The sequence below is a fragment of the Trichomonas vaginalis genome, chromosome III (assembly GCF_026262505.1).
Source record: "Trichomonas vaginalis G3 chromosome III, whole genome shotgun sequence".
In the NCBI taxonomy this organism is placed as follows: domain Eukaryota; phylum Parabasalia; order Trichomonadida; family Trichomonadidae; genus Trichomonas; species Trichomonas vaginalis.
In genome coordinates, this window is record NC_067205.1 from 26,553,614 (window position 1) to 26,831,341 (window position 277,728).

General features: G+C 32.5%; 115 protein-coding genes and 13 pseudogenes across 128 annotated transcripts in view, besides 47 other annotated features; 64 read left to right on the forward strand and 64 right to left on the reverse strand.

The window, feature by feature from the left end:
- The window catches only part of TVAGG3_0769160 (protein polyglutamylation), a gene marked incomplete at both ends in the record, with an annotated part of 2,651 nt that extends 1,069 nt beyond the window's left edge, over nt 1-1,582 (forward strand). Inside the window, one exon of the mRNA XM_001315291.2 lies at nt 894-1,544. Coding sequence (XP_001315326.1) covers nt 894-1,544 — 651 coding nt within the window.
- Nucleotides 1,583-1,797: 215 nt separating this feature from the next.
- TVAGG3_0769170 (zebrafish dkey-56m19.5 family) lies at nt 1,798-11,604 on the forward strand (the record flags this gene model as incomplete). The annotated part of the gene is made up of 1 exon (XM_001315290.1): nt 1,798-11,604. One exon carries the CDS (start codon nt 1,798-1,800, stop codon nt 11,602-11,604), a length of 9,807 nt encoding a protein of 3,268 aa, XP_001315325.1.
- Nucleotides 11,605-11,913: 309 nt separating this feature from the next.
- Nucleotides 11,914-12,924, forward strand: TVAGG3_0769180 (retrograde vesicle-mediated transport, Golgi to ER; the record flags this gene model as incomplete). Its single annotated transcript, XM_001315289.1, has 1 exon — nt 11,961-12,530. One exon carries the CDS (start codon nt 11,961-11,963, stop codon nt 12,528-12,530), a length of 570 nt encoding a protein of 189 aa, XP_001315324.1.
- Nucleotides 12,925-13,927: 1,003 nt separating this feature from the next.
- Nucleotides 13,928-14,290, forward strand: TVAGG3_0769190 (uncharacterized protein; the record flags this gene model as incomplete). The annotated part of the gene is made up of 1 exon (XM_001315288.1): nt 13,928-14,290. One exon carries the CDS (start codon nt 13,928-13,930, stop codon nt 14,288-14,290), a length of 363 nt encoding a protein of 120 aa, XP_001315323.1.
- Nucleotides 14,291-14,308: 18 nt separating this feature from the next.
- Nucleotides 14,309-14,551, forward strand: TVAGG3_0769200 (serine threonine-protein phosphatase family; the record flags this gene model as incomplete). Its single annotated transcript, XM_001315287.1, has 1 exon — nt 14,309-14,551. One exon carries the CDS (start codon nt 14,309-14,311, stop codon nt 14,549-14,551), a length of 243 nt encoding a protein of 80 aa, XP_001315322.1.
- Nucleotides 14,552-14,553: 2 nt separating this feature from the next.
- Nucleotides 14,554-15,402, reverse strand: TVAGG3_0769210 (uncharacterized protein; the record flags this gene model as incomplete). The annotated part of the gene is made up of 1 exon (XM_001315286.1): nt 14,554-15,402. One exon carries the CDS (start codon nt 15,400-15,402, stop codon nt 14,554-14,556), a length of 849 nt encoding a protein of 282 aa, XP_001315321.1.
- A 418-nt stretch (nt 15,403-15,820) lies between these two features.
- Nucleotides 15,821-31,745: a mobile genetic element.
- Nucleotides 17,254-17,765, reverse strand: TVAGG3_0769230 (K02A2.6-like family; the record flags this gene model as incomplete). The annotated part of the gene is made up of 1 exon (XM_051245912.1): nt 17,254-17,765. A coding segment is annotated over one exon (512 nt), but the record flags the coding sequence as incomplete, so codon positions are not given.
- TVAGG3_0769240 (uncharacterized protein) lies at nt 17,782-18,183 on the forward strand (the record flags this gene model as incomplete). Its single annotated transcript, XM_051245913.1, has 1 exon — nt 17,782-18,183. One exon carries the CDS (start codon nt 17,782-17,784, stop codon nt 18,181-18,183), a length of 402 nt encoding a protein of 133 aa, XP_051092500.1.
- TVAGG3_0769250 (uncharacterized protein) lies at nt 18,203-18,355 on the forward strand (the record flags this gene model as incomplete). Its single annotated transcript, XM_051245914.1, has 1 exon — nt 18,203-18,355. The coding sequence occupies one exon, from the start codon at nt 18,203-18,205 to the stop codon at nt 18,353-18,355; it is 153 nt and encodes a 50-aa protein (XP_051092501.1).
- On the forward strand, nt 18,375-18,959 carry TVAGG3_0769260 (phage tail repeat-like family; the record flags this gene model as incomplete). The annotated part of the gene is made up of 1 exon (XM_051245915.1): nt 18,375-18,959. The coding sequence occupies one exon, from the start codon at nt 18,375-18,377 to the stop codon at nt 18,957-18,959; it is 585 nt and encodes a 194-aa protein (XP_051092502.1).
- Nucleotides 19,005-19,589, forward strand: TVAGG3_0769270 (His-Me finger endonucleases family; the record flags this gene model as incomplete). Its single annotated transcript, XM_051245916.1, has 1 exon — nt 19,005-19,589. The coding sequence occupies one exon, from the start codon at nt 19,005-19,007 to the stop codon at nt 19,587-19,589; it is 585 nt and encodes a 194-aa protein (XP_051092503.1).
- TVAGG3_0769280 (uncharacterized protein) lies at nt 20,499-21,161 on the forward strand (the record flags this gene model as incomplete). Its single annotated transcript, XM_051245917.1, has 1 exon — nt 20,499-21,161. The coding sequence occupies one exon, from the start codon at nt 20,499-20,501 to the stop codon at nt 21,159-21,161; it is 663 nt and encodes a 220-aa protein (XP_051092504.1).
- On the forward strand, nt 21,326-22,240 carry TVAGG3_0769290 (organellar and viral DNA polymerase type B; the record flags this gene model as incomplete). The annotated part of the gene is made up of 1 exon (XM_001315283.1): nt 21,326-22,240. One exon carries the CDS (start codon nt 21,326-21,328, stop codon nt 22,238-22,240), a length of 915 nt encoding a protein of 304 aa, XP_001315318.1.
- Nucleotides 23,656-24,045, forward strand: TVAGG3_0769300 (KilA, N-terminal/APSES-type HTH, DNA-binding family; the record flags this gene model as incomplete). The annotated part of the gene is made up of 1 exon (XM_001582463.2): nt 23,656-24,045. One exon carries the CDS (start codon nt 23,656-23,658, stop codon nt 24,043-24,045), a length of 390 nt encoding a protein of 129 aa, XP_001582513.2.
- Nucleotides 24,506-24,961, forward strand: TVAGG3_0769310 (uncharacterized protein; the record flags this gene model as incomplete). Its single annotated transcript, XM_051245918.1, has 1 exon — nt 24,506-24,961. One exon carries the CDS (start codon nt 24,506-24,508, stop codon nt 24,959-24,961), a length of 456 nt encoding a protein of 151 aa, XP_051092505.1.
- On the reverse strand, nt 25,405-25,854 carry TVAGG3_0769320 (protein of unknown function, DUF4106 family; the record flags this gene model as incomplete). Its single annotated transcript, XM_051245919.1, has 1 exon — nt 25,405-25,854. The coding sequence occupies one exon, from the start codon at nt 25,852-25,854 to the stop codon at nt 25,405-25,407; it is 450 nt and encodes a 149-aa protein (XP_051092506.1).
- On the forward strand, nt 26,316-26,765 carry TVAGG3_0769330 (uncharacterized protein; the record flags this gene model as incomplete). Its single annotated transcript, XM_001306121.2, has 1 exon — nt 26,316-26,765. The coding sequence occupies one exon, from the start codon at nt 26,316-26,318 to the stop codon at nt 26,763-26,765; it is 450 nt and encodes a 149-aa protein (XP_001306122.2).
- On the reverse strand, nt 26,782-27,201 carry TVAGG3_0769340 (protein of unknown function, DUF4108 family; the record flags this gene model as incomplete). The annotated part of the gene is made up of 1 exon (XM_051245920.1): nt 26,782-27,201. One exon carries the CDS (start codon nt 27,199-27,201, stop codon nt 26,782-26,784), a length of 420 nt encoding a protein of 139 aa, XP_051092507.1.
- On the reverse strand, nt 27,238-28,473 carry TVAGG3_0769350 (uncharacterized protein; the record flags this gene model as incomplete). The annotated part of the gene is made up of 1 exon (XM_051245921.1): nt 27,238-28,473. One exon carries the CDS (start codon nt 28,471-28,473, stop codon nt 27,238-27,240), a length of 1,236 nt encoding a protein of 411 aa, XP_051092508.1.
- Nucleotides 28,501-29,181, reverse strand: TVAGG3_0769360 (uncharacterized protein; the record flags this gene model as incomplete). Its single annotated transcript, XM_051245922.1, has 1 exon — nt 28,501-29,181. One exon carries the CDS (start codon nt 29,179-29,181, stop codon nt 28,501-28,503), a length of 681 nt encoding a protein of 226 aa, XP_051092509.1.
- Nucleotides 31,746-31,860: 115 nt separating the features above from the next.
- Nucleotides 31,861-32,276: a mobile genetic element.
- Nucleotides 31,947-32,276, reverse strand: TVAGG3_0769390 (protein of unknown function, DUF4106 family; the record flags this gene model as incomplete). Its single annotated transcript, XM_051245923.1, has 1 exon — nt 31,947-32,276. The coding sequence occupies one exon, from the start codon at nt 32,274-32,276 to the stop codon at nt 31,947-31,949; it is 330 nt and encodes a 109-aa protein (XP_051092510.1).
- A 2,107-nt stretch (nt 32,277-34,383) lies between these two features.
- On the reverse strand, nt 34,384-35,021 carry TVAGG3_0769400 (protein of unknown function, DUF4106 family; the record flags this gene model as incomplete). The annotated part of the gene is made up of 1 exon (XM_051245924.1): nt 34,384-35,021. A coding segment is annotated over one exon (638 nt), but the record flags the coding sequence as incomplete, so codon positions are not given.
- A 5,660-nt stretch (nt 35,022-40,681) lies between these two features.
- Nucleotides 40,682-43,109: a mobile genetic element.
- On the forward strand, nt 41,883-42,671 carry TVAGG3_0769420 (uncharacterized protein; the record flags this gene model as incomplete). Its single annotated transcript, XM_001315280.2, has 1 exon — nt 41,883-42,671. One exon carries the CDS (start codon nt 41,883-41,885, stop codon nt 42,669-42,671), a length of 789 nt encoding a protein of 262 aa, XP_001315315.2.
- Nucleotides 43,110-43,171: 62 nt separating the features above from the next.
- Nucleotides 43,172-44,527, forward strand: TVAGG3_0769430 (guanylate cyclase protein; the record flags this gene model as incomplete). Its single annotated transcript, XM_001315279.1, has 1 exon — nt 43,172-44,527. The coding sequence occupies one exon, from the start codon at nt 43,172-43,174 to the stop codon at nt 44,525-44,527; it is 1,356 nt and encodes a 451-aa protein (XP_001315314.1).
- Nucleotides 44,528-45,323: 796 nt separating this feature from the next.
- Nucleotides 45,324-45,378: a mobile genetic element.
- Nucleotides 45,379-47,807: a mobile genetic element.
- A 2-nt stretch (nt 47,808-47,809) lies between these two features.
- Nucleotides 47,810-47,944: a mobile genetic element.
- Nucleotides 47,945-48,008: 64 nt separating this feature from the next.
- Nucleotides 48,009-68,154: a mobile genetic element.
- Nucleotides 48,881-49,339, reverse strand: TVAGG3_0769480 (repellent protein 1 family; the record flags this gene model as incomplete). Its single annotated transcript, XM_051245925.1, has 1 exon — nt 48,881-49,339. The coding sequence occupies one exon, from the start codon at nt 49,337-49,339 to the stop codon at nt 48,881-48,883; it is 459 nt and encodes a 152-aa protein (XP_051092512.1).
- TVAGG3_0769490 lies at nt 49,370-50,505 on the reverse strand (annotated as a pseudogene). Its single transcript has one exon. A coding segment is annotated over exon 1 (1,136 nt).
- Nucleotides 50,971-51,405, reverse strand: TVAGG3_0769500 (uncharacterized protein; the record flags this gene model as incomplete). Its single annotated transcript, XM_051245926.1, has 1 exon — nt 50,971-51,405. The coding sequence occupies one exon, from the start codon at nt 51,403-51,405 to the stop codon at nt 50,971-50,973; it is 435 nt and encodes a 144-aa protein (XP_051092513.1).
- On the reverse strand, nt 54,094-54,891 carry TVAGG3_0769510 (annotated as a pseudogene). Its single transcript has one exon. A coding segment is annotated over exon 1 (798 nt).
- TVAGG3_0769520 (uncharacterized protein) lies at nt 57,297-57,752 on the reverse strand (the record flags this gene model as incomplete). Its single annotated transcript, XM_051245927.1, has 1 exon — nt 57,297-57,752. The coding sequence occupies one exon, from the start codon at nt 57,750-57,752 to the stop codon at nt 57,297-57,299; it is 456 nt and encodes a 151-aa protein (XP_051092514.1).
- On the reverse strand, nt 58,208-58,819 carry TVAGG3_0769530 (organellar and viral DNA polymerase type B; the record flags this gene model as incomplete). The annotated part of the gene is made up of 1 exon (XM_051245928.1): nt 58,208-58,819. The coding sequence occupies one exon, from the start codon at nt 58,817-58,819 to the stop codon at nt 58,208-58,210; it is 612 nt and encodes a 203-aa protein (XP_051092515.1).
- Nucleotides 59,231-59,859, reverse strand: TVAGG3_0769540 (annotated as a pseudogene). The gene has a single exon. A coding segment is annotated over exon 1 (629 nt).
- TVAGG3_0769550 (phage tail repeat-like family) lies at nt 61,296-62,291 on the reverse strand (the record flags this gene model as incomplete). The annotated part of the gene is made up of 1 exon (XM_051245929.1): nt 61,296-62,291. One exon carries the CDS (start codon nt 62,289-62,291, stop codon nt 61,296-61,298), a length of 996 nt encoding a protein of 331 aa, XP_051092516.1.
- On the reverse strand, nt 62,511-62,873 carry TVAGG3_0769560 (uncharacterized protein; the record flags this gene model as incomplete). Its single annotated transcript, XM_051245930.1, has 1 exon — nt 62,511-62,873. A coding segment is annotated over one exon (363 nt), but the record flags the coding sequence as incomplete, so codon positions are not given.
- On the reverse strand, nt 63,088-64,280 carry TVAGG3_0769570 (organellar and viral DNA polymerase type B; the record flags this gene model as incomplete). Its single annotated transcript, XM_051245931.1, has 1 exon — nt 63,088-64,280. A coding segment is annotated over one exon (1,193 nt), but the record flags the coding sequence as incomplete, so codon positions are not given.
- On the forward strand, nt 64,298-65,074 carry TVAGG3_0769580 (uncharacterized protein; the record flags this gene model as incomplete). Its single annotated transcript, XM_051245932.1, has 1 exon — nt 64,298-65,074. One exon carries the CDS (start codon nt 64,298-64,300, stop codon nt 65,072-65,074), a length of 777 nt encoding a protein of 258 aa, XP_051092519.1.
- Nucleotides 65,975-66,376, forward strand: TVAGG3_0769590 (uncharacterized protein; the record flags this gene model as incomplete). Its single annotated transcript, XM_001302403.1, has 1 exon — nt 65,975-66,376. The coding sequence occupies one exon, from the start codon at nt 65,975-65,977 to the stop codon at nt 66,374-66,376; it is 402 nt and encodes a 133-aa protein (XP_001302404.1).
- On the reverse strand, nt 66,373-67,226 carry TVAGG3_0769600 (annotated as a pseudogene). Its single transcript has one exon. A coding segment is annotated over exon 1 (854 nt).
- Nucleotides 67,389-67,583, reverse strand: TVAGG3_0769610 (uncharacterized protein; the record flags this gene model as incomplete). Its single annotated transcript, XM_001302402.1, has 1 exon — nt 67,389-67,583. One exon carries the CDS (start codon nt 67,581-67,583, stop codon nt 67,389-67,391), a length of 195 nt encoding a protein of 64 aa, XP_001302403.1.
- On the forward strand, nt 67,837-68,157 carry TVAGG3_0769620 (uncharacterized protein; the record flags this gene model as incomplete). The annotated part of the gene is made up of 1 exon (XM_051245933.1): nt 67,837-68,157. The coding sequence occupies one exon, from the start codon at nt 67,837-67,839 to the stop codon at nt 68,155-68,157; it is 321 nt and encodes a 106-aa protein (XP_051092520.1).
- Nucleotides 68,158-68,884: 727 nt separating this feature from the next.
- Nucleotides 68,885-69,958: a mobile genetic element.
- Nucleotides 69,959-70,633: 675 nt separating this feature from the next.
- Nucleotides 70,634-71,257: a mobile genetic element.
- A 660-nt stretch (nt 71,258-71,917) lies between these two features.
- On the forward strand, nt 71,918-73,101 carry TVAGG3_0769650 (glucokinase-2; the record flags this gene model as incomplete). The annotated part of the gene is made up of 1 exon (XM_001302400.2): nt 71,918-73,051. One exon carries the CDS (start codon nt 71,918-71,920, stop codon nt 73,049-73,051), a length of 1,134 nt encoding a protein of 377 aa, XP_001302401.1.
- Nucleotides 73,102-74,368: 1,267 nt separating this feature from the next.
- Nucleotides 74,369-75,067, forward strand: TVAGG3_0769660 (transcription-initiator DNA-binding domain ibd family; the record flags this gene model as incomplete). The annotated part of the gene is made up of 1 exon (XM_001302399.1): nt 74,369-75,067. One exon carries the CDS (start codon nt 74,369-74,371, stop codon nt 75,065-75,067), a length of 699 nt encoding a protein of 232 aa, XP_001302400.1.
- A 477-nt stretch (nt 75,068-75,544) lies between these two features.
- On the reverse strand, nt 75,545-76,669 carry TVAGG3_0769670 (uncharacterized protein; the record flags this gene model as incomplete). Its single annotated transcript, XM_001302398.2, has 1 exon — nt 75,983-76,669. One exon carries the CDS (start codon nt 76,667-76,669, stop codon nt 75,983-75,985), a length of 687 nt encoding a protein of 228 aa, XP_001302399.1.
- Nucleotides 76,670-77,138: 469 nt separating this feature from the next.
- On the reverse strand, nt 77,139-78,812 carry TVAGG3_0769680 (ankyrin repeat and SOCS box-containing protein 4 family; the record flags this gene model as incomplete). Its single annotated transcript, XM_001302397.1, has 1 exon — nt 77,139-78,812. One exon carries the CDS (start codon nt 78,810-78,812, stop codon nt 77,139-77,141), a length of 1,674 nt encoding a protein of 557 aa, XP_001302398.1.
- A 1,381-nt stretch (nt 78,813-80,193) lies between these two features.
- On the reverse strand, nt 80,194-81,705 carry TVAGG3_0769690 (uncharacterized protein; the record flags this gene model as incomplete). The annotated part of the gene is made up of 1 exon (XM_001302396.1): nt 80,194-81,705. The coding sequence occupies one exon, from the start codon at nt 81,703-81,705 to the stop codon at nt 80,194-80,196; it is 1,512 nt and encodes a 503-aa protein (XP_001302397.1).
- Nucleotides 81,706-81,796: 91 nt separating this feature from the next.
- Nucleotides 81,797-81,824: a mobile genetic element.
- A 753-nt stretch (nt 81,825-82,577) lies between these two features.
- Nucleotides 82,578-82,607: a mobile genetic element.
- Nucleotides 82,608-84,870: 2,263 nt separating this feature from the next.
- TVAGG3_0769720 (uncharacterized protein) lies at nt 84,871-85,980 on the reverse strand (the record flags this gene model as incomplete). The annotated part of the gene is made up of 1 exon (XM_001302395.1): nt 85,283-85,933. One exon carries the CDS (start codon nt 85,931-85,933, stop codon nt 85,283-85,285), a length of 651 nt encoding a protein of 216 aa, XP_001302396.1.
- Nucleotides 85,981-95,795: 9,815 nt separating this feature from the next.
- Nucleotides 95,796-109,360: a mobile genetic element.
- TVAGG3_0769740 (DNA/RNA polymerase superfamily) lies at nt 99,076-100,476 on the forward strand (the record flags this gene model as incomplete). The annotated part of the gene is made up of 1 exon (XM_051245934.1): nt 99,076-100,476. One exon carries the CDS (start codon nt 99,076-99,078, stop codon nt 100,474-100,476), a length of 1,401 nt encoding a protein of 466 aa, XP_051092521.1.
- Nucleotides 100,578-102,035, forward strand: TVAGG3_0769750 (integrase core domain containing protein family; the record flags this gene model as incomplete). Its single annotated transcript, XM_051245935.1, has 1 exon — nt 100,578-102,035. A coding segment is annotated over one exon (1,458 nt), but the record flags the coding sequence as incomplete, so codon positions are not given.
- TVAGG3_0769760 (uncharacterized protein) lies at nt 103,125-103,985 on the reverse strand (the record flags this gene model as incomplete). Its single annotated transcript, XM_051245936.1, has 1 exon — nt 103,125-103,985. A coding segment is annotated over one exon (861 nt), but the record flags the coding sequence as incomplete, so codon positions are not given.
- TVAGG3_0769770 (Prim-pol domain family) lies at nt 104,199-105,194 on the reverse strand (the record flags this gene model as incomplete). The annotated part of the gene is made up of 1 exon (XM_051245937.1): nt 104,199-105,194. A coding segment is annotated over one exon (996 nt), but the record flags the coding sequence as incomplete, so codon positions are not given.
- On the reverse strand, nt 107,918-108,580 carry TVAGG3_0769780 (uncharacterized protein; the record flags this gene model as incomplete). Its single annotated transcript, XM_001289377.2, has 1 exon — nt 107,918-108,580. One exon carries the CDS (start codon nt 108,578-108,580, stop codon nt 107,918-107,920), a length of 663 nt encoding a protein of 220 aa, XP_001289378.2.
- Nucleotides 109,361-109,532: 172 nt separating the features above from the next.
- Nucleotides 109,533-109,641: a mobile genetic element.
- A 141-nt stretch (nt 109,642-109,782) lies between these two features.
- Nucleotides 109,783-109,891: a mobile genetic element.
- A 141-nt stretch (nt 109,892-110,032) lies between these two features.
- Nucleotides 110,033-110,141: a mobile genetic element.
- A 141-nt stretch (nt 110,142-110,282) lies between these two features.
- Nucleotides 110,283-110,391: a mobile genetic element.
- Nucleotides 110,392-110,532: 141 nt separating this feature from the next.
- Nucleotides 110,533-110,638: a mobile genetic element.
- Nucleotides 110,639-110,779: 141 nt separating this feature from the next.
- Nucleotides 110,780-110,888: a mobile genetic element.
- A 120-nt stretch (nt 110,889-111,008) lies between these two features.
- Nucleotides 111,009-111,070: a mobile genetic element.
- Nucleotides 111,071-116,469: a mobile genetic element.
- Nucleotides 116,470-117,603: 1,134 nt separating this feature from the next.
- Nucleotides 117,604-117,819, forward strand: TVAGG3_0769870 (uncharacterized protein; the record flags this gene model as incomplete). The annotated part of the gene is made up of 1 exon (XM_001330516.1): nt 117,604-117,819. The coding sequence occupies one exon, from the start codon at nt 117,604-117,606 to the stop codon at nt 117,817-117,819; it is 216 nt and encodes a 71-aa protein (XP_001330551.1).
- A 1,933-nt stretch (nt 117,820-119,752) lies between these two features.
- TVAGG3_0769880 (protein serine/threonine kinase protein) lies at nt 119,753-120,738 on the forward strand (the record flags this gene model as incomplete). The annotated part of the gene is made up of 1 exon (XM_001330819.1): nt 119,923-120,717. One exon carries the CDS (start codon nt 119,923-119,925, stop codon nt 120,715-120,717), a length of 795 nt encoding a protein of 264 aa, XP_001330855.1.
- Nucleotides 120,739-121,169: 431 nt separating this feature from the next.
- On the reverse strand, nt 121,170-122,181 carry TVAGG3_0769890 (oxidoreductase protein; the record flags this gene model as incomplete). The annotated part of the gene is made up of 1 exon (XM_001330820.1): nt 121,249-122,175. The coding sequence occupies one exon, from the start codon at nt 122,173-122,175 to the stop codon at nt 121,249-121,251; it is 927 nt and encodes a 308-aa protein (XP_001330856.1).
- A 4,249-nt stretch (nt 122,182-126,430) lies between these two features.
- On the forward strand, nt 126,431-127,177 carry TVAGG3_0769900 (RNA polymerase II transcription regulator recruiting protein; the record flags this gene model as incomplete). The annotated part of the gene is made up of 1 exon (XM_001330821.1): nt 126,490-127,044. The coding sequence occupies one exon, from the start codon at nt 126,490-126,492 to the stop codon at nt 127,042-127,044; it is 555 nt and encodes a 184-aa protein (XP_001330857.1).
- A 122-nt stretch (nt 127,178-127,299) lies between these two features.
- Nucleotides 127,300-128,004: a mobile genetic element.
- A 2,558-nt stretch (nt 128,005-130,562) lies between these two features.
- Nucleotides 130,563-148,768: a mobile genetic element.
- TVAGG3_0769930 (protein of unknown function, DUF4106 family) lies at nt 131,166-131,483 on the forward strand (the record flags this gene model as incomplete). The annotated part of the gene is made up of 1 exon (XM_051245938.1): nt 131,166-131,483. The coding sequence occupies one exon, from the start codon at nt 131,166-131,168 to the stop codon at nt 131,481-131,483; it is 318 nt and encodes a 105-aa protein (XP_051092525.1).
- Nucleotides 131,632-132,427, forward strand: TVAGG3_0769940 (uncharacterized protein; the record flags this gene model as incomplete). Its single annotated transcript, XM_051245939.1, has 1 exon — nt 131,632-132,427. A coding segment is annotated over one exon (796 nt), but the record flags the coding sequence as incomplete, so codon positions are not given.
- TVAGG3_0769950 lies at nt 134,949-135,812 on the forward strand (annotated as a pseudogene). The gene has a single exon. A coding segment is annotated over exon 1 (864 nt).
- TVAGG3_0769960 (protein of unknown function, DUF4108 family) lies at nt 136,244-136,633 on the forward strand (the record flags this gene model as incomplete). Its single annotated transcript, XM_051245940.1, has 1 exon — nt 136,244-136,633. One exon carries the CDS (start codon nt 136,244-136,246, stop codon nt 136,631-136,633), a length of 390 nt encoding a protein of 129 aa, XP_051092527.1.
- On the reverse strand, nt 136,650-137,102 carry TVAGG3_0769970 (uncharacterized protein; the record flags this gene model as incomplete). Its single annotated transcript, XM_001316366.2, has 1 exon — nt 136,650-137,102. One exon carries the CDS (start codon nt 137,100-137,102, stop codon nt 136,650-136,652), a length of 453 nt encoding a protein of 150 aa, XP_001316401.2.
- On the forward strand, nt 137,318-138,013 carry TVAGG3_0769980 (protein of unknown function, DUF4106 family; the record flags this gene model as incomplete). Its single annotated transcript, XM_051245941.1, has 1 exon — nt 137,318-138,013. One exon carries the CDS (start codon nt 137,318-137,320, stop codon nt 138,011-138,013), a length of 696 nt encoding a protein of 231 aa, XP_051092528.1.
- TVAGG3_0769990 (KilA, N-terminal/APSES-type HTH, DNA-binding family) lies at nt 138,029-138,922 on the reverse strand (the record flags this gene model as incomplete). The annotated part of the gene is made up of 1 exon (XM_051245942.1): nt 138,029-138,922. The coding sequence occupies one exon, from the start codon at nt 138,920-138,922 to the stop codon at nt 138,029-138,031; it is 894 nt and encodes a 297-aa protein (XP_051092529.1).
- TVAGG3_0770000 (organellar and viral DNA polymerase type B) lies at nt 139,011-139,622 on the reverse strand (the record flags this gene model as incomplete). Its single annotated transcript, XM_051245943.1, has 1 exon — nt 139,011-139,622. One exon carries the CDS (start codon nt 139,620-139,622, stop codon nt 139,011-139,013), a length of 612 nt encoding a protein of 203 aa, XP_051092530.1.
- TVAGG3_0770010 (organellar and viral DNA polymerase type B) lies at nt 140,713-141,651 on the reverse strand (the record flags this gene model as incomplete). Its single annotated transcript, XM_001299230.1, has 1 exon — nt 140,713-141,651. The coding sequence occupies one exon, from the start codon at nt 141,649-141,651 to the stop codon at nt 140,713-140,715; it is 939 nt and encodes a 312-aa protein (XP_001299231.1).
- Nucleotides 143,044-143,392, reverse strand: TVAGG3_0770020 (annotated as a pseudogene). Its single transcript has one exon. A coding segment is annotated over exon 1 (349 nt).
- On the reverse strand, nt 143,512-143,778 carry TVAGG3_0770030 (uncharacterized protein; the record flags this gene model as incomplete). The annotated part of the gene is made up of 1 exon (XM_001299229.1): nt 143,512-143,778. The coding sequence occupies one exon, from the start codon at nt 143,776-143,778 to the stop codon at nt 143,512-143,514; it is 267 nt and encodes an 88-aa protein (XP_001299230.1).
- On the reverse strand, nt 145,272-145,502 carry TVAGG3_0770040 (uncharacterized protein; the record flags this gene model as incomplete). Its single annotated transcript, XM_051245944.1, has 1 exon — nt 145,272-145,502. One exon carries the CDS (start codon nt 145,500-145,502, stop codon nt 145,272-145,274), a length of 231 nt encoding a protein of 76 aa, XP_051092531.1.
- On the forward strand, nt 147,134-147,696 carry TVAGG3_0770050 (annotated as a pseudogene). Its single transcript has one exon. A coding segment is annotated over exon 1 (563 nt).
- Nucleotides 148,769-150,091: 1,323 nt separating the features above from the next.
- TVAGG3_0770060 (uncharacterized protein) lies at nt 150,092-150,454 on the reverse strand (the record flags this gene model as incomplete). The annotated part of the gene is made up of 1 exon (XM_051245945.1): nt 150,092-150,454. One exon carries the CDS (start codon nt 150,452-150,454, stop codon nt 150,092-150,094), a length of 363 nt encoding a protein of 120 aa, XP_051092532.1.
- Nucleotides 150,455-151,667: 1,213 nt separating this feature from the next.
- Nucleotides 151,668-154,250: a mobile genetic element.
- A 408-nt stretch (nt 154,251-154,658) lies between these two features.
- Nucleotides 154,659-154,849: a mobile genetic element.
- A 398-nt stretch (nt 154,850-155,247) lies between these two features.
- Nucleotides 155,248-176,868: a mobile genetic element.
- On the reverse strand, nt 156,181-156,393 carry TVAGG3_0770100 (uncharacterized protein; the record flags this gene model as incomplete). Its single annotated transcript, XM_051245946.1, has 1 exon — nt 156,181-156,393. The coding sequence occupies one exon, from the start codon at nt 156,391-156,393 to the stop codon at nt 156,181-156,183; it is 213 nt and encodes a 70-aa protein (XP_051092533.1).
- Nucleotides 156,651-158,225, reverse strand: TVAGG3_0770110 (uncharacterized protein; the record flags this gene model as incomplete). The annotated part of the gene is made up of 1 exon (XM_051245947.1): nt 156,651-158,225. One exon carries the CDS (start codon nt 158,223-158,225, stop codon nt 156,651-156,653), a length of 1,575 nt encoding a protein of 524 aa, XP_051092534.1.
- TVAGG3_0770120 (uncharacterized protein) lies at nt 158,253-158,687 on the reverse strand (the record flags this gene model as incomplete). Its single annotated transcript, XM_051245948.1, has 1 exon — nt 158,253-158,687. The coding sequence occupies one exon, from the start codon at nt 158,685-158,687 to the stop codon at nt 158,253-158,255; it is 435 nt and encodes a 144-aa protein (XP_051092535.1).
- Nucleotides 158,733-158,972, forward strand: TVAGG3_0770130 (uncharacterized protein; the record flags this gene model as incomplete). The annotated part of the gene is made up of 1 exon (XM_051245949.1): nt 158,733-158,972. One exon carries the CDS (start codon nt 158,733-158,735, stop codon nt 158,970-158,972), a length of 240 nt encoding a protein of 79 aa, XP_051092536.1.
- Nucleotides 159,138-159,500, forward strand: TVAGG3_0770140 (uncharacterized protein; the record flags this gene model as incomplete). The annotated part of the gene is made up of 1 exon (XM_051245950.1): nt 159,138-159,500. The coding sequence occupies one exon, from the start codon at nt 159,138-159,140 to the stop codon at nt 159,498-159,500; it is 363 nt and encodes a 120-aa protein (XP_051092537.1).
- On the reverse strand, nt 159,914-163,131 carry TVAGG3_0770150 (annotated as a pseudogene). The gene has a single exon. A coding segment is annotated over exon 1 (3,218 nt).
- On the forward strand, nt 163,783-164,256 carry TVAGG3_0770160 (uncharacterized protein; the record flags this gene model as incomplete). The annotated part of the gene is made up of 1 exon (XM_051245951.1): nt 163,783-164,256. The coding sequence occupies one exon, from the start codon at nt 163,783-163,785 to the stop codon at nt 164,254-164,256; it is 474 nt and encodes a 157-aa protein (XP_051092538.1).
- On the reverse strand, nt 164,592-165,013 carry TVAGG3_0770170 (annotated as a pseudogene). Its single transcript has one exon. A coding segment is annotated over exon 1 (422 nt).
- On the reverse strand, nt 165,523-166,077 carry TVAGG3_0770180 (organellar and viral DNA polymerase type B; the record flags this gene model as incomplete). The annotated part of the gene is made up of 1 exon (XM_051245952.1): nt 165,523-166,077. The coding sequence occupies one exon, from the start codon at nt 166,075-166,077 to the stop codon at nt 165,523-165,525; it is 555 nt and encodes a 184-aa protein (XP_051092539.1).
- Nucleotides 168,331-168,482, reverse strand: TVAGG3_0770190 (uncharacterized protein; the record flags this gene model as incomplete). The annotated part of the gene is made up of 1 exon (XM_051245953.1): nt 168,331-168,482. A coding segment is annotated over one exon (152 nt), but the record flags the coding sequence as incomplete, so codon positions are not given.
- On the reverse strand, nt 168,523-170,154 carry TVAGG3_0770200 (phage tail repeat-like family; the record flags this gene model as incomplete). Its single annotated transcript, XM_001584093.1, has 1 exon — nt 168,523-170,154. The coding sequence occupies one exon, from the start codon at nt 170,152-170,154 to the stop codon at nt 168,523-168,525; it is 1,632 nt and encodes a 543-aa protein (XP_001584143.1).
- On the reverse strand, nt 170,425-171,588 carry TVAGG3_0770210 (organellar and viral DNA polymerase type B; the record flags this gene model as incomplete). The annotated part of the gene is made up of 1 exon (XM_051245954.1): nt 170,425-171,588. A coding segment is annotated over one exon (1,164 nt), but the record flags the coding sequence as incomplete, so codon positions are not given.
- Nucleotides 173,684-174,537, reverse strand: TVAGG3_0770220 (protein of unknown function, DUF4106 family; the record flags this gene model as incomplete). The annotated part of the gene is made up of 1 exon (XM_051245955.1): nt 173,684-174,537. A coding segment is annotated over one exon (854 nt), but the record flags the coding sequence as incomplete, so codon positions are not given.
- Nucleotides 174,587-175,468, forward strand: TVAGG3_0770230 (uncharacterized protein; the record flags this gene model as incomplete). The annotated part of the gene is made up of 1 exon (XM_001584091.1): nt 174,587-175,468. The coding sequence occupies one exon, from the start codon at nt 174,587-174,589 to the stop codon at nt 175,466-175,468; it is 882 nt and encodes a 293-aa protein (XP_001584141.1).
- On the forward strand, nt 175,694-176,221 carry TVAGG3_0770240 (protein of unknown function, DUF4107 family; the record flags this gene model as incomplete). The annotated part of the gene is made up of 1 exon (XM_001584090.1): nt 175,694-176,221. One exon carries the CDS (start codon nt 175,694-175,696, stop codon nt 176,219-176,221), a length of 528 nt encoding a protein of 175 aa, XP_001584140.1.
- A 4,098-nt stretch (nt 176,869-180,966) lies between the features above and the next one.
- Nucleotides 180,967-182,339: a mobile genetic element.
- A 1,234-nt stretch (nt 182,340-183,573) lies between these two features.
- Nucleotides 183,574-183,698: a mobile genetic element.
- A 2-nt stretch (nt 183,699-183,700) lies between these two features.
- Nucleotides 183,701-183,737: a mobile genetic element.
- Nucleotides 183,738-184,914: 1,177 nt separating this feature from the next.
- Nucleotides 184,915-184,952: a mobile genetic element.
- Nucleotides 184,953-185,505: a mobile genetic element.
- A 533-nt stretch (nt 185,506-186,038) lies between these two features.
- On the reverse strand, nt 186,039-188,809 carry TVAGG3_0770300 (WD repeat-containing protein 11 family; the record flags this gene model as incomplete). The annotated part of the gene is made up of 1 exon (XM_001584087.1): nt 186,122-188,797. The coding sequence occupies one exon, from the start codon at nt 188,795-188,797 to the stop codon at nt 186,122-186,124; it is 2,676 nt and encodes an 891-aa protein (XP_001584137.1).
- Nucleotides 188,810-189,347: 538 nt separating this feature from the next.
- Nucleotides 189,348-189,755, reverse strand: TVAGG3_0770310 (response to abiotic stimulus; the record flags this gene model as incomplete). The annotated part of the gene is made up of 1 exon (XM_001584086.1): nt 189,348-189,755. The coding sequence occupies one exon, from the start codon at nt 189,753-189,755 to the stop codon at nt 189,348-189,350; it is 408 nt and encodes a 135-aa protein (XP_001584136.1).
- Nucleotides 189,756-190,077: 322 nt separating this feature from the next.
- TVAGG3_0770320 (RNA polymerase II transcription regulator recruiting protein) lies at nt 190,078-190,672 on the forward strand (the record flags this gene model as incomplete). Its single annotated transcript, XM_001584085.1, has 1 exon — nt 190,085-190,639. The coding sequence occupies one exon, from the start codon at nt 190,085-190,087 to the stop codon at nt 190,637-190,639; it is 555 nt and encodes a 184-aa protein (XP_001584135.1).
- Nucleotides 190,673-191,113: 441 nt separating this feature from the next.
- Nucleotides 191,114-192,767, forward strand: TVAGG3_0770330 (amidinotransferase family; the record flags this gene model as incomplete). The annotated part of the gene is made up of 1 exon (XM_001584084.2): nt 191,131-192,378. The coding sequence occupies one exon, from the start codon at nt 191,131-191,133 to the stop codon at nt 192,376-192,378; it is 1,248 nt and encodes a 415-aa protein (XP_001584134.2).
- Nucleotides 192,768-192,964: 197 nt separating this feature from the next.
- TVAGG3_0770340 (STKc AGC domain-containing protein) lies at nt 192,965-194,412 on the reverse strand (the record flags this gene model as incomplete). Its single annotated transcript, XM_001584083.2, has 1 exon — nt 192,988-194,412. One exon carries the CDS (start codon nt 194,410-194,412, stop codon nt 192,988-192,990), a length of 1,425 nt encoding a protein of 474 aa, XP_001584133.1.
- A 2,290-nt stretch (nt 194,413-196,702) lies between these two features.
- Nucleotides 196,703-196,812: a mobile genetic element.
- A 1,708-nt stretch (nt 196,813-198,520) lies between these two features.
- Nucleotides 198,521-199,286, forward strand: TVAGG3_0770360 (uncharacterized protein; the record flags this gene model as incomplete). The annotated part of the gene is made up of 1 exon (XM_001584082.2): nt 198,553-199,050. The coding sequence occupies one exon, from the start codon at nt 198,553-198,555 to the stop codon at nt 199,048-199,050; it is 498 nt and encodes a 165-aa protein (XP_001584132.1).
- A 547-nt stretch (nt 199,287-199,833) lies between these two features.
- TVAGG3_0770370 (uncharacterized protein) lies at nt 199,834-200,428 on the forward strand (the record flags this gene model as incomplete). Its single annotated transcript, XM_001584081.2, has 1 exon — nt 199,834-200,262. One exon carries the CDS (start codon nt 199,834-199,836, stop codon nt 200,260-200,262), a length of 429 nt encoding a protein of 142 aa, XP_001584131.1.
- An 83-nt stretch (nt 200,429-200,511) lies between these two features.
- Nucleotides 200,512-200,859, forward strand: TVAGG3_0770380 (uncharacterized protein; the record flags this gene model as incomplete). Its single annotated transcript, XM_001584080.1, has 1 exon — nt 200,512-200,859. One exon carries the CDS (start codon nt 200,512-200,514, stop codon nt 200,857-200,859), a length of 348 nt encoding a protein of 115 aa, XP_001584130.1.
- Nucleotides 200,860-201,094: 235 nt separating this feature from the next.
- On the forward strand, nt 201,095-203,275 carry TVAGG3_0770390 (uncharacterized protein; the record flags this gene model as incomplete). The annotated part of the gene is made up of 1 exon (XM_001584079.1): nt 201,095-203,275. One exon carries the CDS (start codon nt 201,095-201,097, stop codon nt 203,273-203,275), a length of 2,181 nt encoding a protein of 726 aa, XP_001584129.1.
- Nucleotides 203,276-204,105: 830 nt separating this feature from the next.
- Nucleotides 204,106-204,492: a mobile genetic element.
- Nucleotides 204,493-205,485: 993 nt separating this feature from the next.
- On the forward strand, nt 205,486-207,270 carry TVAGG3_0770410 (AP65-2 adhesin / malic enzyme; the record flags this gene model as incomplete). The annotated part of the gene is made up of 1 exon (XM_001584078.2): nt 205,529-207,232. One exon carries the CDS (start codon nt 205,529-205,531, stop codon nt 207,230-207,232), a length of 1,704 nt encoding a protein of 567 aa, XP_001584128.1.
- Nucleotides 207,271-207,379: 109 nt separating this feature from the next.
- On the reverse strand, nt 207,380-208,744 carry TVAGG3_0770420 (saposin family; the record flags this gene model as incomplete). Its single annotated transcript, XM_001584077.2, has 1 exon — nt 207,487-207,945. The coding sequence occupies one exon, from the start codon at nt 207,943-207,945 to the stop codon at nt 207,487-207,489; it is 459 nt and encodes a 152-aa protein (XP_001584127.1).
- A 118-nt stretch (nt 208,745-208,862) lies between these two features.
- TVAGG3_0770430 (transcription-initiator DNA-binding domain ibd family) lies at nt 208,863-209,567 on the forward strand (the record flags this gene model as incomplete). The annotated part of the gene is made up of 1 exon (XM_001584076.2): nt 208,875-209,567. One exon carries the CDS (start codon nt 208,875-208,877, stop codon nt 209,565-209,567), a length of 693 nt encoding a protein of 230 aa, XP_001584126.1.
- Nucleotides 209,568-209,617: 50 nt separating this feature from the next.
- On the reverse strand, nt 209,618-210,840 carry TVAGG3_0770440 (ribonuclease inhibitor domain-containing protein; the record flags this gene model as incomplete). Its single annotated transcript, XM_001584075.2, has 1 exon — nt 209,717-210,484. The coding sequence occupies one exon, from the start codon at nt 210,482-210,484 to the stop codon at nt 209,717-209,719; it is 768 nt and encodes a 255-aa protein (XP_001584125.1).
- Nucleotides 210,841-213,724: 2,884 nt separating this feature from the next.
- TVAGG3_0770450 (beta-1,4-mannosyl-glycoprotein beta-1,4-n-acetylglucosaminyl-transferase family) lies at nt 213,725-214,765 on the forward strand (the record flags this gene model as incomplete). Its single annotated transcript, XM_001584074.1, has 1 exon — nt 214,121-214,765. The coding sequence occupies one exon, from the start codon at nt 214,121-214,123 to the stop codon at nt 214,763-214,765; it is 645 nt and encodes a 214-aa protein (XP_001584124.1).
- Nucleotides 214,766-214,852: 87 nt separating this feature from the next.
- TVAGG3_0770460 (peptide alpha-N-acetyltransferase protein) lies at nt 214,853-215,688 on the reverse strand (the record flags this gene model as incomplete). Its single annotated transcript, XM_001584073.1, has 1 exon — nt 215,052-215,531. The coding sequence occupies one exon, from the start codon at nt 215,529-215,531 to the stop codon at nt 215,052-215,054; it is 480 nt and encodes a 159-aa protein (XP_001584123.1).
- A 617-nt stretch (nt 215,689-216,305) lies between these two features.
- On the forward strand, nt 216,306-218,028 carry TVAGG3_0770470 (choline transmembrane transporter protein; the record flags this gene model as incomplete). The annotated part of the gene is made up of 1 exon (XM_001584072.2): nt 216,318-217,967. One exon carries the CDS (start codon nt 216,318-216,320, stop codon nt 217,965-217,967), a length of 1,650 nt encoding a protein of 549 aa, XP_001584122.1.
- Nucleotides 218,029-218,499: 471 nt separating this feature from the next.
- TVAGG3_0770480 (RNA polymerase II transcription regulator recruiting protein) lies at nt 218,500-219,039 on the reverse strand (the record flags this gene model as incomplete). Its single annotated transcript, XM_001584071.1, has 1 exon — nt 218,500-219,039. One exon carries the CDS (start codon nt 219,037-219,039, stop codon nt 218,500-218,502), a length of 540 nt encoding a protein of 179 aa, XP_001584121.1.
- Nucleotides 219,040-220,008: 969 nt separating this feature from the next.
- Nucleotides 220,009-220,046: a mobile genetic element.
- A 573-nt stretch (nt 220,047-220,619) lies between these two features.
- Nucleotides 220,620-220,656: a mobile genetic element.
- Nucleotides 220,657-220,659: 3 nt separating this feature from the next.
- TVAGG3_0770510 (calcium-dependent cysteine-type endopeptidase protein) lies at nt 220,660-225,071 on the forward strand (the record flags this gene model as incomplete). Its single annotated transcript, XM_001584070.1, has 1 exon — nt 220,788-225,008. The coding sequence occupies one exon, from the start codon at nt 220,788-220,790 to the stop codon at nt 225,006-225,008; it is 4,221 nt and encodes a 1,406-aa protein (XP_001584120.1).
- A 509-nt stretch (nt 225,072-225,580) lies between these two features.
- On the forward strand, nt 225,581-227,011 carry TVAGG3_0770520 (CKK domain domain-containing protein; the record flags this gene model as incomplete). The annotated part of the gene is made up of 1 exon (XM_001584069.1): nt 225,929-226,906. The coding sequence occupies one exon, from the start codon at nt 225,929-225,931 to the stop codon at nt 226,904-226,906; it is 978 nt and encodes a 325-aa protein (XP_001584119.1).
- Nucleotides 227,012-227,390: 379 nt separating this feature from the next.
- Nucleotides 227,391-228,295, reverse strand: TVAGG3_0770530 (uncharacterized protein; the record flags this gene model as incomplete). Its single annotated transcript, XM_001584068.1, has 1 exon — nt 227,896-228,225. The coding sequence occupies one exon, from the start codon at nt 228,223-228,225 to the stop codon at nt 227,896-227,898; it is 330 nt and encodes a 109-aa protein (XP_001584118.1).
- Nucleotides 228,296-228,556: 261 nt separating this feature from the next.
- Nucleotides 228,557-228,594: a mobile genetic element.
- A 226-nt stretch (nt 228,595-228,820) lies between these two features.
- Nucleotides 228,821-228,969: a mobile genetic element.
- Nucleotides 228,970-229,387: 418 nt separating this feature from the next.
- Nucleotides 229,388-229,723: a mobile genetic element.
- Nucleotides 229,724-229,743: 20 nt separating this feature from the next.
- Nucleotides 229,744-230,677: a mobile genetic element.
- Nucleotides 230,678-230,973: 296 nt separating this feature from the next.
- Nucleotides 230,974-231,172: a mobile genetic element.
- Nucleotides 231,173-231,548: 376 nt separating this feature from the next.
- Nucleotides 231,549-231,682: a mobile genetic element.
- A 582-nt stretch (nt 231,683-232,264) lies between these two features.
- On the reverse strand, nt 232,265-232,543 carry TVAGG3_0770600 (uncharacterized protein; the record flags this gene model as incomplete). Its single annotated transcript, XM_001584067.1, has 1 exon — nt 232,265-232,543. The coding sequence occupies one exon, from the start codon at nt 232,541-232,543 to the stop codon at nt 232,265-232,267; it is 279 nt and encodes a 92-aa protein (XP_001584117.1).
- Nucleotides 232,544-233,145: 602 nt separating this feature from the next.
- TVAGG3_0770610 (uncharacterized protein) lies at nt 233,146-233,595 on the reverse strand (the record flags this gene model as incomplete). The annotated part of the gene is made up of 1 exon (XM_051245956.1): nt 233,146-233,595. One exon carries the CDS (start codon nt 233,593-233,595, stop codon nt 233,146-233,148), a length of 450 nt encoding a protein of 149 aa, XP_051092543.1.
- A 36-nt stretch (nt 233,596-233,631) lies between these two features.
- Nucleotides 233,632-235,149: a mobile genetic element.
- A 622-nt stretch (nt 235,150-235,771) lies between these two features.
- Nucleotides 235,772-236,476, forward strand: TVAGG3_0770630 (His-Me finger endonucleases family; the record flags this gene model as incomplete). The annotated part of the gene is made up of 1 exon (XM_051245957.1): nt 235,772-236,476. The coding sequence occupies one exon, from the start codon at nt 235,772-235,774 to the stop codon at nt 236,474-236,476; it is 705 nt and encodes a 234-aa protein (XP_051092544.1).
- Nucleotides 236,477-242,745: 6,269 nt separating this feature from the next.
- On the reverse strand, nt 242,746-243,450 carry TVAGG3_0770640 (HNH endonuclease family; the record flags this gene model as incomplete). Its single annotated transcript, XM_051245958.1, has 1 exon — nt 242,746-243,450. The coding sequence occupies one exon, from the start codon at nt 243,448-243,450 to the stop codon at nt 242,746-242,748; it is 705 nt and encodes a 234-aa protein (XP_051092545.1).
- A 622-nt stretch (nt 243,451-244,072) lies between these two features.
- Nucleotides 244,073-245,593: a mobile genetic element.
- A 1,348-nt stretch (nt 245,594-246,941) lies between these two features.
- Nucleotides 246,942-247,626: a mobile genetic element.
- Nucleotides 247,627-247,901: a mobile genetic element.
- Nucleotides 247,902-269,224: a mobile genetic element.
- On the reverse strand, nt 249,508-250,183 carry TVAGG3_0770690 (uncharacterized protein; the record flags this gene model as incomplete). Its single annotated transcript, XM_051245959.1, has 1 exon — nt 249,508-250,183. A coding segment is annotated over one exon (676 nt), but the record flags the coding sequence as incomplete, so codon positions are not given.
- Nucleotides 250,233-251,087, forward strand: TVAGG3_0770700 (protein of unknown function, DUF4106 family; the record flags this gene model as incomplete). The annotated part of the gene is made up of 1 exon (XM_051245960.1): nt 250,233-251,087. One exon carries the CDS (start codon nt 250,233-250,235, stop codon nt 251,085-251,087), a length of 855 nt encoding a protein of 284 aa, XP_051092547.1.
- TVAGG3_0770710 (uncharacterized protein) lies at nt 251,084-251,485 on the reverse strand (the record flags this gene model as incomplete). Its single annotated transcript, XM_051245961.1, has 1 exon — nt 251,084-251,485. One exon carries the CDS (start codon nt 251,483-251,485, stop codon nt 251,084-251,086), a length of 402 nt encoding a protein of 133 aa, XP_051092548.1.
- On the forward strand, nt 251,511-252,125 carry TVAGG3_0770720 (uncharacterized protein; the record flags this gene model as incomplete). Its single annotated transcript, XM_051245962.1, has 1 exon — nt 251,511-252,125. One exon carries the CDS (start codon nt 251,511-251,513, stop codon nt 252,123-252,125), a length of 615 nt encoding a protein of 204 aa, XP_051092549.1.
- TVAGG3_0770730 (uncharacterized protein) lies at nt 252,379-253,143 on the reverse strand (the record flags this gene model as incomplete). Its single annotated transcript, XM_051245963.1, has 1 exon — nt 252,379-253,143. One exon carries the CDS (start codon nt 253,141-253,143, stop codon nt 252,379-252,381), a length of 765 nt encoding a protein of 254 aa, XP_051092550.1.
- TVAGG3_0770740 (organellar and viral DNA polymerase type B) lies at nt 253,161-253,974 on the forward strand (the record flags this gene model as incomplete). The annotated part of the gene is made up of 1 exon (XM_051245964.1): nt 253,161-253,974. A coding segment is annotated over one exon (814 nt), but the record flags the coding sequence as incomplete, so codon positions are not given.
- Nucleotides 254,467-255,792, forward strand: TVAGG3_0770750 (phage tail repeat-like family; the record flags this gene model as incomplete). Its single annotated transcript, XM_051245965.1, has 1 exon — nt 254,467-255,792. One exon carries the CDS (start codon nt 254,467-254,469, stop codon nt 255,790-255,792), a length of 1,326 nt encoding a protein of 441 aa, XP_051092552.1.
- Nucleotides 255,861-256,946, forward strand: TVAGG3_0770760 (integrase core domain containing protein family; the record flags this gene model as incomplete). The annotated part of the gene is made up of 1 exon (XM_051245966.1): nt 255,861-256,946. The coding sequence occupies one exon, from the start codon at nt 255,861-255,863 to the stop codon at nt 256,944-256,946; it is 1,086 nt and encodes a 361-aa protein (XP_051092553.1).
- TVAGG3_0770770 (organellar and viral DNA polymerase type B) lies at nt 257,106-258,071 on the forward strand (the record flags this gene model as incomplete). The annotated part of the gene is made up of 1 exon (XM_001584063.1): nt 257,106-258,071. The coding sequence occupies one exon, from the start codon at nt 257,106-257,108 to the stop codon at nt 258,069-258,071; it is 966 nt and encodes a 321-aa protein (XP_001584113.1).
- Nucleotides 258,225-259,052, forward strand: TVAGG3_0770780 (KilA, N-terminal/APSES-type HTH, DNA-binding family; the record flags this gene model as incomplete). The annotated part of the gene is made up of 1 exon (XM_051245967.1): nt 258,225-259,052. One exon carries the CDS (start codon nt 258,225-258,227, stop codon nt 259,050-259,052), a length of 828 nt encoding a protein of 275 aa, XP_051092554.1.
- TVAGG3_0770790 (uncharacterized protein) lies at nt 259,577-260,050 on the reverse strand (the record flags this gene model as incomplete). Its single annotated transcript, XM_051245968.1, has 1 exon — nt 259,577-260,050. One exon carries the CDS (start codon nt 260,048-260,050, stop codon nt 259,577-259,579), a length of 474 nt encoding a protein of 157 aa, XP_051092555.1.
- Nucleotides 260,414-263,920, forward strand: TVAGG3_0770800 (organellar and viral DNA polymerase type B; the record flags this gene model as incomplete). Its single annotated transcript, XM_051245969.1, has 1 exon — nt 260,414-263,920. The coding sequence occupies one exon, from the start codon at nt 260,414-260,416 to the stop codon at nt 263,918-263,920; it is 3,507 nt and encodes a 1,168-aa protein (XP_051092556.1).
- TVAGG3_0770810 (uncharacterized protein) lies at nt 265,087-265,420 on the reverse strand (the record flags this gene model as incomplete). The annotated part of the gene is made up of 1 exon (XM_051245970.1): nt 265,087-265,420. A coding segment is annotated over one exon (334 nt), but the record flags the coding sequence as incomplete, so codon positions are not given.
- On the reverse strand, nt 265,445-265,647 carry TVAGG3_0770820 (annotated as a pseudogene). Its single transcript has one exon. A coding segment is annotated over exon 1 (203 nt).
- Nucleotides 265,769-266,193, forward strand: TVAGG3_0770830 (annotated as a pseudogene). The gene has a single exon. A coding segment is annotated over exon 1 (425 nt).
- TVAGG3_0770840 (uncharacterized protein) lies at nt 267,394-267,795 on the forward strand (the record flags this gene model as incomplete). The annotated part of the gene is made up of 1 exon (XM_051245971.1): nt 267,394-267,795. The coding sequence occupies one exon, from the start codon at nt 267,394-267,396 to the stop codon at nt 267,793-267,795; it is 402 nt and encodes a 133-aa protein (XP_051092558.1).
- Nucleotides 268,054-268,284, forward strand: TVAGG3_0770850 (kinase C-related family; the record flags this gene model as incomplete). Its single annotated transcript, XM_051245972.1, has 1 exon — nt 268,054-268,284. One exon carries the CDS (start codon nt 268,054-268,056, stop codon nt 268,282-268,284), a length of 231 nt encoding a protein of 76 aa, XP_051092559.1.
- On the forward strand, nt 268,333-268,569 carry TVAGG3_0770860 (uncharacterized protein; the record flags this gene model as incomplete). Its single annotated transcript, XM_051245973.1, has 1 exon — nt 268,333-268,569. One exon carries the CDS (start codon nt 268,333-268,335, stop codon nt 268,567-268,569), a length of 237 nt encoding a protein of 78 aa, XP_051092560.1.
- Nucleotides 269,225-269,289: a mobile genetic element.
- Nucleotides 269,290-269,748: 459 nt separating this feature from the next.
- TVAGG3_0770880 lies at nt 269,749-270,304 on the forward strand (annotated as a pseudogene). The gene has a single exon. A coding segment is annotated over exon 1 (556 nt).
- Nucleotides 270,305-271,418: 1,114 nt separating this feature from the next.
- Nucleotides 271,419-271,455: a mobile genetic element.
- A 26-nt stretch (nt 271,456-271,481) lies between these two features.
- TVAGG3_0770900 (uncharacterized protein) lies at nt 271,482-273,736 on the forward strand (the record flags this gene model as incomplete). The annotated part of the gene is made up of 1 exon (XM_001584062.2): nt 273,008-273,415. One exon carries the CDS (start codon nt 273,008-273,010, stop codon nt 273,413-273,415), a length of 408 nt encoding a protein of 135 aa, XP_001584112.1.
- A 652-nt stretch (nt 273,737-274,388) lies between these two features.
- TVAGG3_0770910 lies at nt 274,389-275,259 on the reverse strand (annotated as a pseudogene). The gene has a single exon. A coding segment is annotated over exon 1 (871 nt).
- Between the last annotated feature and the right edge of the window lie 2,469 nt (nt 275,260-277,728).

Here is a 277,728-nt window from a genome sequence, read left to right on the forward strand (position 1 = left end):
TGAAGAATTTCCTCGTTTTTCGATGGCCTGAATCAGAATTTGAGCTTGATGATAGGCCAAATTTTGTTCATCCTATTAGAATAAAGTTTGGAAATTATAATAAAGCTCTCGTAGAGAAAATTGCTCGATATAACGGATTACAAGTTACTTATTCTAATGATTTCGATATATTTTGGGGAATTTCTCCAGAAGTTGACTCATTTTCAGTATTTTATTCCCATCAAATTTTCAATCACTTTTTAGAATCAAGAAGTATTATCGGCGATAAATCATCTTTTGCTCAAATAATACAAAATCATTATCTTTACGATAAGTTAGTTGATTTCTTCCCCAAGACTTTTACACTTCCAGCTGATTCATCAAAATTGTTTACGGAAATGCGTAAACATCAAAACAAATAGTACATTTGCAAGCCTCCAAGAGGTAGTGGAGGCAATGGTATTACAGTTACTACATATAAAGATATCACAAGAATTAATCAGAACTCTGTAGTTTCAGAATACATTTCTCGACCACTACTAATCGATGGATTCAAGTTCGATTTGAGAATTTATGTTCTTGTAACATCATTTATACCTCTTCGAGCATTCATATACAAAGATGGAATTACAAGATTCGCGACAAATTCATATTCAGATAAATTTTCTCCATTTTCAAGCCTAATAAATGCGCAACTTAATAGAAGAGCGCAAGTTTACGGAGATGGTGTTGATTTTAAATGGACATTAAATGAAATTATGCTTGAAATAAATTCAAGATGGAAAATTTCTCCAGAAAGGATTTTTAATAGCATAAAAACATTAGTTGCAAAGACCCTAATCTTTATGCAATCTGCTCATTGTGTTGATCGTTCTGATTTGTGTACATTTTTTGAGTTATTTGGTTTTGATATAATGTTTGATGCTGATTTTCATCCATGGCTTCTTGAAGTTAATACATCTCCTTGCATGGGTGTAAATGAGTCTCTAGACTATGGCTTAAAAGCACCTTTGTTGTCTAGAACTCTTTCTATCATCAATATTCCTCATAATAAGCCAAATGAAAAAATAATTGCACTCGAAGACAAGATGAATGAACTGACAGGTTCTGGATTTGAACGATTATATCCAAGTAAGTTTACTGCAAGCTTAGATTCTTATCTAATTAAGCCAAAAGTCAAACAAATTTATGATTTCTCCAATTTACAACATTTAGGTGCATCGTTTACTCAATCGCAAGGAATGTCCCTTTTATTACATATCATTAATGAAATGGAACTGAACTTGGATAAGCAAATAAGAAATGTAAACTTAATTACAACAAGATTATATAATTTTCTTAGTGCTCAAGGCTTGAAAACTATGAAGACTGTTTCTAGTGTTAGAGTTTCATCTAAACAGTACTTGTCGAGATTGAATAAGTGGATTTCAGAGGCAAATGAAGAATTTCTAATCCCTTATGATATCAGAGAGAAGATTTTATCCATGAACATGAAAGACAAGCTTACTATATTAAGCTCATGCCCTATAAATAAGGTCAAGCACATTGAATATTTGTTCAATTGAATAATATTTTTGTTTTATATTATTGTTTTTTAATAAAGAAGCTAATCATGAATAAATTTCATTAAAATGATTGTCTTTTTAAGATCAAAGTCCAGGATTAGTGACTTTCACAAAAAAATATATTTCATATCAAATCTAAATATTACAAATTTTCATATTACTATAGTGTACTAATATTTTCTTCATCTAAAAAAAGGCCATTTCTTAGTTTGTTAGAACATGTGTCACTTTTTGAGTAATTTAGAATAGCCCGATGTCTTTTCCTATGACTAACAACGAGTTAGACATAATTAGAGAAATATCGTCTAAGTTAGCTGATTTTGATCCCGAAAATCTTAATTTTATTAGTTATTTTCGTTCAATTTTATCAACCAACAGTGATTTGCTTGACTTTTTCATTCAAAAGATCAAGCTTCTTAAAAGTTCGTCTAAGCTATCTCAATTGCGAACATTTGATTGGAATATCATCGAAATAGCAAGCCGTTCCAACAATTTATTGACTTTAAGAGACTATGCTGATTGTTTTTACAGATTAAATGAAAAGCTAGATCAGTTTCCATCACTAAATTATGATGTTGACGATGCAGATATTTTTATAAATTTATTAGAAGCAGAAAATCTTGGTGAATACTTCAACGCATGGTGCTCTTTAAAGCAAAAATACGATAACATCTTTGAAAATGGCTGTTTTATGCATGAAATTGCTAAAATGGCAAAAGAATTGATTGAAGAAGCCAATTTTTCATTTACATTTCATAATATTGAAAATCCTTTGATAGAAAAGAAACCTTTAGAGGTATTACTCATTACGAAAGAAGGAAAAATAATTGAAATTCGAGGAATCGACGAAAACGAGATTTATACGACTACCAATGATGAAAATGAAATCACAGATCGAATTCTATTTGATTTACTTAACAAATACTATCAAAAATACTTAAATCGAAATTCGAATTTTATTTCTCTCACAAAAACCGAACCTTTTTCAATTTTCAAGGAAAATGCAGATACACTTGTTTATTTAAGTTTATGCTCTACGCGCAGTTTATCAACAGAAAGGTTTTCTACACTATTTTTATCTTCATTTAAGTTTTTACAGTTAAATCTTGATCCACAGACCCAGAAATGTTTCAGATTCATCTTTTATATTAATGATCTCTACAAAATACTAGAAAAAGAACAAACTTTCAACCCAGATATTTTATATAAAAATTTAATTGCCAAAAAAGACTATGAAAGCATGTTTAAGATATCAGATATCTTCATGATTGATGATGAGTATCTCGGGAACTTCATAAATGGTCTGAAATTCAAGATTAATCAGATAATTTTTACAAATCAGAAATTAATTGTCCAAAAACTTCTAAATGTTACAAAAGATGACATTTCATATGACTTTGTCAAGTTTTTAATTGATTCCAAGCTAGTTTCCGAAGAAATTCCATTAAATATTCTTGAAAAAATGTTAATTTACAGAGATTCGTATATAAACTACCATTTGAACAAAAGGACACATGATTTCCACTTCGAGAATGCCATTTACACTTACGAGGACAGCAAGAACTATGAATGGCTCTTGATTATGATGAGATATTCCCAAATCAAAGGAGTTTGCAAAGAAATTGAGAAAAATCAAGATTTATTGATGTTGCATTTTCTTTTTACGAAATATCCAATGATAAAAAACATGGCGAAAGAGATTGTCGTTAACAAAAACCAGAAAATGTTTGAGTTAATGAAAATAATGATTGATGATGATTTTTACAAACAATTTTGTAAATATCCCTATATTTTGTCACATCAATTCACGGCAACAATAATAAATCAATTTGAAAATAATTTGAAGTTCATTACTTCGTCGTGTATCAAAGATGTCGAAGAAATTATGAATGATTGCTATCAAGAGAACTTCGAATTTATCTTTCCACCTCCTAATATACAGTTGTTTAAGAAATATTTGTATATTTATACTCCTTTCGTCAAAAATTTGCCGGAATATGAAAAATTTTCACCGGCACAAAAAACAAATTTTGTGGATTTCGCAGATAAAATCTCTGAAATGGGAAATAACGAATATGATTACTTCAAAGAGAAAAAGAAAATAAGAGATCTCGCTGTAAATATCGAAGCTGGAAAAACGGCCGATTTCAATGTAAATCCAAATGAAATTTTGAAAATGCCGTTGTATCAATATTTGCAAAAAACCGATGTAAATACTGTAAAAAGTTTACAACGGTTATTGTCAAAGAATTTGACGATAGGAACGGTTGCTTCTTATCTTGTTTTGAACCTAACAAAAATACAGCCAAAGAAAGGAATTGACAAAGAAAAGCAGCTTTATTTATTGGATAAAATAAGAGATAATTTTAATTCTATAGCTCCGGAAGAAGAATTCATGTATTCTTTGTTTTTCGCAACAACAGATGCTGAAATTGACCAAAATTATACAGAATTAAATAAGTTCTTTTGGACAACTACAGCTAAGAATGTTGAAAAACCTTTGGAAGAATACAAAAAATGGATTGATTTCGCATTCGCTTTGACAAAACAAAAAGTTTCTTCTGATGCTGATTATTTCTCTTCAAAAGACAAATTCTTGGAGAATTTATTCGATCTGAGATTAATCAATAATCTGTTAGACTACAAGTTTGATGAAAATGATGATAACAAATTCGTCAAACTCTTTATTAGTTTACAAAAAGACATAAGTGAAGTGAAAAACCGTTTGCCAAAAACACTTTGTGAAAAACTTGCAAGAAAATTTGATTTGACAAAAGAGAATCCATATACTTACTTTGTTGAAAAAGGCTTGATAAAAGAAGATTTGGATCATTGTTGGTTATTAAACAAATTCATCAATCAAACACATAAAAAAGTCAAGTTGTTGAGATTGAAAGAAACATTGATCCCTTTAAGCGAAGACGGCCGTTACTTTGTTGATGATTTTTACGATTTAAATAACGATATAAAAGATATCGATTATTACGGTTACGACGGTTACGGTTTTGCCGTTTTTAATGCGAAGTATTCTGTTGAAAAATATTTAGTTGATGAAGCGAAGAAATATAATATTTCTGCATTGATGATTTTATCAAAAAGAAAAGATTTGAAAATGGATTTCGAAAAAGTAATGAAAGATGATTTTGAATTTTTAGACGATTATTTGTCAGATCTCGAAAACTTTTATTATACAATTTGTTCTAAAGAAAACCAAGATTGGTTAACAATGAGACCGATGTCAATATTATGGTCCAATATCTATAATGCTTACAAGAAGATAACAAGTGGATATTTAAGGATGTATGACCATATTATTGGAAATTGCATGGTTGTTAATTGTTTCTTGAATTTGTTTAGATTCGATCTCAAAAAATTCAAGAAATTCAGTCATTTGTATTTCGATTTTGTTGATGAGAAATTTGGTAATCAAGAATTTGAGAATTTCGATGATTTCTTCAGCAAATTAACAAATGAAGCAAAAACAAATCAAGATAAAGAGAAAATTGTTAAGTTTAGAACGATGATTAACCAGAAAACAACAAATAAATTCCAAAGCTGTGATTTCAGTAATTTCCAATATCATCCTTTCTTGACATACATCAGAAGCAGATTGCCAATGATCGGTGAATACATTAGAACAAGTATTTTCCCAATGAATATGATTGAATTCGGTTTAGGAATGTCTCAATTATTTGAAAATTTGGACATGGATGATAAAACATGTCAATTTTTGAGAGATCACAAACAAGATTTCATCAAATTCGCTTTGTCAATGAAATACGATTGTTCCACAGAATTGTTTGCTGTTATTATAGGAACAATATTTGGAAAAGGTGTCTGCGAAGAGAAATTATATGAAGCAACTTATTATATAACACATGTTGCAAGGGAAATCATCAAAAAGAAACCAACAGAATTGATGCCTTTCCTTTATTTATGCAAGGATTTGTTGAAAGAAATGAGCAAAGTTAAGAACTATCATTTCAATAAACTCGGTCAATCAATAAATGACATTAAATCTGCTTTGACTTTGATTGATTTCAATTTCAAAGATTATGATTTGACTTATTCCCAAATATTTATTGATTTGCAGAATATTTTGATAAAAAGATTCGCTAATAATGATGAATTCATTGACTTAAAGATGCAGAAAATCATAACGCAGAAGTTGGAAAATTACGAGATTTTGCAGTATTTCTATGACAATGATAAATTTATGGAAACTGATAGACTTCAGAAATTAATTTTCCTCTCAAATTTGAGTGACACAAAAATTAAAAGAGTTTATCAGATAAACCATGAAGAATTTGAAAGGAACTTCGAAATGAAAGATGACCATAAATATGATTATTTGTCATCATTAGTCAAATATTCATTTATTGTCAGTTTACTTGGCAACAAAAAAGTCAAAACCGTTTCTCCTGAATCATTTTATTACGTTGACAAGTATTTCCCTGATTACAAGAATTTGTTTTATGATATTTACTTCGGAAAATCGAAATCTGCTTGGAATGATGCTTACGAAAAGATAAGAACAGAAGTTTATCTTGGTTTTGTTTCTAGACCTGATTTGTTGATAAATGACAATTTGATTGATGAATTAAATCATTTGGCATCAATTAAAAACAATTTGCCTGAATCAGCATTCAAGAGTTGCGAGTTTATATTGAACCATGTTCCTTGTAATGTTCCTATTTTGATTCCAGAACAAAATCCAATTTATTTCATCAAAATTTTGCCAGAAATTTTTGACTTTACAAAACCTCTCAATTTGAAGTCGATAAAATTGACAAAATCTACAAAATTTGTCAACATTGCATTCGAAGTCAAGAGGATGATTGGCAAGCCAAATGATGATTTCAAAGTATTGTTTGATCTTTGTGAAAATCTCGACAAACCATCAGTGAAACGCATTTTAACATTTGATTTGAATTTGATGAAAAGTGTTTCAGGAGATGTCAGAATCAAGCAAAGACAATTCTTCTCAAGATACGAAGATCTCAAATCAGAACTTGAAAATACAAACGGTTTGACAAGCTGTTTGTTATCTTATCGTATTCTTTTATGTAATAATCCATACATGAGTGCAGAATTTTCCAGGATCACTGATAAAAACATCAGTTTTGAGAACGCGATGATAGAAAGTGGTCTTGAATTATACAAAGACTTAACAGTACAAGGTGTTTCTTCTATTTATGACCAACAGATTTTCATTAATCATGTTAAGAAATACGATCCATTTTGGTTCTGTAATTTCTTAGACAATAGTTTTGACGAAAAAGAGAAAATTTTCAATATTTTGTTTACTGACAAAAAAGAAAATTTGCCTTCTTCTATCATTATTCAAATGATGGAAGATCAAATCAATGTTAACAACTGGATTCAACCTTTCTCAGTTGTCATGAACTCTGAATTACAGGAAGAATTCACTTGGTTAACAAAATCAATTGGATATTCACCAGAAACTAAATATTTGGATCAATACTTGAATAGATTTGTTTATTTAGTTTCTCTTTCTATTGATGAAAACGGTTTAAGTTCTCAAAAAGATTTGACAAAATACTTTTACGATTTCATGTTTGATTATTATCAAAAAGAGAAGCATTACTATGAACTAAAACAAGAATTTACTCATAGTATTGTTGATAATAATCATTTGGATGAAAGAATTAATGATTTAATTGTTTTGTCAAAAGAAAGTATTTACAAAGAACCAAAAATCATTGTCAAACAAAAGAAATACAATTTCTTGGTCAAAGATAAGTTTGTTCCTAAAATTGATATAAGAAATGACAAAAATGTTGATACATTTGCTTATTTGATTCCAGGAATAACAATTGATTTGCCAATTTCTTCTAAAAATAACGACGGTTTTGTAAAGTTGTCAATTCCATTTTCAAGTGAAATTTCACCAGAAAATGCGCAAAAGATTCATTTGATTGACAAGAATGGAAACTATTACAATGACGATGATGTTGAAATTGACAACAAAAACATGAAATTGAACTTGAAATTAGAATTGGATTCAAATCCTTATGATTCTTATTTCTTAGTTTTCGATGGTAATGAAAAATATTTGAATATTAATACACAACAAATCAAGACAAAACCTTTTGTTTTGGTTACTTCTCCTGGAAATAAGTTTTATTATGACAAACCATCAAATACTTTTGTTTTGTCAAAAATTGCATCAAAAACTGAATTCAGTTTGAATGTCAAAAACTGTTTTAACGAAGAAATGCCTTATAAAACTGAAATGGTTTGTTACGATGAAAAACCAATTAAGCTTGAAAGAAAAGGTAATTTATTGACTGTTAATTCTCCTTATGGTTGTTTGCTTCAAGGAAATATTTATTTCAACAAAAAAGATAAAATACAATTCGCTGTCGAAGAAAAGAAATTTACTGCTGAAGATGTCACTTTTCTACTTTACAATTATTATGAGAGAAAATTTGATGGCTCTGATGTATTGTATGCCGGAAATCTTCCATTTAGACAGTATATTTATTTGAGGGAACCTGACAAACAATTTGATGTCAAATCACCTGATAACATTGACATCAAAAACGTCGGACAAGAAGGACATTTAGGATGGTTTGACCTTTCTCTTTATGATAAAATGGATAGAGCAATAATAGTTCAAATCACATATAATGGTTTCTCAAGAGATATTGCTATTGTGCCTGTAACAACACAGTTTAAGGCAGATAAACAATATCTGACATTCCAATTCACAACGAAAAAGATAAATGATATGAAATGTTTGTTATTTGACAGATCAACACAAAAAGTGACAAATGTTAAGTCAGGAGACAAAATTGATTTGTCAAATAACTCCGAGAAAACTCTTATTACTCCTTTCTCTTTTGATTTCTATTATCCATATGAAAAGCATGCAAATTATAATGTTAATTTCGAAAATAATTTTGTTTTCCCAGAACTTGTCAAAAACGTGAAATATTTAGTTGTTGAAAACAAGAGACTTAAACTGGTTAATAAGAACAAATTGACAAAAGATATGAAGTTAATTTGCGGAAGATTATGTGGAGAAAACTATGCACAAGACAATGATATGAATTTGTTTGTTTCTTGCTGGTATCCAGTGACAAAAGATGTCAATAGATTGATGTCTTATTTGAAAGATGTCGAATTCTCAAACAAAGAAAAAGAAATTAATGACATTTTGAAGTTTTTGAGAGAAACTAAAGTTCAATATAAAAACAGTGAAAATCCTCTCGATTTCTTAAGGAATTTATTAGAGAATAGAATCAAGTTTTTAATTGAAAATAATGGAGTATTGAGAATGCCAATGGAATTCGCTGAATTATGCAAATATCAGAAATCTTTGATCAAAGAAACTCCTGATTTCTTTAAATGGTTGGCTGAAAAATTTGATAACTTTGAAGAGGTTACTTTTGAAAAGGATGAGAACGAATATTATGATTGTTTAATTCTTTTCATGAATGGAATGATTCTTAAGAACGAATCCGATATTAATTTCGCTGAAAGACCGAAAGAAGAAATCAAAATTAATTATTTGGCTGATGATTATTCTACTTTTGAAAAATTGAAAGAAAAATTGGCTGATTTCAGTCCTAAAAACGAAAAAGAACTCATCAACAAACTCAACCAGATGATCAAAGTCATAACTTCTTTCCCACAAGTTTTGAGAACTCAAAAAAATTCTCAAACCGCTTTTGATGTATTCAATTTCTTAGAAACCGTTTACAATTATTACAAACATGAGCATCCTGTGAAATCTTTTGTCATGTTCTATCCGAAAGTCGAAGAATTTTGCCACTTCTTTGAACTATTAAAGGAATATTTGTTCGAAGAAAAAACAGAGAAAAGTGACATAAAAATTGAATACGAAGATGTCACTTTTGATAGAGAAGAAACAGTTATTCAATCGAATTTGTATCCTGAATTCTTCAGACGAAAGATCTTGAGCAGAGTTATGATGCCATTACCTAAAGAAAGACAGGAAGAATTCCTTCAATTTGCAACAGATTTAATGTACCAAATGAAGAAAGACAAAGAATTTACAATTTCTGATTCTTTGTCTGATGAAATTAAACGGAAACAATCAGAACAAGTCGGAAGTTTCGTGAAACAACAGATAAACACAAGGTTCATGAACAAACTAATGAATGAAACAATAGACACTGAACCTTCTGTTCCAAATAAAATTGATGTAAAGAAAGAATTACAAGAAAACATGTCAAAAACAAGTAAAAAAGAAGATTCTTTCAAAGATTTGTTGAAACCAACAAGATCAACATCAATATCAAGTACTAAAAGAGTTGAGACACAAATACCTCAGAAGAAACAAAAACCAAAGCCTGTTAAAAATGATTGGGCTTCAATTAGTTTCGAAAAATTACAGAGTGAACCTAAAAAACAAGAAAAAGTTGATAAGAAACAAGAACAAATTACAAAAAGTGACAAGAAAGAAGAAAAAATTGAAAAAATTGAAGAGCCAATTGAGAAAAGTGACACGAAAGAGGAACCCAAGGATTACATGGAATTTATTGATGAAGAATTCCCATCTCTGACTGGAAAGCCAGTAACTAATGTCCAACAACCTGTTTTCCAGTATCAAATCGATATAGAACCTGAACAAAACCAACAGATTCAGATTCCACAATTCGCTCCAAAGCAGAATCCGGAACCTATTCAATCTCCTAAGCTAGATGTGATATTAAAGCAGCCTAGTGCTAAACCTGTTGAAGCCCCTGAAAAACCGGAGAATAATTCTTCTAATTCAGAACAAAAATCTATAGAAGAGGAATATCCAGCACTCCTAAGTTCATCAGCACCAATAACTGCTAATATTAAGCCATCTAAATGGGAAAATCTAAATAATATTTCTGAAAAAGTCGAAGAAAAGCCAAAGAAAGTTGTTAACATCCCTCGATTTAGTCCAGCATCACTTCCTCAGGAAGAAATTATTAATAGAAAAGAACTTCCTTCATTTATCTCAAAATCTCAACCACAAAAGGTTGAGACTCGACCATTCGTAGCTCCAAAGCCTGCTAGTGAACCAATTCCTGCAAGTGTTCCATTGAATGAAGTTGAAAATGAAGAAATTCCTGAGCAAAAACCGCAAGAACCAGAGAAACCAAAGGCTATTGATAACAAGCAAGCACAGCCACCACAGACTGTGCAAGCAGTTCCATTTAATCCTGTACAAATGCCTTATAATTACAATAATCAAAATGTTGGTCAGATGCAGCCACAGCCTAATGTAAATTACTATCCACAGTTTGCTCCTCAGTATCCCAATCCTCAAGAACTTTCTCCTCCTGGATTTTCAACGAAATCAACTCCAATTTCACCTCCAAATCCAGAACAGAATGATCTTGAGGAGCCTCACTATTACTTCAGACCTAAATCAGCTCCAATTATCCCTAATCAGCCTCTTAATCCTAAATTTACAAGTCCAAAATCTGAATCACCACAACCAGCATCATTTGAATCATTCCCACGAATAATTGATGATAATTCACAAACTGTCCAAGGTTTTGGCTCAGTTTTGCAGCCAGAAACTCCGAAATCAGAAGAAAATTCAGTTCCTGAGCAGCCAAACCAGAATTATCCTCAACAACCACAAATGCCAGGATATCCTATGCCTCAGCAGCAAATTCCTGGTTACGTTCCTCAATATCCACCATATTATTACCAGCAACCAATTCCAGGATACATTTTAATGCCTATTCCAGCACAACAGTTCATGCAGATGCAAGGATTTTTCCCTGATCAGCAGCAGCAAATGTTATTTATCCAACAACAGCAGATGATGATGGCACAAATGATGCAACAGCATCCACAAATGTTCCAGCAGCCTTTCATGCAACCAGCAATGCCAGGATATGTTTACCCGCAACAATTTGGATTTAATCCTCAACAAAATCCACAACAATTTGGTTTTGCAGCTGCTCCTAATCAAAACCCTCAACAACCACAACAAATGCAGCCACAGCAACAGCAAATGCCTCAACAAACAGATAATTTAGAAGATGACAATAACAGTCCAAAGAAATATACTAGACGTAGATAAGAATTGTATATTTAATGTTTATTTGTATTATAAAATATTTATTTTTATTTATTCTATGAAAATTTCTTTTTTTAAATTTAGCTTTTCATATGAAATCAATAAGTGAAACTCATATGGTATGTATTTTAGGTGCTATTGTATTGAAAATTACATTTGATTTCGGGAGTTGTAATGTTGAGAAGTATTTTTGATGCGAAATTCTACGATCGAAAAACTGACAAAATAATGATCGGAAATGGCAATATTTAGAATTTTAAAAATGTGGAAATCCTTAACATAATAACTTAGAAAAATCAATGATCGTTTTTTATTTTTTGAGGTTGTCTTCGAAAAGTAAGTCACTTTTTTAGCTAAATATGCAGGCTGAAAAAGTTATTTTTATTGGGGATGCTGGCGTTGGAAAAACCTGCATCACAGTCCGTTACTATCAAAGTTACTTCCAGGATGAAATTCAGCCAACTGTTGGAGCAAATCATTGTCAAATTACGTTGTCACACGAAGGGAAAGACGTAGTTATGAATATCTGGGATACTGCAGGTCAAGAAAGATATCGAAATATAGTCCCATTATATGCACAAGATGCATCTTTAGTAATTTTAGTTTTCGATGTTACAGATGTGCGTAGTTTTTATTCTTTAGATGAGTGGTATACAAAAATACATGTAGAATTAGGAATAGAATGTCCATTTATTATTGTTGGAAACAAAATTGACCTTGACCAAAACCAGATTCCAAAAGAAAATATAGAAAATTGGACTAATTCTCATAAGACTAAATTAATATATACATCAGCACGAACTGGTGAAGCAATTGTGGAACTATTTGAAATGGCTGCTCAAGTTTTAGTCGAATCAAAGATTAAAAAGAGTGATGAAGCTATTCAAATTGTAGCAAGGCCACTTACAAAGAAATCTCAATGCTGTTAAAAAAGATAACAGATTCTTCAGCGGCTTGACGCCAAGAAAATGTTAATATATGTATGGAATTCATGTTATTTAAATATATTTTTAATTGTTTTATAGATAAATAATCCAATATTATTGTCGAAATTTGAAGATGATGAAAATGAAAAACAGATAATGCCATGAAAAAAAAAAAAAAAAAAAGGTAGTGGGGCTTCCAGGCACTTCGTGCCCTCTAGCCCTGAAGATGTTTAGTATAAATGAAGTTTTTATTCGGAAAATTGTTAGTCTTCTTGGTCGAAAACATTATATAATGTTTCACTTTTCACAAATTATATATGTTTTCATGTTTTGTCAAGACTTCTTCGTAAATGTTTTGTCAAGACTTCTTCGTAAATGTTTTGTCAAGACTTCTTCGTAAATGTTTTGTCAAGACTTCTTCGTAAATGTTTTGTCAAGACTTCTTCTTCGTAAATGTTTTGTCAAGACTTCTTCGTAAATGTTTTGTCAAGACTTCTTCTTCGTAAATGTTTTGTCAAGACTTCTTCGTAAATGTTTTGTCAAGACTTCTTCGTAAATGTTTTGTCAAGACTTCTTCGTAAATGTTTTGTCAAGACTTCTTCGTAAATGTTTTGTCAAGACTTCTTCGTAAATGTTTTGTCAAGACTTCTTCGTAAAATCAGACAAAAATAATGTTTAGGTGAAGAGGTGAGATTTCACCTGTTTTTTCACCTCATTTCTCACCTCTTGAATTTTCATGAAATTTACACCAAAAATATATTTTAGGTGAAGAGGTGAGATTTCACCTGTTTTTTCACCTAATTTTTCACCCTCTTGAATTTTACACCAAAAATATATTTTAGGTGAAGAGGTGAGATTTCACCTGTTTTTTCACCTAATTTTTCACCCTCTTGAATTTTCATGAAATTTACACCAAAAATATACTACTAGGGTCATTTACGAAGAAATCTCAACAAAGTCTTTACGATGAAATCTTGACAAAACATAGACAAGAAAGTTCATGAGAAATTAGATGAAGAAGTCTTAACAAAGTCTTTACGAAGAAATTCATGAAAATTCAAGAGGTGAGAAATGAGGTGAAAAAAGAGGTGAAATCTCACCTCTTCACCTAAAATATATTTTTGGTCATTTACGAAGAAGTCTTAACAAAGTCTTTACGAAGAAGTCTTGACAAAGTCTTTACGAAGAAGTCTTGACAAAACATTTACGAAGAAGTCATAACAAAGAAATTTTATTAGTAAGTAAATGTGGTTTGAAATAGGACTACTTGTTTTAGGTTTTTTCCATTGTGTCATTTATTTATTTGACGTGGCAGAAAAGTACAGAGAATATGAAGATGAACCAATGCCTGCAAATGTTCAGCATATGTACTCGTAAGAGATATTTTTATCTAATATTAAATGGACGCACAGAACTTAGCGAATGCACAGCAACCTGGACAACCAAACCCAGAGAATATTCCAAATGAAGTTAGAATACAAACTGCAATGGCAAACTATGGTCAAGTGCCAACAGATGTACAAATGCAAACTGCCATGTCAAATGACGCTGCGTTAGGCTTACCACCATGGTATGCAAATATGAGATGGAAAGAGTTTTATACAAACCCTGAAGTGGGATATAAACAACTCTATGCAGATGACGCGAACACAGGAGTTGACCCAGAGTATGTTTTCTACCAGAGGAGAAATAGAATGTATGAGCTCCAGTTAAAAAATGCTATGGAACTCAACAGGAAACGTAAGAGACTAGGTGGACATTAGATTTTTACATATAGTAAAATGGGTTTCTTTGGAAGAATAGGAAACTTCTTTCGAAATGTTGGAAGAGGTATATGGAATGGAATAAAAACCGTAGGAAGAGGAATTTGGAACGGAGTCAAAAATATTGGCAAAAGAGTAGGTCAGTTCGTTGGTATTATACCTAAAGACCCTGAACCAGAAGAACAAGCTCCTGTTATACAACAGCCTGAACCTGCACCACAGTCAAGTTGGCAACCAAATCCAACACCTCAACCGTATTAAAATTATATTTTTACCGTTCGATAGTAGTTGTATATGAAACTAAGTTCTAAGTAAAACGCGTGGTATAATGGAATTATTCTCTTTCTTCCATCTGTAGTAAACCATACTTGAAAGTCTGAAATACTTCCACTCGGTGGTTCATATAGCTTTGTAGGTTTTTCGTAAAAGTCATTTGCCAAGCATAAGAAAGAGTTTTGGGCGCCAGAAAATGAAGCATGAACAATAATAGCAGCTGGGTTGAAAACATTTTCATATGTTCCATTAGGGTTTTCGACTTCATAAAAGTCCGGGTGTACTGGATATTCTGCAGGCTGATTTAACATCCTCAAAAATCTATACCATGCCAAGTTGTTATATTTTGTAGAAATATAAACGTTTTCTCCAAGGTCTTCTATTCTATTGATTTTAACAGTTGCATTTTTCCTGTCATATATAATATCGAGATGGTATTCTCCTTCGTCAATGTTAAACTGGTTTGCATATTCGAGATAGATATCGTTTATTTTTTCTTGAAAAGCTTGAAGAGTTGTTTCTAAGTTTACAAGCAAATTCACTTGTAAAAGTTTTCCCTGTTCAAATTTCTCATACATACGTTTTTCTTTGTTATAGTATCGAACTTCAAAACCGACCGTAAATGGGAAACCATGTATGGCTTCTGAAATGAACTTCATTCTACGAAAGCCAATAGCTTTTGTGACGGATGGGTCTCTTAGCCATCTTAACGGGTAGTCAAAACGATAGCCTTCATGCTTTACGGTCTCTGTCTCAAACTTTTGACCGACATTAGTAAAAAGTTCATCTAATGGTTTAGTTGTAGCAACTCTTGAATTTTCTTTTTCTATTGGAAGCATATTTTATCTAGAATAAAAATGTCAAATGAAACAGCGTCTATGAGAGAAATACAACACAACCGACAACTCATTATGCAAGCTCTAAATAAGAACACAACAAACTTTTCAAACTATTCTAAGATATCTGAGTCATTGAAAGAAGGAAACTTAAAACTGACATTAAACCCAATGACAGATGAGTTTCTGTTTCAAGACAATAAGAACCATACTGTCTGTATAAATCCAACAAAACGAACTTTAAACGAGAAACCTATAGATGAACTTCTTTTGAAAGCAGATGTTGACAACAAAGCTGACAAAGAGTATGTAGACGATGCAATAGCAAAAGAAGAAGAAAGAGCTAACAAAGCTTATGCAACGAAAGAGGATGTTGAAAAGAAAGCAGATAAAACATATGTTGACGATGAGTTAGCATATCTGGCTAGTGGGTTAGTGAAGAAGGCAGATAAGGAATATGTGGATGAAAAAGATGAAAAAATTAAAGAAATGGTTGAATGGTACCATGAACGGACATCGAAGATTTTAGAAGGTAAAGCCAATACAGGGTGGGTTTCAGGATGTTTAGACCTTAAAGCCGACAAGAACCATACACATACCATTGCAAATATTACAAACTTACAAGAAACCTTAAACAGGAAAAGTGACGTTGGACATACACATACCATTGCAAATATTGCAAACTTACAAGAAAAGTTAGATGACAAAGCTGACAAGAACCATACACATACAAGTTTTACAACTGTTGCTATAGAAAGTATTGAAGGAACGGTTGAAGAAACTGGTGGGGATGCATTATATTGTAAACCTCCTAACTTTCCACAAGGTTTAACATCGGATGACGACATAACGACGATGAGAAACATTAGATGTAAAGATGTTTATGTCATGAAGGATGAACATAATATTAAATTCACTGCTCAAGATTTATATGACAAGAAAGCAGACAAAACAGAGCTTCAAACATTAAAGACAGAAATACTTCAAACATTATATCCTATAGGCTCTATTTATACGTCAATGAACTCTACCAGACCAGAAGTAGTACTTGGTTTTGGAACTTGGACTCAAATACTCGAAAGTTTTTTGTATTGTGCACACACTCCAAAGAAAACAGGTGGAAGTAAAACGATATCTGTCGACAACTTGCCACCACATAGTCATTCTGGTACAACAAACTTTTCTGGCGACCATAGCCACTCATTAAGAGACCACCCATTATACAACTCAGAGTATGAAGCTGGCTATGACGTTTTATCTCCAGATTATAACCATTCAGCAAAAAAGACTTTTCGACAAACTGAACCAGGAGGAAACCACCAACATACTTTTACAACAACATCTACAGGACTAGGTAAAAAATACATGCCACCTTACATGACAGTTTGTGCATGGTATAGAAATGCTTAGTCGTCATTTTCAACTTCTTTAGCATATTCGTCAGGAGTTGTCTTATATTTGTTAGGAACTGTCTTTGAAAGTATACCACCTTGAACTTTGACAAGTTTGAAACGAGGTCTGACAATAGTCGTTTTATCTTCTGCTTGCAGTCTGTACATTTTGCCATGTTTGCCTAAAACTTCATAATATTCTCTTGTATACTTTCTTCTATTTTTACGAACACGAATGTGAGTACCTGTCGGGTTCCCATTGTTGTCATAGTCAATAGTATTTTCATATGGGTCGCGTTTAGGTATTTCTATTTTTACTTTGTCACCTTTCTTAAGTTTGAAGCCTGGCATTCTTTCTTGTCTATCCCTCTTAACTAAACTATTAAATATATAGTCTTTCTCTAAGTCGGGGTTGTTTTTCATTTCTTCGGGGGAGTGGTTTCCCAAACCTTTTTGTTTACGGCTATTGTAAATATTTAAAACTTGTCTCATCTTTGCCATGGAGAAGTGTCTATATTTGTCGTCATATGACATTTCATTTGCTTCACCACCTTGTGGTTGATTTAAGTCTCTTAAGATTTTTATACAACTGTCAATGACACCAAGAGCAGAATGGTTTTGGTCGACAATGAAATATTGGTTTACATTTTTTGAACGCAGATAGTTTTTTACATCATCTGATTTGAAAGAACTTTCACAGTCAGATGTCAGTTTTGTTGGATGGTATTTGTCAACGAATATTGTCAAAGCAGTTTTCACATCTAAAATATTTTTGGACTGTAATGGTATGGCTTCACAGTATCTTGTGTTTTGACCGACAAATATTAGCCAGTATGGTGGTCCATCTTCTCTATACCTCGGAATGTTTTCCAAGATATCCATAAACCAAGCATTTGGTGTTGAACTAAAGATTTTTATCATGAGTGCTTTCTTTGTTGCCTTAGAAACATAGGGGTCCTTGTTTGGATTCGTCATTTTTACCCTATAAGAAATGGGTTTATTTGGCGCATTAGCAGGAGTTGCATCCAGATTTTTGCCCGCAGTGGGAACAATAGCCAGAGGTGTATTTGGAGTTGGAAGGAAGATTTTGAGTACATTAGGTATACTTAAAGAGAAAGCACAACCTATTATACAAACTGTACAGAAAGGTTGGGATGTAGCACGAGATGCAGCAAATCTTATTCCAAATCCTGAAACAAGAGGAAAAGTTCAAGGATGGATGGACAATGTAGGAAGACAAGCAGGAAACTATTATAACAAAGCAAATGACTACTATAACCAAGCAGGACACTATATGGACCAAGGTGAAAGATTCTTTAACAGAGGATATAACCATGCACAACAATGGGTAAACAATAACCAACCTCAACCGCCTCAAACGTGGGGAATGTAAATTTTTTTACTGAGATGAAATGAACAATACAGCATTGAGACAAATGGGTTCAAGATGGATTTGTCGACTTCCAGCAGTTACACAACGTGTTTGTCAAGTTCTTCCTATACCTCAGGAAGTTTTAGACCGACTTAAAAAACAACAACAACCAGTTGAAAACAAACCAAACTAAAATTTTTTACTGAGATGAAATGACCGAAGAAGTTGAAACGGTAGATTTGACACCACAAACAAAAAGTTCAGAACCATTGTCAAAACCTGTCAAAGAACTTACAGATGAAGAGAAAAATTCAATAATAGAAAGTGCCAGGTCTGGAAATGCAAACCCTAACTATAAAGTCACTTTTCATAGAAATGGAACGGCTAGTATCTCAAAAAAGAAACAGACTCTCACAAATAAAATATTGAAGTCTGAAGGAGTTAAAGAGACAACAGATGGGAAGGTATACTTCACTGACCAACAGTTCATTATAGAACATCTCATTGACTTAGAGTCGAAATATTCTAAACTTTACAACAAACACAAAAAGTTGAAAGGAAAACAAAAACAAATGGCATATGATATTTATGAAGATGTTAACGACACAACCATACCTGCAAGTGAGGTAAAGTCAGAGGAACCGAAAAGTGACGAAAAACCGATAGAAGAAGAGAAACCAAAAACTGAAGATAAACCAAAACCAAAGTTTAGTTTCCAAACTAAACCAAGTCAACCTTCATTAGCTGGTATGGGTTGGCGTCAAAGACTTATGGCAGCAGGCGGTTATGTAAAGTAAAGAAAAAACATTTTTCAAAAAAAATATTTTTTTATTTTATTTGAAATGTACGCTGAGTTTGTTGGAGAAGACCGTTGGGAAACTTGTTTGTTAGATGAGAAATATGAAATTCACTGTTGTGAACCTTTTGAAATAAGGAAGAAAAAGACAAAAAGAGTTTTAAGCGAATGGGAGCGAAATGACGGATATACTATGATGAGGATGAGTGGAAAACGCTATCTTAAACATGTCGTCATTGCAACTCATTTTATACCGAACCCTAACAATTTACCTTTTGTAGACCATATAAACCGTATAAGAAACGACAATAGACTTGAAAACTTACGTTGGGTCACTTGTTCTGAAAACAGTAAGAACATAAGCAAATTTGGAGATATTGTATTCGAATTTGTCGACGAACTAGAAGATGAAACAATTGAAATTAGAGACTATGGTAAGCATACGTTTGAGTTTTACTACTATAGCGAAGAACAAGACTCATTCTACTTTTATACCGGCGTAAACTATAGGAAATTACAAGTATATTTTACTAAGGAAGGCTATGCTTATGTAAACGCTAGAGATACAGATGGAAAATACGTTAAAATACTTCTTAACAAATTCAAGAAGCTATATGGCATACCATTTTAAAACAGTATATTTTTACATATATTAAATGCTTCAGGTTGAAAGAATACGGTGGAGCCAAAAGTGGCTCGACCTCAAAACAAGCATTTTATGAGCTTACAAAGGGTGTTATGAATGAATTCAGCAACATACATCCTGACCTCGTTCATTTTGTTGCTAAATTCAGTAAAAATAATGTTTAGGGTAGATGGGTATATCTAACCTCTTTTCTAACCTCTTTTCTACCCTCTTGAATTTTCATGAATTTCATCGTTTATGTTTTGTCGAAACTTCTTCATCGTAAATGTTTTGTCGAAACTTCTTCGTTTATGTTTTGTCGAAACTTCTTCGTAAATGTTTTGTCGAAACTTCTTCGTAAATGTTTTGTCATGATTTCATCGTAATGAGCGTAAATGACCCAAAAATAATGTTTAGGTGAAGAGGTGAGATTTCACCCGTTTTCTCACCTGTTTTCTCACCTGTTGAATTTTCATGAATTTTGTGCTGAATTCGACAAAAATGAGTTTTTGGTTGAAAAAAGAGGTGGAGCCAAAAGTGGCTCGACCTCAAAACAAGCATTTTGTGAAGAATATACCAACCCGCGGAAAACAGCGGGTTGCTTTTTATACAAAATTCAACAGGTGAATTTTCATGAATTTCCTTAAGATAGAAAAAAATATATTTTAGGCGACCAGGTCACTCGGTCAACTAACATCTTTTTGAAAAAGTGTGACAACATGACATTTTGACAACAACACAGGAAATAGATTTCATCGTATATTTTTTGTTAAGACTTCATCGTAAATGTTTTGTTGAGACTTCATCGTATATGTTTTGTCGAGATTTTTATCGTTGTGGTCCGACGGTTAAGCCACAAACGAATGTCCGACGTCCCACCAAAAAATATTTTTTATTTTTATTGTAAGAACAGAAATGTCAGTCGAAGCAAAAACGTTCACGAACAAATCTAATGGCGAAACATTCACAAAAGGCACTTACAACGGTATTGAAGTCTTACGTAGAGACAAGGATGGTTATATAAATGCAACAAATATGTGTCAGCAGTTTAGGAAGGACTTTAGAAGGTTGTTGGAAAATAAGTCCTGGGAAGAGTATTTTGAGGCATTTTGTGAAGAATATACCAACCCGCGGAAAACAGCGGGTTGCTTTTTATACAAAATTCATGCAGGAATTCCTGATGAAATCAAACAGGTTAGAGGAATGTATGTAGACCCAAGACTTGTAAACTATATAGCAATGTGGGCTTCTCCAAAATATTGCATAGCAGTTGGAAAAATTATGGACTCCATAGACAAGAAAGTTCATGAGAAATTAGATGAAGAAGAACTTGAAGATACAGTAGAGAATGCAAAACCTTTGTTCGAAGAAGAAGTTAGAAAAATGCATGAAAAACAAATAGAACATGAACGTGAGATATGTTCTGGTTATAGAGACTCGCCATACGAACTAGACCAATGGGAACAAGAAGATTTAAAGAGAGAATTTAGAGAATATGAACTCGCTAAGATAGCATTAGAAGCTGCAGAAGAGAGGTTAAAAGCTTGGGGTTGTTTTGTACAAAAATATTGTGAGTAAATGAACCATTTTTTTCGACAAAAATAATGTTTAGGTGAAGAGGTGAGATTTCACCCGTTTTCTCACCTGTTTTCTCACCTGTTGAATTTTCATGAATTTCCTTAAGATAAAAAATATATTTTAGTTTTTTATAAAATATTTTTTTTTATTTTTATTGTAAGAACATGTTAGCAACAACAGCACCAAACTCTTTAGTTATGAATCCAACTTCAATGTTAGTAGAGATGAAAAGCTTCATTCCTTCTTCATATACTTTCGAAACAAAAATCCAGAAGATAAAGCAAGAACTGTTAACAAGTAATTTAGACTGTACCGCACAGGATGAAACAAATGAACAGTATCTTTATGAAATGCAGGACATTATTGACCATTTGCCTAAATTGCCTGAAATCCAACAACAAAAACTCACTATTCCTGAATTCGACGAAATTGAAGTGAAACCAACTGACTCAGTAGAAATAAAGAAGTTCATACGTAAAGTAAATTATGAATTCCTTGGTTTTCATTGCAACCATAAGGTTATGGACAAAGATTGCGACATGGTTTATAAGAACATCTCTGACCTTTACAAATCTGAAGAATTTAAGACCTACGACAACTTTGTTTCATTAGTTGCAAAATGTGTATGGCAGATAAGAGATAAAGACAGAAGAGGTAAGGTATGGAATGAACAGATAAGACCCGCTATGTTTGAGATGAAGAGAGCAATTGACGCCTTGGTTGTTTTAGCAGGTAAGGTTTCAGAATATAACGCAAAAATGAATCCGCAATGTTCTAAATGTAAAGCAGCAATGAGGAAATATAACTACTCCGTCAAAGAGATAGAACGTATGCGAAACGACTATGCAGACTTAAAGAAAGAAGCAGAAAAACCAGCAGAAAATAAAATGGATATGTTAGCATTTCTGAACAAAAACTATCCAACAGCAGAAGATTTCCTATTATCTGACGTCAAGAAGAAGTATAAAGAAACTTTCGGCATTGTTAAAACATTCGATGTACTGACAGAAGAAATAGAAGCTACAAAACTGTTTAGGATTTCAAATATACATCGTACAATTCATGTAAAACGCTTGTGAAAAACTGGGGTGAGAAAAGAGGTGAGAAAACGGGTGAGATGTCACCTCTTCACCTAAACATTATTTTTTACTGATTTACGCTCATTACGAAGAAGAAATCATGACAAAACATTTACGTTCATGTTTGACAAAACGTTTACGAAGAAGTCTTGACAAATTCAAGAGGTGAGAAAACAGGTGAGAAAACGGGTGAGATGTCACCTCTTCACCTAAATTATATTTTTATTGAATTCAGCAACAAAAATCTGAGTAAAATGGCATAAGATTGCTTCCCGAGGAAAACCGAGAGAAGAGATTCCGTATGAAAATCGTAAAAAATTGCGAGTAGGTAAGAAAACGTAGTCGCCAAAACTCTATGAAAATCGTGAAAATTCTCTAGAGCGTTTTTTTTCGGTCTTGCATAAAACTCATGAAAATCAGTGAAGAACAGCGAGTACGTAAGAAAACGTAGTCGCCAAAACTCTATGAAAATCATGAAGAACAGCGAGTACGTAAGAAAACGTAGTCGCCAAAACTCATGAAAATCAGTGAAGAACAGCGAGACCGACTTCCTTCGGGGTCGCCAAAACTCTATGAAAATCATGAAGAACAGCGAGTACGTAAGAAAACGTAGTCGCCAAAACTCTATGAAAATCATGAATTTCCTTAAGATAGAAAAAATAAAGTTAGTTTTTTATAAAATATTTTTTTTATCTTGTATGTAAGAACAGAAATGTTAAACATTGAGTTTGAAACAGTTAGAAAGATAGACAATGACACCAAAGTGGTTAGAATAGGTGATTTAAACGTAAGATACTCAAAGAAATACAACAAATATTCTTTGTCAGACATTATATCTCCATCTGGAAAGAAAACATCCCACGACTGGGTTAAAATTGCTTCTACTCAGAAAATTTTGACAAGAAATCCTAAGCTTATGATATCGGTAAGATTCTATGGAACTACAGCATATCTTATAGACAAAAGTCTTATACCAATAGTTTTGTTATGGTTAGACCCAGTTGTTGGATATAACTTCATAACATATGGTTCATTCGATACGGAACGTTGCAGTGAAGGCTTACTTTACATCGTTCAGAAACCGAAGGACTTCAATACAAAGAGATATAAGATAGGAAGAACATATAATATAACTCAAAGATATGACAGTACAGTCAATAGAGTCAAGGTTGTGTTCGTTAACGATATGAGAGCTGCTGAAACAGAACTACTTGAAAAGTTTGAGAAAATGTATGGTGCTCCCATAAAAGGTAAAGAAACGTTTGAAGTAGATGAGATAAATAAAGCTATAAAATTATTTGACGAAGTTGCTGAAAAATACATGTAAAGCGTTTATTTTTGGTCTTTTGTGAAAGTCAGGAAATAACGCTAATTTTTTATAAAATATTTTTTTTATTTTGTATGTAAAGACAGAAATGACAACAACAGAGAACACAACAACTGCTATCGTTCATGAAGCCATAAATGAAGAATACGAGTACATACAATATAACAAACAACTCCGTCTCATTCGTTCGGTCAAAGATGACATGTACCAAATGCAAAGTATTTTGACAGCATGTTTTGCTCCAGACACTAAGAAACCACAAGACTGGTTTGAATTAAATAGCACTCATGAACTTTTGAGTGAGTTCGAACATGTAGAACTTAAAAAGATGTACCAAGACAGACAAAACTTACCATTGCATCTAAAAGGTATATATGTTCATAAGTTCCTAGTTAGTTCAATAGCAATGTGGGCTTCTCCTCGTTATGCATGGTATATTTACAGACTTCTTGACGAAGTTGCTGAAAAATACATGTAAAGCGTTTATTTTTGGTCTTTTGTGAAAATAAAAAAATAACGCTAATTTTTTATAAAATATTTTTTTTATTTTGTATGTAAAGACAGATATGACAACAACAGAGAACACAACAACTGCTATCGTTCATGAAGCCATAAGTGAAGAATACGAGTACATACAATATAACAAACAGTTACGTCTCATTCGTTCGGTCAAAGACGATATGTACCAAATGCAAAGTATTTTGACAGCTCTTCGTTCTACAAAGCAAGCATATCATTGGTTTGAAAACCAGCAGGCAAAAGAACTTTTAGAAGAATTTCCTCATATGTTTGCGTTCCTCGGAAAACCGAGGAACGAGATTCCGTACGAAAATCGTAAAAATTTGCCAAATAGTTTGAAAGGATATTATGTTCATAGACTTTTAGTAAATGCTGTAGCAATGTGGGCTTCACCTCGTTACGCTTGTTATATTTTCATGATGTTAGATGAAATTCATAGACAAGAACGTGAAGAGATGGAAAAGAAACTTCAAGCAAAAGATGAAGTCATTGAAGCAAAAGACAAAAACATTCAGAAAAGAATACCACGTTCGGTACCAAAAGGAAAGGAAAAGAACTATAAGTATATGATTTATACTGAAGAGATGGAAAATGAAGAAGACAGAGATATGGTTATGTTGCATTTAGTCAGAAGAAACAACAAAAGCTTTTACGACCTTGCTAAGATTTACAAATCTGACAGAAATTGGTTCTATCGCGAAAACTTACCGATTTCAATGACCCCAAATGAAGATGTGAAACAAATAGTTCAAGATACGTTACCTCAAACACACTATGATATGAAAGGTTGTACAATACTTACATTCAAAGAAGATTTGCCATTGTTAAAGGAAAAAATAACAGAGTATTTTGACAACTTCAAACAAGTAGAGTAAATGAACTCTTTATTTTTCAAGCTTGACTTCAGATGGCTCAGGTAGCTCTATAAAGTAAATTGCCTCGTCAAATCCTTCTGGCATTCCGAGTCCTTCCTTCCGACAGGAAAAAATTTTCCCGACGACAAGAAAAGTTCTTCCTTCCGACAGGAAAAAAAATTCCTTCCGACAGGAAAAATTTTTCCAGTTGTCCGTCCGTAAACCATTCAAATTTTCGAAAATTGAGAACTTTTTGGTCGAACTTCAGGAAAAGTTTTTCCCGACAACAGAAAAAATTTTTCCTTCCGACAGGAAAAGTTTTTCCCGACAACTGGAAAGGTTTTTCCTTCCAACAGGACACAAACGAATGTCTCACGTTCCTCTTCCTGAATGCCTTCCAAAGCCAGAAGAACCGACAGACCCAGCACCACAACAGACTTACTAAGACTAAACACTTAGATTTTTCAAGCTTGACTTTTTACAATTTGAACTTTGTTTGCGTAGATATGAATTCTGAAAGAAGTATGAGGGTCTTGTATGACTTTATACTTCTCCCATAGTTCATGTCTGTCAAACTTACCTGCCATGGACTCTTTCATAAGTTCCATGAAATCGTCTTCGGACAATCCGGGGAAAAGTACAATGTCAGTAAGTATTCTTTTAACATCCTTACTTAAACTCTTTGCTGTCTGTACACAAATGACAACTGAGATGTTAAAGTGTCTGAGCTTCTTAAGAATTCGACACATATCTTGTTCTCTATTCTTTAACAAAGGATGAGAGGCGAAATCATCTAAGATAAGAAGACATCTATGAGGGTATGTCTTCCAATCGTAAGATTGCAATTTCTTCGAAATGTATTCTATCTCTTTCTGTTTGTTTCTGAAGTGTTTCTTCTCTAATATTCTCTGCATTTCCTCATTTGGGTCTTTAAACTTCGAATTTATATACTCATTTATAGCATTATACTTCAAAACTCTTCTTTGGTACTTCTTTATCCAATCTAACAACTCAGTATCCTTTATACATACTAACTTAGACTTTTTTATAATATCTTTGAACGAATTGACGGTTTGGTCAAATTGACCAGAAGTACTACAAATAACAACTAACTCATAGAATGGGTTCTTCTCATCTAGTTCTTGTTGTTGTGCAGCCATTTTAAGATAAGTGAAAGTCTTACCCGACCCAGGTGGTGCAATTAGACCTGTTATACCATTCTGAGCAAATAAGAACTTGTCATGTATAGGTTTTATCTGAGCATTTTCTAACTTCCTCTTGTTCTTGTTTAAAACATTCTCAATTTCTTGTCAATGTCAGCAAACTTTTTTTCTAACATATTTTTAGAAAAATTAAAATTTTTATCTTTTTGAAAATGTCTAGCGATTTCGCTATCTATATTCGAGACAAACTTTTTGACAGCAAAACATCTGTCGACCATAAAATCTTACATAGTGTAAACAAGAAAGGTGAATTTGTTCTAAAGTTCTGTTTCTGGGAATATGACAAGAACCATAAAACATTAAGCAGAGCAGTCTTAAAATTTGTCAATGACAGACTTGTTGACAGAGATGACGCCGATTGGAAAGATGAAGTCCAACAAAATTTCTTAGAATGCAAAGAAGACACATGCGCCGTTCTTGAAGATGAAATAGAAAACAGAATAGATGAGCTATTAAAGGACAAAGAACTTTTACATAAATATGGTTGCGCCAAATTTGACATAACTCCACCAGAGAAGAAGAAGAAGAGAGAGAAGAAAGAAAAGAAAGTAGAAGAAGAGAAGAAAGAACCAGAGCCAGAGAAAAAGAAATTTGACATGTAAAAATAAAATTTTATTTTTAGAACATTTCTGGGTCAATGTCAATGTTCTCTTCCTCTTTAGGAGCAAACACTGGTTTAGACTCTAAAATCTTTTTACCCAATTTACCTTGAACTTCAACTATCTTAGACTCATAATATTCATAGTCGTCTGCTTTCTTTGGTTCATAAGGTATAACAAGTTTGTATGCTTTGCCTTCTTTAAGGTTTGAAAACCTTCTGTCAAAACTTTCTTTGACTGTTAACAAACCTTCTATGTCTAAGTCTTCAAATTTCGCACCATTTTTAGTCACAATAGCAAACTTAACTGGTTCGATGTTCCAAACTTTGTCAAATGTAGACTTTTCAAAATGGTAGAAGTAAACATTCAAATAAGCGAATGGGTCTAGTTCTTCTTTGACTTCTGTCATGTACTTGTTTACTGAGATGAATTTTGCCATCTTTTTCTATCGGATAAAAAATTTTTTTTTTAAAATTTACTCAGAAAAATTTTTCTTTGTATATACATCATTCTGAACATCTAAAAGATTTTTGACATTTGCCAAGAATGTACGTTTAGACGCTGTCATATAACCATACTCTTGACAATATTGTTTATACGAATCGTACAATGACCTTTCATCTAAACACTCAAAGTCAGTTTCATCTATGAACAGTTCATATACACTCTTGTTTGCTTCTAACAATGTTTGTCTCTCTTCGGTATGTGGAATTTGTCTTGGATTGAACTTTGAAATATCTAATGTCATAAAATATGAGAACAAGTGGTTGTAAAAGTCAGATGTCAAAGTTTCTGACAAAGCGTCAAAATATTCTGTATCTTGCATATGAGCTTCTGACGTTCTGACAACTACATATCTTCTGTCAGAACTTTCTAACTTCATCGGAACAGCATTGTTTGAAACCATAACGAAGTTTGCAACATTTTCACAAACTCTTTGGTCTTTATATTTTCTTTCAACAACTCCAACTTTGTCTGTTATAAGACTCTTCAAAGCATCTGAGTTCAAAACTTTTGTTGTATCTATACTTTGAAGTTCGTTACATACTATAAGTTTCATATTCTCTATTGAAGAGTTAAATTTACCGCAGATGTTTTCTAAGTTTGTCATATTAGGGTTCGAATAGCCCTCTAACAGTTTGCACAAAATATCTGTAAAGAATGTGTTCTTACCTGTTCCTTGTTTTCCAATTATAATGAGAGCAGTTTCATTTTTAGCACTTGGATGTTGTAAGATGTTTGCAAACCAACATAAGATATACTCATAAACCTTTTCGTTTCCATTGCATATAATTTCTTTGACATGGTCTAACCAAGCTTCTATAATATTTTCTTTCCATTCTACTTGTTCATATTTATATCCAGTGAAGATAGAATAGAAGTTTGGAGAAGGTGTATAAAACTTTATACCTCGAACTGAAAAATCTTCTAACTTTGACAATAAGATATCCCAAGCATCTAACATCTTCATACCAACTTGTACGACTTTTATTTTCTTAAGTTTCTGTCTACATTCTTGTTCTGAAACTATTGTCGCTTTAGGTTTGTTAAAGACTACATCCCATTCTTTCATGACATAACATTCTGGGGCAGAGTCAACATAAATGACTAAACGTTTCAAATTCTCGACTGCTTTGTTATAGTCTCGAAATGGACACATATTTCTGAATGCTTGGAAGTCATAAAAATCTGAGACATCTATTCTGTACATTTTTATAAAAATAAAAAAAATATTTTTTTATTCTTGACTTTGTTGTTGCATTTGTTCCATTTGTTGTTCTTGAGCTATTTGTTGTTGAAGTTGTTCTTGTAGTACAATACTTTCACCAGTTGCATCTTCCAATTCGAAACTTTCTGCCGTCATTGACAAATACATAGGACATAAAAGTTTTACAGGAACAAAGTTTGCGTCAACTAAGGTTAAGTTTATGTTTGCTAAAGTGTTTGAGTTTACTAAAGCTGAAAACTCTGCATTCGAATGAACAATAGGCAAACCAGCAGAGAAAGTGTTGTTTATACGCATGAGTATCTTTTGGTCATAGTAGTTTCTGTCAACATTCGAATAGCACTTTGAACCTAAGTTTGAAACAATATATAAAATAGGTGTACTTAAAGTCAATGGAACAGACATTCCTTGTATGACACCTTTTCCTGTTATAGGAAACTGTTGGTAGTAAAAACCAGAAATAAGTTTTGTATTATAGCTCATATCGTTTATACTAAACTCAGTCGGACATCCAAACATAATGAAACCTGCTCTAGTTGCAGCACATGTTACATCCGTCCTTAAAGTATTAAATAAGTCAACAAAACCTGTTGGTGGTATATCTGAGTAAGTATCTTCAAAGGAGTATTTTTTACCATTCACAACAACAAAGTCTTCTGGTGTCAAAAGAGCAAAACAGGCTTTAGTCGTCATCGTGTTAAGGTCAGTTTACAATATCGTCCTTGAGGACTTTGTAAGTTTGTTGTTATAGAATTATATGACTCAGGGTTTTTAGTCGTAATAGTATAAACACTATGTCTTCTGCCATTTACTTAGCAAGTAAATTTTAATGAAATGTTTGTGGTCGTCAAATATTTTTATGACGTCTGGAAACTATATTTTAAGTTCAACGTTTCACCTCCTTTCATAACGTATATCTTGTCAATGACATTGTATGAACAACCACAGCAAGCAATGTCGGGTTCTATTTCTTTGATGTTTATATCGTCTGCCTCTGTCAAAAGTTTCAATAGTTCTTTCAATTTCATGAGGTGCGATGAATATGAGTTCACTTTTACAGGGTTGTGCTCAACCAAGTTTAACATATATACCCAAAGCCTGACAAATCTTTCCTGAGTTTTAAGTTTGTCTTTAAGTTGTTGGTAGTCATTTCGATATCTGCAACAGAACTTAAGTCTCTGCTAACTTCAGGATATGTTGGTTCTTTTACAGGAACTATTGTATCCATCTTCTCTTCGTATGGTTTCCCCACTTCAACATCTCTGTCTTTGACATTGACAACAACACTTGACTGTTTTGTTTGAGTTGGTGAATTTAACTTCACATCTGCCATCGCCATTAAACCTTTTGAAACACTTACGCTTCTATTTTTCGGAAATGACATTTTACTTAGAATAAAAGATGGACGTATTGAGTATCTCTTCGAATTGAAGCAGAACAAAGTTTACACACACAAACAATACAAGTTCATTGATAAATAGTTTCTTTATACAAACAATGGAAAATGTTATAGAATAGCAGTCTTTGCTGAACCAAAATATTTTCTAAAAGCAAAGAAAGTTGGTATAACCGAGATGGTGAAAGTTCTTGACGTTGACAAAAATATAACAACAAAACTTACAGATATTTCTAAAGGTAAGTTTTTAATACAATATTATATCAAACTGGCGTACTGTCAATATTTGACGGAGAGAAGTCAGTTCAAGAACAACTTACTGACCTGCTGCCAAAATCTGCTCGATGGAAGCTGTCGTTATACCAATCTGAGGAGCCCCAGCAGGTTTCATCGAACGATCTTCAAAAGAGCATCTTCCGTGAAAAGTGCTATTGGTTTTGTAAACTTCTTTGCTTCAATTCATCTGGACCGTCTCTGTCACCAGTATATTGTATTTGAACTGTACCAACAGTTGAAATACCACCCATAAAGTCTTCTGAGTCAGCAATGGAATGCCAAGCCAAAAGTTTGAACGGTCTCCATTTGTATATTGAGTGTTTTTGACCTCCTGTATGAGTCCATACTTTCACATATGGCATAATAGAACTTTGCATTTCAGGGTTATGGTTGTTGTGAAGTTGTTGTTAAAGTTCATAGCATCTAATGTCAAGTTGTATGACCTCATATCCTCAACTGTAGAATATTCTTCTCTTGGATAGTATTTGCCATCTATGTTTATATGGTATTTAATACCAGGGTTGTAGAAACAAGAATAGTCATTTATAGTTCGTCTGAACAGTACAAACATAGTATCTGCAGTTTCATTGCATTGTTAAAGCAATATCTGTTCTTGCACCTGGGTCAGCACTTTGGTTTCCAAACTTCACCTGCAAAGTCTTTGACAGATATTTGGTGTATAGGGAACATAAGTGGAACTGCAATATATTTGGCAGCTAAAGCATTTGAAATATCTGGGTCCAACATATAGACTGCAAGTCTGCTTTCTATTCTCTTGCATTCAAATTTTTCGCATGTGAACTTAACTGGGTCCCAAGCAGTTCCAGCAGCATTGAAAAATAGTTTACTTCAGTGTTGAGGTTTGAGAAACCAAAGTCTAAGTCAACTTTGTCTTTGCAAAATTCGGCGAATGACGTTGATTTGCTCCCTTTACGTCTGTAATAGTGAATGGGTCTTGTGTTGGTGCAATGACTAAGTTATTTTTGCTTGGAGTAAGTTCAATAGAAATTTTTCCTGCCCAGTTTGGCAAGTATCTTAAAAACCTGAAGATGAGGAAAAGATGACAAAGGAACTCTAAGTTCAGTTTTACTTAGTGACAGCATTTCCATCTGAACCAGAAGGTTAACATAAAACTCCTGGAACGTTAGGGTCAAGTCTTCTTATTTTCTCAATAGTTGCATACTGGTCTGTTTGTTCTCTAGCTTGTGGGTGTACTGAGTTTCTCAAAGCGAACCATTCATAGTTTGCCCATGTTACTGTTTGAACTAAGTCAGAGTTAGAATATATCTTATATCCCATGAAAACTTCTGGAGCATATTGGTATCCGACATAGAAAATTCCATTGCAACCTTTTGTCAGACAACTTGGCAGAAGGTTTTATTTCAATGTCTTGTTCCACGTATAAGAAAGAGTTGTCAATAGAAATTATATGAAACCTGTCGCAAGCAATATCTACTGTTGTTGAAGAACCTTCTCCAAACTCACCTACGTTTCCATAAGAAACAGCAGTTGTATATTCGTAAGTTCCAGGAACTATTTCTGACCTTCTAATGGCATTGTCGCATTCGTTATACCATTCGGAAACATTTCCATTCATGGCATCCAAAACTGTTGGCGTTATATTCTGAGCCGGTCATTTCATATGATAAAAAATATTAGTTGGATTTATATGTCATAATAGAACCCACTCCGACCAAGCTTTACTTTCTTCCTGACTGAGTTTTTAACTTTCTTTTTCCTTCATTGCCCTCTGCTTGAAGTTGTTGCATCTTTGCATTATGTTCATCTAGTATGTTGCAAATTTCCCATGTCCTTTTTGCCTTTTGGCTCTGGTCGCCCATCTCAGGTAACCTATATCTAGAAAGAGTTTGTCATAGTCTGTATTTGAGTCTTCGCGTATTGTTTGCATGACTCTTTCCTGAGTTTCCGGTTCAAGCGCTTCAAACAGTGCCTGTCCATATGGAATAAGCTCGTTTCCAAATATATGTTTTTGTAGCCATTCTGGTTTTCTTTCCATGTTACCAACTATATCTTTTGTGAATGGGAAAGCTTTTACCCAATCTTTCAGTCTTGCGTCGTTTATTTCTGTAGTTGGTTTTATTTTGTCAAGGAACATGTTTTTCAATACTAACATTTCATTTGGTACTGTCAATTTGAGTTTTCTTAAATATTCATCCCTTCTCAGTTCATTGTCTGCAAAGTAAGTTTTTATGACATTTTGCAAACTTTCATTTGCAAGGTCATGTACAATAGGTTCTCTTCCTCTCTCTCCCTAACTGTCTTTCTAAACTCTTCACCAAATATACCATCTCTATGGTTCTGTGTAGTTCTTTGAGATAAATGTCTCTAGAACGTCAGGTGTTATATTTCCATCAGCCATGTTCATTTCATACTGGTCCAAAATATCTGCATGTTTCATATCTTTCAATGGCATTAAAGCCGCGCTGAAAATACCAGCTATATCTGGTTCACCATTCAATTCCATTGCGTCTACAACTTCTTGGAATTGTGGTTGTAAGTTTATAACCACCTATCCGGATTAGCTTTATGACCCCATCTCATTGTAGTTCCATCGTCTGCAGAAACAAAAGTAGGTTTGTTTCCATCTTGGTTAGGTTCTGAATGAACTTTAAACAATGTTTCATTTCTATATGTTTTCTTGAAATTTAACCTTTTATTTTCACCGAGTTCATCCGAAGATTGAACGTTAAATGCTCGTAAGTAAAAAGGGTTGTTGTATTTGTGTACATTTTCTTTCAGTACTTCCATTCTATGCTGAATATTTTCATCTGGTGTTGGAGTCTTTTGTATGTCGGCAAACATTTTTCGATATTCTTCTACTATGTCAGCCGAATTTTTTTTAGACTCTTGGAAATATTCCATATTCTCCGCATACTCTTGTTGAGGGTCAAGATTTTTCGGCTGTTCCAAATCTTCATCTAGTTCTGTGAAGTTAGTTTCCAAAGGAAGGACTTGTTCGTTTCCTTCAGGCTCTTCTAGCTGTTGTTGCTGAACTATTTCTTCCATGTCTGGTTGTATCTGAACTTCTTCCTGTGGAGTTTCTTGTACCTCATCTGCTGGCATTTCATATATTCCGAGACCGTTTTCAACAATTTCCCTATCTACGTCATCCGCATTCATAAGCTTTTGTTCTTTCGTTCCGTCTCTATTTTTTACGCGTTTCATGACGAAAGTTGAATTGTCATTTAGCTCTGACATCAAATATCTCGGAGTAAATTCATCCATGTCATTTGGATGATATGCTATTAAATCATATCCCTTAGCGAGCTTGTATTTTCCAGGTTTGAGATTATATCCGTTTTGGTGCTGAGCCATAAAGCTAAATAGGTTCGGGTCAGTATTTCCATCCTTGAACTTTCCAATAGCTTCTTTATATCTGTCACTAAAGTCAACAGTATCTGGGAAACCACACTCTTCTTTAAGCATTTTTAAGAATTCTTGGTTTCCTTGTTCTCTACTTCTTTTATGTCCTTGCTCTGTTTGTGGTTGTTGTTGTGCAGGGTTTTGAACTGTTGGTTGCTGTGCTGGTTGTTGTGTTGGTTTGTGCTGGTTGTGGAGGTGGTTGTTGTGCTGGTTGTTGTGCATGCCTGTGTCTGTGTCCATGTGACGATGTAAATGTTCTAGGTAGTCCTGGTGCAGGTGCTTCTCTTGGAGGGTTTGGTGGTATATAAGTTCCACCAGCTGGCACATATGTTCCATCTGCAGCGTAATGTCCTACCTGACTTTTCGTTTTTAAGAAAGCATTTACTAGGTCTGTTTTGGTCTGTTGTAACTCTTTTTCTTGACTTTTCACAACAGTTGCTCAACGGCGTCATAGGCACTTTGAACTGCCTGTCTCGTTGCTGCATCTGTTATTTTCGTCATTTTTGTGCTACTTCTTTTAACTCTTTGTCGAAACCTTCAGACTTCAGTTTCTTTCCAGATGAGAAGTCGTTCACTTGTTTCACCTTACTATGAAGAGCTTCGAAAGCGTTCTTAAAGTCAGCATTTGTTAAAGCTTCATTTGAACTGTCTTCATCCGCTTGTATTTTTGTCCTTATTGACCCTATGAGTTGGGCTGCTTTAGCGTTGGCTTGGGCATCTAACAGCAGTCATTATTAGCTTTTATATATTCTGCGCTTTTCATTGCCTTTTGCATGGCTGCGTCGTTATTTTTACTTTCTTGTGCTAAGTTTTCATACTGTACGGTTTGGTTTTGCAACTGTAAAAGTTTTTCTGCCTTTACATTTGCTTCAACTTCTTTTTTATACTCATCGCTATCCATATATGTCTTCAGGGCTTTTTGTTTTATTTCTTCATCTTTCAGTACTTTATATTGAGTAGTATGGTTTTTCAAATTTATGACATCTTGTTCCATTTTTGCTACTTCTGCTGCTTTTTCTGACACTTTTTTCGCATATTCCTCTGTACTTAGTTCTTTCAGTTGTTCTTCTTTCTTCTTTTTCTCTACGTTTAACTCATTGAGTTTCTTTGTGTGTCTGTCATATTCTAGTTTCTTTTCGTTTTCACTTATTTGCTTCTGTATGTCTATGTTTGACTTTTTGACATCTGTTATTTGATTTTTGAGTGAACTCAAATTCATTTGACTTTGAGGGTTATAGGCTGTTCCGTCTGCAGCTCCACCATAGCCTGCCATTTTCGCTAAAAGTGCCGCTCTTAAACCTCCACTCTGTGCACCAATAACTCGGCTTAAAAGCATAGGGTTGCTTGACATTTGTTGCAACATAGTGGGGTCATTCATAATTTGTTGTTGCAATTGTTGTTGTGGTGTTAGTTTTACTATTGGATGTTTCAATGCTCTCTTCCTCTTACGTATATTCTTACGTAGCTTACGTGGCATTTTAAGTGAAGTTAAAAAGCGGTTTTTGACAGATGGAACACATACTTTTTCAGTAAGGACATATGAGGTGAGATGTCACCTGTTTTCTCACCTCATTTCTCACCCGTTGAATTTTCATGAATTTCTTCGTAAAGACTTTGTTAAGACTTCTTCGTAAAGACTTTGTCAAGACTTCTTCGTAAAGACTTTGTTAAGACTTCTTCGTAAATGTTTTGTCAAGACTTCTTCGTAATGAGTGTAAATGACCAAAAATAATGTTTAGGTGAAGAGGTGAGATGTCACCTGTTTTCTCACCTCATTTCTCACCTCTTGAATTTTCATGAATTTCTTCGTAAAGACTTTGTTAAGACTTCTTCGTAAAGACTTTGTTAAGACTTCTTCGTAAAGACTTTGTTAAGACTTCTTCGTAAAGACTTTGTTAAGACTTCTTCGTAAAGACTTTGTTAAGACTTCTTCGTAAATGTTTTGTCAAGACTTCTTCGTAAATGACCCTAGTAGTATATTTTTGGTGTAAATTTCATGAAAATTCAACGGGTGAAAAATTAGGTGAGAAAACAGGTGACATCTCACCTCTTCACCTAAACATTATTTTTGGTGTAAATTTCATGAAAATTCAACGGGTGAGAAATGAGGTGAGAAAACAGGTGACATCTCACCTCTTCACCTAAACATTATTTTTGGTCATTTACACTCATTACGAAGAAGTCTTGACAAAACATTTACGAAGAAGTCTTGACAAAACATTTACGAAGAAGTCTTAACAAAGTCTTTACGAAGAAGTCTTAACAAAGTCTTTACGAAGAAGTCTTGACAAAACATTTACGAAGAAGTCTTGACAAAACATTTACGAAGAAGTCTTGACAAAACATTTACGAAGAAGTCTTGACAAAACATTTACGAAGAAGTCTTGACAAAACATTTACGAAGAAGAAGTCTTGACAAAACATGAAAACATATATAATTTGTGAAAAGTGAAACATTATATAATGTTTTCGACCAAGAAGACTAACAATTTTCCGAATAAAAACTTCATTTATACTAAACATCTTCAGGGCTAGAGGGCACGAAGTGCCTGGAAGCCCCACTCCCTTTTTTTTTTTTTTTTTTTTTTCCATGATGAATTAAAATAAAGCATTAGTATTTTCTATGGAATTTTGGAATCTAAAAATGGATTTTTAAATTTCATAAGATAGATCGAAACATTCATTTGAAATCAATACGTTGACCAGCAATAGTATGATAAGAATATGGTTTTTAGATTGATGATGACTCATAACTCATCAAATATAATTTTTTCATATTTTGAAATTCAATATTTTGCTGGTTCAACAAAAAAGATATTTCCAAACTGTATGAAATGAATATCCTGCTTATTTTGAAGAATTTTTGGCAATAACAAATCCAAACGGTTAAAATGATAATATTGGACTAAAAATAGTAGAAATATGAAGTCGCATTGAATTCTATTTAAATACGATTAGCTATACGTAGTTATTGTCAATTGTTGGAAATGCAAAATAAAAAAACGAACAAAATTTTAAAAATGCATATAAAAAATATATGTCTATTGATTATTAATGATTTTTAAAATAGTTCACAAAATTTGTTCGCTTCAATTTGACAATCAGTAAATTTTCCTACTGATAACTGAAGAATTATCACTAAAGTGTATACAGTTTAATTGCTAAATAAAATCTCCGAATAAATATAAATTGAAGAATGATAAAATATCGCACGATAGACGCTCTGAAAAATTTTAGATGTCTTCACAATTTCCCGAAAATTCTTGTTAGGTTTAATTATGAAATTATTGTAGCACAGTGCCGATTCATTCAGGAATTTTACAGGTGGACAAATATTTTGAGAAGATTTCAAAGAGAGTTTTATTTTTTGAAAAACAAATAAAATAAATTGAATAAAAATACGAATCTCTGAAAAAGTATTTGGTTAATAATATTCTATTAGTTCTCATCATATAAATATAAAAATCTAACAGATATTCAATTCAATATGATTTTATTGATTGCTTGACGAAAGAAATTATCTTCATGGTTCACACATCATTTATAGGACAAATGAAACAATTGTATTCAAAATTTGTCTCATACCGAAGATAGAATATCTTAATACATTTACATTGATATGAAATATTATCGTATATGTTTTCACTGTGATAAAAATTGAATTCATGGCAATGATTTTAATAACATTCCTATTTATTTTTGTTGTACATTTTAAATGTACTATATATGTTGATTGATTTATTTTCTTTTCAAAAGACTTTGAATGATTATTCTAAATTTGAATAAGAACCAAAACGTTTTTGAAAGAAGTTTAAAAAAGTCTCACAAAAAAACTCAATAAATGACTGAAAGCCAGGTCAGCAAGTCTGTATCTAGCACCAGTCAAAGCCAAAAGGATCTTGCACAATTATCCCAAGGAAAGGCCGGACAACTTGATGGAATCTTCCCCCTTTTCGACCAGATGATGCAGCATGCCAAACTCCCAGCATGGTTCATGAGTTTGATTGCTGTTTTCATGCTTTGTCAAATGTTGTCAGTCGGTTTTTGGGTATACACACCTATCTATCAAAGAGTCAGCGGGCATTGGGCCAAATTGTACGAGGTTGTACTTGAAATTTTCACATTTGAGAATACGGATGACTATTCAAAGCCTATCTTCCCTATAATGGGCGTCTCAATTGGCATTGCAGCCTTTTCCTTTTTCTGGACATGCATTATGAGATTAATGAACACAAAGAAATATTACATTCCGGTTCCTTATCTCTATCTATCGACAGTAATATTTGACGTTATTGACCCTCTTTTCATCATTCCAAGTGCTTTCGTCATGAATCATGGTATCACTGGTTTAAACGTTGAAAAGAACATGAACTTTGTAGTTGAAATCATTGTTGGATTCATTGCATATGCCTCATTACTCTTCACTTTCGTTCTTAGTACTTCACTTAAGACACGATCTGTCGTATTATCAAATCTAACATTCCCATTATTCGATCATTTCCCAATTACTATATGGGTTTCAATTACATCTGCGTTTTCAGTTGTCTCTGCAATCCTCCAATTCTTCGATGACTGGATGTACTGCATTGGCGGTGCAATTCATTTATTAATCAATGTTTACGTCATTTATCGTATGGCATTCATCCCATTTTATGAAGTTTGGCGTAATGCTATATGTATGTCCTTCGGTTTCACAGCTGTAGCTTTAGATATCAACTTTTATATCTTATATTTTGCAAAACTCACCTATAATTACACAATTTTCGTATTTATTGGTGTATTAGTATGTGGGTATATCATTTGCCGATTCTATTACATCTGGAAAGTCAATAAGATCAAAAAAGAATTAACATATAGTGAAGAATTCACAAACGCTCAAGAATACTTGTCAACATTGAAATTCACAGGAAATCCAAAACGTGTAATGATGTATATTGTTGTTGGACTTGCAAGATTATGCGATCTCTTCATTGATGGCTCATTAACAGACTTTGTTGTCAATGATGGAACTTTAGACTCAACCCTTTCAATTTTGTTACAAATTGTCACATTCTTCCCATCAGAATCAAGAAAAATGGATGTTTTATACAAGAAAGTTGTGGCAAAGAGAAAACTTAGTGTAACAGATAGATTCTTAATCTATCAGGTTTACAGAATCAAGATGAGACGTTTAGTTTCAGATACAAAAGATACTTTAGAACTATACAATAAATTGAAAGCCAAAAACGATGCTTGCAAATCAATTATCAAATCATTTTGGGACAAACAAGAGTCAAACAATGCTTTCCTTTCAAGTATGAGTATCATGATCAATGATATTGATGATTTCTTCAAAGCCTCATTAAGCGGAAATCCAAACAACTTGAGATTCACAAACGAATACGCAGACTTCTTAGCTGAATGCAAATGTGATTTCGATCAAGCTGTAAAGGAAAAGATAAAGGCAGAATCTATTGGGGATGGACACAACTTCAATGTCGATGTCAGCTTCAGAAGTGTTGTTAACAAATTCCCAAGATTCTTGAAGGATAAAATTTTAGATACACAAGGAAGAAGAGTTAAAAGAACAGCTCATGACAAAGGATCTTCATCCAAAGATAGTAAATCGCAAGCCAGCTCTAAGGGAACGTCTAACTCATCTCAATCAGTTGATATTGAAAGAGCAGAAATGGTTTGCAAGAAGATACTCAGAGATTCAAAAGTCAGATTAGCATTCCACCATTCAATTATGGATACAAAACCAATACAATACAAAGTTATTGTTGGAAATATATTTGTAGATGTATTTGTTATTTTATTCTTCTATATCGGCTACTTTATATACATTAGATCCTCATTAAAGTGGAGAAGATCAAGTTATGATGATATTGCAAATGCTGCATATGCTGTTTTCTATGCTGTTTATGCAAATGTTTACACAAGTTCAAAGTTTGCTGTTTCAACAGGAAGAGCAAGCACAAGTGATGCTGTTTTAGGAAACATAACTATTGATAAAGGAAATGTTATAACTTTATTGCCATCAGAATGGACATTAGAGCATAAAACATATTACTGTCTGACGGAAAGCGGAAACTATCTGAGGAAACTCTTAGATAACATTGCAGTAATTGCAGAAGACAACAATCCATATGATTATGCATTTGTTTTCTTAAGAACAACTTCTCAATTTAAAGTATGCGACAAAGCATCTCCAGACTACGCAATTCCATGTTCATTAAAGGTTCAAATTCTTGTAACAAACTTCATGTCGAATACTATTGCAGGTCAATATAACCAAGGTTGGTATACAGACAACATTTATACTTCTAATGATTACTGCCAAATATTAGCCAACCTTCCGATTTTAGCAACAAATGCTGATATTGCATTCAATTCGATTTTGAATTTCAACATTAAGAAAGCCTCAGCTTATAAGCCACAAATCTATGCTTGGATGATTGTTGGCGCATTAATGATTTTCTTCACAATTTCAACACCAGCTGTTATAATTATTCAAACATACAACTACATGGTTGACAAACTCATTAAAGTATTATTAGCATTACCACAGCAAACTAAAGAAGAAGCAAAGAAGCCATTAATGATCGATTCAGAACCTATCCAAGATTTAAGCTCACAAACTAAGGTTGCAACTTCAAACATCATGGATATTTTACCACGTTTCTTCTTCTTATTCTTGTTTATCTGCGTTGGATCATACATTGGCCTTTGCTATACAACTCTCCAATTGAATGATACAATGACAAAATGCCTTAAATGGTTCTATTATTCATGCACAAGAATTACAATGTCATCACAAATTGGTAACACCGTTATTCAAATTGTTATGTTAAATGAATCATTACCAAACAAAATAACAAACAGATCAGCTTTGTTAACTAAAGCTACATCGGATTTAGATAAGCTTATAACGACAAATAAAGAATTGTTATATGGTAATGATGATATTTCTGGAATTATTGGTTATGATGATACTTTAGATGGATTGCAAATAAGAAACGTTTGCGATCTAGGAAGAAGTCCAGTTACATTACATGATATGTATGCTTGCTCGGGTTTAGATCAACAATTCCAAATGTTCAAGAACATGGTTACAGAAGTCCTCAGAAAACCAGAATCATTTGGAGGTAGCCTTAAGGATGGGCACTCATTAGGGTGATGAAAAAAATCAAGTCTAGCAAAGTCAATATATTAAAAACAGTGAAGACTATTATATAGCATTATAGTGCACAAGCTCAAATATTTAGTGATGCATTTCTCGAACTTATTTTATTTATAAGTTAACCTTGAAACATGAATTTTAGTATATCATGAGCATATTTTTTTCTAATTTTGCAATACTTATAATATCATACCAGGATTCATGTGGAAGTCTAATATTTGGTATATAATATTCTTACAATAAATGTATTAATTCAATTATATTCAAAATGATGGGTCGCAATTTTTACTGAAATTGCAAATTTAATTTCAACAATGAAATTATTGTTTAAAAAAATAGCACAACAGCAAGATGGACAATCATATATAGAATTATAATGCTCCATATAATGCTTTGATTTGATGCGTATATAATGTTATTTTTCGAACATCTTTGTAAAAAATTGATTTTTGTAATTTTTGAAAAAATTCGATTTTATTTCGAGATTTCCTCTATAGGTGAAGTATATTGAACAATATTCCTATGGGAGAAAATAATTGTAAGTATGAGTACTTTCATTAATACTATGGGTGCCATGGTTATCGCTCAAACGATCAAGTTATATCTCGATTGCGTAAATTGAAATTTTGCTATTTTCTAAATTCACGGCAACAACATTCTTTTATCCTGATCGTACATCACAATATTTGAATGTGCGACCATTTGTTCAAGAAACCGTCAAGTTATTCTTCATTTTTCATGCCGCGGCGAACAAAAGCAGTTGCAAAGCGTATAAAGAACTTAGTTCAAAGCGCGAAAAATAGGGTAGAGCCATATGTCGTCAACACTGTTGAATTTGTGCTATCTGTATTATTGAGCGGCGCTACATTTTGCCAATCAGAATTTCAATTCATGCTGAATAACATCAAAGTTCCGTCAGAAGCTACATTTCATCGAGTCCAAGAAAAGGTTGGTCGTGTTATCATAGAAGTTGCCAGAGAATCTGTTAATTATTGGAAATCTCGAATGAGAAAATGTTCGGGACTTTTGTTTGACGGTTCTTGGAGTCAGAGAAGAAATGCAATGTTTTGCTATGTACAATTTGTAGAAGAGAAACTCAAAAAAATTGTAGATTGGGAAGTGATATCTAAATCTTTTAAAAATTTCAAAGGTAATTTCAACGGAAAATCAAATGAAATGGAATTTGAAGGCTTAAAAAGAATGCTGAAGCGTTGGAATAATGAAAAACGTGTAAATTTTTTTGTGCATGATGGCGATGTCAAAATTGTTTCTACAATCAAAAATACGTTCAAAGGTATCAGAGAATACAGAGATCCTGGACATTTTCTTAACAATATACAGAAAAAGCTCAAACTGCCAGAATTCAGAATCTTATCTAGCATTTCAAAGAATTTATTGCGTTGGCTTAGGCAACTTCTCAATGACACACATATGTCAATTAAAACAAAGAAGTTTTTATGGTTGAATTCCGCTAAACATTATGCCGGAAATCATAAATTTTGTCCAGATCCTGAAAAATGCAAGATGATTAAACCATGGAAATATGCAAAAAATAAAACTGCTATAAAAACACTTAAAAAATTCCTCGAAGATACCGTAAAAATCTTTGATATGGTAAAAAAGATTCATTCAACTCAAGTAGTTGAATCAATAAACCATATCAAAGCAATGCTTGTTAATAAAAATATTAATTGGCATGCTTCTTGGCCAATTAGGATGGCAGTCACAATATTGCATTTCAATGAAAGTATGTTTGAAACGATTGTAGCAATAAGATACAGGTTAAATTTACCAACAATGCCAGAAATGATGAACAGATATTTCAGAATGTATGATACAACAAAAGATTTAATCAAAGCATTCAAAAATTCAAAGCAAGTTCAAAAAAAGTTTGCGGCATTAAGAGCTATAAAGAGAGGTCTTCAAGCTACCGATGATCGTATTACTCTTAAATCACATAAATAATTATTAAATTTATTTCACCCTCAAAACATCATAATCTTGCACCTTCTTTGAATAAACACTTTCACCTTCTATTTTTAATTAATGTTTTTTAATTGTCCAAAATTTTTAGATTATACAAGATATAATTTTTTATAAAAGTATTATTTTCTAAAAGATAAGTATATATTCTTAATCACAAAACCTAGAATTTTATCATTTCTATATATCAGCTTCCTAAATATAATACTCATATAGTTAGTATGATTTTAATGTTTTTGAACATGAAACGAAAATATGATTACAATCATATAACATAATGGAGTTATTGATATAACTTATATGCATGATACATTAAGAAGTCTTCTAACAATATAGATATAGTTGTAGATTCCTATGATTCCTTTTATATTGTGAGATAATAACATTTTTATGCTGTCAGGAGCCTATGAGTGCCCATCCTTAAGGATGAAATTCCTGCAAATATAGCGCACAACCTGAGATTCCATTTATATCCAAATGTTATGCGTGCAACAAAGAGAATTTCAGATGTTATGGAAAATTTGTATGACAAAGACATGAATTTACAGATATTATTCATATCAATCGGTGCTGTTTGTTTAGTTGTTATTTTCACATTGCCATGGTATTTCAGAGACTTTGTTATTCAGAATTACAGAGTTCTTTTAATGATGTTACAGCATTTACCACCACAAACTATTATAGATACACCAGAAATTCTTGAGTTCTTCACAGGAAAGAAGAAGAAAGGTGATAAAGATAAAATGTCTACATCCAAATCAATTATCCATGATGCTAGCGAATGCATTATCATCACAAATCAAAACTCTGTTATTGAAATTGTTAACAAGAGTGTAACAGATAATATTGGGTTAACACCAGATCAACTGTTAGGACAGCAAATTGCAAACTTTGTTTCTGCAAAGGATCAGGCCAGATTGACATCCCAAATTGATTTAATGATGAGTGGTCAAGGATCAGCATTCTGGGAAGATCATATCGAACTTGTTAATGATAACAATGCATCAGTTCCATTCACAATCACAATGATTGGAATGAAAGATAATGATAATTCATCAGAAATCAAGTCAATTGTTTTCATTCTTTCCAATGAAACAGAAGAAATCCAGAAAAGAGCAGACGCTGAAGCAGCCAAAGCTAAATCAGAAAAGTTGCTTTACCAGATCCTTCCAAAGAGTATTGTTGTAAGACTCAATAGAGGTGAAACAGATATTTCATTCACAATTGAATCTGCAACAATCTTCTTCATTGATATTGTTAAGTTCTCTGCATACACTGCAACACTTACACCAACAGAAATCATGTCTAACTTGAGCTTGGTATTTGCTACATTCGATAAGATTGTTTCCGAATATCCTTCAATTACAAAGATCAAGTTAATTGGTGATGTTTATATGGCAGCTGCTGGTTTGTTCCAAGAAGAGGATGAAAAATCTAACAAACATGCTGAAGATGCAGTTCGATGCTGCATACAATGTTCTAAAGCAATGGAAGAAATCAACATGAAATTGAATGCCTCCCTTGAAGCCCGTATTGGTGTAAACAGTGGCGGCCCACTCATTGGTGGTGTTCTTGGTACAGATAAACCAACATTCGACATTATTGGAGATCCAATCAATGTCGCTGCAAGACTCCAATCAACGGATATTGCTGGTTGCGTACAGATTTCTAGTGATACGAAGGCTCTTATCGAAAACTTGGATTTCACAATCGAAGAGCGTGGTGAAATCTACTTGAAAGGAAAGGGTAATAGAATGACTTACTTTGTTAGTTTACAGAACAAACAAGATGTTGAGGCCTCGTTCACAATGACGCTATCATCAAGAGAGCCTCATTAAATAACACATATATTATTGATTGTAAAGAATTATCTTTTATTAAATTTGGTATTTTTGAAAATGTTTTGCTCATTGTGAGTTATCAAATCATAGTTCCATATTAAAGCGGATTGATCAGACAAGATCAGTATAATTCAAATTAAAATATTGAGGTTGCATATATGGAATAATGGATGTTTTGACATCACTATGATTTGAAGGCTTGATTCCTCAATTTCAAGTATTGTATATAAAAAAATGATAATCAAATGAAAACAAAAAGCTTTGCCATTGGCCGTATTCAACCATAACATTTAGCCCATAATGGATTTGTATTAAATTGTATATAAATGGAGAATAATTATCAAGAAATTGTCATATTTTTGAAAAAGTTGTGTAAAAGAAGCTAATAAAAGTTTGGAGATATGATTTCTATATGTTATATATAAATAAAATATATGTGTTTTTCATATTCTAGGAGGAATAAAAAAATTGCAAAATAAAGAGTAATAAAATTTCGATTTTGAATGGGGCAAATGGTTTTGATTTAAGTGTAACTGATATAAAATATATTGACAACTGATGAAATAATGATCATATATCGGAAGTATTTTCTTTTGAAGAATGGATTAAAATTATATGTAATACGTGTTCCTACTAAGATTTATTAATGATATGACTACCATTTTGTTCTTCTGGCTATTATTGTTTCCGATATTAATCCATCAAACATTTTTCTGATTTGCGAAGACAGAATTTCCCGATGGATATGTCTATAATGTGTTGTGTTATCTATTCCCAGTCATCCTCTATTATTGGCAAACCCAAATTTTAGCTAAAAGTGACAGGGGGAAAAAAACGTTTAGTATTAAGGATGGGCACTCATAGGCTCCTGACAGCATAAAAATGTTATTATCTCACAATATAAAAGGAATCATAGGAATCTACAACTATATCTATATTGTTAGAAGACTTCTTAATGTATCATGCATATAAGTTATATCAATAACTCCATTATGTTATATGATTGTAATCATATTTTCGTTTCATGTTCAAAAACATTAAAATCATACTAACTATATGAGTATTATATTTAGGAAGCTGATATATAGAAATGATAAAATTCTAGGTTTTGTGATTAAGAATATATACTTATCTTTTAGAAAATAATACTTTTATAAAAAATTATATCTTGTATAATCTAAAAATTTTGGACAATTAAAAAACATTAATTAAAAATAGAAGGTGAAAGTGTTTATTCAAAGAAGGTGCAAGATTATGATGTTTTGAGGGTGAAATAAATTTAATAATTATTTATGTGATTTAAGAGTAATACGATCATCGGTAGCTTGAAGACCTCTCTTTATAGCTCTTAATGCCGCAAACTTTTTTTGAACTTGCTTTGAATTTTTGAATGCTTTGATTAAATCTTTTGTTGTATCATACATTCTGAAATATCTGTTCATCATTTCTGGCATTGTTGGTAAATTTAACCTGTATCTTATTGCTACAATCGTTTCAAACATACTTTCATTGAAATGCAATATTGTGACTGCCATCCTAATTGGCCAAGAAGCATGCCAATTAATATTTTTATTAGCAAGCATTGCTTTGATATGGTTTATCGATTCAACTACTTGAGTTGAATGAATCTTTTTTACCATATCAAAGATTTTTACGGTATCTTCGAGGAATTTTTTAAGTGTTTTTATAGCAGTTTTATTTTTTGCATATTTCCATGGTTTAATCATCTTGCATTTTTCAGGATCTGGACAAAATTTATGATTTCCGGCATAATGTTTAGCGGAATTCAACCATAAAAACTTCTTTGTTTTAATTGACATATGTGTGTCATTGAGAAGTTGCCTAAGCCAACGCAATAAATTCTTTGAAATGCTAGATAAGATTCTGAATTCTGGCAGTTTGAGCTTTTTCTGTATATTGTTAAGAAAATGTCCAGGATCTCTGTATTCTCTGATACCTTTGAACGTATTTTTGATTGTAGAAACAATTTTGACATCGCCATCATGCACAAAAAAATTTACACGTTTTTCATTATTCCAACGCTTCAGCATTCTTTTTAAGCCTTCAAATTCCATTTCATTTGATTTTCCGTTGAAATTACCTTTGAAATTTTTAAAAGATTTAGATATCACTTCCCAATCTACAATTTTTTTGAGTTTCTCTTCTACAAATTGTACATAGCAAAACATTGCATTTCTTCTCTGACTCCAAGAACCGTCAAACAAAAGTCCCGAACATTTTCTCATTCGAGATTTCCAATAATTAACAGATTCTCTGGCAACTTCTATGATAACACGACCAACCTTTTCTTGGACTCGATGAAATGTAGCTTCTGACGGAACTTTGATGTTATTCAGCATGAATTGAAATTCTGATTGGCAAAATGTAGCGCCGCTCAATAATACAGATAGCACAAATTCAACAGTGTTGACGACATATGGCTCTACCCTATTTTTCGCGCTTTGAACTAAGTTCTTTATACGCTTTGCAACTGCTTTTGTTCGCCGCGGCATGAAAAATGAAGAATAACTTGACGGTTTCTTGAACAAATGGTCGCACATTCAAATATTGTGATGTACGATCAGGATAAAAGAATGTTGTTGCCGTGAATTTAGAAAATAGCAAAATTTCAATTTACGCAATCGAGATATAACTTGATCGTTTGAGCGATAACCATGGCACCCATAGTATTAATGAAAGTACTCATACTTACAATTATTTTCTCCCATAGGAATATTGTTCAATATACTTCACCTATAGAGGAAATCTCGAAATAAAATCGAATTTTTTCAAAAATTACAAAAATCAATTTTTTACAAAGATGTTCGAAAAATAACATTATATACGCATCAAATCAAAGCATTATATGGAGCATTATAATTCTATATATGATTGTCCATCTTGCTGTTGTGCTATTTTTTTTAAACAATAATTTCATTGTTGAAATTAAATTTGCAATTTCAGTAAAAATTGCGACCCATCATTTTGAATATAATTGAATTAATACATTTATTGTAAGAATATTATATACCAAATATTAGACTTCCACATGAATCCTGGTATGATATTATAAGTATTGCAAAATTAGAAAAAAATATGCTCATGATATATTAAAATTCATGTTTCAAGGTTAACTTATAAATAAAATAAGTTCGAGAAATGCATCACTAAATATTTGAGCTTGTGCACTATAATGCTATATAATAGTCTTCACTGTTTTTAATATATTGACTTTGCTAGACTTGATTTTTTTCATCACCCTAATGAGTGCCCATCCTTAAAAAAAAGACCGATGAGAGCTTCGTTCGAAATATAGAGGGAACTGAGAATGCGCAACCATTCTCAGGGAATATTGGATGCTATTCCCGTTCCCTCTGTATGGAAAATTGAGGTTTTCAAAGGGAGTTAAAATAAGTTAGTATGGTTAAGTCGTGTACTGAGGCACTGCGCGCCTCCGTACACCACTTAACCTTAAATATTTACAAAACCATTAACGTATATTTTACAACACAAATGACAACACTAACTTAACCTTAAATATTTACAAAGCCGCCAACCACTAATGTTTTCACAAACGACTTCACTAATGAAAAAATAAACGTTCTCACTTACAAAAGTATTGCAACTCCTCCCATTGCTGTGCTTCACATAACAGTTCATATTCTTCTGACTCACTTTCTTCTTCATATAGGTCAAAGTCACTGTCAAAATAAATGTATGTAAGTTTTGACAAAGCTAATGAAACACGTTTACCGTTTGTATCGTATGCTTGTATAAACTTTCCATTCTTCATTCCTTCATAAACGCTCAAACTAACTTTACCCTTTCTCCCTCGTATCTGATAGAATGTATTTTCACGCGGAACGAAGAACAAATTCTTGAACTCATGACCGTTGTAGTTTGTTATCTCAATACTTTTCGTCATTTATATAAAAATAAAATAAAAAATTAATGATATCACCACCCTCACACGTATGAAAACATAGCACAAAAATAAATTTAGGTGAAGTGGTGAGATCTCACCTCTTTTTTCACCTGTTTTTTCACCCTGTTGAATTCATTGCTTTATAACTCTCTTCCTTTCTCCAACTCTTCTAGCTTCTTCTTAAGTTCAGCAATGTTGTCCTCATGAAGTTTAATCTTCCTTAATATACCTTCTCTATCTAATGGTTGCTTTATCTTTCTAAACTGAACTCTACCATCCTTCATAGTATGAATGTAAAAACCTTCTGGAATAGTTCCTGATTTAATGTATTCTACCAAAAACTTTTGTTTCATTGCTTCAGTGACTTTATTTGTCATTTCAATCAAATAAAAATTTTAATATTAAATAAAAATAACGTTATTTTTTCAGTAAGGAAACGCAGGAGTTTTACGATTTATTTGAGGAGTAGGTTCTGGTTTAAATGTTGGAGTCGGTTTAGGAGTTGACTTTTGAACAGGAGTTTGTACTTCCATAGGTTCAGGAGTCATTGAAGGTTTTGCTTGTGAAGGCGTTGGTTTTGGCGAAGGTGTTGGAGTTTGTTTAACTTCAGCTACTTCAGTATTATTTACAACATTTGCTTTATTTCTTTTCAACATCATAACTGCTCCTGTTGTAGCTAGCAAACCTAGTGGGAGACCATATCTTATATAAGGACTTGACCAAATGCTATTTTTGACAGGAGCTGGTGGAACACCTAACCTTGGTGAGACTGCTCTTTGCCATTGTGCAGCTCGTAAGAAATATTCAATAGGTGCTCCATAATCGTTTGGTAAAGTTTGTTTCATAGATGGTGAAGGTTCACGAGAGCTTGATGAAGAACTCATTTATAAGCTTTAAAAATAAACGTTCATCCTTTATTCCTCACCGTCGTCCGTAGCTAAGTTATAGTCATCTAATCTTATTATTGGGATTCCATTAGCACGCACCTGAATGGCAAAACAACAATCCCTCATAAATCCAATAAGTGGCTTTGGTACGTTTTCAGTTGCTAGTTCAATAGGTCCTTTAACAGACAATTTGTATGTTATTGGAGCAGTAGATGTTTGACCTTGCTGGAAGCAAAAGTCCACTTCTGTTGGAAAACCACATAAGAAATGTGTGTTGTCATAGCTATCCCATTTATGTTCCACACTACCATCATCCACCAATGACCTCATAACATCTTCATTAAATCCTATCATATCATTGTTTGTATTGCAGGCGTTCGCAACCATTTCATAAAATACAGGTCCATATGATTTTTCGGTTCTGCAGGCATATTTCCATAAGCTCCCATGGAAAGCTGAAGATATTTAAACTTAGGGTTCTCAAAATTAACATAATAGTTGTCTTTCTTTCTAAATAGTGCCCAAATACTTTTAACATTAATAGGCGTATAAGCTGCTGTAAATGTTGCACTTGAACTATCTGTATTCTTTGAGAATGAACCGTCCATAGGAATCCAATCCATAACTTTAACAGGAAAACATAAAGCCTCGTTTGTATAATGTTCTACAAGTTCTGTATAAATGTTAGGGTCTAAAGAGAATGACTTTGGATGAATAAAACATTCATTAAAATCCATCTTTGTTCGAAATAGTTGCTGGGTTACAGTTGTAATAGTAACTGTTCCACTAGCTTCTACTGCCTTCGTTATCATAGTGAATGGTTCATTCCATGGAACAAATTTATTTGTCGGTGGATTTGAATCTGAAGCAAATGCAACTTTAAGAGTTGGATTGAAAGCAATGATATCATTTACAGATATAGATGTGCATTGTAAGGCGTCGCTACTGAACTTTACTTTAAGCTGAATGTTTCCTGCAAAAGCTGGAATAAATCGAATAGCTTCTAATGGAAGGAATCTTCTAACAGGAATTCTTAAACGAAGCTTAAAATCAAATGATTTTCCTGCTGTAATTGGACCACTAACAATTTGTCCTGTTCTGCATGTTCCCGAATGACTCCATACATCTTCATGTCGAGTCTTTGAGAAAACATCTACTTTCTTTATTTGTTCGGTAGTTTGTGAGTTTGAAGTTATATATGCTTCTTCTCTTGCGTTGTCTTGAGAATATACGATACGACCATTTGCAAGGATTTGATATCCAGCAACTGCATAGAAAGCGTCATCGAAACCAATCCAAAATCCTGGTGGGTTTGTTTTATTGGAACCTGAACCAATTTCTTTATCTACAATAAATTGACCTTCCATTTTATACGTAATGAATGTATTGTAAAGGTCCAACATATTTTCACCAGGAGGTGAGAGATTGAATGTTACCCATGTGTTATCTTTAGCAGTTCCAGGTTGTGATGGAATCTTTGCGTCAGAATATTTTCTATTAGTGTCACCAATTTGAACTGCATTGTCTATGATATCGAAATATGAGCGAATCTGATGAATATGCTCTGCTGGAGTAAATTCGTTTAACTGTTCGTTCTGCATGTCTTTGATTCGGATAAAAATATCTATTTACTTCATTATTCTCACTCTTCTTCTTGGCATTCGTGGTGGAAGTTGTTTCTTGACATTTTCAATGAACTGTACATTCTCTTTTGTCTCAACTTCTTTCACTGGCGGGTCAGGATTCTTTGACTCGGTTTGTTTTTCAATGAAATTCACGAACTTTGCAATAAGCTCTTGGTTCGTTATTGAAAGTACATCTGGCTTCTTTTCTTCTGGTTCTATTGACTTTTCAGTTTGAACAGAAGGTTTTATATGGGCTTCGTGGACTTCACCCTTGCCATGCACCTTAATGTTGTCGCTTTCTGCATTCGCTAATGGAACCTTTCTTTTTCTTACGTATATTTTACCATCTTTACTCTGACTTACGTAATAGAAAGGATGTTGTATTCCTCTTGCGTCATTTAATATAATAGACTCTCGCTCTGATTTTGACAAGCTCATTTTACATCGGTTAAAGTTTTAATTTTGTTTTTTTATCTGCAGTCAAATGACTCAGACAAGCCTACGGACAAGACCCAAGGGGTCATAGATGTTGAAGCATTGAAGAAAGAATTCGTGAGCAAATTTTATCCGAACTGAAGGAACAAAAACAAGAACAAAAGCCAGAGAGACCAAAGAGAAAACTTAGTGAAAACAACTTGCTGCATTAGCTGCTGGAAGACAAAAGAACCCAAGACTACTCGAAGAAAGCTAGAGAAGAAGCTGAAGCAAAAGCTAAAGAAGCTGAAGCAAAGAAAGAGTAAATGGTTTATTTTTATCCGAATTAAATGTATAGACAAATACCTTTATCTGTTGCGTTCAGTAGTGAAAACCCTGACGTCAAAATAAAGGGGAACAGAGTAACGTTTAAGTTTCCAACAGACTGGATTGTGAACATAAATGAAGAGAAGTACATTGGCATAACATCTATGTATATAACACGTGCTTTCAGAAAGGTTGACTTTATACTTCAAGTCGAGATAGAAAATGACGAACAGTCTTTAAGCGCCCAAAACATTCACATATACAAATACTTTAAAGACGATACAACATTGCAACAATGTATGATTTCATTTAATGAGATGTTCGAGAAAAAGTTTAACATTGAAGTACAAACTTTACAGCCTTTACGTGAGTTTCTTGCACAACTGAAAGAAGAAGGTAGTCAGCCACAACTTATAGACTTTCATTATGAATTTAATGAAAATGAAGATGGAACTCATGACTGTCAGTTTGTTGTATTCTCACCATTCAATGAAGTCGCTAAAAAGAAAGAAAAATCCATTACGTATAAGATTTCAAATCTCTGAACCAAGTGATGATTTCAAGAATGTTTTCAATTATGATGCAATGCTTCCGAGGAAAAATGAATTTTCAAAGATTGTACACCTGGCATTTGGATAGAAAGCAAGCTATATTATATTCAAACTTAAGTAAGGGAGTTGAAAATGAGTTCATTGGTCATACAAGAACTTCACCACTTCCTAACCCTAAATACTATAAATTAACTGGCTTCAATCGTGAGTTTTGGATAGACATGTTCTCCACTCATGACCATAACTGCCCAGTGTTCTTACCTCCAGACCATAAGGACTGTCTCTACATTGAAGCACAACTCTTAAACTCTACCATCGCAGTATTGTAAAATCTACGCTAGTTTTATTTTTATCACGAATGACCTCATTGCTGACAAAAATAAATGACCTCAGAACTTCAACTTACGAATAAAGCTTGTTTTAGTCGTTATTGAGAAGTTAAACTTCTCTTCAAAGCAAGATTGACATGACTTACATAAGTCAAATCCAATCTCTTGACCATCATGAAGTGCTTTGTAAAGTTTCATTAAACTGAACTCAGAGTCTTTGTCATATGTTCCAACAGGTATGTGAATGTTCTTATCTTCATTGTAATAGCATTGTATAGCTTCAGGAAACATTTCATTTGCTGTTAAAGCAAGGACGTCTTGTTTGACACCTTTGCAACGTGCATGGAATGCAACTTCATTTAAATCGTTAGTGAGTAAGTCTATGTAGGTCTTCTTTCCACAAAATATTGACGTGTATGCTAAACTTTGTTTTCCAGGTGTTATTTCTGCGAAGTCAGAATGAAATTGACCAAGGTTCTTTCCTATAAGTTCGCGACCGTATCTCTTCTTAAACTCTGCTGCAAGCTTTGGTATGTCTTCATTGAAAATATGCATGCTATCACAGTCCTGGTAAAATATTTGAAGTCCCATATCTCAGCAGTACAGAATACTTCACACATTATTCTCTTCGACATAGACAGAATGTTAACACAAGTGGACAGAAGTTAAAGTGTCTGCAAATGCTTTTCGTTAGCTTGAAAATAGTTTTATCTGAACATCCAACCTTCGAACTTCACTATATGTTGTAGTTTCTGATGGCATATCTTATAGCATCTTTGTCATTTACTATGGTTATTTTGACTCAAAGGAGATAGAATAGTTTTGCCATAAATACTTAGAATGAGCTTTATATTTTCTTGCAAAGGATTTCCTTCTTTCTTATACTTTAACCTTAACTCAAACAACTTCTTTACTTCATCTCTTATTCTAATATCTCTGTTTCCATCGTAATAGTACCTTGCAACACTTCACATTTGACCCTTGATATTTTATGAGGTCTTGTAATGTTATAGGTCAACATACATTAAAAGCAAGTGTTTGAACTTCTGGAACGTTAAGTTTGGATTTAGTTCAGGGTCACAAACTATTAAAGGAAAGTGTCTATGTATTCCAATCTCTTTATCTATGAGAACAAAGAAGCAGACAAAACTTTTCACCAATGGGTTCCTTTTGGTCGTCATCGAATAAATGTCTCATGAGATACTCTGTGCTTAACATTTTCTTTCTTCATAACCTTTGGAATACCTTCTAAAGTATAAAGTCTTGCTATAGCTGATGGATATATGAAACAGCGTCGAATCAGCAATGAGTTTCTTTTCGCTCTTTTGTTTAATGTTATCTGACAGCATACATCTTCCACCTTGAATACAGCGTGAAATAAATTCTCTTGGTTTATTTGAGAGGTCATATAAATTTCCATTCGGGAAGTACACTCTGTTCTCAAACAATTTGTTAGCAATAGAACAAATACTAACGTAGTCATAAACGTTTAAATCAAATTCTTTCAATATGTCATTGCGGAACTTAACAAAACCTTCTCTTAAAATTCTTACATCTTGTTTGCAATAAAATGTGCTATACTTTCTAAGTCGAAGTGGTTCTCATCTATTCTGCAACCTTTGATGGAATCTATGTTTTTCATGAATGTATCTGCATCCCGGATAAACTTACATGCTTCAGAAATGACACCAGTTCTGTTGTCATTTGCTAACAAAGTACTGCTGTAGTAGTTGTATGGAAATACTTCTTTCGGTCCTGTTTGTAAGTTAAACATAGCAGGAAATAGTTTAAGCTTCTTATTTATAACACTGTAAGAGTCTTTTATAATAATTGCCCTTCCTTTATATAAGCCAGTTATTTGCATTGTTCGTGAACCTTTAATGATGGGAGTTCTTTCACTTCTGTCATGTGTCTTAAGATGAAGTTTATATCATAACTGAGGTTATGGAAATATATTAAACTCTTGTCAGGAAGTCGTTCCAAAAATTCTGTTGCACAGTTCTGACCCAAATGCTTTCACTCACTGAACCATCTTCACTGTCATAACATATGTTAAAAGCTTTATGAAAGCCATCGGTACTGCACTCAAAGTCAGCAAAGAAAACGTGCTCAGGAATGAACTTGCACTTATTTTTATTTACTTCTTTTGACTCGGCTTTCTTCTTCAGTTGTACACAATACTTTGGAGCATATGTCAAATCTTTAAATGGTGCAAGGTTCTGTTTATATAAGTCAGTCGTATATGTGAAAAGTTCTCCATAAGAAATAGGTTCGAAATATTTGCACTCCCACAATGTTTTCATAACATCCCATAACGGTGTTGTTCTATCATAACGAACTACATATTTATCTTTCTCTCTTTGTATAAATCTTCATTTGTTTCTCAATGTTCATTCCACCACACTCCTTCAGATTTCTATATAGCGAATGAAATATGTTGTCATTGGTAATCTTTCATTTAGCATGTAGTGGTCTTCAACAAGAAAGTAAGTCAATAGTTCGAACAGTTTCACATTCTTTTGGTAATGTATCTCTTTATTTCATTATGTCTTGAGTCATTGAAGTAACCAATGGTAACATTAAATGCTATACCTGTTGCGTCAGAAATTTCTTGTACTTTACTTTGAGGAAAGTCTCTAACACGAATGACTTCTCTCATGTGGTCAATAGTTTCTTCATTTACTCCAGCCTGAATGCAAGCATAAACGAAGCAGTTATCTTCTGTCATAAGTGTTGCAGTTCTTTTGTTCAGTTCATTGAAGATTTGGTAGCGTTCAAGATTTATAGGTAATGTGCAAAGATACTTCCAGAACTGCCCGCTTCTCTTCTTATAAAACTTCTTTTCACCATTATCTTTCCAAAAGCTTTCTATAAGTGCTGGGTTTCCTGTTTGCTTAAGAGCTTCCAAAATGGCTTTCTGGTCATTTGTCAGTGTGCTTTCATCTCTATATGGTCTCTTTTTTGGTTTGCCTTTCTTTACATCTGACATCGTTAAGCCTTCATATTCTGTTAAATCATACATCTTTATTTCGGTAAGATTCTTTATGTTTGTCAAGAAGAAGTCATAGTGCATTTCAACAATACCTGCAGCATTTGCTTCTATCTCTGATATAAAGTTCTCCTTCAAGAGCTGATGTAGTAATGTTCCAATATTATTGAGGTTTAACGTAGAACATTCATACTTTCCACCAAGTTTATAACATACCATCCATCTCTGTTTGAGTTTATTTTAATTTTCTCTAAGAGTCTCATGAAAACCTTACCAAAATGTTGTGTAAGTAGTCTCTGTTTGGTTCATCTAAAGCTTCGATGTTAAAGTCAATGAGTCTATTGCCTGACTTCACATTTCTCTTCCTATTCTCTTCATCTTTCTTTAACCATCTCTCACCTTCTTTTGGTTTGTCGTCAATGGAACGAATGACATCGTTAGCTTTGCGAACTTGTTCTATAGCACTTTTAAACATCTCTCTTCTCTGTTGTTTCAGTGTGTGTCTCTTCTTCTTGTTTCACCAACGTTTGCATTTGTTATGTCAAACATTTCTCTTCTTACTTCATGAGGTACTGAACGTCTATGATATAAGTCAATAGCAACGTCATTTAAAGGAAATGCTCTTGCATGGACTTCGTCCTCGCCGCGTTGCGCTTTATGAACTCATGAATTCTATCATAACTTATTGCACCATTATAGTCTTTAATGAAGTCAGCGAGTGCTTTTTTTTGTTGTTGCGTAATGTTTGCTACTTCTATGTTAGCTTCTGTAAGAAGTTGTTTTATTTCCGAGTGTTCTAACTTAGACAACTTCCGTACATCTTTAGTAGGAAATAAAAAAATATTTTTTGAAAAAATTAGATTAGATTTTTTTAAGTTATTTTTCAAAATAATTTAATATTTTTTATTTTAATGAAACACATGCAGATTGCAAGTTCTTTTCATACAATGCTCTCGCTACTGCCATCAAGAATGAGTTCAATAATGCTTCAAATGTTAATGTTATCTTTAACAAGAAGTTTGTGAAAGAATCTAAGTTTGGTCAGTATGTCAGACCATTAGCTATCGTCATTGACCGCAAACGTTATACTTCACAAGAGTTAGCAGTAGTTTTTGAAACAAAAGAGTTTCTTCGTGAATGTCAAAGATACTCATTATACTGTTATAAAGAACTCTAACGTTGACTTCTTCAGTATTGCTTTAAATCTTTCCGAACAGAAAGAATATAAGAAGGGTGAAACAAATGTGAAATATTATCCTTCATCTCTGAAGACAATAACGAACAAAGATGTTATACAGAAATTCTTACCAAAGGTTGAAGAAGCTTCTATTGACATTGACGAAGGAAGTGAAATGGTTGAAGAAATAGACCCTGAAGCTATTTAAGCAAAAATATATTTTGAATAACTGATGGTGTCACTACGTCACCATGTCACCAGGTTAATTAACTTCTTTTAAAAATGATGACAACATGACATTTTGACAACACAGCAGGATTAATGCAAAAATGAATGTTATCGTTTATGTTATCGTTTATGTTATCGTTTATGTTATCGTTAATGTTATCAGTGTCGAACATAATTGACGTAGGATTCATGACTTCTTCGTAAATGAGTGTAAATATAGCACAAAAATATATTTTAGGTGAAGAGGTGAGATCTCACCCGTTTTTTCACCTCTTTTTTCACCTCATTCTCTCTTCGTTAATGTTGTCGTGACTTTATTCTTCCTCTTTGAAGTTATCGAAATATTCTGTTATTTTTTCCTTCAGTAATGTTAAGTCTTCTTTGAATGTAAGTATTGTGCAACCTTTGATGTCATAGTGTGTTTGAGGAAGAGTATTTTTGACAATTTCCTTTATTTGCTCATTCGGTGTCATTGAAATCGGTAAGTTTTCACGATAGAACCAGTTTCTGTCAGATTTGTAAATCTTAGCTAAGTCATAAAAGCTCTTGTTGTTTCTTCTGACTAAATGCAACATAACCATATCTTTATCTTCTTCTTTCTCCAACTCTTCAGTATATATCATATACTTATAACTCTTTTCCTTTCCTTTTGGTACTGAACGCGGTATTCTTTTCTGTATGCTTTTGTCTTTGGATTCAATGACTTCATCTTTTGCTTGAAGTTTCTTTTCCATCTCTCCACGTTCTGCTTTATATAGTTCATCTAACATCATGAAAATATAACAAGCATAACGAGGTGAAGCCCACATTGCTACAGCGTTTACTAAAAGTCTATGAACATAATAACCTTTCAAACCAGGAGCCAAATTCTTGCGATTTTCATACGGAATCTCTTCTCTCGGTTTTCCGAGGGAAGCAATCATATGAGGAAATTCTTCTAAAAGTTCTTTTGTCTGTTGGTTTTCAAACCAATGATATGCTTGCTTTGTAGAACGAAGAGCATTCATTATACTTTGCATTTGGTACATGTCATCTTTGACTGAACGAATGAGACGTAACTGTTTGTTATACTGTATGTACTCGTATTCTTCATTTATGGCTTCATGACGATAAGTTGTTGTGTTCTCTGATGTTGACATTACTGTCTTTACATACAAATAAAAAATAAATAAAAATAAAACTAACTTTATTTTCTGACTTTCACAAAAGACCAAAAATAAACGCTTTACATGTATTTTTCAGCAACTTCGTCAAATAATTTTATAGCTTTATCTATCTCATCTACTTCAAACGTTTCTTTACCTTTCGTGGGAGCACCATACATTTTCTCAAAAACTTCAAGCAGTTCTGTTTCAGCAGCTCTCATATCATTAACAAACACAACCTTGACTCTATTGACTGTACTGTCATATCTTTGAGTTATATTATATGTCCTTCCTATCTTATATCTTTTTGTGTTGAAGTCCTTCGGTTTCTGAACGATGTAAAGTAAGCCTTCACTGCAACGTTCCGTATCGAATGAACCATATGTTATGAAGTTATATCCAACAACTGGGTCTAACCATAACAAAACTATTGGTATAAGACTTTTGTCTATAAGATATGCTCTTGTTCCATGAAATGCTACTGATATCATAAGCTCAGGATTTCTTGTCAAAATTTTCTGAGTTGAAGCATTTCTAACCCAGTCGTTTGTTTTCTTTCCAGATGGAGATATAATGTCTGACAAAGAATATTTGTTGTATTTCTTTGAGTATCTTACGTTTAAATCACCTATTCTAACCACTTTGGTGTCATTGTCTATCTTTCTAACTGTTTCAAACTCAATGTTTGTCATTACTGTCTTTACATACAAAATAAAAAAATAAATAAAAATAAAATTAGCGTTATTTTTCTAACTAATGAAATTCATTATTTTTGTGCTGAATTCAATAAAAATAATTTTAGGTGAAGAGGTGAGATCTCACCTTTTTTCACCTAATTTTTCACCTCTTTTTTCACAAGCGTTTTACATGAATTGTACGATGTATATTTGAAATCCTAAACAATTTCGTAGCTTCAATTTCTTCTTTTAGTACATCGAATGTTTTAATCATGCCGAAAGTCTCTTTATATTTCTTCTTGACGTCAGACAGAAGGAAATCTTCTGCAGTTGGATAGTTTTTGTTCAGAAATGTCAACATATCCATTTTATCTTCTGCTGGCTTTTCTGCTTCTTTCTTTAAGTCTGCATAGTCGTTTCGCATTCTTTCTATCTCTTTGACTGAGTAGTTATATTTTCTTATTGCTGCTTTACATTTTGAACATTGCGGATTCATTTTTGCGTTATACATTGAAATAAAACCAGCTAGAACAACTAAGGCGTCAATGGTTTTCTTTAACTCAAAAGCTGCTGGTTTTAACTGTTCATCCATACCTTACCTCTTCTATCTTTATCTCTTATTTCCCAAACACATTTTGCAACTAATGAAACAAAGTTATCGTATGTCTTAAACTCCACGATTTATATATGTCAGAAATATTTTTATAAACCATGTCGCAATCTTTGTCCATAACTTTATGGTTGCAATGATATCCTAGAAACTCATAATTTACTTTACGTATGAATTTCTTTATTTCTACTGAGTCAGTTGGTTTCACTTCTATTTCGTCGAATTCAGGAATAGTTAGTTTTTGCTGTTGGATTTCAGGCAATTTGGGTAAATGGTCAATAATGTCCTGCATTTCATAAAGATACTGTTCATTTGTTTCATCTTTCGCACTACAGTCTAAATTACTTGTTAAAAGTTCTTGCTTTATCTTCTGGATTTCTGTTTCAAAAGTATATGAAGAAGGAATAAAGCTTTTCATCTCTACCAACATTGACGTAGGATTCATGACTAGCGAGTTTGGTGCTGTAGTTGTTTGAATTGTTGTTGTGCCGATTGTTGAAATCATATCTTTTATACAAAATAAAAAAAATAAAAATAAAACTAACTTTATTTTTCTATCTTAAGGAAATTCATGAAAATTCACGAGAAAGCTAAAGCAATCTGAGCCGCTAAGCGGTGAGGGTGAAAAAAGAGTGAAAAAACGGGTGAGATCTCACCTCTTCACCTAAAATATATTTTTGGTGTAAATTTATGAAAATAAATGGTACCATTAATAATACATGACTGTTCTCGTTCATGTCTGATTTACATCTAATGAAAAAGTTTAGAAGAATTTTCTTATTCTTTCTGGCTTATTTTTGTCTTTCCAGGACTTCCGCTCTAATGGTCCCAGATGTGTTGACTTTGACTCTCTCAAGTTCTTAGATGGTATAACATCTTCAACGCCTCCTTCATATCTTACTTTATAAGTGTCATCGTTTATGTTGTAGCCAAGTATTTCAATAACCACTCCTCGCTTTGCTTCGTCAATGGTTTCAGCAAGTTTGCCATTACTACTTTCGACTAATTTATGTCGAGGATAAAACGCAATAGAGTCGTCAGCAGCTTTTATAAGATATCCATTACCTTGCGTAGAGTCTACGATATAATAGTTTCTACTTAACCTTAAACGTTTCTTTGTCAACGGTTTGTCGTCAAGAACTACACGAACTTTTGTACCAGGAATGAGGGTAAATTGTGTTGAATTTCTGATATTTTGTGTTTGGCTTCGTTTCTTTTGTATATACTTTTCTTCTTGTTGTTGTGTCATTGAATTTGGTGTATGTCCTGTTGTAGAATGTGTTGAGGAATTATATACTTCGAGAAAATGTTTCATTGTTTCTTCGGTAAAGTCTCGCTCTTGATTTAAATCTCTGAGCGTTCTTATGAAGCGGTTTATGATGCCGAGTATGTTATGGTTATGGTCTTCAGTAGTGTAGTGAGTTATGTTATGCTTAATGAGAAATCTGTGATTTCATTGCTGAGGTATGCACTGGTCTGATGTTAAAGTACTTGGGCTATGTTCTGCTACAAACTTTTGTAAAACTCTTAACACTTCACGAGTTCCTTTATTTTTCATTATATGCATATGCTTTACGAGTGTTAACATTAATGAAGATGAGGAATGGTTTATGTCCTCCTTTTCTGCTTTGAATGAGAGTGTCAAATTGGTATGCGTCAGGAGTGTTGGAGTAAATTGGTAAAAAGTAGTCGTAAGGGTTTATTTTTGTTTGATGTACAACATTTTTGTCAAAGAACCTTTTCACTTCAGCTCTGTTAGTAAATCCCCAACTCTTTGCAGCTTCATTGAACTTCTTAAATGACCTCCATGGATGTTGTTCGAATACTTCTTTCAAGCTCATTTATGTAAAGTTAAAGATTTTATTCTAGGCTCAAGCGCGTTCATTGAACGCGGTACCATGCGAATATAGTCACAAATGGTGGCATATAATCTTCACCCGAGCCTGTTGGATTTGTTGTGAAAGTGTGTGAATGATTTCCTGTGGTTCCACAGAAAATACCTGCGCTTGAATCTACTGGGTCACTTGAAATATCATATCTATGCATTCCCTGTCTATCCGAACCTGCTGCAAGATTTGTATAACCTCTTTTTGTTATTGAATGTGAATGATTACCTGTTGTGTTTGTAGTTCCTGTATGAGTGTGCGGTGGAAGGTTTGCTTCTTTAATTTTCTTCGAACCTCCTGTTTGCTTTGAAGAGTTAGCACAGTATAAGAATTTATCTACAATCTGCTTCCACGTACCAAAACCCAGAACTGTTTCTGGATTTGTTGAGTTCATTGACGTATAAATAGAACCAACAGGATATAATGTTTGAAGTATTTCAGTCTTTAATGTTTGAAGCTCTGTTTTGTCTGCTTTCTTATCATATAAATCTTGAGCAGTGAATTTAACATTATTTTCATCACCCATGACATAAACATTTTTACAGCTAATTTTTTTCTTCGTTGTTATGTTTTCATTCGATGTTAAACCTTGTGGAAAGTTAGGAGGTTTACAATATAATGCATCCCCATCAGTTCCGTCAACCGTTCCTTCAATACTTTCTATAGCAACAGTTGAGAAGGAGTTATGTGTATGTTCTTTGTCTGCTTTCTTATCTAACATTGCTGGTAGTTCATATGTTTCAAAGTTTCTGACATGACCTTCAATGTTCATACATTTACTATTTAAGGAGTTTAGTGTATCTTTTACGCTTGTACTTGGATTCTCTAAAGGTGCACTTGAACCAAGGGTATAGTTCAATATTATGTCGTCTGCTCTAACAGTAGTGAAGGATTCATGTGTATGGTTCTTGTCAGCTTTACTATTTAATGTAGCTTGAAGTTCATTTATATCGGAGATGTTGTGTTTATGAGATTTCAAAACTTTGTTCATTGCTTCGAGTTCAACTTTGTCAGCTTTACTTTTAATAGCATCTTCAAACGTTATTTTTGACTTAACTCTCAAAGTAAATCTTGGTTCAACTAATACACCTTTAACAGAGAAAGTAGAGGCATAAATTTCATCGTTATAACCAAATGCTTCTAGCGCTTTACCCGTGTCATAATGTACAGTACAGCTTATGTCATAACCTTTAGCACGAATGTATTTATATCTTCTTTCATTAACATCTTCAGTGCTTATTTGTTCATCCTGTGTTAAATATCCATGGTAGTCCGTTATAATCTGTTCGTCTGAAGTTATATAATGAACGTGGTTCTTGACTTTATCACTCAGAGCTAAAAGCTCATTTTTGTCTGCTTTTTCGGCTAATTTCTCATTAACATCATTCACTTCTAATTCAACTCTTCCGCCAGAACTCTTATTATCATTAATCTTTTTCATTAATTCGGTAATTACGTCATAAAGACTATATTCTGTTTTCGGTTTTGTAAATAATGAGTCAAAATTTCTTTTCATCATTACATCGCTGACATTAATGATATCACCAATTCCTTTTTCATTTATTCTCTTCATTAATTCTGCAATAATGACGAATATATAATCTGTTAATTTATTCTCTTCATCGAGGGTTATAGAATGTTTTGAAATTGAATCATTAACTCCTCTAAATAAATCAATAACTTCAGGATACACGTTTTTAATGTCTCGAATAACCCGACCAGTATCCTGTTGTTCATGTTCTTCGTTCCCGTCGTTACGTGGTTTTATATCTCTAACCATCATCAACGCAGCCATAACCGGAGGGTTTGTTGCTATCTGTTCGAAAATCCGTCCGTTATGTACGGTATATCTAAATAATTTCTTTGTGTTTGTTAAAACATTTGAAACAAGTCTTTTAAAACCATCTACAAAATTTCCTGTTTCACCTAATGTTCTTGCAGCATTTACAAGCTCACCCATTCCCGCTTTTGACCCCAAAAACGTCCATATTGCATTTATTTCACTCTGTATAGTTGTCCATTCAGCGAAACTAACACCCGCATTCGCTAAGCTGAAAATGAAATTCAGTGGATCGAACTTAATTCCACCTTCTTTTTCAATTTCAACGAACTCACTAACATGAGATTTTAAGTATTCTTTCGTTAAAATTGTTTTCCCCGATGTTATGTCATTAACGAAACTATCACCGTCAAAAGTTAACGAATTCAATTTCGTCGTTGATGCTTTTATTTCATACACCGCTTTATCGATAGTTTTTGGCTCACCTTCTTTAGAAGCATATGAAACATTAATGAATGAATTATATGTATTCGTGAATGAATTAAAATCAATGATTTTCATTAATGACGCCTTTAATGATTCATTTACTGTCGAATCCCTTAAAGCAATTAATGAACTGTCATTTATGAAAGGTACACTGCAAACCGTCGAGTTTGGATCAAATGCTGTAGTTGGTGCAGGAATATTAATGATATAAGTCATTAAATCATTAAGTGACGTAAATAATGTTGTCGTTTTTGATTTAATTTCTTTAGCATCTGTTATATATGGTAATTTTATTTCTGTAGTTTCTGAATTAAAGATATTCGCTAAAATGTTTTGTAAACTGTTTTGAACAGCTGTGTAAACCGTTGAATCCGGAACTCTTACGATTTCACCGTCCTTAATAAAAGGCATTGCACATGGTGTAGTGCTTGGGTCAAATCTTTTTGGGTTATGATTCAACATATATTCTAATGCTTCATAAACAGACCTATATACGGTTGTATTATCTTTTTCAATAATTTCACCGTCCTTTATAAACGGCATAGTACATGGAGTTAAAATAGGGTCAAACTTTTCATAGTCCTTCCATGTTATGTATTTCTCAGTATTTCCATCAGTGATAACAATATATTTGTCAGTAAGTGTGAGAGAGTATTGACCAAAATATAAACGTTTAGCTCTGTCAGCTTCATACGCATATGCAGCTATACTCATATTTTAATGAGAATAAAATGTTGTTCTATTTGCAAAGTACAGACCCAAACGAATACGGGACAGTAAAGCTACAAACAAACTTAGGTCTACAGAATGAGGCGCTTGCATTCAGAATGGTTGACTTCAATACTATCGCTTCATTCGTTATAACAGATGAAACAGATTTCATGGAGATTGAAATAGATGGAAAGAAGCACGAAATAAGATTTCACAATAATGTAGAATATAAGATGGAAACATTAGCTGGAGTGTTAAATGCTCTCATAAATACTACAATAAACAAGGATAACGAAGAAAACTTAATGAATGTTAAACTTATTGCAGGAGTTTTGAAGTTCAGTTATGTGAAGGAGTTTAAGATACCAAGAATGAGTCATAGAGTACAACTTCTTTTGGGTGCATACCATATGACATTTCCTTTGAAAAGTGTTGACAAAACGATTGAGATGAAATCTGTTCCATACGTATGTTATGGTAATTGTTTATACATTGAGTCTAAAATAGCTAATGTCACAGGCATTTCAGGAGTTAATAGTAAAGGTTCAGTAGAATATAAATCCTTCTGTTATGCAGTCAATTCAATGTTCATTCCAAACGTTCCTGTCATAGCAACTCATTTAGGTAAATGGGTTCGCATTAGTCCTCATAATTTGAAAGACATGCAATTCAGACTTGTTGACTTTCAAGGAGAGCCTGTAGAACTGAAGGCACCAGTGCGAATGACTGTTGAAGTTGACTTTTTAGAAAATATTAAATGCAACAGCTTACAAGAGAACTCAGAGCTAAAAATATAAAGTATGAATGTTATGTATTAGGTCATGAACTTTGGTTGTTGCTGTTTGATGAAACAAATGAGTTAGTTATGTCAGTCAAGAGAACAGAAAAATATTGTGTTAGTGAAAACTGCACCAAGTCAATAAGATTAGGTTTGCATTATGAAGATGAGTTCGATACTGTTGAAGAAGTTTTGGATAGATATTACAAATTGCTAACTTGAAATTTTTTTGACTGACGGCGCAAAGCGCCAAGATGGGCTCAAAGAGCCCTCCTGACTGCTTTAATTTACTAAAACATATTTCAAACAAAGTTTATATTCTGTTGAAAGTTTTGTATACTCGTTCGAATATTTATACTTAAACTCAACTCCTGTAGTTCCTGGTGTTTCAATGATGCGGATGTTACCTATTTTCATGAATAGTGGAGTTTGACCACAGCATTCGATTTCAGGGTCGAGATAGTCAATGACACATTGTTTCCCTGTTATTCGTGAGATAACATTTTCAAGGTCCTCCTTTGTTAGAATTATTTGGTTCTTGCTTATAAGATTTTCAAAAGCTTCTTATCGTCTTTGAGTAAAATTGTTTGGTATAACTGAAGAAGGTAATGGTCTACGTTATCTGAAGGATTTGTTTGAACATTTGTGTAAGGATTGTCGTTGGCTTCTCTTGAAAGAATTTGGTCCAGTGGTGGATACTCTAACTTAACATCTGATGTAGCGTTAGCGTTTGAAGCTGTTTAAATTCACCGACTTAAGTTCTGGTTCTTTTTCTTTCAAACACTCTGAACTATAGTTCTTTATGACAATATTGTTTGTCGTTCGTGAGTCAACATTTGATGTTGGTTCAATTGGAACATTAACGGCACCAGCTAAGATGGATTTGCTTCTCATTTCATATAGAATAAAAACCTTTTATATGTATGAAATGAACAATATACTCGACAAGGGTTTGAATGTAAAGCTAACGAATGAAAATATTGTTGAATTCACTGAGACAGGTGCTGTGTATAAAGATGTAGAACTACTGAACAAAAGAGCTAAGGGAAGAAGCAGGAACATGAACAAAGGGTGGAAGCCTATAAAAATTTATGTCAATGATGGCTCAGGAGGTTCAAACATAAAGTATGCAGAAAGTTATAGAGTTTATGCTCTCAAAGGTGAAAAGCCTTCATTTAAGAACAGCTATTCTAACGCATATCCTCAAAAGCTAACGGATGGGGAAGTGGATGATATGAATGACAGCAAAAATATTAACAGAAATGGCGACAGAGATGCATGGAATTTGTTTACCATCAGTCAATTGAAGGTTAAACTTTAAAACAATGTTGGTCGTTCCCATGGAATATTTTTGACTTTAATGGTATTAGTCATGATATGAATCTCAAGGTATGAACGAGGAGAGATGAGAGACTTATATGCTTCCCAAATTTCTTCAAAAGGTAATGTTATACCTGACTGTTTCCAAATGAGTTCAATATCATAGCGTGAGAAACCTTGAAAGATAACGAAGTCAGTTATGAGACGTTTCATGTTTAAAGCTAAAAACCTCCATGTTTGCATAAGTATTGCTACAGTTAAATGGTAATGTCTGACTTTAGTAATGATGTTAGCTAATGGTGAGTCTGGTTTTGACACTAAACCTTTTCCGGCGAAGTCGTCACAAACTAATAAAGTGTTTGATGGATATTTTTTGAAGGGGTATTTTGAAAGTTTTTGACAGAATGTAGTTTGTAAGTCGTTTCATATCGTAAACTCCTGAGTACTGACGTAAGTGGTGTTTGTCAATAATTCTTTCCATCTCCTCAGAAGTCTTTTGCATTCCTGACTGTATAAATTCAACGATGGCATAATATTTCCTCTTACGTCGAATGTAACGTTGAAGAAATTCAATGAGTTCACTGTCTGGAACTTTAACGACAGAGGCTTGAACTTTTGACATAAATGTTTTCGCTGTTGATCCATAGAGTCTGAAGTTGCTGATATAATGATTTGGTCATAATATGAGTCATTTCCTAAACGTTCTGTTATGAGTATATGACGAATGAAGTTAAATGTCTTACCTGAACCCATCTTTCCACAATAGAAATACACACCATTTGAACAGAACTCATAGTCCTTACTGAAAGGAAGAATAAGAGAAGAGTTAAGTTTGTCTGTAGTTTATTCATGTCTTCATCTACGTCATGTATTAAATGCTTCATTTTATCTCCATTAAAAATGCAAGTCAGAAATATTCAGAACATAGCACCGAGTCTAACTGACAAGAGTATAAAGATATACTATGAACATGTTATGATGAAACCAACCAAAATTCAAGAAAGTCAGTATACTTATGAATATCCAAGACACTGGGTAGAGTATGTAGGAGGTGAGAAAGCTATTGAAATAAGACAAGTTAGAAGTATTCCAGCAGGAAGAACAATATTATTGAAGAACTTTAATGTTTTGAGGTATAATGATGAAACAAAGAAGCAAGATAGTTTTCCTGTTGCTGTGTATGTGAACCTAGATACAGGAGATGACATGAAAGTTTTTAATACAAAGCTTCAAACGGTAGTGAGAGAACAACTGACTGCGGAAGGACATCCATTGCCTTCAGAAGTTACCATAGCATATAATTTTGAAACAAACTCAATAGATTTTAAAGTCATCTCTGCAAAGAAGTCGGGTTTTACATTTAATGAAGCAGATGTATATTCGAATGAAAACTTCAAAGCTATTGCATGGTTAGATAATGACGATTGCTTTAAGAAAATATTTAAATACAGTGACTCAACGATGTCAATAGATGACCTTCGTGGAATGTTACCATCGACATTTACAGTAGAAGGTTCAGCAGGATTGCTTACAAGATTGTCAATTGGTGGTATTTGGTCTCGTGAGAACATTGTTATAAAATCCAGTATAAGTGAATTTGCTGAAGAATCTATATTATGTCTTTCAAACTACATGTATTCGCCGCCGAAGCATTATAGTATAACAAACTTTGTCAGTAAGTTTAACATAAGACTTGTCGAACCTTCTTCAATGAAAGATGTTGTGCTACCCAAAGACGGAAAGGATGGACTCATTATTGAGATGATTTTAATAGCATATTAAATGAGCTTGTTCTTGAAGGTCATTCATGATGAAATAACTGTTGTAGAAGATGTTAGCAATTGTTCAGACATTTTGAAGCGTATCGATGAGATAAGAAAGAAGTTAGATAGACCGCAAAGCGGTGAGGGCGAAGCCCGTGAGAACGCTTATGTTTCATTGACTTTCTCCAGTAACGAGAACTTTTATGAGATAATATTGAAGAGAGATGATTTTAATATGGTGTAAATGGTAGCTTGGGCAGCTTTAGGCGCAATGGGAACAAAAGCATTAGCATTTGGAGCAAAAGCACTTGGAGCTTATGACGCAGTAAATAAAATGAGTGGAGGAAGGTTTTCGAAGACATTAGATGCAAATAAAGGGAAGATTGGAGGCTGGGTTGCAAAGAAGTTAAGATTAAATAAAATAGGGCTCATAAATAAAGCATCCAATTTGGTTGTGACTGAGTCAGAAAATGCTTTAGGAAAGGACGATGAGTTTGCAAAACACGCAAAAGACTTTAATGACCAGATGAAAGGTGAAACAATGCATTTAAATAGAGTCGATGGAACTAAAGAAAATGTTTCTTCTCCACCAGTAGTTCTTCCGTATGGTCCCTATGGAATGTATGGAAACCCTTACGAAAGACCATTTGACCCATTGACTGGTGGAAGTAACTGGTATCATTACGGCCGAAGAAGAAAGACAGTCAAGTTGGAGACAGACGTGAAGAAAGCAACTAAAAAGAAACGAGTGGGGGACAAACTCGCCCATTGTCACTTTTTCATTAACCTTAAACTTATAATTTTCATTATTTTTAATTAACCTTATTTCTTTCCCAATTCCTGATTTATTTTATTCACTTACTATTAAAAGTCACATTTTAATAAAATATAATAATTTATTTATAGCATTTTTTACTATACTGTAATAAAAAATTAATTATAATAAATTAAATGTTTATTAAATCAAATGTTTTCTTTGCAATAATATTTTTAATGTTGAGTAAACAATGTTGGGATCAAGTGTATCATTTTTCAGACCTTTCTGAACAGCTTCAAGCATACTGATGCATTCGACTTTTTTAAATTGTGTCATTTCTTCGAAATCTCTTGTGACTTTTTTGATAACTTTAACACTCTCTCTGAATCCAGACCTTTAATTTGCAACTTAATCAGGAATGAAGGAACAACACTGGAATATAACTCGATGACAAGTTCATCGAGTCGAAGATTTGGTTGTACACCACTTGTATGTGCCGGATACCATTGTGTCAAATTTTTCTGAAATTAACTTTAAAAGTACTAAGTAAGATCATGAGATATAGCAATATATGTTTAAACTAACTTATATTTTGGTTGTACACCACTTGTATGTGCCGGATACCATTGTGTCAAATTTTTTCTGAAATTAACTTTAAAAGTACTAAGTAAGATCATGAGATATAGCAATATATGTTTAAACTAACTTATATTTTGGTTGTACACCACTTGTATGTGCCGGATACCATTGTGTCAAATTTTTTCTGAAATTAACTTTAAAAGTACTAAGTAAGATCATGAGATATAGCAATATATGTTTAAACTAACTTATATTTTGGTTGTACACCACTTGTATGTGCCGGATACCATTGTGTCAAATTTTTTCTGAAATTAACTTTAAAAGTACTAAGTAAGATCATTTATTTTTGCATAATATAATGCCAATATGGTTTCTTTTGATTTTATTTCATTTATAAGCAAATCAGATTTACCCAAAAACTCCACTCCATAAGCGTTCATTTGCTAAATTAAAAAGTGACAATGGGCTAGTCTGTCCCTTTCTCAAAAGAAACCAAGGAAGAGAGTTATAAAGCAATGAATTCAACAGGGTGAAAAAACAGGTGAAAAAAGAGGTGAGATCTCACCACTTCACCTAAATTTATTTTTGTGCTATGTTTTCATACGTGTGAGGGTGGTGATATCATTAATTTTTTATTTTATTTTTATATAAATGACGAAAAGTATTGAGATAACAAACTACAACGGTCATGAGTTCAAGAATTTGTTCTTCGTTCCGCGTGAAAATACATTCTATCAGATACGAGGGAGAAAGGGTAAAGTTAGTTTGAGCGTTTATGAAGGAATGAAGAATGGAAAGTTTATACAAGCATACGATACAAACGGTAAACGTGTTTCATTAGCTTTGTCAAAACTTACATACATTTATTTTGACAGTGACTTTGACCTATATGAAGAAGAAAGTGAGTCAGAAGAATATGAACTGTTATGTGAAGCACAGCAATGGGAGGAGTTGCAATACTTTTGTAAGTGAGAACGTTTATTTTTTCATTAGTGAAGTCGTTTGTGAAAACATTAGTGGTTGGCGGCTTTGTAAATATTTAAGGTTAAGTTAGTGTTGTCATTTGTGTTGTAAAATATACGTTAATGGTTTTGTAAATATTTAAGGTTAAGTGGTGTACGGAGGCGCGCAGTGCCTCAGTACACGACTTAACCATACTAACTAAAATAATATCAAATTTATACTAATTTACTTCAAAATACAAAAGTATTTGACAGCTAAAATTAGTTACTTTAGCAAGCCTATCAATACCCTTTTACGATTATTGCTACTTTTTCGAAATAAAAGTAAAAACAAATTTATACTAATTTACTTCAAAATACAAAAGTATTTGACAGCTAAAATTAGTTACTTTAGCAAGCCTATCAATACCCTTTTACGATTATTGCTACTTTTTCGAAATAAAATAAATTTATTAATCAAAAACCTTTTTTTCTAGTAAAATATAAACGAAATTTTTTACCTTATGAACTTTTGATGGAAATATGCAAATTTAAAATAATAAAGAAAGCCGCGAGCGAAGCGATCGGCTTAGTTCGAAGATTTTGATTCAAATCTTTGCTGATCTGTAATTCGCGGAAGCCGCGAGCGAATCGAGCGGCTTAGGTCTAAGATTTTGATTCAAATCTTTGCTTATATTCCTTAAATTCTTTATGAAACTCGCAACAGTTCCATAAAAAATTTTAAATTCTAAACTGTCGAAATTACCGATCGGTAATCACACCCTTCATGGGTGTGTCACTTTTTACAGGTGTGTCACTTTTAGCTAAAATTACCCCTACTCTCTATTATTTGGGAGTAAATTAACAAATTTGCGAAAATAAGAAAATAGTGATCATAATCCAGGTCATAATATAGATTATGCTAGCGATGCATATGTAAGATCAAGATCAAAGGTATGTTTGCAATTAGTGACCATTCATCTTCCAATTTACACTTTTTATCGGAATATCCAAACCCTGTAATTTTAACATTAACAGCTACAACAACAATATTTTCTAAATTCACAGAGCCATAATTTTTTGAGAGATTCAGAACTTATGGCTAAATGGAGAAAATTATTGCAAATTCATGTTTAGAATATGATTATAATGCATGGCGAAAACAATGAAATTCAAAAGCCCATTGCCAAATTGTGAAGATTAATTGTGAATTTCTCAGAATTAATTTGCAATTGCAAAATTGACAATTTCTTCAAAAAAGTGTACCATATTGAGCATTCTATTAAATTACTAGAGAGAATTTGGTATTATCTATTGAACTCTCACAAAATATGAAACTTTTATATTAACACCCACTAACTCATATATACTCGTTTCTAATTTTAGGATGAAATAAATTGAGTATGGTTTGGCCAGTTTTTTCTCAAATTTATTTTCTATTGAAATTTTTGAAAGAATTTAACAGGTATGAACTTCTGACAAGAGAACTTCATTTTCGTTCAATGTTCGACATCGAACTCGTCAAAAAGATCAACGATTGGAAGGTATCAGAAGATGGTGCTCTCCCCATCTGCATTGGATGCGATGTTGGTGGCTCCGGTCTCAGAGTAAGAATCTCTTCCTTCAACGACAGCGAAAAGTATGTTGACCTCGGTCACGCAAAGGCAAAGTGCACTAAGCAATTAGTTGATGTCCTTGCTGATCTTGAACAGAAAATCAAGCAAGTTAATGATAAATTCGTCTGCCTCGGAGCAGCTATTGCTGTTGCAGGCCCAATCAAGGCAGGTACAGTCATCCTTACAAACTGGCAAGGTGAGCCAGCAGTTCGTACACTTACATTAAAGGATCTTCCACAAAAGATTTTCCCAAAGGACAGATCCGTCTTCTTAAACGACCTTGAAGCCGGTGCTTACGGTGTTATCGCCGCTGCTGATAAAGATATCCTTGAGCAGAACTTCGTTCAGCTCTTCCAGGACAAGGCACCAAAGGGTCCAGTACTTGCTAATGGCAGAACAGCTGTTTTAGCTATGGGATCTGGCCTCGGTGCTGCTCTTGTTGTCAGAACACCACTGCTTAAGAACCCATTAGTTCTTCCAACAGAACTTGGTCACGTTCAAATTGCTCCAAACATGAAGGAACACAAGAACTTCAAGCAAGAGAGAGAACTCATCCAGCACATCTCCAACCACTACTACAAAGGTGAACTTGACCCAGAATACGAAGATATCTGCTCTGGCCGTGGTCTCCCATTAGCTTACCAGTTCTACCACCAGAAGAAGACAGGAGAATTACTTCCTGTTGAACAGATTGATGCTGGTGAAGTTGCAAAGAAGGCTATGGATGGTGAAGAAGATGCTGTTGACGCTCTTAAGGCTCACTACATTTTCTACCTTAGAGCTGCAAAGGCTATCGCTACATCCCTTTCTTGCGAATCATGCGTTCTTTCTCTTGATAACCAGGTTAAGAACCACCCATTTGTTATGAAGATCATGAAAGAACTCGAGGATGAGTTCTATGAATTCATTAGACCAGATTGGATGAACGGTCTTCGTGTTTACAGCCAGAAATCTATCCTTAACTTTAACATTCTCGGTACTGACTATATGGCACATGCTATTGCCAATAAGCCAGAATAAATTATTTACGGTAATTTTTTTCTTTGAGTAAATTATAATTAACTTTCCAAAATACTTTATTTTTATGCGTTTTAGGTATACACATTATTAATGTTATCATAAAACAATCATTAGAGAGAAATTTTGAAAAAAAATATGAAACTAATAAAGTTTGTGAATGATACATATAATTGAATTGATCAATATAGTCAGAATTTTTATGTTTTGTGAACAAAAATGAAGAAAATGGGATAATTTCTAAAAAAAAATACAGGTTAAGTCACAAGTTAATAGTTAATTCTTAATGTATATTGATGTGATAATACCTTCATGAATACCTGTAATTTCAAAATACGAAATGAAACTGAAATTGGAGTTATGTTGAAAAAATTTCTAGAAATCTATGGTATTAAAGAAAATGGTGGCTAATGAAGTCAAATAAAAATCGAATGAATTAAATAATCAAGGATTAAATACAGAAAAGTGCACCTTTAAAAATGTAAAACAATAAAAAGTTATAAATCAAATATTATGCAATATAACTACTAAAAATGAAAAAATGTATGATAAAAAATAGAATTCAGTACTGTAAGTTTTGAAAAGAATCAAATAATTGAATTGAATCAGAGGATTGAGTTGAAATAATGAAAGCAGGTATAAACAACAATAATCTGGATTATCAAAAATTTGTTTACAATATTAATAGCACATAAAAATTTGAATTGAAAAAATTGAATCTTAAAGTGAAAATAGAAAAAAGTTGAAAAAACGGATACATATTTATGCATAGATTCAAATAAATGAATGAATATTGAAATTAAACATGACATGACCAAAAATAAAAATGATGAATAATACTAATTGATATATCCCAGATATAAAAGATTAATTGTAGATTAGAAATAACGAATTATTTTCAAATTGAATTTCACTTATAAAATGAATCATGCACAAAACACAATTTTAAAGATATCATTTACAATAATTTTTAATATTTGAATTAAATCCTAATTTCATAAATCCTCTCAAAAATCGACAACTGCCTTTTACTGAAATTTGAAAAGAAATATATACAAAATATGTTACTGATCTCGAATTACAAAAGGATTCATTTTTTGGAGGTTTTTCTCTCAAAATAATAAACCGCTATTTTATTATTATATATTTAATCAATTATAGTATTTAGAACATTTTTACTCGATTTTTATTTCAACAGCGGCTCTTTTCAAAAATCACAAAAATCTCATATTTAAACCGTTATCATGAATAGCCTCTATATATCGGAAAAAATTTTTCCCAATTTTTGGACGATAGAAAAATCTTTTTGAAATTCAAAAAATGGCTGAAGTTTGTTCTCCTATCTCTAACGGTCGTCATTTCATGGGCCTCACTGATGGCTTTCCAATTCCCCAAACGAAGGTTGGAGCGATCCAGCAGATGCTTGGAGTTCCACTAATATCCAATCATCCTAATACTGTGCCTGTCTATGCGAGAACACAGTATTGTGAAATTAATAATGCTTTCGAGATTGACACTGGCTTAAATGAAAATGGTAGCCCGAAAAATTTCGAGAAGATCTCCGACATGATTATTCAACCACAAGCCATTGGATTAATTCCAGCTTCGGAATGGTCACCTCGCCCAATGACCTTAAAACAAATAAGGGACACATATTTCACTCGTCGCAATGGAACAGCTCGACAGTTCGATCTTAAGTTGTACAATGCCCTATGCATCACAAAAGCGGAACCAACCGCAGCACCATTTATAGGTGTTGAGTGGATCGACTCTAACCATTTTAAAGTCGATGAAAAGGTATTTTCCCTTTTCCTTGGTACCAAATGCGATAACAATGCACTCTTCGACAAGCAAGGCTCTTTTTCCAAATATGGATTTGAGCAAGTTTATAAGGGCGCTAACCCTGTACTGTCAAGGAATCCAACGTGTGAAAATGTAGATGATAACACAGTTAGGATTTTTACTGATCCATTGCATCGCTTTGATCGTGATAACTCATTTAATCGTGTTGAATTGTAATTTATTAACTATTAATTTGTTTGATTTTATATCAGATAAAGTTTATATGTATTTGTTTACTTCTTATTCGTACTCTTTTTGGTCTCTATCTGTAATATGTAAACAAAAGATAAGAAATTAATTATTATCAAATTAAAACAAGAATTTGGCCCTTATTTGAAGGATTTTTACAATATCAAAAATCACACTGATTTCATGAATTTATCAAAATTATTAAATTGCCGAAAAAATAATTTCATCGATTATCTTTATTTATATGTAATTGCCTCGACTTCAAAGTAATAATTACATGGTATTTCCAAAAACAGTCAACTATTTAAAAAATTTAGAAAAAATTAAATTGAACAATTCAAATATAATTATAAAGGATTTTGAAGAGAAAGAATAAAAATATCAATATTACTATTATCTTTTCTCGATTTATATATGCAAAATTAAGCGTTTTAAACATAGTAAAAGGATTTTAATTTAAAATAATTCCAAAGAAAATTCGAATTACCAGTTTTCATTTTCATTTTGGAGGATTTTTAAATCATTTTCATGATTTTGAAATTTTTTTGGAAATCATGAGAAAGCTCACCAGGGTTTATATGTTTAGGTTAATCGAGCAGAGCTTATCTTTCGAATGAAATCAACTTCTATTAATTCGAATTGAAATTACTACACAATCTATTCAAGAACTTCAGAATATTTTATTACTTTGCTGCTTCAAATATCAAATGCGCACATTTTCTTTCGATTTTATAGCATTAATCCTTCAGGAAAAGAGATTGTAACGAAAAAGTTCTTAAACTCTTTACCAACACCACCAAAATCAGGTACCTATCGAATGTAGAGCATAATTCCATACAAAATTGAAAATTAATTTAATAAAATCATGATAAATTTTTACAAACAAAAAAGAATAAAATTGTATTAAAAGTACGGCAAATCATTTGGAAATACGTGTTGATCGGCTTCATCTTCTTCGCTTTCTCTTGGTGAAGTATCCTGAGGAGTTTGCTTATTCGACTGAAATTCGAAATTACTTCCTCTAAGGGTAAAACCGCATCTAGGAGTATATGTATGAGATTTCTCTTCGATGGCTTGGTAGTTTATTAAAGGCTGCGGAATGTTTACTTCGTTTATCGACATTTTTACCATTCTGATTACATCTGTTTGAATTGGCCTAATTTTATCCACTTTTGGATCTTGTGGAACAAATTTAGGTTGAATTGGACGAAATTGGAATGAAAAATCTTCTGTAAGTTGTTTATCTTGAAATGTAAAGTATTGAATTGGTGATGATAGAGGAGAAATGAATGTTCGCGTGTTCTGATTCGAAAAAATCGTTTTGATTTGACTGGTTAAATTTTCTTGAAAAACGTTTGGTTTAGAAACTTGAATTGGCGCAATATATACTGGAGTGTTGTCAACACTAGGTTTATTTTGAAAGCCGTAATTTATGTTGGCATGATTTTGATTTGAATTTGTTACTCTTTCTTTTGGAGGTGGAGTCGCAGCCACATGATTTTTTGCATTGATTTGAGCATCAAGTTCTGCTTTATACGCAGCTTGTTTTTGCCTCCTGGCTTTAATATCCACATCATCCATAAACATCATTTTTTCAACGTATAAAAAGTGTCAAAGATTTTAGCATTCTTAAGGGTACGTTGCAATGATACAGGGTATTGAATATTATCTATTCTATTTGATGAAAGCGATTAAAAAGTGATACATAATTTACTTATCATTGTTGCGGACCCTTACTTTTTTGAATTAATTTATTGAATTTCACATATGCATTATTTCTTCATTTGGATATCATTTTCACATTCCAAGTATATTTTTCCTTTGGCACTAAAACTTTCAGCATCTAAATATTCACTTTATTCGATAAATTAATTAAAATGAGTTAAAATCAACAACAGATTGACTTGCTATTAAAATGACAATTGTTTAAAATCCTATTTAAAAAATATATCATATTTATTTTATTAAACAAACAGTTCGTAATGAGATATAAGAGACAAACACGAAAATAATAATAGTCAAGATCGGAAATTATTTTTTGGAAAGAAAAGTCCAAAATTCAATTAAAAATAAATAATCTTTTAGACCTTTTTTCCTTACAAAAATTATCAATATGGAGAGTGGTTCCTCCATATTCATTTTTATCATTGATATTTGCTCCATGTGAAATAAGAAGTTCAGCTGTTTCTTTATGATTATTATATGCTGCAAAATGAAGAGCTGTTCTCCCTTCTTTATCTTTTTCATTGACATTTGCTCCATGTGAAATAAGAAGTTCAGCTGTTTCTTTATGATTATTATATGCTGCAAAATGAAGAGCTGTTCTCCCTTCTTTATCTTTTTCATTGACATTTGCACCGTGTGAAATAAGAAATTCAGCTGCTTCTTTACGATTATTTGTTGCAGCAAAATGAAGAGCGGTTTCGCCATGGTAATCTTTTTCATAAATATTCGCTCCATGTGAAATAAGAAGTTCAGCTGTTTCTTTATGATTATATCGTGCTGCAATATGAAGAGCGGTTCTTCCTTCTTTATCTTTTTCATTGATATTTACACCATGTGAAATAAGAAGTTCAGCTGTTTTTTTAGTATAATTCATCGCTGCAAAATGAAGAGTGGTTTTACCATTGTAATCTTTTTCATAAATATTTGCACCATGTGATATAAGAAGTTCAACTGTTTCTTTACGATTATGTTTTGCTGCAAAATGAAGGACTGTTCTTCCATCATTATCTTTTTCATTGATATTTACACCATATGAAATAAGAAGTTCAGCTGTTTCTTTATGATTACATTGTGCTGCAAAATGAAGAGCTGTTCTCCCTTCTTTATTTTTTTCATTGACATTTGCACCATGTGAAATAAGAAGTTCAGCTGTTTCTTTATGATTATTATATGCTGCATTATGGAGAGCTGTTCCTCCATATTCATTTTTATCATTGATATTTGCTCCATGTGAAATAAGAAGTTCAGCTGTTTCTTTACGATTACTTGTTGCAGCAAAACAAAGAGGGGTTTTGCCATCGTTATCTTTTTCATTGACATTTGCACCGTGTGAAATAAGAAGTTCAGCTGTTTCTTTATGACTACTTGCCGCCGCAAAATGAAGAGCTGTTCTCCCTTCTTTATCTTTTTCATTGATATTTGCACAATGTGAAATAAGAAATTCAGCTGTTTCTTTACTATTTCGAGATGCTGCCATATGAAGAGCTGTAGTTCCATCATTATCTTTTTCATTGACATTTGCACCATGTGAAACGAAATATTCGCAAAGGGATGGGATGACAAACTTTGCTGAATATATAAAGCATTTGTTAACATCATTAGTTTGATCGAAATAAACTAAAAGTGAATCAAGATTATTATATATCGTGCAATAATCTAAATTGATCATTATATTAAACTCATTCATTAAAAATGTTACAAAATCAATGTTGTGTGAAATAATTGCATATCTCATGCATTCTTTATCTGGTGTTTGATATTTCAAACATTCACTCATGATCTCTTGATTCCCACACAAAAACGAATATCTAAGACATTTTGGAGTGATTTCTGATTGAAATTCCGATCTTAATAATTTGAAACAATCAACAGCTCCATGATAACAACATATTTCAAGCAATGAATAATCTTTCATAGGATTTTGATATAATTCAGTAACAAGACTTTGATTTTTATCAAAATCTTCTCTTTCAGTAAATATGATGAATCTTTCTAAGTCATTATCCATAATTGCTTTATGAATTGTATCTTTTGTAAGAATATCGAGATTTGTTGTGTTAAATTTTTCGAAATCATCAGATTTGTTTAATTTAATTCCATATTCCTTATAATATAGATAACGAATAACTTGAGGAACACTGATATACTCTTTTACATGATAATCATCAGAAATTAGTTTGGCAAGATAAAAATATGATTTTGTATATCGAAAATTATAAGGGATGATATTTAAAATGTCTTCTATAATCTTTTTTAGTGGATATTTCTTTGATTCAATCAATTCTGTTTTGATCTTTCTGAAAATCTCGTTTAATTCTCCTACATTTCCAGTTTTCAGCTGATACAAAGCAATATATAAATCGATGTAGTGTTTATAGATACTTCGCAGCTCACTGTATTTATTTTGGTCATTGTCTTGATCAGACACTAATAAAATGAATTGTGGGATTTCGGAATTTTTCTATCGTCCTAAAAGGACAGAATAAAACATTTCTATATTTTTTGGAGATCTTAACAAAGCTTCCAGATTTTCCAGGATATCAACCAGGTGATTGAAATCCAATTCCCAAACAAAATTGGATCGAAATTGAAATCCCATTATCCAGCAATTTTTTCCCTTTGAAATTTCATTATCCATCAAAAAATTGATTTTTATGAAATTTTATGATATACTATGTCATTTTTACCACTATAAGGACAATAAACTACTATAGGGCGTGTGAAACGACTTTATCTACATCATTAAAGGACGATAGAAGCGATTTTGGGAAGAGTTAGCAATTGGATATATTTGACTATTTTTATGATCAAGAATGACTTTGAATATTAGATTTGGATTCGACCAGAAATGAAGAATTTGCTTGTAGTGGTAAAAATGACATATTGTGTTCATGTATATATTTAGATTTGGATTCGACCAGAAATGAAGAATTTGCTTTTTGATAAAATTTTTGGTAAAAATTATTTGTGATATGGAAATTTTTATGGAATATGTAAAAATTAATGGAGTTCCTGAAATTTCAATATTCATTCAATTGACAATTGATCATGATTTGCCACATTTCGGTTCGAAAGATGGGAAATTGAGGCAAATACAATAGTAACTTTATAAACCATGTGAAAATAATTGAATGAGTTATAAATTCTACCTATTTTAGTCTAATTACGGGTTATTTGATCAAATATAACATCATTCGATGGAGCTATTTGGAAAAAGACGCAAAAATTTCGAATAATCATGGAATAATGCGCATTTGGTAATAATAATTTCCCATAAAATTATTGAATAAAATAAAATTTATACAAAACTCAAAGTATAGATAAGCTAGGATATGTGAAAATTACAGTTAATTTATAAAAATATTTTTAATCGCAAATAAATTTTTAATTTATTCTTTTATATTTGGTAAAGCTGATGGGACGATTACATCACTTGGGATGTCAGAAATTGATTCGATGAATTCTGTTGGTGTAATTCCGTTTTTCGGTATTAATGAAGGATTAAGCTTTTCAATGTCTTTCGGAGTCAAAGAAACCAACTTGCATCTTTCGAATTTCTTCATTATTGATACCAAAACTGATCCTTGGCAATAAGGAGAAATTTGATCGTTGGAATACTTTTGTTTTAGTACATTTTTGAGGTTATTCTTAATGAACTCAATGTTCTTCATATAAATCCATTCTCCTGGGAACATTTGCTTCAATGAATTCAAATTTTTGACTTCAAGTTGGTCATTTTGGAGCCAACTGAGGAAAAGAGAGCGGTCAAAGTATGTGGAAAGGTATCCGTAAACATCATTCAAGAGAACGTTCGAAATCGTCAAATCATCTGCAAGAGACTGGATATTTCGCTGCCATCTTGCGATTTTGTTGTAATCATTAGCGAAAACATTCAACTGGTTGGTAATCTGCTCAAATATGAAGCAGAGTAATTGTTTGTAGGTCATAATCAAAAATAAATTTAATTGATCGCATTTCAAGTTCATTGAGGTCTTGAGATAAGTATAGAGGAAGCAGATGTTGCATGCGAGGTAGAGTAAGCGCTCTGTCGTTGCTTTCTTTCCGATCAAATAAGAAAACATTGAACAGACTTCAATCATGATGTTGTCGATGTCCTTGGAGTTGAATATGAGTGTTTGTTCCCTCATCTTTTGGATTTCTTGGCAAATTATGACGGCAATTAAAGGAAATCTCTCAACCAGCTTATTATGATAAGCTCCGTACGATTTAATATCTCCAGAAGATGAAATGTAAAGCAAATCCTTCTCAAGAAGAGAATTGATCGCTTTGACGTATAATTCGTGTTTTGAGTCGATTTTCTTGTCGTTTAGCTGCAATTTAGCGAGGTATTCATTAAGGGTATCTATATGGTTTTGCGTAATTAGGTCACGCGGGTATTTTGTTAATAATCGCAATAAAATATCTGATTTGATGTATTTATCAGGATCCTTTTCTGTGTATGTGCTATCAATAACTATGGAGTTGATGTTATTACCATATCTTTGCAATACTTCGTCAACTGTGAGCTTTGGTTTAAATTCTTCAAATTCTGCGGGTTTCAGTTCAGCAACAACAATGAAATCACCAATAGAGGATGTGCAGACGCGTTGTACATAGCTTGAAGCCTTTTGGAAAGTAGATTCATTGATTGTTATATGAGAATCCGAAAACTTAATGAACTGATTGTTTTTATTGATAGTATTGACAGAAATGATTACATCTTCTTCCTTATTTCCTTCAAATTGGACTCCGAAAGCAGCATTGAATTTTACAACTTGTTCACGCACTTTGACAGGTTCGGAGTTTCCAATTGCACCTTTTCCTTTCCATGAAACAAATATACTACATGGTAATACTCTTGGAACGATAACTTGCTCAATTCTAACTTCGACAGCTTTCATATGTATTTTTATGAATTTTTTGAAATCCGATATCGTATCATGAAAAAACTAATTTTAATATGCTGACAATGAGTGTCACTTTTTACAGGTGTGTCACTTTTAGCTAAAATTGCCCCTACATGCTGTAAAAAGTGACACACCCGTGAAGGGTGTGATTACCGATCGGTAATTTCGACAGTTTAGAATTTAAAATTTTTTATGGAACTGTTGCGAGTTTCATAAAGAATTTAAGGAATATAAGCAAAGATTTGAATCAAAATCTTAGACCTAAGCCGCTCGCTTCGCTCGCGCAAATTACAGAATTTGGATGCAATACCCCTCAATTCATTGTTGAGAATGCCAAGTCTTTTCAAGATAAAATTATTACAGATTTCCACATTCAAATTTATACAACATTATAAAAATTTATGAATAAAAACTTGATATAAAATAACATTTTTATTTTTACTAAGAAAAAAAAGGTTTTTGATAATAAATTTATTTTATTTCGAAAAAGTAACAATAATCGTAAAAGGGTATTGATAGGCTTGCTAAAGTAACTAATTTTAGCTGTCAAATACTTTTGTATTTTGAAGTAAATTAGTATAAATTTGTTTTTACTTTTATTTCGAAAAAGTAACAATAATCGTAAAAGGGTATTGATAGGCTTGCTAAAGTAACTAATTTTAGCTGTCAAATACTTTTGTATTTTGAAGTAAATTAGTATAAATTTGATATTATTTTAACTCCCTTTGAAAACCTCAATTTTCCATACAGAGGGAATGGAATAGCATCCAATATTCCCTGAGAATGGTTGCGCATTCTCAGTTCCCTCTATATTTCGAACGAAGCTCTCATCGGTCTTTTTTTTTAATACTAAACGTTTTTTTCCCTGTCACTTTTAGCTAAAATTTGGGTTTGCCTGTTATGAATAGGGTTGTTAAAAATATCAAAAATTAGCGTTTTGAAGACACCATGGTGTCTTATAATTTTCCCTTCCTTATTGGCGTGTAGAAATAAATGCGCCAATAGATTGAAGAAGAAGAATTGTTTTTCTCTTAATGAACTTTAATCCTTTTGATATAAGAATATTAAAAACATTAATATAATTTCGATTTCGGAAATTAAATTTCTAAATTTTATGTCGATTTCGGAAATAACAGGATCCCGCATCCAACACGCAACAACAAAACACAAAACACACTTTTTGGTTCTTTCATCGTTTTAATCGTAATTTATGTATTACATGATTTGGATAAATTTTACAAAAATAGAACCTATATTATATTCTTTTCAAAGATTCTTGCAAATCATCAAAAATAATTGTATTTTAAAAACGATCAAATTATCCTTTCATTATTTTAAACTTAAATTAGTTTTTATGATTGACTAAAGCAATCATATTTATTCATCATTAAATAAACAAAAAAATAATATTTGAGAGTTATTTCAAAAAAAACACATTGAATTTATTAATTTGTCTCAATTTCAGTATTATAAATTTTTATAATTTCAATATTTTGAAATACACTTTTTAATATTTCAATATTTATGATATTTCAATGTATTAAGTGGTCTCAAATTGAGCTTCTCAAATATAAGTTGGCCCATTCAAATAATAAAATTAAATAATATTTAAAATAATAAATAAAAGTGATTGAGGTCATAGCAAAACGGCTGTTTCAGTCATTAATTCTTAAAAATAAAAAGGGTAAAAACTAAATACAATGGGTAAAATTCAATAGTGTGTGCTATCGTTCAATTTGAAGGTGTCTTTTGAAACCGCAAGACACATTGAATTTTTGAATGGTGTATTATGGTTTGACAGACACCAATGAAAAAAATAAAATGATATTTATTTTAAATATATAAGATCCTTATATAAAATATAAATATTTTATCGTTTTATTTTCTTGTTTTAGAAATGTTTTTTATTGAAAAATCAATAAAACTAACTCCAAAATAAAATTTTTGATTTAAAGACACTATGATGACACCAGGCAAATCTTCCAAGACACCTATCGTCGGGAATCTAACAACCCTAGTTATGAATTTCTAACCTTTTAGATATGTCAGATTCAATTTTTTTTGAAAAAAATTGAATACATTACATATTTGAGCATAGTGATCTGAATATTAATTTGGTTTAAAGTATTTCAACGATAAGATATAGAACTTACGAGCTATTACGATTTTACACTGTTCAAAGTGATAATAGAACAGGTTTTGTTGCATATTTAAACGAAAAATATCCGAATAAATTATTTCTAAAAGCCAGTTCATCAGGTAAAGATCGTCCTGTTACAAATATTTTCCAAGAACGGGCATATTGGAGATCTCTCAACGTCAAAGATTCGTGGTTTTCCATTGGGTTTCCGGATTTTTATTTCAGATTAGACGCATTTTCATTAACATCTTGTATTTATAACGAATGTGTTAAGGATATTATAGTTTATGGATCGCTTCTGAATAGTACCTTGGAACGAGTTTGTAATTTTTTTGGTGATTATAAAACTTTTTTTAACAGAGCACCTGCTGTGCAATGTAAATCTCTAAAGTTTTATGATAAATACTATTTCTTAAGCCCTTCTCTTAATGATGTCAATACTTATAAATTTCCTATACATAATATAGAGATGTTTGGTGATTTTTATAATGCTGTTGCCAAGCAGATAATATTCTCAGTATGTGGTAACATCCGATACCATTTAAATTTACTTTCTATACAAGTTTTTATTTTAATGTAAGTAAAATAAACAATATAATCTACAAAAATCCTATTTAGCTATTCTAAGACTTTAGTATCTCCAAACTCATCTATAAGCTTTTCTAATTTCTACAATTGTTTAGCATTAATGTAGAAATTGAGTTCTGGATTTTGAATAGAAACTATTCATCTTAATTATTATCAGAAAATTGCTATAGGAATGCTCCTGTAAGATAATTTCAAGTCTATTGGTAGATAATGATTTAGAAATTGATGTGAGTACTGAAATAGTTATAATTGCTTAATCGATTCAATCATTTGTAAGATAAAATCGTTCAAAATAGTATCTGAGCTACCATTTTTGAAATTTGCAAAATTGGGAATTTTTAATTTTGTTTTAATCCAGACAATCTGTAATACACTAATAAAAAATCCATTATTTATGAATTTTGATAGATAAATTTTATTAAAAACATAGTATCAATTATAAATTTACATGAAAAACAAAAAATAAAACAAAACAAATAATATATAAAAGGAATATCATATTTCTGGATTGTCTTCAGGAATATTGCTTGTGTCCGCAAATAATGCAGAAAAATTAGCGTTGGCAGACAAGAAGAAGTCATTTTTGCTGCATCCGAATTTATCTAATGTACCAGGGAACATTGATGAATCAAACAAATCTGTTGGAAAGTTGTTAGAATCAATCATTTGGTTATCTGTTGGCATTCGACCTCTACAGAGCAAGATTGACTTATCTTTCCCGTTAATCAATGCTGTACTAATATTAAATCCTAGTTTCAGCTTTCTATAAAAGGCATTTGTGTCATCAGGAGATAAAACTCTACAAATTAGCTTCATTTCTGCGATTCTCTGGGAATTTCCGTATCACAGTTCGTTTGTTTGTACCAATGATGTGTTTAGTAACAAGAGAATCCAAGAATCGTAGTCTTTTAGCTGATATAATGTAGAATATTGGTATGACACATTGAAATATAAGGCAAAGTTGATATTACCTACCTCAAAATCAAATGAACGTATTGCCTTGTTGAAAATAAGAAAATCTGGTTTCGGAAACTGTTCGTAAACTTGGTCAGTAACAGGAATCAGGCATATCGTAGGCTCATATTGGGCAAATGAAGGAAATCTGATAAACAGGGATAATAATTCTGACCTTTTTGCAATAATTGAGAAATCAAAATATTCTATAACTGTGAATAATGTAAGATTATCCTGCACAAGACATTTCGAAGATGGCGCATATGAATTAACCAACAATGCTAACATCTCGTTGGAATATATTGTGGTATACTCTTTTTTCAATATATCATCCGGGTAAACAGTTAACGATGGAGCTCTCTTCTGAATGACAATTTTGTATTCTGCTGCGTTAATTTTTGTAATGACATCCTTAAAAAATTGAGCGAAAGGATGCTCTCTGTAAGAGACAGAAAGAATAAATAAAGTATCTGGTGGTGTGTAAGTAAAAACATTTACAGAATTAACAAGTCTAGCATACAAAATTATGAGAAAAAACATCCATTTATTTGATGAACAAAAAGAAATTGAAAAAAAAAATCTTCTTGATCATTGAACATCATTACATATGAACTGTATTTTCTTAATATTTGCTTTTATATCGGTAGGCATATCTTATCATGCTTTAAAGCATCTCTTATTCATATGATTTTTTGTTTAACATATATCTCCAACTAAAAATGTCATAGAAAAAGATTCATATGGATCATTTGATTAAAGAATAAGAGTTTTAGGCTTAACCTATACTCCCATAATTATCAAATGCATGAATTTGATATACTCGGTAGAGGTGATTAATAATAGCGATCTTTTCTTAGATATGTGAATGAATATTGGGACAAAGGAAAGACAATTTTCTGATATTATACATGCTTTTAGAAGATAATTTTGCGGATCATAATTATAAGGGAAAATTTCCTAATTCATTGATCTGGATTTGCATCAAAGTGACAATATAATGTACTGAGGACATTAATTCTATTTATATCCCGAGTGCCTTAATTTGAAAATTCTTGTATTATATTCAGGGTTAAAACATATTAAACCAGATTGTTAAAATACTTTATTTCATGAATACTAAAAGAAAGTTGTGTCTTTATAAGAATCGCTTTAATTTGGAAAAGAGATTAGCTCATTCTTAATCCTATTATGACATTAAGAGATCAATGCATCACAATGAAAGAATAAAACTAATTGGATATTCGAATTAGAGATAAAATCTCCATTTTATTTAGTTATTTCATTGGGCGGTTATGAATAATGAAAAAAATAATTGTCTTTCGACGAAAAATGAAAATAATCGTCAAAATCACGACGATAGAGCTTGAAACGCAGGAAAATCAATTATAGAGTTAAATTTTTTGCAATATTCCTTTAGGAACAATTAAAGTATTGGATGGGTAATTCATTCATATAGTCAAAGTACTATCTTGTGTTTTTTTGTTATATTAAATAAAAGATTTAATATGATATCCTAGTATTTGGACATAAATAAGTAATGTGCAAGATAGTTTCATATGTGGACAATATGTTTATAACTGTGTTATTGTGTGAAAATGTATCAACAATTCCAATTGATTTGTAAAAAAATTAAACAGCGTGTTTTTTGTGCCAATCTATATTCTTTGTTTTTAGCAGATATAGGAACTATCAAATTCAATGTGAAATTGTGATAATGCCATGAAATACAATAATTTGATATCAAATGAATAAAATATCTATTTTTAAAGGCGCAATTATCATTTCCATGATGTGAAATATCATTTATTGATATTTATGTGCTATATTCACATAAGATTAAAAATTTGTAAAAAATTTCATAGCAATTCATTAAAATATTATTACCATTTGCATTTATAAATGATATAATAAGTAATGGTTTCGTCAAATATAGAAATAAAAAGACATTTAATCAGAAAATTTAAATATTGAGAAAAGAATAAATAAAATGTATCTGAAACATGTTTCTTTCTTGTGGTGGTTCTATTTACCATATATATGTTGAATTCTGAAGCTAATAGATTTAATATTTTCACAATTTATCCGAATATGGTTAATATAAAAGTACATTTCATCAATTAAGTAAGAATTTTGATAAAAAAGAACTATTTTGGTCTGAATTGACATTCAAATTGGTAGTCATTTGAAATACTCCCAAAATTGTGCAGAATATCTGATTAATTCATTAGAGAATACAGTTACTTATCAATTTGTCATTAGTTTGGCTAGTTGTTATCTCTTAAATACTATTTTTATCAAATTTTATTTCGAAATTTAATCAGTTTCTAATTAATTTCGGGAGTATATGTATTAACATTAAAAAATAATTCTAATCAACGTTCTATAAAATTCCAAAATAAATTCGAAAATTCAATTTTGAAGAATTTTTTGTTGATTTTTTAATTGTTATTTTATTTTTTGAAAAAATTTTGGAAAATTATCATCGCCATTTTCATTATGTAACATATAGAATTCTCTTTTTATGCCGATTTATCACCGTTTCTCTTATTTTTAGATAAAAAGAAAATATTATGCAATATTCTCTACACTTTTATGAAAATAGCAAATATCACTGATAGATTTTGCTTTTACATCATCAACAAATACTGATTTTATTCATATTTATCCATTATATCTCGTTTCATGTTTCTAACGTATTCATTGATTTCCAAAGACGGGGATATATGCATTAAATATTAATGCAATGCAAAATATATTCAATGCCCACTCTTGGTGGGTCGAACCCAAATTTTTTCCCAAAAAAGTGAAAAACCCATTTTTGCAGTGGGGGACGAACTTTAAATTGAACGGTCAATTTAAAGCAAGTATTCAATTTTTTGGTCAATTTAAAGCAATCATATATGTAGTTTGTTTTAAAGGCTTGATCAATAGCATATGATCAGTACTCGTTGAGTATGTTATGATGTTAAGAGATACTGGATAGTACACTTTAATATTGAAATTGAATTTGGATTATTATGCAATATTCTATAATATATATTATGATGATCATAAGAATGTGTTGTATGTGATGACACTTAAGTATCATTGATATTTTTTAATTATTGAAAAAGTTAGTAAATAATATTTCTTAATGTGGTGTTATATTTCGTGAATTCAATAATCACTGTTTTAGAATTTATAAGTATAAGCTGAAAATGATAAGCTTAGAATGACAAGCTGATGATGCCGGGATAAAAAATAATAATCTGTCAAAATGCTCATTTTAATATAAGAAGGTTAGGAAATGGACTTTGACCTTGAGAAAAAGTTCATCTTCTAACTTTCAGACGAATTTTGGTTAACATTGCGAGTGTCTGCTGCAAATCTCTGCTGAAGCAGCAGGCACTCGCAATTGTAGGCCATGGCAATTGTATTTATAGTGTTAGAATGCAATTTCCATGACTTTTGTGTAATCATTTGATCTTCCTGGAAGAAGTTGCAATGGAAGCCAAACCCCACTCCATCCAGTATCAGAAAGCCAGGAAGGAAGTCTTAACCTTGAGAAAGGGCTTCCTTCTAGGCTTTCTGTGTTACATTGGATCATAATCTGTAGAGAAGGGAGTATTTGCAGATTCTGGCCTCTTATAAGGCCAGATCTTCGTATTTCATGCTTCCCAGGGCCGGATTTCTCTCCTGCCGCCATAGATCAGGACGGCATTTGAGAAAGCCGGCCCTGAGTAATGTAAGCGAGGCTCTGGCCTCTACTGAGGCCAGAGACTGTGATATTACGTCTTTCAGGGCCGAGTTTCTGCGAGAATGTCTATCATGGGGATGATCATCGCAAAACTCGGCCCTGAGGATGAATTTTGCAGGCTCTGGCCTCAGTAGGAGCCAGGGCTTGGTATTGTAGGATTCCCATGGCCGGTTTTCGCTCCTGCCGCCTGGGATAAGGGCGGCATTTGAGAAAGCCGGCCCTATGGATTTAAAGCGAAGCCCTGGCCTTTGCTATGGTCAGGGCCTGTGTATTTCTTTCTTTCAGGGCCGAAATGAGAGGAGATCGTCAATGATGTGGACGATCTCCCTCAAAATCGGCCCTGAGGATTGCATTTGTAGGCTCTGGCCTTTGCTAGGGTCAGAGCTTCGTTTGGTAAGTATCCCAAGGCCGGATTCCGCTCCTGCCGCCCGGGATAAGGGCTGCATTTGAGAAAGCCGGCCCTGGGTATTTAAAACGAAGCCCTGGTCTTTGCTGGGGCCAGAGCATGTATCTGTATGTCTTTCAGGGCCGAGTTCTTGCGAGACTGTCGACATGATCGACGATCATCGCAAAACTCGGCCCTGAGGATTGTTTTTGAAAGCCCTGGCCACTGCTAAGGCCAGAGCTTCGTATGGGCACTCTCTCGGAGCTGGATTCCTCTCCGGCCGCCCTGAATCAGGGCGGTCTTTGAGGAAACCGGCCCCGAGGATGGTTTGCGAAGCTCTGGCCTTAGCAATGGCCAGAGCTTGTGATTTTAATGAAGAGCCAAGTTCCTCTCGGATCGTGCCTAATGAGGACGACCGTCGAGGAACTTGGCTCTGAGGAGATGAATTGTGAGCTCTGGCCTCGATGAAGGCCAGAGTTTTGAATGGAATGTTTTGATGGGATGAGCCAATGCTCAGTAAGCTCGTCCCATCAAAACATTCGATTAAAAATTGAATTAAAAATTATCGTAATCATTGAAAAATTACAACAATATTTTTGAATAATATTATTATATAATAAGAATTGAATAAATTTCTCACAAAATTAAATAAAAATTTCCAAAAAATATTAGAAAATTTTAAAAATTATTGAAAAAATAACAAATTTGATAAGAAAATTAAGGATTAGAGAAATTTAAGAAATATAGAAAATGGTTATTTATTATTGTAATGGGAAATTGAGGATATTTGAGGAGTTTTATACAGAATGTGATATTTATAATTAAAAGAAATGAAGATATTCGAGAAAGGAGTTTACAAATGCAGGGTAAAGGAACAATACTCTGCATTTGTAAACTCCTTTCTTGAATTGAAATTCAATGAATCACATTCAAGTGAAAAAGTGCGAGTTTTCCTAATTTACACATACAAATGCAATATAATAGCAATATTTCACTAAGCACAAATGTAATGTCAATCAAAACACATTATTTTCATAAATGTTAACAAATTTTTCTATTCACACATGTCTAATCATAAATAATTAAGTCAATTCATCATTTATCGTCTAATCAAATATAATTTACATTCTCATTGATAATTGTTATATAAAAATAACATAGATTATATTTCAAATGAGACTCTTAGAGCTTTTCTTATTTTAACATTGTAATAATATAGAATAGCATATAGATATATATGTAATAACGTATATATATGCTTATTTCTCTCATGTTTCGAAATGCAATGTGATATTGCACTCACTTTTTATAGAAATCTACCATACTCATAGGAATGATGACATATACATTTGTCTATCTATCTACGTTGTAAAAACCTTCATTAGCCCTAAGCTCAAAGTTTTTCTCATTCATTGCTTTAAATTGACCAAAAAATTGAATACTTGCTTTAAATTGACCATTCAATTTAAAGTTCGTCCCTTTGCAGTGGCGGCGGTTACTGCAAAAATGGGTACTTTGCGAATATTGGATAAAATTAAAAACTGAAACGGCAATATATCATAACTCATCTATAAGGTTCTGCTTTTATATTCTTTTTTGAGTCTTGAAGTATATTGTGTAAGTTATTAATTGATATCTTATCAAATTTTGAGATAATATCACAGATAAAATACACTTGTCTAGTACCCACATATTTCACAATTAATAAGTTTCTATCTCTTATATGCTTTGAGCATCACATTCAGATTTGAAATGAAATTGAGATATACAATTTTTATTACTATATCATATATTTACATAACTATGCTCATATGAATTCAATGTGTTTTTGTGAGAATTATGAAATTTGATCAAGATATTTCACGAATTTCAATAAATATAAAATATTTTCAGAAAACGGAATAATATTATTAGGTTTTTATATGATTGATATATATTTTGTACAACAAAATGAGTATAGCTGAGTTTTTTAAATCTCATCTTATTAAACCAAAAAAAATCGTATTATGGTAATAAAATTTGTGTGATATCATTCTTATGGTATATATGTGCATGCCATGCAATCCGTTTGTGCTTAGGATTGGATGGCACGCACAATCTGAAACTAAAACCTCGAAGCAAGGAATAGTTCATGTAAGGATAGAATATTTAATATTTTATCATTACATGAACTTGAATTGTGGAGCAATTGTGTGGATTGCTCCACTTTTCCTTGCATCGAGGTTATCCCGGGGTGAAGTCATAGTAAAGACGTTCATATTTATAGGACGTCTTTACTATGTCTTGAGTGTGCGTGATGTGCTATCTATTTATGTTTTAGACAGAGCATCACGCACATTCTTTTCATTTTTTCCCAAATTATATGAATTTTGTGGAAATATACTAATGAATATATGTACAGATGTTGTATAGTATATGTGTTAGTTTATTTCAAATATATATGATTACATTAAATCTGATTCAAATAATGAATTGTAATTTTTCGAAGTGTGCCCATATTTGCAGGGTCCAGTGATAAGACCCTGCAAATATGGGCACAAATCGTGAATTACGTGCACTTTTTGTTTTCGATGCGACATCGAAAGCAACATTCTCGGATTGTGCCCATATTTGCAGGGTCCAGTGATAAGACCCTGCAAATATGGGCACAAATTGTGAATTACGTGCACTTTTTGTTTTCGATGCGACATCGAAAGCAACATTCTCGGATTGTGCCCATATTTGCAGGGTCTAGTGATAAGACCCTGCAAATATGGGCACAAATCGTGAATTTGGTGCGGTTTTTGTTTTCAATGTCACATTCGAAATTTGTTTCTCGAAAGGAGTTTAAAAATGCAATAGTCTATCCTATTATATTGCATTTGTAAACTCCTTTCGAGAAAAGCTTTCACTTTGTGGCACGAATGTCACATTCGAAATTTGTTTTTCCAAAGGAGTTTACAATTACAATATACTGTCATAGTATATTGTAATTGTAAACTCCTTTGTTCGAATACTTCATTATATTAATATATCAATATCAAAATATTTCTAAACTTCCTCCAATATACTTTATTTCTCATTAAGATTCTAAATACTCATACTATTCAAATATAGATTTTTTCAAATCTCTATTTTTCATATCAAAATTGTAATTTTTTCTTTCAAATTTCAAATTTTGAATTTTTTTTGGAAATTTTTATTCAATTTTATGTTTATTTTATCATATTCTTATTATATAGTATTCTTATTCATATTTATTGTTTTAATTTTTCAATGCATACGATAATTTTTAATTCAATTTTTAAACGAATGTTTTGATGGGATGAGCTTACTGAGCATAGGCTCATCCCATCAAAACATTCCTTTAAAAACTCTGGCCTTCATCGAGGCCAGAGTTCGCAATTCATCTCCTCAAAGCCAAGTTTCTCGACGGTCGTCCTCATTAGGCACGATCCGAGAGGAACTTGGCTTTGAATGAAAATTACAAGCTCTGGCCTCAGGAAAAGCCAGAGGTTCTCATACCATCCTCGGGGCCGGCTTCCTCAAAGACCGCCCTGATTCGGGGCGGCCGGAGAGGAACTCAGTCCCGAGAGAATGTCCCTACGAAGCTCTGGCCTTTCCTGAGGCTAGAGCCTGCACATTTAATCCCCAGGGCCGAGTTTCGTCGATGATGGATGTTCTCGTCGAAACTCGGCCCTGAAAGACATACAGATACAGGTTCTGGCCCAAGCAAAGGCCAGGGCTTCGCTTACAGTCCTCAGGGCCGGTTTCCCCAAATGCCGCCCTTATCCCGGGCGGCAGGAGCGGAATCCGGCCCTGGGAAGTAGAAAATACGAAGCTCTGGCCCAAGCAAAGGCCAGAGCCTGCAAGAACAGGCCTCAGGGCCGAGTTCTGCGATGATCGTCGATCATGTCGACGGTCTCGCAAGAACTCGGCCCTGAAAGAAAGAAATATACAGGCTCTGGCCCTAGCACAGGCCAGAGCTTCGCTTACATTCCCCAGGGCCGGTTTTCCCAAATGCCGCCCTTATCCCGGGCGGCAGGAGCGGAATCCGGCCCTGGGAAGTAGAAAATACGAAGCTCTGGCCTCAGCAATGGCTAGAGCCAGCAATTACAATCCTCAGGGCCGAGTTTTGACCTTATCTCCATCATGATGGAGATTTTCATCAAAACTCAGCCCTGAAAGACCTCAAACTATAGGCTCTGGCCATAGCAAAGGCTAGGGCTTCGTTTACAATCCCTACTGCTGAGTCTCGGGAGATCTTCTAGATTCCGGACTTTTTTCCACGAGACTCAGCTTCCATAGTACAAATACAGCCCAGAAAGACAAGAAGGGGCCCTGACCTTGAGAAAGGACCCCTTCCCGGTCTTTCTGGCGAACTTTTTTTCGCATTGCGAGTGTCTGCTGCGAATCCGGGGCTGAGCAGCAGACACTCGCAATTATAGGTCGCGGCAAGTGCACCTGTGGTGCCAGAATGCACTTGCCGCGACAATTGCGAAATGCAAAGATGATGCCGGAAGGAGCGGCAATACTGGCAAAAGCCACTCCTTTGGCACCAGAAAGACTAGAAGGGGGCCCTGACCTTGAGAAAGGACCCCCTTCCCGGTCTTTCTGAGATAATTCTTATTCTTATTCTATTAAAATATTGTTTATTTACATTTTCACATCCAGAATATACATATTCACACATATTAAAATGCATCACACATATTATGCCTATCTAAACACATGTAATTCATATTCATAATTTCGACACTCTCAGAACTTAATATATTCATATATACACAGCTATAAACTCTCATACTCATATGGCATATGACATCTTAATACATTAATACCCTCAAAAACCTATATTGATCTGTAATTGATAATGCTCAGTGTGTCTAGTATGTGTTATTTAAGAGTTCTCATCTGATATGCGTTTAAAACACTATATAGTATATGCCCTATCTATAATTAAGTCTATATAAATATTTTTTTGGACCTCATTAAGTTATATAAGATATACATAAAACTAGATTCTGCCGAATTTGATATATGTTATGCTTATTAGCCATGAGCATCTGCCCCCAAAAGATCAGGTATGGTTTATTAAAAAATTAATGAGTTATGGCGAAAAACCCATTTTTGCAAAACCGCCACCACTGCAAAAATGGGTTTTTCACTTTTTTCATAACAAATTTGGGTACGACCCACTCTTGGTTAATCCATTGTAATACATATCTCTGACTTAGAAACGATTTTTTTTAAATTAAGCATACAAACTCATAAATCATCCGCCACATAATTACAAACTTAATGAAATTCGAATGCTACACTTAAAATCCAACCATTACGATAATTTAAATAATATATTTTCGAAAATCGAATTTTTCACGAAATTAGTTATACAAAAATGCTTAAAACTCAGATCTACAAGCATAACTCGCATGTGAAGGCTTTTTCACAAATCGTATATTAGTAGTATATGTGAAAGGGTTTTGTATCATTTTTTGTTACATCTATATATAGACGATGCATTAAAATATAATTTATAAATCATTAAAAAAATTAACATTAATTTTAAAATAATTTATTTTTTTATCTTTTATAAAAGAAGCTATATATAGATGATGTCAGATATTCCGCGATTAATTAAACATTGTTTAAATCCTGAATGGGTTAAACTTCAATTTAAAAATGAAGATTGTGAATTATTAAATGAATATGAAAGCCAAAATAAGCTAATGAGGTATAAATATAATGATAAAGAATATTTAATTTCATGGAATCAATGGAGTCATAATCAAAGACCTCATAAACGAGAAGAAGAAATTGAAAATAATGAAATGGAAATCATTGATGACATTAAAGAGGATGGAATTCCTAAATTTTGTAGAAAAACCTTTAGAACTAAGTTAGGAGCATATAAACGTAGAGTATTAAATCCTGAATATCTTAAACATCAATTTAAAAAGGAAGACTGTGAATTATTAAACGTTAATGAATATGAAAATGCTAAATCAAAACTGAGATATAAATATATTGGAAGTGATGAAAGGTGTAAAGATAAAGATAAAGTTTATTCAGTTTCATATAATAACTGGCACACGTTGGGGATAAGAAAACATTTAGGAGATTATGGTAAAAGTTCTGAATTCTTCAAATCTAGTATGTATGAGAGAGTAAAAGAAATCAGATATAATTATCATTCATGAATGAAAAATAAACTTTAAAAATTCATGTCTTACATTTTTTGAATAATTTATTTTTTTAATTCGTATGAAAATGAGTGTCAAGACTAACGACGTTAAAAAATTGGGATTCACAAACGAGGAAATAAAGGATATATTAGAGGAGGCGAGTTATGAAGTTAATAAATATTATTTAAGAAATTGTCAAAAATTCGCGGAGTTATTAAATGATTTAGATTATGATGGAAAAATGAATAAAGATGATGTTATAAATTTTTTATATCCTACATCTGAAGAAGAAAAACCTAAAGAACCTGATGTTTTCCCTGAATATTATGAAGAACGGATTAAAGATGATGAATATGATGAAATTGAAAGACTGGAAAAAATAAGAGATGAAATAGATGAAAAAATTAAGGAATTAAGAGAAGTTGAAAAATATAATGAGAATGAAGTAGAGGGTTTAATGAATATCCCAGCTTCAGAATCAGAAGTTCAAAAATCTCATGAAGAAAGATATAAAAATTATGTCTCAGAATCAACACAAAATTTATTAGATGGTGATATTGACGAAACACTTTCAGAAGAAGGTACTAAATTTATTCATAAACATAAGTTACAATTTATTGACGATGGAGATTATCCATGTATATTACTTTCACCTCCTCTTGATTCTGAAAAATTCAAAAAAGCACTGAAAAATGTAACATATGCAACAAATACGATTAAGAAAGAAGACCATGATATTTACACAAATTATTATTTAAATAAATGTACAGGTGTTGATAAAGTTTTTGATTTGTTAGATAAAATATCAAAAGAAACAATTGGTACATATAAAATTTTATGCGATTGTGGTTTCATTATTGAAGATACTAATAATGTTTCATATGAAAGAACAGCACCGAAGGAAGACGAAGTTGAAAGGTCTATACCATTCGTTATTAAGAACATAAAAAGATATGAAAACTTATAAACATTATATTTATTCATTTATTTCAGAAAAAATGGAAGCAACCCATAAAACATCATCTCATCATTTTATAGCTATTCATACATTCCTTTTCAAAGTTGTGAAATTAAATAAGACAGGAATTAGATTTAATGTATCAGGGTACGCATTCTTGAGTAAATTAAAATGTATTCGTCACGTCGCAGATGATAAAAATTTATGTGTTCTTAATTCATTTTATGGACTTTAGCCCTGGACTTTAAAAAAATAAACTTTATTTTTATTTATTTTTTAATTTTTTATTCTTACATAAATGAACAAAAACGGAACAGCTAAAATGAATGATAATCAAATAAGAGCCGAAGGTAGAAGGTTATTTAAACGCTTCTATAACATTCCTGATGGTGTTAATCCTAAAACTCGTAGAAGTTATTTAAATGAAGCCATAGATGCATATGAAGGATTTGACATTTCATCAGAAAGTGAGAGGTTAGCAAGAATGTTAAACGTTAATATTGATTTTTATTATTGTGACCCTCAACCAGAAGACGTAGACATAAATAAGGTAGACTTTCCATTAGTGGAATCAATAATGATAGATCCAGAATTTGAAACAGTAAATATTTTATTAACACAGAGTCCATGTGGAAAACTTCACGCTGACAGAATAACAGACGTTGAAGCACTCACAGGATATAAAGTTTGCCCCTTTTGCAAAGAAGAAGTTATTCTATCCGTGATGACCCAGAAAGGAAAAACCAAAGAAGATTTTTAAAACATTGTGAGAAATGTAAAGAAAATAATGGAAGATTAATTCAAGACGTTCAATTGCAAAACACACAACAACCATATGCACCACATATCACGAAACAGAAGATATATCAATGGCTATTAGCTCACAATTTGCAGGAATATTATAAACCAACAAGATATTATATTACTTTTGACTTCGAAACATTAGAGACTAAAGAAGAACTTCAACTTTCTGAATGTGCAACTTTGAACGCTTACTTAAAACCATTTATGGTATCATCAACTGTCAAAATAAAGCCGCAAACGGACTCTTTGAGTCCTGAAGGTCTTTCAGACCGAAGCGGCGAGGTCGTAGACCGTGATAAAACATATACGAGGAATTTTTGCTTAACTTCGAGTGATTCTTTTATTTCTGATTGGATTGAGTTTTTATTTTCAACCTGTTCATTAGTTGCTAAATCAAATATTGAACAATATGAAGAATTAATGAAGCCGCAAACGGACCAAACGGCGGGGACTTTGTCACATACATTAAATGAAAAACAGAAGGAAGCATTTGAAGAACTTCTAGATGAGGAATTCAATAAAGTGAATATCATAGGTTTTAATTCGGGAAAGTTTGATTTAAATTTAATTCTTCGTGATTTAAACACTGCAAAATGGAAAATAAAATCAATGCTGGGTTCATCTTCTCAATTTAAGCAAATCATTGTAAAGAAAACAAACTGTCCATATGAATTAAGATTTATTGACATCAGAAATTATATAGCGGGTGGGACATTAGACCAATTCACTCAAGATTTCGGAAACAATAAATCACGTGTTAAATCCTTTTTCCCTTATCAATTCATCACGTGGGAAAATTACGAAGAAGAATTATATAAAGAGGAACCATTCACGAAAGATTCATTTTATTCAGCATTAACTCAAGAAACAATATCCGATTCAGATTATCAAATATATCTCAATGATGCTAAAAATTTTGAGAATAGATTAGAATATTTTATTCATTATTGCAATAAAGACGTTGAAATTATGATTGACCCAATTGATAAAATTATTGAAGAAACATTTGTTTATAAAATTGACATGCTTCATAATCTTTCTTTATCATCGAATGCATCAATGATTCGTTACGCGTTAGCATATAAGAACTTTAATCCTAATGAAACATATCCAGAAGAAGAAAATGTGGAATCAAGTTTTGAATTAACAAAAAAGTATTGGAAATATAAAATTGATTCATATAAGAAACAAGATGAAAAAGCAGAAAGGGATACTAAAAACAATGTTTCAATGGATGACTATCAATACTATCACGATTTAATCCTTTCATCTAAATGCAAAATGTGTGGTAAAGCGTTTACATATGCTAATAAACCAACATTAGATAGAATCGATAATGAAAAACCACATACCAAAGAAAATTGTCAGTTAATGTGTTGTTATTGCAATGTCGTAAAATCAAATAAAGATGAAGATGTTCAACGTTTAAGAATTAATTTAAGAAATTATACATTAAAAAATAATTTACCAATGACTCTAGATTCAGTTGAAGCTTATCACATCCTCCGTAATGGAATTACTGGTGGTTTATCAAATGTTCAACATAGAGTTAATCTTAAAGGAATCACACACATTAATAAACTTTCATATAATCCAGAAACTAAAACTGTATCAAATGAGGACACTTCCAACATTATGACTCATTTCGTTGGTGTTGATTTTAATTCATTATATCCTTCATCATTTTCATCTAATCCTCATGATTTCATTCAATATACTGACCATAAAATGTATATGCCGGGAAGATTGAATGGTGTTATCATTTGTGATACAGCAACAAAGAAAGCAAAAGCACTGGGAATAATTAAGAAGAAAAATACTTTATTCGTGGCTGAAGTAAAGGGTCACATTGATGAAAAATACATTAATGATTACATAAACTTTTTACCGATAATAAGAAACTTAGATATTATCACAGATGAAAAAACAATTGGCAGTTTTATGTATAATTACATGAAATCAAACAATCTACCAGTTGACCAGAAACAGAGAAAATTAACTCAGTTAGCATCAACACACAACCAATATCAACCATTTTCTTCTTATTATCTTTGGTATCTAATAGACAGATTTCATTTTATCATTGATGACATTCAATCAATTTTAACATTTACGAAAAACACTTGTTTTAATGAATTTGCGAACGAATTTATGAATGAAAGACAAAAGGCTGAATTAGAAGGAAATAAAGGAAAAAGTTTATTTTGCAAGATTTCACTTAATGGATCATATGGTTACGATGCAATGAATACACAAAATTACGCAAAGACTAAAATAATGAATGCACAGAAGGCACGCGTTGCATGTATGTCAAATAAGTTTAAAAACATAAGAGAAATAGGTGAAGATACGTATCAAGTGATGCTTAAAGATAGATTTTATAGATGTGATACATGTTTACAAGAGGCATTCTTCACTTTAGATAACGCAAAATACTGGTATTTGGTTTTCATTTATGATTTTATGTATAAATGCATGAATGTTAATCGTTTTCATTTCATTGAAGGTGATACTGATTCATCTTATTGGGCAATCGCTGGCGACCCAAATCTTCCTAACACTCAAGCATTTCAAGCAATTGTAACCGATAAAAAATTTTATGATAAAAACATTTACAAATTCGCACCTTTTGATTTCTTCTGTTTTGATGAGAAATTTAAACCTAAATTAAAGAATAAAGCTGAAGAAAAAGCACATGAGAAGAAGTTATTGGGTTTAGCAATTGAGAAACAAGGTGATAACATGGTTGCTTTATGCCCTAAGTGTTATACTTCATTCAACGGTTCAATTGATGGAAGTGATTTTAAAAAGATTGCACAAAAAATGAAGGGTGTTAGTTTACGACAAAATAAACAATTAACACCTAAAAATTATTTGGATATAATAAATGATAAAGTTATTTTCGATGGTCAGAATATTAATTTACAACTTAAAAACGGGTCAATGACTCGCTTAACAATCGGTAAGACTGCATTAACAGGAGCACACACTAAGGCTGTATGTTGTGAAAATGGATGTTGTATGCCATTTATTTAATGAAATGCCACAGAAGAGACAAAAGGAACCGTTAATAATGGTTTTGTACTATGATTCAAAGAGGTGGGCACCCTTAAAACATTTATTTTATTTTTATATAAATGGATAACACAGATTTAAAAATTTTAATTGATGATTTAGTACTTAATCAAAATTTTCTTAATTATTATGAATTAAAATCATATCTCCAAAAACATAATAACAATATAACGGGCGATGATATGGAATATTATTATCCATATTATAAAAATGCAGTTTTGAAATATCATGATAAAATAATTTCTAAAATTAAAGACAAAATTAAAAATAATGAATATACAAAGGAAAAAACTAAATCACAACTTAAACAGTTGAAAGATTTCAAAAATAAAGTATTAACAGAAGAAGATATTGATGAATTATATAATTTATATAATCCTGAGCCGCAAAAGCAAAAGGAGCAAAAACAAAAGGTGCAAAACACCCAGGTCCTTCAGACCATAAATGATGCACAAGCTTTAATTTATGATTCATTAGTTAAACCATATTCAGCCCGACTTTTAAATGAAGATCAACTTTTGGAATTCATCCTTCAACATAAACTCGAAGCGGGAAAGTATATTAAACCTTTATATACAGCATATTTAAAACAAATGAATAGAATACATCCAGAATTAATGAAGGAAGGAATGAATTCCAAAACTTCATCATCCAAAATCAAAGCAGATAAAATTAAACCAAAACCTCCAACGACAGTACCACCTCCTCCTTCAGTTAATCCTTCATCATTCACTTTATTATATCCATTTCAAACATTAAAGAAACAAAAAGATTTTAAAAAGGATTTCAAGATATTAAATAAACCAATTGACCCAAAAATTCAACCGTTAAAGGAAAAATTTGGTCGCCCTTCATTTGCACCATATCCATATTCATACGAAATCGATCATTTAGAATATTCAAGAGAAAACGTTACTTATTTATTTGCCATTAACATTAACACCAGATATTTATATTGCATTCCGGTGAAAGGGAAAACAGAACAGGAAACAAGAAGAGCTATTCAATACTTACTAGATCATGAAAGAGTAGATAATATAAGGGGTGATGGTGATAAAGGATTTCAGGCAGCTATGGCTCATTATTTCCCACAAATTAATTTTTACTTCTCATCCTCTCCATATACATTTCATAATAAAATAGTTGATGCGGTAATGAGAACTCTTAGAGATGCGTTAGGGGTTAACGGTCAGATATACTGGGATGGAAATCATGACTCCATCATACAACAGTTAGTATATTATTACAATAATACATGGCATAGAACAATAAACATGAAACCGGTGGAAATGAAAAATGATATTTCAAAAGAATGGGAATATATTAGAAAGCAAATGGAAAGGTTAAATGATGTTAAACGTGAACAAATTAATTCAGGGCTCATGAATTTTAAACAAGGGGATAAAGTTTTGATTCATCTCGATTATGGAAAAACTGATAAATCAATGATAAAAAGAAGACGAAAATTTGACACAATAGCTGAATTTGTTAGATATATTAACGGCAATGCATTAGTTGAAGTTGACAATAAATTAATAGAAATTCCGATTTATTTTATTACTCCATTATATTTAAATAATATTTAATTTTTTTTATTTCGTAAGAAATGAGTGACAACGAAGCATCCAAGAGTCCAGACAATGAATATAAAAAGAAACTAAACAGAATTAAATCAAAAATATGTATTACAAAAAAGAAGTCACAATGCGGTGAGGTTGAAACGATAAAGAGAGGAAAGAAATAATCGAAAAATTAGAAACTTACCGTTCAATCCTTAAACTGAGTGAAGCAAAAATAAAAGAATTTAATAGAATAAATAAATTGATTGGAAGAGATGAATTTAATAAAGATGAATTTTTAAACTCTATCCAAATTTAATTTTTATTCCTCTTCGACAACATCTCTCTTTCCATCATTACTGCATAACCACATTTTCTCAATTTTAGTGGTTTGTTATTTTTAACATGTTCTTGCATCATTTTTATCATTTCCTCCCTTGTTATGATTCGTGGTAAATTTTGAGCTTGTGGGGTATTCATTTATGATAAAAATAAAAATTTGTTATCACTTATTTTATCGTTAAGTGACTCAAAGAGTCCGGAGACAAAGTCTCATGTTTTTAGGTTATTCAATAATTAATTATTTTTGAAGAACCGAAGGTGCTACCATGCTACCATGTGCTACCAGGTCATTTAACTTCTCTGAAAAAGTGTGACAACACGACATTTTGACAACACAGGAGGAAGGTAGTTATGAATTATTTTTGAAGAACCGAAGGTGCTACCATGCTACCATGTTGACAACACGACATTTTGACAACAACACAGGAGGAAGGTAGTTATGAATTATTTTTGAATAACCGAAGGTGCTACCATGCTACCATGTGCTACCAGGTCATTTAACTTCTCTGAAAAAGTGTGACAACACGACATTTTGACAACACAGCAGGATTAATGCAAAAATAAATTCCAATCATACTTTATAAAGCTAGACCTTCAGGTCTCGCCGCTTCGGTCTGAAAGACCTTCAGGACTCAAAGAGTCCGTTAGCGGCTCATTTACAGGTATTTCATCGTCAGTAAATGATTCCTCATTATCGTTTGGTTCAACCTGTTTATATAATCCTTTCATTTCTTCTTTCAAAACATAATACCATGTTTGTTTACCGTCTATTCTTCTATGTTTCCTATCACATTTATCCTTAATACTCATTTGAAAGTTTTTGTCTTTCATGACTGATGGTTTGCAGAATAGAGCATTTTCACACGTCATACCTGCACACAATTCATCATAATGTGTATTTATCCATACATCTAAAGGATTTGATGATAATTCAATTAAATCTTGTTTGGCTTCAGTCATCGGTATGATTCGTACATTAAATGATGAAAGGTCATATTGCATAAAATACGTCAGTAAATTATCATAAAATTCCTTAGTGCATGAATCCATTAAATTCTTGAAGTAATCAAATTGACCCTTGAATTTACCATTAACTCTTAAAACTACGTATCTTCTGTCTCCAACTTCAATTTTGACAGGGTAGACGTTGTTAGTTACGAAAATGAAGTTTGCAACGTTCTGAGCTGTTCTTCTGGGTTGATTCTTTTCATTAATTCTTATCTCATTATCCGTAATAATTGATTTCAAAGCGTTGAAGTTTGCGAGTCTGTCTTCACCCACATTCTTGAGTTCATTAAGTACAAGAAACATTTTATTTTCAACTACTGAATTGAAATTACCCGTTAGCTCACCTATTTCGGTAATGTTTTTACATGAATAACCTGCGAGAAGTTCAGAAATAATGTCTGTAAATCTGTTTTTACCTGTTCCCTGAAGTCCTTTCAAAATAATTGCTGTTTCATTCTTGATTCCAGGATGTTGAATCATTGATGCAATCCAGCCGAGAAGGTATTTATACACTTCATCGTTATTATCACAAATGGCTTCTTTAATGAAATTCATAAACATCTCAATTTTTGAGTAATCTGGTTTTTCGAGAACGTTGTATTTATAACCTTGAAACGTTGAGAAAACATCTGGGGAATCAGATTTAAAGCAAACACCCTTAACGGTTAATGAAGACAATTGATTTAGTAGTACATCCCATGCTGTTATGGTTTTACCTTCTTCTTTAAATAATTTAATCATTTTGAGTGACTCTTTCATGTTTGACTGAAGAACAAATGATATTTGATTCATTTTATCGTGTATGTTGTAATCTTTCTGAATGAAATATTTGTTTCCACAATCTACAAAACGGATTACACGTGATAAATCCTCAATTACTTCAGAACTGTTTTTATACTGATGATTTTCAGCCTTGCGTCTAATATCTGTTATCAAAAACGAGTCATCAAGTTTGATATCAAATGTTATTTTTGGCTTACGTAATAAAGGTAAAACATATTCATCATAATATTCCTTTTGATATAGTTTTAGAATCTTCACTAAAACAAATGGAGAAGTCATTAAATGTGCATATCTACTACGTGCTTTTTCAAAATTACTTTTAGCATTTTCTGTTAAACTGCAGAAGTTATAAACGTTATCGTATGCTTCATTAATCAAATGATTAGGTAACGAATTAATAGCTTGAAACAGTGTGAATAATGTTATTTCTTTTTCTAAATTCATGTTTCCACCGTCATTATGTACTTCAAAATCACAGATGCCATCAACTATGCTCTGGGCAAGTTTATCGTCAATGTTTACATCTTTGTTTTCATTCATTATACTCTTTATTTCTTCGTTCTTCTGTTCAACTCTTACCTTAATATTCAAATCATTTAATATATCATTCACTGTTCTGGTTAATGTTGAATCATAACTTCCACGAATGAATGAGTATGTTTTGATTGGTTCTGTTGCATTCTTGCGAACTCTTGAATCAGCCATAACCACTAATGAACGTTTTGAATCATCCATTGAAGTCATTATGTCAATATCATAATCATTGCAAGAATAGCATTTAATCATTCTGTTCGAAACTGCATAGAAGAAATTAGTGTTGCAATAAATGTGAAGACCTCCTGAAGCGGTTTTAACGATAACATCTTTATCCGAAAGTTTTGATAAAATGTCTTTTCTAACTGTTTCTTTAAGTTCATCATTGTACGATTTATTGATATCAACATCTATAATCGTTAAATTTGAAATTTTATTTACTAATAAAGCCATACCAGTTTTCCTTCCTCTTCCTCCATCATGTTTGAGGTAGTTATGTAAATCAATCTTGTTTTCACCAATTCTTTCGTTGAGGGTTTTAGTTTCTGCCACAACTAATTCCTCAGCTAATGAATCAATAACTTTTTCATCAGAAACGATATAGTTGCTGTTGTTGTTTGTTGCTGTCATTTATATAGGAATAAAAAATAAAAATAATTCATAACTACCTTTATTTTTCTGTCTTAAGGAAATTCATGAAAATTCATGGTTCAAAACTGAATATCATATAACCTCTTGAAAACGTTTAAACGAACTTGAACTTTCTTTCCTTCAGTATCCGTCAAAGTAACATATGCAATTCCTGATTTTAGGAAACAAACATGCATTTTTCTATAGTTAACTCCTGTATAGTAATAGAATGCGTCCTCATTCTCAACATAGTAGTAGAACTCTAAGTCATGCTTTCCATAAGAGTTTATTTCAATTGCTTCGTCAGATATTTCATCAACGAACTCATAAACTATATCACCATACTTGCTTTTATTTCTATTGTTTTCAGATCTAGAACACCAACGAAGGTTTGAGATTCTGTTGTCGTCTCTTTGATGGTTTATATGGTCCACACACGGTAAATTGTTCGGATTGGAAATAAAATGAGTAGCTATGAGAACATGTTTTTGGTACTTTTTGAGGTTTAATGTTACACAAATATAACCTATTCCTCTGTTATATTCATGTATAATTCTCTTGGTTTCTTTCTTCCTTATTTCAAAAGGCTCAGAACAGTGAATTTCATACTCTTCATCTTGTAAACATTCTTTCCATACATCTTGACCAACAAGTTCAGCGTACATCTGTCTTTACATACAAAATAAAATATATTTTTTTAAAAAACTAAAATATATGTTTATTTCGGGAAAATTCATGACAAAAACATTTACGAAGAAGAAGTCATGACAAAACATATGCGATGAAGAAGTCATGACAAAACATTTACGATGAAGAAGTTTATTTCCTGAACTGTTGTCAAAATGTCGTGTTGTCAGTAATTTTCAGAGAAGTTAAATGACCTGGTAGCACATGGTAGCATGGTAGCACCTTCGGTTCTTCAATAATAATTCATAACTACCTTCCTCCTGAACTGTTGTCAAAATGTCGTGTTGTCAGTAATTTTCAGAGAAGTTAAATGACCTGGTAGCACATGGTAGCATGGTAGCACCTTCGGTTCTTCAATAATAATTCATAACTACCTTCCTCCTGAACTGTTGTCAAAATGTCGTGTTGTCAGTAATTTTCAGAGAAGTTAAATGACCTGGTAGCACATGGTAGCATGGTAGCACCTTCGGTTCTTCAATAATAATTCATAACTACCTTCCTCCTGAACTGTTGTCAAAATGTCGTGTTGTCAGTAATTTTCAGAGAAGTTAAATGACCTGGTAGCACATGGTAGCATGGTAGCACCTTCGGTTCTTCAATAATAATTCATAACTACCTTCCTCCTGAACTGTTGTCAAAATGTCGTGTTGTCAGTAATTTTCAGAGAAGTTAAATGACCTGGTAGCACATGGTAGCATGGTAGCACCTTCGGTTCTTCAATAATAATTCATAACTACCTTCCTCCTGAACTGTTGTCAAAATGTCGTGTTGTCAGTAATTTTCAGAGAAGTTAAATGACCTGGTAGCACATGGTAGCATGGTAGCACCTTCGGTTCTTCAATAATAATTCATAACTACCTTCCTCCTGAACTGTTGTCAAAATGTCGTGTTGTCAGTAATTTTCAGAGAAGTTAAATGACCTGGTAGCACATGGTAGCATGGTAGCACCTTCGGTTCTTCAATAATAATTCATAACTACCTTCCTCCTGAACTGTTGTCAAAATGTCGTGTTGTCAGTAATTTTCAGAGAAGTTAAATGACCTGGTAGCACATGGTAGCATGGTAGCACCTTCGGTTCTTCAATAATAATTCATAACTACCTTCCTCCTGAACTGTTGTCAAAATGTCGTGTTGTCAGTAATTTTCAGAGAAGTTAAATGACCTGGTAGCACATGGTAGCATGGTAGCACCTTCGGTTCTTCAATAATAATTCATAACTACCTTCCTCCTGAACTGTTGTCAAAATGTCGTGTTGTCAGTAATTTTCAGAGAAGTTAAATGACCTGGTAGCACATGGTAGCATGGTAGCACCTTCGGTTCTTCAATAATAATTCATAACTACCTTCCTCCTGAACTGTTGTCAAAATGTCGTGTTGTCAGTAATTTTCAGAGAAGTTAAATGACCTGGTAGCACATGGTAGCATGGTAGCACCTTCGGTTCTTCAATAATAATTCATAACTACCTTCCTCCTGAACTGTTGTCAAAATGTCGTGTTGTCAACATGGTAACATGGTAGCACCTTCGGTTCTTCAATAATTAATTATTTTTGAATAACTGGGAAATAAATTTACGTCAAATATGCAATTTATAAAATCTTATGTCGACAGGCTACGTAGCACAGTGGTCTAAGGTGGTGTTATGGAGGGGTTAGGGTCTGTGGTTCGAACCGCGACGGCGCCGTATTTTCTTATTTTCTTTGTTTGTCTTGTTTGTCGTGAATAAAAAGTATCATAAAAGTGGAAGAAGGGTTTTGCTATTTTTTCTCAGCCGAAATCAATGATTTTTTCATTTTTGGAATCCTTAGCGAATGAGGAATCTTTTCTCTCGTGGAAGCTTTGACCAAAAATAAATGGTTCATTTACTCACAATATTTTTGTACAAAACAACCCCAAACTTTTAACTTCTTTTCTGCAGCTTCAAATGCTATCTTAGCGAGTTCATATTCTCTAAATTCTCTCTTTAAATCTTCTTGTTCCCATTGGTCTAGTTCGTATGGAGAATCTCTATAACCATAACATATCTCACGTTCATGTTCTAATTGTTTTTCGCACATTTTTCCAACTTCTTCTTCAAACAAAGGTTTAGCATTTTCTACTGTATCTTCGAGTTCTTCTTCATCTAACTTCTCATGAACTTTCTTGTCTATGGAGTCCATAATTTTTCCAACTGCTATGCAATATTTTGGAGAAGCCCACATTGCTATATAGTTTATAAGTCTTGGGTCTACATACGTTCCTCTAACCCGTTTGATTTCATCAGGAATTCCGGCATGAATTTTGTATAAAAAGCAACCGTCTGAATTCCGGCGGTTGCTATATTCTTCACAAAATGCCTTATAATACTCTTCCCAGGACTTATTTTCCAACAACTTTCTAAAGTCTTTCCTAAACTGCTGACACATATTTGTTGCATTAATGTAACCATCCTTGTCTCTACGTAAGACTTCAATACCATTATAAGTGCCTTTTGTGAATGTTTCACCATTAGATTTGTTCGTGAACGTCTGTGCTTCGACCGACATTACTGTTCTTACATACAAAATAAAAAATAAATAAAAATAATTTTAAAACTAATGAAATTAATTATTTTTTGACTGAATTCATTCATAACACCATTAATAAGCTCATAAAATGCTCGTTTTGAGGTTGAGCCACTTTTGGCTCGACCGTATTCTTTCATCCAAAACTCAATAAACAATTATTGAATAACCCAAAACCATTGACGATAAAATATATTTCTGCAGTTCATCCATTACTTCATTACCTAATTAATTACAAACATAAAATATATTTAGTTCATTCGGTAAGCCCAGACCTTTGGGTCAAGCACATTCATTGAACTCTATACCATGCGAATACAGTCATAAATGGTGGCATGTAATCTTTACTTTGTCCCGTTGTTTGTGTATATCCTGAAACGCGATGTGTATGGTTTCCTTCTCCCTGAGTGTCACTCCAGTAACAATTTATGGCAAATTTAACATCATCTTTAACATCATATCCTTTACCTTTTGTCATTCCTGACCAATCCCAATATCTATGCTTATGCCAACCTGCTTGAGATGTGCTTAAATCTATGTAGTGACTGTGTGCAGGTAAATTTTCACCCGTAATTGTTTTACTTCCCCCTGTTTCCTTTGAAGAGTTTGCACAATACAAAAACCTGTCGACTATTTGTTCCCATGCACCAACACCAAACATTGCTTGAGGACCTCTCACATCCATAGATGTATAAATAGAACCTACTGGGTTCATTAAATCAAACATATGAGATATTATAGGATTGTCTCTTTTGAACTTAAAATATAGTCTTATATACGAAAAAAAGAGATCTGACATTGTGTCAGATCTCAGTAAAAGTGACATTTACATGTCAAAAAAATAGAATGAGTTTAAGTAATTAAAATTGAGGGTGAGAGTAGTATTGTATGAAATAATATCTCTCACCCTCCAATTCATCCTATGGCGCCGAAAAAATTTTGGTGAAATGCGACCACATTTCACCAAAATTTCTCGGCGCCATATAGAGAACTAGAGCCTGTGAGGTACTGATACTATCCATGTACCTCGCAGGCTCTAGTTCCAAGCCAAAATGGCTAAAAATTGCCCGCAATTGTTCACATTGCGGGCAATTTTTAGCCATTTTGGCTGGGAATTGGAGGGTGAGAGTAGTATTGTATGAAATAATATCTCTCACCCTCCAATTCATCCTATGGCGCCGAAAAAATTTTGGTGAAATGCGACCACATTTCACCAAAATTTCTCGGCGCCATATAGAGAACTAGAGCCTGTGAGGTACTGATACTATCCATGTACCTCGCAGGCTCTAGTTCCAAGCCAAAATGGCTAAAAATTGCCCGCAATTGTTCACATTGCGGGCAATTTTTAGCCATTTTGGCTGGGAATTGGAGGGTGAGAGTAGTATTGTATGAAATAATATCTCTCACCCTCCAATTCATCCTATGGCGCCGAAAAAATTTTGGTGAAATGCGACCACATTTCACCAAAATTTCTCGGCGCCATATAGAGAACTAGAGCCTGTGAGGTACTGATACTATCCATGTACCTCGCAGGCTCTAGTTCCAAGCCAAAATGGCTAAAAATTGCCCGCAATTGTTCACATTGCGGGCAATTTTTAGCCATTTTGGCTTGGAATTGGAGGGTGAGAGTAGTATTGTATGAAATAATATCTCTCACCCTCCAATTCATCCTATGGCGCCGAAAAAATTTTGGTGAAATGCGACCACATTTCACCAAAATTTCTCGGCGCCATATAGAGAACTAGAGCCTGTGAGGTACTGATACTATCCATGTACCTCGCAGGCTCTAGTTCCAAGCCAAAATGGCTAAAAATTGCCCGCAATTGTTCACATTGCGGGCAATTTTTAGCCATTTTGGCTGGGAATTGGAGGGTGAGAGTAGTATTGTATGAAATAATATCTCTCACCCTCCAATTCATCCTATGGCGCCGAAAAAATTTTGGTGAAATGCGAACATTTCACCAAAATTTCTCGGCCCATATAGAGAACTAGAGCCTGTGAGGTACTGATACTATCCATGTACCTCGCAGGCTCTAGTTCCAAGCCAAAATGGCTAAAAATTGCCCGCAATTGTTCACATTGCGGGCAATTTTTAGCCATTTTGGCTTGGAATTGGAGGGTGAGAGTAGTATTGTATGAAATAATATCTCTCACCCTCCAATTCATCCTATGGCGCCGAAAAAATTTTGGTGAAATGCGACCACATTTCACCAAAATTTCTCGGCGCCATATAGAGAACTAGAGCCTGTGAGGTACTGATACTATCCATGTACCTCGCAGGCTCTAGTTCCAAGCCAAAATGGCTAAAAATTGCCCGCAATTGTTCACATTCCCATCTTTTGTTGGTAAGACGAAGAATATGAAATAAATTATGAAGAAGATAATGATGAATAAAATATCACTTTTTATATTTTTGACACGTAAAGTTGTCACTTTTCTGTCAAACTGTTTTTATCGTTTTCGTATATAACAATAGTGTAACTATTTCGGGTTTCTTCTGGTTTGTGTCAGAATATTTTTTATAATATAATCTTATGTTTTCAGGGTATGTAAAATCTTGACTATAATATTTATTTTTGTCATCTGTATAATAATATACTATTCTCGTTTTTTCTATTGCATTATATCTTTTATATCTATAATATTCTAAATATAATGTTTGCTTTTTTGGGTCTACACGTGCGTCAACACCATAGTCATAATAATACGGTGCTGGAGCTACGTTAGACAATGTCATATCCGTCATTTCATAAACTCTTAAATATTTCTTTTGTTCGTCTCCATATAAGTTTAAGTAGCAGTTGTTGTCTAATGGAACTTTAACTTGTGTGCCATTATTCTTTATATAGCCTACATACATTTCATTGTTATTTTTCGGAATGAGTTTATACCGTATACCATTTCTTAAGGACTGTACAAACACCCATCTAAAATATTTATTTTCTTCATTGACAGAAAAGTCACCAACAATAGTTTCAATATTTTTTGTTCCTATCAAACTTTGGTATATTTCGTTAACATATTCCTTATCTGCCTTCTTATTTAACTCATCGTTAACATATTCCTTATCTGCCTTCTTTGCTAACTCATCGTTAACAAATGATATATCTGCTTTCTTTGCTAACTCATCGTTAACATATTCCTTATCTGCCTTCTTATTTAACTCATCGTTAACATATTCCTTATCTGCCTTCTTCATTATGTCATTTAGGAAACCTTTTATGAATTCCTCATTTAAATTAAATCTTCCAATCTTCAAAACTTTAGGAAATGCATTTAATGCGTAATATCTTTGTTCTTCTGGTGGAATTGATGTTATATCATCCGTTATTCCTTTAATTTTTGAATTCATAAATAAAATTTCTTTTATATTTGATATCACTGCACCACCTTTGCAAACGAATTCAAAATGGTCATTTTTCAATACTATCTCCAAATCTCCATATTTCAACCTTTGCGTTTGTTCTGCCGTCTTTGAATTATATGCATATATGGCGTATGTAATGGTCTGTGGTTGCTGTTGTTTAATCATTTATTACGATTTAAAAATAAATATTTAATCTGTTATCTCATCAGCTATTTTTTCTATTTGAAATTGCCATAATATTTCATTCATAAATTCTAAATCACAATCAAATAGGTCAGTTATTCTAAATTTAATATTTGATAAATCTTTTGAATGAAGAATAAATGAATTCCCGGATAATTGAAACGGATATGATAAAGAAAATATGTTTAAGTTGATGGATAAAATGTTTTGTATTGATGGGTAAGAGTTAGGGTCTAATGTTTGATGTGAAAATCTCATTGGGGTATTAACTTTATCACATTTGATTAAAATGAAATTAGAACCAGTGTCAGAATACAAAACATCCCCAACATCTTTTTCAAAATTTAATATCCCCAACAATGAACGAAGATGAGGAGTACAAAATTTAATTTTCAGCGGAAATTTAATAAGGTTATTTATTTCATCAAGTTCAAAAAGTTTATCAGGTTTTGATTTAAAATTTTCTTCATACCATACGATAAATGATTCATTTAAATAACTTAAAATCATGTTAATATCCCATTTCGTTATCACATTATTTATATACATATCATACGTTTTTAGGTCTACGACCCCGCCGCTATGCGGCTCATGGTCATCTTTAATAAATGATATATAATCTGAAGGGTCTAAAAGAATGGGATTAAATTTACCACTCACAGAAACGAGAGTAACATTATAAATTCCGCTAACTGTTAAATTTAATTCACAGTTATTATTCGAAATAATATTGATAATTGACATTTTTTTATTACGATTAAAAATATGGTAAAGCGTTATTTTCCAGTGATAAATAAAACTAGAATAAGATTACCTCAAGAATTCATAAATTCAACGAATAAGAAATTCATTCATGTTATAAATTTTAGTGTTTTCAGAAAATATGAGTCGATGTCATATTCATCATCGGTTATATTTCACTTCATTCAAATTTAGTTCAATCAAACCCATATAATGACCATTTCATAAGATTTTCAGATGGTATTAAAAATGTAATTGATAGATTAAAATATGAACAGATTGACAATATCGAATTTTTGGAATTTTGGTTTAAATATCCTGATGGAAAAAAGATTGAAGTTAAAGATAAAGCTGATACTATAACAAAAACAATTACAATGACTGATCCGGATAGTGGGGAACAAAAAGAAATAAAACAAACGATAGAAACTGGTGAAAGGTCAATTATTATCGATTATGATTCAAAGGATTATTATTCGATAATGTTAATGCTTGAATATTAAATAGCCTTAACAAAGAATTTTTCAAGTGATATTTTATATTCATCAACTATTTTATTATAAATATCATTATATGTTAAATGAAGTTCAGTTGTTGTTCCGTTCTTTGATATCTTAATTGTGCTAATATCCTTTATAGGATTTATTTTTGCAACTGTTCCGCAGCATGAAACCTCATCATCTATGAAAAATTGAATCTTCACGTCTGAATCTTGAACATCACAAAGAATGGCGATAATGTGAATTAATGATTCATAAGGTAAAATAATTAAACCGGATTGGTCAATTAAATTTATTATTGAATCATAATTATCAGTTATTATCACGGTAAATTTTCATTAATTCAGAATTAATGTCTATTTTATATGGCGCATTGCGACTGTAATCGTAGATTCCTGGGTTATCAAGTGGTGCTGGGTATGTTGGATAAGTGGGAATTTCAACAGGTTCTTTACCAGGTTCAGATAAAATGATTGGGTCTCCATCTTCTTTATTTTGCTCTTCCTCATTCTTCGGTAAGTCACGAGTTAATAAATTTGGTTGAGTTGCTGACCTTGTTAATTCAGGACTAACATTAACTTTAACATTTTGAATAATTCGTGATTTATCATCATTTACGTTATAACCAACCGTAATCTCTGCTTTTGCGTTAGTGTTCTTTTGACTAGTGAAACGTCTTCTCATTTATATTCGAATAAAAAAATATATTTAAACTTTTATTTTGCTGGAACTTTTGAATCTATTATTTCCTGTATTTGTTCATGAAGTTGATTTTTAGCATTTTCATCGAAATTAATAGACCGAATATATTCATTAATTGCATTCTTATAATCATTTGATTTCTCAAATTTTCTTTTATCTGATTCCTTAACTAAATCATAAGTTAAACCTCGTTGCTGATATAATGGTTTCTTAATTAAATCTTTGAATGCTTGAGATAAAGCACCTGATGCGATTCTTGCTACTATAATTGGTTGGAATTGCTGTTTAAGTTCATCTTTAACATTTGCGAAAACTGGATCGAATAAAGCAACTTTAAAGAATTTCTTAGCTGGAATTTCAGATCTCAAATTTGCATATTGACCATCAAACTGGTTAGAATATCGTGGTAATCCATCCGGTCCCTCTTCAATAGCATTTAATTCTTCATTGAAGTAAGAATATGGATTATGACGGTATGAATTAATTGGACCATTTTCACCTTCTCCAATGTATTGTTTAACAGCTTTTCCATTTTCATCAAATTGCATGGATAATTCATTATATGCTTTACGTTTAGGATAATCCGTCATTGTTAATTTATACCCATTTATGACTTTAATATTTCCTTGACCATCAGTAACGAAAACTTCATTTATTCCATCAGGTTTTCCATTTGGACCCGTAATGTCTGCTTCGTGTGCTTCCCAATTTGGTCCATGACGTTTGGCATATGCTTGAGCTTCTGGTAATGTTAAAACGTTTCTCATTTGTTTAACATCTTTTGAAGACCGGCAACAATGTGGACTAATTCTTTCATTCCGTCTGGAACTTTCATAGTTCTATTATATGCACCCTTTTTGTTTGTTCCTTGTTTTAATGGAACCTGTAGAAGATTTGCTATTTCTGTCATGTTTAATTATAAATAAAAAATAAAAATTAATTATAAAAAGTTATTCGAATTTAATGGAACCTTTATTTAAATCAACTATTATTTTTCCATGTTCTCCTAATTGTTGATATTGTGTGTAAAGTTCATTAATGCTCATTGGTAAATTCACTTGATAAAGCATAACGTTCAACTGTTGACGACTAAAACCACTGAAAATGAAAAGGGTTGATAGATTTGATTTAATGTTTGTGCTTAATGCTTTGAAATATTGAACAGCCATGAAGAATGAACACTGAATGTGTCGACATTGAGTTAATAACTGATTAAAATATAATTTCTCATTTGTTATTAGTTTTGATTTCACTGCATCATCTAGAAAAATGAGTGAATGCAAAAATTCTCTATCAAAATTTGAAATAGAAAGTGTTTCAAATAATTCATCTCGTTGTTTATCAATAATTTTATCCTCTATTCCTTGCTTCTTGATTGTCTTATATAATTCTTTATACATTAAAAAGTTTTTTAAATAATCTTCTGCTTCTTCTTGTGATAAATAAATAATTGGAATTTTGATTAAATGCTTTAAAGATTCAAATGTATCATCTGAAGGTGAACCTGAACGGTTGATATAAATTAACACATGTGAATGGGGGGAAGTGTTAGCAATAATGATAATTTGTTTTAATATCGTTAATGTTTTACCTTTATTTTGTTTACCAATTGCTGCAGTGATTGAATTTAAGTAACATTCAGAATATGGAATTTTCATTAATTTTTCCTTAGATAGAGCATTTCTATTATCACTCAATGCTTCATTAATCATATCATCTACGTATGTATTATATACTCCTGCTAATTCTTCATAAGGGGTGGATGAATTTAAATCCATTTAATCAAAAATAAATTTATAATTTTAAACATTTCTATTCATCAATATTTCATCATATGAACTTCTATACTGCGGTGGTGTACCTGTTGGATGATATTTCAAACCTTCATCCGGTGTCCATGTCCAATATGTAGTCCTAGTAAACCAAACCTGAGGAGGATTTGTCACCTTTGAACAGTAAGTGTCATTTTCACCCTGAATGATTGGATAAGCTTTCACTTGTACTGTAACTTGTGAGTTGAAAGTTTCTAATCCATCAAAGAATATACCCGCTCCATCACGTTGAACTGGAATAGTGCATAAGAATGAAGTTTGGTCTTTCCATGTTCTAGCTAATGGCGTGCCATTATCATCATTCAGTGGTCTAGTTAATGAGTCCTCGTATTCTTCCGTGCATTCATTCACTCCATCTAAATCAGAAGCTTGAAGCATACGTGTAAAGAATATGTCGCCCACTGTGGTCATCGCTTGATCGGGGAAGTTTCTGGAATCTATAGTGACCTGAAGACCTCGAAGCATTGGATTTTCTAAAACTGTTCTTTGCATTGCATTCTTCGGAAATGTTAACACAACATCTGTAACATTATGAAGAGCGTATGAGAAATCTGAGCTAATACCTTCAGGAGTGATGCAACCTCCATTTAGTGAACGAACGTCAATATGTTGAGCTGGAATCATGAATGGATCTTCCTTACTGAATAAACGTGGTAATTGCTTTAACTGATTCTTCAATTAAACCGTATCCTGGTGTAATACATTTATCCTCTAAAACTTCCATCTTTGTGCATGAATAATAACGTCTTCAACTGTTGCGTCAGCAGATGTAGCGGCTAAGCTTGTAATTAATTTGGTAGGAAGTCCGATTTGTTGGAATTTGCGATCATATTTATAAACATGATTCATAATCTTTTCATAATTTTCATCAGTTATCTTTTCATAAACGTAATTTTGTAAATCAGCAACTCTTAACGGGTCAACCTGACAAAATACTAAAGTATCCCTGAAAACATAATATTTAAGAATGATTTCACCAAATGATTTAGGATAATCATCGAACGCCTGAAATGCTAACAAATCATTTACCGGAATAATCATATCAAAAGTGACATCAACTTCTTCATTTGCTTTCTTGAAAACTTCTGAAGGGTCAATATATTTACCACATACTGAGTTATCATATTTTTGAACATTATTATATAACGAATGAACAAACTTTTTAACTTTCCTTTCTGATTTTGGTTTATATGTTGCAAATGCGAAAGATTCACGGGCGCAATCCATCTGAAGATAACCGGCATCACCTCTTTCGGTTTCTACTTCTAATTGTTTAAAGCTTTGATTTGATGATTTGTAACCAACGAATAAACGCATGCATTTAAAAGCGGCATCACATGTGAAAGCTTTATTTGAAACTAGAGTTGCTTTAACTTTGCGTTTAATATATGTGTCACCTAATTGGTTCACATCATGAGCCGGATTTGTAATTCTTAAATGAGTTTGTTTATCATCAAAATATGGAGCATCAGAGTCATAGCATGAACTTTCAAGTTCTCTATAATATCTTCTACCGTCATTCTTTGCAAATATTTCATTTATCTTTTCGAATGAATGAAATACATTTCCATTAATCGGTTTTGTGTTTGGCACTAAATAGTTAGTCGTCATTTATTATTAAATAAAAAATCAAAATTAAAAGATGAAAATGAATTTTTAATTTTAATGAAATAATCAACTATGGCTGCAGGATTCTTTAAGAAACTGTGGGATAAAGTAAAAAGAGGAGCGCATAAAGTTTGGGAAACAGTGAAGAAAGGAGCAAATTGGATATTTAAGAATAAAGAAGCAATTAGTGATGTTGCTGAATCAATAACACCAAAAGCTGCCCCAATAAGAGAAATTTTAAATAAAGGAGAAAAAGTTTATCAAAGACTACAACCAATACTAAGATAAAAATAATATTTATTTATTTTTCCACTATTTACCCCCTATTTTATTAAGTATTCCTTCAGCAATTCCACCAATTGCGTTACCTGCTTGTGCTCCCATCGCCGGATTACCTGCTTTAGTACCTAATACTCCACCTATGATAGTTCCTGCCGTTTTCGCTACTGGTGCCAAAAAGTTAGCAACAGGTTTAATAACCTTTTTATAAACCCAACTGCAGCTTTCTTAATTCCATCCCATAATTTTTTAAAGAATCCTGCCGCCATTTCTGATTTAATATTAATTAAAAAATATATTTCATCACTTATATTCTAATTTTTTATTTAATGATAAATGAAACCAATTTTAAAAATAAATGAAACAGAGGAGGAAGAAATAAATGAAAGTGAAAATGTTCAACAAAAAATAAACGTTGTTAAACCAATTACTGAAATAAAAATTTTTTCATTTGTTGATGAATTTAATGACTATTATGCTAATAATAAAAAATTATTTGAAGAATTGACAACATGTAAATTGAATAAAATGTTTAAAGTTGAGGACAGAGTCCAAGACCCAGAGGGTCATGGATTCAAAATTTCAAAAATAAAGGGGGTGGTTAGTTTGAAATCTATTCCTCAATCAAGAATCACCTCATTAATGAAAATTGATGATTTAACAAAAAGAATAGAAATTATTGAAGAGCGAATAAATCAAATTATTGATTTCATAAATTCAAATAATCATTAATTTTTTAAAGTTCTATGTTGATTCTGAGACATGAATTTTAAAAGTTTATTTTTTTATTTTCCATTTCATTATTTTCAATTTCTTCTTCTCGTTTATGAGGTCTTTGATTATGACTCCATTGATTCCATGAAATTAAATATTCTTTATCATTATATTTATACCTCATTAGCTTATTTTGGCTTTCATATTCATTTAATAATTCACAATCTTCATTTTTAAATTGAAGTTTAACCCATTCAGGATTTAAACAATGTTTAATTAATCGCGGAATATCTGACATCATCTATATATAGCTTCTTTTATAAAAGATAAAAAAATAAATTATTTTAAAATTAATGTTAATTTTTTTAATGATTTATAAATAAATATATTTTAATGCATCGTCTATATATAGATGTAACAAAAAAAGTCACTAAACCCTTTCACATATACTACTTATATTTGATTTAAAATTATTCTAAATCTCAAGCAATTTAATACTCAGCTTATACTGGAGAATCATTTCCACAATCACTTACTTTAAAAAATGTGACTTACACAAATTTTGATTATGAATTTAGTCGAAAACATACTTACATCAATGACATATGTCGTCACCATGGGGAAGAAATATCCTCCTTATACTTTCTTTACTTTTTATGAATAAAAATTTATTTATATTTTTGATTTCATTTTTCAACCTTTTTTTCATAACAATATATTTATCTTTTATATGTAGTTTAAGATTATGATGCTCGCATTCTATTTACACTTCTTCTTAATGAAATTTATTTGAAAAATAGATATCTTACTATATTATTGGATTTTCTGATATATAAATACAACTTATAGAATGAGTTTTGTAAGATTCCAAACAATAATAGATCTATCACATATATCTCATAATTATGATTTTATATAAGAAATACATCTATGAACAAACTTAATAAATACCTCATCCTAGATGAGTTCTGATCTGAGGATATATTCATTCCTTGTAAAAACCAATATTTGGGAATCTCACCCTCTATCGTCGTGATTTTGACGATTATTTTCATTTTTCGTCGAAAGACGATTATTTTTTTCATTATTCATAACTGCCCGTTATTTCATTGATCATTTAGAAAGTGTTAATATATCATATAATAGTTTCATTTATCCTCAAGTAGTGTAAAGACTCTACTGTAAAAAGTTTATTTCAAATTTCAATTCTAAGTATTCAAAGAATTTATTTGATGATAATTTATGTAAATTTTAATTGTACTACAGCAATAAACACTATCCTTCAACGTGCACAAATGTGACAAGTGGGTCATTGTAATTATGTTAACCCCAGAGAATATGTCTTAAAATATTACCATCATTTACTTTAGATATCCTGGCGCAGAATTAGACTGCTTGATGAGGATTGACGATCCTAGGATAGTCAGATTATATCAGATATACCGTTACAATGACTTCATTTACATGGTTATGGAATATTGCCCAACAGATCTCTACAAAGTCTTCTCTGCTGGTGGAAAACTATATGAAGAAGACATTTACAGATATGCGCATGATGCAGTTTTAGCTATCAAATCAGTTCATGATAAAAACATCGCTCACTGCGATATCAAACCAGCGAACTTCTTTATCGATACGTACGGAAGAGTAAAAATTGGTGATTTTGGACTTGCTTCTTTTAATGGATCTTCTTGTTCATGCAAAATGGCTAAAGGAACAAAATTATTTATGGCTCCAGAAGTATATTGCAAGAAATACACTCCAATGAAGTCTGATATCTGGTCATTAGGAGTAACACTTTACTTCTTAGCTACACAAACTTATCCATTTAATGCTCCAGATATCGAAAAATTAAAGCAATGCATAAGCATTGGACTTTTCGCTACTGATAAAGTTCAGAATAAGAACTTGCTTGCCGTTATTTCTAAATGCCTTGACAGAGATCCAGAAAAAAGACCTACCGCAGACGAAATTCTCCAAATGCCATATTTCAAGGAAAATGGTAAATCGTCTGGCGGTTGTTGTTCACTTTTCTACAAATGCGCACGGTTCTCTAAAAACATTGTTAAACCATGTATCAAATCTCAACGTTCGTTCGGATCTCTTCAATTCAGATGCTTGAATAACTCTAGAATTAAACTTTCTACCTCAATGGATCATCTTGATGATTCCCATTTAATCCCTGTTTGTTAGTAAATTTTATTTTATTGTTTAATTTCCATTATTATTCTTTTTAATTATCAATACCTGTAATAAATCAGGTATCACATCTCATGAATAATGATATTTTCAAGATTTCAAACAAAATCTTGAAAAATCTTATCAATTGATTATTGATTTATCCTATTTTGAATGACAGTTAATTTTTTGGCATATTTTATCAAAATTGCATATACATTGTTCTATTTTTATTGAAGATATGTTTAAAATTATTGTTAGTGATTTATTGTGAGTAATAGAAAGTTTTGAATAGACCCATATGACATAATATAGCTATGAGGATCAAACCTTAAATGCTATTCTAAGAGATTTTCAATTTTTCACATTTAAATCAATATATTCAGCAATAATTTATGGATAAACGAATGGATAATGATTAATTCCGGATTAAAATCCATATGATACTTCATAATTCCACATCAATGAAAACATTTACTCTTCAAATTAAAAAGATAAAAACATTTGAACGCAATAATAACTGTTTAGAAAATAATATAAATCAATTTACCATCCATCACCATTTCCATCGCGCTTCCAAGTCTTCCTTGGATCAACATAGCGATAGAATCTTTCACGATTGCGAAGCCTTTGGATTTGGTCTTTTGTTAACTCAAAGTCCAAATGATTATTCTTGTAAATTCTCTCTGGAGTAACACTCTTTGCAAGTAAAGAAGCTCCAGGTTCAATAGTAAGAAGGAACTTTAATTCAACCTCACCAACTGATTTACCTGTCTCAGCAGCAATCTTATTTAATTCTTCATCTTTAAGGACAACTGGCTCATCAGGTTTAGCCCAGTCTGGTGTACCAAGAGTAGAATAACCTGTAACGATAATTCCTTCTTTATGCATGTATTCTCTGAGTGGACCTTGTTGCATGTATAAGTTGAATTCAACTTGGTTTGTGTAGGGTGTTGTTTTTGCGTCGGAATATTTCAATCTTTCGAGCTGATTGATTGTCCAGTTTGAAACGCCAATTCTCTTTACTAAACCTTTCTCTACAAGCTTCTCCATTGCTTTCCATGTATCAATTAAGGAGACTCCGTCATCAAAAATTGTATTTCCTTTTTCATCTAAAGGATTAAGGCTACCGCCAATTCCAGTGTTCTGGAATGCAAACGGATAATGCATTAAGTAGAGATCAAGGTAATCAAGACGTAAATCTTTAAGTGTTTTTCTGCATGCTTCTTCAACAATCTCAAGGCGATGATGTGTGTTCCATAATTTGGATGTAATCCAAATGTTTTCGCGTTTTATGCCGCTGTCCCAGCATTGCTGAAGTGCTTGTCCAACAATATCCTCATTTTCATAACACAAGGCGCAATCTATATGAACATAGCCAGCTTCTTTGATGGCATAAGTAATAGCATTAACAAGATCTTCAGATCTTGGAGATTTCCATGTTCCAAGGCCAATAGTTGGAATTCGATTCATCGTATCGGATGTCAATTTTATATAAATTTTACCTCACTTCATTTTTAAAAATTCACCACCCTCGAGATGATGATAATGTTCAAAATTACATTAGAGATCTCTTCACAGAAACAATCATAATTGCATAACAGAAAGGGGGATTTCACAGACAACAAAAATATCGACCAAATTTCGATCATTTTGTTCAGAATATGAAGCATATTAATAGTGCGTATGGGCAAAAATACAACTTTTACGATCTAAAAAAAGGGTTTTCTCCTTTTGTTTGGATCTCTACATTCAAAAAAAAATTCCACTAAAAATAAACTTAAATAACCTAAAAGTGGAACTTTGCAAAAGATACTATTTAATGACAACCGATCAATTGGACTAGTAAACTTTCTTTTTTATTATATAATATTATAATTGTATTGAAAAATGATATCCCATATTGAATTTCGTTAAATATTAGTAAGAAGAATGAAATTTTACCAAATCCAGCAATATTCGAATTTCATTTCAAATCCAATTTTAACTCTTTAATCCAAACTCTTCCTGAAAAATAAACCATGCACACAACAAACCTTAGAAATATTAAGCATATTGCAATGCTTTTCAAATATTTTTAAATATATTTGAAGGATTTGATTTAAAATTTATTTAAAAAAGTTATTTTCTTTTTGTTTAACACATATTAAGCCCAAGCTAAACTGAATGTGAATTTTACAACACAAAACTTGAATACATCTATACATTAAAAGTCAATGCGATAATTTATTGACCTCAGAAAAATATTCAAAAATTTCCTTTGAATTTTTTTTCCTCCAAAAATACTACGCATACGCTTTATAAATAAAAATCATATCTTAATTTTTTTTTCCACATATGCCGATTATGATTTGAGGACAACTCCTCGAAGGTGGCAAAAATGCCGTCCTTCTGAAAGAACTAATCTATAAATAAGCTTAGTACTAATACCACATTGAAATAAACTCAGACACAATGAAATTAAATAGCAAGGAGACATACTTATCAATTTTTTGTGTAAATAAAAGAAAATGAAAATTCAATAAAAAATACCTTTTTCTTGTTGTACAATATATGTTGGTAAATATTTTATTTATGAAAATATTCTGCCAATTCGACGGTTTGAAAATTTTACTTTTATCAGTATTTGCTTCATTCTTAATAATGGGTAAACAGCGGCCAATCTTTCCGCGGATCATACATAGCATTGATCGCAAGCACTTTGAAGTATATTCATGCGAGGGAAGAGGTATTATCACATTATTATTTTCCGCCAATTCAGAACAAGAATTGAATGAAAAACTCAAATTAAAAAGGAAAGAATACGAGGAAAAGAACCATTTAATACAGACAAATGGAAAAAATAAAAATTTTCGAAATCCCGAAACCTACTCTGTTGTCTACAAGTAATACTGTTGAAAATACAGCTTTATGCGAAATTTCGTATCAAGAGAATTTAGACTCTTTAGGATTTAGCGGAGATGAATGTTCTTTATCTGATGAAAATTTTGATGCTGGCATTATAAATATTGAAGATATATATTAATTACTTTTAACAATTAAAAATCATATTAAAGCTATTAAAATACACTGTAGTAGTTCAAATTTTTTTCTTTTCAATTTTTTTTCTATTAGTATTCAAATTTTGAATAAAATTCTGTCCTCTTCAATTTATATTTAGTCGGACCAAAAAATGAAAGATTTTTGATTTATTATTTCAAACCATTTAATAAAAAATTTTGAAATCATATTATTATAATTTCATTCTAATTTCTTAATTTCAAATAAACCGACACTTTTAACCTTAAATTCCATTTTTAAGAATAATTTGAAACAAATGATTCTGATTATATGAAGAAAAGTGCATGCGTTCACTTTTTTAAAATTTCTACTAATCTTGATATTAATTAAATTATTCTGAAATGCGCGTGATAATTATAAAACAGCAACACTACTCATATCTTTGTTGTTAATATCCAGACTTTTTACAGGTGTGAACCACTGTGAAATTGCTTGATGAAAATCTCTTAAAAAAGATATGGTATTTCACAAATTATAATAGAGGAATTATTTTCCAATTTAATATTTATTATTTACATAACTCCCTAGAAATTGGTATTGATTTTGAATTCTTAACTTTTATAATGAAAAAATATAAATAATTATGTGATTTAATAAGGTAAAAGCATTAAAACAGCATGAATCCCATAAACTGGCAATCGTATTGAGTTTTAATCAGGCAAGTCAAAAGTCCGACCAATTAATCACTATCGTTCTCAATTCATTTTTTGTGATTGATGAGGTTTAAATTTATAAAGGCCTCAGTTGAGAGGTTTTTCATGTTATGTTAGGACACGAGGTGGCAAATATGAGTTTTATCTTTTAGAAATTGATAGTTTCTGATAATGACAATAAGGAATTTTTGAAGGCTGACGTAACGCATTGGAGTTATAACATTATATAAAAATCCTGTCACATTTAAACCATTGAGATCATGCAGTTAAATATACTCTATCTATTCTGTGTTCCAATATTTACCCAATTTTCTGAGAGCATTTTTTCATCCATTTAATTGCAATTATTGTTTATATCATATATAGGAGGTAGAAATGAATCATATAATGACTGAATCACGATCAAAACTATGATCCAAATTAAGGAACTTTGATTCAATTGAATTGCATCCTTTGAAATAAACACAAAAATTCTTATAGTTTATTTGTGAAGAAATACTGTTATATCATATCACTGTTGGACTTCTTTCATTTTGGTTTTCAAATGTATCCCAAAAAGTTTATGAATTATGCAAATTTCTAATAAATTATCTATTATCTATTATCTATTACCAAATAATAAATATTGATGCATTCTTTAGTTTTATTTATGAATAATCAAAATGGAAAAATAAGGAATTTTACTCAGAACGTTATCTTTTCAAAAATATTCATTACAATTGAATTTAATTCAAAATTTCAATGTCAGATACAAAATTTATTATTGCTATTAAAATTTATTTGTAATACAATATAATTTATTATGATAATTAATATTCAAAACAATTAAAAAATCATTTCAATGAACACCAATATAAAACTAGATTTAAACTTTAATTCTAGTATAAATAGTCATTTATTTAAAATGTGCTTATTATCAAGAGTTAGAATGGCAATTTTTATTGTAGTGAAACAATATCTGATTATCCCATCTGAAGATAACAATTGAAAGTTATAGTGTAGAAATTTGTAAGGAAGCTAGCTGTATGATTTGATTTGCAGCTATCAATATCATATAAATCTTAAAATTAATAAATCAAATAAAAAAATATTTTTCAACATTAATTTAATGGTCATTTAGTTAGCATTCTACATATATTCGATTTCATATGATATTTTCGCACTAATATTGAAAATAATTTAGGCAATAAATAATTGTTTATGCATTTTTGAAAAATTTATCAATATTTTGAACTAATATCTAATGGGTCATAATATTTTGCTGTTTTGGATCAGTTTTTGGAGTTGCAAAAAAATAAAGAAAGTAACCTTTGAATAGTTTTTGAATAGATCGCGAATATCCGTCAAATTGTAATATTTCAAATAACGTTTCTCATTGAATTTTTAAGATATATTAGAAGTATTCAAATTCTTAACGTGCTTAACAATGAAATAATTATCATAATTTTATAGTTAATTGTATTGCTTAAAACATATTCTTATATGACTTGGAATCCGCAAATGATTTTTTGACAATCAAAAAAATTTGAATTCGCAAAATGTTCAATAAAAAATACATTTATAATTTTTCTTCTATTAAATTTATGACTTCTCTAAAACGATGCTAACAAAAGTTTGTAAATTAACCTCAAAATTCACTTACAAATTTCCTTGTCCCCTCAAAAATCATTCCTGAAAAAATTTTCCCAAATTTTATTATTCTATTTTCTTATATTTTACTTTAAAATAATAGCAAATTTTCAAAAATTCAATTAAATTCATTCAACGTGTTTATAATTATTTGATAAATGCTTACAAATATATTTATAACTCATATGTCGATAATCCAAATTTTATCTACCGGTGATCGATTGGATTCATTCAATTTATTTTTTTAATTTAAAAACATTAACCAATCTTTAATCAATCATTTTAAACTAAAATATTTTTGATAGAGTCCCAAATTGTAAATTATAATTGACAAGGTTTAAAATTCATAACTTTTTATTTATTATTACTGCATGCAATTAAGTATACTTTTTTCAATGCGTCCACATAATATTCAAAATTGAAATGACTTTTATCATTTTCAACAATGGAATCTGTTTCTAACGAGCAAGCAATTTGCAACACCAAGAGTAAGCGCTTCACACCAGAGGAAGATGCCATTATCAAAGAGCTTGTAGAAGTTCAGAAGCTTTCGCCTTGGTCTCAAGTTGCAAAACATTTGCCTGGAAGGACTGGAGCTCAATGCAGAGATAGATACAATACATATTTATATTGTGAAATATCATCGAAGAACTGGACTCATGAGGAGGATGAAATTATTATTGAAAAATATAGAGAATACGGCCCTAGATGGGTGATGATAGCCCAACATTTACCTGGAAGAAATGGTAAAAGTGTTAAAAATCGATGGATAAAAGCTTTGAAGAGATATCATGGAATATCTCATAAAGATATAAAATATGAGAGAAGATTCAAAAAATCAAAATGGGAAAGGCAGGAAGATGATGATAAAAGTTTAACTTCTTCTGAAGTTGATTCTAAGATCCAAAATAATATTGATTCTATTCTGTCAATGTTAAATTTTGAGGATCGATATGATGATATCTTTGATCAATTTGTAGAACCCATTGCATTTTTATAATAATATCAAAGGGATAATCATAAAATTGTTTATATTACTAAAGAGTGGCCTTTCTATTTCTTAAATACTCATTTTTATGTTTTCATCTCAAATTTTGCGTTATTGCCGTTACAGAGTCAAAAAGATAAAAAAATTATTTTTATTGTTTTTCAAAAATTCGATATTTTTCTAAAACAGCCAAATATAATACATTTTATGCCTAGTTCAAAAGGAGCAAGGTTAAAAGAAATCGTATGAAGAATGAGATATTATTTCGGTAAAAAAGGGGGTTGGCGTCCTAAGGCGTCCTAGTGTAAATTTCTCAAAATTGTGATATTTACATCACATTTTTGAGAGGTTTATGGGCGTCCTAAGGGAAAATTGAATAGCTAGGGCGTCCCGAATTTTCATTCTAAGATTTAAATATATTATATACTTAAGTATAATACAAGCAATATAAAAATTAAATTTTTATTATGTTAACTTATAAGAAATTTTTTTGAATTATCGTTGATTTATTGTAATCTTTCCAGGCTATACTTTTGAAATCAACTTTACCTGTCATACGCATTAATGTAGTAGATGTCCAGGTGTAGCTATTATATCCCAGCAACATTGGTATTTTATCATTGTAAGATATCAAAATGAAGCGTTTTTTCAGATATAATTTTTCGTAAATTTTTCAAAAATAAGATGGTAAAAAAGCCTCGACTTGCTCGAAAAATAACAATTTTTTTACATGTAAAAATAAGCCTTTTACAGCATGAGCAGCTATTCAATCACTATTTCTTTTTCTAAAAGTATATTTTTCAAAAAAAATTAAGATCAAATTCGACAATTTCTTGATGAAAGCAAAAATATTACACATACTTCTAGATGCATGGGATAAAATATGCAATTATTCAATCAATTCGCATGATTTGAAAAAAAAATCTAAATTTGATAAAAATGTAGAAATTTTTTATTTTTAACTTGAGATTCAGGTCAGGTATGAGGGGCTTCCAGGGGCTGCGCCCCTTCTAGCCCTAAGAATTTTGCCCAAGACCCAAGAGGAGGACCGAACCCAGCCGACCAGCCGGTGACAAAACCAAAACCGTTTTTAAAAAGTGACAGACAACTCCGTTTTTTAAAAGTGACAAAACCGTTTTTCACTATATAAGAGATATGCAAACAAAAAAGTGACAGCCGCTTGTTTTAAACTACAAAAACCGTTTTTTACTTCACTTAAAATGCCACGTAAGCTACGTAAGAATATACGTAAGAGGAAGAGAGCATTGAAACATCCAATAGTAAAACTGACACCACAACAACAGTTGCAACAACAAATGATGAATGACCCCACTATGTTGCAACAAATGTCAAGCAACCCTATGCTTTTAAACCGAGTTATTGGTGCACAGAGTGGAGGTTTAAGAGCGGCACTTTTAGCGAAAATGGCAGGCTATGGTGGAGCTGCAGACGGAACAGCTTATAACCCTCAAAGTCAAATGAATTTGAGTTCACTCAAAAATCAAATAACAGATGTCAAAAAGTCAAACATAGACATACAGAAACAAATAAGTGAAAACGAAAAGAAACTAGAATATGACAGACACACAAAGAAACTCAATGAGTTAAACGTAGAGAAAAAGAAGAAAGAAGAACAACTGAAAGAACTAAGTACAGAGGAATATGCGAAAAAAGTGTCAGAAAAAGCAGCAGAAGTAGCAAAAATGGAACAAGATGTTATAAATTTGAAAAACCATACTACTCAATATAAAGTACTGAAAGATGAAGAGATAAAACAAAAAGCCCTGAAGACATATATGGATAGCGATGAGTATAAAAAAGAAGTTGAAGCAAATGTAAAGGCAGAAAAACTTTTACAGTTGCAAAACCAAACCGTACAGTATGAAAACTTAGCACAAGAAAGTAAAAATAACGACGCAGCCATGCAAAAGGCAATGAAAAGCGCAGAATATATAAAAGCTAATAATGACTGGTTAGATGCCCAAGCCAACGCTAAAGCAGCCCAACTTATAGGGTCAATAAGGACAAAAATACAAGCGGATGAAGACAGTTCAAATGAAGCTTTAATGAATGCCGACTTTAAGAATGCCTTCGAAGCTCTTCATAGTAAGGTGAAACTAGTGAACGACTTCTCATCTGGAAAGAAACTGAAGTCTGAAGGTTTCGACAAAGAGTTAAAAGAAGTAGCACAAAATATGACGAAAATAACAGATGCAGCAACTAGACAGGCAGTTCAAAGTGCCTATGACGCCGTTAGAGCAACTGTTGTGGAAAGTCAAGAAAAAGAGTTACAACAGACCAAAACAGACCTAGTAAATGCTTTCTTAAAAACGAAAAGTCAGGTAGGACATTATGCTGCAGATGGAACATATGTGCCAGCTGGTGGAACTTATATACTAGCTAGTGGAACTTATATACCACCAAACCCTCCAAGAGAAGCACCTGCACCAGGACTACCTAAAACATTTACATCGTCACATGGACACAGACACAGGCATGCACCAAAACCAACACAACAACCAACAGTTCAAAATCCAGCACCACAACAACAACCAGCACAACAACCACCTCCACAACCAGCACAACAACCAACAATTCAAAATCCAGCACAACAACCACCTCCACAACCAGCACAACAACCAGCACAAACAGAGCAAGGACATAAAAGAAGTAGAGAACAAGGAAACCAAGAATTCTTAAAAATGCTTAAGGAAGAATATGATTACCCAGATACTCTTGACTTTAGTGACAGATATAAAGAAGCTATTAGAAAGTTCAAGGAAGGAAATACTGACCCGAACCTATTTAGCTTTATGGTTCAGCACCAAATGGGATATAATTTCAAACCTGGAAAATACAAGCTCGCTAAGGGATATGATTTAATAGCATATCATCCAAATGACATGACTGAATTTACTCCGAGATATTTGATGTCAGAGATAAATGATGATTCAACTCTCTTCATGAAACGCGTAAAAAATAGAGACGGAACGAAAGAAGAAAGGCTTATGAATGCGGATGACTTAAATAGGGAACTTGTTAAAAACGGTCTCGGAATATATGAAATGCCAGCAGATGAGGTACAAGAAACTCCACAGGAAGAAGTTCAGATACAACCAGACATGGAAGAAATAGTTCAGCAACAACAGCTAGAAGAGCCTGAAGGAAACGAACAAGTCCCTCCTTTGGAAACTAACTTCACAGAACTAGATGAAGATTTGGAACAGCCGAAAAATCTTGACCCTCAACAAGAGTATGCGGAGAATATGGAATCTTTCCAAGAGTCTAAGAAAAATTCGGCTGACATAGTAGAAGAATATCGAAAAATGTTCGCCGACATACAAAAGACTCCAACATCAGATGAAAATATTCAGCATAGAATGGAAGAACTGAAAGATAATGTACGCAAATACAATAACCCTTTTTACTTACGACCATATAACGTTCAATCTGTGGCTGAACTCGGTGAAAATAAAAGGTTAAATTTCAACAAAACATATAGAAATGAAACATTGTTTAAAGTTCATTCAGAACCTAACCAATATGGAAACAAACCTACTTTTGCTTCTGCAGACTATGGAACTACAATGAGATGGGGTCATAAAGCTAATCCGGATAGGTGGTTCATAAACTTACAACCACAATTCCAAGAAGTTGTAGACGCAATGGAAGTGAATGGTGAACCAGATATAGCTGGTATTTTCAGCGCGGCTTTAATGCCATTGAAAGATATGAAACATGCAGATATTTTGGACCAGTATGAAATGAACATGGCTGATGGAAATATAACAACTGACGTTCTAGAACATTTATCTCAAAGAACTACACAGAACCATAGAGATGGTATATTTGGTGAAGAGTTTAGAAAGAAAGTTAGGGAGAGAGAAGGAAGAGAACCTATTGTACATGACCTTGCAAACGAAAGTTTGCAAAATGTCATAAAAACTTACTTTGCAGACAATGAACCGAGAAAGGATGAATATTTAAGAAAACTCAAATGGACAGTACCAAATGAAATGTTAGTATTGAAAAACATGTTCCTTGACAAAATAAAACCAACTACAGAAATAAATGACGCAAGACTGGAACATTGGGTAAAAGCTTTCCCATTCACAAAAGATATTATTGGTTACATGGAAAGAAAACCAGAATGGCTACAAAAACATATATTTGGAAACGAGCATATTCCATATGGACAAGCTCTGTTTGAAGAGCTTGAACCGGAAACTCAGGAAAGAGTCATGCAAACAATACGCGAAGACTCAAATACAAACTATGACAAAATCTTTCTAGGATATAGGTTACCTGAGATGGGCGACCAGAGCCCAAAGGCAAAAAGGACATGGGAAATTTACAACATACTAGGTGAACATGAGGCAAAGATGCAACAACTTGAAGCAGAGGGCAAGTTACCAAAAGCGACACCAAAGAAGAAGAGTAGAACAAAGTGAAAGTAGTGAAGAAGTAACTTCATCTAGTGAAAGTAGTGGCAATGAAGGAAAAAGAAGAGTTAAAAACTCAGTCAGGAAGAAAGTAAAGCTTGGTACGAAACAATTATGACATATAAATCCAACTATTCTATATTTTTACCCATATGAAATGTACGCCGCTCAGAATATAACGCCAACAGTTTTGGATGCCATGAACGGAAATGTTTCCGAATGGTATAACGAATGCGACAATGCCATTAGAAGGTCAGAAATAGTTCCTGGAACTTACGAATATACAACTGCTGTTTCTTATGGAAACGTAGGTGAGTTTGGAGAAGGTTCTTCAACAACAGTAGATATTGCTTGCGACAGGTTTCACATTATTTCTATTGACAACTCATTCTTATACGTGGAACAAGACATTGAAATAAAACCTTCTGCCAAGTTGTCTGACAAGAAAGGTTGCAATGGAATTTTCTATGTCGGATACCAATATGCTCCAGAAGTTTTCATGGGATATAAGATATATTCTAACTCTGACTTAGTTCAAACAGTAACATGGGCAAACTATGAATGGTTCGCTTTGAGAAACTCAGTACAACCACAAGCTAGAGAACAAACAGACCAGTATGCAACTATTGAGAAAATAAGAAGACTTGACCCTAACGTTCCAGGAGTTTATGTTAACCTTTCTGGTTCAGATGGAAATGCTGCCACTAAAGTAAAACTGAAACTTAGAGTTCCTTTGTCATCTTTCCTCATCTTCAGGTTTTTAAGATACTTGCCAAACTGGGCAGGAAAAATTTCTATTGAACTTACTCCAAGCAAAAATAACTTAGTCATTGCACCAACACAAGACCCATTCACTCTTACAGACGTAACGGGAACAAATAAAACGTCATTCGCCGACTTTTGCAAAGACAAAGTTGACTTAGACTTTGGTTTCTCAAACCTCAACACTGAAGTAAACTATTATTTCAATGCTGCTGGAACTGCTTGGGACCCAGTTAAGTTTACATGCGAAAAATTTGAATGCAAGAGAATAGAAAGCAGACTTGCCGTTTATATGTTGGACCCAGATATTTCAAATGCTTTAGCTGCCAAATATATTGCAGTTCCACTTATGTTCCCTATACACCAAATATCTGTCAAAGACTTTGCAGGTGAAGTTGGAAACCAAAGTGCTGACCCAGGTGCAAGAACAGATATTGCTTTAACAACTGCAATGAAACATGCAGATACTATGTTTGTACTGTTCAGACGAACTATAAATGACTATTCTTGTTTCTACAACCCTGGTATTAAATATCATATAAACATAGATGGCAAATATTATCCAAGAGAAGAATATTCTACAGTTGAGGATATGAGGTCATACAACTTGACATTAGATGCTATGAACTTTAACAACAACTTCACAACAACTATTAACCCTGAAATGCAAAGTTCTATTATGCCATATGTGAAAGTATGGACTCATACAGGAAGTCAAAAAACTCAATATACAAATGGAGACCGTTCAAACTTTTGGCTTGGCATTCCATTTGCTGACTCAGAAGACTTTATGGGTGGTATTTCAACTGTTGGTACAGTTCAAATAAATATACTGGTGACAGAGACGGTCCAGATGAATTGAAAGCAAAGAAGTTTACAAAACCAATAGCACTTTTCACGGAAGATGCTCTTTGAAGATTCGTTCGATGAAACCTGCTGGGCTCCTCAGATTGGCATAACGACAGCTTCCATCGAGCAGATTTTGGCAGCAGGTCAGTAAGTTGTTCTTGAACTGACTTCTCTCCGTCAAATATTGACAGTACGCCAGTTTTGACATAATATTGTATTATAAACTTTCCTTTAGTAATATCGGTCAGTTTTGAATTATATTTTTGTCAACGTCAACTTCTTCACCATCTCGGTTATACAACTTTCTTTGCTTTATGAAAATATTTTGGTTCAGCAAATATTGCTATTCTATAACATTTACCATTGTTTGTGTAAAGAACTATTCTGTCAATGTATTTGTATTGTTTGCGAGTATAACCTTGTTTTGCTTCAATTCGAAGAGATATCCGAATACGTCCATCTTTTTATTCTAAGTAAAAATGTCATTTCGAAAATAGAAGCGTAAGTGTTTCAAAAGGTTTAATGGCGGTGGCAGATGTGAAGTTAAATTCACCAACTCAAACAAACAGTCAAAGTGTTATTGTCAATGTCAAAGACAGAGATTTGAAGTGGGGAAACCATACGAAGACGAAGATGGTATACAATTGTTCTGTAAAAGAACCAACATATCCTGAAGTTAGCAGAGACTTAAGTTCTGTTGCAGATATTCGAAACGACTACCAACAACTGAAAGACAAACTTCAACTCAGGAGAAGATTTGTCAAGCTTTAAGTATAATGTTAAACTTGGTCGAACACAACCCTGTAAAAGTGAACTCATATTCATTGCACCTCATGAAGTTTTGAAAGAACTATTGAAACTTTTGAAGAGGCAGACGATATAAACATCAAAGAAATAGAACCCGACATTAGTTGCTGTGGTGTTTCATATAATGTCATTGACAAGATATACGTTATGAAAGGAGGTGAAACGTTGAACTTAAAATATAGTTTCCCAGACGTTATAAAAATATTTGACGACCACAACATTTCATTAAAATTTATTTGCTAAGTAAATGGCAGAAGACATAATGGTTTATACTATTACGACTAAAAACCCTGAGTCATATAATTCTATAAAACAAACTTACAAAGTCCTCAAGGACGATATTGTAAACTAACCTTAAACACAATGACGACTAAAGCCTGTTTTGCTCTTTTGACACCAGAAGACTTTATTGTTGTGAATGGTAAAAAATACTCCTTTGAAGGATACTTACTCAGATATCACCAACAGGTTTTGTTGACTTTTTAATACTTTAGGACGGGTGTAACATGTGCTGCAACTAGAGCAGGTTTCATTATGTTTGGATGTCCGACTGAGTTACTATAAACGATATGAGCTATAATACAAAACTTATATCTGGTTTTTACTACCAACAGTTTCCTATAACAGGAAAAGGGTCATACAAGGAATGTCTATTCCATTGACATTAAGCACACCAATCTTATATATTGTTTCAAACTTAGGTTCAAAGTGTTATTCGAATGTCGACAGAAACTATTATGACCAAAAGATACTTATGCGTATAAACAATACTTTCTCTGCTGGTTTGCCTATTGTTCATTCGAATGCAGAATTTTCAACCTTAGTGAACTCAAACACTTTGGCAAGTATAACGTTGACATTAGTTGACGCAAACTTTGTTCTGTAAAACTTTTATGTCCTATGTATTTGTCAATGACGGCAGAAAGTTTCGAATTGGAAGATGCAACTGGTGAAAGTATTGTTTACAAGAACAACTTCAACAACAAATAGCTCAAGAACAAAAATGCAACAACAAAGTCAAGAATAAAAAAATAATATTTTTTTTATTTTATAAAAATGTACAGAATAGATGTTCAGATTTTTATGACTTCCAAGCATTCAGAAATATGTGTCCATTTAGAGACTATAACAAAGCAGTCGAGAATTTGAAACGTTTAGTCATTTATGTTGACTCTGCCCGAATGTTATGTCATGAAAGAATGGGATGTTGTCTTTAACAAACCAAGAGCAACAATAGTGTCTGAACAAGAATGTAGACAGAAACTTAAGAAAATAAAAGTCGTACAAGTTGGCATGAAGATGTTAGATGCTTGGATATCTTATTGTCAAAACTTGAAGATTTTCAGTTCGAGGTATAAAGTTCTATACACCTTCTCCAAACTTCTATTCTATCTTCACTGGATATAAATACGAACAAGTAGAATGGAAAGAAATATTATAGAAGCTTGGTTAGACATGTCAAAGAAATTATATGCAATGGAAACGAAAAGGTTTATGAGTATATCTTATGTTGGTTTGCAAATATCTTACAACATCCAAGTGCTAAAAATGAAACTGCTCTCATTATAATTGGAAAACAAGGAACAGGTAAGAATACTTTCTTTACAGATATCTTATGCAACTATTAGAAGGTTATTCGAACCCTAATATGACAAACTTAGAAAACATCTGTGGCAAGTTTAACTCCTCAATAGAGAATATGAAACTTATAGTTTGCAATGAACTTCAAAGTATAGATACAACAAAAGTTTGAACTCAGATGCTTTGAAGAGTCTTATAACAGACAAAGTTGGAGTTGTTGAAAGAAAGTATAAAGACCAAAGAGTTTGTGAAAATGTTTGCAAACTTCATTATGGTTTCAAACAATGCTGTTCCGATGAAGTTAGAAAGTTCTGACAGAAGATATGTAGTTGTCAGAACGTCAGAGCTCATATGCAAGATACAGAATATTTTGACGACTTAGCAGAAACTTTGACATCTGACTTTTTACAACCACTTGTTCTCATATTTCATGACATTAGATATTTCTAAGTTCAATCCAAGACAAATTCACATACCGAAGAGAGACAAACATTGTTAAAGCAAACAAGAGTGTATATGAACTGTTCATAGATGAAACTGACTTTGTGTCATTAGATGAAAGGTCATTGTACGATTCGTATAAACAATATTGTCAAGAATATGGTTATATGACAGCTTCTAAACGAACATTCTTGGCAAATGTCAAAAGTCTTTTAGATGTTCAGAATGGTGTATATACAAAGAAAAATTTTTCTGAGTAAATTTTTTTAAAAAAATATTTTTTTATCCGATAGAAAAAGATGGCAAAATTCATCTCAGTAAACAAGTACATGTCAGGACTTAAAGAAGAACTAGACCCATTCACATATTTGAATGTTTACTTCTACCATTTTGAAAAGTCTTCATTCAGCAAAGTTTGGAACATCGAACCAGTTAAGTTTGCTATTGTGACTAAAAATGGTGCAACTTTTGAAGACTTAGACATAGAAGGTTTGTTAACAGTCAAAGAAAGTTTTGACAGAAGGTTCTCAAACCTTAAAGAAGGCAAAGCATACAAACTTGTTATACCTTATGAACCAAAGAAAGCAGACGACTATGAATATTATGAGTCTAAAGTTGTAGAAGTTCAAGGTAAATTGGGTAAAAAGATTTTAGAGTCTAAGCCAGTGTTTACTCCTAAAGAGGAAGAGAACATTGACATTGACCCAGAAATGTTCTAAAAATAAAATTTTATTTTTACATGTCAAATTTCTTTTTCTCTGGAACTGGCTCTGGTTCTTTCTTCTCTTCTTCTACTTTCTTTTCTTTCTTTTCTTTCTTCTTCTTTTCTGGTGGAGTTATGTCAAATTTGGCGCAACTATATTTATGTAAAAGTTCTTTGTCCTTTAATAGCTCATCTATTCTGTTTTCTATTTCATCTTCAAGAACAGCGCATGTGTCTTCTTTGCATTCTAAGAACTTTTGTTGGACTTCATCTTTCCAATCGGTGTCATCTCTGTCAACAAGTCTGTCATTGACAAATTTTAAGACTGCTCTGCTTAATGTTTTATGGTTCTTGTCATATTCCCAGAAACAGAACTTTAGAACAAATTCACCTTTCTTGTTTACACTATGTAAGATTTTATGGTCGACAGATGTTTTGCTGTCAAAAAGTTTGTCTCGAATATAGATAGCGAAATCGCTAGACATTTTCTAAAGATAAAAATTTTAATTTTTCTAAAAATATGTTAGAAAAAAAGTTTGCTGACATTGACAAGAAATTTGAGAATGTTTTAAACAAGAACAAGAGGAAGTTAGAAAATGCTCAGATAAAGCCTATACATGACAAGTTCTTATTTGCTCAGAATGGTATAACAGGTCTAATTGCACCACCTGGGTCGGGTAAGACTTTCACTTATCTTAAAATGGCTGCACAACAACAAGAACTAGATGAGAAGAACCCATTCTATGAGTTAGTTGTTATTTGTAGTACTTCTGGTCAATTTGACCAAACCGTCAATTCGTTCAAAGATATTATAAAGAAGTCTAAGTTAGTATGTATAAAGGATACTGAGTTGTTAGATTGGATAAAGAAGTACCAAAGAAGAGTTTTGAAGTATAATGCTATAAATGAGTATATAAATTCGAAGTTTAAAGACCCAAATGAGGAAATGCAGAGAATATTAGAGAAGAAACACTTCAGAAACAAACAGAAAGAGATAGAATACATTTCGAAGAAATTGCAATCTTACGATTGGAAGACTTACCCTCATAGATGTCTTCTTATTTTAGATGACTTTGCTTCTCATCCTTTGTTAAAGAACAGAGAACAAGATATGTGTCGAATTCTTAAGAAGCTCAGACACTTTAACATCTCAGTTGTCATTTGTGTACAGACAGCAAAGAGTTTAAGTAAGGATGTTAAAAGAATACTTACTGACATTATACTTTTCCCCGGATTGTCCGAAGACGATTTCATGGAACTTATGAAAGAGTCCATGGCAGGTAAGTTTGACAGATATGAACTCTGGGAGAAGTATAAAGTCATACAAGACCCTCATACTTCTTTCAGAATTCATATCTACGCAAACAAAGTTCAAATTGTAAAAAGTCAAGCGTAAAAATAAAGAGTGCATTTACCCTACTTGTTTGAAGTTGTCAAAATACTCTGTTATTTTTTCTTTCAGTAGCGGTAAGTCTTCTTTGAAGGTAAGTATTGTACAACCTTTCATATCATAGTGTGTTTGAGGTAACGTATCTTGAACTATTTGTTTCACATCTTCATTCGGTGTCATTGAAATCGGTAAGTTTTCGCGATAGAACCAATTTCTGTCAGATTTGTAAATCTTAGCAAGGTCGTAAAAGCTTTTGTTGTTTCTTCTGACTAAATGCAACATAACCATATCTTTATCTTCTTCATTTTCCATCTCTTCAGTATAAATCATATACTTATAGTTCTTTTCCTTTCCTTTTGGTACCGAACGTGGTATTCTTTTCTGAATGCTTTTGTCTTTTGCTTCAAGCTTGTTTTCCATCTCTTCACGTTCTTGTCTATGAATTTCGTCAAGAAGTCTGTAAATATACCAAGCATAACGAGGCGAAGCCCACATTGCAACAGCATTTACAAGAAGTCTATGTACATAATATCCTCTCAAACCGTTTGGCAATTTTTCACGATTTTCATAGAGTTTTGGCGACTGAGGTTTTTTACTTACTCGCTGTTCTTCACTGTTTTCATAGAGTTTTGGCGACTGAGGTTTTTTACTTACTCGCTGTTCTTCACTGTTTTCAGAAAAAAGTATGTCTCGCTGTACTTCGCTCAAAAGTTCTTGTGTGCTTTGGTTCCTAAACCAGTCTTGTGGTTTCTTAGTATCTGGAGCAAAACATGCTGTCAAAATACTTTGCATTTGGTACATATCGTCTTTGACCGAACGAATGAGACGGAGTTGTTTGTTAAACTGAACCCACTCATATTCTTCACTTATAGCTTCATGGACTATAACTGTTGTTGTGTTCTCTGTTGTTGACATATCTGTCTTTACATACAAAATAAAAAAATAAATAAAAATAAAATTAGCGTTATTTTCTATCTTTCACAAAAGACCAAAAATAAACGCTTTACATGTATTTTTCAGCAACTTCGTCAAATAATTTTATAGCTTTATCTATCTCATCTACTTCAAACGTTTCTTTACCTTTCGTGGGAGCACCATACATTTTCTCAAACTTTTCAAGTAGTTCTGTTTCTGCAGCTCTCATATCATTAACAAACACAACCTTGACTCTATTGACTGTACTGTCATATCTTAGAGTTATATTATATGTCCTTCCTATCTTATATCTTTTTGTATTGAAGTCCTTCGGTTTCTGAACGATGTAAAGTAAGCCTTCACTGCAACGTTCCGTATCGAATGAACCATATGTTATGAAGTTATATCCAACAACTGGGTCTAACCATAACAAAACTATTGGTATAAGACTTTTGTCAATGAGATATGCTGTAGTTCCATAGAATCTTACCGATATTATAAGCTCAGGATTTCTTGTCAAAATTTTCTGAGTAGAAGCAATTCTAACCCAGTCCTTCGGTCTCTTTCCAGATGGAGATAAAATGTCTGACAAAGAATATTTGTTGTATTTCTTTGAGTATCTTACGTTTAAATCACCTATTCTAACCAATTTGGTGTCATTGTCTATCTTTCTAACTGTTTCAAACTCATTGTTTGACATTTCTGTCTTTACATACAAAATAAAAAAAATAAATAAAAATAAAACTAACTTTATTTTTTCTATCTTAAGGAAATTCATGAATTTCATACGGAATCTCTTCTCTCGGTTTTCCGAGGGAAGCAAGCATATGCCCTAAAAATTATTTTACTCAGAATTTTGTTGCTGAATTCAGCAAAAATAATGTTTAGGGTAGAAGGTTAGATCTAACCTGTTTTCTAACCTCTTTTCTCACCTCATGAATTTTCATGATTTCATCGTACATGTTTTGTCAAGACTTCTTCGTACATGTTTTGTCAAGACTTCTTCGTAATGAGCGTAAATCAGACAAAAATAATGTTTAGGTGAAGTGGTGAGATCTCACCTGTTTTCTCACCTGTTTTCTCACCTCTTGAATTTTCATGAATTTCCTTAAGATAGAAAAAATAAAGTTAGTTTTATTTTATTTATTCTTCATTTTTTTGTATTTGACGAGAATGTCGGGTAGAAGGTTAGATCTAACCTGTTTTCTCACCTGTTTTCTAACCTCATGTTTTGTCGAAACTTCTTCGTAAATGTTTTGTCAAGACTTCTTCGTAAATGTTTTGTCAAGACTTCTTCGTAAATGTTTTGTCAAGACTTCTTCGTAAATGTTTTGTCAAGACTTCTTCGTAATGAGCGTAAATCAGACAAAAATAATGTTTAGGGTAGAAGGTTAGATCTAACCTGTTTTCTAACCTCTTTTCTCACCTCATGAATTTTCATGATTTCATCGTACATGTTTTGTCAAGACTTCTTCGTAAATGTTTTGTCAAACATGAACGTAAATGTTTTGTCAAGACTTCTTCGTAATGAGCGTAAATCAGACAAAAATAATGTTTAGGGTAGAAGGTTAGATCTAACCTGTTTTCTAACCTCTTTTCTCACCTCATGAATTTTCATGATTTCATCGTACATGTTTTGTCAAGACTTCTTCGTAAATGTTTTGTCAAGACTTCTTCGTAAATGTTTTGTCAAGACTTCTTCGTAATGAGCGTAAATCAGACAAAAATAATGTTTAGGGTAGAAGGTTAGATCTAACCTGTTTTCTCACCCGTTTTCTCACCTGTTTTTTTCACAAGCGTTTTACATGGTAAACGTTATGAATTCGTGAGACTTTAAACAGTTTTGTAGCTTCTATTTCTTCTTTTAGTATGTCAAAAGTTTTAACGATACCGAAAGTTTCTTTATACTTCATCTTGACGTCAGATAGAAGGAAATCGTCAGCAGTTGGATAGTTTTTGTTCAGAAATTCTAACATGTCCATTTTATTTTCTACCGGCTTCTCTGCTTCTTTCTTTAAGTCTGCATAGTCGTTTCGCATACGTTCTATCTCTTTGACGGAGTAGTTATATTTCCTCATTGCTGCTTTACATTTAGAACATTGCGGGTTCATTTTTGCGTTATATTCTGAAACCTTACCTGCTAAAACAACTAAGGCGTCAATGGTTTTCTTTAACTCAAAAGCTGCTGGTTTTATCTGTTCATTCCATACTTTACCTCTTCTATCTTCATCTCTTATCTGCCATACACATTCTGCAACTAACGAAACAAAGTTGTCGTAGGTCTTAAATTCTTCAGATTTATATATGTCAGAAACATTCTTATATACCATGTCGCAATCTTTGTCCATAACTTTATGGTTGCAATGAAAACCAAGGAATTCATAATTTACCTTTCGTATGAACTTCTTTATTTCTACTGAGTCAGTTGGTTTGACTTCAATTTCGTCAAATTCGGGAATAGTGAGTTTTTGTTGTTGGATTTCAGGTAGTTTAGGCAAATGGTCAATAATGTCCTGCATTTCATAAAGATATTCTTCATTTTCTTCATCTTTCACACTACAGTCTAAATTACTTGTTAAAAGTTCTTGCTTTATCTTCTGGATTTTTGTTTCAAAAGTATATGAAGAAGGAATAAAGCTTTTCATCTCTACCAACATAGATGTTGGATTCATGACTAGCGAGTTTGGTGCTGTTGTTTGAATTGTTGTTGTGCCGATTGTTGAAATCATATCTTTACATACAAAATAAAAAAAATAAATAAAATAAAACTAACTTTATTTTTTATTTCGGGAAAATTCATGAAAATTCAAGAGGGTAGAAATGAGGGTAGAAAACAGGTTAGATCTAACCTCTTCACCTAAAATATATTTTTTGGTGTAAATTTCCTAAACTGACTGACTGACTGACGGCACAAAGTGGCATAACGAAAACATTAATATATAAAATTCATGAAAATTCAAGAGGTTAGAAATGAGGTTAGAAAACAGGTTAGATCTAACCTTCTACCCTAAACATTATTTTTGTCTGATTTACGCTCATTACGATGAAGAAGTCTTGACAAAACATATACGAAGAAGTCTTGACAAAACATATACGTTCATGTTTGACAAATCATTTACGAAGAAGTCTTGACAAATCATTTACGAAGAAGTCTTGACAAAACATGTACGAAGAAGTTTTGACAAAACATATACGTTCATGTTTGACAAAACATATACGAAGAAGTCTTGACAAAACATATACGAAGAAGTTTTGACAAAACATGTACGATGAAATCATGAAAATTCAAGAGGGTGAAAAAACAGGTTAGAAAACAGGTGAGATCTAACCTTCTACCCTAAACATTCTCGTCAAATACAAAAAAATACAAAAAAATGACACTTTTTCATTAGATAACTGTTATTTTTTGACGAAGTGAACATTAACACTTCGTCAAAAAAATCCCTGAAATCATATCTTTTATACAAAAAAATACAAAAAAATGACACTTTTTCATTAGATAACTGTTATTTTTTGACGAAGTGAACATTAACACTTCGTCAAAAAAATCCCTGAAATCATATCTTTTATACAAAAAAATACAAAATAAAACTAATTTTATTTTTTCTATCTTAAGGAAATTCATGAAAATTCAAGAGGTGAGAAAAGAGGTGAGAAAACAGGTTAGATCTAACCTCTTCACCTAAAATATATTTTTTGGTGTAAATTTCCTAAACTGACTGACTGACTGACGGCACAAAGTGGCATAACGAAAACATTAATATATAAAATTCATGAAAATTCAAGAGGTTAGAAATGAGGTTAGAAAACGGGTGAGATCTAACCTTCTACCCTAAACATTATTTTTACTGAATTTAGCAACAAAATGAACGAGGTCAGGATGTATGTTGCTGAATTCATTCATAACACCCTTTGTAAGCTCATAAAATGCTTGTTTTGAGGTCGAGCCACATTTGGCTCCACCGTATTCTTTCAACCAAAACTCAAGAATTTCCCGCATGAATTTTGTATAAAAAGCAACCGCCGGAATTCAGACTGTTGCTATATTCTTCACAAAACATTTACGATGAAATTCATGAAAATTCATGAGGTTAGAAATGAGGTTAGAAAACAGGTTAGATCTAACCTTCTACCCTAAACATTATTTTTACTGAATTTAGCAACAACTTTCTCTCAATTGGAGCTGTGGCATACTCTTTGCGTAAGCGGTTCAGACCTTCTTCGAAGTTTTGGTCTCTCTTCGATTTGTATTGGAATTGGAATTGCTGGGGTGGAGCTTGCTGGAACATCCAAGGGTTGGGGAAGTAAGGCATAAGCTGAGGAGGGTAGTTCGGGAAGCCTTGTGGTGGGTAGTAACCTTGAGGTGGAAATTGGTAGTAATTCGGAGGTACTTGCTGGAACTGAGGTGCAGGGGCTGGTGCTTTCGGTTCTTCTGGATTGAGATTGGACTCGGTTGGTGGGACGTCGGACCACAACGATAAAAATCTCTGCTACTAGCAGTACTTCTACTGACAGTAGAAGTACTTTTACTGACAGTAGCAGTACTTTTTCTGACAGTAGAAGTACTTTTACTGACAGTAGCAGTACTTTTACTGACAGTAGAAGTACTTTATCGTCGAAAACCCTCTCAAATTTTCCTTTTTACTGACGGTAGCAGTACTTTTACTGACAGTAGCAGTACTTTTACTGACGGTAGCAGTACTTTTACTGACAGTAGCAGTACTTCTACTGACAGTAGCAGTACTTTTACTGACAGTAGCAGTACTTCTACTGACAGTAGCAGTACTTTTACTGACAGTAGCAGTACTTTTTCTGACAGTAGCAGTACTTTTACTGACAGTAGCAATGGACAACATCGAGCCATTAGATGAGGCAGTTTACCTAATTTAAATTAACGAGCTTGTTAAAGACTACTTGCGCAAGGTCATGAAGCCCAAGGTCAAGTTCACCACTATTTCTGGAAGGTCTACACTTCAGCTCGAGATTTCGACTGGAATTCCAATTCAAATACCAGAAAACACTCCTTTCGACGACATAAAGGACGCCAAAAGAGAAGCTCTTGTTAAGTTCCTAAACAAACGTCCTTGGATACTACTTCCAAACAGAGAGAGTCCAATTCCACGAATTATACAAATTCTCAAGGGTCTCCTTCACTTCTCTGGTCAACCATTCTACATAACCTGTGAAGGCGACATCCAACCAGTTCAGTAAACATCTCATTTTAACTCACTTTTTTATGTTTTTTGTGAAAGTGTCAAAAATAAATTGTTTTCATGAGTTTTCTACGATGTTAGAAAAGTGGTTAGAAAACGTGTTAGATCTAACATGCTAACATAAACATTATTTTTCAATACTTTTTCAGCACTTTTCCGTAGTTATATATGAAAGACAATTCGAGATAAAAGTCATAGTACAATGGAATAATATGTTGCACACCATTTGTTGTGAACCAAACTTGAAAGTCAGAGAAACTGTTACTAGGTGGTTCGTAGAATTTAGAAGCAATGTCATAAAGGTCCTTACCAATACATAGAAAACTATTGTTGCTTGAACTGAAACTTGCATGACACATAACATTTTGAGGGTCAAACACGTTTCTATAAACCATCAAATCTGCTGTGGAAGTATAAATTTAAATGGACCATCTGGTGGTAATGGTTCGTTCTGGTTTAGTAACCGAAGAAATTGTGCCCAAGAACGTTTGTCTACTTTCCAAAATAAAAACTCTGTATCTCTTGGAGGGTTAATTTCAATCTTTTGAAATGAAACGGTGGAGTTCATCTTGTCATATTCTAGTTTCAGATAGTATGTTCCATTTAGTAAAGATCGTATTTTTCTTGAAATTCCCAATAATATTTGTTCATTTGAGTTTGAAAGTCATTTAGAGTTTTCTCAAGACTTTCGTCTGAACGAACTGTAAAGATTCTCATTTCGTCAAATTTGTCTATTAGACCATCAGAACCATACTGCCCATGAAAATATACTGCGAACATAAATGCGTTAGTTCTATTTGAAAACAAAACTCTTCTAAATGCTATTGCCTTTGCATCTGAAGGACTTGAAGCCAACGAATTGGATAGTCAAACCTGTATGCTCGGGATGAAATTTCTTCATCTGAAATAGTCCTACCAGCATTTGTAAAGATATAGTCTAATGGTTTTATCTGCTACTTTTGTTCTTTGTTTTTCAACCTTGAAGCATTTAATATATGTAAAATATATTGTTTTAAATGGTATGCCATTTCTATTTCTCATCTAACAAACAAGTTTCCCAACGGTCTTCTCAACAAACTCAGCGTACATTTCAAATAAAATTAAAAATGTCACTTTTTAAAAATAAATTTTTTATTTCATGCAATGTTTAACACATCGAAAGGCATGTCCATAAGACGTTCTTCTTCTAACCTCTCTAGTCTGTTTGGATAATTGGCACGTGCTGTTTCCAAATCCATTTCGTAGCGAAGACCAGACAATTTGTCATAGACTTTTATGGGTCTTCCCTTCCTATATTTAAACTTCTTCGAAACTCTCCAACCATATCTTTGCAACTCTGCTTTTATTCTAGCAGACTTTCTATCCATTCTATATGGGGGCATTTTTATAAAAATAAAAAAATATTTTTTTCTTTACTTTACATAACCGCCTGCTGCCATAAGTCTTTGACGCCAACCCATACCAGCTAATGAAGGTTGACTTGGTTTAGTTTGGAAACTAAACTTTGGTTTTGGTTTATCTTCAGTTTTTGGTTTTTCTTCTTCTATCGGTTTTTCGTCACTTTTCGGTTCCTCTGACTTTACCTCACCTGCAGGAACAGTTGTGTCGTCAACATCTTCATAAATATCATATGCCATTTGTTTTTGTTTTCCTTTCAACTTTTTGTGTTTGTTGTAAAGTTTAGAATATTTCGACTCTAAGTCAATGAGATGTTCTATAATGAACTGTTGGTCAGTGAAGTAAACTTTTCCATCTGTTGTCTCGAAAGCTCCTTCAGACTTCAATATTTTATTTGTGAGAGTCTGTTTCTTTTTTGAGATACTAGCCGTTCCATTTTATGAAAAGTGACTTTGTAGTTAGGGTTTGTATTTCCAGACCTGGCACTTTCTATTATTGAATTTTTCTCTTCATCTGTAAGTTCTTTGACAGGTTTTGACAATGGTTCTGAACTTTTGTTTGTGGTGTCAAATCTACCGTTTCAACTTCTTCGGTCATTTCATCTCAGTAAAAAATTTTAGTTTGGTTTGTTTTCAACTGGTTGTTGTTGTTTTTAAGTCGGTCTAAAACTTCCTGAGGTATAGGAAGAACTTGACAAACACGTGGTGTAACTGCTGGAAGTCGACAAATCCATCTTGAACCCATTTGTCTCAATGCTGTATTGTTCATTTCATCTCAGTAAAAAACTTTACATTCCCCACGTTTGAGGCGGTTGAGGTTGGTTATTGTTTACCCATTGTTGTGCATGGTTATATCCTCTGTTAAAGAATCTTTCACCTTGGTCCATATAGTGTCCTGCTTGGTTATAGTAGTCATTTGCTTTGTTATAATAGTTTCCTGCTTGTCTTCCTACATTGTCCATCCATCCTTGAACTTTTCCTCTTGTTTCAGGATTTGGAATAAGATTTGTTGCATCTCGTGCTACATCCCAACCTTTCTGTACAGTTTGTATAATAGGTTGTGCTTTCTCTTAAGTATACCTAATGTACTCAAAATCTTCCTTCCAATTCCAAATGCACCTCTGGCTATTGTTCCACTGCGGGTAAAAATCTAGATGCGACTCCTGCTAATGCGCCAAATAAACCCATTTCTTATGGGTTAAAAAATGACGAATCCAAACAAGGACCCCTATGTTTCTAAAGCGACAAAGAAAGCACTCATGATAAAAATCTTTAGTTCAACACCAAATGCTTGGTTTATGGATATCTTGGAAAACATTCCGAGAGTTAGAACAGATGGACCACCATACTGGCTAATATTTATCGGTCAAAACACAAGATACTGTGAAGCCATACCATTATGGTCCAAAAATATTTTAGATGTGAAAACCGCTTTGACAATATTCGTTGACAAATACCATCCAACAAAACTGACATCTGACTGTGAAAGTTCTTTCAAATCAGATGATATTAAAAACTATCTGCGTTCAAAAAATGTAAACCAATATTTCATTGTCGACCAAAACCATTCTGCTCTTGGTGTCATTGACGGTTGTATAAAAATGTTAAGAGACTTAAACCAACCACAAGGTGGTGAAGCAAATGAAATGTCATATGACGACAAGTATAGACACTTCTCCATGGCAAAGATGAGACAAGTTTTAAATATTTACAATAACCGTAAACAAAAAGGTTTGGAAACCACTCCCCGAAGAAATGAAAAACAACCCTGACTTAGAGAAAGACTATATATTTAATAATTTAGTCAAAAGAGACAAACAAGAAAGAATGCCGGGCTTCAAACTTCAGAAAGGTGACAAAGTAAAAATAGAAATACCTAAACGCGACCCATATGAAAATACTATTGACTATGACAACAATGGGAACTCGACAGGTACTCACATTCGTGTTCGTAAAAATAGAAGAAAGTATACAAGAGAATATTATGAAGTTTTAGGCAAACATGGCAAAATGTACACACTGCAAGCAGAAGATAAAACTACTATTGCCAGACCTCGTTTCAAAACTTGTCAAAGTTCAAGGTGGTATACTTTCAAAGACAGTTCCTAACAAATATAAGACAACTCCTGACGAATATGCTAAAGAAGTTGAAAATGACGACTAAGCAATTCTATATACCATGCGTAAACTGTCATGTAAGGTGGCATGTATTCTTTACTTTGTCCCGTTGTTTGTGTATATCCTGTAACGCGATGTGTATGGTTTCCATCTCCCTGAGTGTTACCCCAGAAACAATTTATAGCAAACTGAACGTTGTCTTTAACATCATATCCTTTACCTTTTGTCATTGCTGACCAATCCCAAAATTTATGCTTATGCCAACCTGCTTGAGATGTACTTAAATCTATGTAGTGACTGTGTGCAGGTAAATTTTCACCTGAAATCGTTTTACTTCCACCTGTTTCCTTTGAAGAGTTTGCACAATACAAAAACCTGTCGACTATTTGAGTCCAAGTTCCAAAACCAAGTACTACTTCTGGTCTGGTAGAGTTCATTGACGTATAAATAGAGCCTATAGGATATAATGTTTGAAGTATTTCTGTCTTTAATGTTTGAAGCTCTGTTTTGTCTGCTTTCTTGTCATATAAATCTTGAGCAGTGAATTTAATATTATGTTCATCCTTCATGACATAAACATCTTTACATCTAATGTTTCCCATCGTCGTTATGTCGTCATCCGATGTTAAACCTTGTGGAAAGTTAGGAGGTTTATAATATAATACATCCCCACCAGTTTCTTCAACCGTTCCTTCAATACTTTCTATAGCAACAGTTGTGAAGAAATCATGTGTATGGTTCTTGTCTGCTTTCTTTTCAAGGCTAACGTTTAAGTCTGTTATTTCAGAAGATGTATGTGTATGTCCAACGGCACTTTTCCTGTTTAAGGTTTCTTGTAAGTTTGTAATATCAGATATAGAATGTATATGAGCCTTTTTAGAATATTCGTTTTCAGCTCTTGTCACTTCACTTGACATTTTATTGTCAACATATGTTTTGTCTGCTAGTTCAGGATGAGTATGTTCTTTTGTTGCATAAGCATTGTTAGCTCTTTCTTCTTCTTTTGCTATTGCATCGTCTACATATTCTTTGTCAGCTTTGTTGTCAACATCTGCTTTCAAAAGAAGTTCATTTATAGGTTTCTCGTTTAAAGTTCCTTTTGTTGGATTTATACAGACAGTATGGTTCTTATTGTCTTGAAACAGAAACTCATCTGTCATTGGGTTTAATGTCAGTTTTAAGTTTCCTTCTTTCAATGACTCAGATATCTTAGAATAGTTTGAAAAGTTTGTTGTGTTCTTATTTAGAGCTTGCATAATGAGTTGTCGGTTGTGTTGTATTTCTCTCATGGAAGCAATATCTTTCGACATTTTTATTCTAGATAAAATATGCTTTCAATAGAAAAAGAAAATTCAAGAGTTGCTACAACTAAACCATTAGATGAACTTTTTACTAATGTCGGTCAAAAGTTTGAGACAGAGACCGTAAAGCATGAAGGCTATCGTTTGACTACCCATTAAGATGGTTAAGAGACCCATCTGTCACAAAAGCTATTGGCTTTCGTAGAATGAAGTTCATTTCAGAATCCATACATGGTTTCCCATTTACGGTCGGTTTTGAAGTTCGATACTATAACAAAGAAAAACATACGTATGAGAAATTTGAACAGGGAAAACTTTTACAAGTTAGTTTGCTTGTAAACTTAGAAACAACTCTTCAAGCTTTTCAAGAAAAAATAAACGATATCTATATCGAATATGCAAACCAGTATAACATTGACGAAGGAGAATACCATCTCGATATTATTTATGACAGGAAAAATGCAACTGTTAAAATCAATAAAATAGAAGACCTTGGAGAAAATGTTTATATTTCTACAAAATATAACAACTTGGCATGGTATAGATTTATGAGGATGTTAAATCAGCCTGCAGCATATCCAGTACACCCAGACTTTTATGAAGTCGAAAACCCTAATGGAACATATGAAAATGTTTTCGACCAAGATGCTATTATTGTTCATGCTTCATTTTCTGGCGCCCAAAACTCTTTCTTATGCTTGGCAAATGACTTTTACGAAAAACCTACAAAGTTATACGAACCACCAAGTGGAAGTATTTCAGACTTTCAAGTATGGTTTACTACAGATGGAAGAAAAAGAATAATTCCATTATACCATGCGTTTTACTTAGAACTTAGTTTCATATACAACTACTATCGAACGGTAAAAATATAATTTTTAATACGGTTGAGGTGTTGGATTTGGTTGCCAACTAGACTGTGGTGCAGGTTCAGGCTGTTGTATAACAGGAGCTTGTTCTTCTGGTTCAGGGTCTTTAGGTATAATACCAACGAACTGACCTACTCTTTTACCAATATTTTTGACACCGTTCCATACTCCTCTTCCGACAGATTTTATTCCATTCCATATACCTCTTCCAACATTTCGAAAGAAGTTTTCCAATACTACTGAAGAAACCCATTTTACTATATGTAAAAATCTAATGTCCGCCTAGTCTCTTACGTTTCCTGTTGAGTTCCATAGCATTCTTTAACTGGAGCTCATACATTCTGTTTCTCCTCTGGTAGAAAACATATTCTGGGTCAACTCCTGTGTTCGCGTCATCTGCATAAAGTTGTTTATATCCCACTTCAGGGTTTGTATAAAACTCTTTCCATCTCATATTTGCATACCATGGTGGCAAACCTAACGCAGCGTCATTTGACATGGCAGTTTGCATTTGTACATCTGTTGGCACTTGACCATAGTTTGCCATTGCAGTTTGTATTCTAACTTCATTTGGAATATTCTCTGGGTTTGGTTGTCCAGGTTGCTGTGCATTCGCTAAGTTCTGTGCGTCCATTTAATATTAGATAAAAATATCTCTTACGAGTACATATACTGAACATTTGCAGGCATTGGTTCATCTTCATATTCTCTGTACTTTTCTGCCACGTCAAATAAATAAATGACACAATGGAAAAAACCTAAAACAAGTAGTCCTATTTCAAACCACATTTACTTACTAATAAAATTTCTTTATTGTGACACTTTCTCCAGTTTATAGGACCTCTCTCATATTCTATCTTGTCATATATAAACTCATAGTCATGTATGTCCTCTAACCATCTCATAACAGTTTCCAAACCACTTTTATCGGATGTAAAGTAAAAGCATGGATGGTTATGTATAACGTCTAAAGTTTCTAAAGAGTCTCTCAAAGTCCAGTCTACTTGGTATTGAAAATCCCATGTGTTATAGAACGGCGGGTCCACTATAAAGAAAACATTTTCCTTGTCTTTATATTTTTCATACAACTCTGTCCAATGACATCTCACAAACTCTATACCCTCAATATATTTTTCTATGTTCTCTTTGAAAACATTTGTATAGTTAAGATATAAAACTTTTGACATAAGTGTTTCAATGTCATGAACTCTTATAGCACCACTATATAATAGTCTAGCAGATATACTATTCCAGTCTATATATTCTGCTTTTTTCAAAACCTCTCTCACAATATTTTTCTTATCTAATGGTATACGTTCCATCTTACCTATAGGTATCTTTTCTTTTAACTCTTTCAATATATTGTTTGTGTCTGGAATATGTTTGAGACGGTCCATATAGTTGTCGAAGTCATTGCATATAATCTTTGAGTCTGGGAATATTGTATGACATAAATGGGATATATAGAAACTTCTACCGAACAAATCTACAAATGTTAGACCATTCGGTAGTTTCTTAAGTTCTCTCAATATAATATCTTTACATCTACTCTTATTTCCAAAGAACGGTAACGGTGGTTTTGTAAAATTCATTTATATATAATAATAAAAATGTTTTTACCCGAAAAGTGACAGAAAAGTGACAAAACGTGAAAACATATATAATTTGTGAAAAGTGAAACAAAAAGTGACATTTTTAAAAGTGACACCATTAATATGATGTAAATAACAACGGTTTTGGTTTTGTCACCGGTTGGTCGGCTGGGGTTCGGTCCTCCTCTTGGGTCTTGGGCAAAATTCTTAGGGCTAGAAGGGGCGCAGCCCCTGGAAGCCCCTCATACCTGACCTGATTCGATTTTTTTGATCCAATTTGTGAATTTTTTTTGATCGGAATTTCAATTAATTTGTTGATCAAAAATGACCTCACAATGTTTGATCATAAGTGAAGTCATCTTCATGGGTATTTAGAAATTCCAAGAGAAATTGCTTATTTCTCGCAGATGTAATATCTGAGAAAATCGAATTTAAATATTCATAGAAACCCAAATCATTCTCCGGTTCGAATAATTCATCTGTTGCTTTTTCTGTTTTTTCTATGAATTTTAATAATTTGATTAATAAATCTTCATCAGGAAGAATTATTGCTGCATTTGTGATAAAATTCCATATTGAGGTAATATGGCAATAATTACATTTATAAAATGTAATTTTATCCAAAATTTTTTGGCAAATTCGCATAATAGCATTAATATTTGAAGCTGAGATTAAACCTGTGATTACTTCTGTAGCTTTTGGAAAATCATCGCAATTTAATATCTCTTTATATTGAATTGAGAAATAAAAAAAATCAAATGGATTCATTTCTTCAATTTCAAGGAGATTGTAAAAATTGATAGAAGTGTTATTGCAACAAATTGTATTTGCAGCAAAAAATATCATTTGCTCGATTCCATTTTTGGAATAAATTTGCTGGAACAATGTTAAATTAAAACAGTTGCTTAATTTTTCTTCATTGTTTTCATAAAAAAGTAACAAGTTTGCAACTGAAATTTCAAAATTTTGATAATTGCCAGTTATTTCAGTAAATATATATATTTGCTTTTCTTCATCTAAAAATGGCAAATATTGATTTGCAATATTAACTAAAGTTTGGGATAAATTGTTCCAGTTTGATTTTACAATTTGTGAGCACATTATGTAATATGTAAATTTATCCGCTTTGTAGGAATTTAAAATTGTTTGTTGTTCTGTTTCAGTTAAATTACTGAATTTTTCAAGATTAATATTGTGATAAAAAATAGAATCCTTGAAACATTCTGATATCTTTTCAATGTTTAAAACGGATGCTAAAAAATGTAAAAGAACTTCATCAGTCACTGTGATTTTTTTGAAAAATTTATCCCAATTCAAGCATCCAATTGATCTTTCTGTCATTGTACTTATGCATTGATAAAGTTGATTTAATGAATCCGAAGAATAATCATTATGCTTGACTAGTTGAGTTAGTTGATACAGACTGTCGTCAGCCATTTTAAAAAAATGAATAAAATTGTATAGTAAATTATATTTGTGAAATTTGTGACGCTACATTCAATCTAAGACCAATATCTCAAAGAATTCCTCATTTAAGTATTACTTTTCATTGTTTTTTAAAAAATATCTTTGCTTATTTGTTCACTTTTTTGACATTTATTATATGCTTTTTATCATATTTCCGATGATATGAATATATATTCTATATAAGAATGACGCTACATTCAATCTAAGACCAATATCTCAAAGAATTCTCATTTAAGTATTACTTTTCATTTTTGATTCAATTTTCGAACGGTTTTCGTAAATTTTGCATCATTTCATTTTTTAATGGGAAAATCATCTATATTTAATCAAAAAAGAGCAAACTTTACAGACGAAAATAAAATATTTATCAGGGAACAATCTGATAAATACCAAAAATCAACATCGAGAGATGAAAAAACGAATATAATCAAACAAGTTCTTCAATATTTTAATATTAAATACGCCGAAAATGAATCTAAAGCTGTCAGAAGATATTTTAGTTATATTGCAGTTAAAAATATTCCCGCAGTTACTGGAAAATATCCTGATACAATTGTTCGCAAAGATATGCTTTATTCGCATGATCATACAAATATTATTAATTCAAATAATATTGAACGTTACTACCGTTGCATCGATCATTCTTGTCAAGCACGTTATTTAGTTAAAATTGAGAACAGTTCAGTTTCCGAAGATTTACAAAAGGAACATATACCCGAATGCAGACAATTTAAAAAGTTACAAAATGAAAAAAATGATCTTCATAAATCAATGACTCTGACAGAAATATACAATAAGGCAATGGCAAAATTTTCTGAAGACAATGGCACTTTTCAGCAGATTAAAAAATTTATGACAGAACTTGCTGTTGGTACTGATGAAAACCCATTAATTAAAGATTCATTGGTCAGGGAAGTTTATAATAAGTCCAGAAAATTTTCTGTTGGAGAAAAAATTACAGACGATGAAATTGCTAATTTTTGTTTAATAAATGGCGAGCAGTTTTTCATTGGCCATGATTTTCAAGCAAATTGTGAGACGATGTTTTTTGGTTTTGAGAAGGCAATTCAATTTGCAAAAGAAGCCACAGATTTATTTTGCGATGGAACTTTTAAAATTACACCAAAACATTTTCAAAAAGGACAGATGCTAACAATTATGATTTGTGAACCTTCAACAAATCAATATCTACCACTTTTATTTAAATTCATGAAAAACCGCACATTTGAATCTTATAAGAAGGCATTTGAATATATTTTTACTGCCAAGGGTATTCAATTTTCAAAGCTAATTCAAATTCATTGTGATTTTGAAAAGGGAATGATAGAGGCACTTCAACAATTTTTCCCTAAAGTCCGTATAATTGGATGTTGCATGCTAAGTTCGGTCAATGATAGGAATTGAGGGGAAATTAATCGTCGAGGAAGTACGATTATGTAAAGTAAAAAAATGTTGTGGGATTTTTAATATTGTATATAATTTTATAATAAAATTTTGTGAGACATTTTAAGAAGCACATATAATTTTTTGAATTTAAAAATTAAAGTAGTGTTGAATGAATTTATTGATTAATTTAATACGGATATTTCTCAAAATTAATCAAAAATAGGTTTTCAGAGAACTTTTGAGATATCTTTTCAAAATGTCTTTTTGAAAATATATAAGTATTATATCAAATTGAAAAAAGGTATTTATCAAAATTCGAAATTCTTAATAAAAAATAACTTTTCAGAGGATTGTGATTTTGAAAGCATGAGTAATAAGTAAAAAATATCTACGATTTTAATGAGGGAATTGTTCCTTATGAGGTATACATTATAACTATATAACTCATAAGGAACAATTCTTTCTTTAAATGGGAGAAACTTTGTCCGAATGTTAAACTATTCGGACAAAGTTTCTCCCATTTGTAGTGGAGATGGAAGGCTTTGAGGTATATTATATTAATATGTACCCAAAGCCTTCCATCTTTATTGTACAATTTAAAAATTCAGGAAAAATGTAATAAGATTTTTATAAAAATTAAGCGTTTATTCGTAATTGTGTATTCAATGTTCGGTATTTCTTTGATTTCGAAGTGTCCATCAATCATAACTCTCCAAAATGGCGTTTCACCCTGTTTCCAATGTGGTGTCTCATTGTAAACATCTTCTGGAGTCATGGGGCGAAAACCCTTTTTGGAAGGGTTTTATGTGGTACTGAGTTGTAATTTTTCCTGAATTTACAAGAAATTCTTGAATTTGTTTTGCATTTGAAGACCGGCCGACATTTCTTTCAAGAGACGGCCAGAGCCTTTCAATCTTGCCGTTCTGGCGCGGCATATGGGGGAGAGTGTGGCGGATTTGAATGTTGTTTCGCATGAGCCAATAGTTAGTAAACATATCATGGGTACGGAGACACTGCGCGCCTCCTTACCCATTATATGTGAATTTGACACTTTACAAAACCGTTAACGTATATTTTACAACACAAACGACAACACTAACTTAACCTTAAATATTTACAAAGCCGCCAACCACTTCACCTCACTAATGTAAAAAATAAACGTTCTCACTTACAAAGTATTGCAACTCTCCCATTGCTGTGCTTCACACAACAGTTCATAATCTTCTGACTCACTTTCTTCTTCATATAGGTCAAAATCACTGTCAAAATAAATGTTAGTAAGTTTTGACAAAGCTAATGAAACACGTTTACCGTTTGTATCGTATGCTTGTATAAACTTTCCATTATGCTTGTAGTCATAAACGCTCAAACTAACTTTACCCTTTCTCCCTCGTATCTGATAGAATGTATTTTCACGAGGAACGAAGAACAAATTCTTGAACTCATGACCGTTGTAGTTTGTTATCTCAATAGTTTTCGTCATTTATATAAATAAAAATATAAAATAAAAAATAAACTTAAAAATTAATGATATCACCACCCTCACACGTATGAAAACATAGCACAAAAATAAATTTAGGTGAAGTGGTGAGATCTCACCTCTTTTTTCAACCCTGTTGAATTCATTGCTTTATAACTCTCTTCCTTTCTCCAACTCTTCTAACTTCTTCTTAAGTTCAGCAATGTTGTCCTCATGAAGTTTAATCTTTCCTTAAAATTCCTTCTTATCTAATGGTTGCTTTATCTTTCTAAACTGAACTCTACCATCCTTCATAGTATGAACGTAAAAACCTTCTGGAACCGCTCCTGATTTAATGTATTCTACCAAAAACTTTTGTTTCATTGCTTCAGTGACTTTAGTCGTCATTTCAATCAAATAAAAATTTTAATATTAAATAAAAATAACGTTATTTTTTCAGTAAGGAAACGCAGGAGTTTTACGATTTATTTGAGGAGTAGGTTCTGGTTTAAATGTTGGAGTCGGTTTAGGAGTTGACTTTTGAACAGGAGTTTGTACTTCCATAGGTTCAGGAGTCATTGAAGGTTTTGCTTGTGAAGGTGTTGGAGTTTGTTTAACTTCAGCTACTTCAGTATTATTTACAACATTTGCTTTATTTCTTTTCAACATCATAACTGCTCCTGCTGTAGCTAGCAAACCTAGTGGGAGACCATATTTATATAAGGACTTGACCAAATGCTATTTTTGACAGGAGCTGGTGGAACACCTAACCTTGGTGAGACTGCTCTTTGCCATTGTGCAGCTCGTAAGAAATATTCAATAGGTGCTCCATAATCGTTTGGTAAAGTTTGTTTCATAGATGGTGAAGGTTCACGAGAGCTTGATGAAGAACTCATTTATAAGCTTTAAAAATAAACGTTCATCCTTTATTCCTCACTGTCGTCCGTAGCTAAGTTATAGTCATCTAATCTTATTATTGGGATTCCATTAGCACGCACCTGAATGGCAAAGCAACAATCCCTCATAAATCCAATAAGTGGCTTTGGTACGTTTTCAGTTGCTAGTTCAATAGGTCCTTTAACAGACAATTTGTATGTTATTGGAGCAGTAGATGTTTGACCTTGCTGGAAGCAAAAGTCCACTTCTGTTGGAAAACCACATAAGAAATGTGTGTTGTCATAGCTATCCCATTTATGTTCCACACTACCATCATCCACCAATGACCTCATAACATCTTCATTAAATCCTATCATATCATTGTTTGTATTGCAAGCGTTCGCAACCATTTCATAAAATACAGGTCCATATGATTTTTCAGGTTCTGCAGGCATATTTCCATAAGCTCCCATGGAAAGCTGAAGATATTTAAACTTAGGGTTCTCAAAATTAACATAATAGTTGTCTTTCTTTCTAAATAGTGCCCAAATACTTTTAACATTAATAGGCGTATAAGCTGCTGTAAATGTTGCACTTGAACTATCTGTATTCTTTGAGAATGAACCGTCCATAGGAATCCAATCCATAACTTTAACAGGAAAACATAAAGCCTCGTTTGTATAATGTTCTACAAGTTCTGTATAAATGTTAGGGTCTAAAGAGAATGACTTTGGATGAATGAAACATTCATTAAAATCCATCTTTGTTCGAAATAGTTGCTGGGTTACAGTTGTAATAGTAACTGTTCCACTAGCTTCTACTGCCTTCGTTATCATAGTGAATGGTTCATTCCATGGAACAAATTTATTTGTCGGTGGATTTGAATCTGAAGCAAATGCAACTTTAAGAGTTGGATTGAAAGCAATGATATCATTTACAGATATAGATGTGCATTGTAAGGCGTCGCTACTGAACTTTACTTTAAGCTGAATGTTTCCTGCAAAAGCTGGAATAAATCGAATAGCTTCTAATGGAAGGAATCTTCTAACAGGAATTCTTAAACGAAGCTTAAAATCAAATGATTTTCCTGCTGTAATTGGACCACTAACAATTTGTCCTGTTCTGCATGTTCCCGAATGACTCCATACATCTTCATGTCGAGTCTTTGAGAAAACATCTACTTTCTTTATTTGTTCGGTAGTTTGTGAGTTTGAAGTTATATATGCTTCTTCTCTTGCGTTGTCTTGAGAATATACGATACGACCATTTGCAAGGATTTGATATCCAGCAACTGCATAGAAAGCGTCATCGAAACCAATCCAAAATCCTGGTGGGTTTGTTTTATTGGAACCTGAACCAATTTCTTTATCTACAATAAATTGACCTTCCATTTTATACGTAATGAATGTATTGTAAAGGTCCAACATATTTTCACCAGGAGGTGAGAGATTGAATGTTACCCATGTGTTATCTTTAGCAGTTCCAGGTTGTGATGGAATCTTTGCGTCAGAATATTTTCTATTAGTGTCACCAATTTGAACTGCATTGTCTATGATATCGAAATATGAGCGAATCTGATGAATATGCTCTGCTGGAGTAAATTCGTTTAGCTGTTCGTTCTGCATGTATTTACTTCAGATAAAAATATCTATTTACTTCATTATTCTCACTCTTCTTCTTGGCATTCGTGGTGGAAGTTGTTTCTTGACATTTTCAATGAACTGTACATTCTCTTTTGTCTCAACTTCTTTCACTGGTGGGTCAGGGTTCTTTGACTCGGTTTGTTTTTCAATGAAATTCACGAACTTTGCAATAAGCTCTTGGTTCGTTATTGAAAGTACATCTGGCTTCTTTTCTTCTGGTTCTATTGGTGGCTCAGTTTGAACAGAAGGTTTTATATGGGCTTCGTGGACTTCACCCTTGCCATACACCTTAATGTTGTCGCTTTCTGCATTCGCTAATGGAACCTTTCTTTTTCTTACGTATATTTTACCATCTTTACTCTGACTTACGTAATAGAAAGGATGTTGTATTCCTCTTGCGTCATTTAATATAATAGACTCTCGCTCTGATTTTGACAAGCTCATTTTACATCGGTTAAAGTTTTAATTTTGTTTTTTATCTGCAGTCAAATGACTCAGACAAGCCCTACGGACAAGACCCAAGGGGTCATAGATGTTGAAGCATTGAAGAAAGAAATTCGTGAGCAAATTTTATCCGAACTGAAGGAACAAAAACAAGAACAAAAGCCAGAGAGACCAAAGAGAAAACTTAGTGAAAAACAACTTGCTGCATTAGCTGCTGGAAGACAAAAGAACCCACGTTTGCTGGCGAAGAAAGCTAGAGAAGAAGCTGAAGCAAAGAAAGAGTAAATGGTTTATTTTTATCCGAATTAAATGTATAGACAAATACCTTTATCTGTTGCGTTCAGTAGTGAAAACCCTGACGTCAAAATAAAGGGGAACAGAGTAACGTTTAAGTTTCCAACAGACTGGATTGTGAACATAAATGAAGAGAAGTACATTGGCATAACATCTATGTATATAACACGTGCTTTCAGAAAGGTTGACTTTATACTTCAAGTCGAGATAGAAAATGACGAACAGTCTTTAAGCGCCCAAAACATTCACATATACAAATACTTTAAAGACGATACAACATTGCAACAATGTATGATTTCATTTAATGAGATGTTCGAGAAAAAGTTCAACATTGAAGTACAAACTTTACAGCCTTTACGTGAGTTTCTTGCACAACTGAAAGAAGAAGGTAGTCAGCCACAACTTATAGACTTTCATTATGAATTTAATGAAAATGCTGATGGAACTCATGACTGTCAATTCATTGTATTCTCACCATTCAATGAAGTAACTAAAAAGAAAAAAATCCATTACGTATAAGATTTCAAATCTCTGAACCAAGTGATGATTTCAAGAATGTTTTCAATTATGATGCAATGCTTCCGAGGAAAAATGAATTTTCCGAAATTAGATTTCCAGGTATTTGGGATAGAAAGCAAGCTATATTATATTCAAACTTAAGTAAGGGAGTTGAAAATGAGTTCATTGGTCATACAAGAACTTCACCACTTCCTAACCCTAAATACTATAAATTAACTGGCTTCAATCGTGAGTTTTGGATAGACATGTTCTCCACTCATGACCATAAAGCACCTGTTTTGCTACCTCCAGACCATAAGGACTGTCTCTACATTGAAGCACAACTCTTAAACTCTACCATCGCAGTATTGTAAATGACCACATGGGCTTATTTTTATCACGAATGACCTCATTGCTGACAAAAATAAATGACCTCAGAACTTCAACTTACGAATAAAGCTTGTTTTAGTCGTTATTGAGAAGTTAAACTTCTCTTCAAAGCAAGGTTGACATGACTTACATAAGTCAAATCCAATCTCTTGACCGTCATAAAGTGCTTTGTAAAGTTTCATTAAACTGAACTCAGAGTCTTTGTCATATGTTCCTTGCGGAACCATTAAACCTTTATCTTCATCATAGAAACACTGAACAGAGTCAGGAAACATTTCATTAGCGGTTAAAGCAATAACATCTTGCTTCACGCCTTTCATTCTGCAGTGAAATGCAACTTCATTTAAATCATTCGTGAGTAAGTCTATGTAAGTCTTCTTTCCACAAAATATTGACTTGTATGCTAAACTTTGTTTTCCAGGTGTGATTTCTGCAAAGTCGCTATGAAATTGACCAAGGTTTTTACCAATGAGAACTCTTCCATAACGTTTCTCAAACTCTTCAGCTAAACGAGGGATATCTTCATTGTAGAGATGCATACTGTCCGTATCGCTATAAAAGATGTCCATTCCTAAGTCCTCAGCAGTACAGAATACTTCACACATTATTCTCTTCGACATAGACAGAATGTTAACACCAAGTGGACAGAAGTTAAAGTGTCTGCAAATGCTTTTCGTTAGCTTGAAAATAGTTTTATCTGAACCATCCAAACCTTCGAACTTCACTATATGGTTGTAGTTTCTGATGGCATATCTTATAGCATCTTTGTCATTTACTATGGTTATTTTTGACTCAATAGGAGATAGAATAGTTTTGCCATAAATACTGTTCAGAATGAGCTTTATATTTTCTTGCAAAGGATTTCCTTCTTTCTTATACTTTAACCTTAACTCAAACAACTTCTTTACTTCATCTCTTATTCTAATATCTCTGTTTCCATCGTAATAGTATCCTTGCAACACTTCACATTTGACACCTTGATATTTTATGAGGTCTTGTAATGTTATATGGTCAACATACATTAAACAGCAAGTGTTTGAACTTCTGGGAACGTTAAGTTCTGGATTTAGTTCAGGGTCACAAACTATTAAAGGAAAGTGTCTATGTATTCCAATCTCTGTTATCTTAATGAGAAAAAGAAGCCAGACATAAACTTTTCACCAATGGGTTCCTTTTGGTCGTCATCGAATAAATGTCTCATGAGATACTCTGTGCTTAACATTTCTTTCTTCATAACCTTTGGAATACCTTCTAAAGTATAAAGTCTTGCTATAGCTGATGGATATAATGAAACAGCGTCGAAATCAGCAATGAGTTTCTTTTCGCTCTTTTGTTTAATGTTATCTGACAGCATACATCTTCCACCTTGAATACAGCGTGAAATAAATTCTCTTGGTTTATTTGAGAGGTCATATAAATTTCCATTCGGGAAGTACACTCTGTTCTCAAACAATTTGTTAGCAATTGAACAAATACTAACGTAGTCATAAACGTTTAAATCAAATTCTTTCAATATGTCATTGCGGAACTTAACAAAACCTTCTCTTAAAATTCTTACATCTTGTTTGCAATAAAATGTGCTATACTTTTCTAAGTCGAAGTGGTTCTCATCTATTCTGCAACCTTTGATGGAATCTATGTTTTTCATGAATGTATCTGCATCCCGGATAAACTTACATGCTTCAGAAATGACACCAGTTCTGTTGTCATTTGCTAACAAAACACTGCTGTAGTAGTTGTATGGAAATACTTCTTTCGGTCCTGTTTGTAAGTTAAACATAGCAGGAAATAGTTTAAGCTTCTTATTTATAACACTGTAAGAGTCTTTTATAATAATTGCCCTTCCTTTATATAAGCCAGTTATTTGCATTGTTCGTGAACCTTTAATGATGGGAGTTCCTTTCACTTCTGTCATGTGTCTTAAGATGAAGTTTATGTCATAACTGAGGTTATGGAAATATATTAAACTCTTGTCAGGAAGTCGCTCCAAAAATTCTGTTGCACAGTTCTGACCCCAAATGCTTTCACTCACTGAACCATCTTCACTGTCATAACAGATGTTAAAAGCTTTATGAAAGCCATCGGTACTGCACTCAAAGTCAGCAAAGAAAACGTGCTCAGGAATGAACTTGCACTTATTTTTATTTACTTCTTTTGACTCGGCTTTCTTCTTCAGTTGTACACAATACTTTGGAGCATATGTCAAATCTTTAAATGGTGCAAGGTTCTGTTTATATAAGTCAGTCGTATATGTGAAAAGTTCTCCATAAGAAATAGGTTCGAAATATTTGCACTCCCACAATGTTTTCATAACATCCCATAACGGTGTTGTTCTATCATAACGAACTACATATTTATCTTCTCTCTTTGTATAAATCTTCATTTGTTTCTCAATGTTCATTCCACCACAAGCTTTGAGAATTTCTTTGTAATTTCTGACGAAATATGTTGTCATTGGTAATCTTTCATTTAGCATGTAGTGGTCTTCAACAAGAAGTAAGTCAATAGTTCTAACAGTTTCACATTCTTTTGGTATGTATCTCTTTATTTCATTATGTCTTGAGTCATTGAAGTAACCAATGGTAACATTAAATGCTATACCTGTTGCGTCAGAAATTTCTTGTACTTTACTTTGAGGAAAGTCTCTAACACGAATGACTTCTCTCATGTGGTCAATAGTTTCTTCATCTACTCCAGCCTGAATGCAAGCATAAACGAAACAATTGTCTTCTGTCATAAGTGTTGCAGTTCTTTTGTTCAGTTCATTGAAGATTTGGTAGCGTTCAAGATTTATAGGTAATGTGCAAAGATACTTCCAGAACTGACCGCTTCTCTTCTTATAAAACTTCTTTTCACCATTATCTTTCCAAAAGCTTTCTATAAGTGCTGGGTTTCCTGTTTGCTTAAGAGCTTCCAAAATGGCTTTCTGGTCATTTGTCAGTGTGCTTTCATCTCTATATGGTCTCTTTTTTGGTTTGCCTTTCTTTACATCTGACATCGTTAAGCCTTCATATTCTGTTAAATCATACATCTTTATTTCAGTAAGATTCTTTATGTTTGTCAAGAAGAAGTCATAGTGCATTTCAACAATACCTGCAGCATTTGCTTCTATCTCTGATATAAAGTTCTCCTTCAAGAGCTGATGTAGTAATGTTCCAATATTATTGAGGTTTAACGTAGAACATTCATACTTTCCACCAAGTTTATAACATACCATCCATCTTTGTTGGGAGTTTATTTTAATTTTCTCTAAGAGTCTCATGAAAACCTTACCGAAATGTTTGTGTAAGTAGTCTCTGTTTGGTTCATCTAAAGCTTCGATGTTAAAGTCAATGAGTCTATTGCCTGACTTCACATTTCTCTTCCTATTCTCTTCATCTTTCTTTAACCATCTCTCACCTTCTTTTGGTTTGTCGTCAATGGAACGAATGACATCGTTAGCTTTGCGAACTTGTTCTATAGCACTTTTAAACATCTCTCTTCTCTGTTGTTTCAGTGTGTCGTCTCTTCTTCTTGTTTCACCAACGTTTGCATTTGTTATGTCAAACATTTCTCTTCTTACTTCATGAGGTACTGAACGTCTATGATATAAGTCAATAGCAATGTCATTTAAAGGAAATGCTCTTCCATGGATTTCGTCTTCGCCGCGTTGCGGCTTTATGAACTCATGAATTCTATCATAACTTATTGCACCATTATAGTCATTGAGGATGTCAGCGAGTGCTTTTTTGTTTGTTGCGTAATGTTTTGCTACTTTTATGTTAGCTTCTGTAAGAAGTTGTTTTATTTCCGAGTGTTCTAACTTAGACAACTTCCGGTACATCTTTAGTAGGAAATAAAAAAAATATTTTTTGAAAAAATTAGATTAGATTTTTTAAGTTATTTTTCAAAATAATTTAATATTTTTATTTTAATGAAACACATGCAAGATTGCAAGTTCTTTTCATACAATGCTCTCGCTACTGCCATCAAGAATGAGTTCAATAATGCTTCAAATGTTAATGTTATCTTTAACAAGAAGTTTGTGAAAGAATCTAAGTTTGGTCAGTATGTCAGACCATTAGCTATCGTCATTGACCGCAAACGTTATACTTCACAAGAGTTAGCAGTAGTTTTGAAACAAAAGAGTTTCTTCGTGAATGTCAAAGATACTCATTATACTGTCATAAAGAACTCTAACATTGACTTCTTCAGTATTGCTTTAAATCTTTCCGAACAGAAAGAATATAAGAAGGGTGAAACAAATGTGAAATATTATCCTTCATCTCTGAAGACAATAACGAACAAAGATGTTATACAGAAATTCTTACCAAAGGTTGAAGAAGCTTCTATTGACATTGACGAAGAAAGTGAAATGGTTGAAGAAATAGACCCTGAAGCTATTTAAGCAAAAATATATTTTTGAATAACTGATGGTGTCACTACGTCACCATGTCACCAGGTTAATTAACTTCTTTTAAAAATGATGACAACATGACATTTTGACAACACAGCAGGATTAATGCAAAAATGAATGTTATCGTTTATGTTATCGTTTATGTTATCGTTAATGTTATCGTTAATGTTATCAGTGTCGAACATAATTGACGTAGGATTCATGACTTCTTCGTAAATGAGTGTAAATATAGCACAAAAATATATTTTAGGTGAAGAGGTGAGATCTCACCCGTTTTTTCACCTCTTTTTTCACCTCATTCTCTCTTCGTTAATGTTGTCGTGACTTCATTCTTCCTCTTTGAAGTTATCGAAATATTCTGTTATTTTTTCCTTCAGTAATGTTAAGTCTTCTTTGAATGTAAGTATTGTGCAACCTTTGATGTCATAGTGTGTTTGAGGAAGAGTATTTTTGACAATTTCCTTTATTTGCTCATTCGTGTCATTGAAATCGGTAAGTTTTCACGATAGAACCAGTTTCTGTCAGATTTATATATTTTAGCTAAGTCATAAAAGCTCTTGTTGTTTCTTCTGACTAAATGCAACATAACCATATCTTTATCTTCTTCTTTCTCCAATTCTTCAGTATATATCATATACCTATAACTCTTTTCCTTTCCTTTTGGTACTGAACGCGGTATTCTTTTCTGTATGCTTTTGTCTTTGGATTCAATGACTTCATCTTTTGCTTTATATAGTTCATCTAACATCATGAAAATATAACAAGCATAACGAGGTGAAGCCCACATTGCTACAGCGTTTACTAAAAGTCTATGAACATAATAACCTTTCAAACCAGGAGCCAAATTCTTGCGATTTTCATACGGAATCTCTTCTCATCTGCAAAGCAATCATATGAGGAAATTCTTCTAAAAGTTCTTTTGTCTGTTGGTTTTCAAACCAATGATATGCTTGCTTTGTAGAACGAAGAGCATTCATTATACTTTGCATTTGGTACATGTCATCTTTGACTGAACGAATGAGACGTAACTGTTTGTTATACTGTATGTACTCGTATTCTTCATTTATAGGCTTCATGGACTATAACTGTTGTTGTGTTCTCTGATGTTGTCATTACTGTCTTTACATACAAAATAAAAAAATAATAAAAATAAAACTAACTTTATTTTCTGACTTTCACAAAAGACCAAAAATAAACGCTTTAACATGTATTTTTCAGCAACTTCGTCAAATAATTTTATAGCTTTATCTATCTCATCTACTTCAAACGTTTCTTTACCTTTCGTGGGAGCACCATACATTTTCTCAAAACTTCAAGCAGTTCTGTTTCAGCAGCTCTCATATCATTAACAAACACAACCTTGACTCTATTGACTGTACTGTCATATCTTTGAGTTATATTATATGTCCTTCCTATCTTATATCTTTTTGTGTTGAAGTCCTTCGGTTTCTGAACGATGTAAAGTAAGCCTTCACTGCAACGTTCCGTATCGAATGAACCATATGTTATGAAGTTATATCCAACAACTGGGTCTAACCATAACAAAACTATTGGTATAAGACTTTTGTCTATAAGATATGCTCTTGTTCCATGAAATGCTACTGATATCATAAGCTCAGGATTTCTTGTCAAAATTTTCTGAGTTGAAGCATTTCTAACCCAGTCGTTTGTTTTCTTTCCAGATGGAGATATAATGTCTGACAAAGAATATTTGTTGTATTTCTTTGAGTATCTTACGTTTAAATCACCTATTCTAACCACTTTGGTGTCATTGTCTATCTTTCTAACTGTTTCAAACTCAATGTTTGTCATTACTGTCTTTACATACAAAATAAAAAAATAAATAAAAATAAAATTAGCGTTATTTTTCTAACTAATGAAATTCATTATTTTTGTGCTGAATTCAATAAAAATAATTTTAGGTGAAGAGGTGAGATCTCACCTTTTTTTTCACCTAATTTTTCACCTCTTTTTTCACAAGCGTTTTACATGAATTGTACGATGTATATTTGAAATCCTAAACAATTTCGTAGCTTCAATTTCTTCTTTTAGTACATCGAATGTTTTAATCATGCGAAAGTCTCTTTATATTTCTTCTTGACGTCAGACAGAAGGAAATCTTCTGCAGTTGGATAGTTTTTGTTCAGAAATGTCAACATATCCATTTTATCTTCTGCTGGCTTTTCTGCTTCTTTCTTTAAGTCTGCATAGTCGTTTCGCATTCTTTCTATCTCTTTGACTGAGTAGTTATATTTTCTTATTGCTGCTTTACATTTTGAACATTGCGGATTCATTTTTGCGTTATACATTGAAATAAAACCAGCTAGAACAACTAAGGGCGTCAATGGTTTTCTTTAACTCAAAAGCTGCTGGTTTTAACTGTTCATGCCATACCTTACCTCTTCTATCTTTATCTCTTATTTCCCAAACACATTTTGCAACTAATGAAACAAAGTTATCGTATGTCTTAAACTCCACCGATTTATATATGTCAGAAATATTTTTATAAACCATGTCGCAATCTTTGTCCATAACTTTATGGTTGCAATGATATCCTAGAAACTCATAATTTACTTTACGTATGAATTTCTTTATTTCTACTGAGTCAGTTGGTTTCACTTCTATTTCGTCGAATTCAGGAATAGTTAGTTTTTGCTGTTGGATTTCAGGCAATTTGGGTAAATGGTCAATAATGTCCTGCATTTCATAAAGATACTGTTCATTTGTTTCATCTTTCGCACTACAGTCTAAATTACTTGTTAAAAGTTCTTGCTTTATCTTCTGGATTTCTGTTTCAAAAGTATATGAAGAAGGAATAAAGCTTTTCATTCTACCAACATTGACGTAGGATTCATGATTAAGCGAGTTTTGGTGCTGTAGTTGTTTGAATTGTTGTGTGCGATTGTTGAAATCATATCTTTTATACAAAATAAAAAATAAATAAAAATAAAACTAACTTTATTTTTCTATCTTAAGGAAATTCATGAATTTCACGAGGGTGAAAAAAGAGGTGAAAAAACGGGTGAGATCTCACTCTTCACCTAAATATATTTTTGGTGTAAATTTATGACAAAAATAAATGGTACCATTAATGATATCATGACTGTTCTCATTCATGTCTGATTTACATCTAATGAAAAAGTTTAGAAGAATTTTCTTATTTTTTGGCATATTTTTGTCTTTCCAGTACTCCGCTCTAATGGTCCCAGATGTGTTGGCTTTGACTCTCTCAAGTTTTAGATGGTATAACATCTTCAACGCCTCCTTCATATCTTACTTTATAAGTGTCATCGTTTATGTTGTAGCCAAGTATTTCAATACCACTCCTCGCTTTGCTTCGTCAATGGTTTCAGAAGTTTGTCATTACTACTTTCAACTAATTTATGTCGAGGGTAAAACGCAATAGAGTCGTCAGCAGCTTTTATAAGATATCCATTACCTTGCGTAGAGTCTACGATATAATAGTTTCTACTTAACCTTAAACGTTTCTTTGTCAACGGCTTGTCGTCAAGAACTACACGAACTTTGTACCAGGAATGAGGGTAAATTGTGTTGAATTTCTGATATTTTGTGTTTGGCTTCGTTTTTTTGTATATACTTTTCTTCTTGTTGTTGTGTCATTGAATTTGGTGTATGTCCTGTTGTAGAATGTGTTGAGGAATTATATACTTCGAGAAAATGTTTCATTGTTTCTTCGGTAAAGTCTCGCTCTTGGTTTAAACTCTGAGCGTTCTTATGAAGCGGTTTATGATGCGAGTATGTTATGGTTATGGTCTTCAGTAGTGTAGTGAGTTATGTTATGCTTAATGAGAAATTCTGTGATTTCATTGCTGAGGTATGCACTGTCTTGGTCTGATGTTAAAGTACTTGGGCTATGTTCTGCTACAAACTTTTGTAAACTCTTAACACTTCACGAGTTCCTTTATTTTTCATTGGATATGCATATGCTTTACGAGTGTTAACATTAATGAAGATGAGGAATGGTTTATGTCCTCCTTTTCTGCTTTGAATGAGAGTGTCAAATTGGTATGCGTCAGGAGCGTTGGAGTAAATTGGTAAAAGTAGTCGTAAGGGTTTATTTTTGTTTGATGTACAACATTTTTGTCAAAGAACCTTTTCACTTCAGCTCTGTTAGTAAATCCCCAACTCTTTGCAGTTTCATTGAACTTCTTAAATGACCTCCATGGATGTTGTTCGAATACTTCTTTCAAGCTCATTTATGTAAAGTTAAAGATTTTATTCTAGGCTCAAGCGCGTTCATTGAACGCGGTACCATGCGAATATAGTCACAAATGGTGGCATATAATCTTCACCCGAGCCTGTTGGATTTGTTGTGAAAGTATGGACATGATTTCCTCCCGGTTCAGTTGGTCGAAAAATCTTTTTTGCTGCATTGTTATAAGATGGAGATAAAACGTCATGGCCAGCTTCATACTCTGAGTTGTATAATGGGTGGTCTCTTAATGAGTGGCTATGGTCGCCAGAAAAATGTGTAGTTCCTGTATGAGTGTGCGGTGGAAGGTTTGCTTCTTTAATTTTCTTCGAACCTCCTGTTTGCTTTGAAGAGTTAGCACAGTATAAGAATTTGTCTACAATCTGTTCCCACGCACCAAAACCTAAAACTGTTTCTGGATTTGTTGAGTTCATTGACGTATAAATAGAGCCTATAGGATATATGGTTTCAAGAATCTGAGTCTTCATTGTTTGAAGTTCATGTTTAACATTTATAAATCCTTTGCCATCTACAATATTTATATTGTTTGTTATTAAACCATTAGGAAAAGTAGGAGGATAAATTCTTTGTTCTTGTACAGTTGCACCGTTTCTTCCTGTTTTTGTTACTATTTCGATGCATGCTTTAATTTCTTTAATCTTGATTGTTTGAAATTCTTCATGTGTATGGTTCTTGTCGGCTTTTCCATTAAGCGCAGCATTTACTTCCGACTTCTTTGCATAATTTTCATCTACATAAGTTTTGTCTGCTTTCTTCTCTAACTCATCATTAACATAAGTTTTATCCGCTTTAAGGTCTAAACATCCTGAAACCCATCCTGTATCAGCTTTAGTTTTAAAAATCTTTGATGTCCATTCATGATACCATTCAACTCTTTCTTTAATTTCATTATCTTTTTCATCCATATATTCCTTATCTACCTTCTTCTCTAACTCACTAGCCATATATTCCTTATCTACCTTCTTCTCTAACTCATCATTAACATAAGTTTTATCCGCTTTTTTATCTAATGTAGCTTGAAGTTCATTTATATCGGAGATGTTGTGTTTATGAGATTTCAAAACTTTGTTCGTTGCGTCAAGTTCAACTTTGTCAGCTTTACTTTTAATAGCATCTTCAAACGTTATTTTTGCCTTAACTCTCAATGTAAATTTTGGTTCAACTAATACACCGTTAACAGAGAAAGTAGAGGCATAAATTTCATCGTTATAACCAAATACTTCTGGTGTTTTACCTGTGTCATACTGTACAGTACAGCGTATGTCATAACCTTTAGCACGAATGTATTTATATCTTCTTTCATTAACATCTTCCGTCTTCACTTCTTCACTTCGTGTTAAATATCCATGGTAGTCCGTTATAATCTGTTCGTCTGAAGTTATATAATGAACATGGTTCTTGACTTTATCACTCAGAGCTAAAAGCTCATTTTTGTCTGCTTTTTCGGCTAATTTCTCATTAACATCATTCACTTCTAATTCAACTCTTCCGCCAGAACTCTTATTATCATTAATCTTTTTCATTAATTCAGTAATTACGTCATAAAGACTATATTCTGTTTTCGGTTTTGTAAATAATGAGTCAAAATTTCTTTTCATCATTACATCGCTGACATTAATGATATCACCAATTCCTTTTTCATTTATTCTCTTCATTAATTCTGCAATAATGACGAATATATAATCTGTTAATTTATTCTCTTCATTGAGGGTTATAGAATGTTTTGAAATTGAATCATTAACTCCTCTAAATAAATCAATAACTTCAGGATACACGTTTTTAATGTCTCGAATAACCCGACCAGTATCCTGTTGTTCATGTTCTTCGTTCCCGTCGTTACGTGGTTTTATATCTCTAACCATCATCAACGCAGCCATAACCGGAGGGTTTGTTGCTATCTGTTCAAAAATTCGTCCGTTATGTACAGTATATCTAAATAATTTCTTTGTGTTTGTTAAAACATTTGAAACAAGTCTTTTAAAACCATCTACAAAATTTCCTGTTTCACCTAATGTTCTTGCAGCATTTACAAGCTCACTCATTCCCGCTTTTGACCCCAAAAACGTCCATATTGCATTTATTTCACTCTGTATAGTTGTCCATTCGGCAAAATTAATACCTGCATTCGCTAAGCTGAAAATGAAATTCAGTGGATCGAACTTAATTCCACCTTCTTTTTCAATTTCAACGAACTCACTAACATGTGATTTTAAGTATTCTTTCGTTAAAATTGTTTTCCCCGATGTTATGTCATTAACGAAACTATCACCGTCAAAAGTTAACGAATTCAATTTCGTCGTTGATGCTTTTATTTCATACACCGCTTTATCAATAGTTTTTGGCTCACCTTCTTTAGAAGCATATGAAACATTAATGAATGAATTATATGTATTCGTGAATGAGTTAAAATCAATGATTTTCATTAATGACGCCTTTAATGATTCATTTACTGTTGAATCTCTTAAAGCAATTAATGAACTGTCATGGGCTTCGCCCTGGTCGTTTTGCGACTTTATGAAAGGTACACTGCAAACCGTCGAGTTTGGATCAAATGCTGTAGTTGGTGCAGGAATATTAATGATATAAGTCATTAAATCATTAAGTGACGTAAATAATGTTGTCGTTTTTGATTTAATTTCTTTAGCATCTGTTATATATGGTAATTTTATTTCTGTAGTTTCTGAATTAAAGATATTCGCTAAAATGTTTTGTAAACTGTTTTGAACAGCTGTGTAAACCGTTGAATCCGGCACTCTTACGATTTCACCGTCCTTAATAAAAGGCATTGCACATGGTGTAGTGCTTGGGTCAAATCTTTTTGGGTTATGATTCAACATATATTCTAATGCTTCATAAACAGACCTATATACGGTTGTATTATCTTTTTCAATAATTTCACCGTCCTTTATAAACGGCATAGTACATGGAGTTAAAATAGGGTCAAACTTTTCATAGTCCTTCCATGTTATGTATTTCTCAGTATTTCCATCAGTGATAACAATATATTTGTCAGTAAGTGTGAGAGAGTATTGACCAAAATATAAACGTTTAGCTCTGTCAGCTTCATACGCATATGCAGCTATACTCATATTTTAATGAGAATAAAATGTTGTTCTATTTGCAAAGTACAGACCCAAACGAATACGGGACAGTAAAGCTACAACAAACTTAGGTCTACAGAATGAGGCGCTTGCATTCAGAATGGTTGACTTCAATACTATCGCTTCATTCGTTATAACAGATGAAACAGATTTCATGGAGATTGAAATAGATGGAAAGAAGCACGAAATAAGATTTCACAATAATGTAGAATATAAGATGGAAACATTAGCTGGAGTGTTAAATGCTCTCATAAAATACTACAATAAACAAGGATAACGAAGAAAACTTAATGAATGTTAAACTTATTGCAGGAGTTTTGAAGTTCAGTTATGCGAAGGAGTTTAAGATACCAAGAATGAGTCATAGAGTACAACTTCTTTTGGGTGCATACCATATGACATTTCCTTTGAAAAGTGTTGACAAAACGATTGAGATGAAATCTGTTCCATACGTATGTTATGGTAATTGTTTATACATTGAGTCTAAAATAGCTAATGTCACAGGCATTTCAGGAGTTAATAGTAAAGGTTCAGTAGAATATAAATCCTTCTGTTATGCAGTCAATTCAATGTTCATTCCAAACGTTCCTGTCATAGCAACTCATTTAGGTAAATGGGTTCGCATTAGTCCTCATAATTTGAAAGACATGCAATTCAGACTTGTTGACTTTCAAGGAGAGCCTGTAGAACTGAGGGCACCAGTGCGAATGACTGTTGAAGTTGACTTTTTAGAAAATATTAAATGCAACAGCTTACAAGAGAACTCAGAGCTAAAAATATAAAGTATGAATGTTATGTATTAGGTCATGAACTTTGGTTGTTGCTGTTTGATGAAACAAATGAATTAGTTATGTCAGTCAAGAGAAAGAAAAATATTGTGTTAGTGAAAACTGCACCAAGTCAATAAGATTAGGTTTGCATTATGAAGATGAGTTCGATACTGTTGAAGAAGTTTTGGATAGATATTACAAATTGCTAACTTGAAATTTTTTTTGACTGACGGCGCAAAGCGCCAAGATGGACTCAAAGAGCCTCCTGACTGCTTTAATTTACTAAAACATATTTCAAACAAAGTTTATATTCTGTTGAAAGTTTTGTATACTCGTTCGAATATTTATACTTAAACTCAACTCCTGTAGTTCCTGGTGTTTCAATGATGCGGATGTTACCTATTTTCATGAATAGTGGAGTTTGACCACAGCATTCGATTTCAGGGTCGAGATAGTCAATGACACATTGTTTCCCTGTTATTCGTGAGATAACATTTTCAAGGTCCTCCTTTGTTAGAATTATTTGGTTCTTGCTTATAAGATTTACCAAAAGCTTCTTATCGTCTTTGAGTAAAATTGTTTGGTATAACTGAAGAAGGTAATGGTCTACGTTATCTGAAGGATTTGTTTGAACATTTGTGTAAGGGTTGCCGTTGGCTTCTCTTGAAAGAATTTGGTCCAGTGGTGGATACTCTAACTTAACATCTGATGTAGCGTTAGCGTTTGAAGCTGAGTTTAAATTCACGGATTTCAGCTTGGTTCTCTTTCTTTCTTTCAAACACTCTGAACTATAGTTCTTTATGACAATATTGTTTGTCGTTCGTGAGTCAACATTTGATGTTGGTTCAATTGGAACATTAACGGCACCAGCTAAGATGGATTTGCTTCTCATTTCATATAGAATAAAAACCTTTTATATGTATGTATGAACAATATACTCGACAAGGGTTTGAATGTAAAGCTAACGAATGAAAATATTGTTGAATTCACTGAGACAGGTGCTGTGTATAAAGATGTAGAACTACTGAACAAAAGAGCTAAGGGAAGAAGTAGGAACATGAACAAAGGGTGGAAGCCTATAAAAATTTATGTCAATGATGGCTCAGGAGGTTCAAACATAAAGTATGCAGAAAGTTATAGAGTTTATGCTCTCAAAGGTGAAGAGCCTTCATTTAAGAACAGCTATTCTAACGCATATCCTCAAAAGCTAACGGATGGGAAGTGGATGATATGAATGACAGCAAAAATATTAACAGAAATGGCGACAGAGATGCATGGAATTTGTTTACCATCAGTCAATTGAAGGTTAAACTTTAAAACAATGTTGGTCGTTCCATGGAATATTTTTGACTTTAATGGTATTAGTCATGATATGAATCTCAAGGTATGAACGAGGAGAGATGAGAGACTTATATGCTTCCCAAATTTCTTCAAAAGGTAATGTTATACCTGACTGTTTCCAAATGAGTTCAATATCATAACGTGAGAAACCTTGAAAGATAACGAAGTCAGTTATGAGACGTTTTATGTTTAAAGCTAAAAACCTCCATGTTTGCATAAGTATTGCTACAGTTAAGTGGTAATGTCTGACTTTAGTAATGATGTTAGCTAATGGTGAGTCTGGTTTTGACACTAAACCTTTTCCGGCGAAGTCGTCACAAACGAGCAGAGTGTTTGAAGGATATTTTTTGAAGGGGTATTTTGAAAGTTTTGACAGAATGTAGTTTGTAAGTCGTTTCATATCGTAAACTCCTGAGTATTGACGTAAGTGGTGTTTGTCAATAATTCTTTTCATCTCCTCAGAAGTCTTTTGCATTCCTGACTGTATAAATTCAACGATGGCATAATATTTCCTCTTACGTCGAATGTAACGTTGAAGAAATTCAATGAGTTCACTGTCTGGAACTTTAACGACAGAGGCTTGAACTTTTGACATAAATGTTTTCGCTGTTGAGTCCATAGAGTCTGAAGTTGCTGATATAATGATTTGGTCATAATATGAATCTTGACCTAAACGTTCTGTTATGAGTATATGACGAATGAGGTTAAATGTCTTACCTGAACCCATCTTTCCACAATAGAAATACACACCATTTGAACAGAACTCATAGTCCTTACTGAAAGGAAGAATGAGAGAACTGTTGAGCTTTTCACTGCTTTCATTCATGTCTTCATCTACGTCATGTATTAAATGCTTCATTTTATCTCCATTAAAAATGCAAGTCAGAAATATTCAGAACATAGCACCGAGTCTAACTGACAAGAGTATAAAGATATACTATGAACATGTTATGATGAAACCAACCAAAATTCAAGAAAGTCAGTATACTTATGAATATCCAAGACACTGGGTAGAGTATGTAGGAGGTGAGAAAGCTATTGAAATCAGACAGGTTCGAAGTATTCCAGCAGGAAGAACAATATTATTGAAGAACTTTAATGTTTTGAGGTATAATGATGAAACAAAGAAGCAAGATAGTTTTCCTGTTGCTGTGTATGTGAACTTAGATACAGGAGATGACATGAAAGTTTTTAATACAAAGCTTCAAACGGTAGTGAGAGAACAACTGACTGCGGAAGGGCATCCATTACCTTCAGAAGTTAGCATAGCATATAATTTTGAAACAAACTCAATAGATTTTAAAGTCATCTCTGCAAAGAAGTCAGGTTTTACATTTAATGAAGCAGATGTATATTCGAATGAAAACTTCAAAGCTATTGCATGGTTAGATAATGACGATTGCTTTAAGAAAATATTTAAATACAGTGACTCAACGATGTCAATAGATGACCTTCGTGGAATGTTACCATCGACGTTTACAGTAGAAGGTTCAGCAGGATTGCTTACAAGATTGTCAATTGGTGGTATTTGGTCTCGTGAGAACATTGTTATAAAATCCAGTATAAGTGAATTTGCTGAAGAATCTATATTATGTCTTTCAAACTACATGTATTCGCCGCCGAAGCATTATAGTATAACAAACTTTGTCAGTAAGTTTAACATAAGACTTGTCGAACCTTCTTCAATGAAAGATGTTGTGCTACCTAAAGATGGAAAGGATGGACTCATTATTGAAATGATTTTAATAGCATATTAAATGAGCTTGTTCTTGAAGGTCATTCATGATGAAATAACTGTTGTAGAAGATGTTAGCAATTGTTCAGACATTTTGAAGCGTATAGATGAGATAAGAAAGAAGTTAGATAGACCGCAAAGTGGTGAGGGCGAAGCCCGTGAGAACGCTTATGTTTCATTGACTTTCTCCAGTAACGAGAACTTTTATGAGATAATATTGAAGAGAGATGATTTTAATATGGTGTAAATGGTAGCTTGGGCAGCTTTAGGCGCAATGGGAACAAAAGCATTAGCATTTGGAGCAAAAGCACTTGGAGCTTATGATGCAGTAAATAAAATGAGTGGAGGAAGGGTTTCGAAGACATTAGATGCAAATAAAGGGAAGATTGGAGGCTGGGTTGCAAAGAAGTTAAGATTAAATAAAATAGGGCTCATAAATAAAGCATCCAATTTGGTTGCGACTGAGTCAGAAAATGCTTTAGGAAAGGACGATGAGTTTGCAAAACACGCAAAAGACTTTAATGACCAGATGAAAGGTGAAACAATGCATTTAAATAGAGTCGATGGAACTAAAGAAAATGTTTCTTCTCCACCAGTAGTTCTTCCGTATGGTCCCTATGGAATGTATGGAAACCCTTACGAAAGACCATTTGACCCATTGACTGGTGGAAGTAATTGGTATCATTATGGACGAAGAAGAAAGACAGTCAAGTTGGAGACAGACGTGAAGAAAGCAACTAAAAAGAAACCAAGGAAGAGAGTTATAAAGCAATGAATTCAACAGGGTGAAAAAAGAGGTGAGATCTCACCACTTCACCTAAATTTATTTTTGTGCTATGTTTTCATACGTGTGAGGGTGGTGATATCATTAATTTTTAAGTTTATTTTTTATTTTATTTTTTATTTTATTTTTATATAAATGACGAAAACTATTGAGATAACAAACTACAACGGTCATGAGTTTAAGAATTTGTTCTTCGTTCCTCGTGAAAATACATTCTATCAGATACGAGGGAGAAAGGGTAAAGTTAGTTTGAGCGTTTATGACTACAAGCATAATGGAAAGTTTATACAAGCATACGATACAAACGGTAAACGTGTTTCATTAGCTTTGTCAAAACTTACTAACATTTATTTTGACAGTGATTTTGACCTATATGAAGAAGAAAGTGAGTCAGAAGATTATGAACTGTTGTGTGAAGCACAGCAATGGGAGGAGTTGCAATACTTTTGTAAGTGAGAACGTTTATTTTTTACATTAGTGAGGTGAAGTGGTTGGCGGCTTTGTAAATATTTAAGGTTAAGTTAGTGTTGTCGTTTGTGTTGTAAAATATACGTTAACGGTTTTGTAAAGTGTCAAATTCACATATAATGGGTAAGGAGGCGCGCAGTGTCTCCGTACCCATGATATGTTTACTAACTGCCAATTATAAAATTGGCCCATATTCTCTCCCCCGTTGTCGGACCAGAAACAAAATGGCTTTTGATATAAGCCAATCGTTTCTTCGGCAACTCTTGTTGTAGATTCGGAAGATTTATTTGGCAAAATTTTTAAAGCCAACAAAAACCGAGATTTATCGTCTATTATACCATAAACAGGTAACCTCTGTGAACCGTATAAAAAATGAACATCTACATGCCATATGGTATCAGGTTTTGTTGCTTCATATGGCGTATAATATTTTTGAGGGGGCCTGTCACTTTTTGGTTCTTTGATCTCCAAAATACTGTAAATTCTTCTGAGTTTATTGTAGGAAACTGAATAAACATTTTGATCCATGTTTAAACGCCAAAACATCTTTTGGATTCCGCACTTATATTCCTGAAATTTTTGGAGAACATATTGCAAATTTTCAGGAGTAATATCATCTGGTGCCGGACCAGGTTTAACGTTTGGGGGCGTTAAATTTGCATTTGTGTATGCTGCTTTAAGTGTGTTTTTCGAAGTATCGTGCTGAACCGTTGGGAAAAATTGAATACCCGAGGTTCAGCATACATATAAAAATGAAAGACTTAGAGCCTAGGGTTAAGCAGGAAGATAGAGGGTACATATGAGATTATCCTCAGTAACTCTCAGGCAAATCTGAGTTTTTGGTCAGATATATAAGATTATTGTGAACGAAAAATTATCTAATATAGGCCTAATTGTCATGTGCGCATATAGACATATGTATATATTATATGTTTCTTGTGTTATTATAGGTTAAATCCATAGTTTGATATGTGAGATAAATTATATCTTAACACAGAAATCGTTTTTTTATATTATCACAGTAGATATGAGGGGTACTATATGAGTTATAATATATATTATTAGGAATAAGTATATAGATCCAAAATAATGGGAATGCATAATTTATGGCGAACTCAAAACATTTATTTTTATATTATGAGGTTATAAAATTGTTTTATTCATATATTATATGTGCTCTGTGCTATTGAAATGTGCTTAAAATGATTCTGCACGCGCAATCACAAAGCAAAACTTCGTAGCGAGCAACAGTTTGTGCAAGGACAGGGAATTTATATTTTTATCCTTACATAAACTTATAATGTGGTTAAAATGTTCGGTTTGCTCTCACTTTTGTTCCGCAATGTGACATCGTGAACAAAGTTTCCGATCTGAGTGCATATATGCAGGGTCTTTCCATGGCACCCTGCATACATGTACTCAGATCGGGAATATTGTCCACTTTTGTTTCACGATGTGACATCGTGAACAAAGTTTCCGATCTGAGTGCATATATGCAGGGTCTTTCCATGGCACCCTGCATACATGTACCCAGATAAGAAATTTGCTTAATTGTTTGACATGAATGTCACATTCGAAAATCGTTTCTCGAAAGGAGTTTGCAATTACAATATATTGTCCTATTGTATTGTAATTGTAAACTCCTTAGTTCGATTCCTTCATTTTATTAAATTATAAATATACAATTCTTTCTAATCTTCCTTTTTCATAATTCATTTCTCATTTAAATTCTAAATAATCTAACTCTACTAATCTAGATTTTTTTTAATATCAATTTTTCATATACAAACTCTTATTTTTTCTTTCAAAATTCCATTTTCCAATATTTTTTGAAAATTTTACATAATTTTATATATATTTTATTCTATTATTATTACATAATAATATTATACATATTAATTGTTTTAATTTTTGAATGCATACGATAATTTTTAATTCAATTTTTAAACGAATGTTTTGATGGGACGAGCTTACTGCTCATAGGCTCATCCCATCAAAACATTCCATTCAAAACTCTGGCCTTCATCGAGGCCAGAGCCAACAATTCATCCCCTCAGAGCCAAGTTCCTCGACGGTCGTCCTCATTAGGCCTGATCCGAGAGGAACTTGGCTTTGAACGAAAATCACAAGCTCTGGCCTCAGGAAAAGCCAGAGCTTCGCAAACAATCCTCGGGGCCGGCTTCCTCAAAGACCGCCCTGATTCGGGGCGGCCGGAGAGGAATCCAGTCCCGAGAGAACGTCCATACGAAGCTCTGGCCTTTTCCGAGGCCAGAGCTTGTAAATACAATCCGCAGGGCCGAGTTTGAGGGAGATCGTCCACATCATTGGCGATCTCCTCTCTTCTCGGCCCTGAAAGACATGCAAATACAGGCTCTGGCCATAGCAAAGGCCAGGGCATGGCTTACATTCCCCAGGGCCGGCTTTCCCAAATGCCGCCCTTATCCCGGGCGGCAGGAGTGGAATCCGGCCCTGGGAAGTAGAAAATACGAAGCTCTGGCCCAAGCAAAGGCCAGAGCCTGCAAAATTCATCCTCAGGGCCGAGTTCTGCGATGATCGTCGATCATGTCGACGATCTCGCAGGAACTCGGCCCTGAAAGACATACAAATACAGGCTCTGGCCCAAGCAAAGGCCAGAGCCTCGCTTACAATCAAATTTGCCGAATCTCAGGAGATCGTTCAAATCACGGACGGTTTTCCCTGAGATTCGGCAAAATAAGTCAAATTACAGTTCTAGAAAGACTAGAAGGGGGCCCTGACCTTGAGAAAGGACCCCCTTCCCGGTCTTTCTGGCGAACTTTGGTTCGCATTGCGAGTGTCTGCTGCGACTCCGGGGCTGAGCAGCAGACACTCGCAATCATATGTCGCGGCAAGTGCACCTGTGGTGCCAGAATGCACTTGCCGCGACAATTGGGAAATGCAAAGATGATGCCGGAAGGAGCGGCAATACTGGCAAAAGCCACTCCTTCCGACACCAGAAAGACTAGAAGGGGCCCTGAACCTTGAGAAAGGACCCTTCTCGGCCTTTTTTTGTTAAATTTAAGATTATTTCAATTGCAAAATTATTTCAAAATTCATAATGGATAGTACCATACGAAGGTGCAAGTCATAGCAATGGTACACAATCAATATGAACCCCATTGCTATGACTTCACCTCGGGATAACTTCGATGGGAGGAAAAGTGGAGCAATTCGAAACATTGCTCCACTATACAAGTTCTTGTAAGGATAGGTATATAGTTACCACATCCTTACAAGAACTGTTCCTCGCTTCGAGGTTTTGTCTTGTGATTGTGTGTGCTGTGCCATCCAATGGACAAACGGATAGCACAGCACACACATACTAGGCATGATAACCCTTCCCTATGAATTAGGACGCGATAGCCCTGACCTCACCCCGGGATAAATTGCATTTGTACTCATATCCCGATCAATAACATAATTTATATCAAGACACACCTACCACTACATAATATAGCATTATATCAACACAATACTAATATATAATGTTAAAAACACACAAATTGATGATATTCATAATATAAATTGGGACCAAAGATCTATATTGAGACCTAACTATTATCAAACCTTTATATATAGGAAACATACATTGCACCTATAGAATATTGAATGAAAATTAGATGGTTCTAAAATTCGATATCTGATGCTGACCCAAGGTGGTCCTCATTCCTATATATGTTCATCTATACCTAATGTCCTAATATTCATCCATATACATGTTGGGTTTATCTCCATCAGAAGGGTCCATGCTGAAGTGTGGGTATTCAATTTCCACCCAACGGTTCAGCACGCCTCGTTTTTCGAAATTGATCTAAATTCACACTTCATTTCATCCTCGTATGGAACTCGCTTACACGCAATTAAATAATTGAGTTCGCGAGATTCAAGTTTTTCGCGTGTTTGAATTAACCACCAAGAAGGAATGGTTGGTCTACTCATAATAAAAAATGAAAAGCCAAATTCTCTCAAAAAGTTAAGTAGGACCATTTTTTTATAAAAAAATCCAATTCCATTATAAATGTTAATTAATTTATATAATTATTGAATAAAAAATTTTCTTTGAGATTATGAAAAGTTCTTTGAAAAGTTATTTTTTCTCATTTTTAAATATTGTATTAGCCTATTTATTTATAATCCAAATTAAATAACTTTAAATTCAATATTTAAAGAATAATTTTGAAGGAATTGAGTTACTTCCCCCGACGATAAAATTGAGAGATTTACATTTTGACCGAACTTAGCATGCAACAATTTCATTTCAAACAAGCTTTACACAGGAAACTTGTAGCACTTTATACAAAAAATTTCAATACTTTACAAAATTCTTTATTTAAGCTATATTCTATTACTCCATTCATGTCTCATGAAGAATTTGTACTTACAATGCATATAATTAATCAAAATAAAGTTGATTCGATCAAAGATTATATTGATTATTTCAACAAAGTTTGGTTGCCGCACTACAATTTAATATCTCAATATAATAATGCAACTGCAATATTCACTAATGATTGCCTCGAGAGTATGCATTCAGAATTTTCTTCGTTAAAACATCCAAACATTTATGAAGCTATTAAGAAGATATCTCAAATCCAATTAGATAAATATAACGCCATCAAAAATAACCAGAAGATCGAGCGCCATATAAAAACCGTTATCACTGATAGCTACAAAAATTATATTCTTGACTGCTTTCAAAAAGAACTTGAGAAAACAATTTTTTCTATCAAACAATACAACGTAAGTGATCTTTCTTTGGTTCAGAACGAGATTTCTCCATATGGTTCCATAGAATCGAGTTCATTGTTCGAAAATATTCCAGTTCATGATGCAGATATACTCAAATCGATCGATCTAACAGATAAAGATACAATGATCACTAAGTTTATTAATGAAAAAAGAGAAAAATTATGGCATTATTTAATGAAACATTAATCATCCAGATTTTAATTCATCCACTCCAATTCAAACTTAATTTTGAGCAAGCCGATACAAATCAAGGTTCAGATGCTCCAATTCGCTCCGAAAATTCAAATATTGCAGACTCTACAGATTTAGAACCAGAAAATCAAAACCATCCTTCTACAAATCAAATGTCTAGTAATCTAGAACATAAGCTGGACCTTCTTGATCATATTGAAAAACAATTATCGAAAATGCGCTCGTTATTGGGAATTCTTCCTACTACAAATGCTATTGTTGGGCCGTCAAAACAAGTTTCAGTTAATAGCAAGCAAAATTCTGAAAAAAATAAGAAAAAATCTTCCATAACAACAAAATCAAACAATAAAAAACAAAATTCATCCGACAATCCTCCTAAACGTAAAGCTCCTATTTCGGAAAGGATTCTCAGCGATAATAACTTATATTTTCAAGTTCATCGAAAGAGATCGAAAAGCAAACGTTCCACATCTACAGAGAAAAAGAATTGATATATGAAGTCTAATTCCTTTTATAACTACTATATTTTTATTCTTATGACTAAAAAATAATATATTATTTAACAATTTTCATTTTTTTCTTTGAACAATTTCGTTTTATTTCCATTTATTGTTAAATGATTTTTAGCATACACCTTTCTTTGTTCATCTTCTAAATACAATTTATTTTTTCTTAGATATAAAGTTGCCTCAAAATCTCGATTGAAAGACATTGAATTTAGTTTTGAGAAGACTGTTTTTCATTTTGAGAATTATTAATTAGCATATAATTATAATCATATTGTATGAAGTTATCAATTCTCTTAAATTTTGAAAGCTTGAGAAATTTAAAAGCACAAACAAATATATATTATTAAAATCATGGTATTGATCAATTTGAAAATTTTGAAATTTTGAATACGAATTTTAATGTAAACTTTAATAGTTGTAACAGAATAGGAAACATCACAGATGGCAACTTACATTAATGAAAAGTTGGAATTTTTTCAATAAAATTTTATTCATGAAAAAAGATGCATGAAATACAATAATAGTAAATATAGATACGTTATACAACATGTTAAATAAGTGATCACTATAAGCATAATAGCGTTAAACAAAATAATCATATCAAAATTTGTATCTGTAAGCAGCAAGAGTGTTATATCCTAATATTAGGTGTAACTACTTATTAGACAATGAATACAATATAATGCATTGATTAATAGGCTAAAGAAAAAAAAATATATTCTTCAATTTGGACAATCCGAAATTTTTCTTAATTAATTGAATTACATATACATTAATTTACAATTAAGTGATATCAGCGAGAAACTTATATGCACGTTTAACTTTATCAGATTTCAAATGAAAACATGGATTTCATTGCATGTTTTTCAATACTAGCTCCAGAAAAATGATACAAAGATGAATAAATAGTAATGTCCCTAAAAGAAGGTACAAAACAAAAAATTATCAACAATATACTTAATTTCGGCTATTATGATAAAAAGTGAATATGTCAAAAACATTTATTCCATCATCTTGTTATCTGTACCTCACCACGGACTAATATGAAGAGAGATCAATTTCCAAAATTTTACCAAAAAGAGATTAGGCCTAATTTTTATGGCCAATCTTTATGATTTGTTATACAGATACTAGATCTACTACTCCCCAAAACAATTCATTTTTTGAATGGCCCCCTTTTTTAGGCCTTCATTTTATGAAAAATGCCAATATTATACGATTATTAATATATTTATTTTTTTGTTCTCAATAAAGATATTCAAAAGTCAATATAAACCATTCAAAATTGAGAGGAAACTCATTGAGAGGCTCGGAATTCGAGTAGTGATGAAGGGTAAATTTTGAGAGCCAAAATTTCAAATCCCCTCAATATTTCAAAGCCCTTCTACTTAGATTTTGTGACTACCTTAATTCTATTCATTCATTTCGATCGTCATTTTTCAGTACATGATCGTAATTTTCAATTATTGATCGCGATTTTACTTCAGAATTTGTTTGCAATATTGCTTATCAAAATTATATCTCTATTCTCTTGTAATAAACAGAAATTCATCAAAAGTGACAGCTCTCAATTTTTTGACATTTGTAAATTCTAAATTGAATGAGAAAAATGAAATAATACTAAGCATAATACAATATTCTAGATTTAATTATAATTAGGAAAAAGTTAGTTTTGAGAGTACTTTTCATAGGCATATAGAATGAAATCTTCTGAAAAATAATATCACATAAACTCATATTATTTTCTAATATATAACTATTTTATATAAAAATCAAATTCAATGATCTTAAAAGCGAAGGATAAACCTCAAAATTTACGAATATAATGAGTGGGAATATAATGCTTATCTATCATAAAACCATATGAAATATCAATTTTTGCTTTACGCCTAATTTTGACGACAATTAGCAAAAAATGTTAAATGTTAACACTCAGTCCATTTGAATATGAAAAATAAAATTGACTTTGATTAAATGTTTTTATTTATCATGCAATTCTTCTTGCGACCAAAGATTTGAATAAAAGTTCAAAAAATAAGATAGCTTAAAAATAATATACGGTAGTGTTTACTAATAGATGAATAGTATATAAATTCTATTAAAATGGATTTGATCCAAAAAAATATATAAAATTTGATCATAAATAAAATCGTTTTAAATTACTTCTTCATTTAAATTATAACAATTATTTTTGGTTTTATATTTTTTTGGATCAAATCCATTTTAATAGAATTTATATACTATTCATCTATTAGTAAACACTACCGTATATTATTTTTTAAGCTATCTTATTTTTTGAACTTTTATTCAAATCTTTGGTCGCAAGAAGAATTGCATGATAAATAAAAACATTTAATCAAAGTCAATTTTATTTTTCATATTCAAATGGACTGAGTGTTAACATTTAACATTTTTTGCTAATTGTCGTCAAAAATTAGGCGTAAAGCAAAAATTGATATTTCATATGGTTTTATGATAGATAAGCATTATATTCCCACTCATTATATTCGTAAATTTTGAGGTTTATCCTTCGCTTTTAAGATCATTGAATTTGATTTTTATATAAAATAGTTATATATTAGAAAATAATATGAGTTTATGTGATATTATTTTTCAGAAGATTGTGTGTTCTTCTTCAAAATTTTATTTTTTTTATTAAAAAGAATCTTTACAAAATATACATTTACTTTAATTAATATTTAAAAACGTGCTCTATCAAAAGTTCCAAAAATTCAATATTTTAGCTTTTCTGAGGTGTCACTTTTGATGAATTTCTGTTTACAACACTCTCATTTCTGTTTAGTCAATATCATTACACTCCTATTGTCTAATAACATGCTATTAATTTTCTTAAAATTAAAAAAAAATATCAACTTTTAAAAACAGAAACTTAACATCCTTAGGTCAATGGATTTTGATGTGAGATACATTTAATCTGTTTTTCTTTTTTTATTTTAAATAATTGAATATTTATAGTTGTTATGGGTCTTACATCATGTAAAACGAATTTTCTTAAAGTAAATTTACTTTTTCTTCAATCTTTCTTACATATTTATTAAAAAAAAAATTATCCAAAAAAAGATGTTTTAGAATGAAAAAAAATAGAAAAATCTTCATTTATAGTCTTTCTTGAATGTATACGTTTTGATTTTTTTCTTTTTTAAAAAATTCAATTTCTAGAAAAATCGAGAAAAAATCATTTTCTTCTATTTTTTAGGACGCCATACCCATTGAAATCTCCTCTCAGGACGCCATAAACTATTCAATTATGGTGTAAACTTCTTAAAAATTGAATAGTTTACATCAGGACGCCTTAGGACGCCAACCCTTTACGCGCCCTATTATTTCATTTGATATCATATGTAATTGAGCAAGATCTCTCAACAGAAACGCTTTCTGATATAAAAGAAAGCTTTTCGAATTATTAACTCATGCAATTCGATGTTTTCGATTTCATCTACAAAAATAATCATTCATGATTATGGAGAACACGGAATTTTCAATTAATTTATTAACTGTTCATTGAAAAACCGAAAGATTTATTAACCAACATTTTTTTTCTGTAATAATTTGATCAACAGTATATCATTCCCTTTCAATTTTTCAAAACTTTTGAAGCCTTTTATTTAACTGAATTGTTTGTTTCAATGCGGACCTACTATACCAAAATGATCAATACATTGTGCTCTTCTAAATTATTGCCAGTACTTATCTAACACCGACTCAATAATCTCTCAAATGTTTAAGAGATACCGTTTTAGTTTACAAAAAAAATACGTTATTTACACCCTGAGTCTTCTTCTAGAGATCTTTTTTTTAGATTTTGAAACGATGAAAAGATAGAGTATTATCAATGCATGTTATATTTAAGTTTATTCATAAAAATATCAAATCTATCATAGAGAAAAAGAACATTTAAATTTATTGAAAATAGAAATTTAACTTTTTACTTTTTTTATAAGTCATCTAAAGGAGGACTTTTAGAAAGTCTCTCCCATTCGATACTAACATGTTTTTTAGACAATTCGAAAGCAGCTAATCTCAGCTTCTCTCGAATAATTCCTTTTCCTTTATCTCCGAGTGCTAATAAACAAAATCTTCCTGCAGAAATGCAAGAAATCGAAGCCAAACAAGGCAACAAAGACTGCGAATCGCCAATGAAAGCCAAGGACAAAATAATATCTCTCAAAGGCGTCGACATGTCAATTAAATCATAACAAATTTTTGTAAATTCTTCGTCATCGTACAAAAACTTTCCGAACAAAATTGTTTCGTTCATAGCGTTATTTGATTCGAAACAAATCAAACAACTATCTTTGTCACCTGATAAAGCAAATAATCGTCCGGCCAATTTCCAAAAACCACTTTTTGTAGAGATTATTTTTGCTGCTTCCAAATTTGGCGACAAACAACAATGTGCGAATAAAGCGTCTTTTTCCGAATTCCTTTTTAACAGTTCATTTGCTGCTTCATCATTTCTTTTTGTCAAAATCAAGTAGTCAACGAATTCATCGTTCAATATTTTCGATGTTCTCGTGAGACATACACTACTTGCGTATTTTTCTCTATATAATTCACATGGTAAACTTAATGGTGAACACAAAGGAATGTCACTTTTTCTTAAAACGGTTTTTGCAAAATTAATAAAATTCAAATCACCAATTTTTTCGCTTATTTCTGACATTTCGTCCGGATTTTGACAGTTTACAAATCTGTCACGTAAACTATTATATTCAAAATTGGGGACAGAAATAAAAGTTTCGAAAGTTGGTAATTTGACAAATCTCAAACTTGTCAATGAAGTTTGTATCATTGCGAAATCCGACAAGAAATAATCAGCTTCCAAAACATTAAATCTTGCGAAACTGATGACATTCAAAGTATTCATGTCAACTAAACTCGCTGTGTTGTTTACATCAATGACAATACACGTGTTTCCATTCAATTTAACTCTTTTCAAATTGTTTTCATTGAATAAAACCGTTTTACTTGTCAAATTTTGAGTGTTAATGACGTAAAACATTCCTCTGTTCGTGACAGCGACAATTTTATCTCCGGAATACGATGATGAAGTGATGTCACCGAAACAATCAGAAAAAGTGACTTTTTTCTGTTGTTTTTTAGTGATGTCGATTAAATAAACCGATTGGTAATTGAGATAAACCGCTATTTGTGTATCGTCTTTGTCATTGACAACGAAAAGTTTTATGTTGTCTGAGAAAACGAGGTTTTCCTTCTTCTTTCCTTGGAAAAAATCAATGACATTTGGAAGATTTTGTACAAAAATGTAATTTTCGGACGATAGAATGGCAAACGGTTTTTCATAAAATTGGTCTTTGTAGACTAGGTTCTTTTCGATGTCTATATACGAAAGGAACTGTCCGCCGATGATGATTTTGCGGTTTTTCCGTTGATATCCAACAAAATTTATCTTTTTGTCAGAAATTTGGAAATTTTTGACAGAATTTGACTGGCAAAAAACGACAAAACCGTTATTTGTACAATATATATATCCATCGTCAGTTAGACACCATGCCACGATGGTTTCATTGTTGATAGAAGGTAGGGAAGACTCAACTTTTAACATTTTAAAATCGTCTTTTATTACACAGATCTTTCCATTTGGAGAATACGACAAAACAAGGTTAGGATTGTATCTATTCACGTCTATACAGAAGAGTCTGTGTCCTGGAAGCTGTATCTGTCTGTTTTGGACGAATAAATCGTTTTGACGCTCGAATCTGATGATTGATCCTGAAACTGTTGCTCCCCAGAAGTATTTCGGCGATTGGGGACTGAAAATGTTATTAATTGTACATATTTCTTCGAGATTGTTTGAGAAAATGTTGATTAATTCTTTTGTATCGATATCATACAAAATAACTTGATGAGAATTGCCTAGAATGAGTCTATTCTTTGCGTGAGGAAAGAATTCGATCGTATTTATTGGCGTAAATGGGAATGTGCCGCATTGATCGACACCTTTTGGTTTAGAATCAGCTTCATTTAGCGAAAATAGCATGTATTGAGAGGAATGAGATGCTAATATTAAATTATGATCGTTGAATGGATCTTGTACAATGAAATTATAGTGATTTTTCAGTGGAGAAGACCAATTTACGAGTAAATTAAAAGATTTGAATGAAAAGTTTTGAATTTGGCACTCTTCAACAAAAGAAGATCTTCTCCTTGTTGGAGATCCATTCGTAAAGCATATAATCGCTGGATTGTCTGTTAAGATAAAAAATGTCGAAGAGTCTGAATAACTCCAGCATATATCTAGGATAGGTACACCATTAATAACAGAATCAGGGGATATGCCGGAGTGTCTTTGTCCTGTAAAGATGTCGTAGATAATGCAGTTTCCTGTTTCATCTGCAACTGCCAAGAAATATTTGAATGCATCTGATTTTGATACTTCAACTGTTGGATAATTCCACGCAATTTTAGTTATATTTGATTTATGCCTTGAAATCGTGCGATATAAAACAATTTCTTTATTTTGGAGTTGATATATCGTAACAATGTGTTCATTTGCAATTGCAAAGAATCCATCGGGTCCCCAACGAATCAATCCCTCAGTGCTCATTGGCTTCGTGGATAAGGCCGAAGCAACATGAGGGAAATTCATTGAAAATCTTTGAACTTCCTTTCATTTCACCTTTTTACAAATTTTTTTTTCTCCAAAAAATTTTAATGTAAATTATTCATTTGTTTCATATACACAAGAAATAGTTTTAGCACTCTCAATTATTCTTAAAATTGGCAGAAATTAATTAAAACTAAAGCTCAATTTGGATTATTAATCAGCTTTATGGCTAAGAGTTACTTAATCACATGCAACTCTTGGATGACCAATTACATGAACTGGTGAAAAATGCTTTCATCAAAGAGAAAATTTGTAAATCTTTGATTTCTAAGATATATCACCAACAAAAAAATACAATATGGTAATGAGCTTTTGTAAATTTATCAGGAGTTTCCTATAATGATGATGCATGTCAGAAAATACGAGACATCTAAAAGATCCTTCGAATCTTGGAAATAAAAGTGACGTTTTTAATTTTGACAAAAAATTTTAAAAATTAATAAACATTTAAAGTGGAATACTATGCTAAAATGATATTCCACTTTTTTGAAGTTTGGAATTTTGGGGGCTATCGAAGAATAAAATTTATTCATTAATGAGTTTGAACACGATTGTATTTTTTCATCATTTTACGCATGTATGTTTGAATAGATTTATCACAAACATCGAAGGCTGTCTTTCCTTGATGGTTCTTGATACTTGCATCGGCTCCGTTTCTGATTAGATATCTTATTAGTGATTTTAATCCATTTTCGGCTGCGACAATAAGTGGAGAATTACCATTTTCATCTAAATAATTTATATTGGCACCATAAGACAATATACAATCATGATTTTCTGTGAGAGAATATGTAATTTCTCCAAATAAAATAGGGCGAATGCATTGATCAAAATCTATTTTTTCATGAAATATTTCAAATAATTGTGGAAGGCATGATTCTTCAGTATTATTCATGGCATAAAGAACTGAATTTAATCTTATTTTAGCACCTAATTCCATAAGGCGGGCTACAAATTCCCAATTGCATGATCTAATTACATTATTTAATAGTTCTTTATTTTCCTCTTCTTGATAAACTGCTCCTGAAGCAAGAAGAACATTAAATATCTCAATACTATTGAAAATAGATGCATAATAAAGTGGTGTTTTTTCATATTTTGATTTTTTGTTAACATCAATGTTGTATTTAGAAATAGGATAACATAAATTTTAAATTCCAAACATATATACTATGTACAATCAAAATCATGATTGAAAAATTGAGTGCTTTACAAATAATCAAACGTGACTTATCGGTTTCAGTATTGTTAAGAAATCATTTTTATCCAATGTCTCCTTTAAAGAGTGTACGTGCTAACAGAAAGTTTTCCCAGGAAGAGGACAATAAGCTCCGCTCTGTTGTATCAAAGCTTGGTACCCACAGCTGGAAGTCAGTCGCCTCTTTCATGCCTGGTCGCAATGTCCGCCAGTGTAGAGAAAGATGGAACAAGTTCCTTTCACCAAATGTCAACCTTAACCCATTCACACATGAAGAGGACATCAAATTGATTGACTTGTACAATGAGCTTGGACCACAATGGGTCAGAATTGGCAAATGCCTTGGTAACAGATCAGATATAGCAATCAAAGCTAGATTCATGCTCCTCGAGCGCCACAGAAAGAAACGTGAGATGAGCGATGAATACACATCTTCCTCATCTGAAGATGATGTTAGAGAGCAAAGAGCACCAGAGGATTCAATCCATAAGGCTTTAGCTCCAAACAGATATACTAATGCGGATATTACCCCTAGAGAGTTGAATAACGAGATTGACAGCTTATTCAACAACGAATTTAATGACTTCTTTGATATTACTGATGTTTTCGGTAACTTTCAGTTCTAATTTATATTATTATACTAAATACTATCCTTCTATCCCTTAATTAATGTTGTTTTTCCATTATTTTTTAATTTAAAATCCGTTTAGACTTGTCATTTACCCTGACAGTTTAGATGATTTGAAACATTTGCTAAAAAGAAACTATTTCCCTGCATTTATTTTCCTGATTTTTTCCAAATTTTTTAGATTTTTGCAATTTTAACTATTTTTCCCTAGATTTTATCAGAGTTATTTTTCAAAATGAAAAAAATTTGGAATTTTATTGATTGATCAAGCATATTATTACATTATATTATTTCTATTTCAATAATCAAATCTTTGAAATCTTCTTGTTTTCCCCTAAATAATTATTCGAAAATCATCAAAAGCAGGAAAATGGATTCTAAATGTAAAGACATACTGTATTTTCGCAATAATAACTTGATCAAAAAACAATGAAAAAGTGACAAAACGATTATGAACCGTCATTTTCCTTTGAAAATAATTTATAAATCATGCTCTGTTCAATTCAACGCAGCATTACAAAGAAAGTTCCAAAAATTTTGGCATCTAGTCTTCGCCAGATTTCCGAGTGTGACCAGCCAACTGATATTATCACACATCCACCAACAGTTGCCACACAATTCCCTTTCCATCTTGAAGCTTTCCTTTTCGATACTCCACCAGATCCAGCTGCCGCACACCTTTGTCATGAGAGCTTCCAGACAGCTTTGGCCCAAATTTCAGGCGCCAAAGTTTGGAACGTGATTGATGTTCTTAAGAAACTCTCTCATAAAGAGCTTCGTGCAATTTTGATGGAAACATGCGATATTGCATTCAATGTCGACACAGACATCAAAATTGATCCAATTGCAAAAGAAATTTCACCAGAATATATCGATTATTCTCTTTCTCAACTTTCAAAGCACGATTTACTTGATTTAATTCTCTTAAATCCATCAATTCGCATCAAAGTTGACAAATCTTCGACTGGATTTTCTTATAAGACAATCCCAGTTTCTCCTCTTTCGAATATGCTTTTCACACGTGATCAGCAGATCGCTACAGCCAACGGTGTTGTCATGGGCCGCTTCAACGCTCCTCAAAGAACAACAGAAATCGCTCTTATGAACCAAGTTATGCCACTTCTTGGTGTACAGCCAATCGGAGCCATTGGAGACCCAGGACATCTCGAAGGTGGTGACTTCTTCCCATTAGGATACGATATGTCTATGCTTGGCGTTGGATTAAGAACAACAGCCGAAGCCGCAAGACAATTGATGAGAAATGACCTCGTTGGAACACAGAAATTCGTTGTTGTCGAAGATACACACGATAGAAACCCAACAAGAGCTCATCTTGATACTGTTTTCAATGTTATCGACGAAAAGACATGCATTTGCCTCGATGCAATTGCCGACGATGCTCCTGATTTCATGAGAACAGCTAGAGTTTACGTAAAACACGATTCTCATTACGTTGAAGAGGAGAAAATGCCATTTGGTAAATTCTTGGTCAAAGAAGGCTTCAAAGTTGTCAAATGCTCCATGAAACAACAGGCAGAGTACGTTCCTAACTTCATTAACCTCGGAAAAGATTCTCATGGAAAAGCCAGGATTTTGATCAACAATACAGAATTACAGACCCTCTTGAAGGCTAACGATGTCAACATTAACTGCTACGATATTGATTTCGCTGCAATTTCTTCAATGTCTGGTGGTCCAAGATCTTCAACTTTCGTTTTAAGAGCAGAGTCAAAATAAGAAGTTAGAGTACTTCTATTTAGTTTTACTAGATAAATCTACAGCTAACAAACTAATAATAAAGAAAATTATATTTTATCATTTAATTTTTTTTTAAGTAACAAAGCAACAATTACTTGTGATTCTGGTGTTTAGTATTTTCTCTAAATTCAAATCTTATTCCAAATAATTTTTTTAATTTTGATCTTTTGAGTATGAGATTAGTTATGATCAGCTTATATTGTTTGAGATAAAGAGTATTTTGTAATGAAAACAGTTATCCGCAATAATATATTTGATCTTTAAAGATCTTCAAAAATCGCTAATGAATTATAGTATCCCTAGTGATATAGATGAATATTTTAGAGCAATCTGCTCTGTATAAAGAGTTTTCGATTTATCGATTTTCCATTTTATCTTATTTTCTATTTATTCATCAATGATCAGTTAGAGCAGATTACCTTTAGGACAAAAATCACTAGATTTAGTTTGACTCGAATTTCCATCGGACAATCAAAAAAATGCAACATAACATATGGTTATTGTGCATAATTCTATTATGATACAAAGCACTGAAGCTAAAAATGAGAGGCAATTTAACATAATATACAGGATAGAAAACAATTTTTATTAATCAGAACAGTTAGAAGCAGATTCTGGGACAGCCATAAGTACTTCACCAGACATGAGCTCCTTGTTATTTTTATCTTCAGCCAAATCTCCATTTGGCTCTGAATAAGAACTTCCGATCGAGATTGCATCGGATTCATTATATTCTTCCTCAAATGATTGGTCGACGTAAGAAAATCCAGCAAGTTTTTCAGCGGATCCGAAAACAGGCATAACATATGAATCTGCAGCCTGTTCGCTTGTGAATTCGGGATCAAAGTTATTGGCTTCGTTGGAGTTATCGGAAGCCGGAACAAACTTAGGTTGAATTTTCTTCTGAAGGACGTCATCCCAGTTCAAATTTTGGAAGAACTTCATTTGTTTGATCTGTTCAAACGTTGGGCGTTTGAGAGGATCCTTTGTAAGCATTGCTTTAATGAAATCAATGGCTTCTTGGTTGAAATTAGGCGGAAATTGAGGTTCATTGTCAAGAATGTTTCTGAACATCTTTGCACGGTTTTGGTGTGCAAAAGGTGTTGTTCCGAACAAGAGTTCGTAAGTTAAAACACCGAGTGCCCACCAATCAACAGAATAAGTATATGGTTGGTGGTTGACGACTTCTGGGGCTAAATACTCTGTTGTTCCACAAAATGTTGACGTATGGACCTCATGGGCAAGATTCTTTGAGAGACCAAAATCTGTAAGTTTAATGTGACCATTCGCGTCTAAGAGAATGTTTTCGGGCTTGAGGTCTCTGTAGATAACTCCAAGACTATGTAGGTGATTTAATGCCAAAAGAATTTCAGCAATGTAAATTTTGCAATCATCAAGTCGAATGTTACCATATCTTTGCATATGGAAGAATAGCTCACCACCTGGGACATATTCAAGTCCCAAGTAGAACTTTGATGGACTCTGAAAAGCAAATTTCAAATTAACAATAAAAGGATGTTGAGCTTTTGCAAGGATATTCCTTTCTGATATAACTGTGGTAACTTTATTTTGTTGTATAAGACGAGATTTATGGATCGACTTAATTGCAACAATCTCTTTTGTTGCAATATGTTCACATAACGTAACTTTTCCGTAAAATCCACGTCCAATAACTTTAAGAACTCGAAAATCAGACATTTTTAATTGTGGGTTGTTAAGAGTGCATCCACGCAATGCTAGCACCCATCGCATTAACATTTCTGTATTTGGTGTCTCAAACACATTCTCCTTTCCCATGTTGTCGATTATTCTAAAACGAGGATCATGCACTTCGTCTATGATTTCAATTGTTGTTGTTGGAAGGATTTCGATGTGAAAATCAAAACTTGTTAGATCTTCACTTTTATATATGCAAAAATCAGTACCTGTGAGGACACAATAACGTTTGGCCCAAAATGCGAGAAACCTGTGACGTTTTAACCATCCACTAGTCACTAATTTAGTTTCAGACATTATGAATCAATCGTAAAATTTTGTACCGCTTTTTCTTCACAATCAATGTTTTAGGCTAAAAATAATAGAGCATTGTACATAGAATTGATTTATAGTTTAAATAATTAAGTCCTTCTATCCGCCATTATTTTGAATGCACTTTCAAATAAAAAATACATTTAAAAGGAACAATAAGTAATTGATAATAATATTTTCATGATGTTATCATCAATTGAAAATTCATTTTGAATATTTTGTGAAAATTCTCAAAAGCAGTTACTTTTCAGAGCGGGGAAATTTTGATCTTATTTTCGTTTTTTGTTTTTGATATATACTACAATAATGAGCAAATTTTTAAAGTCTGAGATTGTTCGGTCAATTGAAACATAAAATTCTTTTATTTTATTTTTGGTATTAGTATATCATTGAGTAATTTTTAAAAATCATTTTATAATTGAGAGGATTATTTTTATTCTCAATTTAAATCGTTATAAATTTATCTAATTCTTTTATAGTATCATTTCTTATTATACCATTTTTTTATTTTTGTGTTATTTTAATCGGGTTATCTTGAATGGATTTCTTTCATAAATCGATGTCTAAATATCAACCACAGTAGCAGATAGAATAATGCAATAATATATGATGATAAATTAACTTCTTTTTTTTTCTGATCTTATGATCTTCATCAAACAAACACAATAACTATTCAGCATTTCTAATTCCTAAAAATTGATCTTAGCAGATCATCATCGTTTTATCGATCGTATTCAAAAAATTTTCCAATTGGAGTAATTTTTACGAACTAATAATATGCAACTTTCTCCATATTATATTATTCATTTAGTAATTTTATGACTATCGATCATATTAACTTCCTTGAAATAATATGGAATTTCATATCGTATTCAAAAAACATCATATTTAATCAACCATTTCTTTAAAATAAGTATTACTTCAAGAATAGTTATAAGGTGACATTTTTCTGAATGATCAAAATCTGATGATGCCATGAATTTGTTCATATCATGCCAATTTTATAGGCTTTTTCAACATTTAATATAACGAATGTAATATTAGATGATTATAAACATATGAATAGCTTTGACTGAACTCTTACACAATGCTGCCGCTGATTCAATCGTCAATGATTCCTCCGATAAATTTCGATCAACGATAGAGAAATCGACCAAACATACTTTAATGACATGTTTAAAGCATAGCACATATATTCCATTACACTTTTTTAATAGGCGAATCATTGGAATGAAAAGAAACCTTGATATATGAGAATAATTCTCATAAAGAATTTTTCTTGTGCTTTTCATAGATAAAATAGCCCAGAATAGAAGCAAATTTGCCCGACACAAGTTTGACCATAGTAATTTAAACCATACTATAAATTTTTTCAGATATCTTCTAAATTCCTGAATCAAATCTATAGTTCATCACAAGGTATTATATGCTGGCAAATTGAATTCTATTATGTCCTGAAGTTCTCTATACTAATCGAGATAAAAATAGAGAGAAAAGGTGCATTTTCATATTTATGATTATAAAACAAAATACACCTTTTCCAAACGTGCGTGGGAAGTCTGATGTTGTTGTTCGATCAAAAGCGTTATATCCAATCAAAACAATTCAACTTTTATTGATTAGCCCACTCTCTGATAAAATTATTGTTTCAGGAGTCTTTGGTATACATTTTAGTTTTGTTAAGTTTACAAAACGATTACTCTAGATTTTAAAGATTTATCAAGAATTTAGAGAATATCCTTCTCAAAACAACTTCAATAGCGAAGGATTAGTATTGAATCGGATTTGTAACATAATTATAGTACATTACAATACAATTTCTCCGACTTTTAAATATTTTTGAAATATTTACAAAATATGCTCTTTCTATCATCGACACTTTAATACAGAGCAAATTTAGTAAATGTCATCACGTTATTTTTTCATAAATCGTTTTCGAACTTTTGAAATATTTATTTTAAACCAGTTTTCTACATTTAATATGTGAATTATATCAAAAGTAGATGGGCGATACTTGTAAATCTATTTAAACTATTAGTTTGCTATTATTGAAGAACTTTATAATTTTTTTTTCTTATGTATGGAATTAAAGATAATTTTGCCGATTCCAACTGGTTTTTCTATATGAGTTAAATATGCCAAGTGAAATTGGACTTGCCAATATTGTAAATTGAAGTATGGACTATATATCGATTTTCATTGATTGATGAATAACTCGGAGTAATGTAATTGTTGATAATGAAAAATAGTTTTCAACTGCTGGTAAGGGCCAATGTATGTTCAATAGCTCCGAAAGCAAAAAATGCACGTTTAGAAAAAGACGATAACGATTAAATTACAAAATCGATAACGACGACGATTAAATTACAAAATCAATAATGACCCATGGATTTATCTGTTTTATTCGCCTTTCATTCTTCAAGTGAATGGCAAGAAATATACGGAACAAGCCAACCAAGTACAATATATATCGAAAATAAATATTATAGCAGCTACACCGGAGATTTTTATGTGATGAATGTTGTTTTTCTCAATGTTGGATCAAACAGAGTTATAAATTTAGCATCGAGTGATACAAGGTCTCTTATTTCATCATCGACATTTATTAATTCAACAAGTTCTAGTCAAGGTGGGTCAATTTCCCTGAACGGAGGCCAAAGTGCGATTGTTAAAACATGCAGCAGAGGTTCCTTGGCTTCTAGTGACATGTTTGCAAGTATTTTTGTCACAGACTCAGAATCAAGCATAAATTTCAATTCTCAACTTTCAGTAACGTTAAACAATAGAGGACTAGTATAAGGCTATAATGGAATGAGATTCGGATACGGAACAATAACATATATTCAGAACAATATTAGTCATAATTATTGTGGCTACAATACTGCATTTGTACTCAAATTAACTTCAAAAATCACAGCAAATTATTCATATATTAGCGACAACATTGCTTTATCAAGAATATGTGATGGAATAGATGCAACTATTATATATTATAGTATTGTAGTTATCAATAGTCAATTACGAGAGCAAGATAGCTATCCAGGAATTTTTTATGGTGAAAATTGTCGAATAACCATCATAAATTGTTTGATCTGTAATAATTCAGTTGGATCATGCCCAATATTTGGCTCTGATTCTGAGACTTCATATTCAGTGACAAATTCTCAAATCATCACAAATTCAACATTGATACATTCTGGATCAGGAACATTCAATGAAGTTGATCCAGCAACACCAGATATCAAGCTTAATCTACTTACAACAGATCAATGTCCAACTGGTATATTTTTGTTTGGAAATGCTACAGATACCCCGAAGAAAATAGAAACACATGATTTTAATATTCGAAATGAAAATGATAAGTATTATTATGCTATTTTACCAGCAATATATTATTCATCCTAAGAAAATTTCGATTTTATCTGAACTCTATGAAGCTATTACAACTTTTTTATTGGTTGCTTACAGCTCATTTCATGGACTCTATGTTGACGATATACTTTGATTTTCTTTTGATAACTGTTTTCTATTATTCTAACTTTTTTTATTTCAATTCTTTCATGTATCCTGTTAGGACTATCACCAATGCCGATGCTAAATATGTAATGCAATATACATGACTAAACTATAAAAACTCAAGGGTTTTTCATTGCGAGAAGTGAAATTTTATTTGCAAATGATTTCATTTTTCATGATATACTCTTTGATATACATATATTTATTATATTTCATGTATGCATTAATTCATGCCATATGATATAAAGAATGAAAATCCTACTTTAATTAGATTTTTTCGATCGTAATTTACAAACAGTTAATAATCAATGCTTTTCAAATATCATATAGAATTTAAAGTTTAATACTAACCATAAATCACATTTTATCTCTAATCACATAAAAACATTATTGGTTGATTGATAGTGATGAACTGTCTTCTTTCACTTAGCATAATTTCATTGAGTTTTAAGATCAAAGTTCTATTTATTTGAAGATTCAACCGAGTGAAGAAACAAACAAGCAAACAAACAAGAAAAAAAATTGAATGAAATCAAAGTATAAATTCCAAAAAAGTGACGCAAAATTTATCCATTTGGAATTTTAATATTTTTTGCCAATCAAAACTCAATGATGTATTCATATAACCCTTCTCTAACACAGAGGATTACCCTGGAAGCAATGTACGAAAGCTTCATCAAAAGTTTTAAAGATGATCATGATGCTAAAGAGAAACTTGAAAAATTACAAGAATTTATTAATGCAATTTCGACACCAGGTACAAAAAAAAATAAAGCTACATATGACCAAAAAAGAAAAAGGGAATATCTCGGTGATTTCGATATTAACAACAGTAAATCTTATTCGTATATTAAACAACTCTTAGGAGAAAATCCTAAAATGCTCAATGTGAAACCAATAATACAATTGATGGACAAATATTATAAAGATCATTCAAAAGACGAAAATCCGCAATTCATCAAATGTCCAAATTCAAAAGCTAGAGAAGCCCAGAGAGATTTAAAGTCAGCATGCAAATATTTTGATGAAAATTTTGACCTTTTCGAATTTTATATGAAAGAAAATTATTTCATTGAAACAATTTACACAAAAGTTGACAATGATTGACCAATGAATGTACATCCAATTGTTGATTAATTCTTCTCATAACTAGTTCTTTTCATTGAACATATTTTTATCAAGACATATTATAAGGCAAAAATGATGTCATATACCTTTACATAAAGCCCATATGCTTATTTTCTAACATAACATTGTAATTTCGTTCTTTGGAACAAGATAATAACAAAATTGGCTAGTAAATATTTGTTTTATTTGTATAAATGTTTTCTGTTAACTTCGCGATCATATCAGAAGTTTTTATTTTTCTAATCTTTATAGAAATCACAAATGAGATACTTACAAATTTATAAAAAAATTAACCCCAAAAATTTCCCTGTTTATACGATCAAACTCTTTTCATCAATTGTCGAGTGTATTCTCGAAAAATGAAATTGGATGATTTGTTTACATCTATTTAATTTTTCAAGATGCACTCAAAATTGAAAGCTAATTTAAAATTGTTCATTGAAATTTTTAAATGAGAATTTTTTTGTTAAAATAACTCTTAAGATATTAATTTCTAAAACTTAACAACGTTATTCTCATTAGTGCGTTCATAAATGACAAATGACAAAGTCTCATCACACTTTTCAATGCTCGATTTTTAAAAACTGTTTAAAAATGGAGCTTATATTGAAATAGTGTAGAGACTAAAAATTACCATTGCCATTCTATCCTCATTAAATAATATGAAAGAATAGAAAAAGATCAGAATCAATAATACACCCTTCGAAAATTTTCGATTATAAGAGTATGAACAAATTTCTCTCAAAAAATCAAAATTGCTCAATGCTTAATATTATGCTTTCTAGTTTACATTCATCAAGCGAATGGATGGACATATATGGAACTAATGAACCATCACATATATATTCAACAAATCAATATTATAGCGGATATTCAGGGGACTTTTATGTTCGCAATGTTGTTTTTGAGAACCTTGGTTCAAGTTGTGCCATATATTTCAGCTCAAGCGACACTAGATCATTAGTCTCTTCATCAACATTTATCAACTTAACCAGTTCGCTCAAAGCAAGTTCTATTTACATTATTAATGGCCAAAGTGCTCTAATAAAAGTTTGCAGCATTGGATCAACAAGTACATCTGAAAATGGTGCCAGATTTGCACGAATTTTTGCTACAAACTCAGCTTCAAGCATTAATTTTAATTCACAATTGTCTGTCACTCTCAATAATCGAGGTTCTCTTGTTGGATAAAATAGTATGTTCATTTGTTACGGCACAATTACATATACACAAAATAATATTAGTCACAATACATGCAAATACAATTCTGGCTTTGCTTTTGATTATGGATCCTCATTGTTAATAAACTACTCATATGTCGCTGGAAACGTGGCATATTCTAGGATTATAATTGTAGAACGGGTTCCATAAACTTTTCAACAAATTGTTTTCGTCAATAATAATGTTCAAAGTTCAGAATCATATCGTGGCATGATACACATGAATGATAACAAACTATCCGTTAGCAATTGCGTATTTGCTAATAATACACAAGGTCCAGATTCATTATTCGGAACATATACATCTTCAAGTGTAATTACTGTTACAAATTCACAAATAATTACAAATTATACAACAATGCACTTAGGACAAGGAACGTTTTCAATACAGGATCCTACTATTCCAGATATTGTATTGCATCTTTTGGCAACAGACCTGTGTCCAACAGGAGAGTTTTTATTCGGAAACGCGACGATGAAGCCAACGAGTTATGAAACGACCGAAATGAATTTAAGAAATGAAAATGATAAATATTTATATATTATCCTTCCAGCTATGTTCGATTGAAATGTAAAAACTTTATTTGCGGTATTATGTATTTTTTTCCACATATATGCAACTTTGAGAGAAAATGTAATATATGAGTTTGAACTAAATCTTTCCCTATCAAAATTCGTCTTATAGGAAGTAAATGTTCGACTCTCAAATGGCAAGTGGGAGACTATCAAAGTTATATCATATAATATCAACGACCTGCTAGTAAGAGAAAAAGTGACAATAAATCTTTTATTGAAAAGTGACAATGAAAAAGAATCCTAAAAAGCCCTTGAAACAGAAATCATTTAGCTTATTAACAAGCCAGCTTACAAAAGTGGGCTACAATGTCTTTGACATTACAGATTTCAAAAATGCATTAAATCAAAAAGGAGATATTATTTTATTAAGGGCAATTTGGATTCAGTTTACTAAAAATATAGTCCGAAAGACAAATGTGAGCATAGCAAAAGGCATACATCAACTTAACAACAACGTTTTGGCACTTACAAAAGAAAACAAAAGACGTTATTTTGATAAATGGAAAAGTAAAACAAGTATTTTTGCCGAAGATGAAAATTCAGAGAATCTATTTATATTTGATGATACAGAAAGCTCGAGTTCAGATAATTTACCAGATTTACCAAAATTAAATCAAGAAAAACTTAATGAAGCAGCCAACAAACTACAAAACAGCGCAAAGCGCAAGTCTCCAGTTAAAACAAGATCATTAAAACATGATTCTTCTCCTAAAGCAGAAAAAATTCAACAAAATTTGCCTGTTGAACAAAAGAAACCTACAAAGAAACTCAAGAGAATTAAAAGAAAACCTGTTAGTCCACAAATTACCCTTCCAACATCAACAGAAATTTGGCAACAATATTGTAAACGGGTTTTACTCAACAATACAATTAACTTGTGCAAGAAATACCAAAGAAATCTTATAGCCTACGATGATTGGCTCTTTATGTGCCGATCCATGAAGAATCTACGCTATATTCAAGTTCAAAAACTTTTTGAAGCCAGAAGAAAATGGAATGCGCTTGTTAAATCTGCTCAACGCCACAATTTACGTAAAGTTTATTCTGAAGAATTAAAGATTAACAAAGTAACGGATATTTCAGATCATATCAGGCTTGATAAGTATTTCAATAAGTGGAAATCTCAAATACCTGAAGAGTATGAATATGAAAGCTCTGAAACACCAATTGCTGTTATTCCTCAAAAAGAAAATAAATCATCTCAAAATTCTCCAAGACCAATTGATCAGAAGAGGATAGGAAACACTCCATTGAGTGAAGTTGAGGATATTCACACTTCTTCCTTGGAAATCATTCAAAATGCAAAAATTGTTGAAGAAGAGGAAGACAAAGAGTATTATGAAGAAGAGGATGAAATATTTGTGGCCAAAAGAGATGTTGATTTAGATATGACAGAAGATCAACAAAACTTTAATTTTGATTTTACAAATTATGAGACAGAACTATCTATTATTTTATGGAATATTTCATCAGAAATGTATCCATCTCATTTTCCAGAAGTTGGAGAATATTTCTCTTTGAAACCAGAATTAAGAAGCGATTACGTCAAACCTGAAAAGGAACAACCGCAAATAATCGAAAAATCTCCAGAAAAAGAGTATAGTTATTCGAGTGATGACGAAAACGAAAAATTAGATTTCGAAATTCCGGAATCACCGAAGGAAGGTAAGCATTCTGACTCCGATTCTATTCATCTTGAATCATTAAGTGATCCATTCCCAGCAGAGCAACCAGAAAATATTGAAAAGAAAGAAAAAGTTTCGGAATCATCAGAAAAGCCACAAAAAATGATTCCTATTGACGTTAAACCAGAAGATACTTCTGATTCTAGCTCATATTCATCTTCTGGAGTGATTGAAACTTCAGATAATATTCCAATTCCGATTTCTGTTCAAGAAAATGAAAAAGAACAACAAAATGAAGAAGAATATTCAAAAGAAGAAGACTCTCCAGTCCCTGCTCAAACAGAAAACTTTAATGAATTGATCAAAGAAATTGATTCTCAAATCAATGAAAATATTAAAGATATCTGTAATAACTCGGTTAAAATTGATGTTGAAGGCGTTTTATCATTCCTTGATGATAAATTAAATCAAATTGCAATTACTCAGAGCGAAAAAGCAGAACAAGAAGCACAACAGATTAAGCCTCAAAGTGGTGCTTCCCCTGCCAGTGATATCGAATCTTTCTTCAACATTTCTTTCAGTGGTTTAATTTCTAGCGTAATAGCAGCATCAACTACATTAGCTTTCAATGTAATTGATACTACACGCGTAAGGAAGACAAAAATCCACAAAAAGAATAAGAAAGAAGACATTACATTCGATGAAGAAGCTTCAAACCTAGTAGACGATGCATTTCAGTTTGCAGTTCATAATGCTTTCACACTATCTATGCCTGACTTGTAATATAAAATATTGTTTGATTATTTTCAACTTGATATTTTTTTTTCATTCTCATTTTTTGTTTTCAAAATTTAATTTTTCATTTAAAATCATGATTCCAAATTATATCCAAATCTGAGACAACAAATATTGACCGCAAAAGTCGTATTATTTTTTCCGATTAATATCAATGCTTTCTGTTTTCTTCTTCAAGCACAGAATTGTTGCATGCTAAGTAGTGTCAACGATAGAAATTGAGATCCTATTAATCGTCGAGGAAGTACGATTATTTTTTGGGCGAAAAAGTATCTTAAAATATGATTATTAATATGTTTTTAAAATAAAAAATTTGAAAGTTAATTTGAGATTCTCATATAATTTTTTGAATGAAAAAATAAATATAGTCTATATGAGTTTTTGAATAATCACACTTGAGATATATCTAAAAAATAATTAAAAATAGAGTTTGAGAAGACTTTTCAAGGTGTAATGAAAAGTGTGATATAGAAAATAATTATAGATATTTTAATTTTATATATTGTGCTAAGCATTATATTAAATTTTTAGGAAAAACACTTTTCATAAGTATTCAATATTTGAAAATACGCTCCAAAAAAGAATAGATTCTTTTATATTCGCTTATATAAAAGGAGACTCTCTATCAGATGCGAATGCCTGAATTCAGCACCTCTGATAGAGAGTTTCCTCTTATATAAGCAAATCTTTTTCATGAGTTATTGTTAATATAAAAACATAAAAAGCTACCAATATGAGAAATTAAACCCTGCGAGGCACCAGTCTAGAACTGGCACTTCGCAGGGTTGAATTTCTCTTGACAAAATACAATAATCAAATGCTCCAAAGTTTTCAAATTTTTATTAGGAATAGGAGCCTACAAAGCACTGATTATATATCAGTGCCTGGTAGGCTCCTATTCCTTCTCTAAATGGGAGAAACTTTGTTTGAATAAGATAACATGCGAACAAAGTTTCTCCCATTTAGAGTGGGATTTGGAGGGTGGGAGGTACATAGATAGACTATGTATCTCTCACCCTCCAATTCCCTCGGGAAAGTTCGAAAACTTTGGTGCAATCAGCAACGATTGCACCAAAGTTTTTGCGTTTAATTGAAGGAATTGCTCTTTATGATATATACAGTTACAATGCATATATCATAAGGAGCAATTCCTTCCAGATATCTGGCAAACTTGCTCGCAATGGTTCACAATTGCGAACAAGTTTTGTCATTTGTCAAGAGAAATTAAACCCTGCGAAGTGCCAGTTCTAGACTGGTGCCTCGCAGGGTTTAATTTCTCATATTGGTAGCTTTTTATGTTTTTATATTAACAATAACTCATGAAAAAGATCCGCTTATATAAGAGGAAACTCTCTATCAGAGGTGCTGAATTCATGCATTCGCATCTGATAGAGAGTTTCATTTTATATAAGCAAATATAAGAGAATCTATTTTTTTTGGACCGTATTCTCAAATATTGAATACTTATGAAAAGTGTTTTTTTCTAAAAATATCAGAATATATTTACAATAGTAAAATAAATAAGATATTTAAATTTATTTTTAAATGCTTTTTTTTATATGAGATTCTCAAAAGTTATATCAAAAGTCTGTTTTTTCTAAAATCTAATATCATAATCTATTTCTCATTTTAAGTACATCTTAATTCATTTTATTTTCTATATTTTTTCAATATTTTTGACGGAATTGTGTTGCTTCCCCGACGATAAAATTGAGAGGTTTACACATTGACACTACTTAGCATGCAACAATCTCAACAAATCAAGAGTAACGATGTTCAAATTTGTGAAATTGATTCAGTTCCAATTTAATTTTAAGGATCTGCGTTGCGGGCAACGAAGAAATATGATTGATATCTATATGCAATTTATATTCTGCGTTGTTGCAATTTAAAATCATGATTCTCAATGGTTTTGGATGAAAGAAATCATCGTTTTTTTCAGTTTCTATCGGGGTAATATAAAGTGTCACATAAAATTTGATTTTATTACATATTTATATACTGATCTATACACGACACATTATCCAACAATTTTTTTCAATGAGTAATGGGGATTTTTTAAAATTAAGTTAATTATGATCTACATACATATCTGCACATAGGTGAAATGATATCACTTAGAATTGAGAAAACGCTATACGATACTCACTGAAATTTTGAATTAATAGAAATTTTCTGAAACCATTGGCCACCGATGGCAAGAATTTCCTTTTCCAAGCTTTAGTTCATTTTAGATTAAAGATGCTCGCATCTTCAGTCGCTGCTCCAGTCCGCAACATCTGCAGGGCTAAGCTCCCAGTTCTCAAGACAGGAATGACCCTCCTTCAGGATGGTGATCTTTCCAAGGGCTCTGCTTTCACAAAGGAAGAACGTGATCGCCTTAACCTTCGCGGTCTCCTCCCATACAAGGTCTTCACAAAGGATGAACAAGCTGCTCGTATCCGCCGCCAGTTCGAGTTGATGCCAACACCACTCCTCAAGTACATCTTCCTCGCTAACGAGCGTGAGAAAAACTCACAGTCCTTCTGGAGATTCCTCTTCACACACCCACCAACAGAGACAATGCCAGTTCTCTACACACCAACTGTCGGTGAAGCTTGCCAGAAGTGGGCTACACACCGCCAGTCATACCGTGGCATCTACATCACACCAGAAGACTCTGGCAAGATCAAGGACATCCTCCGCAACTACCCACGCCAGGACATCCGCTGCATCGTCGTTACAGATGGTGGCCGTATCCTCGGTCTCGGTGATCTCGGTGCTTCCGGCCTTGGTATCCCAGTCGGCAAGCTTATGCTCTACACACTCATCGGTCAGGTCCATCCAGATCAGACACTCCCAGTCCAGTTAGATATGGGTACAGACCGCAAGGAAATCCTCGCCGACCCACTCTACCACGGCTGGCGCCATCCAAGAATACGTGGCCCAGAACACACAAAGTTCGTTGCCGAGTTCGTTGATGCTGTCAAGGAAGTCTTTGGCGAGACATGCCTTGTCCAGTTCGAAGATTTCGAAATGGAAACTGCTTTCAAGCTTCTTGATCACTTCCGCTGGCGCTGCAACTGCTTCAACGATGATATCGAAGGCACAGCTGCCGTCGCTGCTGCTACACTCGCTTCCGCTACACACATGGAAGGCGTTCCAGATCTCAAGAACCAGAAGATCATCTTCATCGGCGCTGGCTCTGCTGCTACAGGCATTGCTAACCTCATCGTCGATATGGCTGTTTCCCGCGGTGGCATCTCACGCAAGGATGCTGAGAGAAACATCATCATGTTCGATCACAAGGGTATGGTCCATGCTGGCCGTAAGGATCTCTACGACTTCAACAAGCCATACATGCACAACATGGAAGTCTACGGCTCCGTCCTTGAGGGTGTCAAGAAGTTCAAGGCTACATGCGTCATCGGCGTTTCTGGTGTTCCAGGACTCATCACAAAGGAAATCGTCCAGGCTACATGCGCTAACTGCGAGCGCCCAGTCATCATGCCACTTTCCAACCCAACAGTCAAGGCTGAAGCTAAGCCACACGATGTCTACCAGTGGTCCAATGGCAAGGCCCTCTGCGCTACAGGCTCTCCATTCCCAGTTGAGACAGTCAACGGAAAGAAGACAATCACAGCTCAGGCTAACAACTCCTGGATCTTCCCAGCTGTCGGCTACGCCCTCGTTACAACACGCGCTCGCCACTGCCCAGGCAAGGTCTTCGAAGTTGCTGCTGAATCCCTTGCTTCCCTTGTTAAGAAGGAAGACCACGATATGGGCAACCTTCTCCCACCACTCAACAAGATCCGTGAGTACTCATTCGGCATCGCCCTCGATGTTGCTAAGTACCTCATCAAGAACGAGCTCGCCACAGCTCTCCCACCAAAGGGCACAGAGCTCAAGGACTGGCTCAAGGCTCAGCTCTTCGATCCACAGGCTGAATACGAGCAACTCTACTAAGCAGTTTTTAAAACTCTTTCAATTGTCTTTGAAATTCCTGATTTTTTTTAAAGTATTCTCATTATCGTGTGGAAAGTTACAAAATCATCCCAGGCATTGAATGAATGATATGAATTTGAGAAAAATATATATTAAAGATAATAAACTGTAGATTTTTAAATCACATAATGTTAGATATCATATTTGATTCTTCCAAATATTAAATTTCTAAGCGATCGAGGGTAATTTTTTGGTAGGCATCATGAAGTAAACCTTTAATAATAACGCGGACCACCATGAAACCCGCGTTCGAGAAAATCGTTCAAATTGTTAATTGCCTTGTCGAAAAAGTTATTAAATCCATTTTGAGGGGCCCTCCTGTTATTATTATTCTTCAAATTTTGAGCAGCTTCCCTAATTCTTCTGGCATTATTTTCTTGTTCTTCCATTGCGCCGATAACTCTGTCCAAAAATTCATTATTATTATAATTTTGTTGCCACTTTGGTCCTGGCTTGGAACAAATTTGAATACTATGGCAAAATTCTTGATTTGTTTTCTGCATTGCTCCATTTGGCTCGAAATATTCAAGTTGTTTGTTCAACGAGTCCATGCAGGCTGAATGATATGATGGATCAAAGAGTTTACATATTTCGGTTGTCTCTTCAATAATTTCACCTTCTGTTAGATTACGATTTACGATATCTTTTAGGTATCCTGTTGTCATCATACACATTTGACAAGCTCTGTAACCAGTACTTGATGAAAGCACCGCCAAATAGGAGAGAAACATTGTTTCTTTATGATTTTTAAAATTCTTACACTTTTCTATTCAATTTTGAATAATTTTGATTTGTTTGCCATTGTGGTTGTTTGGTTCCATGAATGTTTCCAATCTTCTAAAAACACATCCCTCATTCAATTAAGTGCCACATAAATCACTAATTGGCTCTTAAACTATAAAATTTTTCCAAAAATGCAAATCATAAACATTTAAACTTTATAATTTTAGTTTTAATCATTAATTTTAATTGCTCTCATAATTGAGATGCTTTGTCGAACTAATGATCTGATTACTATATGTTTTTACCGATTTATCAATACGATTTTTCGTTTTGGATAATATTCAAGGATCCATGCTAAGAAATTTTGTATTCCATACAAAGGAGCGTCGATACTTTATAAATTAATCAGCTGAAAGATCAATAAACATCGTTTTCACATTCAATCTCAAGATTTGAATTATGGATTTGTGATTCATGTTAAGACCAGACATACATATTATGAGACGGTAAATGATATATTGAGTTGAGTTAATGTATCTTATTTAATTTGTTATTAGCGTTACGCAAAGCTCGGGCTAGGATCACATCCCTCTAATACAAAATCTTTCTATTGATAGTTAGCATGAATCTTGAATATTTCTTGCTAATAACAAATTTCACATCTTCAAACTCAAAGAATTGTATTTTAGAGATATTACTATGAGAGAACGAAAAAACGTATCTTTTTCTAGGGCAAATTCTCAAAAAAAGGTCCATTTTTTGTGGAAAATTTTCAGAAAAATTTCAAAAATTTCCATCAATTTTTGAGAACTTTATTTTGGTCGGACATTTATAGAAAGAAAAATTTTTACGCTATAAATTTTCTACCATTATTTCGTTAATGAGCCAACCCAAGTTTATCGAGTTACTTTCAGAGACAGATAAAAAGGAATACAACAATCTCAGATCAACGTTATCATCAAATGCTGTTAGAAATCGACGTGGAAAAAGATTAGAAGCATTTTCTGAAGTTTTGACCGCAATCAAGAATTTTTGCATCAAGGGTGATAGTGATGATTGGAAGAGGTGCCTTGTTTGCGGCGTTTGCTGGCTTCCTGAAGGAATTGCAATAAATAACAGACAATTTCAAGTTTTAATCGACAAATGCAAATCATCCATTAATGGATCTTTACAAAAAATGGGATATGGCACAATTCAATCCCGCCAAGAATCAATTAAACTTCTTAGCGAACATATTCCATTTTTAGCTACGAATTATCAAGAAGCGCGTGAATGGAGTGTTAGACAGTTCATTTCTGTAACTCCTGAGCCATCAGTTCAAACAAAACAGTACAAATTAATTCCTCATGCTTTTACTCCAACACCACAGCCTGCTGTCAAAGCTAATGATCAATTTTATGATCCATATGATGAATATCTTACGAATACACACCACAATCAAGAAGAAACTAAGTTTGATTACTCAGCTGACTTCAACGATTTCCAAATCGATACAAGCTATAATCCATTTAACGAATACGATTCATATTCACTCGAGCAAACATTTACAGGAGCAACAAATTCAACTGCTTGAGAAAAATAAAATAATATTATTTTGTTTTTTTTTGTTTTGTATATATAAAATATTATGTATGTAAATATTTTTAATTTTTAGAGGTAATTTTACATCAAAATAAAAACATATAAGAAAGATTTACTTATTTGAGATGCAAAGTAGCTACATTAAGCGATACTCTTGCATTTATAAACATCTGGATAGATAAATTCACAAACAGAAGATTCACATTGATAATTAGTATCAATTGGAGTTCTTCCCATGAATTTCTTTAATATATATTGCGAAGTAACGTGAACTCTAACAGATGCAAGTAGTATTCCATCAACATCGTTGATTCCGCAATAGTAAACTTCACTAATATTAGAATAAACAATACCTTCTTGATGAACATACTTTAAATTCATAGGAAGATGCAAAGTAGTTAATAGGGGACAATCAGTAATTGACTTTGGATTGATATTTTCAATTGTATCTGGTAGATATAATTCAGTTAAAAGAGGACAGCTAGTAAAAGAGCTTGAAGATAATACTTTAAATTGTCCACATCTGAGATCAATTCTCTTAATATTTGGACATCTTCTGAACAATGCAGATCCTATATTTTTAATTTTGACCTTTAAAGTGAAATTTTCAAAGTCTGCTCCGCTAAATGCCTTTACACTGCTAATGGATCTTACAGTTGGCAACAATTCCGATGAACAATTGGATGGATAAAAATGCATAACAGAAAAATCTTGATTATAAACAACGCCTTCAAATACAACGAAAGATGGGCTTTCAGAGCTAATATATTTTAATCGGTAGCAGTCAATGAATGAAGATGCCTCGATTGAAACGATATTTTTTGTAATTTTAAGATTCTCTAAATATGCACACCTCTTACAGAACCAACCAGGTATTTCAGTCAAAGTTTCTGGAAATGTGATATTCATTAATAAGGAATCTGCGAATTGGACACTTCCTCCAAATTTTTGAATTTTTGTCGTGGAAAAATCCACAAATTTAATAAAAGCTGTACTAAATGCATAACTTCCTAGCTTTGTCAAAGATGTAGGAGCTGTGAAGTTCTCAATCTTACAATTTTGAAAACAATAATCATTAATAGTTGTAATAGTATCTGGAAGTACGATAGATGTGATATTACATCCATCAAATGCATATTTCCCAAGAATAGTAACTGTTTTGGAATCAATTTTTTCGGGGATAGTAATTGATCCTGTGATTTCCTGAGAAATACAGCTAGCTTCACCATTTCCGATCTGAATATTACTTGAACTAATGACAATATATTCAAAACTAGTCACTGAATCAGAAAAACATTAAAAAAAATGACAAATCAGGCAAAAATTAACATCACCACAAAAGAAAACTAATTCAAAAGGCATACGAAAACATTACTGACATCTCTTTTTGCCCCTTAAATTTTTACATTTGCAACTTTCGATAGGGTAAAAAACCCTAAAATCCCAAATAGACAAAAACTGTTTATAAAGCTAGAATTTAATGATTAGAATACGAAGTGACCTATAGATTTATTATACCATTCTAAAATTTGCATTTACACATGAATGGTGCTTTTTTCTCGAAGAAATCTGTCATCATGAAATCTTATCAAACATTTATGACTACTTCTTTAGAAAGTTTGCAAAATCGATTTTGCTGACAGAACATCAAGCTCTTTGGTTTGTAAAATTCTTATTTGAACATGTTTTACAGTCCTATTGAATAAATATAACTTTCAAACATCTCTGATGCAAATTGATTTTACTCTGGGTGTTCAGCACGAAATAATCTTAAGATTTCAATAATTTACAGGCATCGAATCAGATTACTTATACAACTATTGAATTTGTTGCTTTAATGCTTATGAATTTTGATTGAAACAACAATTTCTCATAACACAAGGATTTTTATGATTGTAATTTTAATATCTTTCTTAAATATTTTATAGGATATCTTACAAATGTCCTTAATATGACCAAAATGATAAATCATTAAAGCATTATTCAGCCATTTATTTTTTATCAGATAAAATAAATACTGGAATATAAACTAACCAAAACATTGATTGAATGATTCGAAATTATCACATAGCTTCAAAATAGAAATCTCATCTCTTGGAAGAACGAAAAATAACATCTGTTTTCCAGAGGAAACAATATTTCTATAGTAAAACATAATATTGGATGTGAATTGCGAGATTTAATCAAACTGTCAAACTACCAACAACTCCCAAAAACTGAAAAGAAACGATATGATCTTATCAGACAATGCCAAGATCGAAAATATCTTCATATTACTATAATCTCAGTATTAATCTACTGAAATTATCTGATTTATTTCAAAACGGTTTGATTTCTCAGAAATTCATAATTCTCACAATTAATTTTAAATTACGGTCATTCATCATTTTTCATTAAATTCAATTTGTAATATACGAATGTATTCCGATAATTCGAATCACCATCACTCAATTTACGATTAACTTAGAAATGAAATTTTTGATATTTTAATATACATAGATTTTCTGAATCATTTTTCCCTTTTTTTTATCAACCATCATATCTCAAAAATTTGATCGAGAAAAAATTGAATATAATATTTTTATCAGCTTTTAAATGTTGCGCAAATTGCTGATACATCAAGCGCAAGATCGTTTTTATGAATACTTTGGGACCCAATATCCAAGAAAACCAACAAAATGCAGGAATTGTACTGTACAAACAACCTTTAGCGATTTTTATTTATTAAATTGCATGTTTTACGATTTAAAAAGTCGCGCAATCTACATGTATTACAAAGAGAATGTCAAATTTTTATTGGAATCATGCAAATTTTTCAATTGCAGTGTAGATTCGAATAGCGGCGGTGCATTTTACTTTTATTGTCCTCATAGCTCAATAGTACATTATCGATCATGCGCAGAAAAATGTATTTGTGGTAGAGAAGCTTTGAATTTTGGCCATTTTTCATACCAATATTTAACAGATAGTGAAAGTTCAAATTTAAATATTATAAATAGTTCAACTATATTTGACTGTGGGAAAGCATTCATGGGATGCACAAATATTTATTTGTATTATGGTAAAATTTTATATTCAAAAAATAATTTAAGTAATTGTAATTCTCTTCAAGATAATGGTGTGAAATACTTTGGATCAAGCAATTATGATGGAATAGTTGAATATTCTAACTTTGATTCAAACACAGCAAATGATTTATGGACATGTGTAGATTTTTGGAAAAGATTTCAAGTTATATCTTGTAATGTGATCAAAAATAGGCAGGAATATAGTGGAATTGGGATATTGTATCATAAACATGAGAACTTAATTTTCACCTCATGTGTTATTACTGGAAATGTTTATCCATCTGGTGCATATTTGTTTTATTATTATCACGTTGAACCCGGAATTGTTTTATTGCAAAACTGCTTTGTTTCAGGATTTTATGCTAATGATCAAAATGTCAAAACCTCAAATCCGAATAATGGACTCAAAAATGATTTGAAATTTGAGCAAATGAATTGCACACCAGACGATATTAAGATTCAATCCATTCCAAAACGAAAAAAGAAATCTAATATCTTAAAATCTAGCTTAGCATCAGGTTTCTTCTGATTAATCAATATCAAATAACAAAATAATGTTTAAAAATGGTAACATGTAAGTAATGCTATAGATTGATGCAACAAAAAGAGGAGTAGAAGTTTTGGCTCCATTATAAACCGAACTTCAACTATTTTAACGATTTTTTGCTGTATTGCAAAATGTAGTGCAGTAATTTCATCTAAATTTTTTGGCATTGATATATGCACCTTTATGAAATCTTGTTAAATAAATTATGCGTTTATTAGTAGGATGAGTTTTATATAAAAAGCACTTCAAGGTGATTTGAGCATTCCAAATATTTGAGATATCTATGTGAATGTTGTGAGAACGCATATATTATCAATTTTCTATTCTGTCAATATTACACTCAATATGTCGGTATTGCGACCAAAAGTTGAAAAATTAAGATATATTTTAGCAATTTCTATGATGAAATTGTAAAATGGAACTAAATATTCATGTAATTTCGCTTTTAATTTATTAATACATTATAAAGATCTATATAAACCTTAAATTTCACAATCAATCCATTGGATTCAAAATTATGAAAAGGTGACAATGCGAAGATATCAAAATCGGATTTTTCCATTATTCGGAGTCTGGTTTTTGTTCATTCTTCTATTTATAGATCCATTTCAGATCGAGTACAAGCAAGACATATTAGTAAATGTTAATCTTAGAAACAAGCCATTCAGAGTTTTTGATTGCGTCTTATACAATAGCGAGAGCCATATGCTCTATACAAGAATATGGAGATTACTTCCATACGTAGATGAATTTATTGTCGTTTATTCAGAAAAAACTCACTCAGGGCAGAAAAATAACATATCTTTTTATCCATTCGAAAATGAAATCAAAGCTTTACAGCCAATAGTACATGTTTATAAGGCAAAAATAGACTGCAAAGAATGGCAAGTTAAAAATGACTACAATTGGTGTCGAGAAAACCATCAAAGGATGAAATTATGGCATCATTTGCAAAAATTTTATCCAAAAGATGGAGATTTAGTTTTGATTTCTGATGTTGACGAGATACCAACAAGGAAAGGAATGGAATACATGCTAGAACACCCTCCTATTTATTACTATACCATTCATGCTGTTTATAATACAATAAATTTCATGTACAAGACACCAGAGAAATGGCATAAATCGACGCTACTACGATACAATTCCCAAGTAAAAGCAAAAGACTTCCAAACTTTTCGAGATGAAGTTGTTATCAATCTTACAGAGCCTGTTGCAACACATTGCACGTGTTGCTTCAACGATCTTGATAACTACACTAGAAAATACAAGTCATTTTCCCATCAAGAATTAAATAGACACCCATTTATTAACGAAAGTTACGTTTTTCGAAGCCATTACTGCAGAAAGTCATATCCTTTCGATATTAAACTCACACGTGATATGAAAAACTTTTACGATGAAGATCTGATTCCTGATGATCCTCGTCTCGAATTTCTGATAAATCCAAAGTTTAAATTAGATATCAGCCGGACAATATACAAAGAAGAAGACTTGAAAGACCTGTGTAATGAAGAAAACGATTGGTGGGAAGAAAAATTCGTCCGTTTGAAACCAAAATATCAATTACAATAATATTAAAAAATTTTTGTTTGTATTTATGTATTAAATATGAATTATTTTTTATGAGATTGAGATACATGAACATTAAATTCCATTTCAATCGTTAATGCAAAATATAATTTACCAACAATCCAATTTCGCACTTGAAAATACTCAACTAAGCTTATGCCCAATGAGATGAATCTTGAAATATGATAAACAAACCTATCGTTGGTAAAACATTATGGAAAAATATTTTGATTACAATAAAAAAAGACTTTATTATAAAGAAATGAGTGATAACAATATTTATATAAGATTAGACTGAGTTAGGATCTTGTTCAGTTGATTCACGCTCAAATAACATTAAATACCCATCATCATCTCCATAGTATTTAGGAATTCTTTCATGTATCTTGAACATGTTCTTAGTGTATATCTTTTGCGCATTTTCGTTGCTGACTTTCACATGAAGGGTAACTTTTCGACATTCGTTGAGCTTATCCATTCCAAATTTGAACAATTTACTACCATATCCTTTGGATCGATAGTCTGACAAGATTCCAAAGCTATAAACGTAACCGCATTTAATTCCGTTTTCCTCAGAGAAACGAATAGTCATTTCCCCTATAATAACCCCATCTAGTAAAGCGAGAAATCCTACAAATTCCTTTGCATTTGCAACTTTGATATAATATTGTAGGGAAAAAGTTCTTTGGAAGCACTTCAAGTCGAGGCGCATCAGCTGCTGATAATTTTGAAGATTTACTTGTTCGAATACTACATCGCAATTGCCCATGATTATTTATTGTTTATGAAAAATTACCATCTGATTTATTTTATTTCAAAAATTTGAATGGAATTTATAAATTCTGCCATTCAAATTTATTCATCGAAAGAACTGCATATCATTACTAATATTTTAATCCCACGTCTCTATCCTATATGGTATGAAGCTGGACTACTCAAAATTAACTATTTATGATTACAATTAGTGAATTCAATAGATTTCTATTTCTTAAAACTTCTCAAACTTCGAATGGAACAATTATCAGAGCTAGTAGGCTACAATTCAAATTATTAAGTAATAATGTAATGATGCCTAATAGATAAAGTTATCATACATTATAAAACTAGAATTTTGTTTAATTACACTGCAAGGATTTGTTTGATTAGTGCCACTAATATAAGATTTTTGAATCAGATAGCAAATAGCAAGGATTTGTTACATTCTTTGTAATCACTCAATATGCTATATGACATAGTTAATCAGCAATCATTTTCAATGCTATGTGGCACCACTAAGCTGCTTTTTAAAAGAATACTCTTGTGAAATCTTTTTATTTTTTTACCACAAATATTGTCACTTTTTGGGAATTATACTAACCTTTGAATATTATACTCAAATACGCATAGATATTGTATTTTCAAAATGCTGGAGAAAGTCAATTGTCACTTTTTTCATATTTCTAATCTGAAATGGATCTGGAGGTGAGATTTTATTTTAGAACATTAAACAAATAATAAAAACAAATGGAAAATAGGATCCCAAAAAAAATCGGATATGAAAGGTGACGAAATTAGAATGTCTCATAATCCATATAATCAGCCCTTAATATCTGATAATACATACGCAAATGGAAATCCTCAGCAACCATATCAGGGAGGACAGCAATATGCCGCTCCACAACAATATCCTCCACCACCAGGATATCAGCAACCCCCACCACAAGCCTCTGGTCAAGGATATTCCTATGATCCATACCACATTCAGTACAATCCAAATGTTACAGTTCAGGATTGGAAGAACGTTCCAAATGATCAATCTCAATACTCCTACTACTGGTCTCAGCCAGATAGTTTCCAGCCAGAAACATTTGCTAGAAACACTCAGCCAGAGAAATCAAAGAAGCAATGGAACGATCTTTTCTGGAATATCTTCTTCTGGGTCAACTTCGTAGCCACAATTGCCTTGGCTGCATTCATTGGCTATTCCGTTTACAAGAATGTCAATGACAAATCAAGAAATTCTGCAGAAGACAAAGAAGAAATGACAAAACAAACTTTCATGAGAGATTTCGGAATTGGTGTCGGTGTTGGCGTTGCTCTTAACATTATTCACTTCGTTTACGCTTCATATGCTCCACTTATTTACATCAAACTCGGACTTTGGATCGGTGTCATCTTAGCTGTCATATTGGCTCTCATTCCATACTTCGCATTCAAGGTTTACTACTTCTTCATCTACCCAGCCTTCTTCTTAATCATCTCCATCGTTGTTTTCTGCATGATGTACAGATACATTCCATTCTCTGCCGCTGTTCTTCAGAAGACATGCTGGATTATCCGCCACTACCCATCCATCATCATGATTTGCATCTTCCAGTTCTTCCTTAACATCATCATCTGCTCAATCTTCTCTGTTCTTGTTGTTGGCATTGCCTACCTCAAGTGGAGCTACGCCATCTACGTTTACGTACTTTTCTCCTTCTACTGGACAATTACGACCCTCGGATACGTTATTTACATGACAGGAGCCGGCCTTGCTTCATCATGGTACTTCCTTTACGACACACCATACTTCCCAAGACATCCAACATGGGAATCCTTCAAGAGAGCAATGACAACATCTTTCGGATCTGCTTCTCTCGCTGGTTTCTTACTTGCTGTCGTTGAAACACTCAAGGCAATCATCGAACAGAGAACAGACGATATCTTTACAGCCATTTTCCAGTGCATCGCCCTTTGCATCCTTTCTTGCCTTGAATGCTTGATCAAATGGCTCAACAGGTACGCTCTTATCTACTGCGCTACATTCGGTGTTCCTTACGTCGAAGCTTGCAGACGTTGGGCTGAACTTTCCTGCAAGAAATTCGCTGATGTCATCTTATCCGGATGCTGCATCTCAAAGGCCGTCGGATTCAACATGTTCACATTCATCATTGGAGGTGGCCTCGTCGGTTTCGGACTTGGTTACATGTTCGACGCAAAAGGATACTATATTCACGCAATTGCCACTTGTGTCATCGCATTCTTCCTCACAGTTTGCGGATTCGGTGTTCTTGAGCAGCCACTCCTTACAATTTCTGATACAATCATCGTTTGCTTCGCTGAATGCCCAGAAAGACTTTCAACATCAGCTCACGACCTTTACGATGCAATGTGCGAGGCTTACGGAAGCAACTTGAGATACAATGCTGGAAAGTTGCAAAAGAAACAAAACAAAAAGAAATAAATTAATTTTTTAATTTTTTATTATCAAGTAAAAAAGGAAGTTTATTTTTATTTAAATCAAATAGTTTGTTCTTATTTTAATGATTTAAATTTCATTTCATTGAGAATTTGATAAAAATTTTATTATGATTTTTATCATTATGACAATACACTTAAATTAAGTTTGATAAGATGATGTTTTAATCCAAATGCATCAATTGTCATATATAAATTCTTAAAATTTATTTTAAAAATTCAAGTCAAAAGAGATAAATGTTATGATCTATTTGATTGAAAATAGATAAAATGATTATGTTGGTTCATATTAGATCAATCATCCAACTTTAGATTAATTTCCAAATCTTCAAAAAAGTGACATTTTTCAAAAATCAATACGATTATTTTCAAATCAAACTGATTGCATAATGACAATATCATTATTAAATTATATAATATTAATAATATATGTTATAAACATGTGTTTATTCTAATCTATTTTATTTTGAACAAATTCAATTTTTCAATTTTTAATGAAAATAAATTAAAATATGATTTTAAAATTCCAAATCCGCCGGGTCAAAGCTCAATGAGTTCAATTCATCGAAAATGAATTGAAATTCATATGACTCAGGAATTGTTAAATCAAGCACTTGATCTTCTTTTTTGGTATTGGCTGTAGATTTGTTCTTTCTCCTAGTTGAATATGCTTCCATGCAGAGATTATAAACATTTTCTCTGGATGCATTTCGCCTCATTAATTTTCGATACTGAGATTTTAGACTAACATCAGTTCTGTTGTGCATTAATGAAGCAATCTTTCTCCATTTCTTTCCCAATTCCTCAACTTTGACAAGAAGAAAATGATTTTCTTCCGGCGTAAAATCTTTTTTGTTGATTCTATTGTCAAGATAGTTAGTCCAGCGATCTTTGCATTGCCTTGGATTTCTCGAAATCATCTGCTGTGCTATATAATTCCAGTTTATATCCCTTTTTCGTGGAAAGAACTTCACAAGATCGCTGAGTTTACGATCTTCTTCTGGGGTGAATGGATTCTTTGAGCTTTTACTGGTCTTTTCAATAAATATGAACTCCATCTATATTAATTCTGAATTTTATCGGCAATTTTGATATAATAAAAATTGAATGATAGTAAAAACGAATGTATTTTATATGAAGATTATTTGTACTACAAAGGTTGATTGAAATGGTTAGATATGATCCAATTAGCTTTTCATTGAAATTTTTCTTGATTTGAATTAAATATGCCGATAATTCTCAGAATTGATTTTTGAATAGTTTTGAATAATATATTGATTCTTTTGATGGCTCTAATAATTATTCGCCATTTAGTTCAAGCAAATCCTTTTTACATTAAATTAGAATAATGCAGATAATACATGATATCAAGCCAATGCTGTTTTTTTAATCTTTCAGTCAAATTTCACAACAAAACGCAAAATTAAATGAATAACAAAAGATTGGCTACAAAATAGCTTGTATACTGGATTAGATCATTTATATCTTATATCCTTTTATGGAAAATTATTTTTTAGAAAAAAATAATCTCCGCCAAGATGATGTTAAATGAATTCCATATGCTAATATATACATTTAATTGATTCAAAATTGCTATATTTTATAATTCAATCATAACGTTTTATAATAAAAAAATGATAAAAATACAAAAATTGAACCATAGAGCATTAAATATAATTCACAACATGCAGTGTTAAATGATTAATTATGTTATATCCCCAAGAGTTCATCTAATCTATATCAATATCAAAAATCATTGTAATCTCAGCATTAATGGATCCTTTCAATAAACATGCATGAATGTAGTGAATACCCTTGCTATTAAGACAAAGCCGATATTTGAGATTATAAAAAATTTTTTATGAAATAAAGTCGTATTTGAATTTTATAAAGTTTGATATATTTACTTGTATAGATCAAATCCCTGCAAGAAATTGAGGTTAGTAAACTATTCAATTTTTGTGAGAAAAACTTTTTTGGACAGAAAAATAAAATGTTAATAATTGTTCTTATAGTCAAATCGATACTGTTGTAAACAGAAATTCATCAAAAGTGACACCTCAGAAAAGCTAAAATATTGAATTTTTGGAACTTTTGATAGAGCACGTTTTTAAATATTAATTAAAGTAAATGTATATTTTGTAAAGATTCTTTTTAATAAAAAAATAAAATTTTGAAGAAGAACACAAAATCTTCTGAAAAATAATATCACATAAACTCATATTATTTTCTAATATATAACTATTTTATATAAAAATCAAATTCAATGATCTTAAAAGCGAAGGATAAACCTCAAAATATTACGATAATGAGTGGAATATAATGCTTATCTATCATAAAACCATATGAAATATCAATTTTTGCTTTACGCCTATTCCCACTCATTATATTCGTAAATTTTGAGGTTTATCCTTCGCTTTTAAGATCATTGAATTTGATTTTTATATAAAATAGTTATATATTAGAAAATAATATGAGTTTATGTGATATTATTTTTCAGAAGATTTCATTCTATATGCCTATGAAAAGTACTCTCAAAACTAACTTTTCCTAATTATAATTAAATCTAGAATATTGTATTATGCTTAGTATTATTTCATTTTTCTCATTCAATTTAGAATTTACAAATGTCAAAAAATTGAGAGCTGTCACTTTTGATGAATTTCTGTTTATTACAATACATTTTAAAAATTATAACGATAGATATGACCATTGTGAAATTTATTCGAAAATAAGATATTCCCATTTGCTTGATGAATCTCCGTAATGTCTTAAATTTGAATATGAATTTTCAAATTATTTTTTTATGCAACAGTCTTGGGTTTTTGCTCTGTCCTTAGGAATACCATACATAATCATTGTAACGATATGGTCTATCATCCTAAAGCGGTATTTCAAATGGCGCCCGTTCCTCTTTTCGAGTTTTGTAATTTCTAATTATATTAAGCAGCCAAAAGGCACTTGCAAGTACATACTCTTCATCACTTTATGGTGGGCATTCTTCTCATTACCATTTATTATTCCAATCATATATGCAGGCATTTTACATTCTAAATTCCAAAATGTTATTTTGGATATATCAGTAGCCATTGTTCCTTTTGTTCTTACATCACTTCTTTTCCTATACAAAAACTTCAAGAATAACGGATTTAAAGTCGGATTTACATCAAAGTTAATGGTCCCACTCGTATTAGTTTTAATTATTGCATTAAACTCAGTAACATCATATTTATACAAAGAAGATCAATGGGAAGCATTCGGATACTTACTAATGTGCCCATCTCTTCTTGTTTACGCATTCGCTCTCGCGATATCAAGAGCCAGAATCAATTATGATACGGCAAACGACTTAATTACAAGCGAAGAAGCACGAAACGAGTTCTCAAAAGACATTACAGACAAGAAATTCAATAAATGGCTTGTCGGAAGCCACAAAATGAAGTGGTGGTGCCTTATTGTCTTCATTGTCTTATCAGCAGGCTTTAATGCAGCGTTTTACGGTATATTTAGAAATACAGAGACATTAATGACAGCAGCCGCTTCAGTTTGCATTGATTATTTAATTTTAATCAGACAATACTTTCTTAAAAACCAATTACAAACGATGAACTTACTCATTGGAGCATACATAGTCAAGACAATAGTGATTTCCATTGGTCCGAAGTATTGGTTGTTTAGTCACTCATTATATCTCAGTATTTTCGGTTGTTTTTGCTTAGTTAGGTTCCTTCATTGGTTGTTTATCATGTTATCATGCGGATGCAACAAAAAGAGAATAAGATCCGAAAAAATCAACGATGAAATCAAAGAAAGACTGGAGAAAGTCACTCCAGAAGGCAGAAGACCTTCATCATTAGAAGCATTAACAAGTATTATCTCATTTATTCTCACAGCAGGCCTTGCAGCCCTTGTTTTATTCAAATTTGCAGATAAATCTACCGAAAAAATCTTCGATAGAGAGCAGAAAGTAGTTTACGTAATGATGTTAGTGTTTGCTATTGCAGTATCTCTATGTCTTGCCTCTCTAATTTGTGCTTTTAACACTAGAGGTCGATTAAATTTTGTAATGTTGTTATCTTTCTTACTCGGATATGGTGCAACGATTGTATTCTTACTGTTTTACAAGGAGATCCACATGGAAGTCATAGAAGTTGTAGTAATTTTCTTAATAATCTTTTTAATAACTGACGGATTCATTGTTTTAATGCTGACCTTCGAAAATGGCTTCAACTTCAAGAAAGGAAGTCATGCCGTCATCAGACTTTACTTGTTTGGCTTCCTTTTAGTCGCAGACATGATAAGTTTAATTGTGTTGCCGATTGTTAAGCAAAAAAGTGTCATTGGTGTCACTTTTGTATTAGGTTTATTATCTGTTTATTCCTTCTTTGGATTTTCCCATTACTTTGTTACACCGACATACAAATGGGATGTGCAAATTAACTTTGTTTTGTTTGTTTTCTTTTACGGCGGTTTTTGTGGTAGTTTTGTCGGTTTGAAATTGACAAAAGTTTGCTACTATTTAATCGTCATTGGAGTAGTGTTTGTTGTATACGGATTTGTCTTTATTTGGACCTATAGAAACAAGTTTTATTTCACAAAAGGTCCTTTAATTTTGTCACTTTTATCTTCAGCCATTTTTACTGGCTTAAGTTTTGCCTTGTTTTTGAAGACAGAATATCAAATGCTTGGTGCAACTTTATCTGAATTATTCTTATTAGTTTTTTGTGCATCACTTTTCTTCTTCGCTATGACAACTAATTTATGGAGATTTAATTGGCTTTCTATTTTATCAATTGTTTTATTTATTGCTTTATCTATTATAGAGATTTATTTCATTGTTAAATACAACTCAGACTCTTATTTCGTTTATACTATTATATCTATTGTTCTTGGTTTGTTAACAATAAGTTTGACATTGATGTATACTTTGATTAACACAGAAACACAAGTTTTAGTTTTTACAAACTTTTTCTTCCCTTGCAGAAGATATACTGATGGTTCTCTTTACAAAACTAGATCGTTTACTATTAGTTTATCTACTTTCGTTTTCGTTGTATGGTTCTGGGGATTGATGGGTTTAGTTCACAACAAAAATAATTTGTTCGCTTTGGTTTGTATGAATGGCGGTTTTTATTTGTCAATTTTCTTTTCAATTTATTTGTTATTGGATCTCGACAAAAAGTGCTTTTTCGCGTTGAACTATATCTCTAAAAGCACTATTCTGCATGCATTGGCTAAGGCAATGAGAGCGGCTGGTGTCGGATCTGACTTCACTTCTGAAAAGTGTCAAAATAGGACAGATTTGAATGAATTGATAAAAAGTGAGAAAATTAATAGACATATCAATTCATGCTTAAGCCATTTCATCTCTGCTTTGAAAGCGCAGATTTACATTTCTTCAGAAATGGCTTTCGATATTTGCAAACAAAAACTTTTCAATATTTTGAAACGTGACAAAAATAATGATGTCACTTTTCTTGCAACGAAAGATTTCAGTCCAGAGCACAGAAACATCATTTGTGAGATATATCTTAAGCTTTCAGGAAGATCATCTGTTACTCTCCCTGAAAATGAATATATTTTGAGTATAAATTCCACTGTAAACAAAGTTAATACGAAAACACAGTGGAAAAATGTTCAAAAATATATAGAATTGAAAAGTGAGATAAAAGGAATGGTTGATAACCTGAAGAATAACACGAAATACGTTGATGATGACTTCCATCCTACGAAAAGAATTGAAGAAAGCATTAAATTACTTGATAATTGTCAATGGGAAAGAGCTGAAAAAAAATTTAAAGGAAGAGAATTTGAAAAAACGTGCCAGCCAAATGAAATTGTTCAAGGATATTTCGGAGATTGTTATTTAGTTACTAGTTTGTCAAGTATTTGCCAAAACTCAAGAATTATTAAGAATTTGTTTTATAAATCTGAATTGGCGGTAAGTAATGGAGTTTCTTGTGTTTCTTTCAATGCAATGGATACGAATCTTTATGTATTAGTTGATACTATGATTCCTGTTTCTAAAGAAGGAAAACCAAAAATGGTTTCTCCTTTGAATGAAAATTCTCCTTGGTGGTTTTGCATGGTTGAAAAAACTTTCTGTAAATTAGTTGGCTCTTTATCAGAGAGTGAAGGTGGAGCTCCATCAAATGCTTTGTATAGATTAGTTGGTGGCTATCCGATGGTTATAGAATTGAACACTTTAGATGTAAGAGAAAAATTTAAATCTGGAGCTTTGTTCGACCAAATAAATGAAATTTTCATGAATGGAGGTTATTTGGTTTCCGGAAGTATGGAAGGAAATAATTCAAGTGTAAAACATGGAATCGTTCAAGGGCATGCTTATAATATTTTAGATGTTGTTGATTATAGAGGCATCAAATTATTGAAATTGAGAAATCCATGGGGAAAGACAGAATGGAATGGAGATTGGTCTGATGACAGTGATTTATGGGATAGATATCCAGCAGTAAAGAATAGATGCAAATTCGAAAAAGCTGATGATGGAATGTTCTGGATTTCATTTAATGATTTCGTTGATAATTATTCTAGTGTTTATTGCTTGATTCCTCCAAATTCCCTGCCTAGATACAGATGTATCATCAAAAACAAACTGAAACCAGGAAATTTGGATGGTTCTAAACCAGTAACAAATACTCCTCCTGCAGACAATTTGTGCCAATACATAATGAGAGTCCATAAATCATCTAAATTCATGATTTGTTTGGAAAGAACTGGACCTGGAATTGGAACATGGGTCTACGCAATGAAAACTAATACTCCTGTGAAGAAGATTTCTTCTGGATCGAAATACAGGAATGAAGCTGTTCCATTGAATGTTGCTGTCCATTCATTTGAGTGGACATTGGAACAAGGAGACTGGGTTTTCTTCGTGTGCAGAAATAAGATTGATGAACCTTCTGATTACGTCTTGAGTTTGTACTCGAATTCAAGCTTTGAAGTGACTTCTTTGATCAACGGAGAAGGTGCTTCAATCAAAATGAAGACTGAAAAGACAAATTGATATTGATATTTCCTAATGTTGTTTATTTGTTTTTTATATAAATTTTTCCATATTATTTTGTTTTATAAATTGATATATTTTCATTATCCAATGGATATCAATTGTGAATTTCTCTTGATAATATTTTACCTGCAATATGAGATCGGTAGCTTTATATTATGATTACATTTGATTCATACAATAAAGAGTTAAACTTTAAGAGATGAATCATATCTATTTAATAATGAAAAAAAGAATTGTTTCCTTGATGAAGCACTGATTTGAAAACATTCTTCTAAAGAATATCACCTTACAAACTTGATGCGGAAAATAGAAAATATTACTATAGATTGATTATACATATGAGTGAAATGGATTTATATGTATATTATTCGGGACTTAAATATTTCGAAAATAGAAGATAAAATGCATTTTTAATATCAAGATTTCTTAAACAGCATTACTAATGGCAATAAATTAAAATCCCTAAAATTGACTGTTCTATCTTGGTTATCAACAAATTTACAGATATATATGAAGCAATTGTTATTGATCGTGGTAACATTTGGGTTCTCACCTGTAAAAAATTCAGGAGTGGCAATATTTTCATAATAATGAGACCAAATGCGAGAAGCATCGTATCCTCCATGGAAATATTGTTCATATTTGAATGGATTAAATAAGCAATGAATACAATGATCTGTTACCGCAATAAGAAAATAAATTGTGAGAAAAATCTACGATTATTTTTAATTCAAACTGATATTCGATTTTGAACGCATTTTCCATTGAGATAAAAGCTTCAACATCTCAGCAAAATGTGATTTTTGACTAAACGATGTTTTTAAGTGCAGAAAACACTTAATAAATTAAATGACATTGATAATTCGATGATTGTCATATAAAATTTCACTTCACTTTGAATATAAAAAGGTGACATTATGTCGAAGAAAACTCCTAGTCCTAAGTCTAAAACGCAAAAATCAGGCCCTGAAATCAAAGAAAAAATAGTCACTATATCCCCGACGAAAGATTCGTCGGAAAAAAGAATCAAAAAAGCAACAAAATTTTTGCAAAATAATGAAAACTTTGTATTTCCTGCGTATAGAGCTGAAACTGGTTTCAGTGCTACATTTAGTATGCTTTCTACCTCAAATTCATCCATAAATGCAGATAAAACAAAATTTGATAATACGTTAGTTGAAGAAATCTCAGAGAAACGCAATAAAAAGAATAGAAGTTCGTCCATGTCGCCAAACAAAGTTCAACTTAGTCTAGAACTTACAAATCAACACACAATTATTTCTGAATCCTCTGAGGAAGAAGAAGGTATAGAAGCAGAAGAAAATGGATTAAAAATAGGTGGTGTTATATCTCTCATACAAAACTCAGAAAATAATACACAAGAATTTATTGGACTCGATTCAACACAAATCGAAAAGAATACCGCTAACAAAACAAATGAAGATAATTCAACAGTAAAGTCTTTTCCGAATTCACCAGAAAAAAGTCATGAATCCGCATTAATTTTTGTTCCCATAGAAACACCACAGAAAAAGCATAAAGTAATGACCAAAATCACTCTTCATCTTTCACCTAACTACTCCAAGGTGATTGCTGCAATAAGAAACTTATTTGAAGATACTTCTAGAAATGGAGAACACGTAGAGATTGGAAGAGCGATGACAAAAGAACCAAGACGTCATTTCTTAATATATTTGACATCTCCTACAGAATTATCTGGTGTTTATGTTGTTAAGAAAAATCAATTAAATTTAATTTACGGAAATGGGCCTTCGGAAATTCAATTTGCAGATATCAAATCCTATTTTGTTCATAATGTAGAATCTAAGATCATGGAAAAGTGTATTGAAGTTCCTTATGTTCCTACTGATGCCTGTATAGCCTTTTTGATTTAATTATTAGTTCAATATATGTTTGTTATTGTTATAAAAATGTAATATCATATTAATTTTTAATTTATTTACTCGCATCAAAATTTGATTGAATTTATCCAAATAAAAGAACCAGACCATTCTAAATAGATTTGCATATCGCTTATTCTTATATAGACCAAAAGGAAATATAATGAGTCCATAAGAATTTTTTCGATCAAAATAAAACAATTCACATTCAAATTGATACAAAAATGGAGAGAAGAATCAGTGCAATAATTTCTGAAATGAATAGCCGAACATGAGAACTCAAATTAAAATTGAGCCTAGATTGAAAAAAGAAATCGAGTAAGACCTTATTTCAAAGAATATGTATCTAAATTTGAGTTATATTCTTAAGGAGGATGAGGTTTTTTCGGTTATCTGTTTATTTTTTGAGAGCTTGAATTGAAAATTCAAAGTTCATTAAACTTTATTTGTTTTCATTAGACTGAGAGTGATGCCATTGTTTAAATCTCAGTTTGCAATTCATTGGAATACCTCGAGATTACTAGCCATAAATATTTGCATAAATATCCTTCAGACAAAAATATAAAATTTAAAATGAAAAAGCAATTCAAAATTATCGCATATGTCCAAAGAAATGATCAAAAAAGTGTTCCATCCATCTATTTTTTATTATCTATTATACATTTGAGACAAATTATAAAATATTACAGCCCAGAGAGATTTCGATTAATACTTATAGCATAAAGAAATAATTTAATATCATATTGCTTTAAAATATCCCATAATATACATTATTCAAAAAAAATTTAAAAAATAATGCTTATGATTATTAATGAATGATAATTCGATTCATTGTATATGGATATTATTATGACTTAATTATTACTTGAGGATTTTTAAATATTGATTTAATATTTTAAAATCCTAGAAGAAAGTGAAAATGACAAAAACTCCGTTAAAAACTAAATATTTATTCAACAAGATAATACATAATAATCAAAACATCAATGATAATTGAGTAATTGTTTGACGTCTAAAAAATTAATATAGCAATCAGACATTGACTCATTCAAAATTTTCTTGCTTGAATTCCTTGTAAGAATTGGTAAAATCAAATCCCAGTTTTCTGTGAACCAGCAAAATAATGCTTGTCGATTTCTTCTCGCTAATCTATCCATTGTGATTCCCAGCTCTTGTTCCAACTTTGCAGCACGCGATAAAAGAGAAACTGCAGTAACATTATGTCCATAGAGTCCTTTTAAATAATCTGTTACATATTCAACTTTTCCAGCAAGGCCGTGTAATCGAGTCATAACTTGCTCATAATCTTTCATGCTTTGAGAAGTTGTTCTTTTGCTTTTGTTTTGGGGTGGGATTGTTTCTATGGATGTTGACATAAACACAATAATTTTTTAACAATTAATTTTGTATGCTTTACATAGTGTTATATTCGGATTTTCAAATATTTACATTTTATACTCTATTCAAATATTTTTGAGTTCTGTTTTGAGTTGTTCAAATAATGTTATGTATATTACTGTTTTGATTTAAAAATGCCGAATTATACGTTTTTGTTATATTTTTGACGTGCATTGAAAATCCTAAAAATTTGAATTATAATATTCTCGAATTTTTGATGTTGAACAATTCGATTATACTCACAACTGTTGTAAACAGAAATTCATCAAAAGTGACACCTCAGAAAAGCTAAAATATTGAATTTTTGGAATTTTTGATAGAGCACGTTTTTAAATATTAATTAAAGTAAATGTATATTTTGTAAATATTCTTTTTAATAAAAAAATAAAATTTTGAAGAAGAACACAAAATCTTCTGAAAAATAATATCACATAAACCCATATTATTTTCTAATATATAACTATTTTATATAAAAATCAAATTCAATGATCTTAAAAGCGAAGGATAAACGAGTAGGGGTAATTTTAGCTAAAAGTGACACGCCTGTAAAAATGACACACCCGTGAAAGGTGTGATTACCGATCGGTAATTTCGACAGTTTAGAATTTAAAATTTTTTATGGAACTGTTGCGAGTTTCATAAAGAATTTAAGGAATATATGTTGCATGCTAAGTTCAGTCAACGATAGGAATTGAGGGGAAATTAATCGTCGAGGAAGTACGATTATGTAAAGTAAAAAATGTTGTGGGATTTTTAATATTGTATATAATTTTATAATAAAATTTTTGTGAGACATTTTAAGAAGCACATATAATTTTTTGAATTTAAAAATTAAAGTAGTGTTGAATGAATTTATTGATTAATTTAATACGGATATTTCTCAAAATTAATCAAAAATAGGTTTTCAGAGAACTTTTGAGATATCTTTTCAAAATGTCTTTTTGAAAATATATAAGTATTATATCAAATTGAAAAAAGGTATTTATCAAAATTCTAAATTCTTAATAAAAAATAACTTTTCAGAGGATTGTGATTTTGAAAGCATGAGTAATAAGTAAAAAATATCTACGATTTTAATGAGGGAATTGTTCCTTATGAGGTATACATTATAACATATTACCTCATAAGGAACAATTCCCTCTTGATAGCTGGGAAACTTTCTCTGAATAACTTATCATTTGGAGAAAGTTTCCCAGTATTATTAGAAAACTAAAAGGCTGTGAGGCACTAATATATAATCAGTGCCTCATAGCCTTTAGTTTCTTATTAAAACGAGAAAACTTGTTCGAAATGATAAACAATTTCGAACAAGTTTTCTCGTTTTAAGGAGGGAATTGTTCCTTATGAGGTATACAGTATGAATATATTCATAAGAACAATTCCCTCTTGATAGCTGGGAAACTTTCTCTGAATAACTTATCATTTGGACAGGAAAAGTGACACTTTACATGGCAAAAAATAGAGCCTTACTTTTGAGATACTTGAGATTGAAACTGAATCTTATGAGGCGGTGATCTTGAATCACTACCTCATAAGGTTCAGTTTCATATAAAATTTGTTGCAATTTGTTATTCTTTTGCAATTATTTCTTATAAGATTTTACATCTTTTAGCGGGGAATGTTTGTTATTATGTATATATTATAAATATCTACACGATAACGAACATTCCTCGCTAAATTGCTGAGAAACTTTGAGGAAATGTCGAACAATTTCCTCAAAGTTTCTCAGATTTATATAGATCACTAGAGTCCCTAGGCACTGATTCTGGTTCAGTACCTAGGAGGCTCTAGTTCTCTAACGAACTGATAAAATGTTTTTAAATTTTTGGATATTGCTACCTGTGAAGCACTGACTTCAAGTCAGTACCTCACAGGTAGCAATTACATTGAAAGATGGAGAAACTTTGTCCGAATGTTAAACTATTCGGACAAAGTTTCTCACATTTGTAGTGGAGATGGAAGGCTTTGAGGTATATTGTATTAATATACCCCAAAGCCTTCCATCTCCACTTGAAAGTGTCCAAACTTTGGGTTAATCTTTGCAATTAACCCAAAGTTTGGACACTTTCTAGAAGGAATTGGAGGGTAAGAGATATACATTCATATGGTATATCTCTTACCCTCCAATTCCTTCTTAAAATGGGAGAAACTTTGTCCGAATGTTAAACTATTCGGACAAAGTTTCTCCCATTTTTTGAAGGAATTGGAGGCTATGAGATACTGATGCAATGTCAGTAACTCATGGCTTCCAATTCCTTCCTAAAACTCATAAAAGTGGACATTACATGCATATAAAATTTGACATGTAAAGTCCACTTTTTGTGAGCGGGGATTTGACTCCGTCAAATCCCTTTTTCGTTTACGAGAAAGCCAAATTCTCTCAAAAAGTTAAGTAGGACCAATTTTTTATAAAAAAAATCCAATTTCATTATGAATGTTAATTAATTTATATAATTATTGAATAAAAAATTTTCTTTGAGATTATGAAAAGTTCTTTGAAAAGTTATTTTTTCTCATTTTTAAATATTGTATTAGCCTATTTATTTATAATCCAAATTAAATAACTTTAAATTCAATATTTAAAGAATAATTTTGAAGGAATTGAGTTACTTCCCCCGACGATAAAATTGAGAGGTTTACATTTTGACCGAACTTAGCATGCAACATATAAGCAAAGATTTGAATCAAAATCTTAGACCTAAGCCGCTCGATTCGCTCGCGGCTTCCGCGAATTACAGATCAGCAAAGATTTGAATCAAAATCTTCGAACTAAGCCGATCGCTTCGCTCGCGGCTTTCTTTATTATTTTAAATTTGCATATTTCCATCAAAAGTTCATAAGGTAAAAAATTTTGTTTATTTTTACGAGTAGGTGCCAAAAGTGCTTACTCTTAAACAACCGTCGGATTTCCGGGTGAAATCGTGACACACTTTCGTCTTTCGTAGGCAGTGGTGGTTGTTACAAAAGGTAACTTCGAATGTAGCGTGAAATCTGCAAAAAAAATTCTGAAATTTGAATGGAGAACACAAAAATTGAATAGTTTACGTCAATAAAAAAGAGAAAAATGAAGCCAATGTGTCTCGAACCTAGGACTTAGAGCAGCAATCCCACTGTTTATCCCATTACATATTACACTACATGCATCTCTCACCTCAGTGAATGAGATCAACTATATGATAACTTTTTCCCCATTATATTCTTGTTGAAAAGTGACAAATAGCAACTTTGACCCTCTCTCTTATTTTTACTAAGAAAAAAAGGTTTTTGATAATAAATTTATTTTATTTCGAAAAAGTAGCAATAATCGTAAAAGGGTATTGATAGGCTTGCTAAAGTAACTAATTTTAGCTGTCAAATACTTTTGTATTTTGAGTTAGTATACAAGTCTCGTGTACTGAGGCACTGCGTTCCTCAGTACGCAATACTTGTGAATTTGACACTTTACAAAACCGTTAACGTATATTTTACAACACAAACGACAACACTAATTTAACCTTAAATATTTATAAAGCCGCCAACCACTTCACCTTACTACTGTAAAAATAAACGTTCTCACTTACAAAAGTATTGCAACTCTTCCCATTGCTGTGCTTCACACAATAGTTCATATTCTTCAGTATCGCTGCTGTCGCTCCAATCGTCAGAGTCAAAGTCACTGTCAAAATGAATGTTAGTAAGTTTTGACAAAGCTAATGAAACACGTTTACCGTTTGTATCGTATGCTTGTATAAACTTTCCATTCTTCATTCCTTCATAAACGCTCAAACTAACTTTACCCTTTCTCCCTCGTATCTGATAGAATGTATTTTCACGAGGAACGAAGAACAAATTCTTGAACTCATGACTGTTGTAGTTTGTTATCTCAATAGTTTTCGTCATTACATCCAAATAAAAATTTTCAGTAAAAATAAAACTAATGTTAAAATTTCTCATAACATAAACGTTCTCATTGCTTTATAACTCTCTTCCTTTCTCCAACTCTTCTAACTTCTTCTTAAGTTCAGCAATGTTGTCCTCATGAAGTTTAATCTTCCTTAATATACCTTCTTTATCTAATGGTTGCTTTATCTTTCTAAACTGAACTCTACCATCCTTCATAGTATGAATGTAAAAACCTTCTGGAATAGTTCCTGATTTAATGTATTCTACCAAAAACTTTTGTTTCATTGCTTCAGTGACTTTAGTCGTCATTTCAATCAAAGGTGAAGCTAGCACAACGATAATGGATTTCATGACTTTTTAGTATTTCATGCAATCTTAACAGATAGCCTTACAAGTACTTCCAGTGTCCCTAGCTGTCCCTCCTTTTTATATAACTCCATGACATTTATAATCTCGCGAAACTTAACAGGTAGCATAACAGATTAAAATCAGATGAGGTTTTGAACCAAAATTTCTAAGCAACGTTGTCAAGGATTTTGAGGAACTAGGGACAGAGTGTGGCAAAGTCCAAGATTTAATTTATCTTCATCTGTTTCATCAGCTATCTCATCTAATATGCCAATATTTTATTCATAACTCGTGGCAAACCCACTAACTTTCATTATGTTCATCTGCATGCTTCATCTGATAGAAAGTATGACTTTCATTATTTCCAGAACTTAATGAAAACTACTAGGGACAGAGACCATGGCAAAGTTTATGACTTTCATTATTTCCAGAACTTAATGAAAACTACTAGGGACAGAGACCATGGCAAAGTTCATGATTTAATTCATTCTCTCACTAACAACAAACACATACTCCAACACTAACATCAAGTACTAACTTCAGCACAAATGACAAACACTAACAACAAACACAAACTCCAACACTAACAACAAAAATAAATGTCCTCACTTCTTAACAAAGTAATATGTGCTTCTTACACCACCATAGCTCAAACGTTTCTTTTCAAACATCGATTGAAACTTATTTTGAGCCATTGGCTTTAGTCTCTTTTTCTTCAAATACGCCAAGAAATCTTCTTCACATCTTTTCACTTCATAGCCTTCTTTAAACTCCTCCTTGTTAAGTTCTATGAAATCCTTTATAACATTCTTTGTTGCATTGGCTTCTTCACGAACGACATCATGAACTATTTCATCATTGCATTCATGTATGACCTCCTCACTGTTCTCATGAACTATTTCAACACTGTTCTCATGAACGACCTCCTTACTGTCTTTCATAAGCGTTTCAAAGTCTCCTTTACTCATTACTTCAATCTCATGCTGTTCACAGTAGTACTTAAACTCACTGTATATGTCTTTGTTGTATGTTATATTGCTTCCCATGTACTCCATGAATTTTTCAAGTACTTCCTCATAATTCACTGTTTCTTTCTTTCCACGACCTTCTAATATCATACTTGCTTCGTAAATATAACTTCTTGCAGAACCGTCTCGCTTTCTACTTCTCTTCACAAATTCTCTCATCTTGCCCAAATACATTTGAACTACATGCAAAGAATTCATTCTCCTTCGCAAATTCTTTATATCTTTGTAGCACTCTGTACAATTCCATCCGGATACAAACTTTTCATAGAACTCCTCGTAAAACATTTGGTAAGGTGTTTTGTTCATTTCGATGAGTTCTTGTTTAGCCCTGGTGAATGGTATCTTCCTTACATCAAATTCACTTAAATCTTTCTTCATGAAGTACGTCAGTAAGTTTGAATAAAACTCTTCATTAAAGCTTTCAATGAGATTTGAGAAATATTCGTAATTTCCTTTGTATCTGCTGCTTACGTCAATGACAACAAATCTTCTGTCGTCTTTGTCAATCTTTACTGAGTTGAAGTTGTTAGATATCATGATGATATTACAAACATTCTCTATCTTTCTTACTGGCTGACACTTCTGATTTAAGTCCAACTGAGTCTCTGTTACTATTGACTTTAGTGCGTCGTGGTTCATGACCTTAGACGTATCGCATGAGCTTAGTTCATTGCATACGATGAGCTTCATGTTCTCAATAGCAGCATTGAATCTACCAACCACATTCTCTATTGCCGTTATATTATTGTTGGCGTACTTGCTAATGAGCTCGCATAGAACATTACTAAGTACATTCTTACCAGTTCCTTGCTTTCCTGTTAACAAAAGTACTGTTCCAGTCTTTCCACAAGGATTTTGAACGATGTAGGCGAACCAGTTCAAAACATACTCATAAAGCTCTTCATCCTCATTACATATGACATCGTGAACATGTTTCAAATATCCTTCAATAACGCTTTCATCTACTTCATTCAGTACCTCATACTCATATCCTCTGAAATAGCTGTAAATGTCATCTCTTTCGTCAAAGAATCTCATGCCTGACTTCATAAGATAGTTCTTGTTCTGACCCGCTTCATAAATCATCAGTGCGTTCACATCCTTCTCTTCAATACGTCCTACATAAACACTCTTCATGAGCTTATTGAATTCCTTGCTATCTACTGACACAAGTGTTGTTGTGTCTCGTATTCCATCATAATCTTTCACTAGATATGTCATACGTGCTCCGTCAATAACAACAACACATCTTCTTAAGTCATTTATAACACTAGCTATGTCAATACCTTCTTCACTCATGTACTTATTTCTCCTCAAGTCCTTTAGTGTGAAAGTGTCTCTAAGTTCTATTTCAAGCAATTCATTTACACATCCTTTGCAATACTTCTCTATAAAATATTTCTGTCGTTCTTTACTAAGTTTCTTAACAGCTCTGAAGAACCATGTGTTTTGACTCAAACATCCTTCACAACTTCTCTCATTCATTCCTAGTTCTTTCATGTCATTATCTTCAACCTCTATGGTCTCATTGACTAAGGTCAAAGGGTTCTTAGTCATTGCTGGTCTTATCTGAAACAATGTTTGTGCAACAGGTTTAACTAGTTCAGCAACGTCCTTCCTTAATATGAATAGCTGTTTCCACTCATCTTTGCTAACAGTTCTTTCATAACCACTGACAGTAATGATTTCATTTGCTGACCTTAGACACTTATGTTCTATCATTTGTATTGCTTTTGTGTAAGGCTTTCGTGAGCATAGGTTGTATATGTCATTCCTGCAATGTTCATTCATGCCAATAGTACTAAATCCTTTCTTTGCTGTTGAGTGCATAATATCCATTAGTTCCTGTGTTCGTATTGCTGTCTCATAAAATACAACAAGACCTTTGTCATCTATGACGTACTTACCGAAAACATTGCTTATATTCTTTAACCATGAAATAACATCCTCATTCATGCTGTCAAACATGAAGTAAGGTCTTACATACTCTTCACTTATAAGATACTCCACAAAGTACTTGTTAAGCTCTATGTCCTCGTGAGCGATTTCATTAGGTTTGATATTAGTTCCTTTTGTCATTGCTGTCATATACTTCACTCTCATAGTTCCTTTCAATAGCGTAAAAATACTTCATTGTTTCATAACTGCTCTAAATTCTGTTCAAAATTCGTACAACATAACTTTTTATCATTAGTGAAAGAACATGAGCGAAACAACAACATCTAACATTACAGAAGAAGTCAATGACAATGCCGATGAAAACATTACAGAAGGAGCTAGTGAAAATATTGACGAGTTCAGTGAGGAAGAAGATATTGAAGATGTCAATGAGAACGTTAGTGGGGAACAAACTCAATGGGAAACATTGAGAAATCATGAAGATTATGAGATTTGTACGACATATCCTTTTACTATTCGTCGAAAGAAAGACAAACATATTATGAGTGAATGCTTAAATAATTATGGTTATATTGTGCTTAGTTTAAACAACAAAATGTACTTAAAGCATAGAATTATTGCAGAACAGTGGATTGAAAATCCAAACAATTTGAAAGAAATAGACCATATAAATCATGATAGAACGGACAACAGAATCTCAAACCTTCGTTGGTGTTCTAGATCTGAAAACAATAGAAATAAAAGCAAGTACGGCGATATAGTTTATGAGTTCGTTGATGAAATATCTGACGAAGCTGTTGAAATAACAGATTATGGTAAGCATTCGTTTGAGTTCTACTACTATGTTGAGAATGAGGACGCATTCTATTATTATACAGGTCCTAACTATCGAAAACTTCATATAAACTTTACAAAAACAGGTGCTGCTTATGTTTGTATGATAGATACAGAAAACAAGAGTGTAATTTTATTCATAAACAAATTCAAACGCTTGTACGGCTTCATGTAGGACAAACATTATTTTTCAACACTAACGCCAACACGTAGGACAAACATTCATGACTAACATTACTGTATAACATAAATGTTTTGTCATGATTTCATCGTTTATGTTTTGTCATGATTTCATCGTAAATGTTTTGTCATGACTTCATCGTAATGAGCGTAAATGATCCAAAAATATATTTTAGGTGAAGAGGTGAGATCTCACCTCTTTTCTCACCTCTTTTCTCACCTCATGAACTTTCATGACTTCTTCATCGTACATGTTTTGTCATGACTTCATCGTACATGTTTTGTCATAGATTTCATCGTAAATGTTTTGTCATGATTTAATCGTACATGTTTTGTCAAGACTTCTTCGTATATGTTTTGTCATGATTTAATCGTATATGTTTTGTCATGATTTCATCGTATATGTTTTGTCATGATTTCTTCGTTTATGTTTTGTCAAAACTTATTCGTATATGTTTTGTCATGATTTCATCGTATATGTTTTGTCATGACTTCTTCATCGTATATGTTTTGTCATGATTTCATCGTACATGTTTTGTCATGATTTCATCGTACATGTTTTGTCATGACTTCTTCATCGTAAATTTTGTCATGATTTCATCGTAAATGTTTTGTCATGATTTAATCGTATATGTTTTGTCATGATTTAATCGTAAATGTTTTGTCAAGACTTCTTCGTATATGTTTTGTCATGATTTCATCGTAATGAACGTAATGTTTTGTGAAGAATATAACAACCGTCTGAATTCAGGCGGTTGCTTTTTATACAAAATTCACGCAGGAAAATTCTTGAGTTTTGGTTGAAAGAATACGGTCGAGCCAAAAGTGCTCAACCTCAAAACAAACATTTTATGATCTTACTAAGGCGTTATGAATGAATTCAAAGGTATTTGCATACATCCTGACTCGTTCATTTTGTTGTTGAATTCAGCAAAAATAATGTTTACGTTAATGTTTTCACTGTTACCATGTTACCATGTTACCATGTGCTACCAGGTTAATTAACTTCTCTTAAAATTACTGACAACATGACATTTAGACAACAGTCCAGGAAATAAACTTCATCGTAAATGTTTTGTCATGACTTCTTCGTATATGTTTTGTCAAAACTTCTTCGTATATGTTTTGTCATGATTTCATCGTAATGAACGTATATGTTTTGTCAAACATGAACGTAAATGTTTTGTCATGACTTCATCGTAAATGTTTTGTCATGACTTCATCGTAAATGTTTTGTCATGACTTCATCGTAAATGTTTTGTCAAGACTTCATCGTAAATGTTTTGTCATGACTTCATCGTAAATGTTTTGTCAAGACTTCATCGTAAATGTTTTGTCATGACTTCATCGTAAATGTTTTGTCAAACATGAACGTATATGTTTTGTCAAGACTTCATCGTAAATGTTTTGTCAAACATGAACGTATATGTTTTGTCAAGATTTCTTCGTAAATGTTTTGTCAAACATGAACGTATATGTTTTGTCAAGATTTCTTCGTATATGTTTTGTTATGACTTCTTCATCGTAACGAGTGTAAATGATTTCATATGATTGTTTCCCTCGAAAAACCGAGAGAAGAGATTCCATATGAAAATCGCAAGAATTTGGCTCCTGGTTTGAAATATTATTATGTTCATAGATTTCATCGTAACGAGTGTAAATGATTTCATATGATTGTTTCCCTCGAAAAACCGAGAGAAGAGATTCCATATGAAAATCGCAAGAATTTGGCTCCTAGTTTGAAATATTATTATGTTCATAGATTTCATCGTACATGTTTTGTCAAACATGAACGTATATGTTTTGTCAAACTTCATCGTAAATGATTTGTCATGACTTCATCGTATATGCTTTGTCATGATGATTTCATCGAAACTAAACGTATATGATTTGTCATGATTTTATCGTAAATGATTTGTCATGATTTCTTCATCGTAAATGTTTTGTCGAAACTTCATCGTATATGCTTTGTCATGATTTCTTCATTGTATATGTTTTGTCATGATTTCTTCGTAAATGATTTGTCATGATTTCTTCATCGTAAATGATTTGTCATGACTTCTTCATCGTCAATGTTTTGTCGAAACTTCATCGTATATGCTTTGTCATGATTTCTTCATTGTATATGTTTTGTCATGATTTCTTCGTAAATGATTTGTCATGATTTCTTCGTAAATGATTTGTCATGACTTCTTCATCGTAAATGTTTTGTCATGACTTCTTCATTGTATATGTTTTGTCAAAACTTCATCGTATATGCTTTGTCAAACATGAGCGTATATGTTTTGTCATGATTTCTTCGTACATGTTTTGTCATGACTTCTTCATCGTATATGCTTTGTCATGATTTCATCGTATATGTTTTGTCGAAACTTCTTCATTGTAATGAGTGTAAATGTTTGTCATGATTTCATCGTATATGTTTTGTCATGACTTCTTCATTGTATATGTTTTGTCATGATTTCTTCGTACATGTTTTGTCATGACTTCTTCATCGTATATGTTTTGTCATGATTTCATCGTCAATGTTTTGTCATGATTTCTTCATCGTAATGAACGTATATGCTTTGTCATGATTTCATCGTATATGTTTTGTCGAAACTTCTTCATTGTATATGTTTTGTCATGATTTCTTCGTACATGTTTTGTCATGACTTCTTCATCGTAATGAGCGTAAATGTTTTGTCATGATTTCTTCATCGTATATGTTTTGTCAAGACTTCTTCGTATATGTTTTGTCATGACTTCATCGTATATGTTTTGTCATGATTTCTTCGTAAATGTTTTGTCATGACTTCTTCATCGTAATGAGCGTAAATGATCCAAAAATAATGTTTATGTTAGAATGTTAGATCTAACACCTTTTCTAACATGTTTTCTAACATGGAGGATTTCATTAGATATAAATATTCTTCCTTCATTTCATTCTATACACAATTTACATCATAGACGATTTAATAGATATAATACTTTACTGTTTCATCTGATATAAACATTCTTCCTTCATTTCATTCTATACACAATTTACATCATAGACGATTTAATAGATATAATACTTTACTGTTTCATCTGATATAAACATTCTTCCTTCATTTCATTCTATACACAATTTACATCATAGACGATTTAATAGATATAATACTTTACTGTTTCATCTGATATAAACATTCTTCCTTCATTTCATTCTATACACAATTTACATCATAGACGATTTAATAGATATAATACTTTACTGTTTCATCTGATATAAACATTATTTGTTGAAAGTATCCTAAAAATATTTGATGGACTTTAACTAAAATAATGTTTAGGGAAGAATATTTATATCTAATGAAATCCTCCATGTTAGAAAACATGTTAGAAAAGGTGTTAGATCTAACATTCTAACATAAACATTATTTTTGGATCATTTACGCTCATTACGATGAAGAAGTCATGACAAAACATTTACGAAGAAATCATGACAAAACATATACGATGAAGTCATGACAAAACATATACGAAGAAGTCTTGACAAAACATATACGATGAAGAAATCATGACAAAACATTTACGCTCATTACGATGAAGAAGTCATGACAAAACATGTACGAAGAAATCATGACAAAACATATACAATGAAGAAGTTTCGACAAAACATATACGATGAAATCATGACAAAGCATATACGTTCATTACGATGAAGAAATCATGACAAAACATTGACGATGAAATCATGACAAAACATATACGATGAAGAAGTCATGACAAAACATGTACGAAGAAATCATGACAAAACATATACAATGAAGAAGTCATGACAAAACATATACGATGAAATCATGACAAAACATTTACACTCATTACAATGAAGAAGTTTCGACAAAACATATACGATGAAATCATGACAAAGCATATACGATGAAGAAGTCATGACAAAACATGTACGAAGAAATCATGACAAAACATATACGCTCATGTTTGACAAAGCATATACGATGAAGTTTTGACAAAACATATACAATGAAGAAGTCATGACAAAACATTTACGATGAAGAAGTCATGACAAATCATTTACGAAGAAATCATGACAAATCATTTACGAAGAAATCATGACAAAACATATACAATGAAGAAATCATGACAAAGCATATACGATGAAGTTTCGACAAAACATTGACGATGAAGAAGTCATGACAAATCATTTACGATGAAGAAATCATGACAAATCATTTACGAAGAAATCATGACAAAACATATACAATGAAGAAATCATGACAAAGCATATACGATGAAGTTTCGACAAAACATTTACGATGAAGAAATCATGACAAATCATTTACGATAAAATCATGACAAATCATATACGTTTAGTTTCGATGAAATCATCATGACAAAGCATATACGATGAAGTCATGACAAATCATTTACGATGAAGTTTGACAAAACATATACGTTCATGTTTGACAAAACATGTACGATGAAATCTATGAACATAATAATATTTCAAACTAGGAGCCAAATTCTTGCGATTTTCATATGGAATCTCTTCTCTCGGTTTTTCGAGGGAAACAATCATATGAAATCATTTACACTCGTTACGATGAAATCTATGAACATAATAATATTTCAAACCAGGAGCCAAATTCTTGCGATTTTCATATGGAATCTCTTCTCTCGGTTTTTCGAGGGAAACAATCATATGAAATCATTTACACTCGTTACGATGAAGAAGTCATAACAAAACATATACGAAGAAATCTTGACAAAACATATACGTTCATGTTTGACAAAACATTTACGAAGAAATCTTGACAAAACATATACGTTCATGTTTGACAAAACATTTACGAAGAAATCTTGACAAAACATATACGTTCATGTTTGACAAAACATTTACGATGAAGTCATGACAAAACATTTACGATGAAGTCTTGACAAAACATTTACGATGAAGTCATGACAAAACATTTACGATGAAGTCTTGACAAAACATTTACGATGAAGTCATGACAAAACATTTACGATGAAGTCATGACAAAACATTTACGATGAAGTCATGACAAAACATTTACGTTCATGTTTGACAAAACATATACGTTCATTACGATGAAATCATGACAAAACATATACGAAGAAGTTTTGACAAAACATATACGAAGAAGTCATGACAAAACATTTACGATGAAGTTTATTTCCTGGACTGTTGTCTAAATGTCATGTTGTCAGTAATTTTAAGAGAAGTTAATTAACCTGGTAGCACATGGTAACATGGTAACATGGTAACAGTGAAAACATTAACGTAAACATTATTTTTGCTGAATTCAACAACAAAATGAACGAGGTCAGGATGTATGCAAATACCTTTGAATTCATTCATAACGCCTTAGTAAGATCATAAAATGTTTGTTTTGAGGTTGAGCCACTTTTGGCTCGACCGTATTCTTTCAACCAAAACTCAAGAATTTTCCTGCGTGAATTTTGTATAAAAAGCAACCGCCTGAATTCAGACGGTTGTTATATTCTTCACAAAACATTTACGTTCATTACGATGAAATCATGACAAAACATATACGAAGAAGTCTTGACAAAACATTTACGATTAAATCATGACAAAACATATACGATTAAATCATGACAAAACATTTACGATGAAATCATGACAAAACATTTACGATGAAGAAGTCATGACAAAACATGTACGATGAAATCATGACAAAACATGTACGATGAAATCATGACAAAACATATACGATGAAGAAGTCATGACAAAACATATACGATGAAATCATGACAAAACATATACGAATAAGTTTTGACAAAACATAAACGAAGAAATCATGACAAAACATATACGATGAAATCATGACAAAACATATACGATTAAATCATGACAAAACATATACGAAGAAGTCTTGACAAAACATGTACGATTAAATCATGACAAAACATTTACGATGAAATCTATGACAAAACATGTACGATGAAGTCATGACAAAACATGTACGATGAAGAAGTCATGAAAGTTCATGAGGTGAGAAAAGAGGTGAGAAAAGAGGTGAGATCTCACCTCTTCACCTAAAATATATTTTTGGATCATTTACGCTCATTACGATGAAAAAGTCTTGACAAAACATTTACGATGAAGTCATGACAAAACATTTACGATGAAATCATGACAAAACATACGATGAAATCATGACAAAACATTTATGTTATACAGTAATGTTAGTCATGAATGTTTGTCCTACGTGTTGGCGTTAGTGTTGAAAAATAATGTTTGTCCTACATGAAGCCGTACAAGCGTTTGAATTTGTTTATGAATAAAATTACACTCTTGTTTTCTGTATCTATCATACAAACATAAGCAGCACCTGTTTTTGTAAAGTTTATATGAAGTTTTCGATAGTTAGGACCTGTATAATAATAGAATGCGTCCTCATTCTCAACATAGTAGTAGAACTCAAACGAATGCTTACCATAATCTGTTATTTCAACAGCTTCGTCAGATATTTCATCAACGAACTCATAAACTATATCGCCATACTTGCTTTTATTTCTATTGTTTTCAGATCTAGAACACCAACGAAGGTTTGAGATTCTGTTGTCCGTTCTATCATGATTTATATGGTCTATTTCTTTCAAATTGTTTGGATTTTCAATCCACTGTTCTGCAATAATTCTATGCTTTAAGTACATTTTGTTGTTTAAACTAAGCACAATATAACCATAATTATTTAAGCATTCACTCATAATATGTTTGTCTTTCTTTCGACGAATAGTAAAAGGATATGTCGTACAAATCTCATAATCTTCATGATTTCTCAATGTTTCCCATTGAGTTTGTTCCCCACTAACGTTCTCATTGACGTCCTCAATATCTTCTTCCTCACTGAACTCGTCAATATTTTCACTAGCTCCTTCTGTAATGTTTTCATCGGCATTGTCATTGACTTCTTCTGTAATGTTAGATGTTGTTGTTTCGCTCATGTTCTTTCACTAATGTTAAAAAGTTATGTTGTACGAATTTTGAACAGAATTTAGAGCAGTTATGAAACAATGAAGTATTTTTACGCTATTGAAAGGAACTATGAGAGTGAAGTACATGACAGCAATGACAAAAGGAACTAATATCAAACCTAATGAAATCGCTCACGAGGACATAGAGCTTAACAAGTACTTTGTGGAGTATCTTATAAGTGAAGAGTATGTAAGACCTTACTTCATGTTTGACAGCATGAATGAGGATGTTATTTCATGGTTAAAGAATATAAGCAATGTTTTCGGTAAGTACGTCATAGATGACAAAGGTCTTGTTGTATTTTATGAGACAGCAATACGAACACAGGAACTAATGGATATTATGCACTCAACAGCAAAGAAAGGATTTAGTACTATTGGCATGAATGAACATTGCAGGAATGACATATACAACCTATGCTCACGAAAGCCTTACACAAAAGCAATACAAATGATAGAACATAAGTGTCTAAGGTCAGCAAATGAAATCATTACTGTCAGTGGTTATGAAAGAACTGTTAGCAAAGATGAGTGGAAACAGCTATTCATATTAAGGAAGGACGTTGCTGAACTAGTTAAACCTGTTGCACAAACATTGTTTCAGATAAGACCAGCAATGACTAAGAACCCTTTGACCTTAGTCAATGAGACCATAGAGGTTGAAGATAATGACATGAAAGAACTAGGAATGAATGAGAGAAGTTGTGAAGGATGTTTGAGTCAAAACACATGGTTCTTCAGAGCTGTTAAGAAACTTAGTAAAGAACGACAGAAATATTTTATAGAGAAGTATTGCAAAGGATGTGTAAATGAATTGCTTGAAATAGAACTTAGAGACACTTTCACACTAAAGGACTTGAGGAGAAATAAGTACATGAGTGAAGAAGGTATTGACATAGCTAGTGTTATAAATGACTTAAGAAGATGTGTTGTTGTTATTGACGGAGCACGTATGACATATCTAGTGAAAGATTATGATGGAATACGAGACACAACAACACTTGTATCAATAGATAGCAAGGAATTCAATAAGCTCATGAAGAGTGTTTATGTAGGACGTATTGAGGAGAAGGATGTGAACGCACTGATGATTTATGAAGCGGGTCAGAACAAGAACTATCTTATGAAGTCAGGCATGAGATTCTTTGACGAAAGAGATGACATTTACAGCTATTTCAGAGGATATGAGTATGAGGTACTGAATGAAGTAGATGAAAGCATTATTGAAGGATATTTGAAACATGTTCACGATGTCATATGTAATGAGGATGAAGAGCTTTATGAGTATGTTTTGAACTGGTTCGCCTACATCGTTCAAAATCCTTGTGGAAAGACTGGAACAGTACTTTTGTTAATAGGAAAGCAAGGAACTGGTAAGAATGTACTTAGTAATGTTCTATGCGAGCTCATTAGCAAGTACGCCAACAATAATATAACGGCAATAGAGAATGTGGTTGGTAGATTCAATGCTGCTATTGAGAACATGAAGCTCATCGTATGCAATGAACTAAGCTCATGCGATACGTCTAAGGTCATGAACCACGACGCACTAAAGTCAATAGTAACAGAGACTCAGTTGGACTTAAATCAGAAGTGTCAGCCAGTAAGAAAGATAGAGAATGTTTGTAATATCATCATGATATCTAACAACTTCAACTCAGTAAAGATTGACAAAGACGACAGAAGATTTGTTGTCATTGACGTAAGCAGCAGATACAAAGGAAATTACGAATATTTCTCAAATCTCATTGAAAGCTTTAATGAAGAGTTTTATTCAAACTTACTGACGTACTTCATGAAGAAAGATTTAAGTGAATTTGATGTAAGGAAGATACCATTCACCAGGGCTAAACAAGAACTCATCGAAATGAACAAAACACCTTACCAAATGTTTTACGAGGAGTTCTATGAAAAGTTTGTATCCGGATGGAATTGTACAGAGTGCTACAGAAGATATAAAGAATTTGCGAAGGAGAATGAATTCTTTGCATGTAGTTCAAATGTATTTGGTGGCAAGATGAGAGAATTTGTGAAGAGAAGTAGAAAGCGAGACGGTTCTGCAAGAAGTTATATTTACGAAGCAAGTATGATATTAGAAGGTCGTGGAAAGAAAGAAACAGTGAATTATGAGGAAGTGCTTGAAAAATTCATGGAGTACATGGGAAGCAATATAACATACAACAAAGACATATACAGTGAGTTTAAGTACTACTGTGAACAGCATGAGATTGAAGTAATGAGTAAAGGAGACTTTGAAACGCTTATGAAAGACAGTAAGGAGGTCGTTCATGAGAACAGTGTTGAAATAGTTCATGAGAACAGTGAGGAGGTCATACATGAATGCAATGATGAAATAGTTCACGATGTCGTTCGTGAAGAAGCCATTGCAACAAAGAATGATATAAAGGATTTCATAGAACTTAACAAGGAGGAGTTTAAAGAAGGCTATGAAGTGAAAAGATGTGAAGAAGATTTCTTGGCGTATTTGAAGAAAAAGAGACTAAAGCCAATGGCTCAAAATAAGTTTCAATCGATGTTTGAAAAGAAACGTTTGAGCTATGGTGGTGTAAGAAGCACATATTACTTTGTTAAGAAGTGAGGACATTTATTTTTGTCGTTAGTGTTGGAGTTTGTGTTTGTTGTTAGTGTTTGTCATTTGTGCTGAAGTTAGTACTTGATGTTAGTGTTGGAGTATGTGTTTGTTGTTAGTGAGAGAATAAATTAAATCATGAACTTTGCCATGGTCTCTGTCCCTAGTAGTTTTCATTAAGTTCTGGAAATAATGAAAGTCATAAACTTTGCCATGGTCTCTGTCCCTAGTAGTTTTCATTATCTCACAGAGTTAATGAAAGTCATACTTTCTATCAGATGAAGCATGCAGATGAACATAATGAAAGTTAGTGGTTTGCCACGAGTTATGAATAAAATATTGGCATATTAGATGAGATAGCTGATGAAACAGATGAAGATAAATTAAATCTTGGACTTTGCCACACTCTGTCCCTAGTTCCTCAAAATCCTTGACAACGTTGCTTAGAAATTTTGGTTCAAAACCTCATCTGATTTTAAACTGTTATGCTACCTGTTAAGTTTTGCGAGATTATAAATGTCATGGAGTTATATAAAAAGGAGGGACAGCTAGGGACACTGGAAGTACTTGTAAGGCTATCTGTTAAGATTGCATGAAATACTAAAAAGTCATGAAATCCATTATCGTTGTGCTAGCTTCACCTTTGATTGAAATGACGACTAAAGTCACTGAAGCAATGAAACAAAAATTTTTGGTAGAATACATTAAATCAGGAACTATTCCAGAAGGTTTTTACATTCATACTATGAAGGATGGTAGAGTTCAGTTTAGAAAGATAAAGCAACCATTAGATAAGAAGGTATATTAAGGAAGATTAAACTTCATGAGGACAACATTGCTGAACTTAAGAAGAAGTTAGAAGAGTTGGAGAAAGGAAGAGAGTTATAAAGTAATGAATTCAACGGGTGAGAAAACAGGTGAAAAAAGAGGTGAAATCTCACCTCTTCACCTAAATTATATTTTTGTGCTATGTTTTCATACGTGTGAGGGTGGTGATATCATTAATTTTTAAGTTTATTTTTATTTTTTTTTAAGTTATTTTATATAAATGACGAAAACTATTGAGATAACAAACTACAACGGTCATGAGTTCAAGAATTTGTTCTTCGTTCCTCGTGAAAATACATTCTATCAGATACGAGGGAGAAAGGGTAAAGTTAGTTTGAGCGTTTATGAAGGAATGAAGAATGGAAAGTTTATACAAGCATACGATACAAACGGTAAACGTGTTTCATTAGCTTTGTCAAAACTTACTAACATTTATTTTGACAGTGACTTTGACTCTGACGATTGGAGCGACAGCAGCGATACTGAAGAATATGAACTATTGTGTGAAGCACAGCAATGGGAAGAGTTGCAATACTTTTGTAAGTGAGAACGTTTATTTTTACAGTAGTAAGGTGAAGTGGTTGGCGGCTTTATAAATATTTAAGGTTAAATTAGTGTTGTCGTTTGTGTTGTAAAATATACGTTAACGGTTTTGTAAAGTGTCAAATTCACAAGTATTGCGTACTGAGGAACGCAGTGCCTCAGTACACGAGACTTGTATACTAACTTTTTGAAGTAAATTAGTATAAATTTGTTTTTACTTTTATTTCGAAAAAGTAGCAATAATCGTAAAAGGGTATTGATAGGCTTGCTAAAGTAACTAATTTTAGCTGTCAAATACTTTTGTATTTTGAAGTAAATTAGTATAAATTTGATATTATTTTAACTCCCTTTGAAAACCTCAATTTTCCATACAGAGGGAACGGGAATAGCATCCATTATTCCCTGAGAATGGTTGCGCATTCTCAGTTCCCTCTATATTTCGAACGAAGCTCTCATCGGTAGTTAGTATACAAGTGTTGGGTACGAAGGCACTGCGCGCCTCCTTACCCAATACTTGTGAATTTGACACTTTACAAAACCGTTAACGTATATTTTACAACACAAACGACAACACTAACTTAACCTTAAATATTTACAAAACCACCAACCACTTCACTTCACTAACGAACTCACTAATGTAAAAAATAAACGTTCTCACTATCGTTCTCACTAACGACTTCACTAATGTTCTCATAAATTTTCCTCAATATCTTCATCATCAGTGTTAACCCTATTGTAGTCATACTTGAAGCCATAAACTTTCTCTAACTTCTTAACGTACAATTTACATAACTTACCTTCGTCATCGTATGGTTTAATGATATAACTATTTCTATCTTTATACACAGTCAATGAAAAGTCAACTGGTCTCGGATGTATTTAAAAGAACATGTTATGCTCAGGAAGGAAGAATAAATGTTTAAATGTATGTTTGTTATACTGTGGAATTCGAATGAGTTGCTTTTGTTCTGTCATTTATATAAAAATAAACTTAAAAATTAATGATATCACCACCCTCACACGTATGAAAACATAGCACAAAAATAAATTTAGGTGAAGTGGTGAAATCTCACCTCTTTTTTCACCCGGTTTTTCACCCGGTTGAATTCATTGCTTTATAACTCTCTTCCTTGGTTTCTTTTTAGTTGCTTTCTTCACGTCTGTCTCCAACTTGACTGTCTTTCTTCTTCGTCCATAATGATACCAATTACTTCCACCAGTCAATGGGTCAAATGGTTGTTCATAAGGGTTTCCATACATTCCATAAGGTCCGTATGGATAAACCGCTGCTGGAGAAGAAACATTTTCTTTAGTTCCATCGACTCTATTTAAATGCATTGTTTCACCTTTCATCTGGTCATTAAAGTCTTTTGCGTGTTTTGCAAACTCATCGTCCTTTCCTAAAGCATTTTCTGACTCAGTCGCAACCAAATTGGATGCTTTATTTATGAGCCCTATTTTATTTAATCTTAACTTCTTTGCAACCCAGCCTCCAATCTTCCCTTTATTTGCATCTAATGTCTTCGAAACCCTTCCTCCACTCATTTTATTTACTGCGTCATAAGCTCCAAGTGCTTTTGCTCCAAATGCTAATGCTTTTGTTCCCATTGCGCCTAAAGCTGCCCAAGCTACCATTTACACCATATTAAAATCATCTCTCTTCAATATTATCTCATAAAAGTTCTCGTTACTGGAGAAAGTCAATGAAACATAAGCGTTCTCACGGGCTTCGCCCTCACCGCTTTGCGGTCTATCTAACTTATTTCTTATATCATCTATACGCTTCAAAATGTCTGAACAATTGCTAACATCTTCTACAACAGTTATTTCATCATGAATGACCTTCAAGAACAAGCTCATTTAATATGCTATTAAAATCATCTCAATAATGAGTCCATCCTTTCCGTCTTTAGGTAGCACAACATCTTTCATTGAAGAAGGTTCGACAAGTCTTATGTTAAACTTACTGACAAAGTTTGTTATACTATAATGCTTTGGCGGCGAATACATATAGTTTGAAAGACATAATATAGATTCTTCAGCAAATTCACTTATACTGGATTTTATAACAATGTTCTCACGAGACCAAATACCACCAATTGACAATCTTGTAAGCAATCCTGCTGAACCTTCAACTGTAAACGTCGATGGTAACATTCCACGAAGGTCATCTATTGACATCTTTGAGTCACTGAATTTAAAGATTTTCTTAAAGCAAGCGTCATTATCTAACCATGCAATAGCTTTGAAGTTTTCATTCGAATATACATCTGCTTCATTAAATGTAAAACCTGACTTCTTTGCAGAGACGACTTTAAAATCTATTGAGTTTGTTTCAAAATTATATGCTATGGTAACTTCTGAAGGTAATGGATGTCCTTCCACAGTCAGTTGTTCTCTCACTACCGTTTGAAGCTTTGTGTTAAAAACTTTCATGTCATCTCCTGTGTCTAGGTTCACATACACAGCAACAGGAAAACTATCTTGCTTCTTTGTTTCATCATTATACCTCAAAACATTAAAGTTCTTCAATAATATTGTTCTTCCTGCTGGAATACTTCTAACTTGTCTTATTTCAATAGCTTTCTCACCTCCTACATACTCTACCCAGTGTCTTGGATATTCATAAGTATACTGACTTTCTTGAATTTTGGTAGGTTTCATCATAACGTGTTCATAGTATATCTTTATACTCTTGTCAGTTAGACTCGGTGCTATGTTCTGAATATTTCTGACTTGCATTTTTAATAAGATTAAAATGAAGCATTTAATACATGACGTAGATGAAGACATGAACGAAACCACAGACAAACTTAACTCTTCTCTCATTCTTCCTTTCAGTAAGGACTATGAGTTCTGTTCAAATGGCGTGTATTTCTATTGTGGAAAGATGGGGTCAGGTAAGACATTTAATCTTATTCGTCATATACTCATAACAGAACGTTTAGGAAATGACTCATATTATGACCAAATCATTATATCAGCAACTTCAGACTCTATGGACTCAACAGCGAAAACATTCATGTCAAAAGTTCAAGCCTCTGTCGTTAAAGTTCCAGACAGTGAGCTCATTGAATTTCTTCAACGTTACATTCGACGTAAGAGAAAATATTATGCTATCGTTGAATTTATACAGTCAGGAATGCAAAAGACTTCAGAAGAGATGGAAAGAATTATTGACAAACATCACTTACGTCAGTACTCAGGAGTTTACGATATGAAACGACTTACAAACTACATTCTGTCAAAACTTTCAAAATACCCCTTCAAAAAATATCCTTCAAATACTTTGTTAGTTTGCGACGACTTCGCTGGAAAAGGTTTAGTTTCAAAGCCTGACTCACCATTAGCTAACATCATAACTAAAGTCAGACATTACCATTTAACTGTAGCAATACTAATGCAGACGTGGAGGTTTTTAGCTTTAAACATAAAACGTCTCATAACTGACTTCGTTATCTTTCAAGGTTTCTCACGTTATGACATTGAACTCATATGGAAACAGTCAGGTATAACATTACCTTTTGAAGAAATTTGGGAAGCATATAAGTCTCTCATCTCTCCTCGTTCATACCTTGAGATTCATATCATGACTAATACCATTAAAGTCAAAAATATTCCATGGGAACGACCAACATTGTTTTAAAGTTTAACCTTCAATTGACTGATGGTAAACAAATTCCATGCATCTCTGTCGCCATTTCTGTTAATATTTTTGCTGTCATTCATATCATCCACTTCTCCATCCGTTAGCTTTTGAGGATATGCGTTAGAATAGCTGTTCTTAAATGAAGGCTTTTCACCTTTGAGAGCATAAACTCTATAACTTTCTGCATACTTTATGTTTGAACCTCCTGAGCCATCATTGACATAAATTTTTATAGGCTTCCACCCTTTGTTCATGTTCCTGCTTCTTCCCTTAGCTCTTTTGTTCAGTAGTTCTACATCTTTATACACAGCACCTGTCTCAGTGAATTCAACAATATTTTCATTCGTTAGCTTTACATTCAAACCCTTGTCGAGTATATTGTTCATTTCATACATATAAAAGGTTTTTATTCTATATGAAATGAGAAGCAAATCCATCTTAGCTGGTGCCGTTATTGTTCCAATTGAACCAACATCAAATGTTGACTCACGAACGACAAACAATATTGTCATAAAGAACTATAGTTCGGAGTGTTTGAAAGAAAAAGAACCAGATCTTAAGTCGGTGAATTTAAACTCAGCTTCAAACGCTAACGCTACATCAGATGTTAAGTTAGAGTATCCACCATTAGACCAAATTCTTTCAAGAGAAGCCAACGACAACCCTTACACAAATGTTCAAACAAATCCTTCAGATAACGTAGACCATTACCTTCTTCAGTTATACCAAACTATCTTACTCAAAGACGATAAGAAGCTTTTGACAAATCTTATAAGCAAGAACCAAATAATTCTAACAAAGGAGGACCTTGAAAATGTTATATCACGAATAACAGGAAAACAATGTGTCATTGACTATCTCGACCCTGAAATCGAATGCTGTGGTCAAACTCCACTATTCATGAAAATAGGTAACATCCGCATCATTGAAACACCAGGAACTACAGGAGTTGAGTTTAAGTATAAATATTCGAACGAGTATACAAAACTATCTACTGACTATAAGCGTTGTTTGAAATATGTTTTAGTAAATTAAAGCAGTCAGGACCTTCGGTCTTGGCGCTTTGCGCCGTCAGTCAAAAAATTTCAAGTTAGCAATTTGTAATATCTATCCAAAACTTCTTCAACAGTATCGAACTCATCTTCATAATGCAAACCTAATCTTATTGACTTGGTGCAGTTTTCACTAACACAATATTTTTCTGTTCTCTTGACTGACATAACTAACTCATTTGTTTCATCAAACAGCAACAACCAAAGTTCATGACCTAATACATAACATTCATACTTTATATTTTTAGCTCTGAGTTCTCTTGTAAGCTGTTGCATTTAATATTTTCTAAAAAGTCAACTTCAACAGTCATTCGCACTGGTGCCTTCAGTTCTACAGGCTCTCCTTGAAAGTCAACTAGTCTGAATTGCATGTCTTTCAAATTATGAGGACTAATGTGAACCCATTTACCTAAATGAGTTGCTATGACAGGAACGTTTGGAATGAACATTGAATTGACTGCATAACAGAAGGATTTATATTCTACTGAACCTTTACTATTAACTCCTGAAATGCCTGTGACATTAGCTATTTTAGACTCAATGTATAAACAATTACCATAACATACGTATGGAACAGATTTCATCTCAATCGTTTTGTCAACACTTTTCAAAGGAAATGTCATATGATATGCTCCCAGAAGCAATTGAACTCTATGACTCATTCGTGTTATCTTGAACTCTTTCTCGCTGCTGAACTTCAATGTTCCCTCAGAAGAGAGTTCGACATCTATGTTGTCAATAGTTTCTTCATTTATGAGAGTATCTATGACTCCAGCAATTTTATCTATTCTATACCCAGCTCTGTTAGGAAATGTTATAACACTTCTTTTGTCATCTATTTCAATCTCTATGAAATCTGTTTCATCTGTTATGACAAAAGTTGCGATAGTATTGAAGTCAACAACTCTGAAAGCAAGCGCTTCATTCTGAAGACCTAAGTTTGTTTGTAGCTTTACTGTCCCGTATTCGTTTGGGTCTGTACTTTGCAAATAGAACAACATTTTATTCTCATTAAAATATGACTATTGCTGCATATGCGTATGAAACAAATGAAGCAAGAAGAGCACTTGAACTAGTAAACGAAAACTCAACTTTAACCATTGAAGGCAACAATTTAGTCATTGACGATGGAAAAACTAAAAAAGTCATTGATTTCGATACTTTTAACACGTATGACCCATTCATTACAACAAGTAAAGTTCCTATCATAAATGATGGAACGGTGCAATATATAAATTCTACAGTAGATGCCTCATTAGTGAAAGTATTAAATGTTCTCATTGAATTGTTAAAGAGCTTTCGATTTGACGACAACATTAAATGCCTAAAGAATTTAGTCATGAATGAGAAACAAATTCTCGGCGTTGCTGGTAGCAGTAATGATGTACACCTTATGACATTAGAATATTATAACGAACATAAAGATGAACTGAAAGGAGAGAAGGGTGACACTGGACCACAAGGAATACAAGGAATACAAGGACCTCAAGGCGAAAACGGTTTGGATGGTGAAGATGGAAAGGATGGGAAAACTGCTAAATCATGGATATGGAACCTTATAAATACTGGTTTAACAGCTGCTTCATATGGAGTTCTTCAATACCAAATCGGAAAGATATGGGCAGTACTTGGTGAAGAAGCTTTAGATGACGTTAAAAATGCTTTGAACTTCATTTCAAATGGTTCGGATACTATTAAAACTTTATCTGGTTGGATGCAAGAAACAAGGAGTCAAATAGATACTGTAAGACGTATAGCAAACAATGCACGTACAGGATTGGATACTTTACGAGAAGCACAAAATACACTAAAGGAAGCAAATGATATTCTTGGCTCAGTATCAGACATGCATGAAGATTGGCTTAAAGGTATTGACAAATCTTTAAAAAATCACAGTCAGTCTATTGCTGACTACAAGAAAAGTATAGATTTTTTACATAGTGCTATGGACGTACATGATGGAAGCATAAGGAACTTACTTAATGCTAACAATAACTTACCAGAAACTATTAAAGCATTTATAAAGTCCTTTGTAAAACCTGGTGCTCTAACATTTAGGTCTTTGAGAGCAAGAGCATTGAAGTCAAGAGATGCAGAAACTCCAACAGAACCTACAGAAGGAACTGAAACAACAGAAACTCCAAAGAACCACCAAAACCAACGCTAATGAAATATTGTTCGAATATTTTCCAAGGTACTCTGTTCTCATTGCATACATTCAAGAAATACTTAAGAAAGCAGACTTGACTTTAGGAGATGATGAAAGTTCTGTATATCTTTCGTTCCAGTTTCAAATAGCAGAACTTTTGAGACAGATATGCTTAATGTATGACAACATCTCTGATTTCACAAGATATGATGACGACCATGACCCCGAACACGGTGAAGAAGAAGTTTTACAAACATCCATTAAGACAGGAAAGGTTTTAACACAAAGTCTCATTATTGACACCAAAGATGGCGAAGTGGACGTTCTTCAAGAGCTGAAGAAAAATACTTCTTCGGGAGGTGGTGGTAGGCATGAACTTGAAATAAATGAGATAGAAGAGAAATTAGCCGAAAAAGCAGATAAAAACCATGTTCATTATATAAGTTCAGACGAACAGATTATAACGGATTATCATGGATATTTAACACAGGATGAAGAAGTGAAGACGAAAGATGTTAATGAAAGAAGATATAAATTTATTCGTGCTAAAGGTTATGACATACACTGTACTGTACAGTATGACACGGGTAAAGCACCAGAAGCATTTGGTTATAACAATGAAATTTATGCTTCATACTTCTTTGTTAACGGTGTATTAGTTGAACCAAGATTTACATTGAGAGTTAAGGCAAAAATAACTTTTGAAGATGCTATTAAAAGTAAAGCTGACAAAGATGAACTTGACGCAATGAACAAAGTTTTGAAATCTCATAAACACAATATCTCCGATATAAATGAACTTCAAGCTACATTAAATAGTAAAGCTGAAAAGAACTATACACATAAATCCTTCACTACTGTTAGAGCAGACGACATAATATTGAACTATACCCTTGGTTCAAGTGCACCTTTAGAGAATCCAAGTACAAGCGTAAAAGATACTCTTAACAATTTAGATAACAGATGTATGAACATTGAAGGTCATGCCAGAAACTTTGAAGCATATGAACTACCAACAATGTTAGATAAGAAAGCCGACAAAACAGAGCTTCAAACATTAAAGACTCAGATTCTTGAAACCATATATCCTATAGGCTCTATTTATACGTCAATGAACTCAACAAATCCAGCAAGTGTTTTAGGTTTCGGTACATGGAAGCAGATTGTAGACAAATTCTTATATTGTACTAATAGTTCAAAACAAGCCGGTGGTTCAAAGAAAATTAAAGAAGCAAACTTACCTGCGCACACTCATACAGGAACTACAAACTTTTCTGGCGACCATAGCCACTCATTAAGAGACCACCCATTATACAACTCAGACTATGAAGCTGGCAATGACGTTTTATCTCCATCTTATAACAATTCAGCAAAAAAGACTTTTCGACCAACTGAACCAGGAGGAAATCATGTCCATACTTTCACAACAAATCCAACAGGCTTGGGTAAAGATTATATGCCACCATTTGTGACTGTATTCGCATGGTACCGCGTTCAATGAACGCGCTTGAGCCTAGACCCTTTGGGTCAAGGCTTACCGTCTTGAATAAAATCTTTAACTTTACATAAATGAGCTTGAAAGAAGTATTCGAATCATCACCGTGGAGGTCATTTAAGAAGTTCAATGAAGCTGCAAAAAGTTGGGGATTTACTAACAGAGCTGAAGTGAAAAGGTTCTTTGACAAAAATGTTGTACATCAAACAAAAATAAACCCTTACGACTACTTTTTACCAATTTACTCCAACACTCCTGACGCATACCAATTTGACACTCTCATTCAAAGCAGAAAAGGAGGACATAAACCATTCCTCATCTTCATTAATGTTAACACTCGTAAAGCTTTTGCATATCCAATGAAAAATAAAGGAACTCGTGAAGTGTTAAGAGTTTTACAAAAGTTTGTAGCAGAACATAGCCCAAGTACTTTAACATCAGACCAAGACAGTGCATACCTCAGCAATGAAATCACAGATTTTCTCATTAAGCATAACATAACTCACTTCACTACTGAAGACCATAACCATAACATACTCGGCATCATAAACCGCTTCATAAGGACTCTCAGAGATTTAAATCAAGAGCGAGACTTTACCGAAGAAACAATGAAACATTTTCTCGAAGTATATAATTCCTCAACACATTCTACAACAGGACATACACCAAATTCAATGACACAACAACAAGAAGAAAAGTATATACAAAAGAAACGAAGTCAAACACAAAATATCAGAAATTCAACACAATTTACCCTCATTTCTGGTACAAAAGTTCGTGTAGTTCTTGACGACAAACCGTTGACAAAGAAACGTTTAAGGTTAAGTAGAAACTATTATATCGTAGACTCTACGCAAGGTAATGGATATCTTATAAAAGCTGCCGACGACTCTATTGCGTTTTATCCTCGTCATAAATTAGTTGAAAGTAGTAATGGCAAACTTGCTGAAACCATTGACGAAGCAAAGCGAGGAGTGGTTATTGAAATACTTGGCTATAACATAAACGATGACACTTATAAAGTAAGATATGAAGGAGGCGTTGAAGATGTTATACCATCTAAGAACTTGAGAGAGTCAAAGCCAACACATCTGGGACCATTAGAGCGGGAGTACTGGAAAGACAAAAATATGCCAGAAAGAATAAGAAAATTCTTCTAAACTTTTTCATTAGATGTAAATCAGACAAAAATAATGTTTAGGTGAAGAGGTGAGATTTCACCTCTTTTTTCACCCTCGTGAATTTTCATGAATTTCCTTAAGATAGAAAAAATAAAGTTAGTTTTATTTTTATTTATTTTTTTATTTTGTATAAAAGATATGATTTCAACAATCGGTACAACAACAATTCAAGCTGCGAACGGCGGGACTCTGTCCACAACTACAGCATCAAACTCGTTAGTCATGAATCCTACGTCAATGTTGGTAGAGATGAAAAGCTTTATTCCTTCTTCATATACTTTTGAAACAGAAATCCAGAAGATAAAGCAAGAACTTTTAACAAGTAATTTAAACTGTACCGCACAGGTTGAAACAAATGAAGAATATCTTTATGACATGCAGGACCTCATCGACCATTTGCCTAAACTACCTGAAGTTCAGCAGCAAAAACTAACTATTCCTGAATTCGACGAAATTGAAGTCAAAGCAACTGACTCAGTAGAAATAAAGAAGTTCATACGAAAGGTAAATTATGAATTCCTTGGTTTTCATTGCAACCATAAAGTTATGGACAAAGATTGCGATATGGTTTATAAGAACATCTCTGACATATATAAATCTGGGGAGTTTAAGACATACGATAACTTTGTTACATTAGTTGCAAAATGTGTTTGGCAGATAAGAGATAAAGATAAAAGAGGCAAAGTATGGAACGAACAAATAAAACCAGCAGCTTTTGAGTTAAAGAAAACCATTGACGCCTTGGTTGTTTTAGCTGGTAATGTTTCAATGTATAACGCAAAAACGATGCCGCAATGTTCAAAATGTAAAGCAGCAATAAGAAAATATAACTACTCAGTCAAAGAGATAGAAAGAATGCGAAACGACTATGCAGACTTAAAGAAAGAAGCAGAAAAGCCAGCAGAAGATAAAATGGATATGTTGACATTTCTTAATAAAAACTATCCAACAGCAGAAGATTTCCTTCTGTCTGACGTCAAGAAGAAATATAAAGAGACTTTCGGCATGATTAAAACATTCGATGTACTAAAAGAAGAAATAGAAGCTACGAAATTGTTTAGGATTTCAAATATACATCGTACAATTCATGTAAAACGCTTGTGAAAAAAACAGGTGAAAAAAGAGGTGAGATCTCACCTCTTCACCTAAACATTATTTTTGCTGAAAAATGACCAAATTTCATGAATTTTCATAAAAGATAAAAATAACACTAGTTTTTATTTTTTCTAATTTTTTATCTTGTATGTAAAGACAGTAATGTCAACATTAGAGAACACAACAATTGCTATCGTTCATGAAGCCATAAATGAAGAATACGAATACATACAGTATAACAAACAATTGAGACTCATTCGTTCAGTCAAAGATGACATGTACCAGATGCAAAGTATAATGAACGCTCTTCGTTCTACAAAGCAAGCATATCATTGGTTTGAAAACCAACAGACAAAAGAACTTTTAGAAGAATTTCCTCATATGATTGCTTCCCTCGGAAAACCGAGAGAAGAGATTCCGTACGAAAATCGCAAGAATTTGGCTCCTGGTTTGAAAGGTTATTATGTTCATAGACTTTTAGTAAACGCTGTAGCAATGTGGACTTCACCTCGTTATGCTTGTTATATTTTCATGATGTTAGATGAACTATATAAAGCAGAACGTGGACAGATGGAAAAGAAACTTCAAGCAAAAGATGAAGTCATTGAATCCAAAGACAAAAGCATACAGAAAAGAATATCGCGTTCAGTACCAAAAGGAAAGGAAAAGAGTTATAAGTATATGATATATACTGAAGAGTTGGAGAAAGAAGAAGATAAAGATATGGTTATGTTACATTTAGTCAGAAGAAACAACAAGAGCTTTTATGACTTAGCTAAGATATATAAATCTGACAGAAACTGGTTCTATCGTGAAAACTTACCGATTTCAATGACACCGAATGAACAAATAAAGGAAATTGTCAAAAATACTCTTCCTCAAACGCACTATGACATCAAAGGTTGTACAATACTTACATTCAAAGAAGACTTAACATTACTGAAGGAAAAAATAACAGAATATTTCAATAACTTCAAAGAGGAAGAATGAAAAAAAATCTCGTCGGGTGCCACGTTAGGACCATAGTGGAGAAAACCATGATAAAAACAAAACACTCCGTCAAGTTTATTTTGTTTTTACCATTTAATTGTTTCCATAAATGCTCCACGTCGATCATAATCGACGAAGAGAGAATCGTCTGATCGTCAAGTTTATTTTGCTTTTACCATTTAATTGTTTCCATAAATGCTCCACGTCGATCATAATCGACGAAGAGAGAATCATCTGATCGTCAAGTTTATTTTGTTTTTACCATTTAATTGTTTCCATAAATGCTCCACGTCGATCATAATCGACGAAGAGAGAACCGTCTGATCGTCAAGTTTATTAGTTAACGGGAGGATTAGATATATTCCATCACAACTGAAAACATTCGTGAAAACATTAACGTAAACATTTGTTTCCAGGACTGTTGTCAAAATGTCATGTTGTCAGTAATTTTAAGAGAAGTTAATTAACCTGGTGACACATGGTGACGTAGTGACACCTTCAGTTCTTCAAAAATATATTTTTGCTTAAATAGCTTCAGGGTCTATTTCTTCAACCATTTCACTTCCTTCGTCAATGTCAATAGAAGCTTCTTCAACCTTTGGTAAGAATTTCTGTATAACATCTTTGTTCGTTATTGTCTTCAGAGATGAAGGATAATATTTCACATTTGTTTCACCTTTCTTATATTCTTTCTGTTCGGAAAGATTTAAAGCAATACTGAAGAAGTCAACGTTAGAGTTCTTTATGACAGTATAATGAGTATCTTTGACATTCATGAAGAAACTCTTTTGTTTCAAAACTACTGCTAACTCTTGTGAAGTATAACGTTTGCGGTCAATGACGATAGCTAATGGTCTGACATACTGACCAAACTTAGATTCTTTCACAAACTTCTTGTTAAAGATAACATTAACATTTGAAGCACCATTGAACTCATTCTTGATGGCAGTAGCGAGAGCATTGTATGAAAAGAACTTGCAATCTTGCATGTGTTTCATTAAAATAAAAATATTAAATTATTTTGAAAAATAACTTAAAAAAATCTAATCTAATTTTTTCAAAAAATATTTTTTTATTTCCTACTAAAGATGTATCGGAAGTTGTCTAAGTTAGAACACTCGGAAATAAAACAACTTCTTACAGAAGCTAATATAGATGTTGCAAAGCATTACGCAACAAACAAATAAGCACTCGCTGACATCCTCAATGACTACAATGGTGAAATAAGTTATGATAGAATTCATGAGTTCATAAAGCCGCAACGCGGCGAGGACGAAGTCCATGCAAGAGCATTTCCTTTAAATGACGTTGCTATTGACTTATATCATAGACGTTCAGTACCTCATGAAGTAAGAAGAGAAATGTATGACATAACAAATGCAAACGTTGGTAAAACACGAAAGAGAGACGACACACTGAAACAACAGAGAAGAGAGATGTTTAAGAGCGCTATAGAACAAGTTCGCAAAGCTAATGATGTCATTCGTTCCATTGACGACAAACCAAAAGAAGGTGAGAGATGGTTAAAGAAAGATGAAGAGAATAGGAAGAGGAATGTTAAGACAGGCAATAGACTCATTGACTTTAACATCGAAGCTTTAGATGAACCAAACAGAGACTACTTACACAAACATTTCGGTAAGGTTTTCATGAGACTCTTAGAGAAAATTAAAATAAACTCACAACAGAGATGGATGGTATGTTATAAACTTGGTGGAAAGTATGAATGTTCTACGTTAAACCTCAATAATATTGGAACATTACTACATCAGCTCTTGAAGGAGAACTTTATATCAGAGATAGAAGCAAATGCTGCAGGTATTGTTGAAATGCACTATGACTTCTTCTTGACAAACATAAAGAATCTTACTGAAATAAAGATGTATGATTTAACAGAATATGAAGGCTTAACGATGTCAGATGTAAAGAAAGGCAAACCAAAAAAGAGACCATATAGAGATGAAAGCACACTGACAAATGACCAGAAAGCCATTTTGGAAGCTCTTAAGCAAACAGGAAACCCAGCACTTATAGAAAGCTTTTGGAAAGATAATGGTGAAAAGAAGTTTTATAAAAAGAGAAGCGGTCAGTTCTGGAAGTATCTTTGCACATTACCTATAAATCTTGAACGCTACCAAATCTTCAATGAATTGAACAAAAGAACTGCAGCACTTATGACAGAGGACAATTGTTTCGTTTATGCTTGCATTCAGGCTGGAGTAAATGAAGAAACTATTGACCACATGAGAGAAGTCATTCGTGTTAGAGACTTTCCTCAAAGTAAAGTACAAGAAATTTCTGACGCAACAGGTATAGCATTTAATGTTGTCATTGGTTATTTCAATGACTCAAGACATAATGAAATAAAGAGATATATACCAAAAGAATGTGAAACTGTTAGAACTATTGACTTACTTCTTGTTGAAGACCACTACATGCTAAATGAAAGATTACCAATGACAACATATTTCATTCGCAACTATATAGAAATCTTGAAGGAGTGTGGTGGAATGAACATTGAGAAACAGATGAAGATTTATACAAAGAGAGAAGATAAATATGTAGTTCGTTATGATAGAACAACACCGTTATGGGATGTTATGAAAACATTGTGGGAGTGCAAATATTTCGAACCTATTTCTTATGGAGAACTTTTCACATATACGACTGACTTATATAAACAGAACCTTGCACCATTTAAAGATTTGACATATGCTCCAAAGTATTGTGTACAACTGAAGAAGAAAGCCGAGTCAAAAGAAGTAAATAAAAATAAGTGCAAGTTCATTCCTGAGCACGTTTTCTTTGCTGACTTTGAGTGCAGTACCGATGGCTTTCATAAAGCTTTTAACATATGTTATGACAGTGAAGATGGTTCAGTGAGTGAAAGCATTTGGGGTCAGAACTGTGCAACAGAATTTTTGGAACGACTTCCTGACAAGAGTTTAATATATTTCCATAACCTCAGTTATGACATAAACTTCATCTTAAGGCACATGACAGAAGTGAAAGGAACTCCCATCATTAAAGGTTCACGAACAATGCAAATAACTGGCTTATATAAAGGAAGGGCAATTATTATAAAAGACTCTTACAGTGTTATAAATAAGAAGCTTAAACTATTTCCTGCTATGTTTAACTTACAAACAGGACCGAAAGAAGTATTTCCATACAACTACTACAGCAGTACTTTGCTCATGAATGATAAGAGAACTGGTGTCATTTCTGAAGCGTGTAAGTTTATCCAGGATGCGGATACATTCATGAAAAACATAGATTTAATCGAAAACTGCAGAATAGATGAGAACCACTTCGATTTAGAAAAGTATAGTACATTCTATTGCAAACAAGATGTAAGAATTTTAAGAGAAGGTTTTGTTAAGTTCAGAAATGATATATTGAAAGAATTTGATTTAAACGTTTATGACTACGTTAGTATTTGTTCAATTGCTAATAAATTATTTGAGAACAGAGTATATTTCCCGAATGGAAATTTATATGACCTCTCAAATAAACCAAGAGAATTTATTTCGAGATGCATTCAAGGTGGAAGATGTATGTTGTCAGATAACATTAAACAAAAGAGCGAAAAGAAACTCATTGCTGACTTCGACGCTGTTTCATTATATCCATCAGCTATAGCAAGACTTTATACTTTAGAAGGAATTCCAAAGGTTATGAAGAAAGAAATGTTAAGCACAGAGTATCTCATGAGACATTTATTCGATGACGACCAAAAGGAACCCATTGGTGAAAAGTTTATGTCTGGCTTCTTTGTTCTCATTAAGATAACAGAGATTGGAATACATAGACACTTTCTTTTAATAGTTTGTGACCCTGAACTAAATCCAGAACTTAACGTTCCCAGAAGTTCAAACACTTGCTGTTTAATGTATGTTGACCATATAACATTACAAGACCTCATAAAATATCAAGGTGTCAAATGTGAAGTGTTGCAAGGATACTATTACGATGGAAACAGAGATATTAGAATAAGAGATGAAGTAAAGAAGTTGTTTGAGTTAAGGTTAAAGTATAAGAAAGAAGGAAATCCTTTGCAAGAAAATATAAAGCTCATTCTGAACAGTATTTATGGCAAAACTATTCTATCTCCTATTGAGTCAAAAATAACCATAGTAAATGACAAAGATGCTATAAGATATGCCATCAGAAACTACAACCATATAGTGAAGTTCGAAGGTTTGGATGGTTCGGATAAAACTATTTTCAAGCTAACGAAAAGCATTTGCAGACACTTTAACTTCTGTCCACTTGGTGTTAACATTCTGTCTATGTCGAAGAGAATAATGTGTGAAGTATTCTGTACTGCTGAGGACTTAGGAATGGACATCTTTTATAGCGATACAGACAGTATGCATCTCTACAATGAAGATATCCCTCGTTTAGCTGAAGAGTTTGAGAAGAGATACGGTAGAGAACTTATTGGTAAAACATTAGGTCAGTTCCATTCTGACTTCGCAGAAATAACACCTGGAAAACAAAGTTTAGCATACAAGTCAATATTTTGTGGAAAGAAGACTTACATAGACTTACTCACTAACGATTTAAATGAAGTTGCATTCCACTGCAGAATGAAATGCGTGAAGCAAGATGTTATTGCTTTAACCGCTAATGAAATGTTTCCTGACTCTGTTCAGTGTTTCTATGATGAAGATAAAGGTTTAATGGTTCCGCATGGAAAATTTGACAAAGACTCTGAGTTCAGTGTTATGAAGTTATATAAAGCACTTTATGACGGTCAAGAGATTGCATTCGACTTATGTAAGTCGTGTCAACCTTGCTTTGCTGAAAAGTTTAACTTTTCTATTCAGACTAAGACTTCATTCATAAGAAAGCTTAAGTTCTGAGGTCATGAATGATAAAAATAATGAGGTCATATATTTTTGTATTCTCTTCGGAATTTACTATAATATATTCTTGTTCGTCTATTCATAATATCTATAGCCATTATATATAACTGACTAGTATTCTTATCTTCTAAGATATTCATCTCTCTATACCTCAAACCATTGAAGAAATAGAAGAGTTCTTGTTCAGGGTCATAGAATAAATCTTCGAACTCATGCTTTCCATATCTTTTAACCTCAATAGCATCTTCAGATATTTCATCTACGTATGTAAAGTCATTTCCTGCATAACTTTTCCTATTTTGAGCATTTGTTCTATTATTTACCCATCTCAAATTTTCAACTCTGTTGTCGGTTTTTATCTGGTTTTGATGGTCTATCTGAGGCAAGTTATCTGGGTTTGGAATCCATTGTTCTGCTATTAGTCTATGCTTTGCTTTTTCAGAACCATTGAGAGATAACTTGACATAACCTTTCTTTGTTATATGTTCACTCACAATTTTTCCTGTAGATTTTTTCCTAATATTGTGTGGATATTCTGTATTAATTTCATAGTCATTGTCTGCAACAAGTGTTTCCCAAACGTCTTCACCTTCCATGCCTTTCACTCAAATAAAAATTTTCAGAAAAAATAAAACTAGCTCAGATTTTATAATATTGCTATGGTAGAGTTTAAGAGTTGAGCTTCAATGTATAAACAATCTTTTCTATCTGGAGGCAAGAACACTGGTGCTTTATGGTCATGAGTTGAGTACATGTCTATCCAAAACTCACGATTGAAACCAGTTAGTTTGTAATATTTAGGATTTGGTAATGGTGAATTTCTTGTATGACCAATGAACTCATTTTCAACTCTTTACTTAGGTTTGAATATAATATTGCTTGTTTTCTATCCCAAATACCTGGAAATCTAATTTCGGAAAAATCATTTTTCCTCGGAAGCATTGCATCATAATTGAAAACATTTTTGAAATCATCACTTGGTTCAGAGATTTGAAATCTTATACGTAATGGATTTTCTTTCTTTTTAGCTACTTCATTGAATGGTGAATATATAACAAACTGACAGTCATGAGTTCCATCTTCATTTTCATTAAATTCATAATGAAAGTCTATAAGTTGTGGCTGACTACCTTCTTCTTTCAGTTGTGCAAGAAACTCACGTAAAGGCTGTAAAGTTTGTACTTCAATGTTGAACTTTTTCTCGAACATCTCATTAAATGAAATCATACATTGCAACAATGTTGTATCGTCTTTAAAGTATTTGTATATGTGAATGTTTTGGGCGCTTAAAGACTGTTCGTCATTTTCTATCTCGACTTGAAGTATAAAGTCAACTTTCCTAAATGCTCTCGTAATGTACATATTTGTTATGCCAATGTACTTCTCTTCATTTCTGTTCACAATCCAGTCTGTTGTAAACTTAAACGTTACTCTGTTCCCCTTTATTTTGACGTCAGGGCCACTAAACGCAACAGATAAAGGTATTTGTCTATACATTTAATTCGGATAAAAATAAACCATTTACTCTTTCTTTGCTTCAGCTTCTTTAGCTTTTGCTTCAGCTTTTAGCTTTTGCTTCAGCTTCTTCTCTAGCTTTTTTCGCCAGTAGTCTTGGGTTCTTTTGTCTTCCAGCAGCTAATGCAGCAAGTTGTTTTTCACTAAGTTTTCTCTTTGGTCTCTCTGGCTTTTGTTCTTGTTTTTGTTCCTTCAGTTCGGATAAAATTTGCTCATGAATTTCTTTCTTCAATGCTTCAACATCTATGACCCTTGGGTCTTGTCCGTAGAGCTTGTCTGAGTCATTTGACTGCAGATAAAAAACAAAATTAAAACTTTAACCGATGTAAAATGAGCTTGTCAAAATCAGAGCGAGAGTCTATTATATTAAATGACGCAAGAGGAATACAACATCCTTTCTATTACGTAAGTCAGAGTAAAGATGGTAAAATATACGTAAGAAAAAGAAAGGTTCCATTAGCGAATGCAGAAAGCGACAACATTAAGGTGCATGGCACCGAGGGCGAAGCCCATGTTAAGCCTTCTATTCAAACTGAAAAGTCAATAGAACCAGAAGAAAAGAAGCCAGATGTACTTTCAATAACGAACCAAGAGCTTATTGCAAAGTTCGTGAATTTCATTGAAAAACAAACCGAGTCAAAGAATCCTGACCGCCAGTGAAAGAAGTTGAGACAAAAGAGAATGTACAGTTCATTGAAAATGTCAAGAAACAACTTCCACCACGAATGCCAAGAAGAAGAGTGAGAATAATGAAGTAAATAGATATTTTTATCCGAAGTAAATACATGCAGAACGAACAGTTAAACGAATTTACTCCAGCAGAGCATATTCATCAGATTCGCTCATATTTCGATATCATAGACAATGCAGTTCAAATTGGTGACACTAATAGAAAATATTCTGACGCAAAGATTCCATCACAACCTGGAACTGCTAAAGATAACACATGGGTAACATTCAATCTCTCACCTCCTGGTGAAAATATGTTGGACCTTTACAATACATTCATTACGTATAAAATGGAAGGTCAATTTATTGTAGATAAAGAAATTGGTTCAGGTTCCAATAAAACAAACCCACCAGGATTTTGGATTGGTTTCGATGACGCTTTCTATGCAGTTGCTGGATATCAAATCCTTGCAAATGGTCGTATCGTATATTCTCAAGACAACGCAAGAGAAGAAGCATATATAACTTCAAACTCACAAACTACCGAACAAATAAAGAAAGTAGATGTTTTCTCAAAGACTCGACATGAAGATGTATGGAGTCATTCGGGAACATGCAGAACAGGACAAATTGTTAGTGGTCCAATTACAGCAGGAAAATCATTTGATTTTAAGCTTCGTTTAAGAATTCCTGTTAGAAGATTCCTTCCATTAGAAGCTATTCGATTTATTCCAGCTTTTGCAGGAAACATTCAGCTTAAAGTAAAGTTCAGTAGCGACGCCTTACAATGCACATCTATATCTGTAAATGATATCATTGCTTTCAATCCAACTCTTAAAGCTGCATTTGCTTCAGATTCAAATCCACCGACAAATAAATTTGTTCCATGGAATGAACCATTCACTATGATAACGAAGTCAGTAGAAGCTAGTGGAACAGTTACTATTACAACTGTAACCCAGCAACTATTTCGAACAAAGATGGATTTTAATGAATGTTTCATTCATCCAAAGTCATTCTCTTTAGACCCTAACATTTATACAGAACTTGTAGAACATTATACAAACGAGGCTTTATGTTTTCCTGTTAAAGTTATGGATTGGATTCCTATGGACGGTTCATTCTCAAAGAATACAGATAGTTCAAGTGCAACATTTACAGCAGCTTATACGCCTATTAATGTTAAAAGTATTTGGGCACTATTTAGAAAGAAAGACAACTATTATGTTAATTTTGAGAACCCTAAGTTTAAATATCTTCAGCTTTCTATGGGAGCTTATGGAAATATGCCTGCAGAACCCGAAAAATCATATGGACCTGTATTTTATGAAATGGTTGCGAACGCCTGCAATACAAACAATGATATGATAGGATTTAATGAAGATGTTATGAGGTCATTAGTGGATGATGGTAGTGTGGAACATAAATGGGATAGCTATGACAACACACATTTCTTATGTGGTTTTCCAACAGAAGTGGACTTTTGCTTCCAGCAAGGTCAAACATCTACTGCTCCAATAACATACAAATTGTCTGTTAAAGGACCTATTGAACTAGCAACTGAAAATGTACCAAAGCCACTTATTGGATTTATGAGGGATTGCTTTGCCATTCAGGTAAGACAGTCAGGCATCCCCATAATAAGATTAGATGACTATAACTTAGCCACGGACGACAATGAGGAATAAAGGATGAACGTTTATTTTTAAAGCTTATAAATGAGTTCTTCATCAAGCTCTCGCGAACCTTCACCATCTATGAAGCAAACTTTACCAAACGATTATGGAGCACCTATTGAATATTTCTTACGAGCTGCACAATAGCAAAGAGCAGTCTCACCAAGGTTAGGTGTTCCACCAGCTCCTGTCAAAAATAGCATTTGGTCAAGTCCTTATATAAGATATGGTCTCCCACTAGGTTTGCTAGCTACAGCAGGAGCAGTTATGATGTTGAAAAGAAATAAAGCAAATGTTGTAAATAATACTGAAGTAGCTGAAGTTAAACAAACTCCGACACCTTCGCCAAAACCAACGCCTTCACAAGCAAAACCTTCAATGACTCCTGAACCTATGGAAGTACAAACTCCTGTTCAAAAGTCAACTCCTAAACCGACTCCAACATTTAAACCAGAACCTACTCCTCAAATAAATCGTAAAACTCCTGCGTTTCCTTACTGAAAAAATAACGTTATTTTTATTTAATATTAAAATTTTTATTTGATTGAAATGACAAATAAAGTCACTGAAGCAATGAAACAAAGGTTTTTGGTAGAATACATTAAATCAGGAACTATTCCAGAAGGTTTTTACATTCATACTATGAAGGATGGTAGAGTTCAGTTTAGAAAGATAAAGCAACCATTAGATAGAGAAGGTATATTAAGGAAGATTAAACTTCATGAGGACAACATTGCTGAACTTAAGAAGAAGTTAGAAGAGTTGGAGAAAGGAAGAGAGTTATAAAGCAATGAATTCAACAGGGTGAGAAAAGAGGTGAAAAAAGAGGTGAGATTTCACCACTTCACCTAAATTTATTTTTGTGCTATGTTTTCATACGTGTGAGGGTGGTGATATCATTAATTTTTAAGTTTATTTTTATATAAATGACAGAACAAAAGCAACTCATTCGAATTCCACAGTATAACAAACATACATTTAAACATTTATTCTTCCTTCCTGAGCATAACATGTTCTTTCAAATACATCCGAGACCAGTTGACTTTTCATTGACTGTGTATAAAGATAGAAATAGTTATATCATTAAACCATACGATGACGAAGGTAAGTTATGTAAATTGTACGTTAAGAAGTTAGAGAAAGTTTATGGCTTCAAGTATGACTACAATAGGGTTAACACTGATGATGAAGATATTGAGGAAAATTTATGAGAACATTAGTGAAGTCGTTAGTGAGAACGATAGTGAGAACGTTTATTTTTTACATTAGTGAGTTCGTTAGTGAAGTGAAGTGGTTGGTGGTTTTGTAAATATTTAAGGTTAAGTTAGTGTTGTCGTTTGTGTTGTAAAATATACGTTAACGGTTTTGTAAAGTGTCAAATTCACAAGTATTGGGTAAGGAGGCGCGCAGTGCCTTCGTACCCAACACTTGTATACTAACTATCGGTCTTTTTTTAATACTAAACGTTTTTTTTCCTGTCACTTTTAGCTAAAATTTGGGTTTGCCAAGGATAAACCTCAAAATTTACGAATATAATGAGTGGGAATATAATGCTTATCTATCATAAAACCATATGAAATATCAATTTTTGCTTTACGCCTAATTTTTGACGACAATTAGCAAAAAATGTTAAATGTTAACACTCAGTCCATTTGAATATGAAAAATAAAATTGACTTTGATTAAATGTTTTTATTTATCATGCAATTCTTCTTGCGACCAAAGATTTGAATAAAATTTCAAAAAATAAGATAGCTTAAAAAATAATATAGCGGTAGTGTTTACTAATAGATGAATAGTTATAAATTCTATTAAAATGGATTTGATCCAAAAAAATATATAAAATTTGATCATAAATAAAATCGTTTTAAATTACTTCTTCATTTAAATTATAACAATTATTTTTGGTTTTTATTTATCATCCACATTCAAATTTGAATCTTATCACAAAAGAAGGACCACTTTTATGACTACTGCCAAATCTATAAGCAGAGAATGGCTATTTGAAGCTAAAAGAAGAATAGAAGAAGGTGAATCTTACAAAAGTGTGGGAAAGGAAGTTGAATTGGAAAATGGTAAAATTAAATTGAATGTTGCCGAAAATACAATAAGAAGAGCATTTCAACTTCAAGAAATCGAATTACCAAAAGTTAGTCGCGGCAGAAAACCAAATCCACCAACATTTGAGCAAAAACAATTAATTAATTCTTGTGTTTCACAATATAAAGGAGGAATTTCAAAAACTTATTTATTGATTAAAAGGTTTCAAAATATTGCTCAAAATCCCGATTGTGAGAAAGAAAAAGAAGAAATTGCAAAAGAATTTGAAAATATAGAAGATTTGACAAAGATCAAATTTTTGACAATTTACAAAAAATAAAGCATCATCAAGTGGAAAAATTTATGATGGAATCAGGTTTATCTTCAAAAAGAGATTACAAACCAGCAGATCCACCTACCAAATATCGTGCCATATCAAAGAATTTGATATGGCACTGCGATATTCATTACCTTCACGGTAATGTTTCTTTTCCATTTTTTGCCATATTGGATGATATGACCCGTAAAGTTCTCAAAACTAAATTATTGAAAAACAAGTCTTCCAACTCAACAGCGAAGGTTTTAAGAAAACTTTTAGAGGAGTTTATTCCTTACTGCATCTGGACCGATAACGGCGGTGAAAACTGCGGTGAATTCGGCCAGGTTATGCAGGAAAACGGAATAGTTTGGAAGCACACCTTGCCGTATATGCCAAGACAGAACGGCAAGGTGGAGCGCCTGTGGCCAAGCTTAGAAAAGTTTTTGCCAGACGAGTTGGATGATATTCAACAAATCAAGGACTCAGTTCAGCAGTTCATTGAAAAATACAACAATACACCACATTTATCTCTCGATATTAATCCAAAAACGAATAGTAATTACACTCCTAACGAATTATTCGAAGTTTCAAAATTTTGGTACGAGCCAGAAATGCAAAAATGGGAGTTATATATCAAAGACGAATGGGTCTTAGCAAAATTTGAATAATTGCATCATTTTAAATGACTAATAAACAATTTTATTTATGATCAAATTTTATATATTTTTTTGGATCAAATCCATTTTAATAGAATTTATATACTATTCATCTATTAGTAAACACTACCGTATATTATTTTTTAAGCTATCTTATTTTTTGAAATTTTATTCAAATCTTTGGTCGCAAGAAGAATTGCATGATAAATAAAAACATTTAATCAAAGTCAATTTTATTTTTCATATTCAAATGGACTGAGTGTTAACATTTAACATTTTTTGCTAATTGTCGTCAAAAATTAGGCGTAAAGCAAAAATTGATATTTCATATGGTTTTATGATAGATAAGCATTATATTCCCACTCATTATATTCGTAAATTTTGAGGTTTATCCTTCGCTTTTAAGATCATTGAATTTGATTTTTATATAAAATAGTTATATATTAGAAAATAATATGAGTTTATGTGATATTATTTTTCAGAAGATTTCATTCTATATGCCTATGAAAAGTACTCTCAAAACTAACTTTTTCCTAATTATAATTAAATCTAGAATATTGTATTATGCTTAGTATTATTTCATTTTTCTCATTCAATTTAGAATTTACAAATGTCAAAAAATTGAGAGCTGTCACTTTTGATGAATTTCTGTTTATTACACTCATTCCAAAATATTGTATTACATCCTGATTCAAGAATTTCTGATATAAAATAATTGCATTCATGCAGAAATTTTCTTATCATTCCAGCATATGTTTCACAATATTACCATAATTGAAAACAGAATTGATATTCTTATAGTTGTCTACAGTTTATTTAACTAATTGTTCAAAGAATGATTAACAATAGAAAAATAAGAATGATTCATTTAAACAAAGCTATAAAGGACGCATTTTATTAACAACTACAAAATAAATAATATCAAAAACTGATTAAGAAAGATCGAATCATTTATCAGTCATATGTTGAGCTTATCTAAAAGCTCGTATGAGGACCCATTCATAATGTTACCATTTTAAGAATTGGTTTAATAGTTAACCAGTTTTCGTCAAACCATTTCAGTAAAACAAGCTTTCGTCTTTTAGCATCTCTGCTAACTTTGATTCCAGTATATGAAGATACAATTTTTGCAATTCTAATAAGATCGCTATGAGTGATCTTTTCTCCATAATTAGATCTAAGATAAATCCATGCATTACTTTTGTTGACATTAAATCCCTGTACCAATTGTGAAACTCTTATCATTTCATTACTTAAATGTGCAGGCTTTCTTAATGGGTTGAGTTTTGAATCACTGTTATCAATCGGGTAACTTGGTTTATAGCCTTGAGTAATTCCGTTAAAAGTTACTGGCCTTGCTAGCAAATCATCAAGAGATATCATTGTCAATAATAATTGTAAAAATTGAATGAAACTGAAATATTCCAATTGAAAATAAAACTTTTAGTAATTTGCAAGGGATCTTTATATGGAATAGTTATTGTCCAATAAAATTTTTGAATACGGTTATTATTGACACTTAATAGTTACAATTTAACTTATTGTTTTTGTTTTAATAAGGAAAAAAAATGAAAACGGATAAGAAAATAAAATAAAATTGAATGCGACCTAAAATTATGTGGCTGAACGATTTTGGAATTGTAAATGGGAATTAGATACGAGCGGAGAATACAGATATCATTAAGGCTATGAAATTTAGATTTTTGACAGCTCTTTAGCGTATTGTGTGTGATAATTCAAATTAATTCAATTGAATTAGAACGATAAATTGAATGATGTAAAACTTCATATTCAATACGTATTGAATATGAACGTTTTCTTTCAGAAAGTTACACATGTGATGTTATGGAACCTGGTGTTTATAGAATTTCTAGAGTAAGAATTGCTAAAGATGGGCATATTTGGGCAAAAACTATTACCGTACGATTGAATGACATTCCTAACCCTGTGGATAGTCAGCATCACCTGCAATCGAGACTTCTAGAGTTGATATTCGAAGAATAAAAACTTGATATTTTTATATTTCCAAAATTGCAACTTTAGTTAATTTCCATTAACACATAGAAATAATGCATTATTATTGATAACATTATTAAATCTTAACTTGAAAATGTTTTCCTTTTGAGTAAAGTCATAAAATAGCGGATAAAAGTGAATGAGAATTGAAGTGCTCCAAAAAGTGTCAACTTGAATTTATATTCAAATCCTAAATGTTGCCTGGACTCATGCCCGAAGATGATTTCTTGAAAAGGATGCAAGCTGTTAATGATATGAAACAGAAGATTGATTCAAAATACAAGAATTTATCTACAAAAGCAGCAATTTCAAAAAATAAAGCAACAAAAATTTCATGTGGTCATAGAAAGCCTTCACTACAATCACAATATCATGTAGAGCCTAAGCAAAAGCCATATCAGCTTCTAAAGAAGCCACCTCGGCAATCTCGGAGTAAAGTTTCTGAACCAGCCCTAATCGTTATCAAAAAATACATAATTAATTCCTCGCAAGGTGATATGTCCTCCGCATTAAGGCCAAAGCTAGGTTCTATATCGACCAGATCTTCACCACTTCTCTCAAGTGCACCTAATTTTCCCTCTCCCCTTCACTCATTCAATTAAGCGTATATGTATTTTGTTTTGTTATAATCAGTTCTGTTTGCGGTATTTATAAAAACTTGTTTATTACTTCAATTTTATTGTTTGAATTTATCACTTCATGTATTCAATACCATATGGGCATAAAAGCTCTTAATTAAATAGTACGGCCAGGTTTTTCGCGGTATGTTTACATTTCATGACAATTTGTAATCATATTTAGATTTTGAATGCACAATTGACACTTATTTGCTAGAGTATTTACATCTGTCTCTAGTTTTATATAAATTACAATGAAAATGGAATCTAACTCCACACAATAATTTCAATTGTATATTGACCTGTACTGATTTGTCTATTTAAATATACAAATATAATTATAGTAGTGTATATCATTGAAAGATTTGACTCGATTTGCTCGAAGAGCCTTAATATTCGCAATTTGTCGGTAGTAGTTATAGGTGTTGCTATAATGATTAACCTGGTTTAAAGCAAAACATATACTCTTTAAATTGAATGTGCGAAATTTTCAATTCAAATTTATGGAAACTATATGAAAAGCAGACTTTTTTTCGTACACCCTCTCAATTTTTTTCCAGTTTTCGTACTCATATGGTATTATTAGTTTATAATAATCATAGAGCTTTCGCTATACTGCAGCATTAAAATATAGCTGCATTGTGATTATCTCCTTGAATTTGAGAGGATTCTAAGTTTAATGTCAAGATAATCTCAATTGAATTTAGCATGGAAGCAATATATTTACTATCGTATGATTGCTCATGATAGATCTATGCTTGTTTTACATTAATTTACAAAATCTAATCAAAATACCATATCACAGGAAGTTGAATAATAATAACTTTTTAAAAATTGTGTTTTTATATGGTTACAATTGGTAGTCTTTATAATTATGAGTGGGAGCTCTAGATTTGCTCAGAAATATGAAATATAATCAAGATTCAAGTTTGAATATAATTATATGAGTGTAAATAAGTTAATAAAAGAATTGGTTGCATACAATATGTCTAGATTCTTGCGAGTACGTACTCAGATCGGGAGAATCTCTCACTTTTGTTCCGCAATGTGACATTGGGAACAAAGTTTCCGATCTGAGTACATATTTGCATGGTCTTGCAATGGCACCCTGCAAGCACGTACTCAGATCGGGAGAATCTCTCACTTTTGTTCCGCAATGTGACATTGGGAACAAAGTTTCCGATCTGAGTACATATTTGCATGGTCTTGCAATGGCACCCTGCAAGCACGTACTCAGATCGGGAGAATCTCTCACTTTTGTTCCGCAATGTGACATTGGGAACAAAGTTTCCGATCTGAGTACATATTTGCATGGTCTTGCAATGGCACCCTGCAAGCACGTACTCAGATCGGGAGAATCTCTCACTTTTGTTCCGCAATGTGACATTGGGAACAAAGTTTCCGATCTGAGTACATATTTGCATGGTCTTGCAATGGCACCCTGCAAGCACGTACTCAGATCGGGAGAATCTCTCACTTTTGTTCCGCAATGTGACATTGGGAACAAAGTTTCCGATCTGAGTACATATTTGCATGGTCTTGCAATGGCACCCTGCAAGCACGTACTCAGATCGGGAGAATCTCTCACTTTTGTTCCGCAATGTGACATTGGGAACAAAGTTTCCGATCTGAGTACATATTTGCATGGTCTTGCAATGGCACCTGCAAGCACGTACTCAGATCGGGAAATCTCTCACTTTTGTTCCGCAATGTGACATTGGGAACAAAGTTTCCGATCTGAGTACATATTTGCATGGTCTTGCAATGGCACCCTGCAAGCACGTACTCAGATCGGGAGAATCTCTCACTTTTGTTCCGCAATGTGACATTAGACATTTGATTCCCGAAAGGAGTTTATATTTGCAATATACTGTCATATTATATTGCAATTATAAACCCCTTTCGAAGAAAGCTAATTGTTTTCATATCCCAATGTTGCATTAGAAATTAGATTATCGAAAGGAGGTTACGAGTATAATGTTATACCATATAATATTTCAATCGTAAACTCCTTTCTAAAGTATCTTCTTTACAATATAATTTAATTTTCTCATTCTTCTTTAAACTAGTAAATTTTATTCACAATTTAATCTAAATCATAAATATTCATGTTTTGCAGAAACGTTTTTTCAAACAAATCGTTTTTTCTTATCAAATTTTGTATTTTTTCTTTTGATTTTCAGTTTTTGAATTTTTTTTTGAAATTTTTATTCAATTTCAATGCAATTTAATTCTCTTTCATATGTATTATAATTTTATTCATCTTCAAATTTTTTATTTTTGAATACATGCGATAATTATTCATTCAATTTTTAAATGAATGTTTTGATGGGACGAGATTACTGATAATAGACTCATCCCATCAAAACATTCCCTTGAAAACTCTGGCCTTCATCGAGGCCAGAGCTCACAATTGATCTCCTCAGAGCCAAGTTCCTCGACGGTCGTCCTCATTAGGTTCGATCCGAGAGGAACTTGGCTCTGAATGAAATTCATAGGCTCTGGTCTCAGGAAATGCCAGAGCTTCGCAAACAATCCTTGGGGCTGGTTCCCTCAAAGACCGCCCTGATTCGGGGCGGCCGGAGAGGAATCCAGTCCCAAGAGAGCGCCCAAACGAAGCTCTGGCCTTAGCAGTGGCCAGAGCCTGCAAATACAATCCTCAGGGCTGAATTTGAGGGAGATCGTCAACATCATTGACGATCTCCCTCAAATTCAGCCCTGAAAGAAAGAAATACACAGATTCTTGCCTCAGAAAAGGCCAGAGCTTCGCTTACAGTCCCCAGGGCCGGCTTTCCCAAATGCCGTCCTGATCTAGGGCGACAGGAGAGGAATCCGACCCTGGGAAACAGCAAACCTGAATTTCTGGCCTCAACATATGTCAGAGCCTGCAATACTAATCCTCAGGGCCGAGTTTGAGGGAGATCGCCAACATTAATGACGATATCCTCTTATCTCGGCCCTGAAAGACATACAGATACAGGCTCTGACCCTTGTTGAGGTCAGGGCATCTCTATAAATGGCAGTTTTTCTATGTTCTTTCATTTTCTGAAAGATCATAGTGAAAATACTCTCTGATGCTTTATTGTTTCAAAATAATACATGCGTGAGATTATAATTTTGCAGCAAATTTATTGATTGCATGCAAATATTTGATCTCAATAATTCAAACATGCAAATTTAGGGTTTACCCGTTACAAATAAAATATTTGCTTAACAGAACTCTATTTATAATGAATAAACACTCTTTTTTATATAATAAAATCTTTATTTCATCATCAATGATAATTGAGTAAATTTATAACAATAAATGTATTTACAATAACAAGTACATATCATTCTCATATATGCTTATCTTCAAAACTCTATTTTAAAAAAGATGCCTAATTGCATATGCAATAAAAATCAAATTTTATAGATTAACACATTGAAATTGTACTTTGCACAAAACATTATGCTTGTACTAGTAAAATCTTTTAAACAATTATAAATAATCAAATATGATATTTGATGTGATATATGTCTAGACCAGAGATTGAAATATGAACAGGAGAAAGACAAGTTCTGATCATAGGCAAACATTGGACATCAAATACTATGCTCTGTAAAAAAGTACGAAAACTGTAAAAAAATTGAGAGGGGGTACGAAAAAAAAAGTCTGCTTTTCGTATCGACTCAAATTTATGACATTTGTCAACTCCGTTCTACCTGAATCGTAGAGTATCTTAAAAATTATCGTGGGTACCATCTTTTAAAGTATGAAGACACTACATGGATTCGAATTTTTCATCATAATGCATCAAACTACAAATTTTTCAGCCTTAACAAAGCCACTCAAAAGCAACAAGTTTCATTTATCAATGAATCCGACCGATTCAGTGTTCTTGGTTCTCTAAATGATCATTTCTTAATAAACAATACATTTCATTTTCTTTTCCTCGAACCAGATACCTTTCCAGAGGATTTGTTTTTCTTTGAACAGAGTAGTAATCCATTTACGTCATCAAATGTCTCCAATTTTAATAATTCTTTCAAGTTGAAGAAATGTAACTTTGTTTCTGAAAAAACATATGTTTTTAATGGACTTTCCTTATCATCGGTCAATTTTTCCTATATTGGCGGCAATACAGGATCAGACGATTTTCATTATGCAATTGGTGCGAGTGTCTCATGGGGTTCGAATCCTACTACTTTCCCAGGAATTGTTTGTATGTCAGAAGGGAAATTTGTTGTGCCTCATACTTTACAACTTTGGATTCAATTTGAAGATTTCAACATTTTTGACTTTTTGCCCTTAAAAG